Raw genomic sequence first — 288,358 nt, 5'->3', positions numbered from 1 at the left:
CTGGACCACTCTTCCTCCTGCAGGGAAACCATAGAGGCAGCCGTCAACACTAACCCTCGGCGGGCATATACGAACAACACAGACATATGCTGACACACTAACTTGGTACGATAACTCAATGATCCCGCGTCGGTGGGAGCTCCAAGACTCTCCTAAGTAGCTCCCCCGACGAGCTCTGATCAGCGGCAGGTGTGTGGCTTCGGGTGTGGCCAGTCCCTCCGCAGGGCCACACCCCTCAGGCCTGCAGGTGGCCGAGCTCCATCCTCCAGGCACACCCGCAGACATACACACCCATACCTCGCCTAAACATATGAGTGGGACACAGACTAACACAGCACAGAGAAACACACATATGTACACGCACAGAGAAGGAGAAACGACACCAAAAATACATAATAATAATACACAGGTCCATGACTGCCCAGGGATCCTGGGTCGCCCAGTCCCAGGACCCTGACAAAAACTGTGTCATATGGAAAAGAAATAGAAAAAACTTATAACAGACTTGCATAAGATGTGGCCTACTTCATATAGTGAATCATATCAGGCTTAATATGATTTACTCATGAAAGTGGCCACTTTCATATATTGTTTTAGGAAGTATCCAAAACACACAAGCTTCATTTATATAATTTTTCAAGGGATCTTATATCTGTTTTCACTCTTGTATGTTTTTCATACAAGTTTCACACAAGACAGATACAAACTTTATAAGATTTATATCTTTTCCATGTGGGAATGCCCAAACACTCTAACTGTGTGAATAAGCAGGGCTTAGATAATGTTTAGATTTACAGACGATTATAGTTACTTTGCAAATGTGCAATCACAGCATAGGATCAAACGCATTTGGATGACTTGATTTTGTACAGCTGGTATGGTGGAACATGCTCATCATGCCTGAAGAAGTTCTGTAAAAACAGAAGCACTGAAGCAGTTTTTAAGGAAAAACCAAATGTCACAAATCATTCTGTTGCCGTTTTCGACAAAAATGCGCCGAGCAGTGATGGAATTGACCGTCTGCGCTGGGATATGTCAACTCTTTCAGCGGGAAACCTCATCCATATCTCTCCTCTAACTGTGTCAGCACAGCGGCCGGGACGCTGCCAGCAGGGTTAATGATGAGCAGGAGGACAGATGGTTTTTGCTGTCATCTGGAGTGATGGCTTCCAGCCTCGTCTCTGTCATTGAACCAAAGCAGGCACGCACACACAAGCAGGATGGCAGACCTTTACATAGTTGTAGGCTGATGATGACCTTTGCAAAAATGACACGTTCTTTTTTGGAACATCCCAATTTGTTTCCCACGCGTTGCCTCCTGAAGTAGCTGCTGTGTTTTTCCCTGCTATCACTGATAAAATCAGCCTATCTCGGCTTAAACACAAGGTCATGGCTCTGTGATGCTATATTTAGCATTTCTTTCTTTTCTTTTACAGGACAGATTAAAGGTTAAAGACTTCCCTCTCTCTTCTCGTGTATCACTTCACGAGTGAATGTTAGACATGGTGTCCTCTTGTGCTTTGACAAATGAATACAGCAAAATGAACAAAGTGTGTGCTTGTGCGAGAGAAGAGAGAACACTAAGGCTTGATAATTTAATGTGACAGAAGCTTTTCCACACAGAGAAACTTGGCTGGCTTTTAATTGACTTAATCATTTTATTACTCTACAAAGACAAAGGATGAATGCCCTCTTATCTGTGAAGAACAAAATGAACAAGGCTGCCACAGATGAGGGAGAAGACAGAAAGCATTTTGAATCAGAATGGAAGGACGTTTTTGTTCCTGCAGTTGGTCCGCAGGGAAACTTTATCTTCAAACAAATTCGATATCAGCGCGGCTGGTGCTTTTCTCCTCCTTGATGTCAGATAAGGCTTTCATTATTTCAAAGCATCCTTAGCAGAGGGGATGTCAGGAGACCGAGGCAAAGTTTGCTGTCATGTTGAACCACAGACTCCCATTAGAGGACCCGCTATTTGACTGCATTAACTGCATCGACGCTGCCGGAGCTGCACAATGTTGCTTTCACTCAACACAACAGCAACGAGCGCAATTTGACCCTTTTTAGACACACTCGAAGCACAATATTATTTTAGAGTAGAGCTGGAGAAGAAGTGCTGTGGAAGACAGACTTTGTTATCACATGCTAACACTCCTGTGAATATCACTGTCAGCAGTCAGGCCTTTTACTTAGAGACAATTTAAAAAACTGAATAATTCACTGGCAACGCTGAATGAACAGTCGTGCCTGCAGCTCTGTGAAGCTGCTGCTAGGTGCAGTAGTACGAAGCTAAAAGCTAACACCACGGTGAACTGCTGATACTGCAGGTACATCTTTACAGATGGGAATTGATAAGAATTCAGCGAATCCGATTCCATTGTTGATCTCACTTATTGGCTCAGTTCCTTATCGATTCTCTTATCAGCACCGTCACTAAGCAGCACAGACATCGCATTTCTGCAAATGAATTGTATGCTGTGGGTCAAATGTTTGTGCGTGTTGGGCGTCTCCCCGCCTCTTTGTTGTGATCAGCTAAAGTTGTGTTTCTGTTCCGTCATCACGCTCCAGCCTCTTAGCAGTGATGTCTGTAACAACGCTGTAGACTGCTCTGCTATTTTCCTCCTCCAGCACACAAAATGAAACCAGCTGACTGCAGTGCAAGTACAAGTGGGACCAATAAGCAGAAGTGAAAGACAAGCAGACCAACAATCCAAGGAACTGAACAGCTGGGAACGTTCTCGATTCCCATCCCTCCTATTGGCCTTGAAATGACGTTATTCTTGGAACAGCCACAGTGCAAGGAGACAGATTCATTTCTAGCTCTTGCATAAGAACAGAATGATAAAGATATAAAGATGAGTATATGTGTATTTGACTGTTTTTAATGTTATTCCCTTTAATCAGTGTTGGGAAGGTTACTTTTAAAATGTATTCCATTACAGATTACAAATTACATGCCCCAAAATGTATTCTGTAACGTATTCCGTTACGTTACTCAATGACAGTAACGTATTCTGAATACTTTGGATTACTTAATATATTATCATGCTGTTTACAACAACATGAATGTACTATGGCTGTGATTTATTACTATTACTGAAGGTCCGCGACTCCGAACTGTAGTAAAGGGACCTCTGACTAATACGGCGGGTTCGTGTCGGGCTCGTAGCTGAAAACTAGCTTTACTTTGTTGTCTGGGTCAACTTTTCTTGCGAGAGACAGAGAGAGGCGTTGAAAGGCTCCAACGGAACTTATTGTTTTTGGAGGAAAACACGAACACGGTGTACAGTCGAGTCTTAACAGCTTACTTACAGCTGGGCTCGTCAGGCTCTCTGTTTGGCTGCAGTGGTTATTATTATATCTACATGCTTCCAGCTCCCGTTTCTGCTCGGTGACAGCTTCTACTTTTCCTTTTTCTCCCTCCTCGCGCTCACAGACCCATAACGTGTATGGCAGTCCATTCTCCCTGCAGCACGGACTACACTGCCCATGATGCTACATTCTTTAGAGCTATGCTTGTAGCATTCTGCCTGTTAGCTTAGCACAACAACAACAACAAAAAGGCGCTCTCTCATCCAGGAAACACGCAGAGAGAGAGCATCACCCTGTAACCATGGCAACCGTAACACTGCCGCCTGGAACAACAGAGCGTAGCTGTCAAACAAAACCCAAACAGGCCTGACCCGCCACAATATGAAACAGGAAAGTACCGCAGTGTAATCCATTTATTTCAACAAAGTAACTGTATTCTGAATGCCACCTTTTTAAACGGTAACTGTAACGGAATACAGTTACTCATATTTTGTATTTTAAATACGTAACGGCGGTACATGTATTCCGTTACTCCCCAACACTGCCTTTAATATAGAAAGTGAGATCATGTGCAGCGGAGTAGGACAAAGAACGTTGTAATGTTTGTCATACTCAGTGATGTGCTTTACTGACCTCGTGATGTTAATGTAGAGTAAAGGGAAGCTGAGGTGAGAACAAAGCCATTTGGATTCATCCAGTGGGTCCAATAATTGTCTGATTGTCACTTTAATCTGGAAATCATGAAACAACCTACTGACTACATTCAAGCATCCATCATTTTCAGTAGTAAGTCTTTAAAATAAAGACTTACTACTGAAAAATCTTGGAAAAAAAACTTGTGCTAATTCTTTGTTTAATCCTTTGACCACGACCCCCCAAACACACACACACACACACACACACACACACACACACACACACACACACACACACACACACACACACACACACACACACACACTCTGTACCACTCTTCGTTGTGAGTGAGTGATGTTTCTAGGCAATCACTTTCAGTTAAACTGACTCATTTGTTTAGTGGGTGGATGAAATAGGGGCACTTTTATAACTCCTCACATGTCAGCGGAGGGCCTGATCCCCATCCATCAGAGTCAGTGAGACTGACGGGCGTCTGCCATTACAGCTGCAACTCAATCAGCTCATCACTCAGCAATGATGCCACATGAGGTAAACAGGAAATGTCTGAGGCTAACATTATACCTGTTTGGATGGGAAAAAAAGTCAAGTCCACGGTAATGAGCAATTTCCTCACAGCTTTAACGGCCCTTTGCTCTGCGGCCTGCCGTCGCAGCCGTTTGCCCGGACGTATTATGCGATATCGAGGTTGAACTGGCTCTGGGGAAGAGCAGGACGACGTGAGGGGAATGCCGGGATTCAAGGACGTTGCTGCTTCAGATTTCCTCGCAGAGCGACCTGCACTGCGCCCTTATTCGATGTCTGCCCGTTTTCCTCCGACAGGCTGACAGTTTTTCCTACCTTCAAGCCAACAGACAGATGCTAAGATATAGAAGCTGAGAAACAGCATCACACACACACATACAGAAACACATAAATTCTAGTTCACACGCATAAGCGCTCACAGGTAGTGCATAAACAAGTACAACGAAGCATGGCCTGCGGGCAGATTGTGCGAATGAATGATCTGAATGAGGACTTTTGATGTGCAGCTTGCTCACACTCAATGAATACAAAACCTCTTTTGTATGGCATGCAATTGAGTTCAGAGCTCTCCTCTATGATTCAGTGTGTTCTGTGTTGCTGGCTGCTATGCATCATCATAACAAGAGAAATTGATAGAGATAGAAAGATACAGAGAGAAAGGATGAAAGTCATTCCTCCAGAGGGCTTTCTCTCTCTGTTTTACCCCACTGATCATCAAAGACCCTTAGCCCCTCTGTGCCTACTTTGCTGCCAGTAAGTGTGCAAACATGGCAGCTCACCAAGTCCTCTGGAGCCAGGCAAGGCCACCCACAATCAGCAAGCAGTTGACATAGCGGGGCGCACAGTAGACGCTTGTCTGAGTGGAACTGTAATAACATCTTATTTATTCAAAGGCTGGATGACGGTTCTTCCTTTGTGGTGCAACAACACCACGGATTCCTGAGGGGGTAAAACAGCCGCAGCTCTGGGAAACCCAGCCTTGTATTTTGGCTCCTCCACTCTGCAGTCCATCAATATTTGTGGGCATTAAAACCAAATCAATGCCTCATGGATGGCAACTAATCCCCGTGGTCTGTGCTTTGTCTGGGCACCAGCACCTTTCATTATTCAACATCAATCTTCCGTGAAGAGAATGAAAGCGCCACAATCAGATTAGTGACAGGTACACTCCCTGAGATAACAGCATTAACTCCTTAAAGACGGAGCCTAATGCCGGCCCTGGATGTGCTCTCCGTACTCATCCACCCTCCATCTTTCTTGGCTGTGACCCAACCCGTCATGTGACAAGCCTTTAATAAAATGCGGCAAATGTTCAAATCAAAGCCATCCAAATACAGAAGGTGTATCTGGTGTGATTTCTTTGTTTTAATGGCTCAAACTTTGCCTAAACACCTCTCACGAGCCTCCAGCTCTAATAATCCACTCATACTTTCAGTGTTGGAGAACCCTGAACAGGACTGACCTGTAGATTGGAGCTATCCCTCTCCCAATCCCATCTATTAGATCTGCACCTCGAGGCATTTCCTCATCAAAGCAGTGGTGGATTTCATCTGGCATACGTTGACACCCCAAAGATTAGACCCTCTATCTCTCTCGCTTTTCTTCCTCCGCCGTCTTTCTCTCTGCTTCTCTCTGGTTTCTCTTCAGAAGTCCAATTATTCGTCTCTGGCTAAGTGTCAATAAACCCACTCGACACACACACACACACACACACACACACACACACACACACACACACACACACACACACAGGATCTGATAGCAGTCTGGGCTCCTTCAGCACAACAGAGAAAATTACACAGCATAACCCATTCTATTTCAATTTAATGATACATTAACTTAAACAAGAATTTTATTAGAGACTATTAAAATGCTGTATGCCTTGACTGATATTTGGAAACTACCAGGGAGGATGTTGAGTTTATGAAATAAAAGCTCATATAATTCAAATAGCTTTTCTGTGCCCTCCAAACCCATTAAAAAAAGATATTTCCCTTAAGAGCTATTCTGTCAGCTTCAAGTCTAATAAAATAGTACCACTTTATCAATAAGAAGGTAAGGGAGGTGCAGAGCTGAAATGGATTAGTGTGGACAGGCCATCAGGGCGATAGATAAGTCTCCAAGAAGTTTTTAAAAGCCCTGAGAAATGCTCTCTGTCGTTATCTGGGAGGAGGGGCGAGCTGGAGCCTATTGAATGTGATGGGCTCTGGCAGAAAATCAGTGGTCACTGAGCAACTAAAGCAAGCCCAAAACAAAAGCTGCTCTATAAAATCTGAACCTGAACAATTTTGTTCCCCCGTCTTGCATCTCGCCCTGCCTGTCTGAGTTCTGTACCCCTGCACAAGCAAGGGAATCAACCACTCAGCAGCGATATTGAAATTCGGTTCCCCTTATGTTTGGCCTACGAAAGAATAAATTGACTAAAGTGTCCCTGAGACCCGTTCTTAGAACACCAGCACAACATAAACTGCAGAACGTTATGTGTGCATGTTATAAACCATCGTTTTCATACGTGACATTAACCCTGTCATGCATGAATTACGACTTAAGTATTTTTATTCATCTTTAGGGATGAAGAGATGAATAATGTTGTGCTGTCATGCATAACAGGGTTAAATAACAATAATTACAATGAAACATGTCATAGACCTATTGTCACCGTGTGCGATGGCAGACCGTGGGGATGTGGGGAACCCAAACGCTGGACTTCGTGCAATGAAAGTAGTGCGTTCATTTACAGTGAAGTAAATCATACACAACAACAAAAGTGTTGCTCCCTAGTGTCCGTGCACCCCGTGCTAGCTGCCCTCTCGTTTCCACTCTCACTGAACTTGCTAGCTGGGAAAAGATCCAGCGTCGAGGAGAGCTCAACCACACTGCTCCCCCGACGAGGCTGATCAGCTGCAGGTGTGTATCATCATCCTTGGGTGTGTCCAGCCACCTGGCTGGACACACCCAAGGCCCGGGGGTTGGGTCCGCTGCTCTAAAGTCTTGATCAGTCTTACACAAACATAACCTTCTTCTATGAATGATAAAAAGGCATCTTGGGTGGAGAACCTTCATAATAAGTGTTGGCATTTCTCTCAGTATTGTATTTGCAGGCATATTACATCAGTGAAAATGAGATGGTTCCTGGCAGATCTCCATAATCCAAACTAATGAGCTGTGACTTTGGAACCAGTGATGCACAGTCAAAAGGCCTCGCTAGACACTTCCTGATATGGACCAAACATGTCAGCCTGACTGCTGAACTGTGGCTGTCTCTGTCTGTTGGACTCCACAGATTTCTTATTCTATCGCTCTTAAAGATTTGTTGTTGTGTTGATGAAGGGATAAAAAAAGGGAGTCTGAAAAACTGCTCTTGACAAAAAGACTAATAATCCAAACACACGAAATCCCTGCTGGTTTGTTTCTTCAGCTGCTTTCTCCTCCCAGACAATCAGGTGTTGAGCAATCAAACTTGGCACACAGGTCTGTTTCGTACCCATATTAGATATTATGATGCCCTTATGTTGCCCGGCAACCACCTTGCAACAGGATAAAATGGCCTGTTTTTGGGGGTTTTTTTTAGCAGTTTTGCACCTATAAAAGCAATGCATCTGTCCTGGCAGGCCCTCTCTCTCTCCCTCCTTCTTTGTCCCTCTCTCTCTCTCGGAGAAGGACGCCTCGGCCACGAACATGAGTGGAGATATTCCTGTGGTTCCTGAATTCATCCGTCACACCTCTTTCTCATCTGCTCGTCACCTCTGTGGATTTAAGGACTAGCTTCTCTGCCGTCGTCGCCCTTGTGGTGGTAACCACGCCCAGTTTTGCTCTGATTTTATTCTTTCAGTTTTTCGACGTCGCTTTCTCTTTCTTTCGTTCATCCTCCTTGGCAGGAGTGTGGGTGGATCGTCATGGAATCTGCTACCCACAATATTCAGAGCCACTTTAACTTCAACAGGTAGATTTATAGCACTTGCTCCACAGCCAGTCTCCTCCTGGAAGTAAATAGAGCCACTTCGCCGAGTCTATACCGCCCTCTCTGTCTGGATTTTCTGTTTCCTTTCCCTGATGGCCAAACTAAAAGAAAGATAGAAACAAGTTTGAAAAGAAAATCTCAACGTTTCGTGAAAGAAAAATAGAAGCAAAAAGCTTTATCTGCATGAAACTTACCATCTCACAAGATCCTGCTCCAGAATGTTCGAAATTTTACTGTAAAATCTGTAAAAATGTCATCGTTAGTTCACAAAGTCCATTTCTGACTTGCTGTTTATAATCCAATAGGACCTCTCAGATCATTGAGTGCAGGTCTGTTAAGTGTTCCTGTAACCAGATGCAGAGTTGTTCACACAGGCCTATAGCTGTGTTTCTGTGTGTGTGTGTGTGTTATTTTAAGGCATTGTAAAACCCACCCAGTTTTTATCTTCAGGATTAGGCTCATAGAGTTGACATTGTCTGCATTTGAGTCCTCTGGCATTGGTGGTATGATACTATCATTTTTATTTCACATTTATATCTTCAAAACTTCAGTTATGCAAAAAGAGATCATGACACCATCAGGATGCATGGCAACAACCTAGCAACTAGAGATGGACCGATCGATATTACGTATCGCTCCGATACTGACCTAAATTACTGGATCGGATATCGGAGAGAAATAAAAAATGTAATCCGATCCATTAAATATCAAAAAAGCACCTCACAAAACTTGCGACACAGCGTAACTCGGCTCATAACCGTAGCACGTCGGAGCAGTATGCTCATGTGATAGAGCGGCTGTGTGTATTTGTAGCCTCGCTACCAAACCAGCATTTCATCTCGGAGGAAGGTATCCCAGAGAGAAGAAAGCAAGTGTGTAAGTTCATCTCTGAATGTTTGTAAAGCATTCCCGATATATGGAGCGACTGCCTCTCCTGCTGCTACTTCAATCATGAAACTGATCAATGATCAGCTGATCGGCTTTTCTGTCGCGAGTCCGTCTCTCGTTTGTTTTTGGCCCACTTTGCACCAGACAGAGGAAACCAGCAGATAAACAGCAGCAGCACATTGAAGCTTGATAAGCTGTTGTTATAATGTATTTAATATTACTTTCTACACCAGGATCTTTTTCTACGCAGCTGACGTAACTGTGCAGGGGCGGATCTAGCAAAGTTTAGCCAGGGGGGCCAGCAGGGCATGAACAGGGAAAAGGGGGCACAAAGACATACTTTTCTTTCTTATTCTCATTTAAAATGTTGAGCTTTTAATAAATAATTATCTGAATCTTACACCCAAAGTTTTAATCTGGTGTAAAATGTATAGAAGTCCATTACTGTATATAGTAACTGTTAAGTCTAATATACCCTAGTAAACTATAGTACTTTGTCCTTTGGGAACCATCTGTGCAGTCTGCAGCTCTGTAGAAGGAAGATGTTGAATCTATTTAATTATTGTAGAAAAATAACTGATTTCTGTGCTTCTTTTTTTTTCACGCTGCATCAAATGAAAGTTGATTACGATTAAGCATCATGAGGTGGGGGGTGGTTCCCTATTTTTTTTTTGCTGGGAGTTTGTAACCCTATTAGTTAGGCTGCTTAATATTTCTGCTAAGTGCACTTTAAAATACCAGAACAGGGAGGATGGAGCAGGTTTAAGTTTATTAGACTGATCAGTGTTGCTGAACTATGAAATATTTTGGGTGCAGTGTGTTTTTTTACATACAGGTATAACAGAATAGCTTTAGTGTTGTTGTTTATTTAAACTTGAGTATGAACTTATACAAAAAGCAGCAAGATATTAAAAAAAAAACAGTTTTATTGATTAAAAAACACTATATCACTATATATATCGGATTCATATCGGTATCGGCAGATATCCAAATTTGTGGTATCGGTCATAAAAAAGTGGTATCGTGCCATCTCTACTAGCAACACTACAATGACTTGTTTTTAGCTGTTATGCATTTACAACACCATTAAAAGAACTGCATCATTTTTTTCACCACCACAGTAAGATCTCGTTTATATCCACAAAACTTCACTTGTATGTATGAGATATTATGATGCCATCAGGATGCCTGGCAGCCACCCAGCAATGTGCTAAAATGACCTGATCTTTGCTTTTATGCAACAGCATAGTTTCAGTGTCACAGCAATAACGTCTCACTCATATGAACAAAAGCTGAAATATATGATATATATGATATATATTATAAAGTCATCGTGTTACCTAGCAACCACCTAGCAATTCTTTCCCACCTACAAAGAATCATTTTCATGTCACAGCCAACAACACAAACAGGTCAAACAGCTCTGAGCCACGAGTATGTATTAGCATGTAACAAATCACAGGAAACAGATATTGTGCAGATGAATAACAACAGGATAAAGAACCATTAGAGGAAGTCAGTGTGCCACAGTAAAAATCACAGCAGCAGAGAAACCTGAGAGCAGAACGGTTAAATTCCACGAGAGCGTAAATCTATGTTTCTCCCTGACTGGAACATTTTCTGCATCTCACTCGTGTCTTTCTCCCATTTGCTCTCTCTTCTTTTCCAGCACTTAAAAACATTGTGGGAGGAAATATAATAAATGCATAAAAAAGAGTAATTTCTTATTAAAATTACTGGTTTGATGATTGTCGATTCCTGCATGAGGAATGAAGGAGGATAAATTGTGTTGTGCAGCTCTTCCCAATTCTCAGTAAATGCTGTTGCTTTAAAGCCTTTCCTCATGTATTCTTCAAATCAGATCATAGAATTTAAACAAATAAAGTTGATTTTTTTTCTTGGATGAATCGGCAATAGATAAATAAATAAAATAAAATAAAACCCAGAGTATCAACACTCGCTAAGAGAAAAAAGAATGAAAGTTAGTGCAGCATTCCTGCATGTAGCAGACAAAACAATGACCTAAAAATGCTTTGCAGTGGAGGTTGTTAGCCAAATGCTGTCCTTTTGTATTTCTTTTAATATAAAGCTGGGCCATATGGAATTTCTCTCTGACAGAAAGTATACAAAAGGCGTCTTCATTTGGCCTTTACTGCATTTTAATGAGAAGATTCAGGGGGACATTAAGGTGAAGTGAGAGGATGAGGACCAAACAAAAGCAACCAAATATGGTTCATATACAGCGGCCATTCAAAATCCCAACTCTTTGCCACACAAAGAGGACGCTTGACGACCTCCCCGTACCCTTAATAACAGAGTTTAACAGTCAGTCTCAGTCACTACTGTCTGATCCACACACAGTCATTTTGTTCTGTAAGCAGGACTTAAATATGACAGGAACCCCTCGGGGTTTTCTCCAGGAGCTGAAGGGGGAAAGACATGTCAAATATAGACAACAAGGTCAAATATCTGCAAGCTTCTGGAGACCGACGACAATTAAGAAGCACAAATCATACACACTGAAGATCTGAGGGCATGCTGATAGGGTACAGAAAAGAGCCAAAGTATGGATTTTAAAATAAAATCAACTAAAACTTCTAAATATATTTGACAGCTTCTACCTTTTTGGACCCCCACTGATAAATAACCATACAGACCTCTTAAAACAACAGAGCAAAAACACAGTGAATCAGTTTGCTGGTTGAAGACTAGAAACCTTTTGGAAGTCCAAGTGTGCATGGAGTTTTCAGTCAAACTCCAACTTACTTAACTTGATTTTAACTCTTTAACTACAAAAAGACATTGCTAGTGTGACTAGAGGTTTTGCTAATATTTTGCTGCAGCTACAAACTATTAAATATTTTGGGGGGAAAATCATCTCGACTCCTCTATTTCACTGTGTGTATATCTGTGTGTGTCAAGATGTTGCAATGATGCTGGGCTGCCAGGGCAACAATGCTAATCTTAATGAGCTTCTTGTAAGTGTGCGGCGGACGAGGCTGAAATTACAGAATCGTTGCTTCAGGCTCGGATCATATCACAGCACGCTCTGCAATCTGTGAAATGTTTATGAATGGCTCAGAGAGTTTGTGCTTTCAAAGTTTAAAAAGCTGCAAACTCAAATAAGAAAACATACTAAAACTCGACACATGTGACAAACATACGTCGGATATCATAAATATTCGGTATAAAAGGACAGCAGAAGTTTCAGGGTTTTAACGGGATGGCTCAAGGTCATTACCAACCATTTGAGATATGAATGTCTTATTAGGAGCAACTGAGAGACATTTTGTGCAATTAAGATAACTGTTCAAATAATGTGTTAACATCTGAATAGCCCTGTGCCAATTTGCTGCAAACCTCAAATAACCTCGAGTCAAAATAATATTTGCCATCTGGGAGAGCTTGACTGTTGTTCTCGACCTTGTCGGTGTGTGAGTGCGTCATTATGGCGAGAAGAGTGAAAAAACCTTACAAGTGTGTCGCTAAGGTTAAAATAGTAGCCGTGAGCACTCGTGGGCAATCCCGCTAGATGAAGCTCTTTCTTTTTGCACAATGTTTCAAACCAGCGCAGCTCTGAAAGCGTCACCTGTAACAGTGTTCAATATCAAGTCTAACAATAACTAATAATACTTGGATGAGTCAGACATCAGCGCTGTTGTGCATGCTCAGAGACAGAAGCAGTGAGTCAAAGAAGGGCAGCTGAGGAACAAATACGTGTCGCAGAAAAGCTTCTCCTTGAGTGAAATATCACTTAAAGATTATTGACCTGGAGACTAAAAGATGTAAAGCGCTTGCTACATGCAGCCAAAACTAATGTGACAGCAAAGACCTTAAGCACCATCCCCATTAATACTTAACAGCATCTGCGGGTTAAGCACATGTCCTCTAACTCTCCCAGCTGAGCTCAATAATGTATACAGAGCTGCAGAGGCATTTACATAAAACCCATGTAGGATCAGGTAAAATAGCTGGTAGGCAGTCGAGGCTCTTTCCCTCCTCGCTCATGAATATTAATCACTGCGTGATTGCCAGAGCTCTGCTTTTGTAATAGGGAAAGACATTTTTGTTGTTTTTTGTTAGAGGACTGAGAGATCAAAATAGCCCATGCTGCAGACTTTCTGGTGACCTTGCTGAGTTGAGATGTGGAGAGCAGGGGGCACTGCGCCATGCACATGAAAAACCTTCTTGTGTTTTCAGCCGATGCAAGACTGAGCAGCCCGGCTGGAAGGAGAGGGTGAGAGACTATATTATATTCATAAAATATTCCTGAGAGATGAAGGCAAACTCTATCTGATGAATATTCAGTGTGCAGTTATGGAAAGATCTTTGGTCAGAAATACTTGGGAGAATCTGCCAGACAAGCCGTGCATTCTGTATATCCGAGTGATGAATTGTTATGAAACAGGAGTCAATTAAGTTGACTCTGAAAGGCGAGAAGCCAAAGTCAGGAGGGAATTTCATGCCTCGCACTTTAATAAAAATGGCAGAAAACTCTCCGACCAGTTCTTCACTCGAGTCACCTCTGCCAACATGCTCCACGTCACTGAACACGAAAGCTTTTCTGCAGGATTTGTGAATTAAATTGACAACATATACATGTATATATTTTTGAATATTTAGTGTCATTGTTTTGTATATTATTATAAACAATGTGCAGTGGAGCTGGGGACGCACCAAGCTAAGAATCAGATATCTGTGCAGGATACGTGTGAAAACACGGAGATCCATCAGCTGATCTTCACTTCGCCGCTGTGTTGTTCTGTTTACTTTCTTACATGACAGCAGCAGACAGATAATGTAGCACGGAGGAGTCTGAAGATGTTTCACACTTGGTACATCAACAGCTTTGTTTTACATGCTTGCAAATCTTCTACTTAACTGCTAACTGGTGTCGAGTTGAGAGGAGTGAAGAGCTCAGAGGAGACACTGCTGTGGTTTCTCCCTCTCTCCCTGTTTTGCAATCAAGTTGATTAATATTTCACTTCAGCTGCGTCTCGTTAGCTGCAGAATCATCTGTCTGAGGAAGAGGAGGAAAGAGTAAAAGACAGTAGTGACCTAATGCCCGCCACTTTGAGCTGACCATTGCAAATAAATTCATTTTCTGTTCTTTCCAAAGTAAGGAGAGCAGCCTCTAAGTCGAGCCTGACGTCTCCTTAGACACGAAACAATGTCTTATTGCCAAAATGCCAGTAAAATATTTTATTGATTAAAAGCAATTTTACAATAAATAAATGAGTTAAAGAGCGTTTGTTTGTAAATGCTAATGTATGTATTTAGAGTCATTTTAAACAGAGAAACTGGATTCATGAGCTGAATCAAAATAATGGATTTTAAATGTTATATATGTCATTTGATCTCCTTTTCATTTAGCCTTTCTTGTCAGCCTCATCCATCTGGTCTTTTACTGGTGACAAAAAGGTCAAATAAAAATCCGCCATGGGCTGGAGAAAGCTTTGTGACTGGTGCTGAAACTGCCTCGTATACAAACCTGCTTTAAGGAAATACTGAAGTTTATGTGTTTGTGTCTTTCACTCTTTTATTTTTCATATTATTATATCATATACATTCTTATAACCATGCTTACAGTTTACATGAGTTATGAATTATTCACTGTGTCGCTCTCTTGTTCATTTCACATTTCTTAGGAAGCTTTTATTACAGTCATGGTGGCGTCACGAGCCGTCACCGACTCCACTGGTGTGTTTCATTTACAATATTTTGTTAGCGTCTTTTCCTGTTGCTTCCAAAAAGCTTAAGCTCATCCATATATATGACAGTGTCATAGTGTCAAAAATGCTAAGCTAGTGTTTGAGAGCAACATGTGATGTTGGTCACTGTTTGGATGACACACTGATGTTTCAGGCCAGATGTTCTTCAGCATGTATGGCGTTATTTTTGTGCCACTATTCTGAGCGCACGTAAAAAAATGTGCAGGTGCAGGTGTTGCGTTTTGAGGAGAAATTTATTTTGAGCGAAGAAAAGCCAAATTTGAGTGAACAAAATTCATTGTTGCGTGCAAAAACTGTATGTCAGTGTTTGTTATTATCCACACACACAACAGCAGCAGGAGTTTGAAATATTTCTCTTTCTGGGTCAGAAAATAAACTTTTCAGATATTTTCATGCGAGACTGTTGCTGTGTAAACTTCAAATATCTGCTGATTTATCAAGACATCACATATTTGCATAAATGCTCTAATGTTTTGTGAGAGGCCTGTTACCCACCATCTGACCGGGTGGTTACTCGGGTTAAACATAAAAGAGATTGACAGACCACGTGACTTTCGCGCATTGCATTGTGGGTACGAGTGGCAGCAAAATCAAAACACTGCATCAAGCGCCAGCATTTCCAGGTGATTTCCAGTCCTGATTTGGACTATTCCATTTCACAGCTGTTGTTACATTTCTTCCTTTATCTCCTGTACAGGCAAACGCATCTATTTGTCTTCTCAGGTTGCAGTGTTACACAATATTTTCAGATCTAATAGAAATAAAATAAGTGTTTCGTAAGTCATTCAATTTATTGTCTTTATTTATATTTATTATGGCATTATTGTTTCATTCTATTATAGAATCTTACAAGAAAGAGGCAAAGAGCTGCGTTGGTGAAAAACAAATCAACAATGCAAAAAAAACAACAACACACAGCAAAACAACATACTGGAAAACAGTTATTCATCACTTGACTGCTTCAATACAACACTTGGGCACATATATGCGGGACTTTTCGTGGCTGTTTTGATCTCGCTCTCCCTCTTCACCGATCAGATCTGGCTGCAGTAGCAGCTTTAAACTCGGTATGACCCAGGTTGATAGAGGGGCCCAGTCTGGATCACATTCCAGCATTTTGTAGGCTGGTTTTCCTACAAAGCACAGCAAACATTAGCCTGCAAAGCCACAGTGAACAAAGCAGCATAGCAACGAATTCAATTCAAATCTGTTATGTGACGGCTGCGTGCAGGCAGGAGAAGGACCCAAAGTGCAGACCCCGGAGACAGAAAGTAACTCAAAACAGCTTTAATGCTGAACTCAAAAGGGTAACAAAACTAAGAACAAACCAAACACACGGAGCCAGAAACCAAAATACAGGGAACAAAAGCCCAAAACAACAGCACAGAGGCCAAAAGAAAACAGACAAAAAGCCCATGAAAAGCGCAGAGGCCCAGGTAACAGTCTTGAAAAGGTTCAGGAGGCCGGCCTGAAGGATGGCGGCCCAAGAGTCCAGAACCAGGCAGTTCAGGGGGCCGGCCCGGAGGTCGACAACACAAAAGTCCAAAAAACAGGTCCGGAGGCCGACCGCGAAGCCAGTGACCGTGGCGGAGCAGGTCCAGAGGCAGGCCGCGCGGAAGGCAGCAGCGGCGACGAAGCAGGTCCGGAGGCCGGCCACAACAGCAATGATGTCCAGCCAACGACCTGGAAGGTGGCTGGACAGGGCGAGGACGTGCAGGCCGGACAGGGCGAGGACGTCCAATCAGACGCCTGGAAGGAGGCAGGCAATGTTGAGGCGCAGGTTGTGCTCCGGACGGCGGTGAGGCAGGACCCGGCGAGGAAGCCGCAGGTGGTGGCGCTGCAGCGGAAGCAGGTTGCTGGACGGGCCCCTCGGACCCTCCAGCGGAGACAGGTTGTTGGACGGGCCCTTCGGACTTCCCGTGGCTGTCATGCGACCGGCTATTGCAGTTAATAATACAACAGCTTCTTGCCATTTTTTGTGTTTCTTTTTATCGCTGTGTGACTGATTTCATGTGAAAGCCTGCGTGCGCTAGTACCGCTTGCCACTCGTACCTACAATCCTTTGCGGTTTTACCCCGGAAATAACGTCACATTTTCAATCTCTTTTGCTTTGGAGTTGACGTCACGCCGCAATGCATTGTGGGAGCGCGGCACCATTTTCGGGGTCTACAAATCAAAACAAAAACACTGGGCCTTTTTCAATATGCGTACTTGAGAATTGAGAAAGGGCCACTGCGTTGGAACGACGACTACAAGAAAGATGCTTAAAAGCAGCTCAAACGAGAATGGACGGTATAGAGACCAATTGCGTCCAGAGGCGAAGCGGCGGTACTTGCAGAAAATAGCGTGCATTGGAAATGTGGACCCGTATGAAATACGGCCGTGGAGTAGAAACCCTGAAGACCAACCGCTATTGACTTAGCCTGACATATTTTCGTACCTTGTCTGTGGAGTCAGCGCGTACAAGTCGTCATTCAAACAAAGGTAAGTCAGCTCGAGTACTGCGAGTGAAATGCGTTTGATTTCCCTGCAAACATTCAGATTAGTGCAGCATAAATTCATTCATGAGGGGAGATTACAGTGGGAACATGTGGAGGCTGTTAGGTGGATAACAGTGAGTTCAGTGCATTGATGTGACACTGTCCTGAAGGATTTAGTTATTCTCTGTGGTTAAAGAAATTGCACTAATTAATTCATATTTATTATAAATAATCCTAATTATACATCTTGCTCTGTGTTTGTGTGCTGTGTAACTAAAATATATTCTATTTTAGTTTTATACATTGATTAATGACCTGCAGAATCTCCTTATCATATTAAGTGATTCATAATTGTGACTTAAAGTCGAACTTTATGTTTTCTCCCTCTTGAAGTGATGACATCCTTGCATTACATTCTTTAGGTTCATTTTTTGCTGGCAGATTTAAAAAAACAAAACAAAACAGGCAGATTTAGAATACAACCTGCAGCGTTCTATAGATGGATACATAAAAAGATAAAAAAATGACATGTATGTGCTAACTTTCTAAACACTTTGTTACATTTATGATAAATGTAAATGAAACACATTTATGTCGGCCTTGGCTCATTAGTTCTTGTCTTTAACTGGAGAACTGGACAGGTCTTTCAGGAACTGTACTAAACTGGTTCAAAACATACTTAGAAAACAGGAAATACTTTGTATCAATAGGTAACTTCACATCTGAGCAGACAAGTATCACATGTGGAGTTCCCCAAGGTTCCATCTTGGGACCCCTTCTGTTTAACATCTACATGCTCCCACTGGCACAGATTATAAAGAACAACAAAATAAACTATCACAGCTATGCAGATGACACACAAATATATATCACAATGTCACCAGGAGACCGAGGCCCTGTACAGGCTCTTGGTAAATGCATTGAGGAAATTAATGACTGGTTGTGCCACAATTTTCTCCAGCTAAACAAAAACAAAACTGAGGTAATAGTCTTTGGCGCCAAAGAAAAACGATTACAGGTCACCAGAGAACTTCAATCTATACATCTAAAAACCACAAACCAGGCGAGAAATTTGGGTGTAGTGATGGATGCAGACCTAAACTTAGAAAAACACATTAAGACAATAACAAAGTCAGCTTACTATCACCTCAAGAATATTTCAAGGATAAAAGATCTGATGTCTCAACAGGACCTGGAAAAACTAGTCCATGCATTCATCTTTAGTAGGCTTGATTACTGTAACAGCATCTTTACAGGTCTACCTAAAAAATCAGTCAGACAACTACAGCTCATTCAGAACTCTGCTGCTCGAGTCCTCACTAAGACCAAAAAAGTGGACCACATCAGTCCAGCTCTGAGGTCCTTACACTGGCTGCCTGTCCGTCAGAGGATAGACTTTAAAGTTCTGATGCTGGCCTATAAAGCTCTGAATGGTTTAGGACCAAAATACATCAATGACCTCCTGACCCAGTATGAACCTTCCAGATCCCTCAGGTCATCTGGATCCGGTCTTTTATCAGTTCCCAGAGTCAGAACCAGACACGGAGAAGCTGCATTCAGCTTTTATGCTCCTTATATCTGGAACAAACTCCCAGAAAGCCTCAGATCAGCTGAAACACTCAGTTTATTTAAATCCAGGTTGAAGACTCACCTGTTCTCAGCTGCATTTGAATAAAGCACCAAATCCACACTTTAAGCTTAAATTTCAAAACTTACATTTAACTACTGATTAACTGCTGTTTGTAGATTACAGCTCAGCATTCAATACCATCGTTCCCTCGAAGCTGGACAGGAAACTGCAGGATCTAGGACTGAGCAGCTCCCTCTGCAGCTGGATCCTTAGCTTCCTGTCTGACAGACGCCAAGTGGTCAGACTGGGCAGCATCACCTCATCCCCCATCACACTGAACACTGGTGCTCCACAGGGGTGTGTACTGAGCCCTCTCCTGTACTCACTCTACACCTACGACTGCACAGCCACTAACAACTCCAACATCATTGTGAAGTTTGCGGACGACACTACAGTGGTGGGTCTTATCACCAACGGTGATGAGACGGCTTACAGGGAGGAGGTCAGCGCCCTGACCCACTGGTGTCAAGACAACCATCTCACCCTCAACGTCGCAAAGACAAAGGAGTTGATAGTGGACTTCTGGAGGTGCAGAGAAGTACACACCCCCATCACCATCAACGGCGCTGCTGTGGAGAGAGTGAGCAGCTTCCGGTTCCTTGGAGTACATCTGGCTGAGGATCTTACGTGGTCAGTACACACAAACAAAACAGTGAAGAAGGCGCAGCAGCGCCTCTTCTTTCTCAGGAGACTGAAAAGATTCGGCATGAGCCCCCGCATCCTCAGGACCTTCTATCACTGTGCCATTGAGAGCATCCTCACTGGATGCATCACCACCTGGTACGGCAACAGCACCGCCTACAACTGCAAAGCTCTCCAGCGAGTAGTGTGGTGCTCTGAACGGATAATTGGAGGTGAGCTTCCCTCCCTCCAAGACATCTACAGGAAGCGGTGCCTGAGGAAAGCGGGGAGGATCATCAAGGACTCCAGTCACCCCAGCCATAAACTGTTCAGACTACTTCCATCAGGAAGGAGGTTCTGCAGCATCCGGTCCCGTACCAGCAGACTGAGAGACAGCTTCTTCCATCAGGCCATCAGACTGCTGAACACTTCATAGACACCTCAGCTTCACTACTGGAACTTTAACATTATGCACTCCATACTGTACAGTAATGCCACTGTTTTGCACATGTCTCACTCTGTATATTTTATTTGATATATTTTATTTATTGTTTACTCTATTTAATTTGTAAAATATGTGTACACACACACACACACACGTAGAAAAATATTTAGTATACACATCCAGAAATGCATACACTATTATATATCGTACATATATTTATTAGTTTCAGATGTAGCCATTCTTGTATTTTGCTTGTTTACATTATTGTATTTTGCACAACTCTGTTGCTTGTGAAGCTCACACACAAGAATTTCACTCACATGTGCTGTACCAATGTACCTGCACATGTGATGTGACAATAAAAGTGATTTGATTTGATTTGATTTGATTTGATTTGATCTATTGTTCTGATTTTATCTGTTTTGATTTTATATACTGTTTTGTTTGTTTGTTAATTAGTTTGTTTGTTTGCTTGTTTTAATCAATTTTAAATCATGCTTTTTATTTGTTTTTGTTTCTAATGTCTCTGTAAAGCACTTTGAATCACCTTGTTGTTGAATTGTGTTATACAAATAAACTTGCCTTGCCTTGTCTTTAAATGAACTTTGTGTGTGTTTCAGGTGCTGCACTCTCAAAGACTGAATGAACCAGCATTGCAGCCATGGGTCACTGTGAGCATCACAGGGGAGGTTGAAGCCGCCCACTGCAGCTGTAAGGCTGGAGTCGCAGAGACCTGCAGCCATGTCACTGCTCTTCTGTTTAAAGTAGAAGCAACAGTGTTGATCCGTGGCACAAGGACTGTTACAGATGAACCTGCATACTGGGTTTTGCTGGGTAATGTGACCAAGATACAGTCAGTGGTTGGCCATAAGATAGACTTCTCCTCTTCAGCTGCCCAAAAAAAGGCTCTCGATCAAAACATAAACAGACCATCCGTAGTGACGGGGAAAAGAAGCCGTCCTCAAAAAAGAAAAATTCCACCTGCTACTGTGGAGCAGTTGGATCAACTGATGGGAAAATATTTCTCCAAGCATAGTTCTGTTCTGAATAATGTTTTATTTAGGGGGTCTAGATTTATGCCTGTAGTGCACTGACATGTAAATAATTTGCATTTACTGAATATGTACTGACTGAGTACCACTGTTCAAACGTTGAATAAAGAAACAAATTAAAACCACTTTCTAGAACATCACATCAGTAACAATGTAGAATCAATGTCATGTATAGTTCACAAATGACAAAATGTTCACATAAAATCATGACAGCATTTAAATAATATCACCCACTACTAGCATTCTGTAATTTACTGTCTCTTTTGAAACTCTTTTATTTCATTAATTTCATTGGCTGGTTTGTCTGCATTAATGAAAAACAATTAGCAACTCTATAAATAGAACATATATCTACAAAATCAGTCATTAGGATGTTTGTTCGAATTTGCTGTGACTTCAGAGCGCATTGAAAATAAAACTAATAGGCTATAAAGAGTGATATGAACTTATTTAGATCTTACCTGAATGAAAATGTCATCCAAGTCTGTGATTGGCTGGTTTTGTGGCACAAATATAACGGTGTAGAGAAAGAGCTGAGCGCGCACGGGCAGAAATGTTGAGAGTGCGAGCGACACACTGCGAGCGAGCGCAAATGCAAAAACTGAGCGATAGGGGCTGCTGTTGTGTGTGTGGATACTAGCAAACACTGAAATACAGGTTTGCACGCAGCAATGAATTTTGTTCACTCAAATTCAGCTTTTCTTCGCTCAAAATAAATTTCTCCTCAAAACGCAACACCTGCACTTTTTTTTTATTTTTCTTTTATGAAAAGAATTCACGTTTTCTTTAACAGGTATTTTTCAGTTCACATTCAAAATAAAAAGATACTTTTGTATGTACTTTGTGAACAAACTTGTATTATAGTGAATCAGAGCCGAGTTCCTTTATTTTCCTCAGTTTCGAGGTCCCTGTGATGCCTCATCTTTGATTACTAGACAATTTCATAGCGTGATAATGTTATTTGGAGCACCATTATTTACTAGCTCACATTCCTGTCCAGCATTTCATTGGATTTAAGTCTAAGAGGACCAAATGTTGGGTCCTTAAATGTAAATGGTTAATTCTATTATATGTTAGCATATAATGTAATTATTAGCTACACATACATAATAACTTACAGACATACAGATCTGTGATACAGTGAATGAAGTATTATAGGCAGTAATTAAAAACAGCTAAAGAAGACGAACAAACAAACAGCTGTGATGGGATCATAAATATTTTTAGCATACTAATTTCCATCGGGATCATCTTTCAATTTCATCGCTCCATTTCATTTCCTACCTTCGCCCCCCCCCCGGCAGGATGTAGCGTAATTTGTATTGGAGTGTTTCTTTACCTGTGGCAATCTGTTTCACGGTGCTGAGATTACAGGCAAGCCTAATTAAAGCTGTTGTTGTATTTTTAGAATTAGCAGAGTATTAATTGGTGCAGAACAAGCCAAAGAATACGAGGCAGGCAGGCACGTACGTGAGAGAGTAAACATCTTTTATCACACTACACTTTTATCTGTGGACTCAGGAGTGCCAGCTACATTCACAGGGCATGTTAATCCATCACACTTCAAAGTCCCTCACGGGATGGATAAACAAACACAGTGAAATGGGAACTGCTAGGAGCGCCTCATTTCAGGCAATGCCTACTTGTACAAGTGCATTTCAGTGTTGAATAATTCATAATGGGTTAAAAGCTGGCTTAAACCAAACGCTTCTCCAAATGTGGCCAAAAACAAAAACAGGTTTGTCCTTTTTAAAAATGTATTGTTGCTATTCAGTCACAGCCAGGCCAACAAGGACGAGGGCTAAGCTGGACGCTGTCACTCTACACTGTGAGCACAGTTATTAGGCAAGTTGTATTTTTCAGGATTACTTTCATTATTATAACCACAGCGCTCTCCGTTAATCCAAAATGTTTATAAACCTGAATGTTTAAGAAAGTAAACAAATAAACATTTCTGACATGTCAAATAAATAAATCAGTGAGCAACATAGCCACCCTTCTTTTCAATAACTGTCACCGTTCATGGAGTCTGTCAGTTTCTTCTGTTGATGATCAACTTTCGTGCAGCAGCAGCCTCCCAGACACTGTTCAGACAAGTTTCCCTACACTGTGAATCTGTCGTTTAAGCCTGGCCCAAAGGTTCTCAGCAGGGTTGAGGTCAGGAAGGCAGTGTCGTTATTTTTTCATCCTTAAGGCCTTTACTGGTTAGCCATGCAGTGGAGTACTTTGCTGGATGCCATGGAGCATTGCCCTGCATAAAAATCATGATCTTCTTGAGAGATGCAGACTTTTGCCTGAACCACTGCTTGAAGAAAGTGTCCTTTTAAAAACTGGCAGTAGGTTTCAGAGTTGATTTTTTTAGGCCATCTTCAACCCGAAAAGGTCCAACCAGCTCATCTTTAGTAATACCAACCCATACCAGTACCCACGTCCACGTTGCTGGCGTCTGAGTCAAAGTGGGGCCCTGTGTCCATTACTGATCCAGCCACAGGCCCCCCCGTATGGAAAAGAAATAGAAAAAACTTATAAAAGACTTGCATCAGATGTGGCCTACTTCATATAGTGAATCATAAGGCTGATATGATTTACTCATGAAAGTGGCCACTTTCATATATTGTTTTATGAAGTATCCAAAACACAAGTTTCATTTATATCATTTTTCAAGGGATCTTATATCTGTTTTCACTCTTGTATGCTTTTTTCACACAAGGCGATACAAACTTTATAAGATTTATATACACATCTTTTCCATATGGGTATCTGGTCCATCAGGAGTCACTCTCATCTCATCAGTCCAAAAAATCTGTCTTCAGATATTTCTTGGCCCAGTCTTGACATTTCACGTGCAACAAAACCTTTGATGGTTGTGTGGTCACACCCCGATATCTTAGCGGTTTCAATAGTGCTGCATCTCTCTGAGAGACCTTTTTTTACTTTTCAGAGTCCTTTAAATCTCTTTTTTGGCCCATTCTGCCCAAGGAAGAGAAACTGCACACCTTTATATAGAGTGTTGATCTCCTCAGGCCACACCCTCACTCATTATGCAAATACACATCACCCGATATGCTTAAATCCAATAAGCACTCAAGTTTATACAGCTTGACAATATGCATAAAAATTATGATATGGCCAAAATACTCACTTGCCTAATAATTGTGCACACAGTGTAGATGGCAGCCTTTAAATAAATACATTAAATTAATAATTTAACACATTTAGCATTACAGGTTGCACTCTGTTAACAGTTGATTTTAGTTGATGAACAGCAAAGCGCTGAGGTCACTGTGCCTTGCTATCGGCCGAAACATGCCACAGGATCTAAGGACAATGGACCAATAGTGAGCCTGAGTTTTACTGACAGCGGGCTCGATTGAATCTCTTATCAATATCTGTATCAGGCTAAATCATTGCTCTGACTCAGTCAACCCATTCTGTATTAATATGTGCTTTGGCTCCCTATCAATAGAAAGGATGTGCGCACTTATTACATGCGTTATCTGCTCTGTTTCCTCTGAATGAGATACCACTGGGGAAGAGAAATAGAGTTTAATGGCTTTAGCAAGGTCAGAGTGGGAGAGCAGGGCGAGAAAGTGCTGGCCCAGCACAATGGGCTTTTATTTTGTTGTGTCAGTCAGTACAGGCGATTAAGCTGTCAGCCAACCGGGGCGCTATTGATTTGGTTACGTACTGGGGGGAGGTAACACCCCCTGTTGTTTTAATTTATTAGCTACCAGCAATTTGATTTGATAGTGAAGAGGTGTAGCAATTTAAGGACTACGCAGAGCAGTGATCACTATAGTCTATACAAATAAGATTATTGTGGGATCATTAGGGTCCTCCAAAGTCTATTGTCCTCCTACCAGCTTCCTTCTGACTCACTGCCGTGCAGCCTTTGGGCACACTCTGTGTTTTATTGGGACTGTTCCTTGCAGGTAATTTGATATGACACTAGTTGAAGATAATATATCATTTTGACTGCCACGATGGGGCCATGTGCACAAGATCTCAATTCATATTGACAGATGGGGGAAATTGAGAACAATTGAAGCAAGCAACAGGAGTCTGGAGCAGTCTGTAAAAGTGTAATTGGGTGGGCCTCTCCATGAGCGAGAGGGGGAATTACAGGGTCATGGACTTTAACAACCCTCGACGCAGACACTTGGAGGAAATGACTGTGAATTTTACACAGCGGTTTCATGCAGCATCAGTGAGCAGAGCTGTCCCTGTGCATTCAAGGGAACTGAAGCTTTCAGATAGAGAGCCATGCAAGCTACAGCTGAAATTCACTTAGGACACCAAAAAAGCATGACAGGACAAAAGTGCTTACAATACATTTGTGCACACTTTTAACACAATTTTACAGCTGTCATAAGTCAGGCAGTAGTGTTGTGCAGTATGCACCTGCTGCTTTTGTCTCCAAACCCTTGTCTACGTCAGTACATCTACATGTCTGAGACAGGCATTGCCCCTTAAAATGTAAAGTTTTCAAGATTCAAGAGCTTTATTGTCAATGCAACAGTATACAGTATACCATAATGCTGTTTCACCCCAAGCCCCCCATGGTGCATTTATAAGTGTGTAAAAGATCCAAGAGATCTAAAAATAGGTTTTACAAATAAATAATGTGCTAAATTTCACTTAAATTAAGTGATAAAAAGGTACTAATTACTAACTATACAATACTAACTGTACAGAGACAGAGACAATGCAAAGTGGATTGTGCAGCAGTTATTAAATACCAGGTTCAAGTTATTGTCAGGATATTGTAGACGATTGTAGAGGAGACATGACAAAGACATGTGCGATATGCAAAATGTGCAAATATAGTATAATTTAGATGTGAGTTCAGTAACTATGTGACTGAGTGTGCAAATAGATTGTTCCCAGGTCAGTTAGTAGTGGATTTGTGTAAGTTTGTGTTGTTTTTGAGTCTTTTGTACTGTACTGTAAGGTGTTTGCGTATTTCAGTCCTTTGGTGGTAGTGAGCTGAAGTTTTATTAAGTCTTCACCACATCATCAGAAGTCATTTGGCCATAAAATGAAAGCACCTCCATAATACTAATCAACAAACTAGTTTTCAGGTTACCTGGACAGCATTCTGGTATGCTTGTTGAATTTTAACTGACTTACACTCCAAGATTCTCCAAAAGTCATCAGCATCACAAAGCACAACAAACAGAAGTTCTCATTAGCATCAAAAGAAGTTAGATGATCACTGAAATCTCCCATGATGGTGTAAAACTCCTGCTTTCATCATCACCGGCCTTGACTTGCTTACTTGGCTTTGGTGGAGCTTTTAAGAGATGACATGCGAGCCCTGACAGTCTATAGACAGCGTTATGCCACTGTGGTTATTAAGGCAGTAAATCATCTCGTGCTCCTTGTCCTTTCATTTCGGAGAGGGCCAATTGATCGACATAATTTTACGAGGAGGATCACATATGAATATGCCATTAAATGTCCGTTTATTGCCTTTTTATGATGCCATTGGAATTACATTTTTCGAGCGTTGAGGGTGAAATATTAAAAAGGACAGAGCCAAGTCAAGTCCTCAGACAGGAGGCTTTAGCAGGTTAACCATCTGGAATGAAGTGTCGCTCTTTGTCTGCCCTGGCTATAACTCTTTAACTCTTTAAACATATTCTCTGCCACCATAACAGAGATGTTTCAATTGCATGCCTTACTTAAAATAGAACTGTCAGTGTAAATTGTTCTCCACCGCTGAGCGGCTCCTCTGCTTATCCATTCATTAAAAGAGACGGTGGATGTGACCAATTTGCTCAAAGTTGGCTCTCAGTTGTCCGTTTAGTGCGCTCAGTATTTTTCACCAAAAGATGCCCTGTTGGTTTTGTCCTGACGGAGTGGGAGGAGAGGAGCCACCAAAAGGCCACAGTTCCAATTACACACTGCTTAAATGTCAAGCTACTTTGCATTACCCAAAGTGCAATGGCATTCAGTGGGTATCAGCCCCACTCCATCCACATCTGTCGCATTATTTCGCTCCACGAGTGAAAAGAAAATGATCACGGAGTCCTTTCCTTCGATCTATAACCTATCATCTCTGAGTGCTCTACTTCACATCTCAATGAGGTTTGGGCACCAACCAAAGCAGCCTACCACAGAGCCAAATTAAATAACAATTAGGTGGCTTGTGTTGCTTTTACGAGGATGAATGGTTTGCGAGTGTCCTTTCAGCAGCTTTCGTAATTGTTTCAGAGTCAAGATTCACGATCCCTCGTTCAATGCTGTCGGTTCACTGGCTGCATTGCTACCCGGGGCCCCTCGGCTTTTCCCATTAGAGGCTCCGCAGGCTTGACAATTTAGCTGCTTTGTCGATCATTAAGAGGGGAGACACAGAGCTTCCCCCCTCTAATTAAACCTTGATTAGAAAAGTGCTCTACTGCAGAGATGACAGAGTAGGCTCGAAACAGGGGACAGAAAGGTTGATGTAGTTGTGTAGTATGCAGGTGGTGTTTCCATTATGGGCGCAGACAATAAAAACACAGCGGCTCAGTTTAAATGAAGTACCCCACAGTAATAGCAAGAGTCATAAAATAAGAAGAAAGGGACAATGCATCTTGCCAGGCCCCAAGCTATGCTGGACCACACACACTTTAGATTACTTAGCATGTTGTAAAGATCTACTAGCCAATGCAGTCATTGCTAAAGGCATTGTTTAGGTGAGTTAATAGCATGATGGCAGCATATGCAATAGCAAACTACACAGCTAGCTCCAAAGTGAGTTAGCTGCAAGATTCCAAAGCTACTTCTTCTTCTTCCTCACTCTCCTGCTTAGATTTCATTTACCTGATTGGTTGAAGTTAGCTTGTTGTAGGCAGATGGTTCATCCAATTTAATCACCTGCCATTTTTAAAAGGCTGCCCTTTTTTCTAAACACTTTCAAAGGACAACTCCCCAGATGGCTCTGTGTACCAAACCATCTGGTGCATCAGGTAGTATGAGTATTACTAGTACAGGTACTGGTGTCCGTCTCATTAAGGAAAAAAAAGTCTGCCTTGTTAATTAAGGCAATAACATTTGCATGTACTGTGAATTAATATCCTCACAGCGTTGTTCTCCTGCTGAAAACACCAAATGCACATTCACATGCTTCTCTGTAACAGAAGGAATCATCTGCTGCAGATTGCTAAGATTGTTGGCAAAAACATCTTGTGGGGTGAAAGGTCACCAGGGCTGAGCTCAAACTCTTCATTGTAGAAATAAATAAATACATACATACACAATTCAGATAAAGAAAAATAACATGTGTTAAGCATGTCATTGACTCTTTGGTTTTATTGACTTTGAAGTTTGACACAATGTTTTCCATTCACGTTATCTGGCTCAAAACAACAAATGAAGAAGGACGGTACCTGGACACAGAGTTAACATTTGACAGTAAACTGTGTACTTAACCTCCCTGCCATAGATCTTGATTCACTTCAGGTGATAACTGTGCAGTAAAAGTGTTTCCAGAGTAGCAAGAAAACTCTGGATTAGTGGGGTCAAGGGGAGAAATGATCTATTGTATCTATTATAGCTGTAAGCTACAGCTCTGCTTACAAGAGTTACATCCACAGGAGAGCCTTTACATTCAGGACTGAAAAAGAAAAATACTTTCAAAAATCCAAAGACAGACGTTTTCTTGTGGTGGATATCTGCAGTAATGTGGAAAGCATAACATATGCATGTATTTCAGGTAGCACAGCATAGTGGTGCAGTGGTTAGCACTGTTGCCTCAAAGCAAGACAGTCTTTGGTTTATACTGTACACTCTCCAGCTTTGTCACTGACTAAAGACATGCCGTTAGTGAGGTTAGGTTAACTGGTGATTCTAAATTGGCTGTAAGGGCTGTTGTTCCTTTCCCTGCTTATCCCTAAAATCAGCTAATGACCTGTCCAGGGTGTACCCAACTTTTTGCCCAGTGACAACTGAGGTAGCGCCCACCTCTAACCCCAACCCACTGGAACCATGAATTAAACTAAGAAAGTAGATGGATGTAAAAAAAAGAAAAAGAAAAAAAGAAAAGTACCGTATTTTTCAGACCATAAGGTGCACCGGATTAAGAGCTGCATTAAGCAAAACAAAACAGTCAGACAAGTCAAACTTTCCTCAACTCATTCTTCTTGCTTCCTCCACTTCCGTACCATTGATTCATTAACGCTGAATTCTCTCCAGCCAGTGTTGCCAACTTAGCGACTTTGTCGCTATATTTAGCGGGTTTTCAGACCCCCTTAGCGCCTTTTTTCTAAAAAGCGACTAGCGACAAATCTGGTGACTTTTTCTGGTGTTATTGGAGACTTATTTATGACGACTTTTTGACGTGAAAGCGCGTATCGCTCTTACTCTCAACAAGCAGCGGGTGCTGCCGTGAGCACCTCACCCATGCTAAAGCGCTCACAGGCGCTCACTACTAATAAACACACACACACAGAAAGTAACTCCACCAGAGCGCCTATTTCGGGTCACTTTTGCTGGTCCAAGCCCGGATAAAGGAGCAGGGTTGGAATTGTTACATAATTTTTTTTTTTTTTAAATTGCTAAAAGAAATTTAATTTGTAGTTCTAAACAAACTCTAAATTTAGGACATTTTTACTCACTTTATGTCTCTTCCATGATGTTATTTCTTTCTCCAGCTACGTAGGTAGGTTACAATTACATTAGAATGACCAATTATGCAAATTAGGCAATGACATCATTTGGCGACTTCTAGCGACTTTTAGGACAGCCAATAGCGATTTTACTTACTGAGGAATTGGCAACACTGTCTCCAGCGGCTCTATTCCCATGTTGTTGCAGTATATTAATGACTAACCTGGTATTGTGGATGGATTATCTCAGTTGTTCTCCTGAGTGAAGATTGGTCCTTTTACAGCATCCTGCCATGCGATTGCATTTGTCCCTAACCATCAGGAACCTTCATGTTAACTTTTATCGAGTGGAAAAAAGTTAGCGTTCATCCTCCAGCTTCACTGTGTTTATGTTATGCTAACATAGCTGTGTAGCTAGCAATCACGTTGCACATCATTGTATACCAGCTAGCCCAACTTCAGTAACCCTACAAACGTCACTGCTGTTTAGTTTTCTGTCTTCATTTATGCTGGAAGTGACAGCAGAGCTGTACGTTTGAATTCTTTCAGAAATCTCTCAGTCAGAACATGCTATATCATGTTTAGGTGGAAGCTAGCGAACTAACTTCCTGCTAACTTCTACCTTTGTTAAATGTAACAAAATCCTGTTTTCTTGGATGCCTGGATGTTAAACTTAATTGTTACACCTGGTAAAGCAGCAACGCTGATCATTTTATTAAAAATTAAAGAATTTAGACAGTTTTTAACTCTCAGTGATGCTGCAGTGATCGCTTGACTTTGGGACCTGAAGCAGACGGAGTTTAGGACCCAGATTCCTCTGCGAGGCTCCTGACTAAGGTAGCCGTAATGCTCCAACAACCCATCAAGCGGTGCGGCTTTGTAGCTTAGCAAAGTCGTACTAAAACATTTTTGACAGGTTTTGAGCGCCGTGTAACACATAAAATCGGTTCGAGGTCAGTGAGCACAACCAGAATTCATACATAAGGTGCACTGACGATTTTTGAGAAGATTAAAGGATTTTAAGTGCGCCTTATAGTGTGAAAAATATGGTATGCATTGTGCAACAGTCGACCCTTCACTCTCAGCACCCAGCAAGACACTGAATGAAAAAGACACTTGAGCTCAGAATAGATCCTCTATCACATACGTCCCCTCTGGGGAAATAAAAGATGCAAAAAAAAGCAAAGCACTATCAAGTCACCCTGAAATCCACACGTCAGCGTTTGCTTTCACATAGGCCAGGGTTTACTGACAGTCAGTGGACCATGTGGCTGCACCATTACCATAGTTTTGCATTCTCTAATGTCATTTTCTACAAGGTTAGCTTCATGTAATCATTGCCCCGGGATGGCAGCAAGCTATGAGAGATAGAGAGAGAGCTGAGTAGAGGAGCACTGGGCCGCTTGTTCGACTTAATGAGACTAATCTAAACAGATGGAGGAGAGACTCCCTGGTTGCTCTGACACCATGTCCCCGAGACTGCTTTAGCTGGCCACTCGTCATTTTGATTCTCTCCAACTTGGAGCCCCCCCTCCCACACACAAAAATTTATTTACTTTTTAAAAAATTTGAAACCCATACAGGTGTTCTCAGTTTGTTTGTAGTTTCTTCCTTGCTTATAAAGACTCTTTGGTCATCAATTTGTATTTTTCTTTGACAACTAATACTTTGTTTATTTAGATTGGTATGTTGTGCAATTACAAGAAAATGGACCCAAATATAGAGCACAAAGAAAGAGTTAATTTAAATAAAAACAAGAGGCTTTAACTGAGGCAAACGCAAAAGTCCAAACATACAAAAAGTCCACGAGGATGACATCATTAGGATCTGAAATGCAGGCTGGGAGCACACAGGGTACAGGCAGCTGACACAGTACGACTCAACAATAACCAAAGGCAACTAAAGGCTTAAGTAGACACAGAAGATAATCAGAGAAAGTGGAAACATATAGGTAGCAAGGCCCAGCTGAAACTAATCCAGACAATACCTGAGAAAGTTAAACCAACACCAAGAAACACTTGACTAACAAAATGAAACAGAAACTAACTGACTAAACACAGAAGACATTAATGTTTATTCTAATAAGGAAACGGACAATCAATTAAAACACAAAGAATCAAATAAAAAACTCCAAAACTCCTAAATCTATCATTCTAAAACTGATCTTGGATTGCTAGTGTAACGTGTGTATTACAAAATAATTTATATTTCACCAAAGATCCATCCTGCAGTGTTATTTTGCTTTGTCAGTATTGGTTATGTATATGTGTTTATTTATATATGTTTATTTTCTGTATTTATATTTTGGGGGCTTTTATTTTGTTTGTGTGACCTTTGACTTCCCACGAAGTCACTTCCTGTAGCTGCGTGGCGCTATTTTCCTCAGTCGCCTAGAGGCCCCGCTGAGGAGAGGCGAGCGTACGCTAGTGTTCTCAGTTACAGAGCAAATAAACACAGTCAAAGTAACTAAAAGCAATTCAAACACTGCTCGTTCCCTTTGTGCATTTTGTCTCACAGTTCTGTTCGATGTTTTAGTGTGAGTTAGTTTCTCTGTCGAGTATAGGGTTGCCAACACCCTGAAAAATAAATAAGGGACACCTCGTGGCAACCCAGTTCACCCTTCCCAGTGTGGTGAATTTTGTAGCTCTTTTTTTTTGTGTGTGAAATTATTTTTTAACCATTTGACTTGAATTTGATTTAAGCAGATGCATATTCTTTGTGATATGACCATGTGGGAAACAAATGATCATTTAGCCATTTATTTTTAGCTCAAAATGACAACATTAACACAGTAAAACAGGTCTCTTTCTTAAACAGAAGCCTGTCCTGCTTAACTTAAAATTATATAAATTAATAGAAAACAATAGAACAAAAATATTCTTGTAACTGTGCACATTTAGTGCATTTAGTACAATTGGCTTCAGTTGAGGTATTATTTCAGCTTTTCTAAAGCTAATCAGCTGCTCCTGTTTGTAAACCCGCTTGTTCCCATGATTACGCATCTTAAGTCATCATCATTATTAAAATATGTATTACTTTTATGTATTAGTCATCTATTTGTTGTAATCATCTATCCTTGCAGTTGTTTATTACACAAAATAAATTATATTATCACACTTCTGGCCACATAGCGCTGATATTCACTGCACATGCCCATATTAACCTTAACCAGAGGGTTTAAACAACAAACCAGTGTTTACATACCATATCTGCTTCTGCCGTGGCCTGGTGGACAAGAAATTGGTTAAGGGTTCCCCGAGCTTTCAGGCCCCTCATGTTCTTCATGTGCCCACCACTAGAAGCATGCCTATGGAAAAAGTGCGCCGGCACACAGTGCAGTGCGCTTTATAGGTGTTATCGTGCACTTTTCCAGCCAGGTGTTTTTCCCATTCCTCCCTGTACTTTTGCAGCCTTTTTTTCTTTCTCTGAGGGGAACAAACATTGCTGCTCTAATGAGAATAACTCAGACCTGGGCAGCAGAATCTCTGATACGTGTGGAGGTGGTGACGAGGCAGCATGGCTGGAAGATTTTACTCAGTGTTCTGAGACGAGTGCAGTATTTCTTGGAGCATGTGGAGTGAAGACAACAACATGAAAAGAAGCTGTTGCTGTTTGTATCATGTCTTCCTCTGTACTTGTACTGATTATTTGCAGTTTGAGTGTACAATCACACTTCTCACTTTTCCTCAATAACCACCTAGCATTATCTAGCACAGTGTCGCGGTGGTTAGCACTGTTGCCACTGTTGCCTCACAGCAAGGTCTTGGCTTTAAATCCACCATCTGGCCCAGGCCCCATGTTTGCATGGATTCTCTCTGGATACTCCAGCTTTCTCCAGAGTCTAATGACCCACAATTAGTGGGGTTAGGTTAACTGTTGATTCTAAATTGCCCATAAGTGCGAATGGTTTTCTGTCTCTGTGTTAGCCCAGAGTGTCTGTACCCTGCTTCCCTGCTGGAATAGCCTCCAGCTGCCCTGTATTTGATATGCAAAGGAAAATGATTGGATGCAACCATCTAGAAAATAATATAATAATAATATAATAATATAATAATATAAATTGTTCATTTGTATCTTTCTTAGTAAAATACAAATTCCTGTTTAACCGTAACCTTTTATACATATGCATTAGCTGAACAACAATGATGAAGCATCTCTTTATCAGGTTCAGGATGGGAGCTTTCTCCCATGAAGAGGACCAGAAGCTTCTTTCGTTCACTATCTGCAAGCTCTCCAGTCTATATTCATCCCACACTGAACCGTGCTGTTGTCTGGTTCAGTGTGTTCTTGCTGTGAGTCATCTTTCACCACTGCTGTTGCAAACTCGGGGGCTATTCTTTCTCCGTGTGTATTTGTATCAGTGAGGGTGCAGCAAATCTGCTTCATATTCAGTGCCACGAGTTGTCAGCCTGTTACATCCCAGTGGGGTCAATTTCCCCCGTTTGCTGTTTTTCCGAGCTATCAGATGGTCTCTCTGCCTTAGTTGTCAGCTGAACTTTAAAATGCATCACCAGACAAATAAGGATGAGACATTCACCAGTAGAGCTGATAATCTGATGCAACTCTCTGCTGAGCAGTTGCATAAGGTACCGAGAACATAAAACAAATGGAAAAAGTGGAACATGACATTCTAGCACGGTGCTGCTGAGTGATCAGTGGGGCTGTCGGTGTACCGAATGGTGGAAGCAGTGCAGCGTAGAAGCTCGCACAGGAGCGTAGATCTGTAATGTCTGCTGTAAAACACACCAGTGCTCCAACACATGCTCAACAAATCCCACAGGCATTCAGCGCTAATGGAAACTACTCCAGCAGGGAAGTTATTTTTCATTACGTTACCATCAATGAACCTTGATCGCTGGACACTGAGTGTTGTGATTATTTCAAAAGTATATAGCAAAGGAGTATAGACTCAGTCCCCACAGTCTCGAATGTTAACAACTGCTGTTTATACTTTGAACTACTGCGATTTCCTTCCATCATGGCCCCCCGGGAGGATCGAATTCTCCCTCAGCCAAGCGGAGAGAGACATAGAGAGGGAAGGAGAGAGCAAATATGAAAGTGAAAGAAGGAGACAAAGCAGAAAGTGCACAAAGAAATGGAAATCCCTTCCCTCTGGGCCAGGCTCTCTGGTGCCTTTACCCAGTTTTTATCTGATGAGTCTTTGGAGAATAACTCTCTTTGCACGAAACTCGGAAGAAGGAGACATCCTCTCGGCTCGGTGGTCACAATCGACCCTGTATGACAGACGCGCTGGCTGCTGACAGCCATTACTGTCAAAATGAGGTAAGAACAAGGTGGGATGGCTGTCTTCACGGGCGCTGATGGCAGGGCTTAAACCGTGCTCCCAAACCCCTGTGGGATGTAGTTGCACACTGCCCATAATTGAGTTGAAAGCTTTATTGAATATTTCATTTGTGCTGTGGGAATTGGATTCTTCAGAGCACAGCAAAAGCTAAGTGGGAATGGGATATTTTTATTATAGCTAATGATACTTGCTTCATGCTTACCCTTCATCTGGTCCTATTTCACAAATATACTTGTACTGAAAACAAGAAAACCCTCATTAGGCTTAATTTGCGCAATTCTGTAAACAAACTTCAAGTAAAGTCAATTTTAAAAAGGCTAATTTATGAATCAAATCCTATTTTGCATGTAAGCACTCTGGAGTGAGCCAATTACCATCGACTTTATTCCTGGGTCAGAGCATTACTAGGGGCAACAGGACCGCTCATTAACTACCACAGTTAAAGGGAGTTCCTGGACCTGGCAGTGAGCTCAGGGCCAGCCATCTGTAAGCATGAGCTCAGTGGGCTGACAGCATTGCCTGCAACTCAGAGAGACTGAGACTTCGGTGCTAATCAGAAACATTTCTCCAAACCCCAAGATGAGAGGAGGTCTGCTCTACAGTGACTCTCAAAGCTCCACTCTTTATTCTTCATTCCCTTGCTCACATTGGCTTTCCCTCCCATTTTATATCCCACTGGAGCAAACCCGGTGGGACTGGAGGATCCAGCCGGGGACGGCGGCTAACTGGCTTTGCTATTACAGCTCCTGTCACAGGGGAGCTAGTGCGCTGCTTAGCCCAGCTGGAGCTCTCTGATCCCCTGCCTTTCAGTGGATGGATTCCTACCAATGGTCCCTGGGGGTTTCACTCAAAGGAGGAATAAAACTCAATGATACCATCTCCTAGTCTCCTAGTCTAGGGCTTTATTTGCCAGTAATCAATTAAAAGAAAAAGCATCAGCACAGCAGTATTTTCTAATTGATACTCATTAGGAAGAGTGAATGAATCTGGAGAAATATGCAAATGGCCTGTAGTTGTATAGCGCTTTACTAGTCCCTAAGAACCCCAAAGCGCTTTACACATCCAGTCATCCACACATTCACACACTGGTGATGGCAGCTACATTGTAGCCACAGCCACCCTGGGGTGCACTGACAGAGGCGAGGCTGCCGGACACTGGCGCCACCGGGCCCTCTGACCACCACCAGTAGGCAACGGGTGAAGTGTTTCGCCCAAGGACACAACGACCGAGACTGTCCAAGCCGGGGCTCGAACCGGCAACCGTCCGATTACAAGGCGAACTCCCAACTCTTGAGCCACGATCGCCCTGTGGCGATGTGGATTAATTACTTCATTTTGAAATGATGACCGAGACGATGTGTCCCCAGCAACAGGAGAGAAGCTACAGGGATGAATGCAGCCTGGTTTATGTGAGTTCTGAATGTTTGATTGCATACTGGCACAGAAACAGCTGCACACTTTTCAAATGAGACAGTCTATTAATTCTGCCTGGTCCAACCAATTTATGACTTCTGGTGTATAATAATGAATATATTAATGAAATCTCTGTGTGTATGTGGACCCCTATTGCATCAGTCCACTGTGTTGTGTTGTGATACTTGTAATGTCATTTTAAAATACTTTGCATCGTGTTTATTGCTTTTGGTGGCTGCTGCTCACCAGGTAGAGCAGGTCAAGTACTAATCAGTCTCTGGCTGCTCCAGTCTCCATGCCAGTGTATCCTTGGGCTTGATACTGGGCCCCAGGTGGTCTCTGATGCATCTGTTGGAGTGTGATCATTAGAAAGTACATAGGTGTGGAAAAGAAGACCTTGGATGAACGAAGCTACATAGAAACCAGTCTAATCTTTCCTATTTCACATCTGCTACATGTTGAAATGAAAGTCAAAATGCAGCTATTAATATGACTGAATCATAGCTTAAGTCCATCCATCCAGTTTCTTATGTGCTGATCCAGCTCAGGGCCACAGAGCAGCGATGCCTGCCTTTTGACAGCTGGGACTTCAGAAGATCTGAAGTATGTAAGGATATATTATAATGGTGTTCGAGTGTTAGAATGTGCTGTTCATGGGTTTTGTAGAAAATGTCTGTTGCCCACAGGTTGCTACGAGTCAGAACTTTTTCCTTTTAACATTAAAATACATTATGTCACAATGACATCATTACAGTGTTACAAAGACTAGCAGGAGACGTGGTGTGCTTACGATACATTCTAACATTAAACAGCAACGTGGGTTTTTAGCAGGTTGCATATTACCAATATGGCATAAAAAATGTTTTCATTTTATTTGACTTGTCTGATTAATAGAAAAAGTTGCAGTGCAGGGGGCTAACAAGAGTGACAAACCTGTCACCACCCATCCATAATGTGGACTTTGCAGTCAACGAAAGGAAACATTACCTCCCAGCAGCTGACAGAACAGACCTTGCACGATGATTTTGACTTTTTTATTTAATTTCTGCTGAAGTGATTCAGGACAAAGCTGCTCCACCTGATGAAATGATCATTTATGTTTATCCAAGTGCTTTTTAAAGATTTCTGATTTGACTTTGATAAAACAGATGAAACATCCAGGGCACCAATGCTGGTTTAAGTTCCTTTATAACTCAGACATTAAACTGATGGAGTTTTGCTATTGAAACTATGGCATATCCCATGACATTTGGAATCAAGCTGGTAAAAAGATTCACAGATTTGCATCAGATTGTGACACTGAGGCAGCTTTTGTTGCCGTTCCTAACAGAGCTTGTTGCTGAATAAGTCATGTGACTATCCCCTGCACCCGCGCAGTCCAAAGCAACCCCTGACAGAGAGCTGCATTTGGTAACAAGTGGCCTTGTAGAAATCACCTGGCATGAAATTAACTTTGAAAAACGCCAAAATATTTTTTCTTTTTCTTGTAATTTTTCAACATGTTCTTGGAAACTCTGTTTATTTGGCTCCTTTACTGAGCTGATATACAACACACAGAGCCTTAATTAGTCACTCTAATTTGGTGATTAATATAATAATATCTTTTCATGGAGAGCTTTCATTATTTTGGATTCATGTTGTTCTTTCATCAGTCTCTTTATGTAGGATCATAGCACTCCTGTGCTCAGCAGCGATAGGTTACGACTAATTACCCAGCGAGGTCTTAATCTGTAGCGTATCTGAAGCAATTATTCAATGTTGTCAGTGGATTGCAAATATTGCACGACTGCTGATGATAATGAATGATGTACAACTGACAAGCAAAATCTATTAAACCGTACCTAATTTTTAGTCTCCATGTAGGGTGGCTGCTGGCAGCTTATGGCTGGGTGTGAATATCCTACCTTGGTGGAAGCTGTAATTGCTGGAACTATAGAAAGGAAAACTTGCAGATTAAGGGATTTGTTGTACTCGCCTAACAACAGTCGTCTGTCGACTGTCTTGCTTTTAACCTTCGATATAAATCCAGTTTTTGAAAACATTTCTTAGAAGATGGCTTGGACTCAAGGAATTAATCCTAATTTCAGAGCCTAAAATTCATAAGAAGTCAAGTTTGAAAGCTTTCATTCAGATTAAAGTGTGTTTAAAACTCCACAGCATAGTTAGTGACTGATGCTTAACAGTGGGAGCAGACAAACTAATGCATGAACTCACAGGTAAGAATTAAAAGCTTTCCTCCCAGATTGCAGTGCACTACGTGACAAGTACTTCACAGAAGAATACAATCTGGCTTTTCGATGATCTCTGTCTCTTCTGGCGGTCTTCTGCAAGCTCAGGTTAGAATATATTCTCTCCTCCAAGATGGTAGAGCTGTAATCCCTGACACCAAACACGGGGATCCAATAGACTGATCTGATCACCTGATAGCACGGAAGAAGTATGATAAAGGAAGGCCAGAGGCTTCTAGTTAGCAGGGTCTGAACTTTAGTTTTTGTCTACCAGGGGATGTGACAATCCAACACCTTCAGATATCTGCTGATACTTGGAGATAAATGATCTGAATTGCAGAAGAAGGACCACAGCTCCAAACTCTCTCCTTCACTTCTTATCTATTTATGATCCCCCAGTTCTCATTTTCGTGCCCCACCCTCACCCCATTTTTTAATTCTTTCACTTCTCATTACTACACGGGGATCTGCCAGACCCAGCAGCCGATGCCAGTCCCCTCCGATGCCTTCCCCAAACTGCAGCTCAATTCATGTTTATCTACTTAACTCAAACTTAAAATGAGCACGTGGGCCCAGCTAGTGGATGAGTACTTTACCAATACCAGTGATAACAAGCTGTTACTGTCAGAAAGAGAATCATTCTTTCATGCAAAGAACCACCAAACACAAAAGGTATTTAGTGGTGAACAGTGTTGGCTAAGTTACTTTAAATTAGTAACTTAGTTACATTACTAGTTACTTCTATCAAAAGTAACTCAGTTACTTAAAGTTACTCGTTACTTTCAAAGTAACTAGTTACTAGGGAAAGTAACTTTGGTTTTACTCAGAATTCTCTTGTTAATGTGTTGCTTCCATAACTTTGCAGTCTTCTAGCTTGCTTACTTGCCACAGTGCACTGTGCCACCTACCAATAGAAAGGAAAAGATAATGTGCATATTTCCACGAGAGAAGTCCCACGCCTGGACCATCATTGACTGCTGCCATGATTCTAGCCTACGTCACAGCGTCATGTGCGCTTTTTACATCCAACACAAAAACTGCAGTCGTGGTGCTTTCGATTGTACTCAGAACTCTGAAATTCTGCCTTCCAAACAGGAAGATGTAGGTAACACCAGACTGCAGATGAGCTGCATACAGGGCTGGACTGGGACAGAAAATTGGCCCGGGCATTTTAACTAGAGACCGGCCCACCATTAAAGGAAAAACCATAAAGCCTTTGAATGAAAACAAACGCTGTTGTGACAGTGATGTTCACTGTTCTGCTGGTATATATGCATCAATCTATCAATCGTTTGTTGTAAGATTCAGATAATTATTTTTTAAAGGTGAGATATTTTAAATGAGAATAAGAAAGAAAAGTATTTCTTTGTGCCCCCCTCTCCCTGTTAATGCCCTACCTGCCCCCCTGGCAAAAGCTGTGCTAGATCTGCCCCTGCACAGTTACCAGCTGTCAGCTACCTAAAAAAGGATCCTGGTGTTATTAGTCTCTCAGAAACAGTTCATAACTTCAACTCATCCATGTCACCTAAAAGGTAAACCTGTTTCTCCATCACAGCTCTGATGATCCAGTAAGGACATCTCCTGGTTTCATCTTCATGTTTCCCTCTCATCACATATCCAAACCATATCATGACCAGCAGCTTTACAGCTGTGGCTCCAGCAAACATCAGCTGATACTAGAAATTAATATTAAATAAATTCTAACAACAGCTGATCAAGCTTAAACGTGCTGCTGTTGTTTAGCGCGACATCCGCTGGTTTCCTCTTTCTGGCGCAAAGTGAGCGATAAACAAATAAGAGAGACGATCAGCTGATCATTGATCGGTTTCATGATTGAAGTCGAAACAGGAGAGGGAGGGGGGAGAATGAGAGGAGAAGAGGCAGCTGTGCAGCAAAGACACAGAATAAATCCAGCTTTGTCTCTTTTTTTCATTGTAGCTGAAGTCCGGGACAAACTGCGTTCCTTTTCACCTCAATACGAAACGCGTAATAATTTCTCTGAATACGAGACGATTCCGTTTTTTAGGCGACGGTTGGAAACTCTACTAACTAACCTTATGAATAAAATAAAAGTTCAACATCAGTAACATCACAGCACCCACCCAGCTGTATAGAAACTCTGTCATGCTAGTACGCAGTACGACTTATTGTAACTGACTGTAAAAAGTCAGCATAATGTGGAATTATATAGCTTTTTAGCATTATACTGTTTAAACATTATACTTTTAAACAGGCCCCTGTGTGATCTTAGGAGCAAGAATAGTTGCTATGATCACAGGAAAAAGATGCATAGGCGAGATACTAAGAAATAGTACAGAAGTTGCTGTAGATAATGGGGGCAAAAGGGCAGCGTTAAGAAGAGTCTAACACATTGGATAAGTATAGACTAGAAAAGCAGAACTAAGGAGGAGAGCGTAAACCCCCGGCGCAACACACTTGACACATACAGAGTGCACACTCACGACACCTGACATGACCCGCACCCACCTACAGTGGTACACACACACATAAACAATTAAGATATGCATTTAAGAAAGGGGTTAAAGATAGGGCAAGACCTTAAAAGGAAAGGTAGAAGACGATGGATGAGGAAGAAGTTGTTTTGATCAAAACTGTGTAGGCGAACGTGATATCAGAATAACAGGAAAGGTGGGAGGTAAATAAGGAACTTTGGAATAATATAAACAGTTCGAAGGACTGCCCTTCGAATCTGCAAGAGGCTTCATGCTGAGCTGATTCCCTCCTGCGCAGGGGTTGAAATAAAGAAGTTGATTGAATTGAAGTCTGTCTCGAGTCGTTCGTTTTGGTTTTTCACCAGGTCAGAAAAAAAGGACTGGGAGTGGCATCAGCACGCCGACAATAACGAAAATAAACTCCACCTAAACTTGGTTTATATCTGACTGAGACAGACTGCAGGTCATAACTTCTTACCTGAAGTTCAGTTCACCTGACAGTCGGACTGGCGGCCGCCTTGGGTCTCTCCTCCTCCTGCCTCCCCTTTCCCTCATCCACCTGCTGGCCTCCACCACTTGCTGATGTTACTGAATCTGTGGAAGCTCCGCCACACGGAGTAACGAATAACGAGCCTATCTAAATCCCAGCAACGATTAACGCGTTCCTGATTTTGGCATAATAACTAGTTACCGTGCTCGTTACCACAATAATAACGTAGTTACTGTAACGCGTTAGTCCCAACACTGGTGGTGAAATAATAAACTACAGCAGGGCTTTTATTCAATCTTTTTATTTGAACTAGTTCATTTCAGCTCAGTGTGTGTCACAGTCACATGCTGACAGGCACAGCTGAAATGAAATATTCAACAACACTTTCTGTGACCTTAGGTGCAATAAAAGCTTCCCAGAATTGCCAAATCAAACCAGCGTCCTTCTGCTGTCTGCTCCAGATAATGTCTCTCTGACATAAAAAGTCAAAGCAATCAGGTGTGCAAAGGAAAGAGAGAGAAGCCAATGCATCATCTGAGCGTTTCAGTCCTGTCAGCGTGGGCACAGTTTACACTCAGGTGCAGGCAGGAGTTTTGACCAAGAAGCTGCTGTTGCTTCGTTGATGGTTCCCTCCATATAATTATAACTATATATAAGTGTAACGTATAACTAGGCTTATGTCTGATCCCTGTTGAGGTTGTGTTGTTCTCTCAGACCTGTGGGGGAAAATCAAATGCTAAACGAGTCACCACACTGTTACATCTGGAAGCCTGAGTAAACAGTCATTGAGGGAAAGACTGATTATACAATATAAACTGATTACATTACAATATTACTATCACACTATTTATGGTTAGCTGCTTAAAACAAAGCCATTTAATAGTCTTGAGCGCTGTTTGCAGAGGAGGCTTCAGCACAAGACAAACGTGTACATTTTTGTATTTGATCTTAGAGCAACAGCTCAGTCCTGATAGGACGAGATGGTCACATCTTACAAATATCTAAGGATCATTGTAGATCAGAATTTTGTCATTTAAAACTCACATTTAAAGACTTGTGTCTAAGTTAAAACTAAGTTACTTTTTTAGAAATTGATCCTGTTTCTCCCTCCAAGTGACAAAACACTTGATTCATGCAACTTTTTGACCTTTATTGGATTACAGTCACCTGCTTTTTATGAATGCACCTGCCCGCTACCTAAAGAGGTTGGATACTGTCCACCATTGTGTTTTAACTCTTATTACTGGCTATGGAAATCGTGTACATCATTGTTCTTTGTCTGCTGCTGCTAAATGTCCATCTCTGCATATTTGCAGACTTTCCCTTTGGTTGGTCTTCATCTATAAATCTCTGCTTGGGCTGGTTCCCTCTTATTAATGTGTTTATAGGTGTAGAAACCACAACCAATACAGCCTCGTTTACACAATATCATACAATTGATTGTCCCAAAAATCAGAACAGTATTGGGGAAAAAGGCTTTTAAATACGCTGCCCCTGCTTCCTGAATAATCTGCAGAAGGAACTGAAACGATCAGAACTGGTTACCTCAGGAGAGTTTAAGTCCATCTTAAAGGAACGAGAGAATAACTCTTTTACTCAGTGTGATTGTTTTTAATGTTGCTCTTAATTGAACTGTGACCTAGAGCAGGGCAATATGACCAAAAATATTTATCACGATATACATTTGAAAATTTGCGATAACGATATATAACTGACATTAGACAAAATACATTTACAACTCCACAACTTTATTAGTGCAAAAAAACCAAAACAATGCATTTTCACTTAAACAAGCAGCTGTTTTTTCTGTGCATTAAAGTTATATACAAATGTAACAGTGCAAATGCAAATTCCTCGCTGACAGTTTAACCAAAAGGTATTTCCAGTGGAAACTGGCCGACACATCCTCAGCATAACCATGTATAATATCCACAACACTTAAAAAGAGGTCATACACACACAATACGGAAACATTATGTTGAAGCACAGTACGTATCACTCCGCGAGGCTCCGCCTACGATAGCCGTAATGCTCCGACAATCCATCAAGCGGTGCGGCTTCGTAGCTTAGCAAAGTCGTACTCTGTCGACTTTCGGAAAAATCAAAGGATTGATTTTAAGTGTGCCGTATTTTCCAAACAACACGGTAATAACGACGGCCCGCTAGCATGCGCTACCAAAAATAGTGCTTTGTTGTGTATCTGACGGACGAAAGCTAAACCAGTTCCACCAGTGAAGCTGCAGCATTTTTACAAACCAGTTCGGGTTCATCCGTTTTATTCAATGATCCACTTTCGCTCTTCTCATTCTGCGTCGCCGCCATGTGCGTATGTAAACAAAGGCACTGCGCATAGGGATGGGTATTGATAAGATTTTAACGATTCCGATTCCATTTTCGATTCTGTTTAACGATTCGATTCTTTATCGATTCTCTTATCGATTCTTTTTTTTTTAAAAAGGAGAACACTAAGGTCGATTAGCTTAGAACTGTGTTTTATATCTTCTCTTTGAACAAGATAGAAATTTAGGAGTAACATGGCCTTACAAACCCAACAGTGAGATCTTAAGAGATCCACAGCCTACGGCTCTTCAATGGGGTGTCACAGGGTCCCCAGGAAAAAAAATGTATATGTAAAATAATAAAATAAATATTCTCCTGTAGCAATAACAAAGTGTAACATAAATTATTCTGTAGCAATTACACAAGAATATACAGTAATGTCCCTGCCTACAATTAAACACATTCACTTACCAAAGTGAAATCGGGGGCATCTGCTGTGGCAAATGGGTGCAAGCCTTTGACCACAAACTGAGTCACTGCTCGGTGACATTCGTCTATCCTGGCCTGAAAGGAGACGCTACCGGCAGACTGCAGCGAGAACTGCCAGCATCTGAGCCAGCCAGACTCTGTCTCTCTCATCATGGTCACCTAAATGCACAGTAATGGCAGGTTTTGTAATAAGGCAGATCGCGCTAACATAATATGCACTGTTAGTTGATTGTTTACCTGCCGCATTAACGGGAGAGGACGTGCAAACGTTACCGCTGCTGCTGGGTTGAGATTCACGAGTCCGGAGCGGAATTAAAAACACGACATTCATTTAAGGTCATCGCGTGTTTGTGAGAAAATGCTTTTGCATATTCGTAGTGTTTCCTCCCTTAAATGAAGTATCTACTTTGCAAGTATTGCAAGTTGCCCTGTTGTCATCCGTTCTCGTAAGTATAACCAAGCTTTTGAGCATTTGAGCCGCTTAGGCGTCGTGCTTCCTGCCGGGTAAATGACGCTCCGCAACGTGGTGACGTCATTCGGGGCGACTGGAATAGATAAGGGAATCGTTTGCAAAAATGGCAAACAATTCCAAGGAATTGAAACGGTGGGAACCGGTTCTCAACAAGAACCGGGTTTCGATACCCATCCCTAACTGCGCATGTGCGTTTTACCCATATTCTATTGCAATATTTCATTTTCCTATCGTTGCCCAACGTTACACCGGTATTACCGTGAACGGTATGATATAGCCCAGCCCTACTGTTACTGTATATTTTTCACATGTTCGTACGAGAGGTTGTATTTGTTTTAAATGTTATGTACTTGTGTGTATTTTGACTTTTGTTGCCATGATGCCAGGTCTCTCTTGGAAATGAGATTTTTAATCAGCATGCGATTTTTTTTTACCTGGATAAATAAAGTACTAATAATAAAATGAACCCTCACATTACATAACATGTATAGAGGAACATACGAAGCATTTTCCACTGCCTTCAGCCATGTGTAATACAGTCACACGTCTGGTTTATGATGACTACGACATGGAGCATGAAACGTATTATTGAAAGGGAATAATAATACTGCGGGCTAACATGAATGTGCTGCTGATGTAGAGGATTCAGTGATGTCATATGGTGCCTATGACTGCTGCCAGTGGGCTCAGATGAAGTACGGGAGGCAGAGTAATTGTTTCCATAATGCCGTAAGACAGGAAAGGAATGTTCAACATGCTGTTGAGGAGAAAACGTAGACGGACCACAGCCTCTGAGCTTAGGTGGTGCACAGTAAGAATCAGAGTTGATTTTCTGGTTGGGTGCCAGCGTAACCAGAAGCAAACTACATTTGCAGCTGCGCTCCCTCGGCATATAAAGATATTCCACTTTGTGACAATACTAGCTACAACAGAGAGGTATTTACTATTTCTATCACAGGATATGATATTATAGCACATTATATGCTCTACAGTCACTCAGATCATTTTCCTAACCACACTTCTGTATGTCATCATCTTTATACGGCACCACTTCTTTATATTTCAGCTTGGTTATGATGTAAAGAAGTTAAATTGTATCCTATGAAGTACCGATCAAGGCACATCCTTTAGTTTATGGCAAGCGAGATCCACCCAGCCAGACACAAACCTCAGAGAGTGATGTGAGCAGCCAGACTATCAGCATCAGAATCAGAATCAGAAAGGGTTTTATTGCCAAATGTTGAGCAGGTTTACAACATTAGGAAATTGCTGCGGTGCTTCAGTGCAAACATACTGTCATAAACTGCGCTTAAATAGACATGAAAAAATAAAAGTAAGAATAAGAATTAAAAGTGCTATGTAGAAAGATATATGCATGAGTGCAGGTGGTGATCAGTGCCAAAACATAGAATGATGCAGTGAACACAGCGTAGGGTCATGAATAGAACGAATAGCATCTATTCGTTCCACAATAAGTCAGCCCAGATAACCAGATGACCATCGCACTGAGGCCCCAGACCATCTCTGACCTGGCTTCCATTAACCCAGGCTTACTGAGACTGAGAGAAAGTGAGATCACAATCATTACCCTCCATCAGTGCTATCTTCATTTCCTATCACTCATGTCTGCCCAGGCCGGGAAATATCACTTGCTCTCTCTCGCTCTCTCCCTGGCTGTGTCTCTCACCTCCACACGCCTCTGTAAAATAAGACCAGGTGGTTGGGTGAAGGCCACTACACCAGGGGGAGCTCCCCGCTGCCACCACGAGCCGCCTCCACCTTCCCCATCTTCCACAGACACGGCCTTTCTCTGTGTCAGCAGTGAATTGTTCTCCACCAAATCTTCATTTAAGCAGGTTTCAATTATTCAGTGTGTGTTAGTATTGACGGTAAGTGTGTGCGCGCACTTAAATCTCTTTGTGAGCACCAAGAACCCGACTGTTACTACACTTGTGGGTCCCAAATTCACAAGTTTGCAGACATCTTTGAGGCTCAAAATGTGGTTTTAGTGTCAGGGTTACAGTTAGGTGATGGTTAGGCATTCGTTTATGATGGTTAGGGTAAGAGGTTAGGGAAAGCTTTATGCCAATTGGATGTCCTCACTAAGACACAAAAGGCGTGTAGTCTAATATGTTTGTACTGCCTGGACTATTATTACAAAAGAAGCTTGTTCATCCTTGTACATGCAAGACTGAATGTGTTCGTCCCACACTACCACGCAGTGAAGGCCAGACATCTGAAACAGGAAGGTATAAAAGTCCTCTCAGAGTCTAATGCACATGCAAGCTCTCAGATCTTTAGACAGCATGAATGCAAAACATGCAAATCGTTATTATTTTTAAACCCAGCTTTGGAAAGAAACGTTTGCTTTTGCCTGATTTGGTCTTCGTTTTGCTGTCACTGGAAGTGCAGACACCAGATTAATTGCAAATTTGTTTTTTTCCACACATTTTAAGTGCTGTGAGCTGGAGAGTTAAACAGAGTGACAGAATGCTAACATATTAGCTCTTTTATAAGCTCAGCCAACCCACACAACTGAGGGCAAGCTATTATGTGTTTATGTACTTTGAACGGATGCTGCTTTTATTCTGCTCCTCAGTGACCCCACTTAACTAGTGAAAGGTCAGCATTTAATGAACAGGCAGATGGCAGCACTTGTTGACTTAGCATATAAGTTGTCTGGCATTTGACCCCACTCTGCAAGTGAGAGGAGTGCAAATGAAGGTCGCTTATCATCAGTGGCGTCCTCTCTTCTAGAAACACTTAAGCTTGACCGAATGGAAGCGCACGTTTCAGAAGAGAGTCGCATAGTCGGATAAACTCAACATATGCAAAAACTCAATAAATACTATATCAGCAGACATAAGAAACCCACACAGTTCCACTCAGGTTAATTAATGATGATCCCTGTGCTGTGTGGTGCAGAAGCAGAAACATGTGGTGGTCCTAACGTGCAAAATTGCACTCAGAATACAAATCAATGGAATAAAGAGCGATGAACTCTGCAGTAATGTATTCTACAGAAAAGTAATGTTTTAGAGAGTTTATTATTGACTTGTAGCTTTTATACATACTAGCATAGAAAATAAGTATCAGACAAACAAAACATGCCCAGAGGTAATCCTCCTGGGAGTATCTCGGCACTCAGGAGCCGGTTCATTTCTATAATGAGCTGAGCTTACCAGATAAGATAGATGTGTGTATTTTATTTGTTACAATTTTAATGAGCTACCCAACAAACAGGGAATGAAGGGAACTTCCCGAGCTCCCCTCTGTCTGACATTATTTTCAATAATAAGGGAAAAATCGGCAAATCATCATATTTTAGAGAATTTTTTAATAGTTGTTGACGAGCTTTGTGTTGATGATCAGCTAAGCAGCTGTCCAGCATGCAGCTGGATGTTTTGGGACACTCGGCATTGATATCTGTTTACTTCTACTTCATAAATGCTCTCAGCCAGATTCAGACTTATTGCTATGACGGATACACATTGTTCCTTCAGTGACCTGGTTTCACTCATTATGCAAATGTCCTGTTTATAAGGTTGGAAACCTGCAGTCAGCCGAGCCTGAAGAAGTCACCTGGATGAGCGACGAAACATTTCTCCCACTGAAAACGTCCAGATGAACAGAATCAACTTTTGGGGATTAAAAAAACTATATAACAGCTCTGAGCAGTGCCATCAAATATTGAACAGACTAAACGAACTCAGATTTACTATGTAAAGAAAACAAACATCTATCTTTGTGCTTGGAGACGGCGCACGCGGTTCGTCTGATAAGGCAGTCGGCAACTTTCTGTTCTTCAGGATGTAAAAACAGATGAATCAGAGCACCGCGAGGCGTCGCTTTATCCTTAGTCGTGAACACAATACATTCCAAATGTAAACAAAAATCATAAAGTATGATTTCAGTTAAAGTCTATATTTTTTTAATGTTTCAAAAGTATCACGTTTAAACTGACGAATAGTTTTTCTTTTTTAAAACCCAGCTGAGAAATAAAGCTCTGTTACTGTATGTATAAAAAGAAAACCTGTATGAAAGTCCAGACAGGGCATTTGTTTTGCTTCACCCCTTCTTTTAAATGTTCATTAAGCTAGTCTCTCTCGCCTCCTTATTTGTTCATGATTTTGACTGGTTGGACCAATCACAGGTTAGTGTTAACTTTCCACCGTAACTGAGCCAGGCCATTTGTACATGTTGTTTCTGCATCGTTTTCTTTGCACAGCAGTTAACACTTAATTTGTCATCTTCTAAATGCAGCCCCGGGGTCCCACTGCTGGTCCTTTCCTGGGGAGAGCTGTGTCAGCTAAGGGCGCCAAATAAAACGTGACTCATCAGTAGTACTGTCACCTGGATCTGTTGGGATTCAAACTTTCTTGTTGGCCTTTTCGTGTTTATGTCCAATGACATGCTTGTTAGCATAACTAATGGTTCTAAACTGGCTTATGTGTGGATGTGAGAGTTATCTGTGTCTCTGCATTAGCTCTGTGATGGACTGACGACCTGCTCCAGCAGCGAGAATAGACTCCAGGTTGGACAGGCACATAAGAAAGTGACGGGTCTGAGATCCCAAGTTACAAAAAAGAAAGAAACAGCAGATGAGCTAACGTGATTTAGCTGAGCCAGCCACTGTGTACTGGTGGTGGTCAGAGGGCCCGGTGGCGCCAGTGTCCGGCAGCCTCGCCTCTGTCAGTGCGCCCCAGGGTGGCTGTGGCTACAATGTAGCTGCCATCACCAGTGTGTGAATGTGTGGATGACTGAATGTAGTGTAAAGCGCTTTGGGGTCCTTAGGGGCTAGAAAAGCGCTATACAAATGCAGGCCATTTACTGTGTAGGTGAATGCAGTGAGTCATGACTCATTGGTGTAGCTGCTGTAACCTGTGTCCATATGCTAGAGGTAGGAGAGCTGCTACCTGTATCTATGCACTCAATGTATTTGTGCCCCACAATTAGCTTCATAGCGCTCCATTAATCAAACACAACACGAGGTCCCTCCTGCCACTCAGTTACTGACCATCATGTGTTTGCTCATTACATAAAACATGCTAAGTGTGGATCAGCCTGTAAATACTGAAAAAACAAACACAAATCTGTTGCAAGACTGTAACACACTCACAAATCACCATATAATGAAATACAGGGTATAATTTATGACATTTATCTGAGCAGAGTGAATAATTAGAGACGACATTCGTCAAACAGGATTGGAGTGCTGGTTGTTCTGCTACATGTCAGTGAAGCAGAAACCAGAAATGGAAAACCAAAGTGTAGCTACGAGAGCCAAATGTGTGCAGAGAGAGGGAGTGATGAAGAGTGCAAGATCGTTATTATGACAGCAAAAGGTCTGTGATGTTGAAGCAAGATCTCCAGAACACACAGCCTAATTTGTCTGCAGTCTACACCTGATGTTGTTGGTATACAGCGCACACGCAGCCCCCAGTGTGCGCGCACACACACACCAGAACGCACTGACTGCAGTACCACATCATTACAGCCGCAGCAATGACAAGACAGCAGTTATTGGCTGATGGAGACATTTTTCATCCACTAATTTATAGTTGGTTTGATTTGGAATCAGACAAATTAAAGAATGAAACATTTCCCCGTCCAACTGGCTAATTGGACCGACTGTTAATGGCTGCTGAAAGAAACGTCAAGTTTAATTTCTCACTTATTGACATGCAGTTGATGTAGATGACATTAATCTAATGATTATTCATGAGACTTTCCTGTTATCGCCTCTCTCTCTCTCACACACACACACACATTTCTATCACCAGGCATATCATTAAGCTGAAGCACAACCATTAACCAGCATGGTTGCCATGGAAAATTCTCCTGATGATTTACTGCCTACTGTTCAAATGGCACTCGTGTAACGCTGGCTGCCGACTACATTTTGCAAAGAAAATGCGTGTTGTGTTTAGAGCAGCATTAAAACACACTAATTGTGTGCACAAATTTTTGTATGTTTCCAGCAACCAGCGCTCGCTGTGGTGGGAAAAAAGCTTTATTGTTCTCAAATTAACTACAAATTACATTCCAGAAAAAGCTCTTAAATAAAATCATGGCACGCTGTTAACATGCAGTATGATTTTACTGCATGTCATTATTGCAAGGATTCCCCAGGAAGTGGGTAGCAAACATTAACTTCAGATATCTCTGAAGTTGTAACTTAAGTGCTGCCAAATTATGTTTGGTTTATTAGGTTTAGAGCGAATGTGTCTGTGAAAACGAGAAAGTGTTCAAATAAAAACAAATTTAATTTATTCTTATAGGCTTTTACTATCTTTGACAACAAAAGCCTCTAATGTGTGCAGGAGTCTACTTATAGCATAACAAAGTAGTGCAATATTGAAAAATGTAAAAATCAACATAGTGCTATCCTTCCTGTAAGAGTCTAAGAGGTTTCTGCAATAAAAGCTGCATTCTGATGTCGAGCTTTCAGGCTCTGTGAGAAAAGTTAACACACTGATCGTTATCAACACTTACGGCTTTGTTATCATGTTACTGTTCAAGCATTTTAACTTTGTAAATGCACAGCTCTGCCTCTACATGTGAGGATTTCTGTGCAACTTATTTGTTCTACATGTGTTTGCATATCACCAGCATCCATCCATGCTACAACCTGCAAAGGGTTGTGTTGCGTTGACTTTCATAGATGTGACGAGAGCCTGCTGGCTGCTTATCAGACTAAGGTATTTCAACATGGAAATGATGGGTCCCTGAAGGGTTGATGGATTAGATTTGGGGGAAAAAACGACTTGATGGACAAAACACTGAAGTGAGAGTTACAAAGTAACACTTGAAGAGCAAAGGAAACATCCAGACAGTCTGTTATGTTTGTGCTTACATTGTAGAAAACAAGACATTTTCAAATAAGTCAGTATTTGTTTTCCAAAAGGTTCTTGGGTTAAATGACAGTTTGGCAGATTTGGCTTTTGAAAAAAGAAACTAGGAGATGTAGTAAATGAAGCAGGGGTGAATATTTTGTCCCTTACGATGTTTTGTTCGTGAAGAAGAGCCGATGGTTCCGACAACACTGGAGACAAAAGCAGTGAAGCAAAGCTGACCCTTTAGTTTCTCTTTCCTCCGCAGCCTCCAGCTTTTTTACGAGCAGACAGACGTTCAGCACATGCACGCTCACTGCAGCTGAGCATAGCATGATTTTATTTGTCTAATTATGAAACCCAAATCCAAATAGGAGCTTTTATAACATCTCTTTTATATTACAAGGGGCAAAGGAACAGGTAATAATGGGGTTTTGTGCTGCATCGCTGCAGATGCAGTAAAGGCTTGTTGTTTTTTTACACAGGGTGACTTTCATGGAGCAGATGGACCGACGACCCGACGTGAAGGAGTGAAAGGTCTGTTAGTTTTCATTCCACCTTTTAATACTTTAATTAGAGAGGATTAAGTGGGCAGTAAGTGACCTGAGCAGGTGATCAAACACTGAACGGGGTAATAATAGTCGCACACATCAGACATGAGCACTAAATGCTCGGCTTTTATTGGAATTGCAGATATTTATTCAGCTTGCTACAGCATTATACAGTATATGTGTGCTTATATGTTATCATTAGATCACCATGGAGTGTAAGTTTTTCTGCTACAGCCGTATGTGCAGGCTCTTTGATCAAAATTATATTTGTAATGCCAAAATAGAATTATTGTTCTCATCAATGAATTTTCAAAATTACAATTTTACAAAACAGGCAAAAAAATATATCACAGCATTTATTTAAATATACATATTTTTGGTTAAGATGACAAATTTCAGTTATTTACTTGAATTTACGAACAGAAAAATCAGTTTCAGCAGTTGAATCTTACTCTTGATGAATTTCTGACTTCTCAGTGAACTCCACTGTGCCAGCTCAAATCTGGGTAAAAAAAAAAAAAAGGAATTCAGACTAACCTCATAAATAAATCGGGATGGGAATCAAGAACCTAGTTGTCCAATTCCTGGGAAGTGTTGGTCGTGCATTTGAGGAGGAAAGTAGCGGCGCAGTCTAAACGTGGATATGGAAAATACTTTGATTTTTATTGCACAAAAGGATGAGAGCGCACAGCACAGTGCATCTAGGACAGTAAGAGTTGCATTATGCTGTTAATACAACTTTGGCTTTGCAAGCACCTGCACAGCCAGCATGCTAATGCTAAGCTAACCAAAGCCATGCCGACCACAGCCCAGCAGCCAGACCCTGAACTGACTCTTAGGTGTTCGTTCCTTCTACTCAGACGTGATGTGCTGGATGCCTCCAGGATGAGCTGGAAGTCATGGTTGTGGAGCTCGGGACGCGTCTGCTTAGGCTGCTGGTCCTGAAACTCAAACCTGGACAAGTGTTGAAAAAGAAAAGGAAAGAAAATAAATCTTTATTTAAAGATCAAATGAAATGAACAAGTCAATAATAATGCTTTTTCACAGGTCATAATGTGAGTGATATTCTCATCCTCTCATTTATTCAGATTGTTTACAGCTTAAATGTTTTTGATCAGCTGCAGTTTTTAGAACATAGCTTGACAGAAATGCCTTGAAATAGGAACAATCTCCATGTGTCTTTATTTCTATGTGCTCTCAGCACAGAGTGGTCTGAAATCAGATCCAGCAGTGACTTTTTAGATTAGATTAGATTAGATTAGATAGAACTTTATTAATCCCTCGGGTGGGTTCCTCTGGGTTTCCAAAAAAGCACAGCACCGACAGAAGTTACAGAGTTACAGAATATTATATATATATATATATTATATATTATATATATAATATATATATATATATATAATATATATATATATTATATATTATATATATATATTATATATTATATATTATATATATATATTATATATATTACTGCAGGAATGTAGACGTTCCCAGAAAGAAGAATTAAAAACTGATGGCTGGTGGGCAGAGATGCAAGAAGGAAGAAATGAGCAAGTGAGTATCAGTATTGTCAGTATCGTACTTTTTGTCAGCAGGAATATACTGTCTGCCAACCACGCTCTCACTGGTTTACAGATTGTGTCCTTTTGTATCAGTATATCTGTAAATCCCTCCATCCATCCTGGAGATCCAGCAGGCTGAGCCAGCCTATTGAGCCAGAGAGAAAGGCAGGGGGAGACTCTTTCAATCAGCAGGTGGAAAATACACAGCTCAGCAAAAGTCTGTCCAATTGTGAATATATAGGATTCTGGTAATATGAGAGAGCCTGCTCCAATATTCTCTTTGGCTGTTTTGTTCTTCCTTACCATAATGTGACCTCTGAAAGAGGTCAGAGGTCACACTTTTCATTATCGCATAGAGCAGAAACACTATAGCTCAGTCTTCCTTTTTGGAAACAGTTCATGGGTTAAATATAATTTGTCTATGTGATATAGAGGAAATTCATCACATCGGCACACGGAATATTTAATAGGAAGTATTTCCTGCTGAGCTCATTTAGCAAACATCCCATTTCTTATTAGGATCCAGATGCTGTTAAAGCTTTTTCAGAATCAATTTGTTTTCCTCTCGTTCCCCCCAGCACCATCAAAATAAATGCATGCACTGTCCGTGTGAAGCGCCTCATCTACTGTGCACTCGGGTCATGTTTAATGAAACAAACAACAACATGCCCACCCGCAACAGATACCATCTTCCTGGGCGGCAGTTGTCCTGAGATGACTGGTGCCAGACTGGGGCGAGGAAAGAAAGAACAAAAGAAAGAAAGGAGAGATGCCACCGAGTGCCAAGGGAACAGTCCAGCATCGGCTCGCCAAATCAATAGGTACTGTGAACCCTGAAGAAAACTATCCTGCTGTGAGCCAATAAACCAGACACTCACTCGTATTAGGGGACACATCCACTTATTACTGGGGTCACTTGATACTTTCTGAAAGGTCCCTCTTCTTAATTAGGCTGGCATGCTGCTGTCAACAATCCTCTTTATTTTCAGCCTTTTGAAAGAATACAAACATTTAAATCCTTAAATTAAAAATATTCTATTTTTAATTATTTTAAACTCGATTTAAACAGAGAGCTTCCCTCTGTGCTTCCCGCAGGTCTGTGACTTTTTAGTTTGTAACCCCACGTATGTCATATTTACGGTACTGTTAGGGCGTTTGGGAGAGCTCTACATCATCAGTGTGATCCATAATAATTTGCACAAAAATTCCAGGTGTTGCAAAAATAATAAAAAAAGAAAACTCATATATTTTAAAGTGTATATTTATTTCTTACTCTTCTTATATTTATTGTTTGTGTTTTGCACACTTTGCCTCGTCGTCTCGTCTCTCGATACACTGTAGCAGAGATGACAATAAAGTTTACTTTGACTTTTACACACTGATATTTATTTATTTTATTTAATTGACAGAAGATTCAATAAACCCTCCAGTTTGTTTGTTTTTGGTAATTATTTAATGGCTCAGACCTTATAGGGTAAGGTAAAGGCATTACTGTACAACCACATGTTATATGTGCAAATATGAATTTTGAAAAGCAAACTGTGAGAATGACATCAACAAGAAATGATTATTTAAATCTTTATTTGCATCCAAAATCATCAGTTTAGTTTATGGGGGGAGCAGTGAAGGATGAGGAATTGTCAACCAGCCCCCCCCAAATAAAAATAAAAGTCTAGATAATTTAGTTACTCCGCATGAAGTTGATAATTGTGGGATTTGGCTGCCTCTGTTGTGGTTGTCTTTTATCACAGACAACATCAGAGGAGGAAATAGGAGGCCCAGAGCAGATGCCGCCTGCTGCATGCCTCCAGATGATTAAGAACACACCAAGAGGACGAGGTGGGGGAGGTGCACAACAGATGGTGCAACACTGCCCCCATGTGAGAGAATCCAGAGGCAGTACAGCAGCTCATCCTGTCTCATATTTTTCCCAAGCAATGCTGAGTTTGTCAGAGCACCGCTACATGCATCTTTCAAACCTCCTGCAGAGAGTCCTGCAATTTTATGAGCATGGTTTTACGTGGCTTTCAGCCTGGATCCTCTTCGAGCTTAAATCCCCATGTCTCCAACCTCTGACACTTCCCCTCCTTGTTTACGGCGAGAAAAACTGTGCCAGTGATTTTCTTGTCAGTCAGCAAAATAAAAGCAGTAGAAATACCAGCAGTGTGTGAGGGCAAGAGTCGGAGAGGACAGACAACACTCACAGATTATTATACAAGGTCTGCAAACAGCTTTTCCACCTTAAGAGTTACCTGTGGATGAGGTGGGTGTTTTTTTTTGGCTGAGACGGGCAGAAAAGTGGCTGTGAAGACTGTTAATGTTACTCAGATCCTCCTGACCTTTCCGGTGGCATGTTTGCTGGCTTCTTTGAAAAGGGCAACCATAAAAAATAAGAGCAAGACTTTTCACACAGGCTGAATGCAGAAGAGAAAACACCTCTGCAATGCTGACAGTGTTTGCAACGTATGCAGACTGTTTTAAACACTGATACTGACCACTCCGGTCCGGGAGTCAAAGTAAGAGCAAACCACAAAGGGATGCAATATTTTAGCGATCAGTACCAAGGATATGTGACCCAAATATATACAGAAAGGATGATAATTACCACAAGATGTCCATAACTGAGGCTGAACCTGCCAAATAAAGGCTCACAGCTCGGTCTACTAGGAGAAGCATGGCCTGTTCTGAGACCTGAGTGTGCTCACAGATGGAAGGGAAGCCCTCCATCGCTTCACGCTTTTGCAAAAAAATCGAGTGGTGAACGTGAGGACGACAACAGAGAGCATAAATGGGCCATAACAAATGTAAACAGGGCCATGCATGTATTTTAAAAGCAAGAAGGAGCGCTCATAGTCAAAGCAGTTTCTGTAAGCATGCAGTATGCTGTCCTGTGGTTTGTTGAATCAGCGGTCCCCAACCCCACGATCCGGTAGCAGCCCGTGAGTGGTTTGGTACCGGGTCGAGTTGAGGCTCGGATGTGAAATTTATGGTTTTCAGGGTTTTTATCGTTTTTATTATCAACTCGGTTTCCCTGGGTCTTTTCCTGTGTGTTATGAACAAATCATCTTTTTTTGGAACCAGTACTGGTTTTATTTTGTTGTATTTATCCGCGACACTTTAAAGGCCGGTCTGTGAAAATATTGTCGGACATAAACCGGTGCAAAAAAGGCTGGGGACCGCTGTGTTAAATGATCACACCTCAGTCATCTCTACATGTGTTTCTGTGTTATTAACAAACACAAAGACATAATTGTCTTAAAGATTTGTCACACAGTGACATCACACACACCCATGAAGCTCATTTTTAGCACAGCTACACTGCGGATTCAGATGACACACACTAATGAGCACAGTTTCCCGTACTACTGAGCAAATTTCATTCTGACAGGGTAGTGGGAGAAATAAAAGCGAGCTCCTCTTTTCCCTTGTTCAGCACAACGGCAGCTTTGTTCTTAAAATAGTCGGGCTTGTGATTTAAATTCAGTCTGGAGTATTGAGAGCAATGAGACAAGATCAAAGAGGTCTCTTTAGACTCACTTACTGCAAAAAAGAGACGAGGCAAGAGAAAATACAAGTCTCGCTGGATCACACGGGGAAATTGTTCTCTGCACATTTCCAGCAAATCATATTAGATAGAGTCACTGTGGCAACTAGAGAAGATAATCTTTAATGTGCTCTTTAATGAGAGGGAAAATGTTTGTCTCTTGTGATTGAAGCCCTCGCTGTGCAAATTATATCCAAATCAGTTCACCAGCATGGGCCCTTCAATGATGAAAAGTAGCTGAGGGATAGCATTCAATTAGTGCATTAGATTGAGACAATCAGAACATGTAATGGGCTTTAAGGCTTTGGCTACGAGCTCGTCAGTCAGTGAATGCGACTGGTTCCAAAACAGATCATCACAAGCGAGCTAAAATGTGATATTCCTTTGGACTCCCTTTGCTGGACTGAGAAGGTTCGGCTGCTTTTATGTGCACAGTGTTGTGTTCACCTACAAGCAGCAGGTACGCTGTGCGGTCTAGACAGATTTGTCAGGTTCACTCTGGAGGACTGACGTACTGGTACATTGGCTGGTCAGGAAACATGCAGAGGAATTTTTTTCTCCCATTTGAAAAGACAACAAAACTGACATTAAACTTATCCTGGCAAAAAGACAACATTAATTAGCTAATAATTAGGTGTTATGTGGACGTTATCGTGTAAGATTGACATGTTTGCACATAATCCCTGACCTTTTACTACTGTGTTTTTAGTGTATGTCACATTATTTGTGAAAGTCTCATGCCTTCTGTCTTCAAATTTAATACTACTCTATAACAAATAGATAGAAACTCTAACTCTAATAATAACTCCTAGAGCACAGGTCGTAATGAGCTGCACTGCCCAATAAACCATATTATTATTAGTCTGAACTGGTTAGTTTGAAAAAGAATTTACCCACCATACAGTTTGTATTTATGGCAATGTTAGCTTTTTCTGTATAGGTTCCCTATCTGTTACGTAGCAGTCAATGTTTTAAGCAGTGTTTCTTGTGACGTTCAGTGAGTGTTGTGTGTAAAGTGGAGCTAACTGACGTTTGTGTTGTAGAATTACAAGGTTATGAAGGTTTTTAAGTCAAACTTAGCAGCAGTTTCTGACTTTGCAGATGTCCATTTGGAAGATATACTGAATACAGTAAACTGACATTTAATTTAGGAATGTTAATGACTAGCTGCTAGCTGCCTTGCTAACCAGTAACTAGCATACTAGCATAGCATGCTCAAAGACAGACGTCGCCGTGGCACTTTGATGCAGAATATAAGTGGTTATATGTTTGCTTTATTAGAGTAACAAACAGACACCTGCTTGACTGAAGGAATGCATAACCGCATTGTGTAGCTAACATCTGCTAGCACTGCAGATGTTACCTACACTAGTAGAGTGGCTGTGCCTCAGTGTGAGTAGGCTACCATTTGACGGGTTGGTGGTTCGATTCCCCAGCTGCTGCAGTCTGAATGTTAAAGTATCTTTGGGACTGATGCTGAATACCAGCTTTGGTCAGTGCTGGGCCTGGGCATAGAAAACAGTGAATGTGTGTGTCATTGGGACAGGAGTCAGTTAGCTTTTTTGGAATAATGTTTAAACTACAAGTAAATTACCTGCCAAAGGTATTCCCTGATACTCATAACCTGACATTCACATAAGAGGACAGCAGATAGACACTGGGTGTTGAATATAGCTCGAGCAACAATAAGACCTAATCCATGCTTATAACATGTCTTCAACTATTCCAGGACCTGGCAGAAAAACGTCAACAGCTGCATGCACACAGACACACACTCATGTTTACAGTACGACCAAAGCTACAGCAGTTATGGAGAATATTCACACACCTAATTAAGGCTCTTCTGTGTGTTCTTTCTGTTTTCTTCTCTAGCATGCAAATGATACTAATGTGGCAAATTAAACATTGAAACAAACACGCACACATAAAAGACTTTTTCTGACTCTTAGAGTTCAAATCGATTGTGTGGTGAAGAAACATTTTTAATTCTGTGGTTCAGTCGTTGTTACCATCCACTTTAAATGATGGTGAAGAAATATTGTTAAAAAGCTTAACAAAAGAGAAATGAAACCTCCTCTAACAAATTCAGCAGCTTGTGTTGTTAGAGCCAGTCATCTTTCTGTGTCACATAATGTGACTGCAGCTCCCACCCAGAGACTTCATATCGTGTGACCCTAGGACTGCAGAGCTTCCCCTGTGAGAAATCAGCCTGGTCTCCAGCACGGCAGCTTGAGCCGACCCATCGGCTCGAGTTGGTTCATTATTCAGGTCCCCCTGGCCACGAGAGTCAAAGCCAACAGTCTGATCACATTATCAATCAGAAGGATGTCGCTGAATTTGATTTTCTCGATGACAGGTGAGAGCAATGCAAATGCCTCGTGATATCAGTACCTCCCCTGCGACAACTGAGATCATTAACTGCAAACTGTCATCTAAGTGTGGAAAATGGATAGCCTGCTCCTCACTCCCTTTTCCTCTTTGCCCATCTGTGTAAATAGTAAAGCATTCATAGCCTGAAGGCAGGGACTAGGACAAATGGGTAAAATGTAGATTAAATCTTTTTTATAAGTGCATACAGTGTTATATGTACTGTAGTAATGTCAGGAAAATGATCCTGTGGTGCTTTGCTGGAGAGTCAAGATGAGAAATGTAACAAAAACTAAAAATCAAAAACTGTTTCTGATTCAAATGTGGCCTGCCTTCCTTTAAAGGTCATAGTTGTGTTCTGTTGATCACATTTATGCCTCTGCGATGTGCGCTGGATACCCTCCAGCATGTCAAAATAAAGACCCTTATACTAATTTTAATATTTGGGAAACGCAAAAGGACACCTAAATCATCGCTGCACTTTGTGCCTACATACCAGGGCATGCAACACAGCTCAGGTCATCCTGCTGAACGGACTCTCTCTAAATGTCTCAGCATAATCCCATTAACATGGGTAAAAACCAAGCATGTGTGTGATCTGACACGCAGCCTTTGAGCTGTATGCGCTCCATCTGTGTGCACTCAAAATAAAGTTGGGCCAGTTTGAAAGACTTGTTTGCACCCTGTGCAAGTTTGAGGTGAAATCACATTGGGAGAGAGCCGGGCATCCACAAAGCGATCCAAATAAAACGACTGCCAGAGAGCAGCACGGCTCCTCCCGAAAACCCTCAGTGTCTACATGCATTTATAATTGAGTTTAGGGCACCAGCGCCAGAGGTGGTTTTGAATACACAGAACATCCTCTGGACGCTGTATAACGTGCCCACCCCCAAGGCCCTATAGTATGTGTTATGAGAGTATGAGTAATGCAGATGTAATGCTAGGTTGCAGATTAAAATTTATGCACAAGCAGCCAGAAGGCTATCTGTGGATTCACAGGATGATGGCTTTAAGGGTAACTCAGTTCAGTTTAAATCACAGGTGGTTTTTACTTCCTGCGCTTTTTGATGGTACCTCGCATCCATACACTACCTGCTTCTTTTCCGTACGTTTAATTTGAAGTTCAGCACAATCATAACACCAACTCCTCTGCAATTTCAGCTGAATTTAATTTTCTTTCTTTAATGACACTGAATGAGACTTTAACACACTTCGGTTTTGTACAAGTTTTGAAGTGCTAACTCTGGGCAAGTTTTCAGATAATCAGCTCAGGTTATTCATGTCTTTTACATATATTTATATTACTTGCCACGAGAGTGCTTCACACTGTGATATTATGTAGAAACTCAAAACAATGCATTAAAAATTCATAGTGTCCTTTTAACCCCTGCTGTGACAATAGAGCCCAGGGCAGCCTCGAAAAGCTCGTTTGTGGCTTGAATTTAGTGCTCCACAAGCAAAAGGAAAAAAACATCACAATTTATCTCATAAAGGCTGAGCATATCAGTGCTTAAATGAATCTAATCATGCCAGCAGCTTTAGCCATCACTATTAATAATATCCACTTTTCATAATGCTGCTGATTTCTTTTATTTACGCTCAGTCGTCTCTGCTGGCTGCCAGTGGAAAGCGGGCCTACATAATCACTGCTAATAAATTAAGCCCAATAGAACTGTCACATCTCATTTGGACTCATTTGCACATGATTGTGTTTGTTTATGTTCAGTCTGGTTGAGAAAAAGCAGAAGCTTTGACTGGCAAATGGGTGGAATTAATGAATTTCACTGCCGTTCTCCACTCTCCCTTCCTCACCGCGCTGCTGGAGAAATCAAAACTAAAGCACTTTCTTTCTGTTTCCTCTGGCAGCAACTCAACGTGGCGGATGATCCTGAGTTGAACGCAGCTGTCACACATCAGCACACGTTCTTCTTTGATAATAGCGTATGCGTGTGTGCTGTTGGGTCTATCTTCCTGGATTATTAGTGTGGTAAAAGCAATCAGCTGCCAAGGGAAGATGATTAGGCTAACGATGATGAGAGGCACTGAGTTGAGCTGTGAATGACAGACTGATCAGTCTTTTTTTTTTTTTTTACCTGTCCCGTTTGGATCTTTAGCCATCAGAATTGTTGTCTGAAGGCCAAGAAAGATGCCAAGCGGATTTACTTTACCAAGTGGATCATCATGGCCTTGCCATATTGGTCCATTTGATTGACCTTTATTATAATTATGTATTTATTTGATTTGATTTTCGGTTGTTACAGACAGGACAGACAGGACTGGGGGATAGGACAGGGAGAAAGAATGAAAGAAAGAGAGGGAGAGAAAGAAAAATAGAGGAGGGGAGAAGAGATGGTGAGAAGGGGGGGAAGAAGAAAGAAAAACAAACAAAACACCTGGATCACCTGTATGGAGATGAGAAAAACAGAAGAGAAAACAAACAAGAAAGAGCAACATAATAAATACAACACCATCACAATATACTAGCTAACAGTAGATAACAGTAGATACTAAATATTACATGTTATTGTGCAGCACGCAAGATCAACAGCGCACAATGTGCTGTGAGGCAGCAGCCAAGAAAGGTGTAGTTTGTGTCAGTGAACACCTGTGTGCACACCTGTGTGGATCAGCACGCTTGTATTCCAAAGGTTTCTCCATGTAACGATCTGCTAGGGAGTGTGGGGAGCCATAGCCCCGTCCCCCAGGGTATGAAGCAGGAATGGAGGAGATCCAGGCCCCAGAGTACGAGGACCCAAGGAGGACCACCAAAGGGGGAACCGTGCCACCCTCCTGGGAAGAGCTGAGGAGAGCCCCAAACGAGAGGTCACTCAGCAACCACGGAGCAGAGGCCAGAGAGGGTTGCAGTGACGTGCCCGCGAGCCCGCGGGCCGCCAGCTGTGCCAGAGAGGACCGGACCTCAGGCCCAGAGGCCACAGGCCTGAGGGCACCCCACCCTCGGAAGGGGCCCAGCCGGGCCACAGGCGCCAGGCCCCGCCAATCGGCCACCAGGAATGAGTCGGTACATACATGAGCGCCCAGACACCAAGAACCACCAACACACCAACGTCTGAGGGCATCAGCCACTGGCAGGGAGTGTGGTGAGGGGGGACACGCCTCCATAACTCGGAGAGCCTGAGATGTTCCCAGAGAGGTGGAGTCTAAGACCCTGCTGACATATAGACACAGACAAACAGGCGCACGCAGAAACAAATGTGCATTCCCACCCCCATATACACAAACAAATACTCGGTACTCACCCGACGTGGAGACAGACACAAATAGACACTGCACACACATTCACACTCCCCAAACGTACTCTATATCCCAGGTCCGGGTACCCCTGCACCCAGAGGGGCAAACCATACCCAGACCCAGGAGATTTAACCCTTCTCTCTGAGGTGGAGGAAGGCAGACCGCCTCCATATCTGCAGTAGCAGGGAGGCCCCGCATCCCAGCAACAGCGCCTCTTCTTCCTCAGGAGACTGAAAAGATTCGGCATGAGCCCTCGCATCCTCAGGACCTTCTATCGCTGTGCCATTGAGAGCATCCTCACTGGATGCATCACCACCTGGTATGGCAACAGCACCGCTTACAACCGCAAAGTAGAGCAGGGCGATATGGCCAAAAATATTTATCACGATATATATTCGAAAATTTGCGATAACGATATAACTGACGATATAATTGATGCGAGACGAAATACAACTCCACAACATTACTAGCGCAAAAAAAAAAACCCCATTCATTTATTTTCACTTAAACAAGCAGCTGATTTTTTATGTGCATTAAAGCTATACAGGGAGTGCAGAATTATTAGGCAAGTTGTATTTCTGAGGAATAATTTTATTATTGAACAACAACCATGTTCTCAATGAACCCAAAAAACTCATTAATATCAAAGCTGAATGTTTGTGGAAGTAGTTTTTAGTTTGTTCTTAGTTTTAGCTATTTTAGGGGGATATCTGTGTGTGCAGGTGACTATTACTGTGCAGAATTATTAGGCAACTTAACAAAAAACAAATATATACCCATTTCAATTATTTATTTTTACCAGTGAAACCAATATAACATCTCCACATTCACAAATATACATTTCTGACATTCAAAAACAAAACAAAAACAAATCAGCGACCAATATAGCCACCTTTCTTTGCAAGGACACTCAAAAGCCTGCCATCCATGGGTTCTGTCAGTGTTTAGATCTGTTCACCATCAACATTGCGTGCAGCAGCAACCACAGCCTCCCAGACACTGTTCAGAGAGGTGTACTGTTTTCCCTCCTTGTAAATCTCACATTTGATGATGGACCACAGGTTCTCAATGGGGTTCAGATAAGGTGAACAAGGAGGCCATGTCATTAGTTTTTCTTCTTTTATACCCTTTCTTGCCAGCCACGCTGTGGAGTACTTGGACGCGTGTGATGGAGCATTGTCCTGCATGAAAATCATGTTTTTCTTGAAGGATGCAGACTTCTTCCTGTACCACTGCTTGAAGAAGGTGTCTTCCAGAAACTGGCAGTAGGACTGGGAGTTGAGCTTGACTCCATCCTCAACCCGAAAAGGCCCCACAAGCTCATCTTTGATGATACCAGCCCAAACCAGTACTCCACCTCCACCTTGCTGGCGTCTGAGTCGGACTGGAGCTCTCTGCCCTTTACCAATCCAGCCACGGGCCCATCCATCTGGCCCATCAAGACTCACTCTCATTTCATCAGTCCATAAAACCTTAGAAAAACCAGTCTTGAGATATTTCTTGGCCCAGTCTTGACGTTTCAGCTTGTGTGTCTTGTTCAGTGGTGGTCGTCTTTCAGCCTTTCTTACCTTGGCCATGTCTCTGAGTATTGCACACCTTGTGCTTTTGGGCACTCCAGTGATGTTGCAGCTCTGAAATATGGCCAAACTGGTGGCAAGTGGCATCTTGGCAGCTGCACGCTTGACTTTTCTCAGTTCATGGGCAGTTATTTTGCGCCTTGGTTTTTCCACACGCTTCTTGCGACCCTGTTGACTATTTTGAATGAAACGCTTGATTGTTCGATGATCACGCTTCAGAAGCTTTGCAATTTTGAGACTGCTGCATCCCTCTGCAAGATATCTCACTATTTTTGACTTTTCTGAGCCTGTCAAGTCCTTCTTTTGACCCATTTTGCCAAAGGAAAGGACGTTGCCTAATAATTATGCACACCTGATGTAGGGTGTTGATGTCATTAGACCACACCCCTTCTCATTACAGAGATGCACATCACCTAATATGCTTAATTGGTAGTAGGCTTTCGAGCCTATACAGCTTGGAGTAAGACAACATGCATGAAGAGGATGATGTGGACAAAATACTCATTTGCCTAATAATTCTGCACTCCCTGTACTGTTCAATAGTAGTATATTCTACCAGAAAAGTAGGTTAACTATGTGTGCGCTCCCATGATTGTCTGTTTTTCAGAAACTTGCTGGTCTGGCTCTATTTTATCGGCCGGTGTCCATCTGTCTGCTTTCTGATGCTGTCTGAAAAGAAACAGACTCACACGAAGCGCTTCCAGGTTGGAATTGTCGTAAATCATCGGTACGCCATGAGGAGAACTAAATCTGCAAAATGATTCATCTCTGTACTCGTTACAGTAAAATGTAACATTGTTTTTCAATGAATTATGTAAAAAGATTCATTAAGAATGAAGAAACGGCTACATGCTGAATCTCTAACAGCAAATGACTCTATTGTTCCATTAATTACTCACAGCTTGTGTTAATTTCATTGTGTAATTTCATGCTGATTTGTGGTAGCTTGAGTCAAAACAGCCTTTAACACAGTGAAGCAGAAGCTTGCTACGGCTGGGTATGAGGCATAAAGACATACTTTTAAACAAGCTGTGGAATGAGCTACACCATGCTGACACGTATTGAACCAGTGAACCAAATAATAAACCGACCACCATCGGTCTCGTGTTAACCAAGTGACGACCTCCACGGCTCAAAAATTAAGCCGACCTGGACGGGCCACACGCTGCAGTTCCTCGAGTGCAGAGGTCTCCAACTTCAATGAGCTGTGGGCCACTGTTGTTGGGGGTGTGGCCACTTTGACTGACAGGTATCCAAACAGAGGACTCCAGAAAGGTTTGTCTGTTAGGCTTCATCCACTACTTTGAGTTAGATTGCAGCTCTTCAGTGTGTGTGTGTGCTTTAGGAGGCTTTGTGGAATATTTTTAATGGATTATCTGATTAATAGGCTTGCTGTGGGTTTCAGATCATCACAGAGGTTTTTGTGTTTTGATGAATTACTTTTTCAGTATTTTCTTAGTCTGTTACATAACAACGATTAGCCAATATGTCTGTCTTTGTGTTTTACCCATGATGTTTATGAATGCAGCTTGCTAACCAAGTAAGCTAGCATTAACTGAGTACCTATCATTCATTTTCCAAAAGTCCATCATCTCTTGGCAAAGGTGGTCACACTTTTCTCCTCTCCCCTTCGTTTATCTTCCCCAGTGTTGGGGACTAACAGAGTACATGTACCACTGTTACGTATTTAAAATACAAAATATGAGTAACTGTATTCCGTCACAGTCACTGTTTAAAAAGGTGGTATTCAGAATACAGTTACTTTGTTGAAGTAAAGGGATTACACGGCGGTCTTTTCCTGTTTCATATTTTAGGCTACGCCCTCTCTATTTTTGGTAATTCCACGTCGGTGGAAACCCAAAGAAAACATGCATTAAGAGGCTCAAATGCCCGTGTCTCAATCTCGCATCTGACAATGACGTGAAGAAATATTTTTTAAAATGATTTAACATGAAGGCAACAGGCAGAGTGTTACAGGCATCGCCCTAAAGCATGCAGCCTGATGGGCAGTGTAGTCCGTGCTGCAGGGAGAATGGACTGCCATACCTGTGATGTGTCTGTGAGCGAGGAGGGAGAAAAAGGAAAAGTAGGAGCTGGAAGCATGTAAATATAATAATAACCACTGCAGCCAAACAGAGAGCCTGACGAGTCCAGCTGTAAGTAAGCTGTTAAGACTCGACTGTACGCTGTGTTCGTGTTTTCCTCTGAAACAATAAGCTCTGTTGCAGCAGCCTTTCAACGCCTCTCTCTGTCTCTTGCTAGCAAAGACAACAAAGTAAAGCTAGTTTTCAGCTACGAGCCCGACATGAACCCGACGTATCAGCCAGAGGTCCCTTTACTACGGTTCAGAGCCGCGGACCTGTTTTATATACGCGAGGAATAGTTTCTATACGAGATCGCTGCAAAAAGTGCAGCCTTACCTAATGTCCACCTACTGTTACTCATTTATATTAAGATTTAAACATCTAGTTGGTGTTGGTGTGGAGAGTAACCTTCAGTAATAGTAATAAATCACACAGCAATAGGACATTCATGTAGCTGTAAAAATCATGATAATATATTAAATAATCCAAAGTATTATGTTACTCTCACTGAGTAACGTAACGGAATACGTTACAAAATACATTTTGGGGCATGTAATCTGTAATCTGTAGTGGAATACATTTTAAAAGTAACCTTCCCAACACTGACCTTCCCTGCTTAGCTTCTTGTGTCCTTGTCTAGTCTCGTCTATTCTTTACTCTTGCCCTGGAACTCTCTCACAGTCTGTTCTCTAAAACCTAACAAGGAATTATGGATTTGATCAACTGGTCCCTGAATGCAATTGACACCCTCTTCTCAACTAGAAGCCTGGGCTCGGGTGAGACTGAGTGTCCTGGAGGGACGTTCCCTGCCGGAGACACGATGGACGGGTGGCATAACTGGAGGGTCGTGTGCCTGGCGGGGCTGTCGATTGAGGACATTGAAGACATCTACCTTTTCGGAACCATGATAACAGGGTTCTTGCTGATCGGAGCTGGTTTGGCCCTGGCTTATCAAAGATTACAGGGAGTGCAGAATTATTAGGCAAGTTGTATTTTTGAGGAATAATTTTATTATTGAACAACAACCATGTTCTCAATGAACCCAAAAAACTCATTAATATCAAAGCTGAATGTTTGTGGAAGTAGTTTTTAGTTTGTTTTTAGTTTTAGCTATTTTAGGGGGATATCTGTGTGTGCAGGTGACTATTACTGTGCATAATTATTAGGCAACTTAACAAAAAACAAATATATACCCATTTCAATTATTTATTTTTACCAGTGAAACCAATATAACATCTCCACATTCACAAATATACATTTCTGACATTCAAAAACAAATCAGCGACCAATATAGCCACCTTTCTTTGCAAGGACACTCAAAAGCCTGCCATCCATGGATTCTGTCAGTGTTTTGATCTGTTCACCATCAACATTGCGTGCAGCAGCAACCACAGCCTCCCAGACACTGTTCAGAGAGGTGTACTGTTTTCCCTCCTTGTAAATCTCACATTTGATGATGGACCACAGGTTCTCAATGGGGTTCAGATCAGGTGAACAAGGAGGCCATGTCATTAGTTTTTCTTCTTTTATACCCTTTCTTGCCAGCCACGCTGTGGAGTACTTGGACGCGTGTGATGGAGCATTGTCCTGCATGAAAATCATGTTTTTCTTGAAGGATGCAGACTTCTTCCTGTACCACTGCTTGAAGAAGGTGTCTTCCAGAAACTGGCAGTAGGACTGGGAGTTGAGCTTGACTCCATCCTCAACCCGAAAAGGCCCCACAAGCTCATCTTTGATGATACCAGCCCAAACCAGTACTCCACCTCCACCTTGCTGGCGTCTGAGTGGGACTGGAGCTCTCTGCCCTTTACCAATCCAGCCACGGGCCCATCCATCTGGCCCATCAAGACTCACTCTCATTTCATCAGTCCATAAAACCTTAGAAAAACCAGTCTTGAGATATTTCTTGGCCCAGTCTTGACGTTTCAGCTTGTGTGTCTTGTTCAGTGGTGGTCGTCTTTCAGCCTTCCAGCCATTAGACCACACCCCTTCTCATTACAGAGATGCACATCACCTAATATGCTTAATTGGTAGTAGGCTTTCGAGCCTATACAGCTTGGAGTAAGACAACATGCATGTGGAGGATGATGTGGACAAAATACTCATTTGCCTAATAATTCTGCACTCCCTGTAAAGAAAGCTGCCGCTGTGATTGAAACAATGGGTCGAGTTGTGACTTCTCAAAATGGGCTCATTGAACGCAGCATGGATAACATCTCAGAGAAGCTCACGGCTCTCCAATGCGAGATTGAGAGACCAGTGTTGGACTGCTAGAACGGCTTTGAAATTCACATAAGCTGTTCATACAAAAGAATAAACCACCATCATTTCATGCGGCTACCATTTCGGGGCCAGCTGAGGTCTCAAGGCTGGAGCTGAACAAAACAAATTCTCCCTGATAACAGACGGTGTTTAGACTGTTCCTTCCTATCCTACAAGGTCACCTCGATTGGCTGGAAGACTGTTTACTTAGCCTGGCAGGACAAAGGACACTCTCTCAGCTGAACTCTGGACACAAACACATATACACATGCAGATATACACTCATCCCCCCTCCCCTTCCAAATGCTTTCGATGCTTATTTCCTCCCGATGCAGACGGTGGATCAAAGGGGACCAGCGCATATGCTGCAGGCCCGGATGTGCTGTCTACACTGGCTGTCTCTCACCTTTTACCCATCCCTGTTGCTTGTCATGTGTTTCTATGGTGTATAAGAGTTTTTCATGTGCTATGCGCTGAGGTGGTTTTTTTCTGTTCTCAAACTGATCTCCCTGTTTGAGCTCAGTTTGGGGGGAGTTCTTTTTTCTCCTTGTCCTTCCCGATGTTGTGCATTTTTCCATTGTTCGGTTTCGGGTCGCTGCTCGTGTGGCTGACCGGCCAGCTACCTAGCCTAACCTGTCTCCCCAATGTGATGTTTGTGTATTGTATGTACGGTCCGGCAAGGTCAGTCTCTTAATTGCCCCTTGGGGATAAATAAAGTTTTCTGAATCTGAATCCTCAGAGTCTTGCATTATTACTGTGACTGTATACTAAATGTATACTAAACTGCAAACTAAGTAAAAAGCTATTTAAACTACTCTATTGCTAATGTATTTCACTTCAGTACTACTACAAAGAGTAATACTGAATTGTTGTCATCAGTGATGAAGTGTTCACGCCAAACTTTCACATCATTGAAACAAATTGAAATATAATTTCATCCTTTGAGCTTAACAAGTGTGTAAAGCATAGAAATACTGAATGCTTTGAACAAAGCCTGTGAAACCCTGCCTGACACAAAAACATGACGTGACATATGACCGCGCTGCCTACAGAGCGGCTTCACCTGCACAAACAATAATCTAATCCAATACAAGGTGAGGTGTGTTTCCTGCCTATTCAACATGACTTCCTTTGATAGCTGATGCCAACATCCTTCCCCTTTGCTATATGTCTCGCTCTGTTGCTACAGCATATGACACAGCTCAGCAGACACAGAGAGGATGAGATTAGTGTCCACAAGAGAGAGGAAGCAGAATTTTCCCTTAAAGGTAATGGCATTAATGAACAGAGGGCCTACAGCAGATTTTAATTAGGATGTTAAAACCTCTTTAACCAATACAGCTCTCCAAACATTGTTGTATCCATTACCGACTTGTTTCTCTCCTCTGCCTTGCTTCCTGCCAGTCTGCTATGCTAAAGTCCAAAATTGAAGTTTATAAATGAATCATTTACCTAATTTTTTGAATACAACACAGCATTGGGTTTGAAACTAGAAAGAAAAGAATTAGAACGTGGCTGGATGCTTTCTCTTTCTGGAGTTCCCCCTGAAGAGAACGCTGAGCAGCTACAAGGATACTGGATGGATGGATGAATGGCTGATGGATGGATGGATGGATGGATGGATGGATCGACTGATGAATGGATGGATGGATGAATGGCTGATGGATGGATGGATGGATGGATGGACGATGGATGGATGAGTGGATGAATGGATGGATGATGGATGGACAGATGAATGGATGGATGAATGGATCAACTGATGAATGGATGGATGGATGAATGGCTGATGGGTGGATGGATGATGGATGGATGGATGGGTGGATGAATGGCTGATGGATGGACGATAGATGGATGGATAATGGATGAGTGGATGAATGATGGATGGATGGATGGATGAATGGCTGATGGGTGGATGGATGATGGATGGATGGACGATAGATGGATGGATAATGGATGAGTGGATGAATGATGGATGGATGGATGAATGGCTGGCTGGATGGATGAATGGATCGACGGATGAATGGATTGTATCACTACACCTCTGAAACTGTGCTGTGGTGCCCGCCATCAAGATATTAGCAACAGGTCCTTTAAGTCCTGTAATCTGTGAGGCCTCCATGAATTGGGCTTGTTTGTCCAGCACATCCCACAGACACTGGGATTAAGATCTGAGGAAACTGGAGGCCAAGTTAACACCCAAAGTCATTGTTGTTCTCCACAACCCATTCCTGAACCTGTTTATGGCAGAGGGCATTATCCTGCTCAGAGGCCACGCCCAACGGGAAAAACATTTTCCGTAAAAGTAAGTAAAGTGGTAGCAATCGCCCTTAAGGGAACGGGTGTAAATGGTCTGCAGCAACGATTAAGTGGGTGGTATGTGTGAAAGTAGCATCCACATGGATGGATGTCCCAGCAGAACATTGCCCAAAGCATTACACTGCCTCTGCTGGCTTGCCTTCTTCTTATAGTGTATCTGGGCGTTAGATGTTTCCCAGGTAAGCGACTGGGCTTCCACATGATACAGAAGAAAATGTGTTTAATCAGATCAGGTCATACCAGAACCAGCATTAGCTTCTTCAGCAGTTTGAGCTACAGTAGCTTGTCTGTTGGATAGGTTTACACGGGCCAGCCTTCACTCCTCATGTGCATCAGTGAGCCTTGGCTGCCCGTGAACATGTCACTGGATCATCACTGTCACTTCTTCAGATCACTTTTTATAGACGCTGACCACTGCAGACTGAGAACAGCACAAAACAGCTGTGATTTTGGAGATGCTCTGACCCAGTGTGTAGCCATCCCAATCTGGCTCCTTGTTAAACTTGCTCAAATCCTTACGCTTGCACATTTTTCCAGCTTCTAACGCCTCGACTTTGAGGACATAATGCTCCCTAATATTTCCCACATATTAATAGGTGTCATGATGAAGAGATCATCAGTGTTAGGCACCTCCCCTGTCGGCGGTCAGAATGTTATATCTGATTGGTGTACATGCTTCACTACACGAACAATGTACAAGAATGAGGCTCACACAGGGAGCTGTTACAGCACCATCTGTTTCATGATGTACATGTAAAGAACCTAAGATCTACACATGCTTAAGTTAAGTATGTGTAGTTTCTAAACATCTTGCACTCCACTCACCACCCCCAGTGACAATGAAGCACTTATTCCAGATTTACAACAGATCCCTACAGCTCCAGGACACATGCAGACTGTAAAATATTAAGTTGCATCATGGAGCACACCGAGCAAAACCAAAAGAAGAGAAAATACTGGTCCAATTAAAATGCAAGAAAGCATGATATTGGTTCTGAATCCATTTATGATGCTGTGTATATTAAATAATTTCACTGTGTAACCACTATCCTGAAAAACTCAGTGTGGTGACTTGTCATCTTAACACAGCTTAACTAGTGCCCGGGTAAGGCCACTTAAAGCTTGTGAGCAGAGGGTGACTCGTTGCACCAAAATAAAAGAGCCAATTAAGCGTATACTCTATTTGAGAGAGATGAGACTGGAAGCAACAGGATGCAGGGTCAGAATGTTTGGCTCAGTGCTCTGTCGAGGGAAACAGTGACTGAGAAGGGACTGAATGGGGAGAAGTGGGTGAAATGAATGGTACCTACAGTGTTGGGAAGGTTACTTTTAAAATGTATTCCACTACAGATTACAAATTACAGATTACAAATTACATGCCCCAAAATGTATTTTGTAACGTATTCCGTTACGTTACTCAATGAGAGTAACATATTCTGAACACTTAATATATTATTAAGCTTTTTACAGCTACATGAATGTCCTATTGCTGTGTGATTTATTACTGTTACTGAAGGTTACTCTCCACACCAACACCAACTAGATGTTTAAATCTTAATATAAATGAGTAACAGTAGGTGGACATTAGGTAAGGCTGCACTTTTTGCAGCGATCTCGTATAGAAACTATTCCTCGCGTATATAAAACAGGTCCGCGGCTCCGAACCGTAGTAAAGGGACCTCTGGCTGATACGTCGGGTTCATGTCGGGCTCGTAGCTGAAAACTAGCTTAACTTTGTTGTCTGGGTCGACTTTGCTAGCAGAGACAGAGAGAGGCGTTGAAAGGCTGCTGCAACGGGACTTATTGTTTCAGAGGAAAACACGAACACAGCGTACAGTCGAGTCTTAACAGCTTACTTACAGCTGGGCTCGTCAGGCTCTCTGTTTGGCTGCAGTGGTTATTATTATATCTACATGCTTCCAGCTCCTACTTTTCCTTTTTCTCCCTCCTCGCTCACAGACACATCACGGGTATGACAGTCCATTCTCCCTGCAGCACGGACTACACTGCCCATCAGGCTGCATGCTTTAGGGCGATGCCAGTAACACTCTGCCTGTTGCCTTCATGTTAAATCAATTTTTGAATAATTTTTAAAAATATTTTGTCACGTCATTATGTAGTGTAGGTGTAGGTGTAGTAAGGGTGACATGGGCCACGCATCAGAGCCTCTTAATGCGTGTTTTGTTTGGGTTTCCACCGACGTGGAATTGCCAAAAATAGAGAGGGCGTAGCCGAACACAGTGGTTCCCAAACTTTTTTTGCTAAGCCCCCCTTTGTTTTACAAGACAAATACGAACTCTGTATTCCTCGTCCACGTAAACGGTGTTTCGAATCACCGAAAACTGAGATTTTTTAAAACTCCTTTTTTGCGTTTACGTGCGGAATACAAAGTTCGTCACACAATGTCAAAGGTATGTGCCTTTTTTCACGTCACGCTGTTCGCCACGTTATTGTTTACATGAGATGAATTGCAGAATGGCAGATAGTCTGATTAACAGTATTTTGTCTCTATCTTCAGGTTTTACACGCAGTTACTGTCCCTCCATTTACAAAGGCAGAGGCGTCACGGTGTCATTATTTTACATGTAGTTGTTTTTTCCTGTGTAATAATGTTCAACATTGCATCAATACAAATATAAAAAATAAAAAAAATACATTTTTCAAAAAACACCTCTCTGTGCAAAATGGGTTTAAACACATAAACAGCTGTTGGATCCTGTTTGTCTGTGATTTAGACAGGGGGAACAAACTGTGGCAGGATCAGCCTGATGTTATTTGTATCCCGCTGTAACTTTGCTGTATAAAGAGCAAACATCTCCAACATGTCAGGAGTAGTTAGTCATTACAACAAGTGTTTGTGAACACTCAAGAATGTGGGATCCTGTTTGTCCGTGATTTGAACAGCCCAGCGCTGCTCCCGACGCAGGGAAAACCAACCCTGCAGGGAGACCTACCTCTGCACTTGTGCAGGTGAAGCCAAAGGGCAGATTTGCTTCACCATATTTTCTAGTCTTTGTCTTAGAATGAAGTTGGTTTGGAAACATATTCAGCTTCATCTCCTGCTTTGTGTTTGTGTGGTGCTCTGTGCTGGCAGTGTCCAAGCGTTGTTTTTTGGGTTTTTTTTCCCCTTTTCGTACCGTGCCCCCCCTGCAATGGCCCCACACTTTGGGAAGGTCTGGCCTAACATATGAAACAGGAAAAGACCGCCGTGTAATCCATTTATTTCAACAATGTAACTGTATTCTGAATACCACCTTTTTAAACGGTAACTGTAACAGAATACAGTTACTCATATTTTGTATTTTAAGTACGTAACAGCGGTACATATACTCTGTTAGTCCCCAACACTGGGTACCTAGACCCTGGTGAAACCCAGTGGACATCACCCTTTGGTCTCCCTGCAACAAAGTGTTGTAGGCTTGCACAACTGCAGGCCTCGAGGGCCGGAGTCCTGCAGGTTTTAGACGTGTCCTTGATCCAACCCAGCTGATTTAACCTCTGATTTGACCTCCCCAACATGTCTTGAAGTTCTCCAGAGGCCTGGTAATGAACTAATCAGTCGATTCAGGTGTGTTGACCCAGGGTGAGATCTAAAACCTGCAGGACACCAGCCCTCGAAGCCTTAATGAGATAGTTGCCACGACTGTAGAGCAGAGGCTCAGCCCTACAATAAAGTGCCACACACTGAATTGCACCTTCCAGAAAATGTGTTTAACAATTTGAAATGTCACAGAAATGCCATGAAATGGACGTCCAGCATAAAAACACCCACTTGTCTAAACCTTATTAACTGAGTAGCCCTGAGACAAAAGCGATGGTGTTTTAAGGCTGCTGGTGGCAAACAATGCAGACTGTATAGCGCAGCAGGAATGCCTGTCAAGTTTGAAAATACCTCCATAAAATGATTGCTACAGCCGAGCGTGCATTGATCCGGTGTAATTGCAGGATTATTTAAAGTCAAACATCCCCACCCTGTGGCCAAGGACAGATTCCACTCAGTGAAAGGCAGATAAGTGTTCCTGGAAAGACCGACTCCTCTGCAGTATAACGTGCCCCCTGTGAATTACAGTCATAAGAATTTCAGTCAGTGTGCGTACTTCTGATGTATTCTCGTCTGAAGTCAGTGGTCAGCACAACTTTAAATCGATGAGATGCTTTTGGTGCTCTCCTACCAGCTGAGAGCCTGTGACACCAGCGTTTGACGAGAAATGAGACGGAGCTTAATGACGGTCTGGCAGCATTTAATAGCTCGTGGAGACACACCACTAAAACACAGTTTAAACGATGACTCATTTTATGAGTCTGAAAAGCTCTCATCTGCTGCCTTAAGTGGAATGTGTTTAACAACACTAATACATTCCTGTGATCTGGGAGATGAATTCAGCTATCGATTTTGCCCCTGCCTCTCTCACTTCAATCACAGGCTGAGCGTCCTGACACCGTGAGCGGCAGTTCTCATTCATCCAGACACCGGTTTATATATCGATTTGCTGCGTGCTTCAGATTAGCCAACTCATTAGTCAACATTTTAGAGACTTTCAGCCATTTTTAATATTACATGGATGAGTGGGGACCTAATGGAGAGCCCATAGTCTCCCCATAACCACAGTGACAAACTGAGTCAGTCTGATCGATCATTAGATTACGTTCTGTTTCTCTTTCAAGCCGTCCAGTCTTTGAACATCGGTAAAGCAATCTCTCGCACAATTGTGCGTCTGACCTTGAGTTTTTATATAATGCTTGTTACTTTAGACACAAACACCTTCCTCAAAGACAATTTAGAGCTTTTAAAGAATCTTTCACAATCGCTCCTGAAATTACTGCCATAAATGGCGAAAGCTATCTTGGGATTAGTTTAATTATATCTCATTGTCTTTGTGAACCATCGGGGGGGGTGAACTAAATCTCTCGCATCTCATTATAATTCCATCTGAAGCTTTCAGATACACCGAAAGTAAAACGCACTGATCTGTTGCAAGGATCCCTGTAGGAGAACTCAAGATTTGAAACAAACAAATAAATAAAATAAAAGCAAATTTCCCTGAATAGACGACAGACTGTAAACGTTCTCATGTCATCATTAAATTATTCTTTAAACACGTGCAGCACATATTTGTATGTGAAGCCCAGTTCTGTCCACTTGTCCTGAACGCTCCTCCCTCCACCGCCACATTCATCAAAAGGACAAAGTGATCTTTGATTAAAACGGCTGAGAGTGAAGAGACACCGCTGACAAATGGCCTCTCACTTACCCCTCAGCACAAGCGCCATCATAACACCAGCCTCACACGATGTCTAAAAGGAGCTAATGTCACCTTATGGTTGCGAAGGTAGTGTGTAAATTGAAAGATGACAGCTTTTGAATCCGACAGTGATCTGCATCTGTTTGATTGTGGATTGACAAACTGCAAGTCGGCACAGATGAGGATCCATGTGTCGCTCTTACAAGAAAGAAAAAGAAGACCCGTTATTGTTTTTGTGTACTCTCTCTGCTGACTGACCCTCTCAGCATTTGCAGCATTGCCAGCACAAGTGGAAGAAGCTGACAGCTGGAGGCTGATTGTTGACGAGTGCTTGATTGCTCCACTTCTCCATCGCCACGAGTTTGAGATGTTTAAACACATACACCTCCGTGTAGCCACAGGACTCGTCGCTCTGTCACAGCTCTGCATGAAGTGCTCTTAGACACTCACTGGTTCATTACCAATCAAATCCTCTAAACACAACAAAGTCTCTGCTCTCATTTGAAGCACCATCACACACAGCAGGAACTACAAACATGCTGGTTCAGAACTTCAACCTTTTTCTATTTGAAATGCACAAACCGGCGAGGAGAGCGGTGAAAAGCAGTTCACCTTTGGCTCCACATAAGAGCAAGTCAACTGCTACTCTGGGACCAATGTGCTTAAAACCTTGACCTGACTTTAGTCGATCTAATTCTGTGAGGCACTGAGGAGGTGACTGTAAATTAGACTGAAGCACTTTTGCTGCTTCTTTGGGATGGACAGGTTTAAAAAGAAAGCAAATGAACCATTGTGAGAAACTGAAAAGTCGACAGAGCCGGTGGACGGTACTGGACCACCTACACGTCACACCTACAGCAGCTGCTCAGCCATCACATGAAGCTGACAGCGCACGTTTTTGATGAGAGCTCTGCTGTTATCGAGTCACGTGCTCCTCGGCACTCTGCACCTTCTTAATGTGAAATTTGGATCCAAGCACAGTTACAATCAACATTATTCAACCACGCTAAATATGCAAAGGCCTGCTCACTGACTACTTTCTGTTATACTGTCAAGTAATCAACATTATCCTGCTTAACAATTTGTTAGACAGCTTTCAGGGACTCTTAAGACACTGAATTTACTGTGATCCTGACATAAATATCATCTACATAGTGTTTGACCCGAGTAGTAAGTCTTTCAAAGATAAAGGAGGTTTCATGGTTTCCTTTCCACACCACAGGAGTCAGGCTCACAAATCAGGACTTTCACTGAAACCCTGTGTGTTTGTGAGGACAGAGGCTTTTCAAGCATTTTAATGAGATTATCTGACTAAATAATTCGTGTGCATAAAATCTACTGTTTTATTTGCCTGCTAATTAGATACTTAGCCCTAATTAGCAAACATGTCTGACTGTTAACCAGCTTCGGTAGCATCAGCTGATAAACGGGAATGTTGCTCAGGCTCCAACAAAACAGCATCAAACCCCCAAAACTACAGAACGACTCTGAACAGCCACTTTGTAACATCTTTGTAGAACAAAACAAACATCAGTAGTAAAAGACTCCTCTCTGTTCATCGTATATCAGAGACATGCAGAAAATCATTCCTCATGCAAACAGTACATTAGCGATGTCAGACATGCGAGTTTCCCTGGGATGTATAAAGTTATTCTTATTCTTATTAAAAACCAATGGGTCATAGCTACAATTATCTTTTGTAGATAGTGTGACCTTAGGTGCTATTACTGAATCACTTATCTGTGGCATTATTAAACTATGAAACTGAATAATCGTGATTATGTGAACTGATAATACAGAAAATGATAATGATCTTTAAAAGAAAAAAAGTATTGCATTTGGATTTGAATGATTTTGTATGATCCAAAAAAACCCTCTTTTCTCTGGAATCAAGTGTGACTGAAATATTCCCAGATGCACGCTGGACCATGTTTCCCAACAGTGTGGTCTGGGAGTGTTTATTCCATCAGTGGACCTTTTCCCGGTAAGCTTTTTAAATAAATACTGCTGGCAGACACTGTTAGACATCATATACATACCAAGTAAATATATACACCAACAAGATTTGTGCCAAAAGCACATTTAAAAAACAGATAATATAAATACTGCAGCGCTGTGTATTAGGCGAGTAAATGCTGTAAGGCCTCATACAAACGCAAAAGCACATTTGTTTCAGTTCATGAGAAAACAAGTGCAAATCCTGGACTCTCTACAGGAAATCACCAGCGTAATAGAGGCGCCATCAACGGAAAGCCTGAGAGTCAATCTCTCTCTCTGTGATCTCAGTGAAAGGGGCCTCAGGTGAAGACAGCTGTCACCCTGATCTACAGCCCCTGGCAGCCTCAGTAATGTAGGCCAAATTGCCTGAGTCGCTGGAAATGATGCAGTCATTGTGGAGGAAATTGGAAATCAATTCTTGTCATCACTGAACATAACTCCTTTTTTTAGCAGAGCCAGGGCTCAAATATAGTTGTGTAGGCTTTGGCAGCTCTTACAAAGATACCGCTGCGTAGGCAAATGGAACCGGACAGGAGCAAGACAAAGGGATGAGGAGAGGATACGGCTGATGGGAAAAGCCCCTGGAACACTTTAATCCTAATTCTGGTGTCAGGTTTTACCATGGATCCTGAGTGAGTGTAGATATCATCTTAAAGAAACAATAAAAAGGCACATTAAAGATATATTTTAGTATCTGTGAGCCTATACATCCCGAATATCCCCAGGCAGCATGTGACCCCCTCCCCCGAATATTAAATGATAAATATAGAACCACTAAATAAAGATTCCCTTGTCGTCCTGCCGTTCTGTCCTCGGGGTAACGAGTGCTCATTAAAGAGGTTTCTCACCAGTAATTCTCTGTAGTTCTCGGTAATGAGGTTTCCGAACGCTCTCGGCGAGAAAAGGTTTGGTTTCCTGGAGCTCATCTCGACATTGTTTACAACTTGGTTTATTTCTTCAAGGAGACTTTCGCCGTCCCACACAGCGTGTGAAAGTGAAGACAACAACGGCGCATTAATGAGTTATAAACCAGCTTTCTCGCGGACTCAATGGCTGCTCGTATACTCTGTGTAACTCGTGTAGGTCATAGCACGAGGCATGACACAGTACAGTGCTCCTGCATGCCGAGTACCTCATAACGACGCTCCCAGGGGCGCTCGGGCTCAATAAGAAGCAATCAGCAATGGCGGCGTACCCTCTCTGGCTCAACTCCATCTTCCCACAAGGCACTGCTCTGAGTCAGACCCCATCCATTATGCATCAAAACCTGCACTACAAATCTCCTCAAATAGAACAGAGTGACAGGCTTGATATAGAACAATCGACCGAGGGGAGGGAATCAAGGCGCAAAAATTCCCAGGATGAAAAATATCCTGTTTTTCTCTCTGATGCCGCTCTTTGTTTTTCTCTGTTTGTCTTGTTATTTGAGCTGTATGTTCATGTCTCTCGTGGGACGTTTGCCAAGGCGCAAGTCATTCGTCATCCTAATTGGTTGTGTTTAGAGAGCAACTGTTGTTGTTTGATAGAGAAGCTTTTCCACTCCTTCTGGTCAAAACAAAGCCATAGTTCTGCTATCAAAGGCGGTTAGCTATGGAAACAGAAGTAGCCACAGATGTGATTATTGTCTGTTCATCTCAAAGTTGTTGCCTTTTTTGCCTCAGTGTGTTCAGCTGTTGCAGTCTAGCATCCAATATCTTTACACGCCGGGAGCGCGCTCAGACTTTGCTGCATGGAAGCTAACAGCGTACTCTTAACACGTTAGTGAAGAAGTTGCTGTGTACGAAACGATGTAAAGAAAACTCGCCAGGAAAAAATGTTCCAGACCACTTTTTAAAATCAAGATAAGTTGAAATTAATAACGACCTTATTTAAGGACAAAAAAACCCCATAAAGAAACAAAACCACTTATCTGAGAAAACAAAATCTCAACAGAGGAAATTACATTTAAAGTAAATACAGAGAAACCCAGAAAGCCAACGGATCGGTAATAAACAGATTAAAAGCACACAGTTTATCCAGCATTTACTTGTGCCTGTGAGCCACTTAAATATTTTGTTCACAGAAAAATTGCTTTTCCTGGAAATGATCTGTCTAAATATGAGGTTTGGAAAGTAAATGTCAAACAGACTTTCCATGATTCAGCTGGAATTGTGGGAATCAAACGCAACATTTTGGTTGTTGTTTTTAAATTCAAACCAGAATTGGCCAAACAATAAATCGAGGCAAGCATTTCCACTTTACGCTAACTTTGTGAGCACATTTGGGGCACATTTTTAACTTGTTTTCTAGCAACTCACCTGCACTCACCAGGGTTAGCAGCGAAGGACAAAGTCAGCCCCTGGGTGATATATTGGACAGGAGGGAACTGTGGGAAATCCATCTATGTCAATCTGCTGCTTTACATGGTAACAGTATTTCTCATAACGGCCCATTTTTCACTCCATCTAATCTCCTCGCATCTTTCATTTCCTCCCACCCTCTCCTGTCAGATGGACATCTAATGGCACTGACCAACCATCATTCATATTAATGCGTATTATCTGTGAAATCACATCAGGTCATAAAGATTTTTAATTCACGCAGGTTTTGTAAAAGTTTCACAAGAACTCTTTGCAAGGACAAGGGGGGCATGTTCAGTGCTCACCGCAGTGCGGTCGGTCCTCACAATGTAAAGTGTCCTCCATCATGTTTGGGACAAAGACACCACCACAGTAGATGGGACATCAAACGATCAATATGTGCTTTAAATTACCGTTTTAATTCAAGGCGTTTTGCAAAAAAAAGTGTTTGCAGCCATTTTTTTTTACACTAACCCATTTTCAAATGTTCAGAAATAATGGGACACAAACAGATTTTAATATAAAATGTTTAATACGTGGATGAAAAATGTCTGCAGTCTGTGCAGCCTGAAATGTAGAAATCGTGTTCGTCGTTGTGTTTTGTGCCTTGGACCTTTGCTGCAGTTGCTGCTTGTTTGTGGATCTTTCTGCATTCAGTTTTGTATTTATTGGATTTAATGCAAACGCTCTTTTGGTGTGAGATCAACTGACTCGGCCATTTAGGAATATCCTGTTTCTTTTACATTGAAAAACCTTTGGCTTGCCTTTTCAGTATGCTTTGGTCATTGTCCAGTTTGTACTGTGAAGTGCAGCAATTACATCAGCAGTAAACACTACTGACCTGGTTCCACTGGCAGCCGTACATGACAGTGTTAAGCAGATGATGTGGTGTGTTTTGAACCGTCTTGGTTTCATCTGTGCAAAGATTTTGTTTTTGTTGTTTTTACAGACTCTAATCTCACCAGACTGGTCCTGAGTGAAATCAGAGGTTTGCAGCCTGCTGTAAACTTTTCATTTCCATTCATGAATCCATATCTTGATTGTAGACTTTGACAGTCTACAATCAGGGTTGACAGACTTTTAAATATTAGCATTAATTGAAATGCCTCCAACATGTTTATGTAGATGTTACTCAAGGCTCGTGACTCATGCTCATTTGTAATGACGTTGAAAGGCACAGAAATGAATCCACTCAGTGAAATGTACCAGAAGCTGACGTAAAATCAGATTCTTTCCTGTCCTGACGTGTGGTGGACGTGTGGTTGCATAACACTACCCCAAGAAACACTGCAACCAAAGGTGCCAGAGGCAGAGAGAGACAGAGGACACGACCATGTTGGAGTGAGGTCCCAGTGCCCCACCACTTCAAGGCATTGTCCCAAGATTACATGGCTTCTTCCTACACAAACAGGGTTTCTTTTCCCTGCTGGTCGGACAAGAAGCCAAAGTCAAAGTGGGCTGTTGTGTGCTATACTATACTGCTAACTCAACAGCTTGAATACTGCTGCTTGTTTCCACATGCTCGTGTGCACGTTGTGAAACCACAGCATGCACATAGGTGGTGTTTTTCTAGGCTGAAAACACTATGCTTTGCAACTCTAAAGTAAGCAGTTCAACTCCCAGCTTAGTCCTCTCAAGCTGCCATGTTTTTCTCTCATTTTAAAATGAATCCACTCTAAAGCAAACTATACTGACCCCTGTCCTTAATCAAACAGTTTTATTTATGTATCCCAAAATCACAAAAAGTTGCCTTGAGGCACTTTAAGGGTAACGAACCGATATTAATAGAGAGGAAACCCAACAATCAGTCAAACCCCTGTGAGTTATGACTCCCAACACTAGCCAGGGTAAGACAGATGATGAATACAAGTGTATATGTTGACTTTGTCAGAGCATACTGATGTATAACCACTCATGTGAAGTAATGCACCAGTGTGGAGAAAATAAATCTGCGGATGCTCGTGCAGCCGACGTAAACCACAATCTGACATCGGTGTGTCTGTGGCCTACCCCCCCCCCCCAATAATACAGACCCTACAACAGTACAGAGAAAACCTCAACAATCAGATGAGCTTCTATGAGCAAGTATTTGGCATCAGTGGGAAGGAAAAACTCCCTTTTAACAGGAAGAAACCTGGAGGCAGAACCAGGCTCAAGGAGGGGCGGAGCCATCTGCTGTGATTGGTGGGGAGTGAGGGGACAGAGAGAGGCAAAAACACACACTGTGGACAGCGATAATAAATATTTATAAGAACAATACTGGTTCTTTCACTAGTAAAGTGTAAAAATACCACATTTCTGGTGCTTTTTCTTCCCGTGCATTTCATTTGGTGCTTACTTACAGTCACATTTTTCATTCATATATGAATGTAGAGGTAAGAAACAGCGCCACTGCTGGAGATGTAGACTTACAGAGGAAACTGTACCAATCTCGTTACAACGTTGCACACTGAGAGCAGAACATCTGGAAAGCTACAGCAGCTCAGTGTGGCAGGTGTGCATGAAAATGCACATATAAAACAGGAGCGAGGTGTGAGCCACACACTCATGGCTGTTGATCCGATCTTTCCAGGTCATCCTCCATCTGCTCAGCCTTCAGCAGAGCTTCAAGCAGAACACGCAGCAGCATATGTCTGTGTTTGGACTGGAGAGCTGAGCTGAGATCATTAGGTCCACCTTTCATCTGGTCCTTTGATGAGCCTTGCTATCTTTGCAGCTGTGGCTTAAAAGGTGGATAGCACACAAACTTTCTATGCAAAAACATTCATTAGGATACACCAACAAGTGCCCTCCATAAGGTGAGTTATACTCTTCATCACACCAACGTCTTTTGTAAGAATTCTTAGAGAAAGACAGAGGTTATGAGTCCCTGAGCTGTATTATGTCCACAAATAACAGACAAGTTATTTTAAATTGTATCTTTACTGCTTGTAGCCTCTGGCAGTGACAAAACCAGCTCATCAACAAGCTGAATTTGGCAAGTTCTTGCCATGGTGTGCAGTGTGTCCTTCGACAAGTGGAGCAGATGAAGAGTATCTGAACGTCGCGTCCTTAGGAAACAGGAAAAAGAATCCAACAAAGACCCGAGTCTATACCTCCACTGTCTGCCTAGTTTAATAAACTGCTGCACGCATTTCAGATTTTCCTGCCAAAATATAAAGGAAGAGGGTGGCTCAAAACTTTTGCACAGTACTGTACATTAGGGAAATAAACAACAAGTACTAACACAAAAGTAGCACAATGCTTTTCACTATACTGAAAGCATAATCGATGCGTACGGTATGAGAGCAGTATGGAAGTGCTGCTACATGGTGTGTATGTGGATCTTGTTCTTTTATTCTTTCCCCATTTTTGAAATGATAAAAAGCCAGAACATTACTGCTTAGTGACTGTACACCGTCTACTGTAGAGTGTAAATGTTTAATTATCCAGGATAAGTGCCAGCACATCCAACTATGAGCCTATATTACTGTGTAATGTCTGCTCATACCGTGAAAATGTGCACGTTTATTTTGTTTTGGAAAATAATAATAAGCTTAGATTTTATTCTGACGCCGTCAGACGCCGTAGCAGCAACAGGGCTGTGCCGTTTTCTTCATATTGACCATCGACCATCAGATTAGAGAATATACAGTTTGTAATATGGGCTCATCTGCAGGTCACCCAGATATAGAAGTGGCTTGAAGTGCTTAAGTCTGCTTATAATCTCTGTATAATCCCCCACTCAAGGCCGACTGTGATGCAGCCTTCCCTGGGGGAGGCATGAAGACGATCCTACAGGGCCTATCAGCTCGACGCTCTGATGAAAAGCACCATCTGATTTACAACTGCAGCTAATTGGAGCTCCACTGTGCTAATTAAATCAAGGAGCCACCTGGCATGTGAAGAGCAGTGCGCATGTGTGTGTGTGTGTGTCCTGTTTGTGTAGACATTCCAGATGATACTCGAGTAGATTTTCTACACTCTCAGCGGCAGCATCAGCCTGGCCCTTTCCCTCATTTGCAAGCAGCCACATAAGAGCCTGAACCGCTTGGATGTCCTACAGTTTCCACAGTTTGAACTGTAAAAAATGTCGAAATTTCTTGTTAGCACTTCAAACGGGCAAAGAGGCAATTACGGCGTTTTGTTGTTTCACCAATGCCCCTGTGACACAATTCTGACATGGAGCCCTGCGTTAATACCGCTGACAGAAACATTACATTCCTCAGCCTCTATGAAAAACTAACCGAGCCATATTAATGCCTCCGTTCCCACCACCTCAATCTCCTATCTCTCTCAATCACCCTTATCTTTCTCTCCCCAGCCCTCTCCTCCTCTTTCATTTCCGAGACAGTCTATCATTTGGCCAACACGGCGTGATTGTGGCTTCCGCTAGAGGGGGAGAGCCGAATGCTATCATCACTCCCAGGGCCATAATCAATAGTGTCAGTGATGGCGATGGCAGAAGGCGAACGGTGGATTGCTACGGGGTCCTTGGAGATCATATTGGAGGGCTTTGTCTTTTCTCTGGCTCTCCCCACAGTCCTGTTAAATTATTCTGCAGGCGTTTCCACTGTCAGCCTCACTCTGCTGAGGACTGCAGGCAGGGAAACACTATTCTGTTAGAGAGGATATGGAGCTCGTGTTGCCTGTTGAAAGGCTTCCAAATGTGTAGCTGCCAGATTGTGCTGGCATATTCGAAAAGGAGAATTCACACAGTGCTTATTTTCAGCCATGCTATGGGCTTAGTGAGAGGCATTCCAAGGCTGCTGACATTTCATCTTTCTGTGGTCATTTTCACTCACTGATGTAATACTGTTTTTGTCATTGTGGTTACTGCAGTGTTGATGGAGGCTGTAATAGCCTTTTTAAAAGCCATAATATTTTTTATGCTTCCAGCGCAGAGCCTAAAAATGTTTTCAGCGGAAAAGGATTTATTTCAGACGATATGCTTTACAACGTTTTGCGGTGCAGCAGGAGGAAATCACAGGAGGTCGACACACCAGTGGGACAAGTTTGGAAATCACTCCCAGGTAGTTCATCACACGAGCAATAGTAGCAGTAACGACAACCCGTATTAATTCACAATTCACTTTTATTGAATTCAGCGTCAAATATAGATGACAGTTTCCACCTTTGTCGAACGTATCAGAACAAGCAGTACCAGCAGCTCTGTGTAGCGTTAAGCTGACCTCATGAACACAGTGCTCAAATACTTAAAGGAACACTTTGAAAATACATCAGAACTCAGTGGTTGTCTGTCCTGACACTGCCACATCATTTGATGGAGGTGAAACTCATCGACCTGCAGAGGGCTGCATTCAAAGACGCCCTCTGTAGGTCGATTTCATTAAACCAGCTCATAACACAGTCGTGTGTTTGCCCCCCACGTGCTTCTCTGCATGTCTGACAACACTGGTCCTGCATGATGTTCTCCACGGCTTCTCCAGACTGTGAGTAACACAGACCAGGTCGGGTGGTGGACCTGCCATTGGGCTCCACGGTGCCAGGCAGTGAGCAGCGGGCCCACTAGAGGACATTACATCAGTGGGCTGCTGATCTTCCTTCTTGCACAAAGGAGCAGATACTGGTCCTCCTGGTGGGTTAAGGACCTTCTACAGCCCTGTCCATCTCGGCTGCCTCATCTGTGCATCTGTTGTTAATTTCATTAACACCAAAGCAGCTGAAACCGATTAACGACCCCGACTCTGATTAAAGAGTTTGTCATTTTTTGGAGTATGTATGCTGGGAATTGCACACTTAAAGCGTAGATATCCAAATTATTTCACGGTGCCATGCGATTCTGATTTCACAGGGTGCCTGTAGTGTTACAGACTCAGTTCTTTATTAACATACGTTGAGTGTGTTTGTGTGTACTGTATACAGATACAAGAGACTCTTAGAGGTGCTGTGACCTAGCATTGTGACAGATTCTGTAATTCCAGATGCCATCACCTCAAATGTAAACACTGTACTCCGAATGACTAAAAGCAATTGAAGTCTGTGCGTGATGAGGATCCCTCTGAGTTACGCATTCCAGTTCTTTGACACTATAAGCTTCAGGTCAATCCTATGAGCCATAAAGCTCCAGGCGCACTGCTGCTCTCATTTCTCCGTTAAAAGGCTTCAGAGAAATCTGTCCTCACAGGGGAAGGCATAAAGAAAACAGGCCATTGCTGGAAAGACATGGAAAACAACCTGCATAGGCTGCACTGGGCCTACTAAGCTGCCTGGCAGCAACAGCTCACTATTACAGAATGCTTTTAAAGATATGCTCAAACTAACCTGTTATTTTAACAGTTGGGACCTTTTGTCAAGGTTTCATTACATTTCAATAAAATGTCCCGCGCTTTTCAGCACTGCATGAAATCCTTACAAGCAGACAGCAGCCCAGTCTCAGCCAGCGTAGGACCGTGTCGAGGTGTTCCTGGGGTTTCTCAGTCACTCATTAAAAGGCATGCAGAGGGAGGCGCCTGATTATTCAGCCGAGGTGCAGGACGGCTTCACCTTACAAAACGCAGCACATATTTTGAAGGTAAGGAAAAGGCTTTTTTTTGAAGGACGGGGAAAGGAGCTACAGCGAGGGCAGAGAAAGCAGAAAAGATACAATTTCACAGCTGAGCACGCCCGCTTGGTTTTCCGGCGTGAGCGGGAAAGGATTTCACACCTGAGGTAATAACAGAGCGGAGGCAGAAGATAGGATCACATTTTTACACTGCTACCCATCTTTTTCTCTTCATCAGGGAAGATGGTGTTACCCTTTACAAGGTCTTAAACTATCACATGCTTTAAAAGAGCAGCACAGTGTCTTACATTCACTTAAGTTCACTTGTGCTCATTTTTCCAACTTATGCCTCCATTCATCTGATGCCAGATTTACCAGCATTTCCGTGTCACTCATTGTAACGGTTAAAGTGAATTAAAGGTTTCTGTCAAGCTTTCAGAGCTTCTAAACACATATAAAGCTTTTACGTTATATGATGATGAAGTACTGTGATTAGGCACACATGATCCTGGCTAAAATCTGGATGATAAAATGTGCTAAGACTGTTCAAGTGCAGGCTAACACAGCTTCCACATCTATCTCTGTGGAGAGAGTAGCTCATGCCCACCGAGTCAGATGCAGTTTTTCAACAGCTTTTAAAGAATCAAGTTAAGTGAGAGTCTGGCTCCGAGCTCAGCACGGTGCTGTTTTCATAGTTAGCTAAGACTAAAGGGAACTACAACGTTTTAAAAAGGAAACTTTTAGAGAAAAATACATTAACTTGCCTAGCATAGTGTCAAGAGGTGCAACTGCAAATAACAATAGACCGATACTAGTGTCTCCCAGTGTTTGAAATACTTACACTAGTGCTGTCAAAATTCACGTGTAGATTAAGCCGTCATCACGATGAACGCAGTTAAAAAAAATTGACGCATCTGGGGTGCAGAGTGACTCAAAATCCCTGAAATGTTTCTGTCAGCGCATTTCGGGCAGTTCGTCCAAGCAGAGTTACCTTCGCACATGTGCAAATGGGCAGTTGATCTGGCAGTGACTGAACCAATCAACTCAATATGGAAGATGATAAACGCACATCGGCCTCTCGATGGGAAATTTGAGTATTAAAAAACAAGAAGACGGAACAGTCGACCGACATAAAGTCTCATGGACGTTGTGCAAGAAGGAATTTTCACCGAAGCGCTTCCAGCTTAAAATATCACATTGACGCGAAGCATACGTTAGCCAGGATGCTGCTAGCACTTTGGCTAATGCGTCACACAGCTTGGACAAACCCCTCACGGAGCATCGGGGACTCAGTAAGTCGCCCTCGGACACATCGACTGACGCCGAGTGGATTGCAACAAACTGCAGACCTGTTAACATCACTGAGAACCTTTACACAGCTTTGGGTCCTCGTTTCAAGGACTTGAAGCCTCCCCAGGAGTGACAGAGAGAGGATGAACGTTTACAGAGGTTTCTGTTAACATGAATGTTCCAAATGTTCAATAAAGTTCGTATATTTTCCATTTTTTCTCGAGTCTGTTTGCTCATGCAAAATGAAATGTGATTAATATAGAATAAACATGATATTTAATCATGATTAATCAAAATTACCCATATGGAAAAGAAATAGTAAAAACTTACATGATTTACTCATGAAAGTGGCCACTTTCTCATTACTTTCATATATTGTTTTAGGAAGTATCCAAAACATACAAGTTTCATTATATAATTTTTCGAGGGATCTTATATCTGTTTTCACTCTTGTATGCTTTTCATACAAGTTTCACACAAGACAGATACAAACTTTATAAGATTTATATATATCTTTTCCATATGCGTAATCCACAGTAACCCTGTGATGAATCTGATTAAACACTTTAATTGTTTGACAGCACTCATATATATTATATATTAGTTTCGTTGCATTTCACAGGAGAGAGCCTGTAAAAGACTGAACAAATTCTCTTTGAATTTAAGCATTTAACATTCTTTGTGTTTGTTCTACATTTATTTCATTATATTGCATAAATGTCTGTTACAAGCTCAAATATAAAGTTGAAAAAGTGTAATTGCAGCCAGGCTATTGATCAACTAATGTGATTAATCGCAATTAATTACAGAAACGTGTGCAATTAATTAGTTTGTTTTTTAAATCTGTTGACAGCACTAATTTACACTGAAATAAAGTACTGCTCCTTTAACCACACAGCCACAGTTCATCACATCAAAGGAAGCGCGTTACACTAAAGTCTTCTAGTTCATCGTATGTGACACACAGGTTTTTGTGAGCTTTGGAGACTCATCATCAATGTCCCGCCATCGTGTTTGTGCTGGTAGTGCTTTCTGCACTATTATTAAATTATGTCACGAATAATAAAGCTCGTTGTGTCCAAAACACTGGCCCTTCAGTCGTGGTGAATCCTGAATCCTGCAGCATCCTTGATGCGGTGAATCGAGCTCGCCAACCTTCGTTCACTTTTCTGGTTCCAGTGAAATAATTTGGTGGTAGCCATACACGAAGGCTTCACATGGATTGATGTTGGCTTTCTCCATCTTTAGTATACAGTCTGTATCTGGATAAATAAAAACTTCATATGACGACAAAGAGAATCAGAAACGTTATCTTAACTCATCAGGAGTGAGACATGAACCCTCCACACATGTATCCAACATTTCCAACAGCTCTACAGACGAAGCGGCCGACGCTGCAGTCTGTGGGGACGCTCACAAACACAGAGGACCTCTTCTGACACGATGACGCCCATCTTCATATTCTCCATTCCCTCCTTTCAGCCTTGCTGCATTCCATCATTATGCAGAAGCCATTCCACTCATTAGCTGTCAGTCAGGGTAAAGCTGAGGAATCAATCTGCTGTTTTATTAAGGGCCCACTGGCAAAGGAAGACATGCACACCTCATATCTGCAGCAGAGGATAATCAAAACCCATAATTGCTTTTTAAATCGCAAAGTTAATGACAAGATCTCTTGATTGTAATGCATTGTAATCATGTCATTAATATGGATGTGACTGCAGCACTGGGAGCCATCTGTTTGGCTGAAGGAGCGCTGGATGCTTTCCAAGAGACATACTCATTTCAAGGACTGTATTTTGGCCAACGACCACAGGCAACATAATCAATGTGAATGCCGCCACCAGCGCTGGGAAACGAGGGACCCAAATTGATCCATCAATCACCTATTCAGACGATGTTTACTCAGCTTTGGCTCACTTCGCAGTTATTCACACTCGCAGATGAAAGCTCCAATAAAAAAGATGGCAGGGAATAGAGAGGGGGGAACAGGCAGTCTTTACACAGGGCTTCAGTGTTCGCTTTTGGTGAGGTAGGTGATTGCCTTGGGTTACCTCTGGGTGGAATCAATTATAAAAGCTTTTTAAAAGGCCCTCTTTGGTCTTCACTGAAAAGCGCGAGGCAAGCAAGCTCCTGAGGTATCTCGCATTACTCCTTTTTATGTCCTAACATCAAACTGTCTCTTTCTTTTAAAACTTTTCCGTACTTACTGCCAGAGTGGAAATGTGGGACATTTGAGATGTTATTGCCAAACTTCAATTGCCTCGCCCGCTCCTTCTTCCTGTTATGTCGAATGTATTTCCAGTACAAAAAGCATATGTTGCTTTTAAAGAAGCGTTCAGCAGCAACTGCTGCCGCGTGTTTGTAAGGTGGGACAAATCCAACCTTCCTTTTTTCTGTTAGCTTCACTTTGTGTTTTAGCTTTGAAAGAATGAAAAGGCCTAACCCTCCATTTGTCCTGACGGGGGTCAGACAGTTTAGCCTCCGTGTTAAGAGTCTGTAAAGGCCAGAAACTGCGCGACTGAGTGTAAGAAAGGAAGAAGATTTAAGGGACGCAATAGTAAAAAATGAACTGGTTTCATAAAATAGAGCATACAGCAATGTTACTAATGTCTGCTGAGTTTTGTTAGAGAAACACAGTCGAGACAGGAAAATCTGGGAAATGTTGGAGTAACTGCTCCATTGATGATGATGATGATGATGAATGTCAGACTGACTGGATGTAAAGGTGACTACAGACACATTTACATGCAGTCAGTCCTGTTAGCTCTGCTCTGAAGTACACCTCATTTGGCGAACAAAAAAAGGAGAAGAAATAAGAAAGCTTAACTTACTGCATACAACACTTGCCGTGCCAGCCCTGCACCTAATTTGCAGCAGTTTCCAGGAGTTAGGAAACTCTTGAAAGAGAACATTCTTCTTACATCTTCCTCGTATAGCTTGAAGCATCAGAATGTGAAAACTACACGCTACCGTCTGTCTATTACATTGATTTTCCAGGCAATTTAAATTTAGGCCTTTCTCTTTTTTTACCTGCTGAAACATTGCAGTGTTGGGTTTTTTAGTCTGTGTCTAATTGGCAAGCCTGCCTACACTCCCTCAGAGCAGAGACAGTCTGCAGGGAGGAGAGCAACCAACGCTACGCATCTCATCTCTCTGCAGATTTCTTCATCTCGTGTAATTAATTGCATCTTTAAAAGAACAAAATGTAAATACACCACTGACACGCTGCCAATTAATTTTCAATCGCGGTCTTCCTGACGCTTTCTGCTCAACCGAGAGGGAAATCAAAAGTTTTTAGAGGGTTTTACGAAAGCTTTAATAGTGTCCCTTTGTTCCCGGCAACACGTTGTGAAAAACGCATTCAGGCCTGACAAAGTGTTCCTGCTCCGTGTAATCAATTCCCTCAGCATCCACCAGCAGAAGACGACAGGGTGGGTGGGTGTGGGTGGGGGGGCATCGTCTCTGCGTGTTCTTTGATCGTGCAAAACAAACTTCTTTTCATATGGAAGAAATGTGGATAAAGAGAAAATCACCTAATCTACAAATTTTCTTTCATTCGGTGCTGTAGCTGGTGATTAAAAAGGCCGGTAATCATCGAGGTCGATTACTCCTCCAACCAGATCAGCAATCGTGTGAATGCTTTCAGTGCTCTGAAGCTCTCGTGCCTGCAATAACATTACGCTGCTTTTAATGTGGATGGACTTCAGTATCCAGTATGGCTCAGCAAAGACCCATCATCTCCACTCATGACTGATAGTTTGTCAATCAACATGATTTTTTATCCTATTTATTTATAATATCAGTGGTTTAATTATCGTTGTATTCATATTTGATTTATTCTGCGTCATTATGGTGTCAGTATCTCCGACACGCTGTCAGCGCACATGGGGAGGGAGGCTATTTCTGTCTGCTGGTTTTAATGGTGTAGTACAGCTTAATGTGCATTTACATGTAGTTTTCCTCTTCTCGCCGTTACCTTTTCCTGTCATTGCTGAGTAGGGCGTGATGATGAGTCTTTTTCCACGCTATTAAAAAAGGTGTTTAAGCCAACTTAGGAACTCTTTCCTGGCATTTTTATTTTCTCTTTGCTATTTGGGCTGATTGGGACCTGATGAATGTAAAAACACAGAATTATCTTTTTACTTTACTGTTACAACTAATGTAATGTTGTGCCCTTAAACAGGGGAAACAGTGAGGAGAGGTGAGAGGATGGCACGGACACGTAGCTCTCACTCGTCTGTATTGAGTGAAGGTTAGTGATGTGCGAATCATGAACGAATCGTTCAGAACTCGAGAATCACTTTACTGACTCGTGAATCATGATTCACAAGCCCAACGGACTCACTGACTCATCCCTGTTGCTGTTAGCAAACTCATTTCAATAGTGAAATATATCTAGCTTATAATTAAAATTGTGGGGGAAAAAACAACAGCCAGTTTCTTAACAGAAACATTTCTGCTCTGAACTGGAAGAAAAAGCCTGAGTAGAAGCTCACATCAAGGCAATAGCTCCTCACTCACCCCTCCCTCCTGTGCGGAATCGTAGCGCCAGCGAATCACTGGGGGTGATCGTTGACGCATTTGTAGACCGATTACGTCACAGCGACGCGCCGAAGCCTGTCCAAATTCGTAGACTCCTCCGAATGCGGCCGACAAATGCGTCCTTCATTTCCCTAAATTTGAAGGATGGGTCGGGTGTGTCCTTCGTGGCTCACCATATCCCAGAATTCATAGCGCGACTCAGCCAAACTCCAGTTTCCGGCAATGGCGGCTGCTACTAAGTTTTAAAATTACTCTTATTAATCTTTCTGGGTCACAACATAAACTTTTAACATATTTTCAGGCGAGAAAGTAGCTGTGTAAACATCAAATATCTGCTCGGTTTATCAAGACATCACGTATTTGCAAAAGTGCTCCGATGTTTTTGCAGACGTCTGCTACCCACCAGCTCGATAAAACGCTTTGACATGGCACCCTGAAGCACGCCCAGTGATGGGAATAACAGTTACGGCATTACTAACGGCGTTACTTTTTTCAGTAACGAGTAATCTAACTAATTACTGTTTCTATCGTTACAACGCCGTTACCGTTACTAACAAGAAAATGCAGTCGCGTTACTATTTTTCAACAAACAGACGGTTGAAGCTGTGTTCAGGTTACCGCATCTTATATCAGTTGCACAGAAGTAGCTGTAAGTAATCTGGACGCTACAGCTTTAAGCAGCTGCGCGCTCCCGCGGACAGCAGTCACTTTCTGCCCGACGATCACTTTTTGGCACAACTAGTGATGTGCGATACCACTGATTTCCTTTCTGATCCGATACCAAGTAAAATCCAGAGTGGTATCGACGACACTGATCCGATACTCTGTACAAAAACTTCCTGTTTCATTGTATTTCATAATACAATATAGAATTGCATTATGTCATTGTAATAATAATATAAGGATATAGCTTCACAATGATTACAGGACATCAGACTACTTGTTCTTATTGCTTAATGATGCAGAATTATCATATAGAAATAAAAAACTTGAAGGTGAGCGCTATTGAGCATGTTGCCTGCCTGCAGCACTAAAGGACTCCTCGCCCAGCAGCACCTGTCCTCGTCTTCAGTTCACCTCAACATACACTCGTCATATTCTGTGATATGATTCACTCTGAGGTGTTTCACGAGGTTAGAGGTGTTGCCACAACACCTCACTGTCTTGCCACATGTATCGCAAACCGCGTCTTGGCTGTTTGTGGAGGTAAAATATGTCCACACGTGACTTTGTTTACGCTCAGCCATTTTTGGGAGTGCGCACGCCAGGTGCAGTGTTGCCCACTTAGTGACTTTGTCGCTATATTTAGCGAGTTTTCAGACCCCTTAGCAACTTTTATTCTAAAAAGCGACTAGCGACAAATCTGGTGACTTTTTCTGGTGTTATTGGAGACTTATTTATGACGACTTTTTGACGTGAAAACGCGGATCGCTCTTCTCAACAAGCAGCGGTGCTGCTGTGGGCACCTCACCCGTGCCAAAGCGCTCACGGGCGGAGGACAGTCCTCCCCCAGCTGCTGTCAGGGCAGGAGACGTTCACACCTGTGCGTCCAAACGGCAAATGAATCGCGCATGAGCGAAGCCGCTGCTCCCGCACTGACTGTAACGCAGTCAGGTCTTCTTTTAGTCTTATGCTGTTTTGTGGATCACAAGCTTTAAAACTACTTATAAACACACACACACAGTAACTCCACCAGAGGGCCTATTTCAGGTCACTTTTGCCGGTCCAGGCCTGGATAAAGGAGCAGAGTTGGAATTGTGACATTAAAAAACAACAAAACAATAATCGCTAAAGAAAAAAATAATTTGTAATTCTAAATAAATTCTAAATGCATTTAGGACGTTTTTACTCACTTTATGTCTCTTCTTTTTTCTCTCCAACAACGTGGGTTACAATGATATCAGCATGACCAATTGTGCAAATTAAGCGATGACGTCATTTAGCGACTTCTAGAGACTTTCAGCACAGCCAATAGCGATTTTCCTTACTGAGGAGTTGGCAACACTGATCAGGGGCTGCGACACATTTACACAGCTGTGTTTCGCAGATGACTATGAAAGGCGTAAGAGGAAGTAGTTCCTTCCAATTTAGACGATCCGAATGATGTAGTTTCTTTCCACTGTGCTCCTGTTAATGAAAAACTACAAATTTACCCCAAAGTACTAAAATATTAATATTTTAATATGAGAATCGATTCTAGAACTACTACTGGGATCGGAAGAATCGATATTTCAATATCGATCCGCACATCACTAGGCACAACACCTGGAGCTCAGGGGGCAAAACAATCTGCTGCTGTTTGACTGAGGAAGAATAAAGTAGTCGTGGTAAGACAATCACATGACCACTTCAAGACAAAGCAACAAGGTGACATATACCAGTTTATAAACTGTGTTGATAGGCCACGTAAAACCAGAGTCATGATAAACAAGATATGCGCCTGTTTTTCCTCAATAGTTTCGTCACGTTTGCTGTCTAAGGACAGCGCAGCGAGCACGCTCTGCTTATGAGCAAAAAATAAACAAAAATAAACAAAAAACAGCCTGTTGGTGTTGGTGGAAAAATGCACCATGTCGACCAATCAAAAAATGATATGGCAACATGACATTTGGTTGTTTAGGAAGAGAGAGAGAGTTTTGAGATGTGAGAGATTTGTGACGTTTAGCGTGTTTGGAGTGTGTAGTTAATGTGTTGTCTTCTGTAGTGAGTGTGTAGTGTGGTCAGTAGTTGTGTTGTGTGTCAGAACAACGAGGCGACTGCTGAGTGTTACAGGTGTTACAGCAGTGACACATCTGCTGCTGTCAGGCCTGCAGGTATCAGGCTGCTGTTCTCCTTCATCTCATAGTGGACAGAAATTATTTTTGGAGCGGCACAAATAATTTGTGTGGCATCAGATTTGATGCAGAACAGCTGATTGTTCTGTAAATAGTTTGAAATGTTTGTTTAAAAAACGCCTTGGCTGCATTTTTAGGTAAAAGCTGCAAAACTTTGTTTGCTTAACTCAGTTACTTTTTTGAAGAAGTAACTATATAATTAACTGCCCAGCATTGGTCATTATTTACTGTTATTTGCAGACAGAGTTACAGACTCTCTCCCAGACCACAGACTCATAATACAGTCAGAGCTTTATAAAAAAATAAAAAAGAAGAAGTTGTGTTTTAAAAATTGGAGTTCAGGTTATTTTTCCTTCCAATAGTGTTAACATGCTGCACAGGTCATGAACAAGATTTATTTAAATTTTCATTGTAAGTGGGCTAAAGCAGTTAATTAAAAGTAGTCTAACATAAATGCTGTAATTTGATTACTTTAATAAACATGTAACTTGGATGGATTGGATGCTGGCATGACCACAGTGCACACGTCTGCTGTTGCTCACAGTGGTCCAAGTGTCCGCTCAGGGAGTTTGTGTGCTCGCTCAGACACCTGAAACATTAGAGGGAACATTGAACTGGACCCCAGAGGGTTAAACTTTTTTTTTTTTTAAAGTAACGCAGTAGTTAATTACTTTTAGAATCTTGTAACTCAGTTAATTTTTTGAAGAAGTAACTAGTAACTATAATTAATTACTTTTTCAAAGTAACTTGTCCAACACTGAGCACGCCACACAGGTTAAAGTATGCTGGAGAAACGGTGCAATATCCAAAAGATCCACGTGGGCTTTCTATGTGAGCACCTGCAGAGTTCAGTAATTCCACCAATGCCAGCGTCTCCCGGTGTTAGAAACTCACACCAAAATAAAACAGCACTTAACTAAGTGGAGGTGCTTAGTTAAGTGCTTCCACTAAATATTTCAAATTACAGTTACTGTAAGACAAAATCTTTCTGAATAACTGGATGTTGCAGAGGGATGTGTTCAGTTTTGCTGTGTATAATTTGAAACGATGTAAAAAGATGCTGGAGTGCTAAAGAGTTGTGTTTGGAAACGTCACTGCAGATTTGATTTCACCAGTGTAAAAAATGCTGTTTCTGTATGAGAGAATTCAAACAGATTGAAAAGTCAAATACCTGAAGAGCAACAGAGAGCCAAGCAGTGTGCATCACATGGATGTCTCAGGCATAGTTATAGCAGTACGTGGGCGTTTTACTGCATTTTACCTGAAGTGCCTTTCTGTCTAAGAGCCACTGAGACAAACAAGGGAAGAATGCTCTGCTACCCTCAGCGACTCTTGTAACGAGCTGGAGTGGGAGATGTGCTGCCTCTTAAGGGCTCGCCTTTTATTACTGCCAGTAAACAAAAGCAAACAGGAAACAAACGTGAACAAAAGCAACCTGAAGTGAAAATGTGGGCAACATTATACTCGGACGAGTACATTAAGAAAGCCACTTTGCCTTCAGTGATCTCGGAGATTTCTAAAGACATGAAAGCATTGTTGTGAAACTACGGTTAGTCTTCATGCTCACCGAGCAGCTGCTGCCTGTTTGCTGTCGAATGCTGATGTACTGAATGTAAAACTGATTATTTAAAAATGACCATTTGATCTCTGAAGATTTGGTTGTGTCTCATGAATGAGAGACAGCAGATAATCAGCAGCCGCCGCATCGTTACTGTAAATGTTAACTTTGTACGTGAGGGACGCGGCGTGAACTCTGCGGCTCTTATACGTGCGATCTAAACACGTGTGACTGAATTTGTGCTGTTTGAAAGATGCCGTGACAGACAAATCACTTGTGAGTATTGTATCAGTATCAGCACTAAAGTGTGGTTTTGGTGCTTCCCTCATTAAATAACATTCTTTAAAAGACGTGAAGGTCTGATTATGTCGACGGCATCTACATCCCTGCAGAACACAACGTCTTTGTGTCTGAACTGGAGCAGTTTTGTTCTGGGTCTGCTGACAGACTCTAATTACAACATAGATGCCATCGTTTGGTATTTCCAAATCAGCACGAAACATAATAAATGTTACCTGAAGATTCTCTTTATTTTCTTCAGCTTCTGTCAAACTGAACTGAGCAACTACATCTCTCTTACTTCTCCCCTCGCCGCACCCTTCTCCTTGCAGTTTGCAAGATGTTGTATTTTTGGGCGCTCGATGTTACAAGCACAGCAGTGAAAACAAAACTGCTCTGTGATTTCACCCTCACTTGCTTCAGGCATCTCTCACAGCACCAGGAAACTGCAGCGGCACAACAAACTGCTGCAGAGCACTTCATGGATTCACAAACAGAGAAACTGTGGCTGCAACTCATCTCTCCCTTAAAAGGCTACAAAACATGATGCATATCATCTACCAGTTTGTTTTCATATATTACATTTACACGTGACTGCCGGTGCAATTAGGTCTAAAATCCCTCGGTATGTATTTTATGTGCAGTAATTCTGGTCGTTTAAACAGCGGTGGCGCCATTATGTACTGGCACATAATATGTAAAATCCTCCAGCAGCGTTTTGCATATTACTGTAAATCACAGGGCGGCTGCATTCTTACCTTCTGACAGTAACAGTTTTATATTTGTGTATCAACTTTGAAAACTACTCTCTGACTCTTTACCACTGAATCAACAAGGTTTCTGTAATTAATGGCTGTTGATGGAGTGGACGTGTTGGTTTTAGTGTGGCAAGAGTGCCCTCTGGTGAATTATCAGGATACACCTGTCAGGACAGCACAGCAGCAACAACCTACACTAAATGTGAAGTAACTAATAGTAAGCAAGTAGAATAGAATTCACTCGCTGGGCCCACGTCCTCATTTTAGGTTTGACAGTGTTTTAGTAGGTAAAGGTGATGCTTGGACATGAAGTGAGCTGCAGTTTGGGGAAGGCCTCGAAGGAGACTGGCGATGGCTCCCGGGCCTGGCAGATCCCCGTGTACTAAATAGAAGTGAAGTTAAAGAAATGAGAACAAGGAGGGACGGAGGGAGGGAGGGGCACGTAAACGAGAACGACAGCTTGCAGAACTGGGGGACCCTCTGGAGCGTGTTTGGAGGTCCTGCTCCTGAAATTCCGATACATAATCTCCAATAGAATATAAGTTCAAATCAACACCTTTGTGCCAGGAAAATAAAATAATTCCACATTTAAAAATAGTTTGAAAGCCTCCCAGCTCTTTATCTCGACATCTTTGGACATTTACCTACTGCAACAGCGGCGTGACGCGACAGATACAGATCAGCCACTGACATCACTAAATGCCATCTTATTCCCTGATAGGCTGATGTCAGCCCACGAGGCCTACAGATGATGATGCATCCCGAGGTACATGTGAGATAGCAGCTACACATTACAGTGCACACAACAGCATTTTAAGAAATAGGCGTGGGCTGGTTGGGGGGTCGAGCCCAGCCTGAATTCAAGAATTAGAAAATAAACACTGCTGTTTTTGCTTAAGCCTGAACAAGTTTTGTTTTTTTAAGTTGGACAGTATTTTTATACACGTGCACTAGCAGCAGGTCATCTAAGAATCATAACCCAAAGTTATTATCTGAAGCGTGTGAATGTTTGAATATGCCTCAGTGCTATTTATCTGTCTTTGAAACCAGCTGCTTGTTTTAGAAGGAACCAACCATGTTTGTGCTCAGAGGTACAAAGATTTCATTATAAACCAAACAAACCATTTTAATGACTTTAGTTACTGGAAACATTGTAACTGACAAGAATTGGTTCTTCTGTATATTTCAGGTATTTATCAAGATTATTGTAAAAATATCCAACAGAACCAACTCGTTTGCTCCAATCATCCTTTTTCTTCTTTGATGTTTGTGAACTTGTGTTAAAATGTTAAAAGGTCAAAAACGTAAACAACTCCTAAGACTTAACTGTAACTGGATTTAAAGGTCTTTTTTTGATTGCATAAAAAAAAGTTAACTATTTCCAGTAAAAACAAGAAATAAAATCTTAAATTATATGCAAGGGGCAGAAAACCAGGAGTCCAGATTTCTGCTGAGAGGAGATGCCACATCTATCCAAACTTCCCACTGCAGAATAAACCTCAGACGGATATTTCCTTTGTTTTATTACAAACAAATACATTACAAAACATTTTTTTCAGTGCCTGAGAAAAAAAGGTCGTAGCACTTAAAGTTAAAAAAATATGCTTACAGAGGTCGAAGAAAAACCCCAAAACATTTTGATTTCTACAAATCATCACAGAGCACATGAACACCGAGTGTTTGGAGTTGTTGGTTTAATCAAGTCCCTTTGAACCATCCAGAGTCTCTGTGTGTGTTTGCTCTATAGTCCGTGAAGGGTGCAGCTGATAATGTCCATGAAGGTGGCCTCTATGCAGTAACAGAGCTGGACATCAGGGTCAGCCCCACCCAGCTCCTCTGCTGTCTTCTGGGGTAGAGTCAGCTTGCAGGGGTGTCCTCCTGAGACCACAGCCTCCAGTGGTTTCTCCTTAAGATACTGCAAGCCTGAGTGAAAAAACAAGTGTTTTTCTTTAGCACTGGTAGATCTAAACTCATCTACACAAATTATTCTATGTCCAATCGAAGCGTCCAGAAATGCTGAATAAACAAAGTAGATCAAGCCTGTCTGCAGTAGCATACATGGACAACACCTTTAAATGTCTATGGTAGGTATACTCCTACTACACATTTACTAGATCCAGTGAAATACATGAGCTGTGCATCCACAGTGAGTACAGATCCAACAGCAGTGATACCAACACCGAGCTTCAAACCCTCAGTCTGAGGAGCAGGCTGGCACTTGGTCTTTATGTGTAAGGCAACATCAGGCTTCACTCAAACACATCAAAGCTAATAAATGATGAAGGCTCTTTCTCATAATTCTTAGACATTTAGGACAGAAATGATCAGATGGCTTTAATTACAACATCTGGATTGTGGATGTAGACTCAATTGGTTTCTCTCAAAATGTAAAAGAACCCACCCACCACTTTAATCACACTCTAGATCTTGTTTTAACATATGGCATCGAACCTGAACATTTAACAGTGTTTCCTGAAAACCCTCTCCTGTCTGATCATTTCCTGATAACATTTACATTTACAATAATTGATTACACAGCAGTGGAGAGTAGACTTTATCAAAGTAGATGTCTTTCTGAAAGCACTGTAACTAAGTTTAAGAATATAATCCACCCACTGTTATCATCTCCAATGCCCTGTACCAACACAGAGCAAAGCAGCTATCTGAACGCTACCCCAACAGAGGTCGATTATCTTGTTAATAATTTCACCTCCTCACTACGTACGACTCTGGATACTGTAGCTCCTGTGAAAACTAAGGCCTCAAATCAGAAGTACCTGACTCCGTGGTATAATTCTGAAACACGTACCCTAAAGCAGATGACTCGTAATCTGGAGAGGAAATGGCGTGTCACAAATCTAGAGGATCATCATTTAGCCTGGAGAAATAGTTTGCTGCTTTATAAGAAAGCCCTCCGCAAAGCCAGAACATCTTACTATTCATCACTGATTGAAGAAAATAAGAACAACCCTAGGTTTCTCTTCAGCACTGTAGCCAGGCTGACAAAAAGTCAGAGCTCTTTTGAGCCAACCATCCCTTTAACGTTAACTAGTAATGACTTCATGAACTTCTTCACAAATAAAATTTTTATCATTAGAGAAAAAATTACCAATAATCATCCCACAGATGTAATATTATCTACAGCTACTCTTAGTACCATTGATATTAAGTTAGACTCTTTTTCTCCAATTGATCTTTCTGAGTTAACTTCAATAATTACTTCCTCCAAACCATCAACGTGTCTTTTAGACCCCATTCCTACAAAACTGCTCAAAGAAGTCCTGCCATTAATTAATTCTTCGATCTTAAATATGATCAACCTATCTCTAATAATCGGCTATGTACCACAGGCCTTCAAGCTGGCTGTAGTTAAACCTTTACTCAAAAAGCCATCTCTAGACCCAGCAGTCTTAGCTAATTATAGGCCAATCTCCAACCTTCCTTTCATATCAAAAATCCTTGAAAGAGTAGTTGTCAAACAGCTAACAGATCATCTGCAGAGGAATGGTTTATTTGAAGAGTTTCAGTCAGGTTTCAGAGCTCAGCACAGCACAGAAACAGCTTTAGTGAAGGTTACAAATGATCTTCTTATGGCCTCTGACAGTGGACTCATCTCTGTGCTTGTCCTGCTAGACCTCAGTGCAGCGTTCGATACTGTTGATCATAATATCCTATTAGAGCGATTAGAACATGCTGTAGGTATTACAAGTACTGCGCTGCAGTGGTTTGTATCATATCTATCTAATAGACTCCAATTCGTGCATGTAAATGGAGAGTCCTCTTCACACACTGAGGTTAATTATGGAGTTCCACAGGGTTCAGTGCTAGGACCAATTCTGTTTACATTATACATGCTTCCCTTAGGCAGTATCATTAGAAGACATAGCATACATTTTCACTGCTATGCAGATGACACCCAGCTCTATCTGTCCATGAAGCCAGATAACACACACCAATTAGTTAAACTGCAGGAATGTCTTAAAGACATAAAGACCTGGATGGCCGCTAACTTTCTGCTTCTTAATTCAGATAAAACTGAGGTTATTGTACTCGGCCCTGAAAATCTTAGAAATATGGTATCTAATCAGATTCTTACTCTGGATGGCATTACCTTGGCCTCCAGTAACGCGGTGAGGAACCTTGGAGTCATTTTTGACCAGGACATGTCCTTCAACGCACATATTAAACAAATATGTAAGACTGCTTTCTTCCATTTGCGCAACATCTCTAAAATTAGAAATATCCTGTCTCAGAGTGACGCTGAAAAACTAGTTCATGCATTTATTACTTCCAGGCTGGACTACTGTAATTCATTATTATCAGGATGTCCAAAAAACTCACTGAAAAGCCTTCAGCTAATCCAAAATGCTGCAGCAAGAGTCCTGACAGGGACTAGAAAGAGAGAGCATATTTCTCCTGTTTTGGCTTCCCTTCATTGGCTTCCTGTTAAATCCAGAATTGAATTCAAAATCCTGCTCCTCACATACAAGGTCTTAAATAATCAGGCCCCATCTTATCTTAATGACCTTGTAGTACCATATCACCCTATTAGAGCGCTCCGCTCTCGCTCTGCAGGCCTACTTGTTGTTCCTAGAGTATTTAAAAGTAGAATGGGAGGGAGAGCCTTCAGTTTTCAGGCCCCTCTTCTGTGGAACCAGCTTCCAGTTTGGATTCGGGAGACAGACACTATCTCTACTTTTAAGATTAGGCTTAAAACTTTCCTTTTTTCTAAAGCATATAGTTAGGGCTGGACCAGGTGACCCTGAATCCTCCCTTTGTTATGCTGCAATAGATGTAGGCTGCCGGGGGATTCCCATGATGCATTGAGTTTTTCCTTTCCAGTCACCTTTCTCACTCACTATGTATTAATAGACCTCTCTGCATTGAATCATATCTGTTATTAACCTCTGTCTCTCTTCCACAGCATGTCTTTATCCTGTCTTCCTTCTCTCACCCCAACCGGTCGCAGCAGATGGCCGCCCCTCCCTGAGCCTGGTTCTGCCGGAGGTTTCTTCCTGTTAAAAGGGAGTTTTTCCTTCCCACTGTCGCCAAAGTGCTTGCTCATAGGGGGTCATATGATTGTTGGGTTTTTCTCTGTATCTATGAAGCGCCTTGAGGCGACTTTTGTTGTGATTTGGCGCTATATAAATAAAATTGAATTGAATTGAATTGAATTGAATTGGATTTTTAAAAAGATGAACAAAAATCATTCGGGTCAAAATATTTTTGTGTCAACATTATTCTGCCAAGAAAACGAGTAATCATGCTTACGCGCGATAAAAGGATCGATGTCCCGGGCTTTGGTGGCCACGTCCGAAGAACAAACCTGGCCCACTTGTACTAAGAGAGCTGCCACGTCATCGTAGAGTGGAGGGAACGCCTGGCAGAAAGCCACCAGGCATGGCAGGGTGGGCATGAAGAAGAGGAACCGCTTGGCACGAGTCAGCACTAGGAAGCAAAACACACACACGAATACACAATTAACACAAAACACAAGGCTGATAAACAGTTAATACAGTGTAGAGAAATAATGTTGCACTAACAGCTAAACACCAGAGGATGGCAGCTAAACACAGGGATAAAAACATCTGTGTGCCAACAGCTGATTCATGTAAGATGAACTGCACAGTGCAGGCAGCAGACTGAATGTTTGACAGAGAAAAGACGCACACTAAAAGAGGAAGTATATCACCACATGCATGAGCGTGTGAGACGTAAAGAGTGTTTACCGACCTGTAAGAAGTGTACCCATGACACTGATGGCCAACCTGGCCACACTCAGGGACTTGGGTAGGGCGTACTGGGTGCACAGATATGATAGCAACTGGATTGCAAAGATCTGCAGGGACACACGATAACAACAGTGAGACATTTAATACATTTATTTATGTAGCAAATATGCAAACACTCAGCAGAGCAGCGAGCAGAGCTGGTTGGAGAAAATAAATAAATAAAAGCACAACAGTGTAAGAGAGGCTCTGGCACAAACCCAGGGCAAGTCTAGGAGTGAAAGCCAGGAAAGAGAGGGGAGGGGAGGTTGGGAGGCCTCACCTGCTTTTCCAGCTGGGGCTGGGCCAGCAGCTCTGGGATGAAGTCCAGACAGATATGGATGGAGGGAATGCCTGCCACAGTTAGAGGCAGCAGAGCTTGAGGGTAACCCTGGCAGACAGGGAGACAAGAGGAAACGGGAAACTTGGAATTAATCTAGCAACATAAGCAAGAAATCGCAAATAAGCAGTTCATTTATTCAAACAGTCGTCTATGTAAATGAGTGCCAGCGTAAACATGCGTGTGCGCCGATGCACACTGCAGCAGCTCCTGCTCAGCAGCTCCTGCTCAGCAGCTCCTGCTCAGCAGCTCCTGCTCAGCAGCTCCTGCTCAGCAGCGTGGATGGATTACTGTGACAGGAAGCGGTTTGATGAAGTCCACCATATGGCTGTCTGCTGCTTCTGGGAGCTGCACTCACTTATTACTTACGCCACGGCACAATCTGATGACTAATGGGGTCAATATGATTCAGATCTTCTTGAAAAACGCATTGAAGGTATTTTCTGCTCTACGGTGTAATCAATTATCAATGACTGTAATGCTTTCAATAGGAAAATGTGGAAGGATGCACAAAATGGCACAATAAACCTGCCAGCATTATATTACCTGAAAGTGGACCAACTTGGCAATGTTGGGGTCGGCGATGAACATTTGATGCAGCAGACAACAGATGAGACACTGCACCTCCCTCAAATCACTGAGCAAACCTCCCTCTGGCTCCGCAGCCTCCCCGCCCCCCTTGGCTGCAGGCCCCAGGCTTCCCTGTTTCAATTTCCCTGGCACGTGGCCCCGAATGCTCCTCAACAGGCTGTCTGTGGTGGCCCCCAGCTGCTGCTCTTCAGAGGTTGGCAGGCACACCTCCAGAAGAATCTGCACTGCTGCGCTGTCCTGCAGTTGGACAAAAACAAGGATTTATAATGACTTTGCATAAAAGGCCCGCCGTTACACTTTAGTGTCTTTTTGCATTTTTTGTTTTACTGAAACACCAGTAAGATAGAAATTTCACATAAAAATAAGATTTGAAAATTTTGCAGTGTAATATTTTGGGGGGGATGAAGAAACAACGTGATACAGGAAACAGGGTTAGGAATGAATATGCTGTCACATGCATAGCACTCTTATAAAACTCAAATGACCTGCGCAGATAAAAGAGCGTTCTTTAGCTCCTCCCTGGTGACCTCCGGCGTATCTGCTTGTCCCGGCACACCGAGGCTCGACACAGTCTGGCTCTGTCGATCAAAGTCGGCCGTCTCCTTCAGGTGACATTGTAGGTAGGCTTTCGAGGCCAGCAGGTAGCCATTCAGCATGTGAAGGACGATGTCCATCAAAGGAGGACACCTGGCCAAAAACAAACATTGTTACCTGACAATTAAGACGCATCATAACACGTCTGCCAGAGCTCATCTTTATATTCTTACATGCAGTTTCTATACATCAATACAACCATTATAGCCTCAATTTTAATAACATGTATGCATTAAGTCCTTAGTAACTACATAAAAAAGTGCAATAAATGACAAAAAAAAAATTGAAAATCGTTTTTGTTTTTTTCCATATATTTCCAGTTAGAGTAATTTCAGAGGTTCACCCCTCAAAACTGTAAATACAAAACAGTTGCACAAAATAGTTTCCAACCACAGGAAAATTATTTTGAGTGTCTTCATAGTTTTATTTTTGAGATACACTAATTTTTATATACTGCAGGAAAAATGAAAATAAATATTATGATGCAAATTTGCAAAAAAAAAAAAAAAAAGCATCAAAACAGATTATTTCCAGCAGTTTGAGTTTAAGCCTCCCAGACACGATACAGAAAGGCATAAACTCAAAATCTATTTTAAAAATACCTGCATATCTTTGTAAATGCCCTACAGGACAAAAAATAAATTTTCTGTGAAAATGACGTCACTTCCAGTTCCGGGCAGGTCATGGCGGGCATGCAACAGTTCACGCTGACGTCTATTCCAACGTAGGAAGTGTTATGAACAGCTGATTGGATCGGACGAGCCTGTTTCTGGAATATTATGTTGTTGTTGCTGCAAGTGCTTTTTATGCAGGTGTTGCAAAGCTATATGTGGAAGGAAACCGTGACTGAGGACGAGCTGATGGCATAAGATGTAAGTACAACTCCTCCGGTTTCATATGCAAAAAAAAATGATTGCGCTAGCTCACGTGGTTCCAGTGCTACCGGGCTTTAAAAATAGTTACGGAAAACGGAGCGTGCCCGCGCTGCCTGGTCATAAAGGGTTCATCTTTTGTATAAGAAGAAATTCTTTAGTTACGTTCAGTGAAAATGTGGACCACATGAAAGCCCACCTACTGCAACACGTCTGAGACTGTATGTCTGAGTCCATGCGTGGCTTTTTGTAGTCACCTGTATACTCTCTGATCACAGCGCAGCACGATGAGAGGATCGACCATCAGGTCATTCTGGGTGTACCTCTGCTGCCTGAGCAGCTTCGCTGAAGGTTGGAGGGCGTTTACCGTCATCACCCACAGCCTGTGACACAGACACACAATTTCATTCCCACCACACAGTTTTGTTAACTGAAGCACCGACTGTACCCGGCTTTTAAAGAACTCTGACCTAACTAAGACTAAGAAACACTGCCTTGTTAAGGGACAACATTAAAACTGCTCAAAGTAAAACTGACAGTATTACGCCCAAGATTAATATTCAGACTAGAGCAGGGTGATGTGACCAAAAATATTTATCACGATATCATTTGAAAATTTGCGATAACGATATAACTGACGATATAATTGACACGAGACAAAATACTTTACAACTCCTCAACTTTATTAGTGCAAAAAAAAAAAACCATCAATGTATTTCCACTTAAACAAGCAGCTGTTTTTTCTGTGCATTAAAGTTATAGAAAAATGTAACAGTGCAAATGCAAACTCCTCACTGACAGTTTAACCAAAAGGCATTTCCAGTGGAAACTGGCCGACGTATCCTCAGCATAACCATGTATAATATGCACAAAACTTAAAAGAGGTTATACACACACAATACGGTAACATTATGTTGAAGCACAGTACGTATCACTCCGCGAGGCTCCGACTACGACAGCCGTAACGCTCCCACAATCCATCAAGCGGTGCGGCTTCGTAGCTCAGCAAAGTCGTACTAAAACATTTGACAGATTTTCGAGCGCCGTGCACATAAAATCGTTTCGAGGTCAGTAAACACGACCAGAGTTCATACATAAGGCACACGGGATTATAAGGGGCTCTGTCGACTTTCAGAAAAATCAAAGGATTGATTTTAAGTGTGCCGTATTTTCCAAACAACACGGTAATAACGACGGCCCGCTAGCATGCTCCCCCGACAACCCCTTACATCTCCCCCTCAGTCTTCCTGCCTGAGCTCGTCTTGTAACAGGCTCCTTTTGGTAGCTGTGCTCCTTTGAGCAGCAGAGTGAGGCCTAGAGGAGGAAGCAACAAGTCAAACACCCCTGTAAGCCTTTTACTGGAAACATGTATAATTATTATTTAACCAGCAGCAGGGGAGTTCATTGACTTCAGTGATGTCAAATTCTAATTAGTGAGGACAAGAAAATTCTTTAGACCAATTTTAGTTACTCAAGTGATTCCATTAATGCCTTAAGGCACAAATTCCTGATTGCATGTCCGGAGCACGTACCTGCGGGGCATCACGGTGTTCAGACCCATCCAGAGCTTGTTGACGGTCTGTAGTATACGACGAGGCACAGCAGGCTCCAGCAGCAGAGCCATGCTGGCTGTGAGGGCCTCCGCGTAAGGGATCAGGTCTCCAGGTGAAAGCAGTGTTAAATGTTCCAGGATACGCATCAGCCTGGGACTACCTGATGGCAACTTCTGGAAGGCTGGGAGGAAAACATAAGCTTTAATCTCTGATTCATAGAGAAGCTTTGGCTGCATCTCCATCAGTGTACAACAAGTGCACAGCACAGTATCATAAATACACTTGAGAATTATTTTGTGATTGTCCGTTGAGGTTAATCAACAGATTCCTTTAGCAGCATGGATGCATTTCAAGAGTCAGAGAGGAAAAATGTAAATCACAGATTAAATCCTACAAATGTATGGCGGTATTTTTGTGCCACTATTCTGAGCGCGCGTAAAAAAAGTTTGCAGGTGCAAGTGTTTGAAATTTGTTTTGAGCGAAGAAAATTCATTCCTGCAAAAACTGTATTTCAGTGTTTGCTATTATCCACCCACCCACACACACACACACACACACACACACACACACACACACACCCCAGCAGCCCCTCTCACTCAGTTTTTGCATTTGCGCTCGCTCGCAATGTGTTGCTCGTGCTCTCAACATTTCTGCCCGTGCGCGCTCAACTCTTTCTCCACACCGTTATATTTGTGCCACAAAACCAGCCAATCACAGACTTGGATGCAAAGAAATCTGATTGGCTGTTTTGGTCTCCAATCGGCTCGAAATGACGAAATGCAATATCCCAGAATGCATTTCATCCAAAACTCAAACGAGGCAGTGGCGGAGGACCACAGAGGGGCGGAGTTTGAAATATTACTCTTTCTGGGTCACAAAATAAACTTTAAAGATATTTTCATGCGAGAATGTTTCTGTGTAAACTTCAAATACCTGCTCGATTCATCAGGACATCACATATTTGCATAAGTGCTCTGACGTCTTCGGAGATGCCTGTTACCCACCAGCTGACCGGGTGGTCACTCGGGTTAAACATAATATAAAAGGCTGAACTGACAGAAAATCACCGACTACACCACCAGGTATTACAGGAAAAACGAAGAAAAAAAAAATCCTTTGAACTAAAACAAACGCTGTTGTGACAGTGATGTACTGTCTTGTTGGTATACATGTATGATTTGTATCACCTTCATGTTTCCAAACCGATATCATGACCAGCAGCTTTACAGCTGTGGCTCCAGCAAACATCAGCTGATACTAGAAATGAATTTTAAATAAATTCTAACAGCAGCTGATCAAGCTTAAACGTGCTGCTGTTGTTTAGCGCAACATCCGCTGGTTTCCTGTTTCTGGCGCAAAGTGGGAGATAAACAAACAAGAGAGACGATCAGCTGATCATTGATCAGTTTCATGATTGAAGTAGCAACAGGAGAGGGAGGGGAGAGAATGAGAGAAGAAGAGGCAGCTGTGCAGCGTAAAGACAGAATAACTCCAGCTTTGCCTTTTTGATTCTAGCTGAAGTCCGGGACTAATCGCGTTCCTTTTCCCTTCAATACGGATGTGTTGTAATTGGTCCAGCCCAAAAACAAACAAACATAAAAATGAAAAATCACCATCGGCCCACCAGGCAAATGTCCGGGATGCCCAATGGCCAGTCCAGCTATGCGGTCAGCTGGTGGGTAACAGGCATCTCCGAACTCCGCCACTCTGTGTTCCTCCGCCACTGCCTCATTTGAGTTTGGACGAAATGGATTCTGGGATATTGCATTTTGTCATTTCGAGCTGATTGGAGACCAAAACAGCCAATCAGATTTTTTTGCATCCAAGTCTGTGATTGGCTGGTTTTGTGGCACAAATATAACGGTGTGGAGAAAGAGTTGAGCGCGCGAGCAACACATTGCGAGTGAGCGCAAATGCAAAAACTGAGCGAGAGGGGCTGCTGTTGTGTGTGTGGATAATAGCAAACACTGAAATACAGTTTTTGCACGCAGCAATGAATTTTGTTCACTCAAGTTCAGCTTTTCTTTGCTCAAAATAAATTTCTCCTCAAAATACAACACTTGCACATGCAAACTTTTTTTACGTGCGCTCAGAATAGTGGCACAAAAATACCGCCATACAAATGGAGTAAGCTGTTCAGGTTAAGAGACAGGCTCCGCAACACAAGTATGTAACCATCACTCAGTTCAAACAACTTTCTTTTAAACTACTACAATGAAGATCAGAGAAACACAAGAACACCACATGACAGAGCCAAATAAACGAGACGCCAGCTCTCTGCGTTTGTCGTGCAGCGGCACACAGCATCTGGATGTAGCTACACATCACCTACATCTATTGAAACTGTTGATCCTTCAGCAGTTGTAGGATCAACACAGCATAAAAGATTAACCACAAAGATTACAGATTGATAAATGATTTTATTCCAACCTAAAACAGATAATCTGGCATTTCACTCGCCCAACTGTGGCGTCTAGATTAGCGTCAGTGGTGCTAGTAAAGCCATCAATCATCTGTCTGGGTTTTTATTACTTTAAAATGTTTCTCTCTTAATATTTTTAACTTAAATTCAGCAGCTACATCTTAAATTTCCTGTGCTCACCCTGGTGAAGCTGTCTCTGGGTGTATCTACAGGTGTTGCTGGGAAGCATCATCTTCCTCAACAGGGGCAGGGTACCGGTCACCTCCTCCGCACACACCCAGTCCTCCACAAGGCATAAATGTGGGTAGTTGGTTGCAAGCAGTCTCAGTAGGGCCGAATGCAGACCTGGGATCAGTGAAGAAACTGCGTTCAGTCTACAATAATCAAATAATTTTTACCTTTTGGGGGTTTTTCTCCATGTGTTTAGTAAGAAAAAGCCAAAAGTGACTCTCACCCCCGAGTTCCTGCTGCAGCCCTTGGGCCTGGGTAACTAAGTACTTAATGGGGATCTGGTCCATCAGGGCTGCAGAGTAGGATTTTGGCTTCTTCTGCATCAGGGCTTAAAAAAAACAGAAAAAGAGGAAAACAGGACAAGTGAGTGGATCACAGAAACTATACTGAATTAAATACTAAACAGAGTGAAAATGTGAAGCAAAATAAGGACGAGATGGAGGATAAATGTTTCATTTGATTGTGTGAGGACACCAGAGCCGCTGTGCCGATGCGTTCGAGAAGCTGAGGTGATTTTTCATTGACGTGGGTTCATTACCACTGCTGATGGGCTTCATTACTCCTTCCTTGAAGGCTGAGAGAGCACTTGGGTAAACACAGCAATTAAAGAGATGGGCATAAACTCTCACATAAATCTGGCCTAATGAAGGGCAAGAGGAGAGCTCGTCACGGGAGAGAATAAACACTGACTAGGCTAACTGCTAATGCTCAATCTAACCTACAGCTGTCCTAGTTAGCTTTGCTCCCGCAGCCATTGTACTAGCCAAGTACAACTAATGGTTGGCTGACAAAGAGCCACTTTGTCAGCCAACCATTTATTCTCTATGAAGCAGCCAACATTCAGTGCCAAGAGAGAAAAGGATGAATGACTGCACATCCAGAGCATCTCCTACAACTTAACAGAGGACAAAAGGTTCCTTTTTCTTCTCACTTGCTGACAAATTCCCTTCATCATCCACACAATGCATTCTTCAGTGAGGAAAATGACAAAGGATGCAATTCAGACAGGCACAGAAAGAGAAAATGAGAAGCAGGAGGGAGGTGAGCCAAGAGCACAAAGGGAAGCCAAACACATCGCAGTGTTTTTGTTGGGAAACAGCCTCATACATACCCAGCTGTTTGGTGCTAGCCAACAGGTTCTCCTCATAAGACAGGATGTAGTACAGGATAAGCAGTTGGGTGGTGATAGAGTAGCGCTGCCGTCCTGCTCGACTACCATCCGCTTGCTAAAGAGATCACCAGCAAACGTGGACATGGATATGTGAGCAAAATTATGGATTATGAAAGTGTAATTATGTTTCAAACTAAATTAACAATAACCCATCAAATGCACTGCACTGGTGTTTTGTAAGGGTGCGGATTTAGCTTCGGAAGCGACTTACTCCTGCAGAGCTCAGGAAGACAATGAGGATTTCCTGCTCTGTGATTGGCTGGTTGGTGGCCTCTGGGTTTGCCTTGGAAGCTGGAGTAAGGATGGAGTTGATATAAGCATCAATTAGGGGAATAAGTTGGGTGTGGATGGGTGTTGTCGTCTCACAGAGTTGGCGATAGATCCAGTCCTAGAAGGTGCACACAAGGGCAACAACACAGTTTCAAACAGCTGTGCAGTAGTACAAAGTTACGCAATAGTCACAATCAGCCATAACGTGTGCATTACCTTAATAGACACTTTGTGCTTGGTGAAGGCTCGGCTCCGAAGCAGCTGGTAGATGCAGTGAATGGGAAGAAATCCTGTGATGTTGGCACTTAGGTTGTTGGTCACTGCAACCCTAACTGCATGAGCTGTAACCACCTGCACAGCCAAAGTCACACAACTGTTGTTAACAGTTCAGAAATGTAAAGACTATAAACATTTGTGCCACATTTCTTTTGTAGCTCCTGGACAGGAAAATTTACTTCTATACCAGCAGCATGGGCCCAACCATCATCTTTGGCCAAGTGTTTACGTTTTGAATCATTATCGAAATAATATAGTTGCTCCGTGGTGCAGTGGTAACACATTCACCATATATGTGAATGATGGTAAATTTAATTCTGTTAGGAGATAAACCCCAGCCAAGTGCACTCCTAGTCCCAATGCCAGATAAATGGGCGGGCAGCATCAGAAAGGGCAAAGGGCATCAAATGTGTGCCAAATCAAATATGCCGATCCTTGGGAAATAAGGGAGCAGCCAAAAGTAGCTCCTAACTTTAATATCAAATTGAATCTGAAAAAACAGTTTAAAAGGTTTGCTACAAAATAGGGTTAAAACTATCCAACCATCGTTGCCATTATGGGATTTACTGGTTCAAGACTCACGAGGTGTCCGATCTCTCTTATAACACTGTTTAAGAAGCTTACCCCATGACACAGACAGATGTGTGTGATGCTAATAGTCTATACTGGTGTGAAAACTCTGTCATGCACCGTGACAGTTTGCCAACGTCAAGCAGTAATAACCTAAAGATATCAAAGTCAAAACTTTCTGTGCTTCCTATGAAAAAGGTTTCAGCAGCAAATCCCCCCCCCCCCCCCAAATTGGTCTGATAGTAAACAGTGAAACCTGAAAGGATGGAGGTGTTGAGTCAGAGATCTAAATCAAATCACTGACAAAAACGGTGGTTGCCCAGTAACAATACACAATGATGGACTTGTAATATACATACACACCTGTTCAGTGAAGATCTCCTGTGTGAAGATGGTCTTCATCTTGCTCAGTGAGCTGGGCTTGATGGCAATCTGCAGGAATTACACAAAAACTATGAAAAACATCCAGAGTGGCAGGCTCGCTGTGAGTGAAAACAGCCTGTAGGCAGCAGCGCTGCTATTTTGTAATTCCCTCTTTTCATATTTCATAAGAAAAATTCTACATGGCAAGCACAACACTGAATTGAGAGGATTGCCCTAGGGGTGGAAACAAACAGGCTCTAAATCCAATTACATTACACATCTTAGTGGGAAATACAGTGAGACGGGGAAACTACTTAGCACACAGACAAGAAACAATAGTGCACTTAATAAGTAATAACACTGAAAACTGGCTGCAGGGTGTAGAGCAGCTAGCTAGATACGTGTATGCTGCAAATGTTTCATTAGTGATATAGTCTTTATATGCACCACTGCTGCAGCAGACGAGAGGGGCCAGTGGCTGGTCAGCCAGACTGATGTATTGATCACTGCCTCCCTCCCACCTACCACCTTACCTTCATCCCCAAAGTAGAGCACACCAACTCAATAATGGAGCTGAGCTGGTTGCTATGGAAATACATGGCAACCAGTAATAGCATCTCTCCAAAAGAAGCAGATACGCCTGCGGCGCTGTAAGGAGGAAGACAAACACATATGCAGGAGAGGCAAGTGAGAGAAGACATTTAGGTTTGTCGTTAAGCCTTCATGTTGCAGGACAGAATTTAAATAAAAGTGATTATGACCGTTACATCAACCCACACACACCCGAACCTTCCTCTCACAGCCTTTAGGTTAGTCAGACAAACCTGTCAGATTTATGGTTTATGGACTCGAGTCACAAAAACACGGATTCATATTCAATGCTGAAGGTGCTGAAACAGGTCAGAGACTTCATACAGGAAAAACAAATCTCCAAGGAACGAGTTCAACACATAAAGACGATTTAATACTTTCAACTTCTTGTTCATTGTGGGAACGTTTTTTGTTTCCTCGGTCACTTGGTCAAGGGGCAAGGAAACCGAGTGTGTGTAGGCATCCTTAGATTATCTGCCCTTCCTTATTCATCCCTCTTCATCTGACACTGAAATCTATCAGAGCCTAATGTAAAGAAATGTTCAAATCCGGCACACCGATTAGCGTGAATCCACTGATCCTTGTCACTTGCATCATCAGCACTGGAGCAACAACAACGGGCCAAACTTGGAGATGCACATAACTAATGTAACTGACTAATAATGTCCAATATTCAAAAAGAGGTTCTTGACTTTAAAGTCCCCTCTGATGTCCATGTCTACTATCCTGGATCTTATGAAAAAGACACTGAACGGGCCCAAACAGAAATCTGTGATAAGCCTACAGCAGCTTTGGTTTTAGCCGTAGCTGGTTAGCAATTCATATTTCTAGGACAAGTATGCTGTGGTTGTTTAAAAATAATACCTGAGATGGATGGCAGGAGTAGAAAAGACACCATACAGCTATCTATGCATGTCAGATATATACCAGTCAATGTCAGCACCAGTTACAACCAATCAAAACTGGCGAGGAAGCTGACCTCAGCACCTTTGTCTTATACCGACACCAAACTCGGTGAATGGTACTGGCTCTACTTCCTGAAATTAATTTTAAAAAATTAAATTACATTTTTTTAAAAAACAAATCTGCTGATTCTTCATATTTCATTTCATTTTTATTTATTTCACACTTGGTACTACAAATCAAACAAAACAACCACATCTTCTGTCAACAAAACCCAACAACCATGTGTGAAAAGGAGCAGGAAGAAGAAAATATTCTTATTAAACCCTGCCCCCTATCTACCATCGAACTTATATCACCGGTGGGCACCAAAAATCAGGAACAAACTAATATTGACATTTCTCTCCGGTCGAATCCCAAACCAACATCACATTCATTCGCATTCTTCATACTGAGTTATCGTTTTAAACATATAACACTTTTTAAAACATTGTAAATTTATACAATTCTTTAAATTATAATGAAGTGAATTCCACAGTCTTATACCCCTAACCGTTGTGCTCATTAATCTTTGTGTAGTCCTGGCTAACTGATGTTTAAAATAAAATTTCCTTCTATTCTCTTCTCCCCTTGAACACATCAAAAATACTCTTTGTAACTTAAAAGGCAAAATATTATTTTTAGCCTTAAACATAATTAATAATGTCCGTAATTTCACTAAATCTCCTAATTTTAATAATTTTGATTCTATAAATAATTTATTTGTATGTTCTCTATATTTAACATTATGAATTATTCGTATAACTTTCTTCTGTAATAGATTTAAAGGTTTTATGGTATTCTCATATGTATTCCCCCAAACTTCAACACAATAGTTGATATATGAAAAAAACAAAGAAAAATATAAAATACGCATTGTTTTATAATTTAATAAATCTCTTATACTACCCAAAATATAAATACTTTTGACCATTTTCTTTCTAATATGTTCAATATGAGATTTCCATGTCAAATTCTCATCCACTATTACACCCAAAAAACGAAATTCAGTAACTCTTTCAATCAATTCTTCCTCTATAAACATAATGACTTTATCCTCCTTTACACGATTGCCAGATATCATATATTTCGTTTTTGTCAGATTCAAAGATAATTTATTTACATCAAACCATTTTTTTATTCTTAACATCTCAGAAGTCATAATTTCAACCAAGTCTTTCAAATTCTCTCCAGAGCAATAAAAATTTGTGTCATCTGCAAATAAAATCGAATTTAACCTTTTAGATACGTCACAAATATCATTAATATATAAATTAAAGAGTTTAGGTCCCAAAATAGAACCTTGAGGAACACCACATACAATCTTCAGTCTTTCAGAAGTATTGCCAAAATAATAAACATATTGCAACCTATTCTCTAAATAACTCATTAACCAATTCAATGCTACTCCTCTCACTCCATAGTTATACAATTTAGAAATCAAAATAGAATGTTGTATCGTATCAAAAGCTTTTTTTAAATCAACAAATACTCCCACTGTGTATTTATTATTATGTGTTGCAGATGAAATATCTTCAATAAAAGTCAACAACGCTAATGCCGTTGACCTATTTTTACGAAATCCAAATTGGTTTTCATGTATTAGTTGATATTTTTCAATAAAACTATCAAGTCTTTGTGCAAAGAGTTTTTCTAGCAATTTTGAAAACTGTGATAAAAGAGACACTGGCCTATAATTATTAAAACTATGCTTATCTCCTGATTTATATAATGGTATTACTTTTGCCACTTTCATTCTGTCAGGGAATACTCCTGACTGTAGCGAAAGATTAAAAATATAACAAAGAGGAGTACTTATACAATCTATTGTCTTTTTAATTATGACCATGTCTATACCATCACAATCAGTAGATTTTTTATCTTTACAATTTTTTACAATTGCTACTATTTCTTTTATGGTAGTATCGGCTAAGAATATGGAATTAACCATTCTATTATCACCTATCCAGGCTTCCTCATCTCCTGGATCATCATTTTTCCTGATTAGATTTGCTAAAGTAGGTCCAACATTTACAAAAAAAGAATTGAATTCGTTTGCTACTTCGGTCTTATCTTTAACAACTTGATTATTATTAATAAAATAATTAGGCCGAACTTTGGGTGTGTTCTTATTACCCAATACCTCTTTAAAAATATTCCAAATGCCCTTAATATTATTTTTGTTTTCCTGAAAAACTTTATTATAGTAATCTTTCTTAGCTTTCCTCAATATTAATACCAACTTATTTTTATATAGTTTATATTTCATTTCCGCATTTTTAGTTCTATATATTATATACTCCCTATATAAATTATTTTTCTTTTTACACGCATTTGCAAGACCCTTAGTTATCCAAGGTTTCCTATTTATATTCTTTTTCTTATGCTTAAATGATATCAATGGACAATGTTTATCATACAAGGCCAAATATATATTTAGAAATACTCCGTATGCAATGTTGACCTCATTAACATAAACCTCCTTCCAGTCCGTTTCCATGAGATCTTGTCTAAACCTATTAATTGCTTCATCATTTCTTAACCTTCTATAACTCACAAAACTAACTTCTTTCTTTCTTTTCATATTTAAATCAAAAATAAAAAAGACTGGTAGATGATCGCTTATATCATTTATGATGAGGCCACTTTCAATATTATTCTCCAAACTATTAATAAAAATATGATCAATTAGTGTTTCTGATTTCTCCGTTATTCTACTCGGCTTTATAATTAAAGGATAAAATCCTTTACCATATAATAGTTCAAAAAAATCTGACGAAGCCTTATCATTTGTCACTTTACAAAGATCAATATTGTAATCACCACACAAACATACAGTCTTATTTCCCTTAACCTTACTCAATAAATTTTCTACTGCTTCTGTAAATAACTCAATCTGTGATCCCGGTTTCCTATATATGCACGTTACAATTATATTACTTCTCTTTTCTATATCCAATTCTACTGTCACAGACTCCATTAAATCATCCATGACAACAGACATACATTCAACTTTTTTACATTTCAAATCACAATTAACGAAAAGTGCCACCCCTCCTGCCTTTGTCTTAATTCTATTCACAAAGTACAAATCATATCCTTCAATACAAAAATTACAACCCTTGTTCTCATCTAACCATGTTTCAGACAGAGCAATTATTTGAAACTTGCCTCTCAGACTATACAGAAAATCTTCAATCGAAGCAAAACTTCTATAAAGACTTCTGCAATTAATATGAATTAAAGAAAATGTATTGGCTATATCAACCTTATCCCTGAATTGCTCCTCTGTAAAATAATCACATGTGACATTAATTGTATTAAGCACATTCCTTTCAGGGTCAATACCTACTTCAAAATCATATGATTTATAATCTGTGTCGTCAAACATAATGCATAAATTATTCTAGCGCTATCTATTACCTCATAAGAAAGAGAAGGAAACAAAAAAAAAGAAAAGAAGGAGAAAAAAAAAAGAAAAAAAACTGAAAGGAGGTCACCACCAACAGCAGCTGTGTATAATGTTTCACAGTATAGGAGACAGGATCAGGATCTAAGTGCCACAAATGCTTTCACACATGGGTTTATGTTGCATTATAGACTAATTCTGTAAAGACATCATCCTATTACAGCTGATGTGATGAACATTTATGTGAACAGTTTGTGTTGTTGTGTTTGCACATCTCTGTTGCTTGTGGGGCTCGCACACAAGAATTTCACTCGCATGTGCTGTGTCAGTGTGCCTGCACATGTGATGTGACAATAAAAAGTGATTTGATTTGATTTGATTTGATTTAAAGCTTACGACATATAAAATCAGTACAATAACGTGTGTGTCACAATAAACTCAGACATGTGACAGCTTCCTGTGATGGATTTTACTCTCTAATCTTTTGCGTTCTCCATGAAGCCTTTTTATTGTTACCTTTCAAAGTATTCCTCCTCTTTGATCATCCAGCTGAGCCACATGACCATCAGTTGTTCTTGCTCTGGAGTGCTGCACAGGCACACAGAGGATAATGCTCAGTCGACATATGAAAAGAATACTATTAATGCCAAAAAACACCGACAGGGCTTTTTGGTAAGCAGCGGGCAAATCAAAATTCAAGACCACCGGCAGCTAAAAAGAGCTTGTGATCCCTGGCCTGTTTGTGTTGGCAGAATAAAACAAAGACGTCTAAAAGTAAGAGTCAATAAACGTTATGTACCTGACTAGAGTAGGAAAGGCCAGCAGTTTGCAGAAAGACAAGGAGACGAACCGAACGCCAGCAGGAGTGGCAGGAGGCCGGCTGGTCATCAGCTGCAGTAGTTGCTCTGCTTCCTCATCTGTAGGTCTGGAAGGAAACACAGCCATTAAAATACATTGTTACATTGTTACAACTAGTACATAAAATATTGATTATAAAATCAAATGTAACAAAAGCTATCATGATCTTTGACTCACCTGAGACCTGCAATACCCATGAGGGCGCAGTACAGCCGGAGCAGGGCGCTGGCCTTCACCACGTGCTCCTCTCTGAGGCCAGAGTACCCCGAGCCTCCTTCCTCCTCCATGCCGCCATTATTGGGCACATGGGTGCTGCGTGAACGCGGCAGGATGGCAACGAGCTCGAGCAGCAGCTGTCTGCGCATTTGCCACAGCACTGAGCTGCTTTCCCTCTTACGCTGGCAGGATCGAGTGAGGAGAGGACACCATTTAACTTTCATGCTTCCACCGCTGGGCCTTGGTAACAGTTTGCCCAAGTTCATTTACAAATCTGATAATTATGATCATTAACTGACTCGTTGCATGAGCAGCAACTTGAGGAACATTTTAGGACATTTCTCCAATGGCGAGCAGAAGCTCCGTTCCTCCTCAGAGTTTTATCGCCTAAAAACCCCCCAACATTTTATGAAAGGGAAATTTAAACAAATGATGACATTTACAGTGAAAAGCTGACTAAAGCGTGTCTGCGCTCCATAAACTGCAAGAAATGCCAGCAGATAGCCAGACTCGTGATCTCCTTTATATCTGCTGTGATATTTTGAATGTTAGCTTAAATTTGGGGCAATCCAACTCGAGCGCTGAACACCGAGTAATACAAGAAAGATACTCCCACCAGGATCTCATTTTGAATGTCAGCGAGTGTTTGTATTACTGTCTGTTCTTTAAAAACATCACAGGAACAATCCAGCATGTTGAGGACATTGTGGGTGGTCCACCTCTTGCACCTAAAGGAGTGACTGTTTATGTGTTGTCAGGAAATACGAGAGTCAACCGGGGCCTTACCTGTTGTCCATTGCGAATGAACATACTGAACCACGTACGGACTTTGCTATTGGTGCCAAGCAGCAGTCCGCTGACATAAGACACAAGAGGACTGACTGCCTCATCTGCTGCATCTGGTTTATAATCCAGAGTGAGAGCCACACCCAAACCAGGCAGGTGACACTCCTCCACCTGGAACACACAGAGCACCCACAGTCAATTACAGAGCGTCACCTGTTCTATCAAATATTAATCATGTTCTTTCATAATGACTACGTCTATGTTTGTTTGATTATCACTATGGGCTGATGTGCTCCCGGTCTTTGCAAAGACACGCGTCTCCAAGGTATAGCTCAGGGGTCTCGAACTCCAGACCTCGAGGGCCGCTGTCCTGCAACTTTTCCATGTGTCCCTGCTGCAACACACCTGAATACAACTAGCAGGTCATTAGCAAGACTCTATAGAACTTGACTGCATGCTGAGGTGGCAATTCAGCCATTTGATTCATGTTACAGCAGCTCATGACTGAATGAACACGGTGCAATAAAAGCATTGTTGGAATTACATTGTTCCAAACACATTTACTTGAGCAGGGTTAGGGGTCGCCACCTCAGCATGCAGTCAAGTTCTATAGTCTTGCTAATGACCTATTAGTTGTATTCAGGTGTGCTGCAGCAGAGACACATGGAGAAGTTGCAGGACAGCAGCCCTCGAGGACTGGAGTTCGAGACCCCTGTATAGCTCCTTTTCTTACTGAGGGGAAACATGAGCAAAGAAGCTGTCTTGCTAAGTGAGTGATTATGAGCCAAAACAAGGTTTGAAAATAAAGGAAATTAAAAAAGGGGAACTAGCAATATGGGTGTCGTTCTAATACAAGCCTGCATTGCTGTATTAGTGTCGTCTTCTTTTTCTGTGCAAACGAAATATCATTGTTGTTTAAATTCACTGTTCCTCGTCATCCTACTATTAATGTTTCTCGACATTATTTTCTAACATCACGCGTTGCTTGACCTTGCTGGTTGCGAGCTCTACTGCCCTTCACCAGACATTGTTTTCAGCACTGGATCCCATCAATTCCCAAACCTTGTTGTTTGAGACCACAAAGTCCAGCCAAGTACGAGTTCTGCTAATGAATCATTCAGCAAGGCAATGAATTTCTTCTGCCTCGTTCAATAGCCGACATTCTAACCTCTATGAGCGATAGAAATAAGACTCATTTCTCCCCCTCGGGGACAGCGTCACTAAGAGTACCACAACATAAATGACTAAAGAGCAAAATCCTATCACTTTTACTGCCCTCTATCAGGTGAGTTGATTTAAGCAGAGAAAATAGTTCCCTGCACAGCAGAGCCAGTCGTTAGTCAAGTCTATAATAACTAAAGAGTGACGTTTAGGAGCTAAAAGCAAACAAACGTCTACAGCTTACAAATTATTCATCATTTAACAAAGTGGTGTAAGCACAACATTTGTCTGTCAAACTGATTTTCATTCTTGAAATCTGTGCATGACTGTTACATTACCAGCAGGCTACGTTTAGCGAGGCAGAGAAACAGATGAGCTTTGCTGGGGTGCCGCGTTAAATTTGTTACCAAGAGAAACTGCAAAATTATGGAAGATATGTTTTAACGGCAAATAATTATATTGAGATCACAATCAATATTTAATGCGGCTATGTTTCTGCAAACACAACCGTCGTGCTATCCAAACATTTAATCAGGAGAGCACTTCATAAAAAAGGAGCAGATGCTCCAAATGTGCTGGTGCGAGTATTAATTTGATTTAATACATGCATAATTAATGGGATAAAACAGGGCAGCAGAATGAATGTTGCAGAAAATGTGCATCCAGAGTAGAAAAAGAGCAGCTACTAGATGGGAGAACTCATCTCTCATCTGAAATAAATGACTTTTGGGATGCTGTAAATAAAGTGGGAGTTTGGCGTGAGTTCAGTCCCGCCATTATACTAACGGTATACCTACCACCATAGCCCGGATATTGAGAGCCTGTGAGGGATTCATCTGACATAGCTGCCGGAGCGCTTCAGTCCTGCGCCGCCCACCTACGCTCTCCTCATCCTGACGCTCTCCATTCTTAATCAGACCTCTGCACACTGCAACAACAGAGAGGCACGCTTAAACACTGTGGACCTTCTGCTTACTATATCCTTACAGCAAATGAGGAGAAACGTATGCAGACTTTCAACACTGTATAATCTGAATACTTCCAGATCCCAGTTATGTCCTTCAATACACAACAGCCATGATTACATCAATTCTCTGGCATATTTGTCCTTCACTTTCCCACTGTATATTGTTTAAAAGTAAATTTGGTAGCTGGCATTATGGCAACGCTTTGAAATTGAATTAGTTTCCATCTGTGCTGCTCCTGGATCATTCATACACCATTGATGAGGCGGCAGGGTGAAGTCTGGCTGCCAGCTGGTGTTTAACATGGCAAACCTTACAAACACTTCATCCAAGGATGAATCCATTGCACTTTCATGTCAATGAAAGAGTAACTGCAGCAGCAAAGCCAAAAGGAATCTGTGATGATCACCGCTACGCAGCACAAATCTGCGCCTGACATGGATCTGACACTCTGTGCGATAAGGAGACAGTGAGTGTTTTATTCCAGAGAGCCTCTCAAAGGGCTCTCGGGGAGTCAGGATGACATAATAATAATGTTCATCATCAGTCAAAGACAAATGCCTGCACTCTCGGTCCACTGCCGTGAACAGCATTAAGAACAACACATATAGTTGTAGATATCAGTGTGTAATTCTAATAAAGCGAGAAACCTTGGAGGTAATCTCAGATAAAGTCCTGTTTCCTCCACACTGACTGACTATATCCAACTATTCCTGTCAATTAATCAGCCACTCTATTTTCCATTATCTGCAGCGTTGTGCAACAGATGAATTACCTTCATTGAAGCTGTCAGGAACATTGGCAACCAGCAGACACAGAAACCAGTCACCATTGCGGACATGAAGCAAAGCCTCGGCCACATCCACGATCGGCAGGAGCGAAGGCAGCTCTAAGACGGAGAAAATCCAAACACACTTCAGACGGCAGGGTCAAAGAAACGGATTGTTTTCAGACATGTTTACAGAAATATTTGTTATTTTAAATATGCTGCGTTATTTCTGAACTCTCAGGAGCAGTGGATTATTTATTATTTGGATTATTTCGATTTTTCAGTTATTTTGTATTTATCAAAAAGCAAGTCACTGCCTTTTACAAGAAAAAGACAAGGCTGTGAGGAGATGGGAGTGGCTGGCTGCAGACTGCTCTTCAAGCAGAAATCAGCTGCATGACAAAGTGCAGTAAACAATTAGTGTTTGAGCTTCGGCATCTTTTCAACACTTTGCCATGCCAACAGAGCAGCAAGAGATGTTTTTCAAAAATTGTTTTCTTTATTTTCATTTGCCGCTCATGACAATTTTTTTATTTGTAGATTTTGTAGTGCTCCCTACAATGTGAACCTCTCACCTGAATGTTTAAAATGTTGTTCAATCCAATTCAATTCAAGCTCAACAATCAAATGATCCCCTATGAGAGCAAGCACCAGGCAACGGTGGAAAGGAAAAACTTCCTTTAAACAGGAAGAGACCTCTGACAGAACCAGGCTCAGGGAGGGGCAGCCATCTGTCATGGCTGGTTGGGGGGTGAGAGGCAAAAGAAAAGAAAAATGAGAGTGTGGCTCACGTGGCCTAAAATAAACAACATATGGTTTTCTGGACTGAAGGAAAGTTTTCTGTGAGGTGACTGAAGACGCCGAGCGGATGCTTTTCAGTGCATTTCTTGTTTAAATGAACTCCGTCGGGTAAAAAAATGGAGTTGTTGAAAAACCTCAAGCATGGATGCTCAATAATCACTCCAGCAGCCTTTCTAATGCTGGCGTTCACGATCTGCCTGTCCTTATTGATTTTGCCTGGATTTCCATATCTCCCAACTGACGCTCGTTGATGGATGAATATACAATTGTCATTGAGGGAACTCTGTGTGCAGTTGCATCAATTCCTTCTCAATGACAGAAGTTAATAAGCAGACATGAGTCCCAAATCATCGCCCCAAGCATGGATTACCAATATGTCAGGTGGTCTCTGTGTGGATAGCTCCTCATAAAAACGAGGAAGGACTCCGCTCCAGCGCATCCCTCCTTTGCCAAACCACTGGACGTTGGCATTAAGTCCGAAATTTTCTCCTCTCTTTTGCGTCACTCTCGCCTCATCTGATGTAGCTTGACCCAATGATCCACACTTTTGTTTCTCCCTTCTGGAGATTCTGTGTGGTCTCTCAGTGTCAATACATGGGAACCTGTTAGAGAGGCCAGGGTTGAAAAAGGGATGCCGGAGAACCTCCAAGGGTGTTATGCGCTGGTGTGCAATCAAGGCCAACATCTCTTTAATTAAGCTGACAAATAAGCTTTGGCCATCTTCTGGTCCTCGTCTAACCTTCGTTATTTGTTCGAGGTCATCAAGACGTTTAAGTTTTATGTATCGAGTCTCCAGGGATGGATATCCTGTCTCGTACTGAAATTGTTGGTCAGTCTTATCTGTCCAGCGCTGTTGCTTGTAGTCGTCTTCAATGAAATAGTCATCAGTGTAAATGCCAGAGTCTAGAACACGATCTGGTGGCTGACCCTGAGTCTGTATGATGAATTTCAGATAATCATATTCATTCTCCGCAGGGTAGAGTAGCACCCCTGTAGCAAGCTCCACACCTACCAGCCCCAGCTGGTAGGGGTTATTAGAACTGACACCCTTTACCTGTCTGTAGCTGAATCTCCCACATTTCAGTCATTCAGTGATTAAAAGAATATGAACCTTCAATATTCATTCAGATGTTTTGTTTTTCTAAAAAAAATTAATTCAGCTTTTTCTAATGTACATTTTAACATCATCTACTTTCAAACTTTGAAACTTCTTCTGTGTGAACTTCAGCTTTCAACAGTTCTCCACTTTATCTTTCAGGTGAATTATTCAATATGTTTCAGCTGTAGGGATGGGTACCAGTATCCAGTGCCATCATGGCACGTGTCATACACTTTGGATTCTAGCCAATCATTTTACCTTTGTGAGCGTAGTAGGCGGGTCCAGGTACGTACGTTCTTTTAGAGCAGAGCTACAGATTAAAATGCCCAAGGCGAAGCGGTCAAAAGTCTGGCTGTACTTCACAGCAAAAGATGCAAACTCAGCAGCAACAAGTGCTTTAAGCTGATACTGTGATACTGTCAAAGGAGGTAACACCAAGAATCCGATGAAACACCTGGCGACGCATAGCGTTTTTTTAAAAAGCCCAGAAATGCGCCGTATTTGATAGCTTGCTGCGAGACCTCACACCGTGCACATCTACTGCGGGTGTGGTGCCTGTTATCTGACCCGGAGTTAGCAACATCCCCCAAAAACCCGAAGAGGAGAGTCCTGGCCCCTAGCCCTGCCAGTGTAGCAGAAATGATGAGGATGATGATGCAGCAGCAGCCGTTCTTCTCTGCGTGAGTAGCTTCATGTTGTTCGTGTGTAATTTACGTTGAGTAGGCTAACCACGTTATTACATTAATGCAGGTAAGGTGAACTAGCAAACATCATCATAGCTACATGCAGCTGTCTTCTTGTTTGATGGCAGATACTCCCTTCACCCTGGCTAAAAAGGCTAAAATGACCAAAGAAAAAGAGGGAAACAGCTGAACATGAGAGGTTTAGGACAAAGTTTGTGTTTTTTCCATTGTTTAAGCACTGCTTCCAGCCAAGAGTGATACCAAATATGCCCCATAGCTGCAGAAAAGGCTAACATTGTTATATTTTTACAAAAAAACAGCTGAACATGAGAGGTTTTTGGACAAAGTTTGTGTTCTCCATTCTTTAAGCACCGGTTGAGCACCGGCACAGTTTCAAAAGTACCGGTTTGTAACTGGTATCGGATAAAACCTAAACGATACCCATCCCTAATTCAGCTCATTCAACATTTTTAACTTAACATTCAGCAATTGTTTCATTTCAGCTCAAAACATTCAACTATCAGCATTCACACTGCAGTTTCTTCAGAAAATGCATTTTCTAGTTTTTGAATGTTGCTGCATTAAATGCAATGCTATTATAATGTATAATCTTTTTTACCTGCTTGTAAAATGCAGAGGACATCCGCAACCTCTTCCAAGTACACAGGACTTTCAAAGAGTTCAGAAGACTTTAAGAAAAACTCTCCATTTGAGTCTGCCACCTGAGAAACAACACGGGAATGTGAAACAGGCCACAGGGACGCATCACCCAACTCACCCTATTAGATGAAGATGGATCTACTAAAGGACAACAGCAGCACGCAGTTAATTTCATTCCAAGCGAGAGCAGCTGGCAGAGATTTAGTCGTAATTCTGATAGAAACTTCAAATTTAATGAAAAGTTAAAGAAAGCAGCACAATCTTGTTTCTGTAGTCCACAGGTGACACTCATTAATGATTCATACTTCCATTTCTTTACATATACACAGCTGTCCCAGGTATACGTGACATGTTTGTTCCACATTTCTACAACGTGGATGCTCAGTTATCATCGTCAGTGTCCAGAGATCTACCGAATTATAAGGGGAGCTTTGACTGTACCTTGTTCATGATAGCCAGGAGCTCACTGAGGGTCAGACGGAGTCTCCTGAGGGGATCACTGTGTTCAAACTCCAGAGTTAGGCCGTGCTGCAGCTGTGACACCAGGATGCTTTCTGCATTAGAGCCACCTGCCTTGTGCCTAGCAGAGGAGACGGTACATTATGTATACTGCTAAAATGAACTCCAAGTAGGCTTTTTTGTTTTTTTAAAACACAGTAACAAATATAGCTGTATATGTATGACCCGATAAGCAGCTTTTCCCACTCTGTAACCCACTACTGTGCCAGTATATAGTGTTACCATGTGAAAATAAGTCATACCTAAGCTGCTGCTCCTTCCGTGCGTCCTGCTCCAAGGCATGAAAGTCAACAGACAAAAGTGCTACAATGGAGTTGACGGCTTCAACCCCAGAGAGCAGGCGGAGGATAAGCTTCTTGTCCTGTGCCCAGGACTCGCTCTGATCAGCGGGGGCACATAACGCCATCCTCACCAAGCAGGGCAGCAGCAGCCTCAGCTCCGGATCACTTAACGCAGCCAGGCGCACTACATCCACCTTCTGCATGGCTTCAAAAGCATAGGAGCTGACAAACTGCAGCCCTGCACTGTCTCCCATCGCTCCGTGCATACACCTTGGGGGAAACAGACAAAACTGACGGTTTAAAGAGGAAAACTGGATGCATTTTTTTCTACAGTCTGCTAGTCTGTTTTCAACAGTACATACACTTTAAGTTGCAGAGCTAACGGTTGTCATAATGTGACCATTCATTCCTCGATATACATTTTTAACGCGAGAGTAACTTGTACGCTGATGGTAATGATTTTGTTTGATAACTTGTTCATAGGTTTAGTCACTACAAACAGAAACGCTGTTACACGCCACTAAAGAAACAAGATAACAGCCGTCTATAACCACTAACTGAAGCAAATGCTAACAACTGCTGGGAGTAATACATGAACTAGTGTTTACTGGATTGTTGTGAAAATATCATCTGGACTCACCTTCAGAAATCTTTAATATATGCCTTTTAAAGCACCAGCAATTCGGCTACTTAGCTGGGTTTTTTACGGCTACATATGAGCTAGCAGTAGCTAACACTCATTCAGTTCGCTTCTGGAAAGACTTTTAGCATACTGCTAGCAAGCTAAGAGCTAAAAGCTAGGCTAGTTTGTCACAAGACAACCTTGAGTTGACGGGTCCGTCTAAGCTATAAAGTAAGTGTAACATAAATACACGAATTCACAAGAACGCCCTTACCTGGCTCATTAAGATGACACGTACTGTTTCAAACAGTTATCGCCGCGGAGGCCTTCAGACGTCAGACTGTACCGTCAGCCCCCGCGGTCGCACGATCGGGGAGAGCCCCCAGAGGAACTTGTCCTGGATTGTGCCGGTGTTGTGCCAAAAAGTGATTGTCTGCCAAAAACTGATTTCCGGTATTTGCCAAAAACTGATTGCTCGTATTTAAACTGCTATAAGTAACTTGATGGCCTATAATATGTGAAACATATGTCAAATGCATCCCTCATGGATGACACAAAGTCATATTGAGCCACAAACAACATTCGTGTAACAAGGTAGAAGCCGCAATCAGTTTTTGGCAGCGACTTTTATAGAACCTTTATTTATGCAGTTAAAAAAAAATCTCATTAACATTAAAAATGTCTTTTGTAAGAGTAAGACAGCAGAAATGGCAGCAAATATTACAATAGTTCAGTAAAAATATTGTAAGTGGGGGAAAAGGACCGGATTGGTTATAATGTGAGTACAATAACACAGAGTTATAAAGATACTTGAAAAAACAGATAATCTTTTAATTCTATATATAACCCCTTTGTAAACGCTGTTCACCGAAGTCTATTTACCAACATACGTAAAGATATTATGTAACAGAGTCATAAATAACATTGTTATAATTACACAAAATGTGTTCTAAACCCCCAAACTTCTCCTTTTATACCTGACTTTTAGGACCTCCAAGCCTGTAGTTGTGTTCATTATCAGTTAGAGCCCCTCCTCATTCTTTTCTTCTTCTTTGGTGCAATACTATAAATACAGTGTACCCCTTTTGCCTCTCCCCTTTTTCTACAATTCCCCTGTGGGAGAGGAGCTGGAGTGGGCAAATTATTTACTTGGAGGTCTTTCTTTCTTTTACTTTTTTTATCAGGTATGTCAGATTTCATGTTGTTTTTGTTTTATCTTATGTCAAATATGTTACGTGTAAATGCATATTTTATGTTTAATGTAAAAATAAATGCCAGCCCCCTTTTTCTACAATTCCCCTGTGGGAGAGGAGCTGGAGTGGGCAAATTATTTACTTGGAGGTCTTTCTTTCTTTTACTTTTTTTTATCAGACACAACGCAGAATCACACCGGTTACACTTGGTGCTGCTGACCCGTCACATCGCCAATCCGCGATCCACCCCTCCTCCTTCTGCTGCCGCTGTTTTCCCGCCTCCTCTCTGCAGCTGTGTGCCAGAATCCTGTGCCCTGCGCTTTGACTCACAGGTTTTTATATCGCGTGTGTGATCGATGCCCCGTAATTTGGCTTGCAGGCATCTCTGTCACGTGTGAACTTAAAGGGCAAATACGTAGGTGATCATTTCTGTCACTGTTTCATATTGTTGCCTCAAATTATACAGGCACGGATTGTAATTTTTTTTCTCTATTGATATTGGCTTTTACAGCCTGTTTTAATTGAGAGGAGAAAACAACATTTTATTTTCTATGGTGTTTTGATTCTTTGATGTTTTTTTTCTTCTCCCCACATTTCATTGTTTTGTGAAGTTTTGCATAATTGTGTGTGGGGGTTAGGCTCGTTTTTTTTTGCTGTTGAACAGTGATATCTCACTTGGGCCAACATGTTAAGTGAGGAAACTGTGGATAGCGCTTTGCCTGATCTGTTCTCTGCGGGGAGTAATATGACCTTTGGTTTGGGGAGGGGTCATCAGATTGCTCCAAAGTTTTTTGGGAGGGGTAGGCCAGTAGTCCCGGGTATTGGTGCCCACACTGTAGACCAGCCAGTGATGCACTCACCATTAATGCCAGCAGCTAGCTCCACACCAGCTGCTTGCGAACGCCAAACACACACCCAGGCTGTCACTAGTGACATGTTGAGCAGCTTGATCACTGACTTAGCAAAGCAAATTGGGGAAAATATCACATCCTCTCTTAACTCTATGCACCAGCCAGCCCCCACCCAGCCACAGTCTCCCCAGAATGTGCCCTCGAGCTGCAATGACCAGTCCCAGCTGAAGGTTGTTGTTCAGTCAGACACCAAAGCTCCACCATACTTCAAGGGTGACAACACAGATCTATTTCCCATCGGTGAATGGGAGGACATGATGAGATGTTATCTGCACAGAATCAGCTGTGACACAGATGAAGAAATGTTTGCCATATTAATGTCTAGACTAACTGGCAAAGCCAGAGATGTGGTCAAGGTGTCACTTCGTTGCCGCCCTGAGTTGAATCGGAATGATCCTATTACTGCTGTGTTTGACATACTGAGGTCTAACTTCAGCGACTTGACATATTCCAGCCTGCCCATGAAAGATTTCTACAGTACTGTGCCACGTCCAGGTGAGAACGCCATGGATTACTGGATCCGGTTGAACAAGTCTATTGATGCTGCTGATGAGTGTCTCCGCAGGCGCGGCAAGATGGTAGAGGACCCCAGTAGTGAGGTTGTTTCGATGTTCATTAATCACTGTCCTGACCACAGTCTTACGTTGTCTTTTCAACTGAAGGCCCCTGAGGAGTGGACTGCAGCTGAGGTTCAGAGCCGTCTGGACAACTATGTGAGGAAAATGAGACAGTCTAGTGTTTTGTCTCATAATATAGCAAGTCTGTCCATCCCGCATCAGAGCCCTGTCGCTGTTAACAGCCAGCCCCACTCCAGCGGTGCTCAAGCAGTCCCAGTAACACATGAGCCAGCCTCGTATCCTATGCCCTCTGTTCCCTCTGCAGCCACATGTCAGCCTCTCTCTTCTGATGGCATGGTAAGTGTGCAGCAGCCCTCTGCTTGTCCTCCTTTGACTCTACATGTCATGCCCCCATCTTTGCCAGTTTCTGGCCCTCCTCCAGCTGAGCCAGGTGTTCAACAGATGGTAGCACTGTTTGACAAGGTTCTGTCCATGTGCACTGCATCACTAGCCACTGGTCCTAGGTGCCCACAACCCACAGGTCATTCCCATGGGCACCGCAATGCTCATCGTGCTTCGTGCAGAGTGTGTGGCTCACATGAACACACAACCCATGTGCATTGTAGGCTGTACAAGCTATGCCACAGCTGCTTTGACCCTGGACACATGAGGCGTGAATGCCCACAGTTGCACCAGAAACCAAGCGTTTCAGTCCCTCCTCCCACCGATGCTGCTTTAAACTAGCCAGCCCATGTAACGAGAGGGGTAGCATGGGCAGTGTTGATGAAACCCTCAGAAATGCAACAGACCCAGAAGCCATATATGTTAACTGCTGTAGTAGCCTCTCTGATGAGAAGACTGTTATTATGGGTTCACAAAGAGTTGGCAGGGCTAGTGAGTTGTTTTACACTCCAGTGTCGGTCAGTGGCCGGTGTTCCCTGACAAGCATGCTTGATTCAGGAAGTATGTCATGCACACTAAGTGAAGAGGCTGATAGCAAGCTAAGAGCCGCTGGTGTTGCTCTGATTCCGCAGCATATCCCTGAAAATGTGGTGCTGGTTGGTTGCGGTGGCCTTCTCACACAACCGAAATGCATCTATGATTTGGACATTGAAGTATATGGGACTAGGTTTCTTGTACCAACATTTGTGGTTCCTGGGCAAAAAGATGAGCTCATCGTGGGGAGCAATGTGATCCGGCCCATCATTCAGAAGATGAAGGCTGATACAAAGTACTGGGAGCTTATTAACTCCAATTACACTGGCACTGATTGTGAAGACTTCCTGCAGTTGCTGAGCTGTATCTCACGGTGGTCTGCTCCTGTGTTGCCAGATAAAGTAGGTACAGTCAGGTTGCGGAAGAGTGTCACTCTTCTGCCACAAAAAGAATATGTAGTTTGGGGAAAGCTGCCACCTTCTGCCCTCGTGTCTCCAGGATGTACTGTCGTTGTGGAACCCACGTCAGCCCGTTCCACTCCAAAGAACATAATGGTGGGGCGCATTATAACACCCATGTGGGGAGATCGTTGGGTCCCTATGAAAGTCCTTAACCCAACAGAGAGCCCTGTGACACTTCGTCGCAATGCTAAGATTGCGGATGTCTTTCCTTGTATTGCTGTGGAGGACCTGCCCATCACTCAAGGTCTCTGCGAGACTCTGACTGACCAGCATACCAGTTTTCCCCCCTCATCAGACTCTGTGCCTGACTCTGCACAGCTACTCAAAGATGCTGGGTTGGCTGACATTGATATTGAGGGCTGTGAAGTGTCAGATGGGTGGAAGGGGAAATTGGTGGAGCTTGTGTTGACTTACCAAGATGTGTTCTCTAGAGACAAACTGGACTGTGGTGAGGTGAAAGACTTTGTCCATCGTATCCACCTCACTGACGACCGCCCTTTCAGGCTTCCCTATCGCAGAGTACCCCCGGCTCACTATCACAAGTTGCGAGAGGTGCTGTCAGACATGGAGATGAAAGGCATCATCAGTAAGTCCACCAGCGAATACGCCTCGCCACTGGTAATGGTTTGGAAGAAGTCAGGTGACTTGAGGATATGCACTGACTTCCGCTGGCTCAATGCCAAAACCATTAAGGATGCTCACCCACTGCCCCATCAGGCTGACTGTCTTGCTGCCCTTGGTGGGAATGCTTTCTTCAGCACCATGGACCTCACATCTGGGTTCTACAACGTTCCCCTCCATGAGTCTGACAGACGGTACACTGCTTTCACTACACCTCTTGGCCTGTATGAGTACAACAGACTTCCCCAGGGTCTATGCAACAGCCCAGCATCTTTCATGCGGATGATGCTCAGCATCTTTGGTGATTTGAACTTTTCCAGCCTCCTGTGTTATCTTGATGACCTGCTGGTGTTTGCGCCTTCAGAAGAGGAGGCCCTAAGACGTCTTGAGATTGTTTTCTCTCGCCTGAGGACCAGCAATCTGAAGCTGGCGCAGAAAAAATGTCACTTTCTCAGACGCTCTGTGAGGTTTTTGGGTCATGTCGTGGATGCTGGTGGTGTCTCGGTTGATCAGGATAAAGTGAGGGTTATCGCCAATTTTCAGAAGACTGACCTTATGGATGGTGACGGTTGCACCCCTTCTCAGAGGAAAGTGAGATCCTTCCTTGGCATGGTGATGTTTTACCAGCATTTTATTCCAGGGTGCTCTCGTATTGCGAAGCCACTCTTTGCTCTAACTGCCGGTCAGAAGAGGACTAAAGGCTGCCATGGGAGTCGGAAACCTGGAACTTTTCGCAAGCTCACCCCTCAAGATTGGACTCCTGCTTGTGAGAAAGCATTTGAGGGACTCAAAGGTGCACTCCTCAGCTGTGCGGTGCTGGCACATCCTGATTTTGAGAGGCCATTCATCCTTTCAACTGACGCTTCCATGGATGGGCTGGGTGCTGTCTTATCCCAGGTGCCAGCTGGTGAGGAGAGAGCAAGACCTATAGCCTTTGCTAGTAAGTCTCTCAGCCGCAGTCAGGCCAAATACCCAGCACACCGGCTCGAATTTTTGGCTCTGAAGTGGGCTGTGTGCGATAAGTTCAGCCACTGGCTCAAGGGTCATCGGTTCACTGTCTGGACTGATAACAATCCTCTCACATACATTCTGACTAAGCCAAAGCTGGATGCCTGTGAACAGCGTTGGGTCTCTAAGCTTGCACCATACTGCTTTGAGATCAAATATGTTCCTGGAAAGCTGAACATTGTGGCAGACACCCTGAGCAGGGAACCGTTTGTGAGGCCGTTGGCCCAGCGGCTCCTGTCGGAGCCCTACTTTGAGCTGCTAGGGCAAGTCAGTGGTGTGAAAGATGCCAGTGTCCAGGATGCCTTCCGTTTGACCTGTCAACCTCAATCGATACGCAGTGCTCCACCCTCTGCTGTGCTTGATGTGTCTCTGTCAACTGATGACGTGTCTTCTCTCATGTCTTCGCTCTGTGAGTGGGAGTCTGCTTCTCGCCAGCGTGCAACATCCCTCGCTGGTCACCTAACCTCCATCAGTCCACCTGACTGTGATGTTACTCATGCGCTGTCCCGTGCTGATCTCCTGTCTCATCAAACAGGGGATCCTGTGATCTCCAGAGTAGCCCGCTATGTTGAGCGTAAGCGCAGACCCTCCAGACGTGAGCGCTGTCATGAGAACCAACATACGTTGCGGCTCCTGAAACAATGGGATAAGCTCACATTCCTCAATGGTGTCCTCTACAGAGTCGTGAGGGACCCACTGACCAAACACAAGAGATTCCAGTTTGTGGTACCTGACTCCCTAAAACAAGTGGTGCTGTCTGGCATACACGACAATGCTGGTCATCAAGGTCAACCTCGCACACTCTCCTTGGCTCGTCAGCGTTTTTTCTGGTATGATATGGAGAAGGATGTGCGCGGTCATGTGAGAAATTGCCGCAGGTGTGTTCTCAGCAAGACCCCAGAGCCAGCAGCTAGGGCCCCGTTGGAAAGCATTAAGACCTGTGCTCCACTGGAACTTGTGTGCATTGACTTCTGGTCAGCTGAGGACAGCAACAACAAGTCTGTGGATGTCCTTGTGATTACTGACCACTTCACAAAATTAGCACATGCATTCCAATGCCAGGATCAGACAGCTAAGAGAGTCGCTAAAAAGCTCTGGGATGGATTCTTCTGTGTGTATGGCTTCCCTCAGCGCATTCACTCTGACCAGGGAGCTAGTTTTGAGAGTGAGCTGCTTGCAGAGCTTCTGGTTTTGGGTGGCGTTGCCAAATCCCACACTTCACCATACCACCCCATGGGTAATGGTACCACAGAGAGATTTAATCGCACCCTTGGAAACATGTTACGGTCCCTCCCCCCCAGATGTAAGCAGAAATGGCCGCAGATGATACAGTCCATGACGTTTGTGTATAACTGTACGGCACACGAGACCACCGGCTTTGCGCCATTCTACCTGATGTTTGGGAGGGTGCCAAGGTTGCCAGTTGACCTCATGTTTCGGGATGTCCTTCATGATGACACCATTTGTGACTATGATACCTATGTCAAGTCACTGATGGATGACCTGCGCTCTGCCATGCTCCGAGCCCAGGAACACAGCACAATGGAGCAGAGACACCAGTCTGACCAGTACAACAGAAAAGTGAAGGGTCTGCCTCTTTCACTAGGGGACCAGGTGTTGTTGGCAAACAAGGGAGTCAGAGGAAAAAGGAAGCTCTCTGACAAATGGGAACCTGTTGTGTACACGGTAGTTGACTTGGATCCTGCTCTTCACATCTGCCGTATCAGAGACAAAGAAGGTCATGAGCGTGTGGTGCATCGCAACCTGCTCCTTCAAGTTAACTTTTTGCCCTTGGACACAACACTGAATGACGATGCTGCACATCCTGCTGTGAGCGTTGTCAGTGGCCCCGCTGAGTCTGACCTGGATGGGTCTGTGACATCTTTTGGGGGCACAGGAGCTGTACCTCCTGCCACCTGGACTGTGGATTCCGTCTCCAGCATTGGCGAGTGTGATGACCGCACACTATCATGGATCCATCAGCAATCTGCCGCTGACCCGGTCGAAGATGGCGTTCATGGGACCCCTCCCATAATGGGTGTTTCTGATCTTGGTGGGCTGGCTGGTGATGGAGCCTCCCCAGGCTCCCCTGCTGCTTTCCCGTCCCACACTTTTCATTCTCTTGAACCCAAAAATGTGGACGTGGATCAAGGACTTACCACACGTTTTGGTAGAATCATTAAACCAGTTCGTCGCTTGATTGAATCAATGGCTCAACTTGAAACACTCCTTGGTGTTGAACCTGTTCAAGCAGCGGTTATTGATGTGTGAATTTGCTTATTTCTGTATGTTTTTCATTGCTATTGTTTTTGGAAAAGAATAATACAGGCACAGAGTTCATTGTATTTTGTCAGTCTGTGCAGTCTGATAGTGACGCCCATAGATATTATGGCCTGTTTTGTGTGGTGTAAATGGCACCTCATTTTGTCTATAGAAAGTCCTGGGATCTTGCTAGGCGCCGAGCAGGTCTCAGGTCTCTTATCCTCCTTGGAGGAAGCTATGTTGCTGATCTAATTCATTGTATATGCGATGTGAATTTGTTTGAGGCCACTGTATCTGTTATTGTGGGTTTATATTTTTTTTTGGTGTACCCTTTAGGATTTTGTGTAATTCTTGGGGGGTGAATGTAACAGAGTCATAAATAACATTGTTATAATTACACAAAATGTGTTCTAAACCCCCAAACTTCTCCTTTTATACCTGACTTTTAGGACCTCCAAGCCTGTAGTTGTGTTCATTATCAGTTAGAGCCCCTCCTCATTCTTTTCTTCTTCTTTGGTGCAATACTATAAATACAGTGTACCCCTTTTGCCTCTCCCCTTTTTCTACAATTCCCCTGTGGGAGAGGAGCTGGAGTGGGCAAATTATTTACTTGGAGGTCTTTCTTTCTTTTACTTTTTTTATCAGGTATGTCAGATTTCATGTTGTTTTTGTTTTATCTTATGTCAAATATGTTACGTGTAAATGCATATTTTATGTTTAATGTAAAAATAAATGCCAGCCCCCTTTTTCTACAATTCCCCTGTGGGAGAGGAGCTGGAGTGGGCAAATTATTTACTTGGAGGTCTTTCTTTCTTTTACTTTTTTTTATCAGACACAACGCAGAATCACACCGGTTACAATTACACATAAAAAATACACGGAAACATTGGAAATCACTTTTTGGCAGGCAATCACTTTTTGGCACAACACCGGCACGTTTATGGAAACGTCTTTGCCGTTGTTTGGCACTTTCACTCCATTATAGATACCCTAAATCTCATCGTTACCCACAGGGAACACCGTGGGTACTGTGAAAGCAAAAGCACTAATGTCGTCGGTGCCGTGAAGCAGCAATGACCGAACAAAGACTACTCCAGCCTGCGCGTGCTGCGAGCTCTCTGATCATAGGCGCGTGTATATGATGGGGATTCTTTCATAGTTACAGCTAGATTACACACGCTTTGATTTTTTATAGTTTGACTATGTTATAACGGACAGACAACAATGGAAACTGTTTATTCTAGCTTATGCCAGACTGGTGGAAATGTTAAAAAATAATAATATGTGGTATTTTGATTACACTAATGTTTTGCAAATACCGCTTATGATGAGATATTAGGGCTTTTAGATTCCTGCCCATTTCTAACTCCATTTAATCTTGATTTGTACTTACCCAAACAGTTTCTGGTGTCAGTATAAATTCCACATTTTGAAGAATATACAGACAGCAGTTGGTGAGGAAGGAAAACGGAGAGCAGGACCCGTTTATCCCCCTGTCGCTGACAGCGAGAAGAAATGCAGAAAATTATCAAAAGAATGAACTGCCAGCTGCTACTACATGCCACCCAGGGGCAACTCAGCCATTTACAAGCAAGATATCCCACTCAAATGGCTCTGCGTGGTTATTCCAATGCCTTTTCCCACATGTGAATAGTGTGGTAACAAGCTTGCAGAGATATTGTATATTAGACGCAGATGGTTACTGCAAACAACCATGATTTTCCAAAAAAGAAAACATGGCAAAATAAACTTTCATAGGTTTATTAAATATTGAATGTATTTATCTACACTCAAAATAAGACCAAATACATTTTAATGGTCAAATTTTCCAAGCCAACAGACGCTGGCTAATATGAAAGATAAAGAGCAACATCAGTAGATGGAGGAAACATCCAGACAGAACATGTTTGTCTTTGCATGTCCAACGGGCAGCCATCCATAACAGGTTCATTTACACCACACATTTACTTTCACACTGAAATGGGACTGGTCTAAATGTGTCCATAACCAATCAGAAGTGGTGCCAGGAGGCAGACCTCAGCCAATGGGAGTACGGAGAGGCGCGCTACAATAAAGGGATGTGCTGAAAAGGACACTGCATGTCTCTTCTCACGGTCTTGCTTTCATTTTCTTCTCGAAGAAAAATAAACGGATTAAAAAAAGAAATAAGATTAAACCTGAGGTCAGCTACTTCCAAGAGATGCCAATAGTTGTCACTCCGCTGCACTATTGGTGTCCTTGTCCAATTGCACATCACAGCCCCCTCCCCCAGGCAATAAACACAAGCACAGGAAAATAAGTTGACGCACTTTATTCCTAAAACAGAAGCCACACCACCGACTGCTGGCATGGCATTCATATAGAATTATTTTATATATATTGCCGTTTGGTTTTTGTGTCTAAATGTGTGGTATAAAATACTATATACAACAATGTACCTCTTTATTTGAACACAGTGAAGTTCATTGCTGTACAAGTCCTCTGTAGCTACAGCTTTGCTGTAAGGTCTTCACGCTCAAAGGCATGAAACATAGTTCTCCACTCTAATTCTTCTGTACATTGTGACAATACAAATATTCTGTCTCCATTACAAAAAATAATACTCTAAAAGCAACCTACTGGGACTTTCATTTTTATGGGATTTTTTCCTCTGGTGTTTTTATTAAGACGATTACATATATCTTAGACCAATTGCTTTAAAGCAGGAAGGTGATATAAACCTTCTCCATTTTTTATATATAAAAGAGGTTAAGAAATAAGACAAATTATACATTTAAAAACTTACAATAAATAAGATAAATGCAGGCATTTTGTTTGGATACAATTACATCCAAAGGAATAAAAAGGAATTTCATGTCTTAAAACCAAAGATCCATTCTTGGGTTTTTTCCTTGATCAAATATGTCCCTTTTCTTCCAATAATTTTACAGATAAACTTGTCTCATCGATACAGACTGGCCAGTGACTGTGCTGCCATGCTACATATCATGACAACCAATCTGTCATTCTTTCACGTTCATTGAATGCAATTCAGCTTCTAGTTTCCCATCTTTTTTATTCCCTTGTCTCTACGTGCATGTCTTTAAATCACAGGGACAGAATATCCAGTCTCACGGGGGAGGGGGGGGGGGGGGGGGGGGGGCGGCGGCGTGGTGGAGAAGGACTGGCTAGGCTTGGAAAACCATCTGATCCCATCTTGGTGCAGGATCCAGCTCCGTACACTGGTTTTCACTCATTATGACCCCCCGCCGCCTTCTTCCTGTAACAGCCTGATGTTTACAACATGTTCATGATGAAGTTGTACATCTGGTTGAGCACCACAAAGTGAATTGGTAGACACGATCGTCGGTCTTGCGTAGCCGGGTCACATGTCAGCCAGGAGAGGGCGTTGTACTGCTCCAGCACAAATCTGCCGAGGAACACAGGCATACAAAACGGTTACGCTTCAACGTTCAATCGATGAACATTAAAACATGCGGCAACTTTTACCAGCATTGTGCACAAACCAGCGTCAGTCTGAAATCGGCTACAAATAGAAAACTCACCCTGGAAACAGTCAGCAGGGTGGTAATAGTAATTTGTGCACTCGACCTGATGCAGAGTGTGTGCTGGTGTTGTTTACCTGAGTACATCTGAGGTCTGATTGGAGTCGAGGGGGTGGGAGTGTTTGCTGTGCAGCAGTTCATCTGATTGCACTGAAGACACATGGAGGTGCAAAGAGGCCTGAGAGGAAGCACGGGGGGGAAGAGGTGGCGTCAGAGGCATTATAATGAAGTTATCAACCTTTCATTACATGTCATTTAAATAATGACAGCTCTTTTCACAGCAGAAGGGTAGCAGCAGTGAGTCTGCAGCCAATTCCAGAAGCAATGGATAAAAAGGCAAACAAAACAAAACGACCTTATTATAAGTACAACACACTTTGATTGTGTGCAATTACGCACAAGGCTTCAATCACACTTGCTCAAGCAGCAACATTCTTCACCAGCCTTACAAATTTACTGCATTTCCGACATAGCTGTGGTTTATTGGGGTGGTGAACCAAGTCTATGCCAGAGCGGTCAGAGCTATCAGCTGAGCCCGGGATTAACAACCAGCACTGTTTATAACGGCCACGCAGAGCTCTGTCGTAAAAAAGTGTCAGTGCATTTTAGTAGAACACCCGACAGGTAAGAAAAAAGGTCAGGGTTGCAACCCACACAGGACACTGGTGTTGGGCTTTGGGTGATAATGTTCAGGACGGCTCCTTAAATTCACTAGTAGGGCTGTGCGATATGACCAACATCTCATATCCCGATATAAGACATCTATCAGCCCGACAACAATACAAATCACAAAAATGTTACACTTTCTGAAAATTCTGTGAATCTCGGGCAGCTCGACTTGCGTGAAGAGTTTCCAGCTGGGTGTCGTGCACCTGGAGTCGAGTGTTTTGACAGATGCATGAAACGATAAATTTTAGACATAAGTTGTAAGGTCGCTGTATTCTTTGTATTTATTAGGTGGCGTGCTGCAGGGAAAAGCGCGCTCTAACGTTTGAGTCTGAGGCTTATTTGGAGCACCTGACGGCTCTTTTTTGCTTCTCGTCTGTAAACTCTCTCCACACTCTTTCACGTGATCGCTGCGTAGGTGGTAGAAGACGTTTGTCGTGTGGAGTCTGAGGTGGGGGCCGGCTTCCTGCATAATTACAGTTTTCTGGTTCGTGTCAGACTTTTCATAACCAACCCATGTCCGTGCTACAGAGGCAGCCCCTCCTTTAGGAATAAGGTGCTGGATTTGTTTTGACTGGTCCTTCTGTTTGTCATCATTTTAGTTTATTTTGAAAAATCTCAACAGCATCTTGAGCTTTATTGTGAAAGGTTTATGTGGAAAATAAACAAGCAGACGCTGGGTTTACCGTCGTTGTTGCTAATGACAACACATAAAAACAGTGACTTGTCCATCCGTAGTGTGGTTATTTTAAATATAAGAGAAAGAGAGAACTTAAAAAAATTAATATGGCTGCTTCAAAATAAAATAAATAAAAATACAATATTGCCATAAATAGTTTATTTTGCGACACCACGAAACAAACGATAGCGTGACATGAAACAATGTTTTCATATCGTCATCAGATGTATATCATCATATTGAACAGCCCCAGTAAAGATGCAGGAGTATCCTTAAGTAGTACCTTGAGAAAGAGTGGGCACTGGTTCTGAGCCTGCGGACAGGCTGACCAGAACCAGTCGGGTAGTGGGCCGGCTTTGGCCGTGGAGACGAAGTAGCCGAGTGCCAGAGGCTGCTGCAGGAGGTTAGGAACTTCTTCGTGGGACTCCATACGATCGGTACTCTGACCCTGCAACGAGGTGGAAACTCGAGATAAACTTTTTGCTTTCTAAGCGTCATGTTGCACAGCGTGTGTGTGCGTTATGTACATGTTGTACCTTGCTGCCATCACCTCCGTGGTGGTAATGAGAGCCAGGGGAGTGCACCGGGGAGGTGGTAGGTGAGATGTTGATGATGTCTGGATCCACTAAATCGTTCTCCTGGTCGAGCAGGGCCAAGATCCCGATAGCATCAGAGCCATCTGTGGAGAAGAGAACAGCTCAATAGGATCTGCGATTGGAGGGTGAGTGTGCCACTTACTGTAATGCAAATTGTGACTGTAAATATAGCTTCTTTTTCTGCCAACAAATGTATTTTTCGCAAAAGAAATGAGCTGAAGACCCCTGAGGGTGCCATAGATGCAGAAAGCATGTATGCAACCATGACTACTATTCATTCTTAACAGACTAGAAAAGTAAACAGGGAGGATTTGGAAACAAACTGCACTGAACGGGGGGGGGTTGCTGTGAGACAAACAAGAAACAGCTGCTGAGTGAAAGACAGATAAAGGAGAACGACTGACCAGTGGTGGGATTGAGAATGTCGATGTTGGTGTCGATGTTGGTGTAATTGCAGCTGGCGACCTGGACGATGGCAGAGGTGGGGAAGACCAGGATGTGGGTGCAGGAAGTGTCCTGCGGCGTGCTAAGCTGCGATGTCTGCATGTTTAAGGTGGTGCTGCGGCCAAACACCGAGCCCGTCGACACCGAGTCTGAGAGGACGCACAGAGGAGAGAGAAAGGGTCAGTGAAGACACACAATATGAACAAGAATCCATTCACAATCCTTTTGTCTAGTACAAGTAAAGTGATTAAACTGGTGCTCGCTGAGCAAATTCATCCCATCCCAATCGTTAAAAGTGATTTAATTTCACCGTGACTATGTTAACAGAAAAGCCGAGTTAGAGCTTTAACTGATTAACACAGCTACGGCATTCAAAATTGAAAGAATTAACTGATTAAATATTCATATGTGTTAATTTTTGCAGCTAAAAATCACAGTATTAGGTTTTCAAAGCGTATTTTAAAGCGTCCTCACATATATACACACCACGGAGGAAAGTAGATTCTGAATGTCAGAACAGCTGTTACATTTAGTGCCAACCCCCTTAGTCATAGTCATCTGAGGCTAACACAGCCTCGCTAATCTCTTTCAGCTTGAAGGGGTTTTTAGAAAGGAGATGTCCTCAGCTTGGCATAGCTCAACAGAATCCCAGCATGATGCACTGACAATCCCCCCCTACTCGTTTCCCAAAATAAACCCATTGATCTGGCTCTCCATCACACTGCATTGAGATCAATGAGTATTTGAGAGGTAGTGCTTTATGAGCGAAAGGTACACAATCTTCCCTGCCATCAATCCGCCCTGGACGGGGAAGGGAAGGGGGGGGCATTGTGATACGCTCCTACCATCCATCATGCCACACACACACACACACACACACACACACACACACACACACCAGCGTTGCCTCTCTGGGTGAAGTACTGTCACTCAGATACGACGTGTACATTAAATCAGTACGTTTATTTAGAATCTTTGTCAAGCGCACACGTTGTACCTGGCATGATGATAAAGGATCCCTGTGGCTCCATGGCAACCAAGCACACGCTGAGGATGCTGGGGGTGTCCGAGGCAGAGATGCCACACATTCGGCACATGTCCTTCAGACGTCGACTCAGCGACTGCAGGTTTCTCCTGTTCAACAGAATGCTCCAGTCTGGGACACAGAGGCGAGACAAAGGGGAGACTGAGTGAATCGTACACTGGTACGAAAACACTTCAGTGCTCGACAATCTGGTTTTTGGCCTCGGCAAACTTTAAAAATAAATAAATAAATGAATGAATGAATCAGCACGACTGTCCTCCTTACCTTTCAACTCTCCGTGCCCGATCCTGCCTAGTCGGCCAATCACCACCCTCCAGGGAAGGGATGTCATCTGCACGAGTCCCAAACACCAATCCCACAGTTTCTGTAAGCCGAGACGCCGAACTGACCCCTTTTTCCTCCGTGCCCTGCAGAACACACACAGCACAAACACGTCAAAACCTCGCGTTAGCCACTCAGCAGGGGTTCAATGCAGGATAAGCTGAACTAGGGCTGGGCGATATGACCCAAAATTCATATCTCGATATTTTTTAGCTGGACGGCGATATAAGATATATATCTCGATATTTTTTTTTTTAAAAGCCATAAAGTAAGAACAAAAAGAGAGTTCTTAGTCAAAGCTGTGTCCCAGATGTCACACAGGCACTTTTATTAACATAGAGCAGATGTACATAAAATTTACTCAAAAATAAATTATGAGCATTTATTAAATAATAATGCTCCATAAATAAAAGAAAACAATGTTGTTTTTGTGCATAACAAAGAGCTCACAATTGTGCAGTCAAAATGTAAACTAAAAGACGCTGAGCACAATAACAAAGACAGATTTCACAGCTGCTCTGTTCCCAACTTCTACTCTGTGACTGACAGCATTGAGTTTGAAATCCTCTTCGTAACCACGTCTCTGAACAGGTGCCATTTATGGTCCTTATACACAGTAGGGTAATATTACGTTGAAGCACAGTACGTATCACTCCGCGAGGCTCCTCGGTAGCCGTAATGCGCCGACAAACTATCAAGCGGTGCAGCTCCGTAGCTTACCAAAGTCGTACTCAAACATTTTTGACAGATTGCTGAGCGCTGTGTACCACATAAAATCGGTTCACGGCCATCAAACACAACCAGAATTCATACATAAGGCGCGCTGTCAACTTTTGAGAAAATGCAAGGATTTTAGGGTTAGCGCGGTTAGCTCGTTAGCATGGTTAGCTCGTTAGCATGGTTAGCTCGTTAGCATGGTTAGCTCGTTAACACGTTGACGCCGTCCAGCCCCACGCACGGGTCGATGCGCAGTAACTCGTTAACGGAGATTTGCCGTGTCCATCTTGTCGCTGCCTGCACGTGAAGCAATGGGGGAGGAGGGGGAGTTGTCTTCAGTGAAGGAGAGGCGGAGTAACGTTGCGTAGAGACAAAAGTGGACGAAAGAGAGGCAAACTTGCGGCTCCACAACTATAGTTATAACGTAACATAGACTATATCGATATAAAGGATATTGTCACATCTTATATATCGTATAAAAATATATCGATATGTTTTAAAAACTCGATATATCGCCCAGCTCTAAGCTGAACCTCTTGCCTGTTGTCTAAATTTGAGTGCTAAGCGTCGTGCAGATTAGATATGAAGCAGACACCCTGAGTGACATCGAGGTTAAACACTTGTGTAGAGTAATATTAAACAGCCAGGTTTTGTTTCATAAAAACATGCCACGGTCCAAACTGTGAAGATGGCAGGTTTGTAACGCTGATGCAGTCCTACCTGTGGGGTACATCTATGTTGATGATGCAGGTCTCCAGCAGTTCCCCATACAGGTCAGTGCAGGTAGCCAGAAGCCACCGTTGGTCGTGGGACAAACAGTAACCTACAAATAGCACGTTGTACTTCTGCGAGGCCTCTCCAAACGTCTCCCCCAGCTCTGTCTGCTTGTCCTTCACAGGTGCGAGGATGAACGGCGGCGTGTACAGACGCAGACACTCTGGCCTCTGCAGATGGAAAAAAAGATTCAGGATTTATGTTTCACCTCTTCTGCACCAAAGGATAAATACTAGATCTCTTCTGTCTTGGCTGACTTCCCATATTATTTATGGACAAATATGCTAATGTGTCTGTCCCATTGTCCCACCCATATCCCAGTTGTTGCTCCAAGGTACTTCAAGGCTTTCCAGTGTATAAAAGGAAAAGGTAGCATTGCTGTGAGGAAGGAAGTCAGCTGAATTAGGTCCTGATCTAAAGCACCCCTTTGTCTAAACTGGGAGTCAAGATCCCATTATGAAGGTCTCAGGGAGCTAGCCAAGCACATAATGGAAAGAAAACTCTGGAGGAGCAGAGGGTTACAAGTTCCTTTGGTCCGGTTCCAGTTTCAAAAAAAAAAAAAAAAAAACCCTCTGGGGATGGTTAAGTCTGAAAACTATTTCTTTCTGGTTGCACACTCAACACAGCTGGGGCTCGAGGCTGGACCACATCAGGTCAGGTTCATGTTTGGCCTGAAACACTGCTGCTGGGGTCGGAGTGCCACCCTCTCTTTGCTCTCGATCGATCAGAGAAAGGAGGATACCCGGACAATAACACTAACTCACAGGACCAAAAGAGAGCACTGTGAGTTTGACAACGCCTACAACCTGGCTTTTGCTGCATTTACCTCCGGGCTCTTCAGTGCAGTGTCTATGGCCAAGCCCGGGCCGAAGCCGGTCAGTGATTTGACGTTGGTGGAGGCGGGCAGTGGCCGTCTGCACTGAGTGAACACTGAGAATGCGAGCGATTTGAGGTGCTGGGCGTAGATATGACGGTCTTCACCTCGCACTGGCTGAAGCAGGTACTGGCATGGGATAATCTGAGGTTTAACAGAAGAGAACGAAAGGGACACAAAGTTTTTAAAATGACAGGTAACCAAACTCTAAACTCTTTACCAATGCTTCTTTACATGCAACATGAAAAGTGGGAAGTAGCACACATGTTATGGTTGTGGAACAACACTGCAGTTCCCACGATGAGAATGAAATCAAAACAACATGCAGGACCTCTCCTTTGAAATCTACTTACTTGTACAGAAACAGAATTGCGGATGTGTGGAGGCAGCGACTGAAGCATCTCAAGGTAGCAGCGTAGCAGACCCAGCGTCCACACACTGGATTGTGCGGGCACTGGCCCCGCGCCCCTGTCCGCCTCCTCGTAGCTAAAGGGGTCCACAATGTAAACAACGATGGCAGGTGGGTACGTGACAGCGTGGGACTCCCCATCCGTGGGCACTCCCACCTTCTCTCGCTCCAAAGTGCTACAGAAAATACAAGGACTCATTTTACGCTCAGCCAACTTATTCGCTTTAGATCATAAATGCTAAACTTTATTTTTTTGCATGAAAGTGTTTAGTATTAATACTTTTCTGTTGGATGTATGAGGGCTTTTGTGTTCTGACAATACCTCTCGGGGGGCTCTGTGGGCCCCTGGGCTTGGCTGCTGGAGTTGTCCCCCGAGGCACCGGTATTCTGGGTACCAGCCTGCTGTCCCAGCTGTCCACTCTGGGGGCCGCCTCCCTGGCCCTGGCCGCCCATGCTCCCAAAGGGGGGAAAGGAGCCGGGCTTGGCAGGTATCGTGCTGCCGGTCTGGCCTGACGATGTCACGAGGTTGTTGGAGGGCGCAGAGCTGTTGGAGGGCCCGCTGCTGCTGGGAACAGTGGAGCCAGCGGCGTTCACTGAAGCCTGCTGGCTGGCTGTGCTGGAGGTGGAGTTAGATAGTTGTGTGGATGATGACTGGTTGGATGAGGGTGTGGGGCTGGGCTGCGTAAGGAGAGAGCTGTCTAATGCCTGTGATGCGAGGTATGGAGCTGCATCGAGAAACAACACAGGAAAGAAGAGCGCACATCGTTGGACTTTTATCAATAAGATAAAGCAGACTGAAAAAAAAAAAAGATACTCCATTTACTACTTTTCAACATCCTCCTACTCTGATCACGCTTCTTTGGAAGCTCTGCTCGCTTTCAAGCAGTCAAGGTTCTCCAGCCAGCCTTTTTATCACATAGCAATATATTAATAACTACATCAAGAGGTGTTAAAAGGTGGAAATTCAGCACCAAAGAGCTGAATGAACCATATTATCCACCAGAACAACCAGCAGCCACACAGAATCAAGCACGTGGTAGGAAATGTCAGCGTAACGTACCGAGGTTGTGGCGGCACACTTGTGCATAGAGTTTGAGCTTAGCGAAGGTGTCACTGTTGCTGCTGGCAGCCTTGAGGAACCAATCACTGACTGGCTGATCCACGGGGGTCTTGGCTCCGTTGCCACCAACAAGGACGATGCCATCAGCGTAGCCTTTGGAAATGGGCCGGTGCTGTCCCAGACGACATGACTGGAGGAAAATGGATAATGGCGGCGTGTGAAAAACAGAGTATGATACATAGATTTACTTTCATTAGTTTGATTTAGCTAAAGAAAGTGCTGAGAGTAGTTGTTGTGTGGTGACAAACTAAAGGGGCATCGTATGGACATTTAATCCTTACCTCATAAACAGCGGTGAGGTCTCTGAAGAAGGTCTTGGCACCACTGAGCAGAGCCTCGTTGTCAGGACAAACAACCAGATAGCCGATGTCCCGCTGGGAGCCGAAGGGATCCAGCAACAGCTTCTCCCAGTAGGGCAGACCAAATGGAGACAGTACCACAAAGTCATACTCATAACCCACTAAGAAGGTGGGGATGGGTAGAGGCTCCGGGGACTCGTCTGTGCCTGTGGAGGTGATGGGAAACAGGAGAAGAGTGAAGGTAAAACCAAGCGTGGGTGGAAAGAAGCCGAAAGCAACAAGAAATAAACCAAAGAGTGAAAATAGTTAACTGGTAAGCTGTCACATTCAAACTTTCACTGTGAGGTCACCCAGCAACGTGACAGCTCCTCCCAGCAGAACCACAGCAGAGGGGCTTCACCCACTACTGATGTGACAGTCTCCAGAGCTTTGCTCCCTCGAGATTCAAACGTCATCCACAACGTTTCTTAATCATCCTTATGCTACAAACTAAGGATCTGACCGGCAATTCTTTTCAGTTAGCACTTTTGCACTCAGACAAGCAAGATTCAGGGATTTTACTCAGTCTGACACCTCTTCATCTTCTGTATCAGGAAACGAAAACAGTCAATCGCTAATAGCGTCGCGTGAATAGCAGCGAGGTCTCAGAGTTTAACACGGGATTTACCGTAAGAGCCCCGTCCAGCCATCTTGTGGAACTGCTGCCAGGTGAGGGGACCCTGAACGCCCCATGACCGCACCGTCCTTTTCTTCTGGATTGCATCCTGGAGTACGGGCTGCAGGGACATCAGCACCCGCAGCACATCCTGAGAGCACAGCGCACTCACGTCCACTGCTGGAGGACAGGTGAACACAGGAGACAGAGATTCATCACAACACCAACATTACGGGGGGGAAACAAACCATGGACTTTAAACATGGTGTTTAAAGAACAATTATTTTGTTTCTCAAAACAAAAACTATTAAAAAAGCAGGTTCTTGAAGGCGTTACGTCCTCACCATTTTGTTTGGCCCAGTTGTGCAGACAGGTGCTCTTGACCAGCGCCTCGTCCACCTTGCCACCTGACATGTTGTCCATGAACTGCCTGCCGTGCTCCATGGCCATGTAGCAGTCGCTGCGGTAGTCCCTCTCCTCTACCCGTACACATGGGGGTATAGGAGCCCCGCCTGGCCCCCGAGTCACTGCGTCATGCTCCAGAACTGAAATGGGTGAAAAGGGGTTTGTGCACTGATCCTGCAGGAGCAGAATCAGCTCGTCCGAGATATGGTCGCTTCTCCCGGCTCCATTTCTCTCCAGCGAGGAAAGCCGCAGCTCCTCGAAGCGCTTCTCTGCCTCTCTGCTGATGTCCGTGCCGCGGCCGATGATGTCCAGCTCGTCCTCCAGGAAGAGGCCCGAGCCGTTCCCATAGCGCCTGTTGACCACGGCGCTGAAGCCACAGCTGCAAAGTTTCTGGGCCTCGCTGACCGGGTCGCTCAGGTACACGCCCGCATCCGCTCCTTTGATGTTCATGTTGCACTCGCAGATGCAGCAGCTGTCAAAGTTGCAGTCCTTGAAGAGGTTCATGACCGTCTCGGAGAGGATGAGGGTGACGTAGAGACTGTGGGCCTCGGGGATGGAGGGTACCGTGGCCGGCTCCACCGAATTCAGCGGTCGGCAGGTGGAGGGGGTTGACGCCGCTGGGGAGCAGAGGTCAGAATTCTCGTACTTGATTGAACCCTGGACGCTGGAGGGGCCACGTGGCGTGCGGGGGGTGCGAGGCGTACGTGGGGTAGGGGCGGAGAAGCGGGGGGTGGCGGGTGAGGGCAGGATGCCGGTGCCACCACTGTTACTTGGTGGAGCGCTGTTGATCATGAAAGGCGTCTGGGTTTGAGGGGTGTACTCTTGGTCCATGGTGCTGCCCACACTGGGGATGTTACTGAGAAACGCAGAGAAATTAAAGAACACAAATTAGATCCGTCTCACGTACACGAGTCCCCTGGACAGAGGGTCTAACTGCGGTGCAAAGATATGGGAGACACCACACAGTTGTATGCAAAACATGGTTCTTCTTGGGTGCCAGATCAGTAACATTCAGTACACCGCTTGAGATAACAGCATACTGCCATCCACCTATCTTGCTGAATTTGCGAAGACAATTTGAGTAATAAGGCAGTACAATAAGGAACGCAGAGTGGGTTCAGACACATGTTTACACATGAGGGAACACGAATGCAGGAGGGAGAGACTGCGAAACAAAAAAAGGCAGCAGAGGGAGAAGACATTCAATAAACATTTCAGCAAGCGTCCCTCTGAGGTGAGGACATTTTTGGGTTTGCAAGCAACTGTGAGGAAGCAGAGGGAGACAGAGTGTGTGAGAGAGCCAGAGAAGGGTGGGGGTGGGTGAGCACATCGTGTCCCTAGCTGCATGTCGGGGGAACAGCTCCTGGCGCAGACCCATTAGAAGGAAGTCCCAGCACAACACTCTCCAGCCGGGACACAGTCGCCATGGGATGCAGATGGCAAGGCAGCACCATAGCAACAATATACAAAGTGCTTATAGACACCTCTGTCTACCCACTCAGGCTCAACTTAGCGTTCCAATAACTTAAACCAAAACCTTACTAATGTTACAGTTATTCAAATATTTAAACCAAAAACACTGACCACCTTCTTTGCTTGTTATGCTCTACATCTGCAGTCATGCTCCAGTGTACTCGAGAGAGAAATGTTCTTAAATGATCTGCATCATCAGGCGACAGTATAACCCCGCAGATGCAATTAGTTCTGCTTTTAAAAAAATGACTTCTTGTGGAAAAAACAATTTAAAAAAAAAATCAGTCAACCTTTCCAGCTGAGAAAGAGCACTTCCTGTAAGTAAAAAGCAACGCGTCTCGTATCTTTAACAACTAGCGTTTGGTCCAGTTCAGTCATTTGCTTTAAAGGGTTTTTATTATTTATAGAAAATTACATGGTTTGTTATGCAGTTTATCAATATGCATGTATTAGTCAAACACACAAAGTAAAGTAACACTGGTTAATACTGAAATAAGAAGTGCATCATTGTAAAAGAGGAGCAACAGAGCCTAGATAGCAATCAGCAAACACAAAGCTAATGTGAGGGTCGACCGAAGAAAGGCAGAAAAACCAAACGGTCAGAAATAAGTTTCCATGTTTGTGTGGAAAATAGCAGAGCTGCATGTGTGTAGCCAACAGCAGCACTGACAGATCTACTATAGCCGGCACGCTGCTATGAGCAGCTAGGTGGCATGGAGCCGCTGTGGGGGCCCATCTCACCACTGCGGTTATAATCCTCGCCTTCAACCAAGAAGGCATTTTACACTCGGATCCCTGCTCCGCCTGAGGCAGCCATGCATGGGAAATTGAGCTGACTGCTAAGGTGGTGTCCAGGGATAGACCAGAGGCTGTGTGGACAGACAGAGAGCAGGGTACACACTTCCTCGCACACCACACTCAACTAGAGCCCTGAATCAGAACAATTCTTTCAAACAGGCTGACATATCTGAATTAGTTCAACTGACTGTCAAAAGACAGAGAGAAAAAAAGACCTACAGAGTCACACCTGAAGGTAAACATCCAAATAATATCACAGAAACAGAGCAGCATACCTGTCCTTGTTAAGGTAGGTCATCACAGGCACGGGGTTGAGCATGTCCCTGCCCATGGTCCAGCTGGGTCGGTAGATGCAGTCCTCTGGTACTTTGATAGGTGGGAGACACTGACTGGGCAATGTCTTCAGCGGGGCAAACATGGAGCAGCCTACAAATAGCTGACACAGCTCTGGCTTGTACACAAAAGAATAGTCCTGCAAAATGGACAGAAAATAAGGCATCACTGTGTCTGGTCCTTTGGGGGCGGGGTAGCCACAAACAAACACCCAAAAGATGAATCACAAGCATCCCAAACAAATCCTGCGGCAGCTTCTTTTCACATTCAGATATTACCTGATACACAGTTATTGTATTGACAGTTTGCATGTTCTGTTTGGACGTGCTGCAGAAAATGAAATCAGATGCATGCACAGGCAGGACATACTGGTGCTGGCCAGATCCCGTTTGCAATATTTGCATCACTAGATTACTTTGATACTGGGCCAGTTACATTTTTGTTAAAAAAGATCATTTTTCCTCATTTTCTAGTAGATGTTTTTGCACGTTTAGATCACTCTACAAGAAGAGACCTCTGAAGCACGACAGACAAGAAATTCTAAATTCTGTGCATCACAACAAAAGATTGCTGTTCTTGCTCTTGGTATCCAGCAGATTGCATTGTGGTATGGGCCCTTGATTCCGAATCTGTTTTAAAAACCAAATCCACCAATAATCACCAGCTTTGACATCTACAGTTTCTGGCAGTAAATCCTCCCTACAGAGTCAGTCAGCTGTAAGTCTCACACCCACCTTGATCTCAGATGGCTTAGGGCTACAGAAGCTCTCCTCCACCTCAATCTTGAAGTGCCCTCCTAGAGTTGAAGGGCCTTCCACTGTTGTCATGCCCGTGCTGGGCTCCATGGTGCAGTACTCCTTGCTGCACATGTTCATAGGAGAGTATCCCATGATGTGCTGCTCCAGGGAGGGAGGCGTGGGAAACATCTGGATTAGATGATCTGAACCTAGAATAGAAGAACCAGAGGGTAACGATGAAGGTCAGACTGAGGCTATAACGTGTCTGAAGAGGAACAAATGCAGGAGGTTTAAGGCAAACGTCTATTGCAAGACTACTGCTGTTATCACACAGCTTACACTGGGGATACAAGTAATTATAGGTCTGTATCCTATGTTTAAACCGCACTTCACAAACCATTTAGTAAGATAGTAACTACAGAAATAGCTTCACAAAAAATGTTTCAATTTTAGCTTTAAGTGTTACTAAGTGTTCTGCCTGCTGATGCATGTTTTATGTTTCTGTAATCAAATATGACAGCCATGGTGGTGCTACAGGCAGCTATAGCTATGTGACTACCAAACCAATGAATGTCTAATTCCTTACATTCCTCTAACAGGACTATCACCCTCATGTGAGGAAAAGTTTGCATTTGCATTAGGTATTCAATGCAAGACTATTTTCAGAATTCAGCTGGGCTGTTGAAACTCAGCTGTTGCAAAGGTAGATGATAGTGAAACCAGCAGCTCCTTTTTACATGTCTTGCATTTACATAAAGATAAGTCTGCAGCAGAATCCTGGTTAAATAAATAGATGGCCACAGTATGCTGAGGGAATATCCAACAACTAACTACTTTTGCTATTGTGTGATGCATCTGGGAGACCACACACAATTTAAAGTAAAGGCCACGGCCCTGGGCTGTACATAAAACTAAAGACAACGGTTGATCTGAGACCAATTTTCCTCACAGTGAAATATACAGCATCTTTAAAAGGCTCTAGTGTCCCAGTGCTCCAACCAACACTAAGCAACAGAAACATATTTTGTTTTTGTTGCTTAGAAAATCTCAGCTGCAGCTGACCTCAGACTAACAAACCAATAACTTCCAGCAGCAGCAGGTTTCTAAGCTGTCTGGTAGCGAACAGTCACACTTTTCACCACTAGGTGGCCAAATCCAGTCTGAGCAACAACTGTGTTTGAGCTGTAAAACATGAACTTCATTTAGTGGATTAAAGGATATGAAACCTTTAACCTCAGCTGAATACTAAGCGTGGGGAATACTGTGTTTATGTCTCAGGTGGCTTCTGGCAAAACCTCAGTGTATAATTCTTAATTTTCAGGGGCCTCACAGGTGCGACCAATCTGATTCTACATCTGTGTTTGGAGCCTAGGGAGGCATGGCACATTAACGGGGGGGCAAGAGAGACAGTGGTGGGAGACTGAGCGATACATACAGGGTACAGGATCCAAGATGGATGATTTGTTTTCCTTGTTGCCAAATATCCCGTCCGTTCCATTCACCGGTCGCCTGGAACCCGGCTGTAGGAGGGAGAGGGACGAAAAAGAATAAAACACCTGATTAAGTCGGTATTTTTGAGTCAGTAAATATAGCTATTAATTCATTCCTGGTATTAGTCACACACAAATGGCTTGTAAATACCAGAGGTACCACTGCTCTGGCACAAAAGTGAAACACACACAAAACCACACTCAAGATCTCTACTGACCGCCAGCTCATCCTCATCTGAGTTGAAGAGGTTGTCCAGGTCGTTGATGGACACCACCAGGTCCGTCTCGTGGATCAGGCTGGTGGAAGTCACGCGGTTGTGAGGCGCTGCACGCTGAGGGTCTGCGCACACAAACACTGCTGTAAATACTTCTCTCTTTCCACAAGTAGACGCCGGCTGTTTGAGAATCCACTGAAGGCAGCAACGTTGCTCTGAGCTGTGATCGTTTCGTTAGAATTCTCCAAAAATTCAATTAGTGAAATGCTTTCAGCATGACAAATCTGTTATATGAGATTTAAATTAAAAGTAATTGAGAATGAATGTTACTTATTTGGTAAATTAATTTCTATTGACATATTGGAAATGTAGCTAACAGGTTTCAGTCACTGTGGTGGCTCGCCAAAATCCATCTGAATACTAAAATGAAAAACGCTGGAGTTACTATGTCGGTCTTCTGAGAGCAACAGTACAACTGAGTGTGTTGGGGTGATGCTGGAAACAGGCTGCTTACCATCTGACGGGCCGGTCCCTCCATCCTCACCCTGTGAGAGAGAAAAGAGATTGGCTGCTTAGAACAACACAAACACTGAACTGTTACTGACACGCTGTTTCATAGCTTCATTAAACAATATTCTCAAATTAAATTGCACCGATATCAATGAAATTCTCACACAACTGCATGGTTATAGGCGTGTCAAATCTTTTAAGCCCAAAACTGTGATTCAGAAAATGTACAAATAAAGTTGATGAACTACAAAAACACAAAGAGAACCATTTCAAAAGCCACATGCTACCTTATCCAATCAATGTGCAAAATAATTCAACCTATCAATAACAAAAGTACAGTGAGAGAGGCAGACAAACGGGGAGCGGTAGATTCTCGTGTCTGCTGAGGCAAATAAGATTTCCAGTGCAGCCCAGAGTGAAATCACGATCCAAGGAATGGCCTGTTAGGCTCCTACACAGACATCGATATCTGGGAGGCCTGGCCTTCTGTGCCAGCGTGCTCTTGTGGCGTGTTGTGTGTACACTGTGTGCTGAGCAGTTTGAGAGGGGAACAGCAATGTTATGTCCCGGCCATTGATTTCATTACGCTCCAGGGTTTTCTCTGAGTAACGCAGGCTTTAATCTGTCTCCCTTAGAGGCCCAATCCAGGGCAGCGCACAACATCCCCACCAAGGCTGCAATCTATAGGCGGCAAAGACACCTTAACCCCTTTATCAATAGCGTAGCCTTGGGTGGGAAGGTGTGTTAGCATCTGGCAAAAGACTCGAAAGCAGCCCAGCTTTCTTCTCCGTCTCACAAGACGAGTCGCCAGTAAGTGATTTAATAGTCTGATGAGCAGTAAATATGTCTGACTCGACAAATAAGCGTTATTAAAATAATGACTTAATCTCACATTAAGATTTAATTTGACACAGTAAAGTTAACCTTCACAGGCAGATTCTGAAGGTTTAGATTAAATATGTGGCACTCCATACTGTACAGTAATGCCACTGTTTTGCACATGTCTCAACTCTGTATATTTTTATATATTTTATTTATTGTTTACTCTATTTAATTTGTAAAATATGTACACACACACACACACACACACACACTTGTAGAAAAATATTTAGTATACACATCCAGAAATGCATATACTATTATATATTGGACATATATTTATTAGTTTCAGATGTAGCCATTCTTGTATTTTGCTTGTTTACATTATTGTATTTTGCACAACTCTGTTGCTTGTGAAGCTCGCACACAAGAATTTCACTAACATGTGCTGTACCAATGTACCTGCACATGTGATGTGACAATAAAAGTGATTTGATTTGATTTGAGGTAGGAGGTGAAATTCATTGCAGCTACAACGATGAATGACTCAAGGGGAAAAAACAACAACAAAAACAAACCGAAAGACAACAAAATTATTAGTTTAAGAAATAACCAGTGCACGCTCACACGCAGAGCATGTGGTGGATGTGCACACACAAAGTAAAGCAGACAGACAGAGGGAGAGCTCCACTGCACACAGTGCTCTTAAGAGACTTCACTCCACCGAGAGCTGCCTTCACCCTCACATTTCTGCACACATCGGGGGCGTGCAGCGGGGTCGTAACCAGACAGAAGAGAAGGAAAATAGTTGAGTGCGCTTTTTAAGGCTCAACGCTTCAGTGAGTCGGGTTTGTGGCACTGTGACGTCCCGCTGGGGACGGGGACACAAACATCGAATCTCCCTTTCAAAATCGTACCAGCCAACAGGTGGCCCTTCTCTGGAACCGAAGCTAAAAGCCGCAGAGGCGGAAGCAGAGCAGGAGAACACAGCGAGGAGGGGAAGGAGGAAGAGGGCAGATCAAATAGGAAAAACACAACAACTCAAAGGAAATTGGAGAGGCTAACTATTTGGTGTTCCTTTGGGCGCAAACAACAATAGTGATTCAGGAATGGTTTCCTGCTCATTTAGACTTTGGCAGTGAAAGCGGATGCATGCAGAAAGTGGTTGCCCTGTTATTTTTAGTGCAGCGTTGCTGAGGATGCGGATGGCCTATTTTCTAACTCGCCTGCTCCCGGATCTTAAAATCAGCCCTCTTGTCCCTTTTTCACCCCAGGCAACTAAGTGAAAGACGGCTTGGAATAAAGCGGTGATGCTCAAAAAGGCTTCGCACCAACACGCCTTCTTCAAACTGTTACTGCAGCTTTCTGTAATATAGCCGATGGACTGCGGCTACAAGAGCAACTAAAAGCAGCCAAACCGCCTCGCACAGCTGTTTTCTAAGCAGGTAAACCAGCATTAAAACTAGCTGGACTTCAAGGTGACAAATCCACAGATAAATCACGATAAAAGTCTCACATGATAATCTGCCTTTGACAGGAATATCTGCTGACTCAGGTTTATAATCATTACGATGATCAGAGGAAAGCAGCTAAGCACATTTAATCCTCAAACATGCCTCGACTATTTATATTTAATGTCACTTCATGCAGTTTTTACTCCTCATTTATATTAAAGCTGCAGTTACAAGTTGTTTAGAATAAAATGAATTTATATTAAAACCAACAAGGAATTTTCTTTTTTGGAACAAGTCCTTTTTACATGGGATCAGTGCGACTGGGAGACTTCATGGGATTTACAAACTACCAGCAACATTTGTGTGTTTTGCGACACTTTCACGGAGATAAGCAAAGTCTGAAATTTGGCGCTAAACAACTACAAGCTGCAGACATAATATTGTGCTAAATAAGCTGGGCCTGTGAAAAGAGTGCACGCTACCCATTAGGGTGCTCACTCTTCCTGCTCAACAAATGACAAGGGCGGAGCCTTATACCACGTGATACAGAAGCTGTGCCGTGTGATGCTAAAATTAGCAGGAAAAACAACGGAGAGCACGTCAGGGATGACGAGAAAGTGACAGGAGAAAATCCGTCCCGGTCAACCACCCAAACATCAATAACGGGAACCTTATACAGCGCTTCCCTTTACCCGTCGAACTCCCGCAGGCACAAAGAAATTACGGAGGCTATCACTTATCACCTGACCAAAGATATGGCTCCATCAACACTGTGCAAAACGAGGGATTTAGGAAAATGATCAACACCCTAGACAAACGCTACACAGTGCCGTCCCGCAACTATTTTTCTATTGTTGCACTACCTGCTCTATACACGCAGCGTCGAGCAACGGTGGAGACAGAATTTCAAGCAGTACAACATTTTGCAGCAACAACAAAACGTGAGACATTTGTTGTTTTTATGTTTATTTATTGTTTTTATGTTCAGTCTCAACTGTTACGAAGTTGATGTGCAGTTAATAAGTGCAATAAATATTTATACTGGAAAAGAAAATCGTGATCTCAATTCTAAGCCAAAAAATCGTGATTCTCATTTTATGCTAAATCGTGCAGCCCTACTACCCATCTCATCTCCCACAATCATTTACGCTTTATCTGTGAATAGATCTCCAGTCTGTGCCCACCTGACTTTGTAAGTGTAAACTTTCATTTTTTCACCAGCACAGCAGCCATAAATCTCACAAAGGAAAAGAGACTGATGGGAAATGTAGTGAAGACAACAACGACAAAAAAAGAAAAACACCAAAATCATAACGATGTTCAGGACATGATCATTCCCCTCTGCATTTTCACCTTACAAACTATTAGTACAACGTGCTGTCAGTGTCCCTGTCCTGTGCAAACAGAGCTCAAGACACAAATATGGAGACAAGAAAGTGAGTAAATGATAATAACAGGATGTTGTGGATACCGTGCTGGTCACAGTTAGAGGTTCTATTTTAGATCTAGATTGCAACAGTTACAATTATAACTGTAAAGATTACTGTTACACAAATAAGCAATTTGATCTAAATCAGAGAATGAAGACCATCCAATAAATGGCACATGGCAGAGCTGGGAGCTGGTTTGCAGCGTACCTTGTGGGTGACTTGTGCAAAAGGTAATTTTGCATTCACAGAAAGTGACACTTTTTCAGTTCTGAAAATGTTGCAAAATCTATTCTGAATGCATCTAAATAAAGTAATGGACATATAGGAGAAAATGTAATAGAGAGCAGGCAGAGCTTACAGCTTACTGTCTGATGTTCTTGTCAGAAGAACAATAAGCAAAAGGGGCCATTTTTACAGCAAGGTCGGCATAATGCATCCATTACAGCGCGCAGTAAAGCCGTATGAATATCCTGCTAACAGCTGAGGAGCATTCCTCGCTCCTCCACTTGGCTGGCCTTACCTTGTGTTTCTTTCCTGGCTCCCGCTCCCCGCCTGACTTATCCTTCTTGTTGGAGAATGTGAACTTGACATCTCCTTCCTCAAAGGCGTAGGGGTCGACCTCAGGCTCGTGATCTCCATCTGTTACAGCAGCAGCAAGATGCTGGTTCCTCCTGGCTCGATACATCTGCACGCGTTCTTCGGAAACCTTGAGTGGCCATTTAGACGTAGACATCACCCTGGATAGGGGATAAAAAACGCAGTGACTCCTAGTGTTTAATGTAAAGATCTTCATAAAGTAGCAGTCTAACTGATGATTGCGATTGTGTGTGAACAGGGTGAGAGAAGAACACTGCCCCATCTGCTCTGTTTTGGTGTGACATCATGTACCAGTGTTTTTTACTGGAGTTACAGAAATGGCAGTGACTGCAACTGGTTCCGACAGCCGTCATGCAGAAGAAGCCTCCTGTTTGCTGTCAGACAATTACATTTCTGCTGGCTTTATGAGAACACGGTGGCTCTGACACACAGAACTATCACCTGTTGCATCACTCATCAAAAACTCTTCTGTAGCTCGGACTCTGGCCTACGTGTTCATCATATGTAACAGCCCGGGACGACACGGAGAAGAAGGCGTTATCCTTGGCCTTCCCTGCCAGCAACAACTGTGTTTTTCTGTCCTCCTATCACGCCTGTCCAGCTTTGATGCAAGGTGATGGTGTGCAGTGACCTGGGTCACAGCTTAGCCAATATTCAGAGCTGTAGCTGGGGGGATTACAGCTAGGATAGGCCATCCAAGTGGCCGGCCCCACTCAGGACTGCATAACTTCCCTGATAATTCCCTCTCTGGCCACCCTGGTCTTCACCCTGGACCCTTCATGCTGCCACTATCTGTGATACCTCACTAGCAGCTGCAGCTCAGTCAAATGCTCTCTAGAACCTGCTAAACTGATAACCAGCAGATAGTACTTTTATCAGCTCCACCTCTATTACAATAGCAGTGTTTTATCTTTATCCAACTCCATCATTACTCTCTCCCTCATTGCTCTCTTGTGCTTGTGTGAAGGAATCACTGAGTAGTGCTAGCCCTGCATATTGGTGATGTATGAAGTCAAAAGGTCACAAAGCTGTGTGTAGCTAAGTGTTACACTGAACAGGAGGAATAGGAGGGGCAGCAAGGGTGAGGAAAGAGGAGGCAGATGTGTTATTATTTTTTTAAACTATTTTTTTCTGGGCTGTTGAAAGTGCTTCAAAGCGGCTCACTGGCACCGTATACAAAGTAGGAAAGCTGGGATAGCTGGCTTTCCCAAACAGAGGCCACTGAACGGGGACTGAAGTGTAATTGCCACTCACTCTGTGACCGACACCAGGTTGTCTTGTGATGCGGCTGCCTCCTCTCTCAACTTGTCTCCAGGCAGCAGCGGCGTGGGCAGCTCGGCTTCTTTCCTTCGGGGTAAGTTGAATAACCTCCATGGTGCGTGGGAGCTGTCGTCCTCCAGGTTGATCGCTGCACCCACATACACGGTAGGCTCAGGAGGCTCGGAGTAGGCTGAGGTTCCGGGGTGGGGGTTGGGTTGATGGGATTGGAAGTGCTGATTCAGAGCCTCTGGCCCTCCTTGCTCCTCGCTGCTGCCCTTCACCCCGACCAGGCAAGCTTCCGGCTGCGGCTGGTAAAAGTGTTGGCTATTGGGGGTCGAAGGGTTCTTCATGCCCTCCCCTGACTCCTCACTGCGTTCACAGGGGTGGGGACTAAGTGGTGGGGGCTGAGGGGAGTTGGCCTGTTCTGATGGCCCAGTGCTAACGCCCCCACTGTGGAGCTGGGGGGCTTTTTGGATGGCAGATACATCTGCAGAGCGAATACTAGGAAATCTTGCTCCATCCTGACTCCTCAGGGCCAACCTTTGTCCAGCTGTTGCTTCTGTGTCTATGGAGGCTTCGTCGCTGGCCAGGCTGCGATGATGGAAGGGTGTCTGGGGTCTTTTCTGCTGCTTGTCACCCTTCTCTGGCTTCTCTCCTCCAGTTTTGTGCTTGGTCGGAGGTTGGGATGGCTGGCCAGCTGACTGAGGCTGGCCCGTGTTATTGGCTGTTCGCTGCTTAACTAATTTGTATCTGCAGGAGAGCAAAAACAGGGAAATGCAGTGAGACCGTGACGTACTGATGACAAGGAGCAAAACACTCGCACATACAGAGAGTCTTTTACGAGAAGTTGTGCAGCTCGTGTGAAACTTCCTTTTAAGCCATCGCATCCGTTGCTCTTATAAAACATCAATTAGCCCAATTATGCTCACGAGCAACAAGGCAGCACCGCCCCCCAAATTTATCCCAACACAATTAGCAGAGAACACTTCACGGATCAGCTCCAGAGTAAAGCTGTAACAGCTAAACCACAAAGGCTAATGCATAGTCATACATTTTTTAATTATTCACAGTCAAACTGATGGCATGAAAAAAAATCATCTTCTAAAACATCAATATTGTATTTTCCTCAGACAGCCAAACAGAAATTAATGAAGCACATTCACAGAGTGCTGTCAGAAGAAAAGACACAAAATATATGAAGGATTCACCAGGGCCATGACCTGCTAGAACACCCACCTCACCAAAGCCCCTCTCCCGTACCTCACCTTGGTATCACCTGGCTCCTACATCCCATCAGACACGTTTCAAAGAAAAATAGTCTGAGGTCATCTTTTACCCTCCGTTTTGACGGCTCAGCACTCACGCTGCAAGCAACACTTACACATCAGTGTCCCTCTTTAATAAGCAGGCTTTGTGTGTGACCTCGCATTCAGCTGTCAACATAAACAGACACGTATGGCTTCCATCTACAAAACAAAGCTAATGGACAGTAAAACTGGCAACGCACAGCTTCCCATTTATGTGCTGCCAAAGAGTTGGGTGCTTTCCAACAAATTAACATGCTCCAGCTGACTGGCCCAATTCACTCTGCTCATCTGCAGTCCAAGGTGCACGAGCCCGGTGCAGAGGATTCCCCAAACACGCACACAGATCCACTTTAGATAGCGCTTCATTATCAACCACAAAGCAGGACTTTCTTTCAGTTGGTTTGGACTTCTGACAAAACCAGTCAAGCATCCAGGCATAGAGTATACTGGTTAGATGTGCAGACTGGAGTGGTCAGGCTTGCGTTTCAGCGGATTAAACAGCTGCCTGTATCTGCAGTTTATCAGGAGGCAGAGAAGATGATGATCATGGGACGCAGACATAGCAGCATGCTGTTTACGATGATCTAAAAACTGTCATTAAATAAAATGTGATAGACAAGAATGTCTATATATTAACCAGAGAGGACAAATATTAACCGTCTGCAGGCATAAGCAAACAAAGAATAGCATTTACAAGGTGTTAGACTACTGCATGCAAAATGATATTAATGCATATGATGGGTGTGTTATTTTATCCTAAATAAATACAGAGGAGGTTGTTCAGTGAGGACTTTATAAGGACAGCTGGGCTGATTCAGACTGATAAAACACCAGGGCAAACACATGATCTGAGCTTATTTGTTCACATTAACAACACACATTCCATTTACCACCCTCAACAGCTACATCAGAGGTCAAACTATTCTTTCCGCCTGAAATCACTCCAGTCAGTGCGGGAATAAAAACGTCCGACTTACAGAAACACACAAGCCAGCAGAGGTTTCAGCCCCGCCACGGCTGTCGCTTACACAAAATAGTGATAAATTGAAAAATGTGAAGAATAATATGCTTGTCAAAGTCCAGACGCAGATGTAACTTGCAGATATTTTGCTGAGTACGGCCCTCTGCGCCGGTGTTCAAAGCCCTGTGGACTCCATGTAACCTCTTTGAAATGTCTTTGAGCGCACACATATGAGCAATACCTGTGTGAACTGCACATCGACTGACCTCGAACAGCTGCAGTACGACCTCTGTGAAGACTCCACAAAATCCCAGGTTCCCACTTTCTCACTTGGCTCCTCCTCGCAGGTACCGTTGGTTGCAGCTGGAAACTTTCGCCTAGGGAGTTCAAATAAATAAATAAAAAGTCGAAACGAAATTCTATTGAGACTTTTCAATTTCCCCAATTCTTTCAAGCAGCATTTATGTGAACAGCCCCATCCACTTTTGATGCCATTTTTCTTTCACATACAGCAGCGATTGGTAAAAGCTTTGAGCCACGGCTGATTTTATCACCCTCCTTGGAGCGGTAATGGTTTGGCTGACAGCTAACGATAGGCAACGTTTTGTGCTTGGTCAAGAGGCAACAGATCCCAAGGTGCACCCAACGTGTCAGAGTCACTGCTGTAGAATAATAAAAACAACCCAAGGCCTAAAACTTTAAGCTATTACTTGACTGCACTCTGACCTGCACTCAATCTACAGCAGGCGGTGCTGGACCAAGGCCAGGAAGATGGTGAAGGACCTCAGCCATCCCAACAACAGACTGTTCTCTCTGTTGAGGTCAGGAAAGCGATTCCGCTCCCTGAAGACCAACACAGAGAGACTGAGGAGGAGCTTCTTCCCGCAGGCGATACGGTCTCTCAATCACACCACCACACAGTACTGACCCACACATACAGTTCTTACACACACACTGGACTTTCTGGACTTTGGTTTTGCACAACACTGGTCACTATATTCTTCATTTCCGGTTAATACTTGTACAGCTGCTGTTATTGTGTATATATTTATTTATATTTAGATTTCTTCATACATTCTTATATAGTTCTATATTGTGTATTTTGTTGTACAGTTATTTTATTTTCGACTTTAATTTATATATTTATCTTTATCTTATTCTTCCCAGTTAAATTTACCCTTCATTCTAATTTGTGTTGTACAGTTATTTCATTTTTAACCTTAATTTATATTTTAGTCCTTCCTAGTTAAATTTACCCTTTTTAATTTTTCATATTTATTTCCTATCTTATTCATAGCCTTTTCCTTTTTTGTTCTCTTTAGGTCACGAGCAGTTGTCCAAGCATTTCACTACATATCGTACTGTGTATGACTGTGTACGTGACAAATAAAATTTGAATTTGAATTTGATTTGACTACCGACATTTATATCTGTCCGGTTTTCTTCAGAACTCAGAGTTTAATCAATAATAAAAAGCAGACAGAAATGTAGCAGAATAATTCATCTATGTCTGTGCAAGTAATGTGGTTATTTATGATATTTCTAATTAATATCAAATAAGCAATAATCAGATCTTCAGTTTTATCTACATTTTATATACGTATATAAACACAACTCGCTGTAATACACACTCAGTATTTCTGTACAGAGGTAACTGCTCCTCTTATCCTGCCAGAGGTTTCTTCCTGTTCATCACATATATTGAAATAATATGTTTTTAACCAGGAATGATCAGTGACCATGTTTGTACCAGTTAATGCACGGGTCTAGATTGATTTTGCTAAAGCATATAGTTGGATCAGGTGACCCTGAATCCTTAGTTATGCTGCAATAGGTGTAGGCTGCTGAGGGATTCCCATGATGCACTGGGTGTTTCTTCTTCACTCACTGTGTTAACAGACCTCTCTGCACTGAATCACACTTGTTATTAATCTCTGTCTCTCTTCCACAGCATGTCTTTATCCTGTCTTCCTTCTCTCACCCCAACCAATCACAGCAGATGACCCCGCCCCTCCCTGAGCCTGGTTCTGCTGGAGGTTTCTTCCTGTTAAAAGGGAGTTTTTCCTTCCCACTGTCGCCAAGTGCTGCTTATAGGGGGTCATATGATTGTTGGGTTTTTCTCTGTATGTATTATTGTAGGCTCTACCTTACATTAAAGTGCCTTTGGTGCTGTGTAAATAAAATTAAATTGAATTTACTGTCAAATATTTTCCCATAATCATACGGTGAAGACAAACAAGTCTGATTGAGAGCAAAGCCAATGTAACCGATAGGTGATGCATCCATTACGGCATACCTAGTGGCAGTTTTCATGTTTAAGCACTCTGCACAATGTCACACGTACTTGTTCTGGGCTCGGTTGATATTGCACTCTTGCCAGACACGCTCCACCATCTGACTGGCTAGCCGGCGTGGAATCTTTCCTCCGTGGTGACTTGTTCTGTCCACGCTAAACGCATCAGATGATGAAGGCATCTTAACCCACTTCTGAGCCGAGTGAGAGTCCACTGGGGAAGGAAAGAGGAAGGTTAACAGACCATTTGACAAAAGATGACAAATTCTTCCAGTCATGTTAAGAGAAATCCTCAACTTAGGACTCAGCAGGAGTCTTATGTCTTTACCTGTCTGCGCCTCTTCGGGTGATGTGGGAGGGGTGAGTGTCACCAAAGACATGGCGGGCTCTCGCTGGGAAGCAGGCACTTGGTGGCCACCCGAGTAGACGGCAGTGCAGTGGGAGGACCCCACAGGGGTCACAACAGGGATGTCTGACTGGGGTACCAGCACCAGGCAGGCTGGGTACACCATACGCACACCACCTGAACCAAAACATGCAAAAAGTTCAGGATCACAAATCAGTCAAACTAAACTAGAAACTCTACACGTGAAAAAGGTATTCTTAAGATTGTGGATTCAAAATAAATACTGACCAACGAGGACCTCAACAGAGGCCAGAGATTCATCCTCCCAGTCCATGTCCTCTACTTTGTCCTCTGACACGTTCTCCTTGGCACTGGGACTGATGGGATAGAACTGGTTCCACTCCTCAATCAGCTTCTGGGTAGGTGGGTCTGACATCTTAAAGGACTGGCCAGTCAGTGTTCCATTTAGACCAAATGGACTCAGGATCACTAAAAAGGGGGAGGAAGGAAAAGCAGCAAGAAGGAAAGAGTCAGCATAACTTTGGGAATCTTCCATTCTGCATCACATCTTCCACAACTACACTTAAAAACTAGTTCCTGTTTTCCCATTACATCCTGGTCCCTTTTTTCTCTAAATCCATACCACTTGCGATTCCTTTCCTGTCTGTTCTTATTGTCGCTAAATTCTTCACATCATTCATCTCGTCTTTCTTTGTACATGTGTTTTCCTTTCATTGTCATTCTGCCATCTCTGGACGAATCAGGAGCGCTCTGACCTTTCCAGACGCCAATTATTGAGAAGCAGCAGCCTCTCAGAGCCCATAAACAGAGGCTTATAAAAGGGGCCAGTCCTTGGCAAACACACTTGACCTCACAGACATATGAGAGTGGCAGAGAGAGCCCATCAGTCAGCTTACAGAACAGACCAACATCCATCAGCCAAATGCAGATAGCACCATAAACTAACATGCATAATGCATACGTATGAGCACAGAAACCAACTGGAAACATGCACACACACACACACACACACACACCATCTTGCTATGCATCCATTCTCCTTTCTCTTTGTCTATTATGCATTGAAATGTGGAAAGGGGGGTATAATGGTTCTACGAACAGACTGGCTTGGTGGGTGTGTGAGTGAGCATTTGTTAATGTCCCTCTCTGCTCTGCCTTCCTAGTATGTCATTACTAGACTCGATAGCCTCTGTCCCCAGGTATTGATTGAGCGGCTGGACTGCAGAACAGCTTTCATGATAGGAAAATGGCAGGAGACAATGGAAAAAAAGGAGAGGGTAGAAAAAGAAAGCCTGTGTGCACAAATAGTCTTTCCAGGAAAGAGCCTGGAGCTTTGAGCATGTGCAGATAAAGTCCCATTTATGTTCAGTAGGTTATTGGAAGCAGCCATTTAACACATTTCTATTAAGCAATTTTTAAAAACCTATATGTTAGCTTTTAATAGCAGGATCGAAGTGACCCACCTGAGTAAACACACGAGGGGCAAAAAATGATCGAGGAGGTTAAAAAGCAGTTACAATGAATCATTAACTTCAGCTCTTTGCATCAAAAGCTTCCAACTGTGGACTTATCATGAAGGAGCAACAGGAAACAAGAACAATCACATGCTGTGGCAGGTTTGGTTGCAAGCGGATCCTTTTAAATACCGCGTGGAGAAACGGAAAAGGCTCAGGAGCAACCACAGAGGGCAGCAGGCTGTACACCTAACTTCTGGACAAGATGAACAGCTGCTTCCTGTTTCAGTGAAACTTGAAGTCACACCCTGATTATCCTCACTTTTGACTGGCAATCCAAGTTTGTTTTTGGTACAACTTTAAACAGATTCACTTGCTGCTCTTCTGTTGTGCTTCTGACAAAGTCGGGGCTCAAAGAATTCTGCAGCATTTAACCGCACTTGCTTTTACAAGCCAACCATGCCCGTTATCAAACTGACCAGGGCTGAAATCTTAAGGATTACAACTTTAAACGACACTGTTTGGACACAAAGGGAAAAAAGTGACAAACAGATCCGACACTTCGGGATATTTCAAGGACGGCGCTGGCAGGTGGCAGTGGGAGATAAGTAGCACTGCAGCAGATTGGAAGCAATGTTGAGCTTCACCAGACAAAGTCAGGTGACTTGGAGGAATAATGTTATTTTGGTTTTTTACTGTCAAATGAACCTCAGAGCATTTAAAAAAAAGAAAGAAGCTATAAAAACACGTCATCTAGACGCGAGCCCCGAACGCCCCTCGGCGTACTGTTTCGCTTCAGCCTACAGAACGCACTACCTCAGCGAAAACAACCCAACAGAGAGAAGAACAAAAGGTTATTTACGTTGAGATGCACGACAACATCCAGCTATGGACGATCACATTAACCTTGATTAAATTCAGCCCTGCTCCTTTTCTGCACTTCTTGCTGTGCGCACACGCGCTCGTAAGACCTCGGGCCAATTGTGGAGGAGAGATCAAATTCAGCACAATTATGGAAATGGTTTACCCCCCTCCCCCTGATCGCCACCGCACCTCATCCTCCCCTCTCTCGAGCTACCCCTCCTGCCCCTCTCTCTGGCTGTGAGTCCATCTCTGGTTCCCTGAAGACATGTCAAATGTGCTCAGATCAGTGTAATGGGCTGAGAGTTCATTACATTCACTCTGCGCCCTTTTATGAGGTCACATCCTGGAGAGGTCTGCCCGCCAGAGCGCTCTGCCGCGCAGTAAACCAAGCTGGCAGAGGTGAGTGGGGGGGGGGGCGGCGGATAGATGGATAAAGGGGGATGGAAGTCAGGCCTTTCTCGGTGCTATGCTTGGTTAGCCAGGAGGATACACACTGCGGCGGTGAAAACGCACACCTGCACACAGACACACACGCTCTCACAGTAGAGACAGGTGTACGCATCAGTTTCACATAGCTGGGCTGCATGAGGGTGTTTCCAATGCTACAAAAACGAATGCATCATTCTAATAAACTGCTCCTGTGGATCACTTGTATGAGCGTACTCAGCAGCATTATCACTCAGTGAAAAGAGAAGAGGTGTCAGTGTGCATCTCTGAAAACCTTGAGCCCTCAATTACCTGACCAGGATGGAAACTCGGCGAGATATTGCCATTTAAGTATTTAAAGACTAACAAAACAGTCGCAAGTTACTCTTAGCTGGTGAGCAATATAATCCTTCTAAATAACTGGAAAACCCCATAAACATCACCATACGTATCTGCATGCTAAATTCTGATAGTCTTTTTATTTTTATCTAAAGTACTCGTCTTTAACTGAGAGGTATTATCACCTCCCTTCATGAGGTCTCTAGAGACACTAAAGGGGCCGTCTGTACAGGAATTACTGTGGCGAATGGAGGAAGTGATCACTATTATTACTCTGGAGGGGGCGTACAGAGAAAAAGAGGACAGCTGCATCACATCTATCCAGCCATAAATGAGAAAGGTAAAGGCGGCAAACTTTTCCTCTGGGAAAACGTCTCATCCAACTGGGTTTATTTTTTTATTTTTTATTGGTGCACAAAGATTAAATAAAGATAAGCCTCGTGAGGGCTGGTTTGTCAAATTTCCACAAAACATTCATTTTAGCTATGCATGATTTTAATTTCTGCATCATCTCTGTGCAGGGGGACACGTTACATCACAGCCGAGCGCATTCATGCGGTCCAACGCTGCTGAGAGAACACTCGAGGCAAGTCAGCAAAGTATGCAAATGAAAGAGCCGAGTACTAGATAATGACACGACACTCATACCTCTCTACTAATAGAAGAATCAACAGGATGGGTGTGTGATAGCAGTTTTACATCTAATGACTGTATTCATAAAGCAATCTGTTTTCTTCCTACACGAGTATGAAACTATGCATATTAAAGTCGCTACACGAACATTTGGATGGGGTGTGACTTTTCATTGAGCTGTCTGCGAGCCAAAGAGTAGCGAAAGACAGCGCGACAGAAGATCACATACGATTTATCTTACAAACAGCACCGAACACACAGACTGCTGATCCATTTCAGTCAGAAAAAATATATCTCTACACTTTTGTTAACCATCAAATCAAATCAAATCACTTTTATTGTCACATCACATGTGCAGGTACATTGGTACAGCACATGTGAGTGAAATTCTTGTGTGCGAGCTTCACAAGCAACAGAGTTGTGCAAAATACAATAATGTAAACAAGCAGTATTAGTATTTTATTAAAATCCATTTATGCGTGTTCAACAGTCTAAAGTAACTGTAAGATAAAAGTTGCCACTCTGCATGAGTGACCTGTTACTTTGAATCCAAAGAAGAAAATAAATTTGACCGTAACAACGGTTCAAGAGGCTGTGGGGTTGAACAGCTCTGGACTTTTAAACAGGCAGAAACTTTAAATGTGATTTTATTTACAGCTCTGACATTTTTCTCACACTGAATAATTCATCAACTTTAATTCTAAACTTTGTGGTTTGTGTCCTCAGCAGCAGACACGTTGTTGTAATGACTTGTGTAATCTATTTCAGAAAAACTTACAATGACAAGCAGCAGAAAATTTGCAATAATGTGTTGATTCAGTGTAAAAATAAGCCTTTTGTTTGAAGAGCAAAATCCAGAGAATCCAGTTTTGTTTTTTAAGTCTTAAGTAATAAAGTCCTGCAGCCGATACAGGGCAACCGCGATATTTATTGTGCTTCATTTGTTTGGGATCATTCTGTACTATTTGGTAGATTTTTATTGGATTACAACGTAGTTTTATGCACAAAATTAAAGATACAAAAAAAGCATCTCTGTGCAAACAACAAGCAACAACCCTCATAAAAATTATTTTACTGCCATTTGAAAAAATACAATATGTGAGGGTGAGGTCTGGCAGATCAAATCAACCTGACACATTATTAGGAACTTCCTGTTTGTGTTGATTTTTTGCCAGTCACCAGACTTTGGGGAATCTTCGTGTGCAGCAGATCTTCATTCATAAGGTCAGGTTGAAATTATGAGGTGACACCAAAGTCTTGTTACTCTACAGACACTTTAGTAATACCTCTGGACAAATGCTTGGACAGTTAACTAAGTCTTTATCTAATTTAACGAGAAGACAGTTTAAATATTCATTTCAATAGTTGTGAAGATATAAATTGTTCATATTGCACTAGTTTAATCTGCTCAGGAAAAATGTAAAAAGACTGCTGAACTAATTCACATATCTATGCCTGCACTATGATAACAAGTAGGAGCGACATGCCCATCACCACGCAGCTGAAACCATTATAAACCAAATTCAACAACATGACGACGTGACTTGATGTTATGTCACATGTTTGCACGTCACTGAAGGCTGGGTAACACACAGCAGTGACCCACCTTGGAAGGGGCTGGATGCCTGCTGAGCCAGAGTAAGGTGCTCCTCTGTGAGATGGTAGACAGGCTGGTGCTGGTTGATCTCCACGCTGGTGCACACGTTGCTCTCGCCATGTAAGAAGAAGGTGAAGGCGCAGGACAAGTGCTCACTGTGAGAAAGAGAGTGAGATGAGTCATTTGGGATTACACTACTTTCAAATGCACCTTTGAAAAGACTTCCAGTGAATAACTCCAGCAGACTTTGGAGTAGAATAAAGAAAAAGTAAAGAAAAAAGGATGAGCAGATCACATAGTCTAGTTCAAGTTCGTATTCACAAAGACAGAAACAGAGGAGATGGCAGGGAGAGGAAAGGTAGAGAGAGAAAAAATGATTATAGAAACCTGTGTGTGGTTTTTCCCTTTCGTGTGTGTCAGATATAATGGAATCTCACGTCTCACCTACATCCTGCTTCAACATGACAGAGACTTTGGATAGAAAGAAAAAAAACGATTCCAGAGAGACCCGAGGGAGTAAAAGCTACTTATCTGATTCAAAGATGCCTCCTATGCCTCTATTAAATTGCTCCGATAGCCTGCGCCACTTTTTTTTATTCCCATAACAGAGTGGATGATAAAGGTTTCCAGAGTTCAATCCTAATCCTTTCAATCGATGACACACGAGTGGGTATTTAAAGACTTCAATAGCATGTGCAGAGACCGGGATGCAAGTCAGTCTGCACAGCAATGCTTACAGGTGGTTTGGAGTTCAAGTGTGCGTCTGTACATCTCATCCAGAGTAAAACAGAAAGGCGAGCCACGACTACTTCTGGCATTGTGGCCAAAATGCTTAACAGCAAAACAGTACCTTTTCCCTCCCTCCCTCCCTCACACACGCTCTTGTGCTCACAACAAAGCCTGCCTGTGCCAGTCTGACCTCAGCAGCAACAACTTAAAGAAGTAAAGCAAGGACGGGGCAGACTGAGGGAGAAGGGACCGGGGGGGATGCACAGCATTGTCGGCAGGCTTTCCTCTCTCTGACGTGTACATGCACGCACACACACAGTTAGCGCAAGAGGCAGCGTGTGTGGCAAATGACCAAATGGGTAAGGACGAAGTGAATTTGGAAGTGGATCAGAGAGGGTTGCCTCCTCTGAGGATTTGGTTAAGCTAATATCAGTCTTCTCTACCCGTCTCTCCGGCACTGACACACCTCCTGTGCAGAGGATTAAAGGAAAGGAGCAGAGCGAGGCAGATCGACATGGGGAGAAAAGACCTTCCAGTCTTGTGAAAGAAAAACAAATTGCCTTGATAAAGTTCTCCTAAAGTGTGAGCAGCCTGAGCAAGTGAGCGTTATTGCAGATGGCAATCAAATTCCACACATCAAGCCGGCATTCTCCATTGTTATGAGGTTTTTAGAGCACGATTGCTTCTTTGCCTTTAATGAGCCACACATAATTGTTTGTACTAAGAGGTGTCGTACTTGCAAAGGTCAGTGCCTGGGCCGAACTTGGCACGTCTGATGGATCAGGTTTGGCTAGAATAAAGTTAATCAAAGTCCAATTTCTTTCTTGTCACTAATGCAATCTGTAACCTCAGCCTCGATTCTACACTGCAGATCTGCCCTGCATATGCAGCTCACTTAAGCTGGGCAGACACTGCGATTTTTTCAGTCGCGTTATCCAGCTCCTGCTCAAACTGCACGATTGACTCGCAGGGTTAGAAGTTCATAGGTCATGATGCAGGGTCTCACACTATATGGCCCGATGCTCTGATGCGACCCGAGTGCTCACACTGTGCGCCCATAAAAATGGATATATGAGGTTATAACAGAAAATCTGTCGCTCGCTCTCTCTGTCTTTCACTCACACAGACACACCACCACATCAACTTTGCTAAATTGCTAATGAAAAACATGATCAGGCAGCTGTGATTGAGCAGCAGTGTAAATCCAACTATTTTCACGGTTGTTGTGGTCGTGATAATTTTGTGAGGCCACATCGAAAAGGCTCGGATGAGCCAAAGTTCTACAAGGTGTGCCTCCATCGCTTGTGTCCAGATCACACGCTGCACTGCTGCTCCGTCTTTTTCACCGACGTTTATGTCTTTGCACGTGCTCAGTGTGAGCAGCTGCGGTGACACCCTCACAACGGTTTGAAATCCTCACGACCAAGCGATTGATGATCGGGAGCTGGTCGTGAGGTGTTAATCGCTTCTCGTTACCCGGCGTATACTACACGACGCACGATGAAGGCCAGAATCGGGCCGATCACCAAAATGGTCGCACGGCTAAAATGGGACAAAAATCGCAGAGTGTAAGCCCAGCTTTACTGAGTGATAAAAAAAAAAAAAGCAAGAAGACAAACTGTTTCAAGTCAACTGCAAGAGATCGCTCCTGTGGTTACAACGACAGACATGAGAGATCATATCAGTCGTTATTATCATTAAATCAATAAGCAACTGTAATCCAGGAAATATGGAGCACCTCTTCAACCTGAGCCTGAGGTTGGGAAGAGTCCCACAGCTCTGGAAAACCTCCTGTGTTGTACCAGTGCCAAAGACTTCACGCCCCAAGGACCTCAACAGCTACAGGCCGGTGGCTCTGACATCCCACCTGATGAAGACCCTGGAGCGGTTGGTCCTGGCTCAGCTTCGGCGCCTAATAAGCTCATCACTGGACCCACTTCAGTTTGCCTACCAGCCTGGCATTGGAGCGGATGATGCCGTCATTCACCTCCTACATCGTTCCCTCGCTCACCTGGAGACCGCTGGAAGCACTGTGAGAATCATGTTCTTTGATTTCTCCAGTGCCTTCAACACTATTCTTCCCTCGGTTCTGAAGGACAAGCTGGAGAACTCTGGAGTGGACCATCACCTCACTACCTGGATCCTGGACTACCTCACCGACCGACCACAGTATGTGAGGACTCAGGGCTGTGTGTCGGACAGGGTCGTCTGCAGTACGGGGGCCCCACAGGGAACGGTTCTGGCTCCGTTCCTCTTCACCATCTACACTGCAGACTTCTCCCACAATTCCACCCAGTGCTTCCTGCAGAAGTTCTCTGATGACTCTGCAATAGTCGGCCTCATCACTGATGGGGACGACAAGGAGTACAGAGGACTGACTCAAGACTTTGTGGACTGGTGCCAGCTGAACTACCTCCAGATCAACGCCAGTAAAACCAAGGAACTGGTGGTAGACTTCCGCAGGCACAAGCATTCTCCACTGCAACCACTGAACATCCAGGGTATGGACATTGAGGCTGTGGACAGCTACAGGTACCTTGGTGTTCATCTGAACAACAGACTGGACTGGACTCATAACTCAGACGCCCTCTACAGGAAAGGGCAGAGCAGGTTGTACCTGCTGCGGAGACTCAGGTCGTTTGGAGTGGAGGGCCCACTCCTGAAGACCTTCTATGACTCTGTGGTGGCTTCTGCTATCTTTTATGGCGTGGTCTGCTGGGGCGGCAGCATCTCTGCCGGGGACAGGAAGAGACTGAACAGGGTGATCCGAAGGGCCAGCTCTGTTCTAGGATGCCCTCTGGACCCAGTGGAGGTGGTGAGTGACAGGAGAACGGCGGCTAAGCTGTCATCCCTGTTGGACAACGTCTCCCACCCCATGCAGCAGACTGTGACAGCACTGAGCAGCTCCTTCAGTGGGAGACTGCGGCACCCACGGTGTGGGACGGAGAGATTTCGCAGGTCTTTCCTCCCCACTGCTGTCAGACTCCATAATAAAGACTTTAACTGATCAAGCACACACATCCATACATATGCAATAATACTAAGTGCAATAATCCTTTCTGTCATCGTTGTATTTTTACTCAGTTGTATATAGCATTCGTATTCTATTTTTATCTTATTGTATATTTATTTTATTTTATTCTACTGTATATAGTATTTTATTCTATTCTGTACAGTTGTGTACTGTATTTATTCTTATTGTATTCTAATTTTTGCCTCATAACTTTTGCACTGTCCACTTCCTGCTGTGACAAAACAAATTTCCCACGTGTGGGACTAATAAAGGTTATCTTATCTTATGACTTTTGACACTTCCTCTCAGTGTTGATTTTGGGTACCCCCCCCCCCCTTTATTTTAACCCCCAAACAACAAAGTCACATGTGCAACAGTCACACATCATAGTGCAGCTGTGCTGTACCTGTGGCATTCATTTGCAATGGAACAGCCTGAACCAGCACCCTCTGTGCAATCACAACATGACGGCTTAAACAACTCCACGTTTTTCTAATCGTATCTAAACGTGGTTCTCGTGCACTGTTGATTCACGTGTGTTTTACAATTATTTTACAGTAAAACTCTGAATGACTAAAGCTGAAGAACCACCGCAGATCGTGTCTGTACCTACATGTAAATAATAACAAATCACATTTATTGCCATTAAGTTGGCAAGGAGACATTTCTTAACTAACTGATGCAAGGAGACATCTGGGCAATTAGGCCACATGATAGGAGAGAGCAAAGACACCTTTGTCTGGGAGGTGTGTCGCAGCAGCTCAGGTAACCAGGCAGCCATATACAACAGGATTCTTTGACTGCAGTGCGTATCTTACGGGGTGTGTGCGCTGTGAAAAACACCCTCCAGTTATGGAGCCAAGACGCGTCGCCAAACCACCAGCACCCCTCCCGCTTTCACGGCGTGGAGCCAAATTGTTAAGGTGGCGGCAAATTTTGACTAGTACGGGCTTGCAGGGGTAGTGGTGTCCCCGCCCCCCCTCAGGATCTATTCTTGGCTTTCTAAGAATTGGATAGACTGCTCTTGTCGTGCACTGAATGCAGTGTCTTTGTTGCTGGCCAACCAGGCCAACTTACTAATACAGTAGTGTATTTATGTACATGGAAGGAAAGAGGTGAACAGCTTCGAGAGTGACAAGGAGAGAGAAAAAAAGAGGAAGGGAGGGAGTGAGGTAAAAATGTGCCGGCACATTCTGCAGACATCGACAGAAATACAGCACGCCATTCTCTTCTCACATGCAAAGAAAACCTGACACCACACATTCACACACATCTGTGTTTGTGGGGCACTTGTAAGCTTGAGGTAAAGGGCTGCCATCTGTGGCTCAGCAGGCAGAAGTACAACCAAATACACTCTCTCTCTCTCTCTCTCACACACACACACACACACACACACACACACACACACACATCAATTTCTTTACAAATGTGATTGTACAGATTGGTGTGTCAGTGTGTCAGCTGACAGGTTAAAAAGATTACTCGACATGCCAGCTGCTGACATTTAAACAGTCATACTAAATTATCATGTTACTTCCCAGTGTGAGAATCTCGCTTTAAACACCCAAATGTCACGTTATCCTTCTGTCGTCTTGTTTTAAACTGTTTAAATATGTAGTTGCAGCTTAAAATCTTTTTTTTTTTTTTTTGTTGCCTTCTGTAACTTCAGTGTTTCAGAATCCTGTAGGCCGGCAAATTAAATGTGATTTTTACAAGTTGCACAGCAATTTGCACAGAGATGCTTTTAAATGTCAACAGGTGCTTGATCAGCACTTGGCCTAAAAAGCACCGCAACATCAACAGCATGAGATACATTTCCTCACTGCTGACACACACACACACACACACACACACACACACACGAGGAGCAGGATTTGGTAAAACTTGCACTGTGACTAAATGTAGCACAAACTGTCAAGTCTCTCTGCTAGTGTTCACCATCCTGTCCCCACGTGTGACATTCGCAAACACACTGCATTGATCCAACTTTAATCCTTCTCCAAACACCCACAGCAAGCTGGAGGATGTAAAACCATGTGCGCACACAGTGTGCAAGACAGACACATACAGCGGCCAACAGCTGCTGGTAAGAGTGGCGGGTTGTTCCGCTAGCTAAGATGAGTCGAGCAGTACTGGGACTTCTGAGTAAATGAGTTTGGTACATGGCTACTATAGGTGGGAATCACCAGAGCAGACACCCCATGGTATGATATCATCACAATAAGATAGATTATATTATGGCATTTTGCATTGCTATTTAAAACCTTTTTTAAAAACAGGAAATTATGTTGTTTTGTGGCTGCAAAATGACAGCGTCCCTAAAACCTGCTATAAACGCTGCTATCAGTCTGAAATTAAATGTGGTCAAGTTTGCAATTACATGCAATCTGTTTCTGATAAGACGGCAATAAACTGCGATAAATCACTGAAAGTCTCATCTGTTGCGTTTAATTATTACGTTTGGGGCAGCAACCCAAATACCCAAAGCAGCCCTATATATCGGATGACGATATAAAAATCGTTTCATTTTACGCTGTCGTTTGTTTCGTGGTGTCGCAAAATAAACTGTTTACAGCAATATTTTTTAATCGTTCTGATGGTCACTGTAGTGGTTATATTCATTTATTAAAGTTCTCTTTCTCTTATATTTAATATACCCACACTGCTGACAGACAAGCGCCTGTTTTTATGCGTTGTCGTTAGCAACAACGACGGTAACAGCATCGCGTGTCCGCTTGTTTATTTTCCACATAAACCTTTCACAATAAAGCTCAAGATCCTGTTGAGACTTTTCAAAATAAACTGAATCACGTGAAAGAGGAGATTATTTACGGATGAGAAGTAAAAACGAGCCGCCAGGTGCTAAAAAATAAAGCTTAGACTCAAACGTTAGAACAGGCTTTTCCCCGCAGCACGCCGTGTAATAAATACAAAGAAAACGGCGCCGTTACAACTTATGTCTAAAATTTATCGTTTCATGCATCGCTTAAAACACTCGACTCCAGCTACATGACGCGCAGCTGTCTTATATCGGGACATGAGATTCTGGTCATATCGCACAGCCCTAGTTGAGCCCACACAACATGTGACAAAGATGAATTCAGACTGATGGCAACATGTTGGCATTCTGTCTGCATTTATATATCAGGTAGCAATTATTTACACAACTTTGACAAACTCGCACTTGGTCCAAGTCAGACTGCAACTGTTTGCACAAAGGTTGCTTCCTATTGCCTTTCAATTAGAAATTGCTGTTAACGTGCAACAAGCTCTGGGCAACCAACCTGCCAGACATGGCAGGCCATTAGCTTGCTTTGAATTAGGAGGCAACTTTGTTAACCTAAGTGTGTCCAGGGTTGGATGATTTCTCAGTTGAACCAATTTGATGCAAGTTTGCTCGGCTGACCTTATCCCAGGATGGTCGTGCGTGAGATGAACCCTCTTGTTTATAGTATTCTGAATATTTGCATTGATAGAATGCTCTATCAAGTCACCCCCATCTCTAATCATTACTGACCTTCATGCTGAAACGTAATGCTCTCAAGTCTGTACGGAATACACACGAAAAAATAAATCACAAAAATGTAAAAATCATGTGCAAACGATGCTCCTTTAAAAGCAACACTGACATCCCTGTAGGAGTCCCATCCCAACTCGATTCCAAATGAAATTATGACTTCATTCAGAAGCTTTATACTTTGCCTAAGGTTCACCAGGAATCCCCAGAGGGATCCCTTGGGGCACGCATTGTGTCTGTTACTTTGTGCTGAACCTGCCTCAAGACTCAGCTTCTCTGGGATTTCAGAATGTCATCTCCACCGCAGCGAGACACTGCTTGCACTTGGAGAGGAAAAAGAGGCCAAAAGTCAAGGCCAGCGTTGAGTACCACAAAAGACTGCGTGGCTGCAATTAAACCACCAGCTGTCAACAGCAGACAAAGCTCGAGCTAATGGACACAGAAAGAACTAAGTATCTCCTCTGGTCTGTCAAATTATTAAAGGAATTCAAGCATCATTTCAAGAATGATGTGATGAAACAGGTTGCAGTGCATCTAAAGTGCTGAGTTAAACAGCCTTTAAAACAGCGTGATGCTTGTCAGAGTATTATGTTCATTAACTAGATTTGTGGGATCCCGCTTCACATTTTTATGTCTGTCATGTTTAGAACGACTATAAAAGAAAACAGGCTGACATAGCCTGAAAAAGCAACCTCGAGATCTTTTAATCATCTTTTCTATCCGTCTCCACCTTTCCTCCCACTTCCCTCTCTTCTGCTCTTCATCTATTAACTGGCAAATGGCTTAGGCTGCTCTCTGATCTGCTCTCCTCCTTTTACTCTCTTCACTGTCACACACAGCAGACGCTTGCTCACATGCCATTCTGATTGTCCACAGAGGCAAGGCCTGCTTCACCTCTCAAATGCAAATGGCCCTCAGCTTGGTAAGGAAACAATAAGACAATCCGGTGAGGGTTTGAAGCGTGGCCACATACCAAAGGCGGCAGGTGGGCACACTTGCCTTCGGCTGGACTGGCATGAAAATGAGGTGCTGAAGACCAGCGACCTGTGCGGCGGCACAGGTGGACCGGAGCACGGAGAGCACCTTCAGCAGGGATAGTTTGATAAGTAGCACAAACAGATGATATGATAATGACCGTCTCACTAACAAACAACTCAGTTTCTTGTATTCCTCTGTCGCCTTCACATGCATCAACACACACAGGCTGAAGCATTTTCAATTCTGCCACCTCAAGTCCAGCCTCTGGTTTTCTTGTTAGTGCCACAGTCTCCAAAGCAGGTCTCACTACCGTCTTGTTGTCACCCCTGACTCCACCCGGCCTCCACACTCTTCTTCCCCTCTCGTGTCTACTGCCTGTTGCTTCGGATGGTTGACCCCAGGTAATTAAACCTATCAACCTTCACTACCTCGACTCCATGTTATTTTGTCTTGCTCCTTCTCTGGAGAACATACCTCCGCCTCTCCGGTAGTGAGTGCTCCCTACGCTCACTCTGCCTGACCTCATCTGTCAGCCTGTCCACCACTACAAGTGCAAACAAGAAGGGGCTCAGAGTTGATCCCCGGTGGAATCCCACCCCCACCTCGAACCCATCTGTCACTCCTACCACACACACCTCACCACTGTCCTCGTATATATTCTGCACCAGCGTGGCATACGTCTCTACCACGTCTCACTTCCTCAGGCAGTCCCACGGTTGCTCTCTTGGCACTGTACATCCACAAAAACAGAGTGAAACTCGTTCTGACCTCTCAAAGCAAACATCACATCTGTAGTGCTCTCTCTCAGCATGAAGCCATACTGCTGCTCAATGATCATCACCTCTCGTCTCAGCATAATTTCCTGGTGTGGATCAACAGCTTAATCCCCTGTTTTTACTACAGCTCTGCACATAAACCTTGCTACTTTCGTCTGGGTCAGCTACCTTTCTCCTCTTCCCAGCTACCCCCTCTTCTCCTTACCAATTATCTGCACTTCCTGATTCACTGTGCTCCTTTCATTTTCTACATTCATCAACTCTTCAAAAAGCTCCTTCCACCATCTGAGCACATTCCCTTCCCTCGTTAGCACATCCTTAATCACCCCAGCCTGCTGCACATCCTTTCCAGCTCGATCTCTCTGCCTGGGTAATTGATACAAGTCCTTTGTTCCTTCCTTAGTGTCTCACATACAACACAATTAGCCTTGCCTTTTGCCACTTTTCTATTTGCACAACACCCAGAGTCCAAGTACACCTGTTTACCTTTGTCATTGCCATCATCTTTATCCAAGGTTCCCAGAAATCAATGAAACCATTCACTGCCTGAGCTACATTAAGTTCATGTGAACTGCACTTTGGTGGTATCACTGTTATAACTTTCTTTCTTGCTTTTCACATTTGTTTCTGTTTATAAGACATCCTTTTGTTGGATAAAACCATATAATAAAGCATTTTATTATTGTTATTAATCCAGTTTTAATTGGGAGAGTGTAAAACAAGGTTTAGAGAATGCCAAAAAGTCTTCTGGGAACTGTTGTATTGTTTGAGCATAGGAATGACACACCGACGCACAGAGTTAGAAAGGTAATATGAAACTTGACCTGTGCAGAATCATAAGTCGATTGTAAGCCACGGAGCATGAAGTGACAAGAAGAGTTTGGGGGGAGGAAGTTGTGAAAAGACAGAAGAGAGAAAAAGGAAGGTTACAGTCGAGCTGTGACATTCCACAGATGTTTGTCGAGCTCGTCCGGCTGCTCCGCTCTAAGACGTGGGCTTCCGTTTAGCTGCTGTACACTTCCTCAGCACAACAACCAGTGCGCCTTCCTCAGGGGAAAACAAAGGCCCTTTCACTTCTGGTCATTTTGCTTTACTGTAAACATCAGTCACCTCTGGGCTGTCCAATACATGGTTATCTGCCATTGTAGCAGCTTGTTATTACAATCTGGGGCATGTAAACATGTTTTGACTGGTCATGTGCTGCAGCAGTGACAAGACATGCTGGCATAGGCACAGATTCTGGCACAACATTAATAAACAATGATTCTGGAGCTGGCAGCAATCACACACGGAGTCTTTTATGTCACCGCTCAGTCACAACTGTTTATCCATGTTCATGCTAAGAAAGTGTGGTTAGTTGTGAAAGGCGTTTCTCTTACAAAGAACAAAACAGTCTGTTTTCCTTAACAGTGTTACTGTTTAGTTTGCATGCCTGTTACTAGGACATACACAGAAAGGCGGTGCAAATCTGACTTTAATGTAAAATGCCACGGTTGCCTTTGGCTTGAGAAATGAAACAGAAGATTTTCATTTGTGTCATTTTGCTCAGCAGGGCAAGGCCAAGAAGAAAAAGGATTAAAGCGGTAAACAGCAGTGAATTTGAGGACATTTCCAGGGTGATATAATCTTCCCTACTGTCTAGCCACCTGACCACTGGGAAAAACAACACTGCTGTCTACTGCCAAGTAACATAAACACAAAAACACACAAGGCCCAGAGACACACACCAGCTCTAGCTGGTGTACACAGGAGGCTCAGAGCTGGGGAAAACACCAAACTAAAAATCTTAAGGCCAGCACTTTCACACATGCAGAGCTCTATTACGCTGAATTGATTTCCCTCTGCCACGAACGGAGACGGGGGCTGAGTCTCTTTATACGCGTCAGATTAAACTTGGAAGGGAAGGAAAAATGGATGGAGATAGAACGACAAGTCCATAAAAAGAGGAGAAATCCGATCCTCTGCAAGTGTATCACAACCGCACACGGATACTGCCGTAGCTGACTAAAGATAATACTGACATAACCCTGACAGCAAGTCGGGTTCTAGCTGCCTCCCCATTTAGCATGTAACACACACACACAAACGCGCGCGCGCACACACACACACACACACACAATCAGCTAAAAGCCATTTTCTCAATGTGAGCCAGACATTACGCACATTACCACATTTACATCATCCCTTTGCAACTGTAGCACAACTGTGACGGTGCACATGTTCATGTCAAAGAGGAGCTCGTGTCACTGCTGTGTGATACCAATCTGTTGAAATATTCTGTCTGTTCAAAGCATGCTACACTCATAAACTAAAGGATGAGACAAAAGGATAAAACAGCGTATACCTGTCGGGGGGGGGGGGACATTTACTATGCTAGTATGTAATGACAAAATAATTTTAAGCCTGTTTAAAAGTGTGCTGGGTCATTAGATCATTATGACACAAGTAAGCGAGTTGTGCAGTTGTAATAATAAAGATTCATTACTCGGAGCTAAGGGCAATTAGTCAGCATTATCCCGGATTAAAGCTGGGCTTCTGCAGTGAACCCACAATGACAAGGCCCGCTTTGTCCCTTTTCTTTCTAATAAGCTGATATGCTTTTTGAAAAGCATGTAACACTTTTACCATCTATAAGACACTATATGCAAATGTAAATGAATGCCATGACCAAATTTACAGGTTTCATGAAACAAAGAAAGGTTAACAGAAAGGCAGAATCTCTTTCATTAACAGAACAATTTAATTAGCGTGTTATCAGAACAAATATCAGAAGCCTGCAAGTATGAGGCCCAAGACTTTACTAGCAGGTTAAAAGCTCAAGCTGCACATGTGGTGAAAAGGTTTTAGCCATTAATTAAAACCTTCAAGCAAAAGGAAGAACAAGGACTCTTGCAACAGACGCTATGGCCCTGAAAGAGCCCCAGTTTCAAAATCACGGAGTCAGCTCGGGATTACATAAAGAAATAAAAAGATACTGGGGGTAAAATAAACCCACACAAGAGCTGTGGCAACTCCGTGATGCTTGGAGCAGCGTGCTTGGCGAGTACTGCTGCAGATTACTTCTTTTTTTTTTATCATAATAGCCCAGATAAGATGGCATTTACCTAAAACCAAACATCTGGTTTGTCATTATTTTGACAACATGTGTGTGTAATTGGCAATGTAATCTATGGAAGGGATTACACATCTGGCAATCCATAAATCTGCCTCCATCTTTTCTGGACATTTTAGGGTTAGGTCAGGCTGTGACGCAGCCGCACAGGAGTCTGCAGTGATGAGGTGAAATGCCCCCGACCATAAGATATTATCTTTAAATGTGACCATCTGCCAGAACGTTGGGATTAAAGACAGTAGCACACAAATCACAGAAAAGAGCAGAGCAGATGAGGGGACGTGACGCCTGACGGATTAACTATGACGACTTCTTTGAGACCTTTGCTTGTACTGCACCATAGCCCCTGGTCACATAGGAAGATGAGAGGAATGGAAGGAATGCGGGTCACCGGCTGCTGAGGAAATGAGAGGGTGACTTCGAGGTAGTGGGGGGAAACCTAAGAACGCATCGTTCACTATGACCAAGGAACTCTGGTCATGCTGCTGCACTTGAATTCCACTGCTGACTTCTAAAATGTGTTTTCTCAGTGGTACAGTACAAACAGAGACTGATCAGTTCTGGTTGGCACTAAACAGTGGAAACTGCTCCGATATTCAAAATTGTAACCAATTTACAGTAATGAGGTAACGAGTTCTGCAACACAGCTGACAGGTTTGATGTCGGTATGTAGTTAAGCTTAGGTGACAGCTACAGATTATAGAGTCTTACTAAGATGAGGGTGCAAGGACTTTAAAAATGTAACACTAATGTAACGCCAAGGGAAATGAATCATTAATATTGTATCACTGGGCAGCAATTAAGCAAACAAACCATACCAATGAAAGCTATCGGTATTTTCCTTTAAGAGCCATATTTATCTTCTGGACAGGATCTCTCCAGCAACATGATATATCCAGAGGACCGGGTCACATGGTCCCTCAGCCCAGTCTCCCTGGAGTTCCTGTTGCTGCAGAGAGAGACTGATGAAGTGTGGGCAAGATCAGGGGGTAGGCAGTCGAGTGCTGGGGGCAGGGTACCGAGCAGAGGTGCTGAATTCTCCTGCATGTCTATATCTGTGCGACTGCACTACGTGCGTTTTCCTCGCTGACTGCGGGTTCTATGTCCAGCCACTTGCGTGCCAACACCGAGACTGCCCTCGATGTGGACTGGCTCGCATACTGATTGTTGACGAACATGTTTGTGTGTTTGTGTTGTGCTGGGAGCAGGGAGGGGATAAATTTAGCACTTTAGCCCCAGACTGGAGGCAGTGGCCCTTTATCCTGCACTGTCCTACTTAACAGAGTGCTGCTCTCTGCTTCCGCCTGCCACAGCGAACCAGGACTCGCGCATTCACCTCCCAACATCGGGCCAAAACAATAGCGGAAGAATGTGCTCATCCACATAAGCCACAGTCATGCAGAAAAGTGCAGACAGTTGCATGTGTGGGAGACATGTTTGTTAGTGTGTGTGTCTCTTGTAATACGAGCTGCTGCAGACTGGCCTCATTTCATAACAGCTTGACTTGTTAACGATGCTTTCAACAATAACAACAACTGCATGCACAACAAAAATACACACATTTTAAATACAGTGGAGTGGTAATCTAACACTGATTGCAGCGCAGCTGGAGTACATTGTCGATGCTGTAAATGCCGCTTCAAGTACACGGCACACGCCATGCAGATAAAGAAATAATATCCCTTTTGTCCTGATCAAATTGAAACCTCAAAGCAGGCTGGATTTAATGTTGCTCTGAATTTCAGTGGCACAGCCAATTAGGAGCAAGTCGACGAGTTAGTCTGCCTTAAGCTGACCAATGGAGCACGAGCATCCCGCTTCACCTTGGAAACACTCGATCCCAGGGTGCATTTCCCTGCTGCCATGACAACCAAGAGGAGCTCTCCCTTGCTTGTTCCTTCGCTCCCCGCCTCCCTCCCCCCCTCTCTGTCTTTCTTGGAGCCAGTGTACCTCGCAGTAGAAGGTTCACAGAAGCTACACAACTTGGAGCCGCCTTTTCACCAAACAAAGAGAATTACCGTCAGCTGGATCGACTCATGCTGCTGCAGCTCACGTTTTAAACAAAAGGGATTTAACTGATCAGCGTGCAGCCATTTATTTATCAAATGGAAACGAGTCTGTCATCTAATAAAAGATAACTAGAGGAGCAACTTTTTGCAGTTTTTTATTTTAATTATTATTATTTTTAGATTGAGAAAAACTGTTTGCCACATACATCATGCTATAATGAGAAGCGAAGAGGAGGAGGAGGGGCAGGGATGATGTAAGCTTTTCAACACGGGCGTGCTGAGGTCTGGGGTTGAGGTTATGAACAGTGTCAGCTGGCCCCAGCCTCCACCAACTGGAGACTTTGGATGCTGCACAGGAGCCGCCTGCTGATCAGAGGGATGACCGGCGTTTCCCATCTGCAGATCTGATTTTTAGCTATACACCCAGCAAGCTGTTTCAGTATTTATTAGTTCCAGCTTTTGAACATCTTTTTCCAATGTTGGAAGTTTGGACTGCTGACCAATTCAAAAGTATGCCCCAGCAGTACACTCATGTACACTACACTGTATATTGCATTAAATATCCACTGTGACTTATACTTATCGTCCTATGTATGTACAGAAAATAATGTGCCTATCACAATTTCATATTTCCCCAGATGAGAACCACTTCTCAAAGAGCCTACACACAACTGATCTACCAGCCCATCATACAACAGCAATAAACAACCAGTCGGTCTGCATCTTATGGATTTAACGTCAAAGTAAACAAACATTTTCTGCTATAAAGCATTGTTTGAACTACAGGTGCATAAAACACAGAAGCAAAACTAATGAGAGGCATAAAAGTGATACAAAGCACACACGTGCATTTTCCTCCAAAACTGGGAAAAAATACTGAAAAGAGGCAACATGATAACAATTCCATGGAAGTACTTTGGCCCTGTTGAACACAGATTAATACAGTGTGTAAATACACCGTGGCTCAGTGCCAACCAGGGAACAACAAAGCAAACAAAAAGCAGTGAGAAGTTAACAGGTGAACATCCAGCAATAGTATATGTAAACCTTTGCACTGCTCTGTGGTCCAGCTATACCAGACTGGGCTCTCTGCAGCAGACACTTGTATCCAGAACAACATACTGCTGGAATAACGCATCAGCACTCACGAAGGGGCAAAATCAATCAAGCCTGTTTGGATTTAAGCGAGGATTCAACTGCAGTCAGATCACATCTGAAAACAGTTACGAGTAAATGTAGAAATGCACACAGTGAGAATTTACAATATATTCTCATTGATTTTCTTTTAATTCCATGACTGTTTAAGTCAGTTTTTATATTCATTATTCCTGGAATAATGAATATAAAAATGTGCTCTTGCATGCTTCTGCATAGGTGACAGATCAGGAAAGACATAAGCGAGCGAGGTGATCATATAACCTCATTGACTGAGGTAATATAATAACGATATATGTAGTAATAGTCTAAACACTTGGTTTTGTCATGTTGTGATGGAATTCAAATTCTCACCTTCCAATCTCACTAAAGTCAGTTTGAATTGTGAGGAGGGGCAAACAGGATAGGACAGCCCCCATAATCAACCTGGAGTGATTTTTCTTTTTTAAAAAAGACCAACAGCCATTCAAGAAGCGCTCAGTCTACATGTTGATCACAGAGTCACTCACTAAACTGGGGGTGCCAGCATGCTACGACGACACAAGCAGGCCACTGTGAAGGTTTTATGACTGATACAGTAAGAACAAACCTGGCACTATAACTGCAGGACACTGATGTCGTGGACTCAGTCTAGAAACCTCAAATCTACTTTATGTTACACCGCTTCAATGAGGAGATCTCTAAAACTACTGTTCTCCTAATTCATCTCTCCAAATGAAAGATAAGACAATGAGTATCTCCTGGACAGCGTCTCTGATTATAGTAATCAGCTACAAAGACCATGCACACCTGCAGTTTTCTTACCACGTCCTGATTCTCATATTTTAGCTTTTGCTTGTCGATTAGTGTTTTAGAAGAAAAAGTCACACTAAATTAAATCACTGAAAGGAGAGCAAGGTGCTTATGTTGGCAAACATCGACTGTGTCAAGTAATCCAACTACATGGTGTTACAATAGTTGGGGTGGGGGGCATCCGGGAGTTAAACATTGTACAGTTAAGTAGAGTTTTCACAAGACAATGAGAGTGGGAATTCCCTCCGACTCCACTCACTCCCAGTGGACTCAACCAGTCATCGACAAGGATGTTGGATATGCGCACTGACATAAGTCATAACGAGTCATGCTGCACACCACGATCAGGTCTCCCGAGGGGTAAACACTCAGTTCTCTATCACAGTACTGATAGGGCAAGCTTCAATATTGCCATGGAGACAAGAGGCAAAGAAGGATAAGACAGTCAGACTCTGCTCTGTGTTCAACATTACTAGAGCCATTTATGAATAACTAACAGTACAGCATTACATTAAAAGCGGTTCGGGACACGGCAGTGACACTAGCCCGGTTACTTTGCTGTCACCCTTTTGTGGCGCTGTGTTTTTTGAAATCCCAGCACGGCTGGGGCACTGCAGATCACACCAAAGGAGAGGAGGAAAAGAAAATCTTTGACGACAACTGAGATTCAGGGTAGTTGCACCACTATTTATAACCTGCCCAGTCTGCTCCGTGACAGCAGAGGGGGATGGAGGGAAGGGGAGAGAAAGAGAGGGAGGCAAAGCCAGACGCACAGACAGGGTGGCCTGTGAATTCCAGAGCAGAGGAAAAGACCATTGTGTTTTTTTCCCCTTGACCGGGGCCCTCTGCAATCAGCGTACTGGGTAAAGAGGCGATAGAGCTAAAAACAGGGCATGTGTACAGCTCAAGAGAGAAGCTACTTGATCTTCAGTACCATCTTGTCTATTATTATAACAGTGTTTAAATGAAGCTACCACACAAGAGTAACTGTCTACAGATGTAGGAGAGTGAAACAGTAGACGTATTCGTACGCGACAGTGAGGCAGTGATAACAACAAGCTGGCAGCAGATACAGTTTACACAATTTCTAACCTGGACGCTGCAAATGTCTCGCAAACACAAACAAACGTGGCTGTGCCTACACAAGATCAAATAGCTGGACTGCCCCGTGATCAGCTGTCTGGAAAATCTGACCAAAAGCACCATGCCAACTCCAAATGGTTTAATCTTAGTCAGCACCTAACATTACAAATGCAGTTTTTAAAAGCATTATCTACAAAGACCTCCAATGGAGCTTTCAGCCAGTGGCTGTGTGTTCAGTGTGAAGACAAAGTGAGGAGGGTAGCTGGTGGGGAAGAACTGCTATGGTCATTTTGTCCTCACTAGCCGTGTCTCTGTCTGTTATCAATGAACTCTGACACAGACGGCAAGAAACCCAGCTCAGCAGATAGCAACGAGGAGGTGGAGGACACCTCAGCTACACAACACACACACACACACACACACACACACACACAGAGAGTGAGAGGAGAGAAAGGAAACAGACGGTGCTGGCACAAGGGTACCTCCTCCCCTCCCCAGCAAAAATGCACCCATCAGGACTGAGGTCAGTCCAGGCTTCAAAACATCAACAAACACATATGAAGCCAGATCCTTTGTTTGCTCGGGCTCCAGCAAAAGGGCCAAACATGAAAGACAGCCCAAACACAATGTTTACTGAGAGGATCTGCAGCAAAAACACAACAGGAAATCCCTGGTACGATCCATACTATCCGATACCTGCTCCTCCCCACAGCCAGCACACGAATGCATGTATTCATGCCAAGTGAACAGTGGGAACACAACCACTAACGTCAGGGCTCATCCCACTCAGCTGCACCCAAACACATCACAGCCTCACTCAAAACAGCAATGTTATAAAATAAAAAGAGGAGGATAAGGCCAAGAACAAGCAGTGCCAGCTTACCTCTTGTTGATGGGCTTCTCATCTTTCTCGTAGGGTTTGACAAACCACTTGCCGATGCGAACAAAGCTGCGATTCATGAGGCAGCGCTCCAACAAGTTGTGGATGGCTTTGAATAGCAGAGTGCGACACTCGTAGGAAGGGCCATTCTCCCAAAGCCCATTGTCCTCGGCTGGTAAAGAAAACAGAAAAGAGCTATCAGAAAGGTGAAGATTTGAGTGCTTTTGTACCATTTTTATAGAGAAAACAGTAAGAACTCTGCAGGGCAAATAATCAATCATGTCAATCACGAGAGCACAGAGCGTGTCGCTGCTGTGCTGAGGAGAAGCAGCCTCACACTTGATCAGATGGCTCTGTCACTAATAAGGATATTTATCAGTGTTTACAACATTACATATGGCAACGCCAACTGTCATAACTAAACATATCGTCACATCACACCCAACACCGAGGTTTACACTAAAAACGTTTCATCACCCAGAATGACCTCATCTGACTTCACAGTGGGCGACACATAAATGCTGTGAAAGTGTTTATTTTTTAATAACGCATCACTGCTGAATATGTATAAACTTCTGACAAACTGAACACGAGCACGCCGCGTCCACGACTTCACAACAAAATCCACGCTGACTAAATGGCCCTTTCATTCTATAGATGTCATTATGAAACACCCTGCAGCATCACAAACTGTCAAATAAACTGACGTGTGGCAACCAATCACACCAGCGGTGTGAATTCACATTTAACCACTAGAGGAGACCGGGTTACAGTCTTGTAACATGATATTTGTCACAGTCTGGACGCAGAGACACTTCTGCTACAGAAATTAAACATTTCCTGGAATGCAAAACAGTCAGAAAGATGGCAAACAGGCCGTGTACATGCAAACAAGAGTGCGATCACTGAGAGAGGGAGCGGTTAAGTGGAAACCTGCTGCCGCTGCCTGCTTTCAGGTGGTGGAGGTTTCAGATGTTTTGTGTTTCGTACCAGGGTTCAGGAGTGGAAGAGCACAATTCACAGTTCAACAGTACTCCGGTTTTGCTTTCAGGTCACTGGGGAAAAACCGAGACTTCACTGCAGATGTTTGCTGTATTCACGTTGCTATTCACTGTCTGTGACCATTACGTCCAAAATCAAATCAAATCAAATCACTTTTTATTGTCACATCACATGTGCAGGCACACTGGCACAGCACATGCGAGTGAAATTCTTGTGTGCGAGCCCCACAAGCAACAGAGATGTGCAAACACAACAACACAAACGAGCAAAATACAAGAATGGCCAACCTGAAACTAATAAATATATGTACAATATATAATAGTGTATGCATTTCTGGATGTGTATACTAAATATTTTCCTACGTGTGTGTGTGTGTGTGTGTGTGTGTGTGTGTGTGTGTGTGTGTGTGTGTGTGTGTGTGTGTATACACATTTTTACAAATTAAATAGTAAAAAAATAAAATAAAATAATAATAATAATAATAATAATAATAATAATAATAATAATAATAATAATAAAATATATAAAATATACAGAGTTGAATATGTGCAAAACAAGTGGCATTTATATACAGTGTGGAGTGCATAATGTTGAAGTTCCAGTAGTGAAGCTGAGGTGTCTATGACGTGTTCAGCAGTCTGATGGCCTGGTGGAAGAAGCTGTCTCTCAGTCTGCTGGTACGGGACCGGATGCTGCAGAACCTCCTTCCTGATGGAAGCAGTCTGAACAGTTTATGGCTGGGGTGACTGGAGTCCTTGATGATCCTCCCCGCTTTCCTCAGGCACCGCTTCCTGTAGATGTCTTGGAGGGAGGGAAGCTCACCTCCAATTATCCGTTCAGAGCACCGCACTACTCGCTGGAGAGCTTTTTCCACCAGTTCCCCCTTAAATAAAACAGTTTGTGTGTGATGCCGTTTCTTGGTGAGCAGGGATCTCCAGACTCCAACAACTCCCTTTTCACTCGCTCAGTGCGCCCATAAACAGCAGCAGGTAGGAACCCAAGTTGGTCTCAGGCAAAGAGTAAAACTTAAATGTTACACGCATGCTGCAAAGTGACTTTACTAAATATCGTCTTGCTCAGAATGTTGCACACGTGAACACTATCGGTCCAGTATATTTATACGCCCATCTACTTTCTTACTGTTATTAAAATTAAAACATTCCTTTGCATGGCAGAAACGCTCCTGCATGCAAACGCTGAATCAGCCTTATGATGATTTGGCACCTGAATCCCCCTCCTCCTCTCGACTCCTCGTCCTTTCATGCACTGATTCTGTCCCTTCCACTTTTTACTTCGAGCACCATTTGCTTTCAGACCTGACAAATTTACTACACATCTCAGTGACATGAATTATTACTTCAAACCACCTATAATAATAAGATGATGCCTGCGCTGCTTTCACCTGCCAATAAGTCTCCTCCTCACAAACTCTTCCTGAAAAGTAATCGCCGATTCCACGCGATACACGTGCGCAGCTGTAAACACTCTGCTGATGGGGCGTAATGTTTATCGCGGAAAGCTTTTTAAGAAAGAGACGTCTCAGGAATGAAAACAAACGAGAGGAAATTCCTTAAGAGATAATGACATCACCGTAGGCTGATTACGATACAACAGCAACGTGTCAGCGTAATGCCACAGCTTCGGGTACAAAAAGTCAGGTGTGGGTTTTTTTCACCTATTAGAGCTTTGTGGAGACCTGGAGGCAGCAAAAGAATTTGAAAAGCGCTGCCCTTGTTATTCTCTATGAAGGAACTTACACAGCTGCTACAAATGAAATCTGATAAGAGAATCAGAGAGCTTCGTTGTCCAGTGGTGAGACATCATTTTTGCCCACTGTATTGGGAAAGTACAATGCCCTAATGTCCTAGCTACAGTGTTCACCTGATGCTGTACTACTCGTAAAAGCACAGGACTGTATTTAATTGGTCTGCATGTCCAACTGAAATAAAACAAGACACCCATTACACTCCATCTAGCCGCGCTGGATGAAGAAATGCACGATCGGGCCCATATCAGAGCTGCTTTGTGATTCACATTCAGTGTTGGCCTGAATGCCGACCTAATCTCATTAACAGCCACTGCTCACATCTTATAGCACTTAAGCTCCTTTCAGTCAAGTCTGCAGCAAACATCTCCCCGAGTGTGCCGTCTCTGCGTGAGCGCAGTCGAAACAAACACCGAGTGTGACCTACCCACCTTCACGTCAGCTCGCCGTGTGCCAGAGCGGTACGAGTCAGCCCAGAAGCAAGTTAATCAAAATTTTATTGAATTATTAAGCCAACTCTTGGCTTGCTGTTCTAATGCGAGTTCAGGTAACGACATTTTAAATGAAAATGATTGCAAGGTTATTCACATGGGAAATTACACTGGCTTCCTTTTTTGAATGAGACAGGCTCTATGCCATCTTGGCAGGTTTAAGATGCTGAGAGCTTGTAGCTTACTCAACTCCAGAAAAGCAAGGATGCAACATCTGCCTGCCATGTAAAAGACGCCCAATTCAGAAGGAAAATATTACCAACACTATCAAATCCAGTCAACTTCAGCTCCGGCTAGCCTTTAAATCATTACAGCCGAGCAAAAGAAAAACACCCTCAGGCTAGCTGCCAAGTAAAGGGGTTATGTTCCCAACGATTTTCAGAGAAACAAACTAATTCATCAGGTGCACACATATCTTCGGGGATAAGATCAGGAACACTGAAAAGTACGGCAAAGGCAGGAAATGGGCAGGAAAACAATTTCCCCATTAAAAATTAACGCTAACAGTGGATTAAAAATATTTTAACAACAACATAAAGCCATTAACTTTCTAGAAAATGTGGACATAAACAGACAAGAAGGACCTTTTCTTAACACAAGCCTGCTTTCAGCGATTTAGCATCTGGTCTTTAGGCCATCCTAAAGAGGTATTACAGGCGAGAGGGCAAAAAGTCAGCAAGAAAAGAAAGCCGACTAACTGAGGCACTGATGGCAGATTAAAAGAAAGGACTTGAGGGGGAAAAACAAAATAGGATTTAGGCCGAAATCAAGGATTCGAGAGACAGATCATTGAGAACGATAATGTTCAAAAGATGAAAAATCGTGAAAACATCAAAGTAAGTGCTTAAACCTCCAGTCCCATTTCAGGCCTCCTCTGTAAAGACCGCCATGGTTATCCCATTTGCTTTTCTCTGCCAAGACCCACATTTGCCCCGTTCGTCCTCCTCCCCGTCGCCTGTCCCTTCCCTCCAGCGCCAAGTAGCTCTTAAACAGACATCTGGTTTGCTTCAAGTGTTTTTAACGACCTCGTGCTCATCATGCAATGCCCGCTGCAATACACTTCAGACAGACAGACACAATAACCTTCTGCTCAAAATCTACCAGTCCGCCTCTCTAAACCAAAAGACACAATCACATTTAAAAACAAAAAAAGGAAGGAAGGAAACTAAACTTCCAACACTTGAAGTAACTTAACATCCATCCACTTCACAGCGTGCAAAGGTCACAGTCAAGGTGACGAGCTGCAGAACACACTGAACTGTTCCAGCAAACACCAGATGGAACAAGCAATAATATTTTCTCACTTAACTGACAAATCACTATTTATAAAAATATTCCTTTACATTTATTTAACCGATTTGCTCGTTTTCACGTCAGCCCAATAGTCTCAAACACATCAGCTTCACTTTAGAGGACACAAAGTATCAAATCCTCCCATCTGAAAAATGTTTGGCATCTTTGACTGGAAATGACTCTGAAAATAAATAAAAATATTCGAAATATTTCCCAAACCATGATAAATGTGCACTTGTCCAAAATTCCAGCTTTCTGGCAGATCAACGAGCGCACATGTGGTGCGTGGTGGGCGGTGGTCAGCACATGGGGGTGAAAGATGAGTGGCCTCATTTAGACAAAGATTTATGGGCTCAGCTGATGGTTAGGACACTTTCATGTCTCTGCCTCCTGTGCAGCAGACCCAGATGAGTTGACCTTTATAAAAGCTCTTAGGCAGAAGCACAGCAGCTCATCAGTATCAGGCAAACTCACATCTACTTCTATAGAAAAGAAACACAAGCTGACTGAAAAAAGCTGGAACACAAGGGCCGAACCGCTCGGTGCAAAGTTTTCTGCCCCACGAGCCAAACTGTCCGAGGCCCATTAACATCTACACACTTGAAGATTCTCCATCGCTCTTAGGCTGACGTAGGAGATTAAAAGTCTGTTTTGTTGTTTTGTCTTAATGTTGCTATGCTAGCAATCCATTTATATCGAGTCGCTCAGATATAAAAAGCACTAAAAATGTTAGTTCAGCTCAGTGTAACCTGCCAGAGACTGTCAAGGCTTTTGGAAAGAGCTTTAACTGTTGCAGAGGAAACATAAATTAATGACAAGCAGAAACTCGGCCATCACAGATGATGAGGCGTGTCCTCTGTGTTTACAAAAACAGAGAAGGGCATTGTGAGTTGAAGCAAACGTTCGGCCAGCTTTAAAGGTTAAATATGAACATTTCACATTCTTTGCTGTTAAACTGCACCTGACTTGACTGAGATCAGTCTCATGTGACTGATACAATTTAAACATAGTGAAAAGTTTTAAGTTCATCCTCTGTCCCTACAGAGAGCGCGCTTCTATTTAACCTACCAATTATAACTGCAGGGTGAAAAAAATGTTTTTAAAAAGAGTGAGGCCTGGCCCATTTTTCTCCTTACTATGATGCAACGAGAGTAACCGGTGAAGTAGCGGTAAACCAAAAAGCACCAAAATGTGCTGCACATTAGACAATCTCAAAGGTATTTATATATGTTACAGGCCCCTCTCCCACCCACACATATGTTCAACTGTGTATATAAGCAATTAGGGCAGCAATCAGTCATTAAACAGCAAGATTAATGGCTTGTGATCAACTGTGCTCAGGGGTATTCTAACCAAGTCTGGCCAAAAGGTTCTCTCCTCTCTTTCCACTTTCTCCCTCTATTCATCCTTATCTGCAAGGAAAGAGAGAACCAGCAGTGCTCTGTAAAGTCTCCATTACTAATTAATGAATATTTCTTGAACAGAGAGGGAAAAGAGGGATTGAGAGAGAAGAGAGGGAAGAGTGCACCCATGGGCCAGAGCTGCATGCATGGCCGAGTCCCTGTGCCGTGCCAGCCAAAGGAGATCCATCAGAGAGAGCGGCCGAGGGAGATGGAGCAGGAGGAAAAGAGGAAAGCGGAGGGTGGTTCACAGGCAGGAGATTAGCCCTGGAAAATTGATCCCCAAGCACAAAAAGCCGTCGGCCTCTTCCACTTTTTTCTCCATAAGACCTGCTCTGGGTTTATCTATTCATCAATCTCTGCATTACACACTCGAGTGTAGAACCACCTTTAAAGGAAGAGGGGACCAAAAAGCCCAAATTAGGGTTAACCAAGTGTAACTAATAATCTCCACTATACATCCCCAGCGTATAGCTCAACAAATCTACCGCATGTGTGGGCAGAAGTGTTTGGTAGCAATCAAGAAGTATTTCCATTAAACATCCTTTATAGCATCATTAGATACAAAATGCAACTTTTAAAGTATCTGTAGGACATTAACTTTCAATCACACAACCCAAAAAAAGGAAAAAGAAACAATGTTTCCTTTCTAAATTGTACGCCAACCACGCTCCACTTCAAAGCTTCGTGGACTCTTTGTTCATGTTTACAGCTAAAGCTTGGAGATTTCAAAATTCAGTCTGACTTTCACGGGCTGTCCGCCTCAATAATTTTTGGAAATTCTAAAAGAGTGAGTGGCGTTTCTCCTTTCTGAATCCTTGCCTGGGGCATCCACTGGGCTACAGCATTTACAATTGGCCTTACATCATCGTGGGACTGAATCTGCATCACAAGTCGTGTTGCGTGTCATCACCTCTGTCACTATCCAAGTGAGAATCTTAGTCCACAGAGTCAGACGTTCACATAACGGATGGCTCGTCATTTTTGTGCCAGGACTATGACTGCTATGTACGCATATGATCCTAGACCGACGCAAGTCTCAACCACGTCTTTCAAACCAGGCAACCGCAAGGAAAAAATGATGAGGGACTGAGCTTAATGTAACGGAAATTTACTCAATCTAATAAAAGCGTTGCTTTTATAAACACATCTGTCTAATTCAGATTGCAAAAAGTCACTTATAGGCTACCACATGCAACGCATCAGCATGCTACACACAGAATAAATCAGCTCACAGAGCAATTTCAAAAGGGTAAGCCCTGCTTTAAACCAATCACAAGTCAGTAACCAACAGCATCTGTTTGGACTCATTTGTAATTTAATCTCAAAGAAAATCACTTTAGATTACAAAGTCTTATGGTGATATGTCATGTATGAAACATCCCACATTTACCTTTGTAAAAAATGTAAAAAAAAAAATGACCCTAATTAATGGCTTACAAAAAATTAACAGCAGAGGCAACCTTTAAACTCGCAATGGGGAGTTTAAAGAATCAATGGTACTTAAATAATGAGGGAGTGTACCGTAATTGTCGGGCTATAAGCCGCTACGTTTTGCACGAGCTTTGAACCCTGCGGCTTTTAGTCAGGTGCGGCTTTTCTCTGGATTGTCCGTGATTTTTGTCATATCGTAAGACGATTTGTTTTGTTTGTGCCGCTGTTGTACGGCACTACGTTGCCTGGCGGAAGGGCATGTGATCAGACACACAGTATCGGGGTTCAAGAGTGGTATGTTGGTCACATGTCCATCCGCCAGGCAACGTAGTGCCGTACAAGCAGCTCGAAAAACAAACTTCAAAGTAGCGTTCAGCGGGAGGCGTGGATGACGAGCGGCGATAAACTTGCGAAAAGCAAGTTATGCTCAACTCCACCGGTGGATTCTGACAGCGTGGAAAAGTGTGAAAACATCCACGATCACCAACGGATTTCGAAGGGCTGGACTGCTGCATGATGGAGAGGAGGACACCGCCACGGCCCTTCTGAGGGTGTTCGACTCTGACACTGACAACGAGGATTTGTTTGGTTTTGAAAGTGACGAAGAAGAGAAGCTGAGAGTGGATGACGAAGCCATCCTGAGCCTGTTTGTATCCGACACTGGAGAAGAGGACTTTGGTGGTTTTAGAGCGCAGGAAGAAAAGAAAGATGGTGAATGACTGACTTTTCTTCTTGTTAAAGCCGTGTCGCTGAACCTGAGCCTGAAAGGTAGTCCGAATCTATTTTTCTGGTTTGCTGCAGGTTATTGTTATGTACTACATTTGTTACTCATTTATGAAGCACAGCACATGTTTCGTACTTGTAATTACCGCTACTTGTACATATACCTAAAAAGTTATGCAAATATGTACCCATAACTTGTTTTTCAAAATATTAATAAAAGGGGTGTGTCTCCAAACAGCCATCTCTTTCCTGACAATTCGCTTTGTGCATATTCTCTTACATAGAGCTGGGCGATAGAACGATAACGATATGTATCGCGATATAACTTTTACTCGATAGAGAAATTAAGCTATCGCGATAGACCTCGCCACTCTTGTCCTCTTAAAATAAAATAAAAAATAAAAAATAAAAAGAACAGCCAATCCAAACTAAGTAGCGCAGAGCCGAACCAATCACAGCCGCAGCGTCACGTCGCGTGACTTGTTACGTACAGCACAAGTGCCAAGCCGCACGTGTGTTTGTTTGGGAGGCAGCCAGCGGGTAATGGAGGAAATGAGTGTGCCGACTAGAAAAATCAACCGAGCGTGACCGAAGAGAAAACAGATGATGGTTCCAATGCCGGAGAGATTGTCGAACGGAAGAGCCATAGAAGCTCCGTAGTGTGAAGGTATTTCGGATATTTCAAGTCTGACAAAAAACAGAGTAGGGTGCACTGCAAATTGTGCCGAAAGCAAGTCTGGAAATACAATAAACTGGTGCATGCGTCACACTGTGCGCCACGTTATTGTTTCGGTGAAATGAATTTCTACAATACTGTTAATTCTACTCTCTGCAGTGTTTAAATGCTTACATATACACACAGTTACTGTCCCTCCACACATACGACTCGGTTCTGCTTCTATGCCCCAGCTTTGTTTACTTTTTCTCACCGAGGCTTCTAGACTTCTGATTGGCCAGCATTTCGGCACGGTTAGGAATCTAGTGCCACCTGCTGCTTTGGCATGTTCATAGCAGCGTTTTCCTTCATTTCTGCCTTTATGTGTGGACGGGATTATTTTTTAAAACGGAAACGGAAAATCTCCGTTTTCAAAAATACCCGTGTACGTGTGGACGTAGCCTCAGTCTCTGACTGGAAGCGCTGATTCGTCATTCGGCTTTTGTCAGACTAAAGTAACTGTTAAAACTGTTTGAAAAGCTCAGCTATACAACAAGGAGAGATTGAGAATTTCCTTTTAGTTCTCAGTTTATTTGATATTGACAAAAGTTAGTCAGTTTTGTCTGTTCTTCTGTAAAACAAACTAAGATTTATTTTTAGAATTAATATTTTGTTTCTAAGTGGAATTGACAATTTAGTCTGTTTCGTTTGTTCTATTTTGAAACTTAAACGCTTTAGCGGCTGCCTTTTGTGTAGTTTGCAATATTTGCCTTTATTTATCTGAAAAAGTCTCATGTTCCTTAAGTACATCTACCCTGTTGAACTTATTATGGGAAATAAATATTTAAATAAAAACAAGCTGCTGATTATTTCACATTTTACTTGTGAGCAACGGCACATTTAAATCTTACAAATATAGTTATTTGGCTTATATCGTGATAGATATCGTTATCGCCTGAAATGACAAAAACATATCGTGATATGAAAAAATCTCATATCGCCCAGCTCTACTCTTACATATGATAAGTCAACATTGAACCACCTGCGGCTTTTGGTCAGGTGCGGCTAATGTATGTACAAAACAGGATTTTCCCCTGATTTTAGCTTGTGCGGCTAATATTCAGGTGCGCTTTGTAGTCTGGGAAATACAGTAATTCAAACACTTAATATTTGAATTTTGTGAATATTGTCAACATGCATCTGTATTCTGCAGGACGTGCTTCAAACAGAGCACCTGTCACAGATCTGAGGGCAGTTCAATAAATACGCAGTCGAGAGATCTTCACGGGGGGGGGGTGGGGTTAGGCCGACCTGTGAGAAAGTGAAACTTTCAGCTAACAGACCCTCACCGACTACTGAAATATGCCCTTTGGAACTGGAGATTCTGCCCTGAGGTGCAAAGCAGGCTTGTTTTGATTTCATCCTTGATTCAAACACAGACAAAAGTCATCAGACGACAACAACAAAAGAAAATTCTCCAAAAGTTTGGCAAAGCTACAAACACATTACAGCGTAACAGCAAAAAAAGCTAAACAACTGTTAGATGATCAGTGCAAAAACAAGCCCACAGAGTGCTGCTAAATTGCACTTTTCTTCCCTCCATCGCTGAACACGTCTCAGTGTGTTCATCATCAAACTGACGGAGGAGGTGGGCATTGTAAACGCAACCTCCCCGCCCCCATCGTCTCTCCTCTCTTCAAGGATCTAACCCAGCACCCAGTAATGAATAGATGTGGGGCCACCAATGACCGAAGCAGAGAGGGGCCGCTGATAATCCGTTCTGGACAGCAGAAACAGATCATTTCAATTTGAAATCTGTCGACTCAGAGGCAGACATTAGCTATTATAATACAGCAACACTGAAGTTAAACTGAACTATTCAGTTATTCTTTAAAAAAAAAAATCTTCAGAATTTTTGTCTATTTTTTTCAGCTTAAACGTAACATGGAAATGTAAAAATGTAAAAATCTGATATGTGAGTGCAGCTCCACCAACTCTACGGTCACGTTCAGCTGGGGGAACACTGAACTTGGAATCACCCCAGAGAAACGTGGTGTCAGGCTGCTGGCAGCAGAAGCCTCGGCGGGACTTAGTTTGCAGAGAAAAAGGACCTGAGCGAGCTAGTGGAGACTGAGGACAAATGTGCAATGGAGCAATTACCCTCACAGACAGACATCCACTCCCTAATTTCTATGCAAAACAGGAAAAAGAAGAAAGATCAGTGGGTCTTTGAGAGGAGGAAAAGGCAGGCATTTATCTTTCGCTCTGGTTGCCCCTGGTCAGGAGACTCCACCAGCTTTTGAGGGGGAGACGACGATGAAGAGAGCACTGCATTTGCATAAGAATACATGCCTATACTAACCCAGTTGGGGCGGGGCGGGGGGCGCGTTTAATTCAGCAATGGCATTCACTTGTTGGGAATAATTTCTGTGCATGGCCAGGGGAAGATTAGAATTAGTTTTCTCGTTGTGTAAGTGCAAGCAACGCGGGTTGTCCAACAGTGTGGAAAAGGGGCTTGGTGGTTTGTTCCCCTTACATTCCTTCAATGGTGATTAAGAGTCTGACGTTAAAAGATGCCTTAAGTTTTCCGCCCTTCACTACTCCCATCTCTCTGGCTCGCTCCTTCTCCCCTCATCTCCCTGGAGAGAAGGGATTACTGGCACACTGGTATACAGAAATGGCACTTGCTCAAAATTAAAAGACTTTCACAGGCTGCTAATCTAATGAAGGTGGAAAGGAGGGTGTGGGGGAATGAGCAAGCGCCATTTCAGCTGCTGAAATGAAAGGACAAGAGCGGATTTTCATGTTTACCGCCAACATTGCACTAAAGACAAAAAAAAAATAGAGGCTGGGAAAAAAAACAAAAAGAAAATAAAGCTTTTTCAAATTCCCAAGATGCCAGGAACCAAAGAAAAGAGAACGACAACAGAGAGTTTGAGGCGCTTAAAAGGCGACAACAGTTGTGACATTCCGGTTGGATGCACAGGTTGGAGTTATCTGTCAATTCACACCTCAACAGGGAGGGTACCCCGAAGAGTCCATAAACACAAGCAAGTGTTCATTCAGCACCCTGCTTCCTCTGGGACACCCGCCCAGAGACCCACACTCAGCTCGAGCTGGTGTCCTGGTGTTCAGGATGATCACTTTCTACTTTATTAACATTCAATTGACTTTCTGTTGCGAGCTGAAATGAATAAAACCTCTAATCTGGGAACTGAGAAGTTTTCCTGCGCAGCAATTTATGTAACCGTGCGCTGGGCTGAAGACGGGAGCATACAATCCCGTCGGTTCTTTATGATACGTCAGTACAGGAACGCAGAGATATACAGGTGGGTTATAAAACGCTGCAACAAGATGCTGCAACAGTTTGGAAAGATGTGGCTTTAGAAATTTGGGGTTGACTTGTTGAATTTGCAACCCCAAAGAAAACTTCTGACAAAGTGTTTCATTTGAAGCAATCCATTTGCCTCGAAGTGACATCATTCTCAGTTTAAGTGCATTCCCATAGTAAAAGTCGGGAAAGCGAGGAAAACTGACATTGCTCCTCAGAAGGGTGAAGCCATTCATGCTGGCAGTACAACACTCCTGCAGCACGTTGATGGAGAGAGGCTGGTTAGTGCTCTGTGTGTCTTAATTAACCAGTCAGACATAAACGGCAGTAATGCTACAGATTTTACAATTTCACTAATGTTTACATGCACTGCTGCCATCTTGGACTCTTAAGTCAGGGTTCATGCGGCTTCTCTGACTTTCCCGTTAGGAAGTACGACTTGATCGGGTGTTCCTGTTGTAAATTCTGACCGAAAACTCGGAGATTCCGATTTCCGACTTCAAACGGAATTAGCCTCTGGTTTCCACTTATACCAGTGGCAATGAGGTGCTTTTGTCTGAGTGGCAACAGTTGTTGTTCAGGAGAATACTGCTGCGAGCGCTCACACGCTCAGCACTGGCATTAATGGTACAGAGCTGTCACAGCCCCACGAAAAGACCCAAAGACAAGGACGGTGCAAAAAGCCTCTGACTGTCCGTGTCAAGATTAGTCCCAAGAGGAAAAGGCACAATGGAGGTTAATTAAAAATTCAAATAACACCACACCTCAAAGACGAGCTGCCGAGACTACTGCAAAAACATGATTCATCCTTTTGGTGTTAAAATACCTGGAAGGAAAAATACCAGTCCAGGTTTTCTAGACAATATCTGATTACCTAATATCCATCTCCTGAAACACTAAATATGTTTAATCTGCCCAAAGCCAGAACACAGCAGTGACCCCAGCAGCCTACATCAGAAGACCTGAGCCAAACACTTTGGGTTACTACCAGGACCTGTTAAGAGTTAAATGTGCTGCCCATTGCAGCCTTCAGCTCCCATTTTGAGGCTACTTCAGGCACAATGTCCCATAATAAAGGGGGGGGGGGGGGGGGGGGGGGGGGTCACAGGCAGGCTGTATTTAGCTCAGACTCCAAACTGCAATCTACATGGCAGAGAGCATGCATAAAGATGGCCTTTTCCCATCTTCCACCAGTAATTGTACTATTACTAAAAAAAAGTTAAATAAGAAGCAGAGCAGGGTCAGGGGTGGGGGTGCATGTGCCTCATTTCTGCATGGCTGCCCCTGCTCTGCTTCTTATACCTTCTTCCTTTTTTGTTAACCCTGTGCAAAACGGTGACATGTGACTTCCAACTTGCTTGTTCGAGCCAAAAGGCAAGCTGCTGATTCCTTAGCCGCAGCCTAGGACCACTCAGACATGTTAACCCTGTTTTAAACACACAAGTAATAATAACACAGCATGATGCCCAGTGTCTCCAGGGAGAGGGAGTTAGCCCTGCAGATGTTGGCACTACCAGTCTGGCTGGCTGGCTGGGTTATCAGTCAGAGAAGGGCAAAGGGTGGGGGCACTACGGAGGTGTTGGATTACACAGATAGCGACACTTGCTTGAGGCTCGCACTTTCAGCGTACCTCCCCTGTGCCTACCTGACAATCAAGCGGTGACATCTGTATCATTTTTCATTGTACAACCAATAACGTTTCTTGATAGGGGGATGCATGTTCAAGTGCTTCTGTTACACAAGCTGCGAGTCCTCGACACTTTCTGCTATCTTTTACAGCCATTACTCATTTAGCTATGCAACCTTGGTTCAGTCTGACAGAGGCAGCAGAAGTAGAATTTCATATTCCTACAATGGCTTTTTGACTTGAGTCATTTCTCTGACAAAATAAAAGAACATTCCACTTGTACTCAATCATCATCTAAAAGAAAAAAACCAAACAACTTGCCACACTATCTGTTCATCTTTCTGCAATAGTGTAAATGAACTGCTCTTAAACTGTGAGGGGCATCTCTTTATCAAACAGCCCTGCTCCTCTGAACTCTGGTACTAATCTGGCTATTATCCTATAACTGACTCCGACCTTCATAGAGAGAGGAAGCTGCAGAAATGCAATGCACCTAAACAGTAAATGTAACATGCATTGCTTATTTATTCTAATTAATGGCACTTCTGTGTATGCAAAAGAGTTCCCACCTGCAAGCTCATTGTGGATGAGATCAGCAAAGTTTGGGTCGTCACCCCACCAGAAGAGCCAAAGCTCCCTCCGACCCTGCTGCTGGCATCTCCTCCACACGCTTAGTATATCAGCCTTCAGGCAGCGACTGAAGCTGCATAGGATGGGGTCCTCCTCCGTCACCGGGAAGAGGATTGGTGCAGAGGTGGGACCCTGCCACACAAACCTCTTCCATTTGATCCCTGTCAAGTCAGCCTGCAAGACAGGAGAGAGAGAGAGGGGGGGGGGAGAAACTGTTAGTGTGCAGAGTCGCTGCTTTGGGACCCACTCAGCACCTCTGAGGAAACATGTGGTGAGCAGAGTGTTAAGAGTAAGTATTAATCCTCTTTTATGGGGGTTTTCACCCCCTAACTATCCTGACAACACCCCATGCTGTCGAGACTGTGAGGGAGAAAACATTTCGCTACAGACGCAAACGAGAAACAGCCGCAAACAAAGTGGGACATTCGACTGTTTCTGTAAAAGATCTTGTACTTAATGTTTCAGCTGCGATCATGAAAGACATGTTGGAAACACTCACAGGAAAAAACTAATGCTGGTAAATGTGGTCTCACCAGCTTAATCCTCATTATTGGAGAGTACTGTGTGTGTGTGTGTGTGGGGGGGGGGGTTTCTATAAACACTGTCTGGCTTTTATAAAGAGAACAAAACACACAGGAAAAAGCCTCATAGGCAGTAAATCACTGGTGGGGTTATTAAGTGTTAAAACAGGAACATTACGCTCTGCTGCTGGCTGGCACTGCAGCTTATCACCCAAGCGCTGACTGACTACCCATGTCTACCTAAACACATGCACACGTGCTAACTACCATAAAAAAATACACATACACACAATGCCTTAGGGGCACATCATTTTAAGTAATCTTCGACAACACAGACTGTTCATCTTCCCACCATTTAGTTTCATTTCGTTCTGGCCGAGTTGGCAAGCTGTCTGTCTGTATATTCAACCAATTAAGCCATTACAGTTCAAGGGACGTCCTAATTCAAGTGCAAAGGCGCTGAGCCAGAGCAAGTGATTACCAGCGGTTGTGGTCAAACAGTGGCGTTAGCGTTATGGTGTTAGCTGGGACAGGGAGGCATTGTGTTGTGTCAGCTGGGGCCGAGTTGGATCACAACAAGAAGTTAGGAGATCAAGACACCATGAATATTTCCACCCACAAGCAGAAAAAAAAACATCAGTTTAAGCATGAATCCTGTAAAGGCTCGCTATATGATACAACATGCAACAAACAGCCTGGCTGCTTGTTCAAATACAGACAAGCTCGACCACTAAACCGAGAGTCAAACACAAAAAAGCCCAAGGTTGCTTTATAGTCATGTGTATGATCAAAACACCATGGTCTCTGATGCACAACCAGACTCCTGGGGAATTCAAAGCAGCTGCACATGCTGAGGACAAACTCCAAGATTTAAGCAGCAGAAATGAGTCTGTGTACAACTGTGTGTAACAGAGCTGCAGCAGTTAGGCTGCTCCTTCCTGCTGGAGTGCGAGAAGCACTTCTTTACACCTGCACCTCGCTCGGAAACATCTGTGCACACAATGCAAAGGGAGGGCGAAGACAACGGTTAACTGTGAAACCAGATCATAGGCAGTACAGATAGGCAATTAGCAAGTGAACAGCCCTCATCAGCTTACTGACCATGGCCTGTCCCCCATGGCATTGTGCATTTCACCATATAAAAGGTTTTGGTCTTGAGTGCACTACAGATTTTATTACAGGCCTCTCACACTCATCCATATTGGTTTCACACATTTAGAAGTGATTATGTGCTGCACACAGTCTGCAAGTCGGTCGCAGTACATCAGCCGTTACTCAGACAAGTTTCTATACTGAATTAATGCCAATACAGTTTGTATAATTATCTTTTCCAGATACTTGCACCATCTGAAATATTTCCTGTGATATTTTTTTAAATAACTGTCGAGCCGTCTATGGAGAAACACTGAAAATACAACTGGAATAAGCATTACCTTGACATTTTGCTATTGCTGAGTTATCTTAAGCAAGCAAGCAATAAAAAGCCTTCCCTGAATTTACATAGTGGCTACAGGGCTCTTCTATCTGATCACTTCCTACTCTGTTCTTTCACATAAGTATTACATTCACAGGCAATTAAGCGGTTGTAATCTATAATAAAACAATAAAGATCATTAATATTTAGTCAATTAAGTGAAAATGTATTTCTGACAAGTTCCTTAAAAAAAGAGGCTTAACTATACCGTGTTGCACTTAAATGCATAAAAACTGATCAGCTGAGAAGATTAAACAGTTGGTTAACTCTCCACATCCAGTGTGGCTCTGAGATTTACCTACTAATGCCAAAGTCACTGCTAAAACACTGAGTAACGCTTCTGCTTGAATGAATGAAACAGAACATTTTCATCTTACTCTGCAGTTGCAGCCATCAGCTGTTTGTTACACACTTTCTTGTACTGCAGTTAATGTGCAGTATGCAATCAAATTACAACTTAGAATAATAAAACTTAAAAACACCACACACACAAATCGTTTCAGTGAAAAAGTAACTGCCTGCCTTTGTGCATGTTTTTGTTTTTTAAATCTGACACTTCCAAACCTTGATATGTGACTTTATGATTAACGGAAACTTTATCAAACTGCTACAGCCTCCTCTATTCTTTTATTTACTTTGCAATAAATGATCCCTGTTACACAATGCAACAACTTAACAGGGCTGTCAATGTTATCACAGCCTCATCCTTATCTAGAAGGTGAAAATATGGTGAATTGGTTCAACAGTGAAATGCTGTCAGTCAAAAACTACGGTGGCTGCTTGAATACAGGAGACTGAGTTTTATGAAGCTTGTGCACAGTGTAGGACAACTTATGCAACGCGTTAAGTGAACCCTTAGCAAATGGTTAACATTTCTGCTATGGCTTCATATCTGTCCGTGGACACATTTTCTTACACAAAAGAAATAAACGAAAAATTTTGACTTGAACCCTAACGTAACATCGACCGAGCTACTCGGGTAAATACTGTACCGACGAGTTCCTCTGGTCTATTCCACTGACAATAGGATTGCCAAGCAAAGACCACAAAAAGCAGCTCTATTTTATCGACACATCTGTACCCGCTAAGCTTACTGGGAAGAATTGGATGAGAAAATGTCTCAAGCCACTTAGTAATAAAAACCCGTCTCCTCCTGCAAGATGTCAAGCAGAATCTGCTTTGTTTAGACGGGAAGTAAGCCAAATATTTCTACTGCTGATTCATAACGGATGGACTCAATGAAGACGAATGAAAATGTGTTGATGTAAATTATAATTCTTCAAACACCACAACATCAAATGCTAAAAGTCCATCTTTGCATTTATAGATGATCAAATCGTCTCTGTGTGCATGTGATAAAGTTCTCGGCAGCACTGCCTGCCAGCGACGTTCTGTCGTTTGAGTTGCGCGCAACCTTTAAACAACATGTGAAAGGCTTTTATACAACCTGTTTCTTAAACAAGTAATCTCTCAGGGTGCACAGACGCACAGTTGGCTACATCAGTTAGGAATTACACTGGTGTTAAATTACATTTGCAACTCATGTAGTTCAAATGTAGACACCTTCAGTCAGCATGCTTACAGTTTGTTTCCCTGCTTTGTTTTAGCTGTCATAACAGTCTTTAACCTGACACAAAACACGTGACAGTGTACTAAATCAAACCACATATTTCCCTTTGTCCTTAGATTGTCCTGAGCTTTAAGAGGCAAGAGACTGAAGGCCAGACACATCAGTACTTTGCCTCCCATCAACAATATCCAACAGGCAGACTGCTCTATCAAGGATAAATGTGCCTTCTGCAATTGTTCTGTCTGTGCTTTCAAAATAAATTAGTTGCAGCTTGTGTGTGTGCGCAAAAAAAAGAACAGGGGATGCCAAGGATATCTGTATTTCCTTCCAACATTCATGCTGTCCCGGCTGTGTGCACGAGTGTGCCTTGAACATTTCAGGCACCCGTCTGTGTCTTAGTAAATGCTCAGGTATGTGAGCAGCAGCTTATACAGATGTCCCGGCAGCGTAAGCGATGTGGGTCACGAGAAGTTTTGTCTTTCATATGCCAAACCAGAAAAATCACACTGCTGCATTACGAGGGAAGCTAAGGCCAAAAAGCCAGTGGATACAGGCAGGAAGTTTGCCTGAGGTGATGCCTGCTCAGGGGAGGTTATGACCCCTGCTTTTGCCAGCTGCTCACCTTCCCTCCAGCAACTTAAGAGTTCTGGTTCTTGGTATGGGAACACTGTGTTCAAGCAGATGCCTTTCAAGATAAGAGACAAGCACCAGGTGAAGCTTCACTAATCATACCACATATGCTCCTTTTATAGCAAGTCCCTCTTCCTGCCTGTTGCCCCTCTCCCACCGTTAACTGTCAGGAAACAAACCTGAAACTACCAAGTGTGAGTTTGCATTTCGAGTTCAGGAGAATGCAAAAATTCAATCAGTTTCAACTGATGCACATCGCTGAAAGGAAGATCTCTGCCAAGTGGTTCTTTAGAGTTTACAGCCTTCTCCAGCTCATAAATGTATCGCAGGTCCAACTATAAATTTCACAACAAGGCAGCTGCAATTGTGTTTCATAGTGGAGGAACAGATAAATTTACCTTACACTCCGAGTTATTCCAAGTAAGCCCACTTTAAAAATGCCAAGAAGAAAAAAGAAAGAAAAAGCATGCAACAAGTAGTATCATACTCCAGAGGAGAGTATCCACGGAAAAATGAACGGGGGGGAGAGACTACCACAAAGTCTTCGCATTCTTTCACCATAAAACCACAAAGTGGAGTCTGTTCAGTAAGTGAGTCATAACAGCAGTGGTGTTATGCTTAGTCTCAGTGTGCAGGAAAATGTCAGCCAGACAGGCACAGCACCACAACTACCAGCCTCTATCTCGCCTGTATACTGTAGCCAACGCTGCCTTCAAGTGCTGTCGTAAACATTGTAATTATGAGCTCAGCACACACAATCGACCCAACAGAGCAGTACTGAGAGAGTGGGGATTTTCTGCAGCAAAACGTTACCTTTAGGGGGCGGACAGCTGTGTCAATTTGTGGTAAGAACAGTGTAATATTTCACTCAACTGTTATTATGCTAGATTCTGTGTCAGAATTACTTGTGATGCACTTGTAGTCTCACTTCTTGTTTGAGGTTTTCATGTAATAATAATAATATAATAACTAATAATAACATTAACAAACTGAGTCACAATCTATGCACTTTGCAGCCTTGCCACTGCACCACAGAGTGGTTTCTATGTCATTTAATCTATAAAAGAAGTCTCCTTTTTCTAAAGGGTGCATTTCAGCACTTGACAATCACATTAACAATTTCCTGCGGTTGGAGACGAGCACATTGTGCTCCTCGGCTAACCTACAAGTGAAACTGGAGTTAAGCCTGCTGACAAGCCAATTAACTGCAACAACAAACACATTCAGACCGTGTTCCTGATTATCCCAGAGACGCTCTGCTCAAGCAGCACCTTTACATTTGCTGCTGTGGCTAAGACTGTAGACCACACGACTGGCTCTTAGTGCACGGGATTTAAAAGAATACTGGGGAGCTTTGAGCTGCTAGAAGCATAACCACAACTATTTAGGGTGATGCCAACTAGCCACAACTGGCAAGATGCTGATGGTGGTGGTAGGTGTAGAAAGTTAGGTGTAGCTGAGGTGTGTAGCTTCCCCGTGTGATGTAGTGCCCAGGGATGAATGCCACAGATTATATAATCAGCCTGGGGCCTGTGCCCTAGTTGGTGTGAATACTAGAAAATGAGGTCCAAGGAGATTAAACCCACCAATAAACAAGATGATGACATAATAGATAAGTGGTTGCAAACAGACAACTGCGGCGGTAATATCAGTAACATGCCTGTTAAAAGGAAAGAGCTTTCGAGACAAGACTTATTAAGGGGCGTGTTTCTATCGACAGGCTCTGCAAGTTGGGCAGCGACATTCTTTCATCCAGGAGTTGTCAGTGCCACACAAACACACACACGGGAAAGAAAATAGTATTCAAAGGCACCACAGCGTCAGACTCTGACTAAACGCCACAAACTGAAGTCCATGAAATGTTTGGTTTACGGGTCAACACTCGATAAAACACAGTGGAAATGCAATGAGAACGAGGCAGCAAGTTAATAATAAACAAGGTGCTGAGGCGAAAGGAGAGAAAGTGCTACAACTCCACTCAGGGCAGCACGGTCCTGCCTCTGGCAGTAAAATGCACAACATTTATTTCCGTGCTAACAAGACTATATGCTGCTCTGTATGTGTGTATGGGTCTTATGACATAAAGTAAATGAAGCTTTGCAAGCCACTGGCGTTAACCTCAAGTGTGTTGTTTGTGAACTGGGAAACGGAAATGTAATGGAAAGAAGATTATAATAGGCAAGCGGTCACACCTGGGGCCAAACTTACTAAAATAACAAGCGTACGCGGTAATATTAGCAAAGTGGGACACCTTGTTGTCCTAAAACGATGTCAGCTTCGACAGGGCCGTAAGCCTAGCTAAGCTGCTATCAACTGATGCCTCTGTGGCTAGCGTTAGCTTAGCCCCCGTTCAGCTAGTTAAAAATGGCTGCTTTCCTTTAGTTTTAAATCTCTTACCAGACAGAATAGATTGGAATGGCAATCCTCCAAGCTGGCCCCGTTTGGTACAAAACAAGAACTCATCCTTCTTCACTGCGAAATCCAACTCTCCATCATTTCACTTCCCGGGAAATTAAATAAAAAGAATTTGTGGATCGGTGTTTTCTAAGATGTACAGGCTTAATCAGCGAGAAATATTTTTTCTAACATTTGGCTGGAGGATAGTTAATTCAACAACCTTCCGATTACAGTTTCCTCCCACCGGGGATAAAAGCGGATAAAAAAGACAGCGTGGTCTTTAAGTCGACATGTCAAAAGCACACAGTAAAACCGCGTTCAAGGAAGCGAAAAATGTTCATAAAACAAAAAGAAAAGGAGAGCAAAGAAGCAACTCTCCCCCTCCCCCTTAGCCCTAAAACGGTCTCCGCTTAAAAAAATAAAAACGTCCTGTCTCACTCCTCCATCGCAAAATTTAGCCTAAAATCGAAACACATCCTGTAGCAGCCTCTCGAATTCTGGCACCGGCCTATATTTTAACGATTATTTCGATCATTATTTCAGCCTCGGTTCCTGTTGGTTTCCATTTGAATTCATGGATTCCTTTCTTTAATGGCGGCCACAGGGACAACTCTGCCTTCCACAGCCTATTGGCTCATTCGTGGTCAAATCTTTGGCAAGTTAGCCGTCCACGTGCAGACACGCGTCAGACAGTAAGGTGCACTTCCGGAAAAATAAAAGCATGCAATTATTCCTCTTCACAATTGCAGTAATATCATAAACACGTGGTTATGAAAAAGATATTGAACACTATAATTATTGCATGTGGGATTTCTATTTATTCACTAAAATAATGCATTTGTTTGTTTTTTACATGCAACATGTCAAAAGAGAGCCTGCAAATTTTTTTTTACCGCTCATGGACGTCTTACTTTGAAAGTCCCGACAACGACATTCGCTTTTAGTGCCGTTGATTTGACACTGTCGTGGTCATGAGGGCTGTAATAACACAAGACTGATAGGTATTGCCGCTGGGCCAGCGCAAGTGGCGCTACTGAGCAACAGATTTTGTTACTAATGATCAAACCCTATAAACTTGCTCACTTACACAGTGCACCACCTAGCGCATGTGATGCTGCACTTGCAATTGAAATGCACGACCAAAAAGAATTGATGCGAATTCTTTTTTTTTACTTTATTCAAAGCAGTAGTTAAAAATTGTGTAGCTCAAGCGACGAAATGAAAGCAGTCAAATCTCATATTTATAAGGCGCTGCACTGCAGGAATGCAACACGTGAAAGAGATGTAAGAAGCAAAAGTTCAATTCATGAATAAATGAAATAGAAATCGTTGTTGATGCCGTTGCAATATAGCAGAGGATGTTCCACACAGTCTTCCTAAAGTGTGTCGTTAAGGATGCTGTTTGTTTATACAAATTCCAAATCAAAGAGAGAGTAAAGTTACACTGTAGGGTGTTTCATCAGATTTGAAATAAGAGAACCCGTAAGATCCAAGCAAATACATCGCTCACTATAAAAAGGCCACATCTCTACTCATCACACCATCTGACAGGGAGCCCTGGTAGGGTTCAGGGGGTGATATCTGAGATACGCACCAGTGCCAAAATACTGAACCGCAGTGTGGCTGTTAAATATTTACCTTCCAAATAAGAGTAAGAGTTGCATTTGAGTACCACCAACTACAGTACACAGAGCAGGGTAATTACTGTATGTTCTTTTCAAATTCTTCTCTGTAAGAAAAGCTTTAAAGAACTTCCACTTTAAATTGTCTGAAGTACAGAGTAATAGATTGACATCTAGATAGACTTCTAAATCCTGCACCTCTGATCTCATCCAGCCAGGATCCAAGTTGGTGCTGGGCCAAATTAAAAGGATTTCTATTAGTGCTGCAAACAGTATGCAAAATAAACCCAGTTAACTCATTTGTCCCTGTCTTCTGTGTATTGTAGTGTGCATCAAGCTTAAGGTTATCTGTTTTTAGAGAGCCTTTGTTTCTGCATCACTATGTATATGGTAGTTGTCATCTGCATCTCTACATAATTTTTTTAAACAATCAATTTTTAATAAATGTATTCAAACCCATATTACTGGTCACCTTAAAAAATGAAACTCAGCCAGAGTAATGTTTGTTTCCTTTTTAACCCTTAAGTCGTCTACTCCTGCTGAGCAGTGTAGGTTCATGGAATACTAATACTGCGTTTTTTGCAGTTGGCTGTTCCTAATTAGATTACAGTGTAAGCTGTCTTTAGTCATAATTTCTTTAAAGAAATGAATGGCCGATGGTTGGGTAGCCAGCCCCTTTTGTTTCTGTTATACAGGGATTCATCCACAAGGAATTTCAGTTCCTATTTGCACATTTTGGAATAATCATATATCTCATCATACCACGTATTGTTTCCTTTGATCCCAACATAAGAACATGTCTCTGTTTTTCCAAAATTCCTATGTTTATGACATTATTACAGCATTTGTGGACTTTTGTATAAGCCTGCAATAATGCGCTTACATAATTCAGACCTGAAAACTGCCTGCAGCAGTTCATTTCCTGTGTGCCCAGGATAAGTATAAGTGACATCTGCTGTTCACAAGACTTACAGTGAGAACAGGGAAACAGAAAGGCGGTGATGATCCTGAGACCAGAAGCAGCTGGCTGCTGCTGAAACACTGATGGAGTCACAGTGCGGTAGCCTGAAGAGAACATGTGAGGAAATCGATTTGTTCCAAGACCTTATGAGGAGAAATTTTCACTAAGATCACCTGCAGAACATGAAAACTGTACACACTCGAAGCAAGTGACATTCTCTTTGATCATTTCTTCTGTTTCCATCTTTCACACTTTGCTCACGTCTGTTTGATTTGTGCCTGAACCAAAATTATACTTGTTCACTGTTTAGACAGAGAGCTGTTTGTCATTTTTAAAAATCCAGCATTTAACAAAGCTATGTTAATTGTTCAAGCCCTTAAATGCATTACAGATGCAATATATATAACAAGAGTTTTAGCTCGCTCTGTGCACTCCCCAAAGCTCTGCAAAATCAGCTTTGTCTTTCATCTGATCCTAAAGGACTGCGTAGCTTTTTAAACCTTAAATCTCCCCATAGGAATGGATGTTAATCTCACTTCCAGAGCTTCCCACGCTTTATCATCAGTCCTTGATACGAAAAACAATTGTGGCATGATACCATCTGTATAAGACTGTTTAACAGAAATGGAAAAAAAACATCTAATAGTGAAGTCGATGAGCACAGTTGTCATACCAGAGAAAGTAATGTGGGTAACAGATTGCGATCATATCTGCCGATAGTTTTCTCTCACTTATCTCCAGCTCCCTCTTATCTGAGCCCCACAGAGACTTTCTGTCACATATATTCTATCCCAGCAGCGCAAAAGCATATTGGGGAAAGGAGAGTTTAGGATAGTTTGAATTTGGCCGACTGCTTCTTTGACATTTGATTTGACATGCTCTGTGGTCCCTGCCAGTCTGCTGTAGGAGCATTTGTCAAAGTTCCCATGTGTCTCTAAATCCTGCGTGAAAAAGTGAACATAAAATCTGTTAAATTTAGCCAGAAGAAAAACATTGGCTGGATTTAATGAGGGCCTGCGGTCAGATAAGACAGCAAAAACATTACAGTACTGGATGGAAAAATAGCCTTGATTATCATTAAACATGCTGAAACGATAAATCATGAAACACTGAAGATGAGAAAACTGAGTGCAGAAATGTAACACAAGCCTTTGGTATGCTTTCTGCTTTGTGTGTGTGTGTGTTTGCTCTTGTTCTCGAGTATGTCCTGTGGCCTTAGGCGTGAGACAAGAAACAAGACAAACAATGCTGCTACTGAAAGATCATAACAGTCATGTGAAATATTTGAAAAGCTTTCTGTAAATCAATGAAAGTGACCACTCAGGCAGGAAGAGGTTTTCCCCTTCACGAGCAGACACGGCCGAGGCACCCGGCAGTTAAGAGCACGACTCCGAGCTCCAGAGTTCAACAGTGTAACTTGTGTTTACGGAGGCTAAGTGGTAATATCCCACTCTTAGCCTCTGCAGAGGTTAGTTATGAAGAGGGTCAACAACTGTGCCACGTTCAAATAAAGCCACCCCCCTCCCAGCCGCCATGTTAATGCACATGGAGATATATGTTGTCTTTGCTCCCCCTGCTTCCTTCCTTCCTTGGCTCCTTCCCCGAGTGCTCATAATTAGCCACTAGATTGAGAAACACTTTCGAAAATAGTGAGAATAGCCGCTTACTCTGTTCATTGTCTCAAATGATGACATATGGCATCGACTGCAAAGTTATTGACACAGAAGAAGAAAAACGTCAGGCGTGCCGAGGTTGTGTGTGAAATGTAATATTCTGAGACGGTAATCACCCTCTTCATAATCCACACTGAGGGAGAACATAAAATCGAAGTGGCTTAAAACATTTGCATGTGTTACTTCATTCATCTGAAAGAATTAGCCATATAAGGAGGAAACAGACAAGTAAATGCATGTAAACTAAAACACTACAACTGTGTGCTGATGAGGCTGAATCACAGACAGAGGGGGATAAATCTAACACGAACCGCAACATAAAACATAATGATGCAGGCAATGAAAATAAAGACGCAAAACCTGACCTGTGAGGTGGAGGACTCATCATGCACTGCAGCATTTAATTGGCCCTTGTTTGGTTTGTGTCCAGACGTATTTAGAATTCATTATTAAAATCAGTTTTGTTGAACAAGTTTCTGTCAATGGTGAACAGAGTGTGCAGTGTGCAGTCTTTATAAAGGGGTTCACTGTGCGTTTGCTCTTTTAGATCTTTGCAAAGATGCAGTCATGATGCGGAATAAGCGTGCACCTTTTCAGTGGGGTGAAAGATCCCATAAGGAAAGTGAAAGAATGAAACGAAATACGTGAGACTAAGGGTTGGCGGAGAGAGCTCGAGGCCTGCAGATCAGGTACGTGTGGAACGAGAAAGTACAGCATGTAGCGCACCAGCTGACTGAGAGGTGTTCAAGGAAGATTTTCACCCAAATCAACAAGCTCTGGAATGACAGACAAACAAATTGCGTTTCATGCTACCAAACTGCTTTATTCCACTATCCTGCTGCTACACAGCTCGACTTAAACTTGGCCTGAGCTTGAATGGGAACTTCCCAGCAGCCCCTCCCACTAACAGAAGAACATAAAGCAAAGCCAATTTAAAAGGGTTTTTTGCTTTTTTAATGATAACACGAGACAGCCTTCTTGTTATTAGCTTGAAAGGGCTGCAGAGTGCTGAGGACGCAGAGCAGTTGGCTCCGTGCCCTCAAAGCCTCTATCCGGGCAGTAGTGTGTAAAGGCTCGCTGAGTGAGGGGATCATGAATAGCTGATCGTGAACTACAAGTGTTTTAGCTGAGAATGTATGCTTTTAGACTGTTTGCACAAGAGATGGATAAACTTGTTTTTTGTCAGCTGACACCTGCTCACTTCCAGCTCTATACTGTGCTTTGTAACAGGACCGTGTGATACAACACAGAGTCTCTTCAGAAACAGCGCGACGTCAAACAGCGTTACTCAGAGACAGTTAGGCAGAGAGCTGCCCTTTGTTGAGTCACTTCTGGAGCTAAATAGTGTGAAGTGCTTGTCAGCTCGGTTGCTGCAACAATGCTTGGCTTCTCTATCTGGGGTGAGGTCTAGCTGAGGTTAGCGCCGCGCTCCCTCCCTTGATGGAGCCGAGGGTTAGTTGTTCGGGTGCTGCCCCTGAGCACACAGGAACATTCCAGGCACACAAATAAAGCCGTGGCTGTGCCTTTGTTGCAGTGCTGACTAGACAAGAGCCTTTCTGCAGGGCCGCTGCCTTTAAAAAGGCGAAGTCGTGCATCCCTGCTGGTAAATGATCTGACACACTTTTTGCCGCTGCAGTCTTTTCACGAGTCCTTGTTGTGAGGCTGTCGTTGTTATTCTGCCTCTCCATTCCCGCCTTCCTTGGCTCCTTTACCCCCCCCCCCCCCCCCCCCCCCTTTCATACAGTTTTGTGCACACATTGCAAGCAGATGGAGGAAAAGGTGTCTATATCGAAGATACCCCCCCTTTAAGCAGCCTTCGAGCCTGCAGAACCAGCATGGGATTAATAAATTCAATATGAATTGAAAGCTAATGAAATGTGAACCCCCACCTCTCCCCCCTGACTGCCAGCCACTGGGAAACACAGAGCTCCTCGAGATCAGGCGGAGAGAGGGAGAGAATGAGATCATTGTCACAATTACACCATTAAAAGCAGCAGTCAGCAAAGCCATAAAACTGGCCCGCTGTCAGGAGGCTGACCTGTGCGACTGGCTACAACATGCCCAGCATTCTTCTGTGACACAGCACTTTGTCATTCTTCTCCACAGTGACACTGAGGGACGGGCCGCATCCAGGGAAGAAGCATTCACGCTACGTGTCGTGATTATTCCAGTTTACAAAAGCCACTCCTATAAACAAGCAACAAAAACCTTCAGAAGGACACATGCAAATGATTGCACCCAGATCCGGCTGCAGTGCAATCCTGAACTCCTAGTCTCAGATTATGGAAGGTTATGTGTTAAATAAAGGACACAGCAGCCACAGGAAATGCAGTCCATACAGGCTTGCAGACACTGCAGTTTTCCCAGCGTCCATATGGACTACTGCAATTAAAACTGAAAACAGAAGCAGACAGAAAGAGAGAACAGGAACACGAGGGTGACAGCAAGACAGAGCGGAGAGTTCAACTCAAGGGCATGCCGAGAGGCGTGGAGTAGGGTGTCTGAAGGACCGTTGACGCAGTGGAGGCTCTTGTGCGGCAGGACCGGCCATGTTTCCAATTAGAGCAGCCTCATTCCATAATTGTTTAATTGGAGGCTGTGTGTGGGATGGAGGAGGCTCCAGAGCCCGTGTGTTTCCCCCTTCTAGTCAGCTGGTTGATATAGAGGCCCGTTTACCACCCAGCAGGCTTTGAGTCCTCATGATAGGATCCGATCACCCTATCAGCCCCAACACCAAAAGCACATCGACACCCCCACCCTCACCACCCCTCACCTTCCCGCACTGAGCTCATTACGTTAGTTGATTGTGCTGGAAAAATGCAACACTGGCAGAAATGGTTAAATTAAAGTGGTGCTGTGATCGATGAGTATCACCGTCCTCCATTTCTACAAAAAAAAAAAAAAAAGCAACCTGTACTTGTTCGAATCACTTGATGTGCACGTTCCAAGTCTCAATTCATTTTCCAGCTCATAAACGTCAACGTCTGACATGATCAAGTCACCTCACAAGTAGATTATAAAACAAACGGGATCAAATCCAGTATAAACATGTAAGAACGCCTGTCATTTACACTAGTAACAAATTTATGAATACTCTCAAAGTTGTCATTTTTGATGTCTAATTTGTTATAATGTAACAGATTTACAGACTTAACAATTAAAAATTGGGATACAAAGAAACCTTCCACCAGCAGTTTCACTGAAAGGACGTTTAAGAAAGGCAACAATATATCAGCAAACATGATGTTTAAAAACAGCTGAGAAGCTTTGGAATCCATATGGTCATAAATAAAGGAAAAAATTATAAATACAATAATTCTGAAAGTTCCACTCCAGATTTGACAGGAAATGACACAACCAAGGTTTTGTCATGCACAAAATTATAGCTACAATTACTGTTATTTTTAAAAACAAATATTTAGGACTTTTTACAGACAACTGTGGCATTCACACAAGTACGTTTCAAACAATTCCACTCATGCGTGCATCTCCTGTGTAACATGCAACAGTACACAACCTATCCAGCATGATACAGTCGGCAACATTTCATAGATGTTCGGGAGCCTGGTTTATTTGAACATACTAGTTACTGATCAATGAGTTTACCAAAAGCAGAACCCATGGTCTCTGTAAACAGTCTCTGCTGTTCAGTAATCGATAGATGGAGTACACTAAACCTGTTGTAGTTGTTAACAACAGCATAACAATAGTAACAAAAAACCAACAGCTTATTGTGAGCCCCCTTTTAATACGCTAATAATACTATATGTGTTTTTGCTTGCTCAGTGAAACCTAAGTGAGTAGTTAGCTGCCAAGAGACAGCTATGTGTGTGTGTGTGCGCGCGCACGTGCGTTTGTGTGTGTGTGCGAAGATGTATGTGTATGTGGATGCAAATATGTGCACACATATGTGTGTCTAGGAACATTATTCACGTCGCAATATGTCATAAATACTTTCAACATGGTGCACTCACATTGCAAGTGAACACTTGCGCGCTCATACATTATGCATGTTTGCATCTGCGTCTTACATTTACTGTGTAGACTGTCTTGTTCTGAGGGGCAATATGCTCGGCATAATGTGTGTGATCAGCTTGCACCACGTCCTGCACTCAGAGGAAGTTTCTCAGCAGAAGCTCTGAATCTCAGCTTGGAATCATTTTTTCATGTTTCTGTTTTACTGGCAACATAGTTTAACGTATTGTTTCAATGCACGGATACGTCAGTTGTGAAAATTCCATCATGTTTACAGTAAGGACACTCTCTAAGGGTTTGCATGTCAAATCATGCATGCATAACTTAGCTTTCTGTCAGTTTATCTGCAGCGTGTAGCTGTAAAAAAAAAAAAAGTCTGTATACATAATTGTAAGTGACATAAATGCTTTTTAATACACTCTACTTACGAACAACTGACAGTGGCTGTTTGACTAAGGGTATTTGCTTTGCAAATCAGATTTGCCCTTACATGTTTGAATGCTTTCATGATACCACTTACAAAACTTGGGAAGGGCGCAGCTGGTTGAGTTCAATTCATTATCATGACTGCAGCTTTGACTGAACCACTGCCACGCAAAACTGCTCTGTTGCTCCAACTTTGCAAGTTAACTTCCCTCAAAGGTGGAGCAGTCAACAGCAGCATATTTACTGCAGTTTCCATGTAATAGATGGCAGATGATAAGGTTGCTGTATTCACTTTGTGTCCTTATTAATTAGAAACAGCCGCAGGGACTCTGTATTGATGTTCTAAAGACAGCTAATAACCACTGCGCATGTGCACAAGGTACACACCTTCACTTTGGCCTTTTTTCTTGGATCCAAGGTGCCGTGTGACCTGGTGAGCTGGCTCCAGTGACACATGAATAGGAGGTGTGAGTTCAAATACATCACAGGACCTTTACCTTCCTTTGTGGAATGACAGAAAAGAGGACGATGCACAGAAGGGTTTCCCCAGGAACTTTGATTGTAAGTCATATCCTGTATGTTTTTATCAAAGCACTGCAAGAAACAAAAGAGCTTCTTCATCTTATGTTTTAGATAAAAGAGCATCCATGCAGCGTGTCACTCAGACCATCCCCTGTTAGGTATTTATTTGGCTCGAAAGACAAGAGTGTCCTCTGCTGAAATTAGTTTTAATGTCAGCCAGCGCAGAAAACAAAACAAATTAAACAAAGAAAACATGGTTGCATTGTGTCATGGTTGTGCGGTTGTTGGGGCTTTGTGTATTAATCTTTGAGTTTTGTTTTCTGCCTTGGTTTCATTTTCTTTCAGAGCTGATTTCTGTGCACGGTTCTTGCTTTTAGTTTTGATTCATGTTTGTAATTTGTTCTTGTAGTAAGTTACAGTCAGTTCAGCTAATCTGAAATTTCAGGATCCTTCATGCTGGTACATAGTAAACAAACACATCTAAATATTGTTGTAACTGCACAATTACAGGTAGATATGTTTTGGGAGACAATGTGCCACATTAAAGCACCAAAGACCTGCTTTAAGTATCATCTAATTACACTGTTATTACATATATTTGAAAAGCTTGTGGGATCAGACAAAAGATGGGTGCTCTGTGCATTTGTAAAAGAAAAGAGTTTCTCTCAGCCGTCAGTCACAGAAGGGAAGCAAGCAGCTCGGTGGACGGCCACTGCCTGAGCTCCCTCTGAGAGTCAGACAGGACCCGACCATGAGACCACATTTAAAAACCTCTGTGACCCCTTTTTGAGATACTGGCAGATTTATTATAAGTTGCTGTATTTCGCCAAATTCTTCAGAAAAAAGATAATTAGATCAAACATATACAACACATCATGCACTAAACAGAGCAGACAAGTGCACAGACCATTCCCATATATCCAGGCATTAAATTAAGACAGGGAAAAGTGAGGAACACTGCAGGAGTGTGTGGCTGTTAGCAGAATCAGAAGTGGGAGCCGAGAGCTTTAAATATTTTACAACATGTGTTCCTGGAGCTCTACAAAGGCTTTTCTTTCTTTCTTTCTTTCTTTCTTTCTTTCTTTCTTTCTTTCTTTCTTTCTTTCTTTCTTTCTTTCTTTTTTAGGTCAAGTGGACATTATTCAATTATTTTGTATGTAATCACTTTTAAATGGGTTACACTCAAAATCAATGCAGCACAAAATCAGCTTGCACTTGCAGTTTTGTAGGTTAAGAACAATCATTTGGAAATGACACTAAACCGTTAATAACAAAGATTTAGTCGGTCAAAGTTTCACCAGGTTGGCCAGCTACACAGCTTGTAACGCTCTGCACAGATATGAAAGTATTAAAGTAAGATTTTGTCAGTTCAATTGAAGTCAAACAGCCAGAAAAGCAGAAAAATCTATTATTGTTTTATTATCTATGTACGATTTCTGTACAACAGAAACAACATACAAACAGCTGTAATATATCACCCAAAACAGACAAACCTGTACCCAAATATAGTGCAGTGGGAAAGATTCTTTTATTTCGAATGATTCCTAATAATAATAATCTCATTAGTTTTGCATTTAATTCATAGTTCAGTAGACGCTGGCATTGCTGTGATGAGGAAAGCTTGGCAGTTTGTCTCCCTGTGTCTGCGTGGGTTAAATTGGCTGTAGATGTAATGTTAATCACTGTGTCCTTCTCTCTTTCTGTTAGCCCTCTGATAGGCTAGCTGCCGGGTGAACCCCGCCTCTTGCCCTGTGACAGCTGGGAAAGCCTCCAGTTGCCCCACAGTTTAAACTGTATAAGCAGTTAAGAAAAAAAATATGATGATTCTGGTAAGAGAAAAACTCCGTGGGTTCACTTTGAGCACGCGTCAATGATTAAAAACAAGAAGGGCGCAAACCTCCACCAATCAGCTGAGAGAGGGAGCCTATGTATGATCTCACTGAAACCTGTGAAGACATAAAACCGCGCTCAGATACCCTGCAGCTGTTTATTAAAGTTACTTAAAGAAAAGCAACATTTTACATTTACTGGTTCGATGAAGCAATGTGTCCAAACCTGGTTTTCATAGTTGTGCACTTCTCATTAATGCTGAAATAAGAAGAGACTCGGTTGAAATATTAGGAGGACATTCCCTTTTGCTACTATGAGTTTAAGAAATGAATAGTGAATCATCTGTGCTGTTCTCCAGTGTGAAATCCAGCAAAGTCCTCTAACTGCTGTGTTAGTAATTTGTTGTTATTGGCACTGAATGGCACCCGGTGCTTTTCCACTACTTAATGCTGAGTCTCATTGCTCTGACAAAAACCCGTCTGCTCTCTTTGTGCTAGCTTTAGCCTTAAGCAGCAGCACTGACACTCTTCACATGAGATAAGACAGAGATTAGATGTGTCAGTGACTGGGATTGATTCCTCAGTCTTCTTAGGGTTTACAGTCTTCTTCCACCGCTCTCCTCACGAGGACCTGAAAGTGAAGATTATTTGCCAAACAGGGCGCAGTCAGTAAGGACTGGTCGGGGTTAATCATGTGGTATGTAGTATGGTTAATCGTCTTTTCTTTATGAACCCTTCTGGGTCTAGCTGGCCAATCTAGCACTTCCTGGCAAATCAATGTTCCCCAAAATGAAATATATTTATTTTATGAACAAAAGAAAACAAAGATTTGTATTTTGTAATTCCCCAAAAAGCTGATTTCAACCTGTTGCTGTTTCGTGCATAGAGAGCAGCAGAACAAGGATAACAGAGTCGTGCTTGTTTCTCAAAACAGCATCTCTTCTAGTTTCTTCCCTCAGGCTTCTGAGAGTGATGCTGGAGGAGATTTTTCTCTCTCTGCATTTTCTATGGTGTGCTTCGTGTACGTGGCTCTTGAAAATGATGACTCCTGAAAGAGGTTTGAGTTTCTATGACCTCAGAAATACTGCTGTCAAAATACATCAAAGAACGGCTGTTTGCCAAGACGTGGGAAAGCACTTTATTAAAAAACTAAATTACATATTCTGACTGGACCTCAGAGGGTAAATGAACCCACTAAGAGCCTCTGATACACTGACGTTTGAGCACGGGTTTAATTTGAACACTATAATTAGACTCGTGCTTTAATGACAGCTAGCTTTGTGGGTGTGCACAGTCTTAGCAGTCACCTGTGCTTCACTTACTGAAACAGTACTTTCAGTTTTGCTTTCATGGAAAAGCCGACTGTGTATGGTTAACAATGCTCTCATTCATATTTCGGGTTTTCAGTCACTTTTTACTTTTTGAATATTTAACATTAACACATCGAACTGAAGCTGTGTTATTGGGATTGTGTGCTCCGGTTTTCCCCTCTGGACGGCTTTTTCAAAGCCTCTGCTGCTTATTCCTGTGAAACCTGCACTCCCATCTCTTCTTCTCCGTCTGCATGTGTCTAGTGTCTAGCAGCTTGGAGGATTGCAGCTAAATGTCACTTCAGGGAGTGTGTTTAGATGGACTTTCACTAAAGGAAATGCATATTTAATGACAGACCAGCAAATGTGTCTCTCTCAGGCTCGCCGGCTCAGTCAGCCTCATTCGTGCTTCCTTCCCTTCACTGGTGGCAATGTTTCTTCCTCCACTTCTCTCCAACCTTCAACCAAAGAGATTCATAACAAAAGAATTCAGGGACTTTTCTGTTTTGCAGCTAAGCTCTTAGTAGCAGGTCAGACGTCAGACATGTGCCTTTATTGATTGATTGATTGATTTACTTTTCAACAACTGATTAGTCTCCCATGGCCCTAGAGTTTCATGCTAGACTTGGCGTTTTAAATCCGCGTACATCGAGATTCATCCTGGAGCCAAATCGGTGTCTGCCTCCGGTGGGAGTTTCAGCCCACAAGAGCGCAACCACGTCTGTGAGCACTAGAGGGGTGGAAGCAAGGAGTGAAGCAAGGATTTGGCGCAGGGAACCCACTGCATGCTCACTCGCAGAGATGAAAAATAAGAATGAGTGATTGCCGTGCAGGGAGCAAGATCTTCTGGTGTAGGCAGAAAAACTGGACATAATAGCCGTCTCTTCTTTGTGAGCAACACGCAGCTGGAGAGCCAGCAAGACTCTTCTGTTCTTCTTCCTCCACAGCACGGCCCACGGGCAGCGGCAGCAGCAAAGTGACTGAGGAGGGGGTATTTGTAACAGGAAAACACCTTACCAGTACATCTTAATGACAGCTGACAAATGAGCCTCAAGTTCGGTTGGGTTATTCCCTGTTCATAAATCAAGACAAACTGCAGACAGGGGTGTATGTAAGAAGATTGGTTTACTCACTGCTCCAGAACAAACCTAAATGACACCAATGAAGCAAGCGATCTAGATCACAGATGTAGGGAGCGAGGACATCAAATTCTGCCTCTAAGCACTTTGTCATGCCAACAGCAGCTCACCTTTTATAACCCACAGCGTGCCGGCCCGAGGAACTTACAATACATAAATGTTCCAATCGCAGTGGTGAATGGATTGCTGCCATTGCGATTTCAGGCTTCCATTCAAACTTGTAAAGCGTGACCACGGGAACTTGTTGGAAAGAAAATGTATTTTCAACTGACCTAAAAGGAATCCCTTCTGAGTCACATTGGAATTCACCTCTTTAATCTCCATGTTTGACACTGTATCTTGGGTTGTGGGTCAGGAACATCTGGAACACACACCTCTCTAATACACCAAAACTAAAAGGCCTTAAAAAAGAAGGGAAAAAGCCCTTCCTTGTGATTTAAAGCCTTTTCGTTTGGCCATCTATCCTCCCAGACTCCCATTTTTACTCTTCCCTTGTCCTCTTCCTGCAGGCGGCGCTGGGAGAGACGGATGCTTTTTTTTGTCAGACTTTTCATTTGCCAGTGAGCTTGGCACAGGAATAATTACCTGTCTCTATGATCAATTACCTGATTACTCACCAGAGATGCACAAGATGTCTGAAGAACAGAGCCGGGGCCCGTGCTGTGGTGGAGGACAGGCTTGCTGCACACAAAAACAGACCTGTGTGTACACTATGCATGCATACACACTTCCTATAGGCTGCCCTCTGTATTTGTTGTTAAGACCTCACATGACAGACTCACACACGCACAGGCACACACACCAGCGATCCCATTCTCTTTATGTGCTCCAGGCAACTAAACAGCTGACAAAGTCAAGGACACACTGACTGGCGGGCCATTGAAAACACAAGGAAGTCATTAAGAACAATCCTGACACACATCGCGGCTAGAAAGCATCCCCGTGTGAGGCAAAATAATCCCCCATAAACTGCCTTGTTAGGATGAGAAATGTTCACCCAGGGGTGCTGCACGAGCACAGAATAAGCTGTAAAAAAGCAAGCGCTGGACGTTGTTATGTGATATTCACGTATTATCCCCACGGTCTGAATAAACACTTGAGTCAGATTATAATCGTGCCATGCAAGGCCCCCGCAGCACCACTCCTGATGTGCAGTTTGACCTCTAAATAACGCTTACGTATGAGCTCCGCAGCCTCCTGATCTACAGCGATCTGCAACACGACGCAGACGGAAGCACCACAGCATCGGCTCCATGCAGTCCCACACGCTGAACACGGCAATGGCTTGGTTGTGAAGCAATGTTCGGTGAAGGAGAATATTTGTTCATGCTCTGTGCACATATTTGTCTCCGAGCGCAGCATGTGACGCACCACGCAGTCTGCTTCTCTTAATCAATGCTAGATTCAATCCACCCTGCAGTGCAGAGCACACCAGACTCCACACAGAGACGGGCCAATGTGATGCTGACATTTCCAGGGCTTTAACCTGTAATGTGCGTCTATAGAGGACCAACAAAGCATGGTGTTCTCGTGGACTTTATGCATTTTTCAGATTTTTACTGTAGCAACAGGTTTTGTATTGTAAGAGGACTGGCAGGTTTGCACAGACTCTGTGTGCATATGTTCCTCCTTTATCAAGCAAAAAAAATGTCTTTGGAGGAGCACAAGCATCTCCACAAATATGTCCTCACAGGGCTACCAGGGTTATTCAAACAAGGCCATACTGGTTGGTGTCTGCACAAAAAGTCCAGATTCACGTATTTTCTGCTGATATGAACCCCCATGGAGGTTTTTATATTCTTTCACCAACAAACACGTGGCTTTTTTACTATTGCTTTCTCTATGCCTAAAGCTAAACGGTGTACCAACTGGTTTTATTTCAGAGCTGCTTTATTGCATTGGCCTTTATTCTCAATTGGTCTTATTGTTTTATCCACTCTCTGCACATGTGCATGCACAATTACACAATATATACTTCATTCAAACACGTATGAACAGACTGAGATCAGTTCCAAGGGAGTAAGCTCTTTCACTCGGAGAAAAATAACAAAATCTTTCCAATCAATTTACTCCATTTCAGCCGGTAATGAAGACTGGCAGGCTTGAAGACAGCTGCTGCTTTCGAGCCATTGCTGAAAGAACAAAAATTCTGAGGTCTGAGCGGGGAAGGTAGGGCGGCATTCACAAAGAGAGCCTGACTCAGTGGAGCCTGCTGCTTTAAAGGGGCCCTGTTCTGTACAGATTCATCAGCTTAATAGAAAGCTCCCTCTGTCCTGCAGAGTCGAACAAACGTGACTCCAGAAATGCAAAAAATGAAAGAATTAAGATTCTTTAAAAAACCTCAAACGCAGTCAGTCCAACGACGTAGTGCTTGTGGAGTCTGCTAATCAGTCACACAGACAAAGCTGTGCTCAGAGGCAATCAAAGCTGTGGAAGGTTCTCGTTAGTACACGCACAGAGTCAAAACTCTGAAGCTCACTGCTTTCATACAGTGCTGCAGGAGAACACAAATACGACTCAACAGTCTTTTCTTCTGCCTCTCTCCCACCGCATTAACATATTACAGCTGGCTTGGATTCCTTCATCTCCACACAATTACGACACCCCATTTAGACTCGTAAGCTAGTCAATAAATCCACAGAAGCGACTCGCTGCCGCTCTCTATAGCTCATAGATATGCAGGAGTTATGATCCAGAGGTTCGCTTGTTTCTCTCTACGGGAGAAGACGTTGACCTTTTCCAGTCCCGCATGTGTCAACACAAACAACGAAAAAGCACTAGCTCGGCAGCGAGGCAGTGTGACCCAGGAACCCATCATCATTCAGGTTACATGCTGAAGTAGATCATAGAGGAATTCACTGCACAAGGACAGCAGCACCTTTTAGTAATGTCAAAAGAAGCAGTGAGGTCAAAGTTGTTATTAAAGCATCAGGAAAGCTCAGATAGATGTTCTGCACTGCAGCCTGTGGTTGAGAGAAGAAGCTTCATACAGCAAACAGTCTGCTGATTCAGTTTTGAGGAGCTGCTGTGGTGCATGAATAATGACTCACAGAAAAGGTGCATGAAAGCACCGCCTTCAATTGCTCTGAAAAAGTCCCCCCCCTCGTGGGGCTGTGACAGAAACTTCCAGGTGAGTCTGATAAACAAAGGCAGCCATGTTACTGACAAATACTGAGCTTGTGAAGCATAACAGGTAGTATTCGATTTATTTTGTGAGACAAAATCTGCCACTGACCCAAAGCAGGTTTAATTTTCACTTTAGATTCATTCTTTTTTCCTAGTTCATACAAATACTAACGTTAATTTGATGATTAATCATTTTAAGTTTATTGAGCATTTTCTAACTTATACGTGAAGTCACTAAAATACTATTTATTGTTCTTTTTTTATTGTTGTACTGGAAAGAGCCTATCTTGCCTGCATGGGTGTATAGTGATATTAAAAAGAAACAGCTAACTGGGAACAGGTCAGTAACATGTATGGGCATAAAAAGAGCATCTTTCTCAGATTCACCAATCTGCCAAAAACTGTGTCTACACGTTGAGGAATAATGTCAGAATAATGTTTCTCAGTGTAAAGATGTTGAATATCTCATCTCATCTCAAAATGAGCTCAGGGAGGGGCGGGGCCATCTGCTGTGATTGGTTGGGGGGAGAGAAGGAAGACAGGATAAAGACATGCTGTGGAAGAGAGACAGAGGTTAATAACAGATATGATTCAGTGCAGAGAGGTCATTGGGGTTGCAAGTTATTCTGGTTGTGAGATAGCTTGACCAAAGTGGCTGAAGAAAGGCAGGAGACAGATGCTGTCCAGTGTAGCAAGTGATTTATTTGCCATCATTGTGACCAAACATATTTACAAAATGTAAAAACAAAAACCCCTCAATAACTCCAAAGCTAACTTGGTACAAATAAACATAACTGAACATAAACCAACAAAAATGAATGTCAAGAGCACTCAGCTACACTGACCTGGTCCTTCTTCTTTTTGTTCCTGGAACAAAGGTAAATCAGGTGTGTTTAAACCAAGTAAACAGTTGGAATAAATAAAAGGTTAACTTAAACTTGTCAGCGTTGATTTAAACTAAGATGTTATATTACGTAATCTGTAAAAGTGCAAAACAAACAAATCCGGGATAATAAATGTTTGCAAACTACAGAATAAAAATAAGGTAAATCAGAACAAGAATGTGAACTAAGCAAGCTTCTGGCAGCAAATGGTGTCCTCGCCCACTTTGTCACAATGGTACAACGTAAAGGTTTTGTGGACCCCAGAATGTTCAGCTGCTGCGATGGCAATGTTGCTGTTACTGGAGATACTACCAAACTAAACTGAACTAAAACTGAATGTTATGGATCTTCCTGTATATTGTATGTAACAAGTATACAGAGCTGTAACTGAAGCCATGTGCTAGTGCTAGCCACCTCAAGTCTGATTTCATTAGCAATTTCTGGGATTCCAAACTCTAACACTGAGTTTAAAATGACACAGTTTCTTTCATCTTCAATAAAATGTGTAGCTGCTCTTCCAGGTGTTACAATAAAGTTTAACATCCAGGCAACCGTGATAAACTTTAATGGAGTCTGAAGTCAGCAGGAAGTTAGCTTGCTAGTTTCTGTCGAAAGGTGATTTACCATGTTCGACTGAGAGAGTCCGCCCCTCAAAAAACTGAAGTGTACAGCTCTGCTGTCACTTCATAAATAAAGACAGAACAAAGAGACAATATTTGTAGGGTTATTTAGGCTGGCGGGAACATAATGATGTGCTACGTGGCAGCCATGTACAGACCTGTGAGTAGGATAATCTAAACAGAGCGATGATTGAGGATGAACATTAACATTTTTCCCCTTAATGAAAGTTCCTGTGAGGGTCCTCGATGTGGCACAGACAAATGCTATAATATGGGAGGAAGAAGATGCTGAAAACAGGCGAAACTTCAGTCAGGGAACCACCTGAGATGACCCTCCACAACATGAGGTTTGTCATTAAAATGCTGCTGCATGGTTTGGATTACTCACTATTAAAAAAAATGTCTGATCCTCATCTTGATGTACCCGTTCAAATCTTAGCCTCAGAGTGATTCGCTTATGAAGCATTCATTTGGTGTCTGGCAAACTGTGAGCCTGGACTGTCGTTCCATTTTAAGGCTTTAAGAACTAAGCATAAAGATGTGATGCACATGAATGTGTTAATAAAAAGTTAAACAAGCAGATGAATTTTCTTTTTAATGGCCAGCAAATGCTGATGCTTCTGGCTGTGAAAAGATCTGTATGGAAGAAATATAGTCTGTGGGTCCATGGAAGTCTACAGGAAAACAGCCTTTGGCTCTCTTGATCTAAGACCTCAAGTCTCAAGCTCCTGTTTGAAGTCTCTTGTATTCAACATGAGGATCATTTTGTAAATTATAGTCTTCACTGATCAAAAAAGGCTAAAGCAGGGTATAATGTCGAGTGGCCTCACTATGTGTCCCTACAGTGTTTCTTGGTTTCCCAGTTAGAGCCACTGCTTCCTTGTTATATCTAATTTCAAAACACTAAGATATCAAAAAAATGTGGAAAAACTCAGCTTGGTGCTTCATAGCAGGACTTCACTAACCAGTCACAGGCATCATGGTGGCTTCCTTTAAGTTTTATATAGAGTTTATGGTTTAAATTAAACCTGTTTGAAAAAGACAAATACTTCAGCAGGGGTAAAGCAGCAGCCAAAGACACCGGTCATGCATGCTAATCTTTTTTTTTTTTTAGACTTTTTTGAAAATTATATCAATTATAGTCAATATTCCTGTGGCTGACTACTGGTTTTCTCAGGCACAATGAAGAGGCATCCCCACGCCATGCTTTTCCAGTGTTCAGCCCACCGATTGTAATTCTTGATTGGGCCGTGCACACTATATCTCACAGCCTATAAGGAGCTTGAATCAGAGCGCTATGTTATATAAAGAAATCCGTGTTGCCCAGCTGTCAAAGCCTGGAGAGTGGGAGGTTACCACGACTCTTCACTACACCGTAATTACAGCTCTTTCATTACAAAGGCTTACTATATTGCTGTAGAAGGTGTACAGTTCCAGATGACTCTTTTGATCACACAATGCAGACACACTCTTACAGGGTAATTTCTGCATGCGGGCTATGGTATCATTTTAATTCCTGTCCTGTAGCACTGCCTATTTTCTAAATGTAAGCTGTTCTCTGTAGTTTTGAAGTGGTTGGGGATTTTGCTTTCATGTCAAACTACACTGCACTGTATCTTAGCCAACCCCCTCCCATCACTACCACACACACACACACACACACTCCTGTCTCCACATGCACTTTAATAACATACCTCACTGTGAGAGTAAAGTGTGTGTCTAATAATCATCGGGGTGGGTGTTAATGGATGCTGTATCCTATGAGCTGTGTGAGTCACTGGAGTTCCACAGTAAAGGTGGTGATGCGCAATTAAACTAGAATCCAGGAATGGGTGGTGGTTAGGGAAGTGGAAGCTTGGCGCCTGTTTCACAGCATGCCGTATACCTTCCTGAGATCTTCGCGCCTGCTTTGATTCCTGACACGGGGAGATGCTGGTGAAAAACCTGCCATCAGAGAACAGAAAGAGAGGAGGGGTCAGGTGAGAGAAGAGGGGCGGTGGAGAAAATAGGAACACAGAAATCAAAAGGGATGCAGACAGGGAGAGAAGACACAGAGACAAAAAAGAAATGGAAAAAGGCCATGTCCATGTGTGCCACTAATGAAAGTGATCTAATTATCACAGGGTTCATTTGAAACATGACAAACGCCTGTGTTGGTGCTCTAGTCTGAAGGAAAATTCTATCTAATCTACTCCCACTTTCATTTCTGTTCGTGCTGTCACAGTGAAGACATTTGATGTTGAACACAGATTCCATCCCTTGCTCATATTTAGCAGTGCTGGTTATATGGCTTAATGGAGGACAGTATTGGTTGTTTGGCCCAAGAAAGTCTTAAATAGTTTGCAATAAACTGACTTAACCAGCAGCATTTTTTTTTTAGACATTTTCAAGTTAAAACCCCTGTGTGGCCCTGGGACCATAAATGGTCCCTTTAGGTTTTCAGGTACAAGCCATTTGCACTGTGTTGAATGGAATATAGCCAAATCCTCTAAAAAAAAACTTGGCATAATTTCATTTCAAAATTCAAGTCTGACTTCCTTAAATTAGCTTCAGTGGCTAAGCTAACAATACACATCCTCTTAGAGCCCTAGGGACCATTTTTGGTCCCCATTGACTTCCATTATAAACGCTATTTTTCACTGCAGAATTATTACCGTTAATGTCTTGGTGATTACTTATGTTTCCGTTTCGTTTTGGTCTATGAGCCTTAGAGTTGTAATTTTTTTATTTGTCCACCGGGTGGCGCCCTTGCTCCACATTTGATCCCTGCTGGAAAACAGCGGGCTGCTTGGACAGACCTGCGGGAAATGAAGCCTCATTTCCGGCGTGCAGCAGCGGCTTCGCCCGCTGATCGGGCGGGACCATTTTTTGGTCCCTAGGACCATGAGAGGGTGCATTTTTTTTTTTAGTCAACAGGAAATTACGTATTTGTTGTCACGTGGTATCGGACGTGTGGGCTGGAAAAAGCAGTCCCCGGTGATCGTGCCCCGGTGATCGTCGCGACTTACCCCGGCAACATGCACTTATTTCGGCCTAGAGGAGGAGCATTTGCCGCCTGGAGACCATTTTCTGGTCCTGAAAAAAAAAAAAAAAAGGCGATTGAAATGACTGTTGGTGCCAATCTTTAGTCCATCTAAAGGCCTAATTATAATAACAAACAAATATTACTTCAAATGTTTTTTTTGGAAAATATTTAGTTTTTTGTTTTTTGGGGCTAAAAAACAGAGCGCTCATGTAATAAAACTGGGATTTAAAGGGTTAAAACAACGAAAATATAATTAAAACTTTATATGAATATTTCAGGGAGAAGTAGTTTTAAAAGACTGACCAATTTAAAGTGGAAAAAAATATGAATATATAATCTTTTTATTGCACTTTTGGGGCGGGACCATTTTTGGTCCCCAGGGCTCTAAAGGGATGCATTTTTAAGGGCCATCCAGGTGGCTTTATTTTCATGTCAGCCACGTGCAGTGGTAGAGCACAGCGTTCCTCCAAGACCATCCAAGACAAAGAGCAAAAAACAAAAAGGCAGTGCAGACACACAAGGCAGTGCAGACACAAGGCAGTGCAGACACACAATGCAGTGCAGACACAAGGCAGTGCAGACACACAAGGCAGTGCAGACACACAAGGCAGTGCAGACACAAAAGACACTGCAGCACAAGGCAGTGCAGACACACTGCTCTTGGTGGCGCTGTCACTTGGTGTTCGCTCACTCTGTGGTAGAGTATCACTTCCTGTTCCTGCTCAAACACAGTGGTGTTTCTGAGTAGCTTATTTGCTTAGCAATTTAAATTAACAACTTTTAAATACATTCTTCTTTCATAGTATAATCTTCACGTGCTTCATCCGAAGCACACTTTCTGTGTACTCACTACCTAATTTATAGCCAAAGTATTCACTCACTGTCTCTGTACTGTTTCGCTAGCTTAGCTCGTAGTTGACTCGTTAGCACCATGGCTACTTCACCTCTCCCTCCTGCACTTTCTTGCTCATTGTGTCAGATGTTTAGTTACTCCTCGGCCTCCTTTAGCAGTAATGATATCTGTAACAAATGTAGCATATTTGCAGCTCTGGAGGCCAGGATTACTGAATTGGAGACTCAGCTTCGCACCCTTCATTCACCCGTAGCTAGCCAAGCCCCTGTAACTGGTGCAGCCGAAGATAGCGTAGGCCCTGCTAGCTGTTCACCGGCAGATCCCAAGCAGCTGGGGAAAGAGGGCGGCTGGGTCACGGTGAGGAGGAAGCATAGTCCTAAACAGAAGCCCCAGGTACACCACCAACCTGTTCATGTGTCTAACCGTTTTTCCCCACTCGGCGACACACCCGCCGGGGGTCAAACTCTGGTAATTGGTGATTCTGTTCTTAGACATGTGAAGCTAGAGACACCGGCAACCATAGTCAATTGTCTTCCAGGGGCCAGAGCAGGCGACATTGAAGGAAATTTAAGACTGCTGGCTAAGGGTAAATGTAAATTCAGTAAAATCATAATTCACGTCGGCAGTAATGACACCCGGTTACGCCAATCGGAGGTCACTAAAATCAATATTGAATCGGTGTGCAACTTTGCCAAAACAATGTCGGACTCTGTAGTTTTCTCTGGTCCCCTCCCCAATCAGACCAGGAGCGACATGTTTAGCTGCATGTTCTCCTTAAATTGCTGGCTGTCTGAGTGGTGTCCCAGAAACGATGTGGGCTTCATAGATAATTGGCAAACCTTCTGGAGGAAACCTGGTCTTGTTAGGAGAGACGGCATCCATCCCACTTTGGATGGAGCAGCTCTCATTTCTAGAAATATGGACAAATTTATTAAACCCCCCAAAATATGACTATCCAGAGTTGGGACCAGGAAGCAGAGTTGCAGTCTTACACGCCTCTCTGCAGCTTCTCTCCTCCTGCTACCCCCCCAAAAACCCATCTCCATAGAGACTGTGTCAGCTTCCAAACAGACAAAAAACAAACTAAAAACCAGCAACAAACAACTTAAACATAAACAATTACAAAGAAAGAACAATACAGTATCCACATCTGAACCAAAGAGTAAAACAGTGAAATGTGGATTATTAAATATTAGGTCTCTCTCCTCCAAGTCTCTGTTAGTACATGACTTAATAATTGATCAACAAATCGATTTACTCTGCCTTACAGAAACCTGGTTGCAGCAGGATGATTGTGTTAGTTTAAATTAATCAACACCCCCGAGTCATTCTAACTACCAGAAACCTCGAAGCACAGGCCGAGGGGGAGGTGTGGCAGCAATTTTTCACACAAGCCTATTAATTAATGAAAGACCAAGACAGACTTTTAATTCATTTGAAAGCCTGATGCTTAGCCTCATCTACCCCAGCTGTAAAACTCAGAAACCAGTCTTATTGGTTATCATCTATCGTCCACCTGGGCCTTACACAGAGTTTCTGTCTGATTTCTCAGACTTTATATCTAATTTAGTTCTGAGCTCAGATAAAATAATTATTGTGGGTGATTTTAACATCCATGTAGATGCTAAAAATGACAGCCTCAACATGGCATTTAGTCTGTTATTAGACTCAATCGGCTTCTGTCAAAATGTAAAAGAACCCACCCACCACTTTAATCACACTCTAGATCTTGTGTTAACATATGGCATAGAAACTGAACATTTAACAGTGTTTCCTGAAAACCCTCTCCTGTCTGATCATTTCCTGATAACATTTACATTTACAATAATTGATTACACAGCGGTGGAGAGTAGACTTTATCAAAGTAGATGTCTTTCTGAAAGCGCTGTAACTAAGTTTAAGAATATAATCCACCCACTGTTATCATCTTCAATGCCCTGTACCAACACAGAGCAGAGCAGCTATCTGAACGCTACCCCAACAGAGGTCAATTATCTTGTTAATAATTTCACCTCCTCACTACGTACGACTCTGGATACTGTAGCTCCAGTGAAAACTAAGGTCTCAAATCAGAAGTACCTGACTCCGTGGTATAATTCTCAAACACGTAGCCTAAAGCAGATGACTCGTAATCTGGAGAGGAAATGGCGTGTCACAAATCTAGAGGATCATCATTTAGCCTGGAGAAATAGTTTGCTGCTTTATAAGAAAGCCCTCCGCAAAGCCAGAATATCTTACTATTCATCACTGATTGAAGAAAATAAGAACAACCCCAGGTTTCTCTTCAGCTCTGTAGCCAGGCTGACAAAAAGTCAGAGCTCTGTTGAGCCAACCATCCCTTTAACGTTAACTAGTAATGACTTCATGAACTTCTTCACAAATAACATTTTTATCATTAGAGGAAAAATTACCAGTAATCATCCCACAGATGTAATATTATCTACAGCTACTCTTAGTACCATTGATGTTAAGTTAGACTCTTTTTCTCTAATTGATCTTTCTGAGTTAACTTCAATAATTACTTCCTCCAAACCATCAACGTGTCTTTTAGACCCCATTCCTACAAAACTGCTCAAAGAAGTCCTGCCATTAATTAATTCTTTGATCTTAAATATGATCAACCTATCTCTAATAATCAGCTATGTACCACAGGCCTTCAAGCTGGCTGTAGTTAAACCTTTACTCAAAAAGCATCTCTAGACCCAGCAGTCTTAGCTAATTATAGGCCAATCTCCAACCTTCCTTTCATATCAAAAATCCTTGAAAGAGTAGTTGTCAAACAGCTAACAGATCATCTGCAGAGGAATGGCTTATTTGAAGAGTTTCAGTCAGGTTTCAGAGCTCATCACAGCACAGAAACAGCTTTAGTGAAGGTTACAAATGATCTTCTTATGGCCTCTGACAGTGGACTCATCTCTGTGCTTGTCCTGCTAGACCTCAGTGCAGCGTTCGATACTGTCGACCATAATATCCTATTAGAGCGATTAGAACATGCTGTAGGTATTACAGGTACTGCGCTGCAGTGGTTTGTATCATATCTATCTAATAGACTCCAGTTTGTGCATGTAAATGGAGAGTCCTCTTCACACACTGAGGTTAATTATGGAGTTCCACAGGGTTCAGTGCTAGGACCAATTCTGTTTACATTATACATGCTTCCCTTAGGCAGTATCATTAGAAGACATAGCATACATTTACACTGCTATGCAGATGACACCCAGCTCTATCTGTCCATGAAGCCAGATAACACACACCAATTAGTTAAACTGCAGGAATGTCTTAAAGACATAAAGACCTGGATGGCCGCTAACTTTCTGCTTCTTAATTCAGATCAAACTGAGGTTATTGTACTCGGCCCTGAAAAGCTTAGAAATATGGTCTCTAACCAGATTCTTCCTCTGGATGGCATTACCTTGGCCTCCAGTAATGCTGTGAGGAACCTTGGAGTCATTTTTGACCAGGACATGTCCTTCAAAGCACATATTAAACAAATATGTAAGACTGCGTTCTTCCATTTGTGCAACATCTCTAAAATTAGAAATATCCTGTCTCAGAGTGACGCTGAAAAACTAGTTCATGCATTTATTACTTCCAGGCTGGACGACTGTAATTCATTATTATCAGGAAGTCCAAAAAACTCACTGAAAAGCCTTCAGCTAATCCAAAATGCTGCAGCAAGAGTCCTGACAGGGACTAGAAAGAGAGAGCAGATTTCTCCTGTTTTGGCTTCCTGTTAAATCCAGAATTGAATTCAAAATCCTGCTCCTCACATACAAGGTCTTAAATAATCAGGCCCCATCTTATCTTAATGACCTTGTAGTACCATATCACCCTATTAGAGCACTTCGCTCTCGCTCTGCAGGCCTACTTGTTGTTCCTAGAGTATTTAAAAGTAGAATGGGAGGCAGAGCCTTCAGTTTTCAGGCCCCTCTTCTGTGGAACCAGCTTCCAGTTTGGATTCAGGAGACAGACACTATCTCTACTTTCAAGATTAGGCTTCAAACTTTCCTTTTTGCTAAAGCATATAGTTAGGGCTGGACCATGTGACCCTGAATCCTCCCTTAGTTATGCTGCAATAGACGTAGGCTGCCGGGGGACTCCCATGATGCATTGAGTTTTTCCTTTCCAGTCACCTTTCTCACTCACTATGTGTTAACAGACCTCTCTGCATTGAATCATATCTGTTATTAACCTCTGTCTCTCTTCCACAGCATGTATTTATCCTGTCTTCCTTCTCTCACCCCAACCGGTCGCAGCAGATGGCCCCGCCCCTCCCTGAGCCTGGTTCTGTCTGAGGTTTCTTCCTGTTAAAAGGGAGTTTTTCCTTCCCACTGTCGCTAAAGTGCTTGCTCACAGGGGGTCATATGATTGTTGGGTTTTTCTCTGTATCTATGAAGCGCCTTGAGGCGACTTATGTTGTGATTTGGCGCTATATAGATAAAATTGAATTGAATTGAATTGAACAATGCAGTGCAGACACACAAGACAGTGCAGCACAAGGCAGCGCAGACACAAGATGGTGCAGACACACAATGCAGTGCAGACACACAAGGCAGTGCAGACACAAGGCAGTGCAGACACACAAGGCGGTGCAGACACACAAGACAGTGCAGCACAAGGCAGTACAGCACAAGGCGGTGCAGACACACAAGGCAGTGCAGACACACAAGACAGTGCAGCACAAGGCGGTGCAGACACAAGATGGTGCAGACACACAAGGCAGTGCAGACACACAAAGCGGTGCAGCACAAGGCAGTGGAGACACACAATGCAGTGCAGACACACAAGGCGGTGCAGACACACAAGACAGTGCAGACACACAATGTAGTGCAGCACAAGGCAGTACAGACACACAAGGCAGTGCAGACACACAAGGCAACCCAGACACACAATGCAGTGCAGACACACAAGGCGGTGCAGACACACAAGGCAACCCAGACACGCAATGCAGTGCAGACACACAAGGCGGTGCAGACACACAAGGCAGCGCAGACACACAAAGCGGTGCAGCACAAGGCAGTGCAGACACACAATGCAGTGCAGCACAAGGCAGTGCAGACACACAAGGCGGTGCAGACACACAAGGCAGTGCAGACACACAAGGCAGTGCAGCACAAGGCAGTGCAGACACACAATGCAGTGCAGACACACAAGGCGGTGCAGACACACAAGACAGTGCAGACACACAATGTAGTGCAGCACAAGGCAGTGCAGACACACAAGGCGGTGCAGACACACAAGGCAGTGCAGACACACAAGGCGGTGCAGACACACAAGGCAGTGCAGCACAAGGCAGTGCAGCACAAGGCAGTGCAGACACACAATGCAGTGCAGCACAAGGCAGTGCAGACACACAAGGCGGTGCAGACACACAAGGCAGTGCAGCACAAGGCAGTGCAGCACAAGGCAGTGCAGACACACAAGGCGGTGCAGCCCAAGGCAGCGCAGACACACAAGGCAGCGCAGACACACAAGGCAGTGCAGCACAAGGCAGTGCAGACACACAAGGCGGTGCAGACACACAAGACAGTGCAGACACACAATGCAGTGCAGCACAAGGCAGTGCAGACACACAAGGCGGTGCAGACACACGGCAGTGCAGACACACAAGGCGGTGCAGCCCAAGGCAGCGCAGACACACAAGGCAGCGCAGACACACAAGGCAGTGCAGCACAAGGCAGTGCAGACACACAGGGCAGTGCAGACACACAAGACGGTGCAGACACACAAGGCAGTGTAGACACAAAATGCGAGAATTTCTGCTTTGATACAGGAATTCTGATGATCTGTCGCTGAGCGCATTTAACTAACAGCATGTAGCCTCAGTTTTTCACATGTTTCTTACACAAAACATTTCTCTTAGTGTCTCTTAGGCTGTTGTCAAGCTCAACCTAGACTCCGTCATGGTCATGTGGTGTAGAACAAAACAGAAGGAGGAGGATCCAAATCCAGAGTTTAACCAGATACAAATAGTCGGAAATGGCTGGAAAAAACAATAGCTTACCACAGCAGGGTGACAACAAAGGCAGGTAAGGCAGCAGACTGTTATGTAAGCAGGGGAGCTGCTTGGGTGTGACGCACGGGTGAGTTGGATGCAAAGGAAAAGAAAGTGTAGACATGTAGAGGGTAAATCGAGGAAACACATTACATAAAACAGTGCTCATAGTAAGCCACGCCCACCTTCAACCCTGAGAACCAATGAATGCTGGTGTTCAGGCTCTTGTATTGGACGAGTCTAGAACAGGATTTGCCTCAGAGGTGAGCGAACAATCTTGGTTTTGGGGGGGGGGAGGAGGAGTAAGTTGAGAACTGATTACACAAGTCAGCGATACAGGCAGCTGCATGTGCATATTTCCCCCTGGCACTTTTGGTTCTGCCTGATTATTTAACAGGAGCAACTGGAAGTGGTTGACATGGTTTCATGGGCTTTGTGCAGTGCACAGTCCTCAATTATGGATGGGAAAAGTGACACTGTGACAGCTGTAGCTCTCAGGGGGTCGGAGAGGGAGGCAAAGTGAGAGACGGAGAGAGAGAGAGCGAGTGATTCTTTCCTCCTTGAGCAGGACGATATGAGAGAATCTTCAGCAGATGTGGCACACGCACAAATACACACACACACACAAAACCACATGAGTGCAAACCGCCCTCTTCTTGTTAAATTAAATATGCCCTGAAAATGACGGGAGGGGTGGGGGTAATGAGGAAATTATTCACAATCCTTGACATGCTTTAAATCAGATTATACTCTCCGCCTGCCTCACCAGGGCCCAGTCTAAAGACACAGACCAATCCATTTCTTGCTTAAGGCGCACCGCCTCCTGCACGAGCATGCACATACACACCGAGAGGTACAGAAAGGCTCATCTGCATCCATCTCAGTTAGAGACAGGGGAGTGAGGAGAGGTGAATTATCCATAGCTTTTCCAGTGGCCTGATACAAAGAGGAAAGTGGGGCTGGACCTGCTGCTATCACTATGTCCAATCCTGCAGGGAGCCGTGCTGAGAGTGGAAGCCAGAAGCCAAAGGAACATGTCCACGGACATGCATATTAACCACTTCAGAGAGAGGGAGGGATAAGGAAAGGAGAGAGGTAGATGAGAGAGACATCACTGGGTCCAGCCCACTCTCACGAGCACTCACCAGCACATATGTCATTACATACGTCCACAGAGGAAACAGAGGGCCTATTGAGGCCTATTAAGGGCTCTTGTGCAAAAAGAGACATCCTCGCTGCTGTGCCCTGCAATTATATGATAATGAGGTCTATGCATGTCACGTGTCTTCAGCGTTTACAGCAGGCAGCGGGGACAGCGCAGGGATAGTAGCATATAGCGCAGTGCAGTGTCAAATCTCATTGCAGCTCCTGAGATAAACCGGTGATATACTGTTGCAGCTATCATACATGGTATCATCCGTTCACACAGGGGAGCTTTGCAGCAGTGACCTTGCAAGAAGCCTCAACATGTATGATCCATGGTAATGTATGTAAATCGAGAGCACTGATTGCATAAATTAAAGCTGAGGATGTGTGTTCAGAGATACGTGTGTGTGTGCTGCATTTGATGTGGTGGGTCACACAGCTCACAGCAACTTGGGTTAAAGCCCATAGCTGGAGGCGCTGGATGGGCCAGGTCTCAGAGGAAACAACATTCAGTTAAACAAACCCAGCCGGGCAAGAAGAATCATCCACACACATGCATACATATACACACACACAGGTGCACAGACAAACGTGCAGGCACAAGTTCACTGGAACACACACATACCACACACACACACTTAATTTGCTCAATTTTTGCTGTGCGGGCTCATTTGCAAACATATGCACAACCTCGGACTATTTATAAAGCAGTGCAGGAGTGCTGTAGATGCCTGCATCCTTTTGCACAACAAGTTAATCTGCATGGAGGCATTATCCTCAGTCTTTGGGATGCATTCCAAATCCATTCCAGTGCATGTGATTCATCTTACAATATAAATACACTAAGTAGTGCTTATCTGAAACAGAGGTAAGCTACACTAACAGGAATGTTAACTATCCTGGTAGCCACTGTTCTCCAGGGCCAGGCTCATCAGTCTGTGTTTGTCCCCGAGGACTGTGGAGGAGAGAGAAAGCTGTTATCTCTGATATCTACCGCCACAGCTGAGGCCAAGGGCAATAACAAGCATTCTTACAGAAGTAACGCTATAGCCACAGAGCAGTGGACATATGTATGAAGTGTGGCGCATGTATAATGTTTGATATGTCTGCCTTTAGTGTGAACTGTATGAAAGAAGATAATTGGCTGCCAGTAAGTGTGCTGAAATAACCACAGACACACAAAAAGATAGGGATGGGTACCGGTGTCCGGTGCCATGACGGCACCGGTTCTGACATAAACGGTAGTAACCAGACCGAAAAGCAGCGCACATTTCGGTGCTTTATTTCGGTGCTTTTTTTCCCTGAGCTGTGATACACTTCTAGCCAATAATTTTACGTTTCCCAGGATAGTAGGCGGGGCCAGGTACGTACGTTCTTTTAGAGCAGAGCTACAGATTAAAAATGTCCAAGGCGAAGCGGTCAAAAGTCTGGCTGTACTTCACAGCAAAATATGCAAACTCAGCAGCAACAAGTGCTTTAAGCTGATACTGTGATACTGTCAAAGGAGGTAACACCAAGAATCCGATGAAACACCTGGCGACGCATAGCGTTTTTTTAAAAGCCCAGAAATGCGCCGTATTTGATAGCTTGCTGCGAGACCTCACACCGAGCACATCTACTGTGCGTGGGTTGCCTGTTATCTGACCCGGAGTTAGCAATATCCCCCAAAAACCCCGAAGAGGAGAGTCCTGGCCCCTAGCCCTGCCAGTGTAGCAGAAATGATGAGGATGATGATGCAGCAGCAGCCGTTCTTCTCTGCGTGAGTAGCTTCATGTTGTTCGTGTGTAATTTACGTTGAGTAGGCTACCCACGTTATTACATTAATGCATGTAAGGTGAACTAGCAAACACCATCATAGCTACATGCGGCTGTCTTCTTGTTTGATGGCAGATACTCCCTTCACCCTGGCCAAAAAGGCTAAAATGACCAAAGAAAAAGTGGAAAACAGTTAAACATGAGAGGTTTAGGACAAAGTTTGTGTTTTTTCCATTGTTTAAGCACTGCTTCCAGCCAAGAGTGATACCATATATGCCCCATAGCTGCAGAAAAGGCTAACATTGTTATCTTTTTACAAAACAACAGCTGAACATGAGAGGTTTTTGGACCAATTTTGTGTTTTTTCCATTGTTTGAGCACCGTTTAAGCACCGGCACCGTTTCAAAAGTACCGATTTGGCAGCGGTATCGGATAAAACCTAAACGATACCCATCCCTACAAAAAGATGCTGAGTGTTTTACACTGGGTGTTAATGTGTTTGAATATTTCAGGCTAATCCCATAGACCCGATGTAAAGGCGCTGTGATGTCGCTATGACGACACAGGAGACACGTCACAGCTGATTCTGACTGAAAATGATTTCACCGCGAGCCAAATTATTTCCCTCGATGTCACCGATTCTCTCTTTGAAGGATTTCACTCTGAGGTGTGTAACTTGAGCACAAAGAACTCATTATTTTCAGTACACTGGAAAACCACGTGAAACCTAGCGTGATAACAAATTAACTATTCAATCTGTGCAAATGAGTGGAGCGATGGAGAGACGACAGCACGGTGAGTGAGCAGCTATCAAACGATGGATACAGGTCAGCAAAACGTGGACCAAGTCAAAGCACTGAGGACGTGCTGCTCTGCTGTCTGGCATCAACGAGGCATTTTACCCACTCAGATCTCTGTGAACCCCAGAGATGGTTGTGTGGGGAAATTCAGCAGTTGCTGAAATACTCAGATCAGCCTGTCAGGCACTGACAACCATGCCACGTTCAAAGTCCTTTAAGTCGCCGTTCCCCCTTCTGATGCTCGGGTTGATCTTCAGGAGGTTGTCTTGACCACGTACTGAGACGATGCTGTGCGATGTGTGTTAACAAGCAGCTGGGCAGGTGTACCTAGTAAAGTAGCTGCTGTGTGTGCTTTGACAAACCTGTATTTTGACACCACTGTTATCATGCAGTCCTCAGCTCTACAGCAGTCTAGTTATTTCTAGCACTGAGTTTACAACTTCACTGACCTGAATGCTGCTTCACAACCGTTCTTTTTATTCCGTCTCCGTTTCATTTTGCAAATGCGAAAGGTCTCCAGAAGCAGCTGCAGGTATGACTGGAGGTCACTCTTAATACTAGCATTTTGCAGGCCTGTGAGAACAGTGTGGAGGAACACACTCGGTACAAGGATGGGATCAGATTTTAAAGCTGACTCAACTTCTTGGGAAGCACAGCGGATCTTTTCCTTTACTGAAGGGTTCAAATCACTCGGCTTTCAGAGTTAAGAGCTGACAGACGTTTAGAGTGACACACAGACATACTGTACATGTAATTCATCCACATTTAACATATTCAGAGAAATGTGCGTAGCCTCAGTGAAAACGCTGCTTCTGTACTTTTTCACATTTTATGATGTATGCTTTCAATAACCAGCAGCTGAGGGAAAACAACGTTTTTTCATCTCCACCGCTGTTTTCTTGTCTCACGTTGTATTTGGGGGTCTGTGCGGCACATAAATAGTTGATAATACTGTTGCGTCTGTTTCTTTTTGAAGTCTTTCCAGACACGCTGGTCTGCTGGGATCAGCTTATACATTAGGATGCAAGGTCAGTCGTGTCACCAGTGCTGAGGAGCCGTGAATAAAAGATGCTGTATGATTCCCGCTTTTGCTGGAAACAATAAGTCACCTTTATGAACAATGCCAAAAATATGGAGAGGCAGACAGCTGAGCTAAAGCCTCTTCAGACGTACCTGTGCAGCTGTTTTGTTCAATACTGCGCGGAAGCCTCCAGCATTGGCGAGTGTAATTAGCGTGGGGCAATCAACAGAAGATTATTTGCTTAATGACTTGGGGAAAAAACAAATGGCATCCATCAGGAGCTTGAGCACAATCAAACACGAAACACCATTAAGAAGTTCGCTTCATACTTCAAATTAGCATGAAACAAATCAAACATAATTAAGCTGAGGTTGAGGTTAGTCCTACTGGAGATTTTGACAAATAATTACACTCTGTTATTAATGAAGCATAAATAAACTGAATGTATTTTCCACATACAACCACAGGATATTGGTGCTTGAGACTCTCTCTCTCTGCTAATCGGAGCATTTAAATTCAAATTCAGATCCAATCAAAGACTCATTTGAAGGTAAAGAGGCGTGGTGTGGTGGTAATGGTCTTACTCCTGTTATCTATAAGCGGACCCTCCAGCCCTTGAACCAGAAGCACCCCTTGTATCTTATAATCAATAGTGATAAGAACAAAAGGTGCACTGCATACTGGGATCCCTGCTTTAAAGAGTCACCTGCAACAAAAACCAGAAACTTTCAAAATGATCTTTTAGCAATCAGCATGCCTGCAGTGTAACAAAGCCACCGTGAACTGGATGTGCGTGTGTGACAGTTGAGTGCTAAGTGCATCTTGTTATCGTGATTTAAACAAAGGTGGAGGACGCCGTGCGCAGCCCGAGGACCTTGAGATAGACGGGACAAGAAATGCAGAGGGAGAGGGCGATAGCGAGAGTTCGAGTTAGCGTCTGGGAGTACACAGAGAGTTTATCAGAGGGAGCAGTCTCATTTGCATTCACTACAGACTGACAGCGGCGGCACACAACAAACCAAGCCCACCGCCGCCCCCGCTGTGCCCCAGGGGAGCTGCCGCCACTGCTGTTGCCCAGAGAGAAGAGATGTCTGGCCTCCACTGCTGATGAGCAAGCATGATTGTATTAAAACATAAACACAGAGATGGGGAGACAAATGAGAGGCAGAGGGAGGGTGACAAGGGTGTTTATTTGTTTTTGCTTTAATCTCTATAATGTTATCATGTGCCCACTGTTGTGTCATAAAGAGAGGTTCTTAATTATTGGGACAATGACACAACCATCCGAATATAAAAATAAACTCAACGGCGCTTTCAGATTAAAAACTGTGACCTACAGCACATTTCCAGTTCAAATGTAGCAGAGTGCAAGTATTAAATGGGTTGTATGGGATCCATTTCATCGTCCTTTCTCTTCCTTTTCATTTAGAAGCTGTGTACAGTATAGAGCCAACAGAACAAACCCAGCCACAAATATTAGCCCTTGCTAGAGCTGTGAAATGCAGTGATTGGCTATGACACGCTGAGGTTGATCCACATGCTGCTTCCTCCTGGTTTGTATTTCAAAAACACGGATGATAAAACTTGGCGTTGAGAGGTCTTACTTCACCTCAAATTCCTCTGCTCTGCTCTGCACACGTCTGTTCGCATGTCTCTGAACGAGACGCTCGGGTGTAAAACAGAGACGAGCAAATGTAGAGCACAGACTCTGCAGCTGGAATAAAATAAAAGTCCACATAAACAGACCCACGCCGTTTTTACAACTTAGTGCAGGAGGTGGCGCTCTTAGTTTCTTTCTAGATCCCGGACGACAGTTTCTGAAACACATGCACTCACATGCACTCGCATGCACTCCACCAAACCATAGGAAGGAAAAGCTTGCATTACGACAAACACAGGCAAGCACACCTTTACTCCACTATATTTTCACATACCTAAAACGCTTGCTGCAGGATTAATGTTCAAAGGGAACAGCGAACACTTAAAGTAGTAGAGTACTACCTCGAAATACTCTGTACTTTTTCTCTTTTCCTTTTACTTTGATAAACATGCTACAGATCTTGGGATGCCCGTGACTCGAGAGGCACAGCAGGTTGTCTACTAATCGAAGTATTGATAGTTTGATCCCTGGCTGCTCGAATCACCAAAGTATCTTCGGGTAAGATACTGAATCCTGAGTTTCAAGATTTAACGCACTTCATTCACCCATAAATGAACGGGTGAACGAGTCCTGTGGAAAAGCTCTTTATCTATCGATCGTCGCCTGCTAAACCAAAATTGCTTGTTTTCAGTCGGTCGTGTAGAATTTTCGTGACCACACACCTTATCCCCGAGTTCCTCTGAAAAATCTTTGTCCCCGGATTTTTCAGAGCTCAGTTGACAAGGTCAAACACAGGGATTCGTGGCGCTAATGAAAAAACCTGGCTTCCTCCGTCAGACTGGAAGGCATTAAGACCTGGCACCGATGCAATGTGGGCTGAGGTGTCAGTGGATGCCAACACAGTTGTGGATCTTTCCATTCCTGCAGGATCCTGCTGGGCCACACAGCATCCATCCACTGCAGTAATTAAACACAACCTATAAGTATACACACTCACACACTCACACACATATACTCATGCATTAATTGCAGGCGGGAGGCCTCCCACTCATTATAGGCCAAATTAAAGCAATCAATTGAAACTAGAGACCAGCAGAGAGGAATTCATTCACGGGGGCCTGTTCTCCTCTATAAAGGCTGCACGGGCTGTGTCAGCTATCCAAACCTTGCATCGACCAGGTCTGTCGCACAATCAGTCTGTTGATCGCCTTCTCAGCAAGGATGCGCTTAAAGACGTGCAAATACGTTTCACGAATTGCGTGTTTTATACGAAACCTTTCAAACTCGTTCACGGCACAGAGTTACGATCTGCCCGTTGCCAACAAAGTCTCCTGGCTTGCTGCACACATCTGCAAGGCATTTTGTAGTCCAATGCCTCTCCCCGTCATCTCTTTCCTTCTTCTGCTTTCTCCAACACAAACACACACCAGAGTGGGGTCAAAGTGTCACGCATCATGAAAAAAAAGGAAAGTGTGGCAGGTAGGCTAAAGCGCTCTGTTTGTCTCTGTGTTTAGAATAGAATAGAATAGAATTCAACTTTATTGTCATTGCACATGCACAGGTACAGGGCAACGAAATGCAGTTTGCATCCATCCAGAAGTGCTTTAGTGCTTTAGTTTAGGACAGCAAATGAACACATCTGCCAAAAATAAGCCTCTGCATCTCTCCAGGCCCACTTAGGGGAGAGTCTGAACATATCCAATTCCAACATTCCCAGTGTTTTCACAAACACATCACGCTCTTGTCACCAGGGAGCCCCCTCCTCTCCTCTTCTATCCCTTTCCCTCTATCCCTGCCAGGCAGGCCAACTGTTGCTCCAACACTCCAGGGCAGATTAGGGGAAGTGCTAGCTCCTGAAGAATGCAGGCCTGCTGCTGCTGCTGCTGCTGCTGCCACTCTCAGCTGAGGATTTATTGGGACTGGCGTGGCGACTCAGGCTTTTGCCCCCGAGAAAACAGAGAAAGGAGGAGGAGGAGGACCTCTGCTGAGACATTACATGCCATTGATAGAAAACATCATGGTGCCTCTTAAAGGACTGCAGCAGCTTTAGTCTGCGTTGAGCTCATTGTGATGCCTGCTTCAGGTCACTTTCTTAACTCTGACAGCTTATAAATAGCTGATAAATGTTAGGCCGAAGAGAGATGTTAGACAGGGTGTTTACGAAAGCTTAATAAACCATTTCAGTAAGTACAGATAAATACTTTGTAGGCGGATGTTCCACGATGACATTGAAGAAATGTACCAGGTCGTGAGCATTAGGCTGTCTGGTGCTATTCGAACATTTAAATGGACAGCGTGCTATAGCCAGTGTGAGCCGCAATAACAAAACAATTACAACACAACAGCAACAAGATGTGAGCAGTGATGTGCATCCGCGGCGAGCGGCCAGGAGCCTCTGCAACTAATGCAGTGGCCTAGATCCGAGCTGCACACATCGATCAGATTGACAATTGAGGAGCCGTGTCGCGGCCGATAAGGGTGTTTTATTTATTTATTTATTTTCCTGTAGTCGCTGGGCAGAAGCTCATCTATTAAGATGAAAGAGGTAGAACAGAAAGTGTGCAGCTGTGCCACGGGCACAGGGACAAAGCTGTGCCAGTGCCTACCAGACCTAAAGAGGAGGAGGTGGAGGACAGGTGGATGTTCTGAAGAAGCAGTGACGCAGAGGTCAATGTGGAATGACTCTTTAACCTTAGTGGCTGCCAGCGTGGGCTGGAGGTGTACTGGGAGCACAGGACTCACTCCAGGTACTCCGCAGACCAGTAAATCACTCCAAGTGTTGTGATGCTTGTTCAGGACAGCTCATCATAATAAGAATCTGCTGTCCTCGCATCAGACACATGCTCATATTGACCAAACGGCATTACTGTAGTTAATGTTGAGCTTCAATAAGCAGTTAGACACGTATGGGATTCATAAACACACATGCTCTCTTAGTATCTACTGTGTGTCTTTGCCTCGTCTTGCATTGTGTTGCAAAAACAGTCATACATCAGCGCTGGGCCCAGGCTTCCTTTCATCACTTATCATACAGCGCCACCTGCTGGACATTAAAGAAAACAGTAACGAAACAGAAGCTGTTGTAAGGTAGGAGGGTAGGTCTGTCCTCCAGTGTCTTTGAATGCGCTGCATTTAATATAATATTCACTTTTATGTCCACATGGAAGGATGTAAATGATTACAACTCTTTAGGAGATCTCTGGGTAAAGGAATGCACCACTCAGTACTCAGACCCTCGAACTGAAGAAACTTCTCGGATGAGATGAATCGTCGTCAAGCAACTTAAAGAAGTCCAGACGCCTTTCTTTCCAAGCTCCTACTAGAATAAGTAGTAAATACAATTTGGTCAGTCGCGTTTTATTAAAATGTAGTTTATGTAAGGTGTGTGGATACATGTAGCAACTACAAAGAAATTATCAGTAGTTTAAGGGTAAACTCTATTCACCTCTAAGCTCCACATTTTTATCTTTAGGATAGTTTAACCTCCTAGGACCTGCGTCCACATATGTGGACGTCACATTTTGGGTTATTTAGACCAAAATACTCAATTTTGGTCTACAAGTGCCTGATATCCACTTACGAGGACGTTCTGCTGCTACTGTTCTATCAACATTTTAAACAAATATCCTCATATATGGCTCTCATTTTTCTTAGAAACAAAAATCAGGTAAAAAAAAAATTGGTAATTCTTTGTTTTTACAATCATCGGGCCCCAATATGCCCAAATATCAAAGAGAAATTAAAAATGCTGTGGAAGAGTTCAGGATAAAGACACCAAAAAACAAACGGGTGGCCACAACAACATGACAGGATTTTAGCAGAGCTTTCTCAATGATAATAATAATAATAATAATAATAATAATAATAATAATAGCATCCCGCTGTCATTTAGTCTTAAAAACCTGATAATAATATCCCAGCTGGATGGAAGTTGCCATATGTTTACTGTCAAATTGTTATTTATATATTATTTATTTATTGATCTTTTTTTCTTTACAGACAATAAAATCAACATTTTTGTTTCCCAAATGCCACAAATTCAGGAGTGTGAGTCTCAACCTCAGCATTTAACCATCAAGCCATTAATCAGCCCATTACTCCACGATGTTTTCAGTATTGCAGTGGAGTAATGTTCAGTATTATTGATGCATGCAGGCAACAAGTATAACACAACTCGACCAGAGTCATAACTAAGCTCATCTTTGCTAAAGGGAACAGATCTCATCAAGATATCTCACAGTAAATATATTTGGTGCTTTTCACTCTACAAAATGATCCTTTGCCCTCATAAAATGAAGCAATAATTATGAAAAAGAGAAACATGTCAAATTAAAGGTTTATTTGTTGAAAATAATTAATCATTAAGGAAATTATGCTTGGTATAAACTGAATAAAGTACATTTAGTTTGACCACATTCCATTAATTTTAATGTTTTGCATGTGACTTGTGCGAAAAACCTTTTATTTCGTAATATAAAAGCCACAGTCACTTCAAGGCGTGCAGGTATGCTGCTGTGCATGCACACATGCATAAATAGCATGCATGGGAGGACTGCACTACCACAGAATCTCTGGCAGCTGCAGTAAGACATCAGAGGAAGCAGCAGCAGCACCGTGTACAGAGAAAGGAGGGGAGAAAGATGACTGGGGATATACGGAGTCTGTCAGAAGCAATGTCAGGTCACTGCTCTCCTCATCTGCTCTCTGGTGAGCCCCATTCATCTTGGCAGATAGCAATTTATATGTCAAGTTAACCTCCCTCCATAGACTTGGCTCAGATGTCTTGACTGAGGCAGTACAAGTCCTCTGACAATTCCATAGTGCAATAACACAATTACAGAGAGCACGACAGAGCTGGGGAACAGCTCTCACAGCCGCACTACATTAACCTCCTTTTACCACAATGGCTGACTTCATGCTTGTACAGCGTCAAGGCAGACTTTAGAGGAGACAAAAGCTCTTTAACAGGAAAAGCGGCGCTATCTGTGCAGGGCTCAGGTGCAGGAATCTCCGTCAGCTCAGTATGTAGTGTTGTTATTAACAAACAGCTTTATAATGTAAGACTTACTATCCAATACCCATTAAAAAAGAGGTGAATCAAGGTTATTTGAACAAATATTCATAGAGTGCAAGTGTAACCTTCATCTTTACATAGACTACTTCCTCTTCAGGTTTATGGTCACATTAGCACAGAAATATAAAAGCTTACCACGCATTACTGAAGACGCATGACTTCCTCGGGCTAAGGAAATAGGAAGAACAGATAGTTTATTCTGTACATCAATCACTGTTTGAATGCAGGGGCATGTTAAGAAGCTAACAAAATGCTAATGGGCCAATAGCACTCAGACAACAAACAGAACCTGGAGGTGTCCTATTCCTTATGCATTTTCATAACACGAATATCTATAAACATTATTAGCGATCAGGCCCTCACCCAGCAGGAGTCCCTCACAGCATCTTCTTGGTCCTTAATGTCCCCTTTCAGATTACTCTGAATTACTAGCAGCTACACCAAAGGCAATTTTATTCTCTGACCCATTTTAATATTTGCTATATTTTTTATTTATTTAGGGCATAAAGAAGCAAAATGACCCTCTGTGTCACAGCAAACAAGGATTACAACAAAGCTTCTCCCGGCTTTGCAATATACAATATACTAACTAGCTAAATAACTAAACACACATAAACACTTCACGAGGAGCCAACCTTGAAGAGGACAGCTGCTAAATTTAATGGTAGATCTTTATGCAAGGACTTTGCTGATGCTAGTAAAAGCAGAACGCGTTCCTCCTGCTGTTTAGGTGTCTGATCACTCCTTGAATCACTGCTCAATCGAAATAGGTACATGTGTTGTACTTTTACGGTCCTGGCCTTTAATCCTGATATCTGAAGTGAAATCTCAGGCTAAGGAACCGAAGGGATGTAAGTGCAGTAAAATCCACTATGAGAACTTCAGCAGCACTTTCCTCGTTGGCTTTGGTTTTCCTAATTCATCAAACTGTAGATCATATCTGTTGCCTTAAGCTGCAGGTGAACAGAAGCAGCCACAGCTGTGAATAAACTAATGGCTGCCCAGTGGCCCCGAAGCACCAGGCAGAAGAACAAGATTAACAGCATATATATTAAAGTTCTCTCACTGTAGGAAGGGAATTGCTTTAGCAACCTATTATTTCCCCTCAAAAGCCAGATGTACATTGGGGAGTTTGACAGATGTGGGATGATAAAAGCTGCTCTGATAAGAAGGTTACTATACAGTGTTTTTGGAATTGAGTCATTTCAGACACTAAAAGCTCTGCTTCTCTGCTTTCATTCTGCCTCTTTCCTGTTCTTTCCTGGGAGTACTTTTAACTAGGCTTTATAATTTAATGGCTGAGATCAGCTCCAAGCCAGCATCAGAGCACCAGAGAGAATAGCCACTGATGTTAGGCTGATAAAACCTGGCACACAGTTATCCCAACCACACCGTGGTTACTCAACCCGCAGCAGAATGGGCTCAGATCAGGTCTCTGATGTCCTTCCAGGGCAAAATTATTTTTACACAACTGTTTGCGATTAAGCTCATATTCCTTAATTTCAACAAAGAGTTGTTGCATAAGCCACAACACAACAAAACTATTAGCAACAGCACAGTCAAAATGAGTCGTGCACGGCTACAAGTAATGATATTTAGGATGGCTCTGCTGACTGCAAACCAGCATTTCTGCACGCACACACACACACACACGCACACACACGCACACGCACGCACACACGCACACACACACACGCACACACACACGCACACACACGCACGCACACACACGCACGCACACGCACGCACACGCACACACGCACACACACGCACGCACACACACACACGCACGCACACACACACACGCACACGCGCACACACGCACACACGCGCGCACACACACACGCGCGCACACACGCACACGCGCACACACGCACACACACGCACACACACACGCACACACACGCACACACACATACACACACACCATGGTTAACAGTATCTGTTTTAGCACGGTGAAATCTCTAAATATTTGGACAATGATACAATTGTCAACATTTTGCTGAAGGAGGGATTCTGCTGGCTACCACAACAGTATCACATTTACTAATTGTGACTTTACTAAAAGACAGAATGTGACTGAAATTGAAACACAGTTTGGTGACGAAATATAACCTGAATCATGCAACAAACCCAACTGAGCTCAAAGCAGACAAATGAAATCAGAAATAAAACGCTTCTTTTTTAATACTTGAGAATCCTTTGAGGTCAATACTTGTAGGTACCTCATGGACATCACCAAAGGTACTGCTTCTATCATTGAAGAAACATCTCTAAATTGAGCCCTGCAGCTTCTCATACTGAACTGGAGTTTGTTATTCATGCATTCATTTCATCACGATTGAACTACTGTAATTCACTGTTTACATGTCTAAACAAAAACTCCCTGGAGCGCCTGCAGATTGTTAAAAATGCTGCAGCAAGGCTTCTGACTAAAACGTCTAAGTACTCTCATGTAACACCGTTGCTTATACAGCTGCACTGGCTCCCCGTTGAAGTCAGAGTCCATTTTAAGATGCTGGTTCTGACCTTTAAAGCTCTTCAAGGACAAGCACCAGCCTACACCATTGAACCTTTACAGCCCTATGTAGGAGGTCCCTGAGGTCATGTGATCAGGGCCTACTTGTTATTCAGCACACAAGACTGAAAACCAAGGGAGACGCAGCTTTTGCCACTGTGGACTCACTGTGGACTCACTGTGGACTCACTGTGGACTCACTGTGGACTCACTGTGGACTCAATGGTCACTTTGAAAAAACAACTAAAACACATCTTTTTAGAATTGCATTTTGTTAACTTTTGACTGTTTTTGTTTTATACTTTCTGAAGCACTTTGTGATCTTTTTATCTAGAAATGTGCTGTATAAATAAAATTGTACTTACTTACCTTTCCTGTTTGTCAGGCCTGGTTTCAGTTGTCATTTGCTATTTGAAGGGTCAAGTTAAAGCCACTAATCAAGACTAGTCAGTATTCACTACACAAGTGTAACTTGAATATTTAGTATAGATTGTTTTTATTATTGTCCAAATGTGAATGTGCCTACCTGAAGGTTACAACACCAGATCTTCCCAAAAAGTTAATTCTGTTCATCTGGATGCAGGGTCAAAGGTCATGACAACTGACCTCATAGGCCATTGTTCATTCAGTGGGCGGGTTTCAGTCACTTTCGATTCAATTCAATTTGATTTATAAAGCGCCAAATCACAACAACAGTCGCCTCCCGGTGCTTTATATTGTAAGGTAGATCCTACAGCACCTTTTTTACACTTCCTCTGTGCCTACACACCACGCTGTGTTTAATTCCACAGTGTGTTTTTTGTCGTGTCGTCCTTCCCTCACCCCAACTGGTCGCGGGTGCTGCTGCCCCTCCCTGAGACTGGTTCTGCTGGAGATTTCTTCCTGCTGAAAAGGAGTTTTTCCTTCCCACTGTCACCAAGTGCTTGCACAAAGCAGGTCACCTGACTGTTGGGGTGTTCTCTGTGTTATTGCAGGGCAGGTTTATCTTACAACACAAAGCACCACGAGATGACTGACTTTGTGCTTCGGTGCTTTAAAATCAAATAAAATTGGTTAAATGATTTCTTTTCAAGGCCTTTATTTCCCCGGGATCGAGTGTGGATGTCTTGGTTGCCACAACAGGTCTTTCCTGATGAATATTTCAGTGTTCAGGTTTCAGATGTATGCATTTGGTTGCTCTGTTTAAAACACATTATGTCAAATATCACACATTTGAATTGCAGGTAAGCAACTTATAGACCACCTTTATATCATCCATCCATTCGCTTCTCCTTTTCAGGGTCGCGGGGGTCACTGGAGCCTATCCCAGCTGTCATAGGGTGAGAGGCGGGGTACACCCTGGACAGGTCGCCAGTCTGTCACAGGGCCAACACACAGGGACAGACAACCATTCGCACTCACACCTAGTGGCAATTTGGATTAATCAATTAACCTATCCCCACAAACTGCATGTCTTTGGACGGTGGGAGGAAGCCGCAGTACCCGGGGGAACCCACGCAAACACGGGGAGAACATGCAAACTCCACACAGAAAGACCTGATGGTGGAATTGAACTTTGCTGCCCACGGTTATATTTAGCTGAAATTAATTACCATGAAACACAATCAGAAGTGGATTGATTAATGAAATCACAATAATGCTGATTTTTTGTTGTCAGAAGTTATTGCTCTTTCCAGCTTTAGCTGCTAAATAAGTTAGTTTAATGTAATCATATGCTGAAAAGAGACAAAGGTTCGCCACTGTCTATGCTCTGTACAGACACATGTCACTGTTCAGCTGTGGCTTTCAGTAGAGCTCTCTATTTCTATATTATGCTGCTTTGTGCGTCTACACCATTACATTTTTCATGCAAATGCCTTGAACACCTTAGCATTTACAGAATGTCTCCTGACATGGACGTTGGTCTCCGGTTCTCCCCACAGACTTTCAGTGGGATTCAGGTCAGGTTAGGAGGTCAGGTGTGCACGTGAGTAACATTCCCATTAGTCTTCTGGAGGTAGCTCTTCACCAAGATCGATGTTTGCATGTGTGTAAGTTTTGGATTGTTGTCGTGTTGAAAGACAAATCAGGCCAAGATTTGCTGCCGACTGCTTGAGCTTTTCTTCCACAATCACAGATTCTTTCCACCTCGATGAGTTTCCCAATTCCAGAGACACAGAAGCACCCACCCAGCATAATACTCCCACCACTGAGTTTCACTGTGGGTTGTACTATATAATATAGACAGCGCCTCTAAGGCCAAAGGGCACACTTCCAGTATGCATACTCTTTCTCCGGGTTGCCTTTAGCATACTTCAGCTTGAAGTTGTCTCTTCTACATAAGTGTTTGTCTTTTCTGCAACCTCACAGACCAATCCTGTCCTGGTTCCAGTGACTGTCTTCTTCGAGGCTACAACTCCCAGCATGGCTAAGTCATCAGTATCTTGACACTAGTTTTTTTCCAGTCTTTGAAATCTTCCTACCTCTGCCAGGCTTGTTCTGTCCTGTGTGGCTCTCTTTGAATTTCCTGACAATACTTCTCGCTCCAGTTCTTCATATTTAGAAATGCTGTGATAACTGTGACGTTTTTTGTTTTGCTTTTTTGTTTTTACTGTGTGGAAATTGGAAGGTAACTTTTAGTTTAACTTTATTTTACAAGTTTTGAGCTTTCCAGAGTTAAAGCACATCATCGCACAGCAGTGGTTCGTGCTATGGCTCAATAAAAAGGTTCGTTGTTTGGAGAGCTAATTTAGAATATTTTATTTTCAAGAAAACTGGTATGTTTAGAAATGCAATGAAAATCCCTTGCTTTGTTAAAAAAAGCACTTCAGACAAAAACTGTAAATAAATAAATAAATTGCTGTTGCAAAAGAATTTCCCAAATTTCGAAAAACTAAATCTTTATCTTAGCTTGCTGTGATGGCAAAGCCACACATGGTAAGCTCCACACCTCATCATTATTGGATTCACTTTACTTTAAATATATCCTACTTATTGTCCAATTGTCTTTTTGTTAAAAAAAACAAAACAAAACAAAAAAAACAACTATTTGTTTATTACTTCAAAAAAAATCTTCTTTTCACTCGTGTGTACTTAATTTCGTTCCACCTCATGCTAACATGTGAATGAAGCTCCTTGAATCTTTGAATATTGTTTATTTATTTATTTTTCCATCACACCTTCCAGTGTTTATGCACACATCTTAACACTGCAAGATCAAAGTTCTGTTTTATGATATATTCATACATCTTTGTTTGAGTTACGGGGTGTGGCTTCTCCTCCTGTCTGGCAAAAGGTTGTGAGAGCTGAAGTACCACTAACAGCCTAATTGGATGATACCACATGCTTCATTGCCTGGGGGGTGTTTCAAGTTTGTTTAATTGTTTTGTATTAGTTGGTTATGTGACACACCCCCTGGTGCGTCCTTCGGTTTAGCTAAACCAGTATTTAAGTTCCCCCCTGTGTCAGTTTGTCTTGTGTTTGTTTGAGGATTTGGTAATTGTTATCTTGAGTTTAGTTTATTGAGTTGACCTCTTTTATTGGTCTGCCTGTTTTTCTGTGTTTGTTAAATATCTTTTCATACTTTTGGGTCATTCAAACCCCTTTTTTGAATTAAACACCTGTGTCCTTTATGCCTTACTGCTTGGTCCCTGACACTTACAAAAGTTCCATCTATATCAATTGTTTTGCAGTTTTTACACAGGTATACAGCATCATTTATTTGTATATTTAAACGTGATTTTATCTATTTTTTTTAAACAATGTTAAAGGTGGAACACTGTTAATCGAGGTGTGTGCAAGATGTTGTGCCTAAATTACTATCTAAGCACTGGAAAGCAATTTTTTGGTGTTTGTATTCAGCATCACAGTTTATGAGTGTTGGATAGTTATTCTCCAAACTCAGAGCATGGGGATAAAACCGGATAAAAAAGGCGAGCCACTTTATGTAGGTTGATGATAACCTTTGAACAGGAACAAAGTCCAGAAGTGTAACAAATACAAATGGGGATCATAACAAACAATCTGACAATAACAAAGCGTGAGACAGGACTATTTATACACCGAGGGCTTAATGAGAACCATTGGTCATTGTGCCTAAACTCATTTACATACACATTTTTTCTTTGTGTCCTTCTGAGCCCCACACAGGTGAAGACGATCACCTGTGACCACAGAGAAGGAAGTAAAACCGACACTGGACATGAGAGAAAGCCACCTTTCAAAGTAACAGAGAAACAAGAATATCATCAGACAAACAGATGAGACACGAGGAATTAAAGTCATCATTAGAATATCAAATTAGAGATCCAAAGGTTCAAAAACTTGGCAAAATAAAACCCAGATTACACAAAGTGTAAATGCAGAGGATTTTGAAACGGGAGTGAAAAATGTGGACTTTTGTGTACATATACACAGAGAATTTCATTGTACAGGGAAAGTGTTTCTGTATTGTCCATATGAAAATAAAACTTTGAAAGCTTGAAACTGGGCAGCACGGTGGCACGGTGGTTAGCACTGTTGCCGCACAGCAAGAAGGTCCTGAGTTCAATTCCACCATCAGGCCGGGGTCTTTCTGTGTGGAGTTTGCATGTTCTCCCCGTGTTTGCGTGGGTTCTCTCCGGGTACTCCAGCTTCCTCCCACCGTCCAAAGACATGCAGCTTGTGGGGATAGGTTAATTGGATAATCCAAATTGTCACTAGGTGTGAATGGTTGTCTGTCCCTGTGTGTTGGCCCTGTGACAGACTGGCGACCTGTCCAGGGTGGACCCCGCCTCTCGCCCTATGACAGCTGGGATAGGCTCCAGCGCCCCCCGCGACCCTGAAAAGGAGAAGCGGAAGCGAATGGATGGATGGATGAAGTTTGAAACTTTGTGTCTGTTCTATTACACTTATTTAAGCCAAAAATAAAAAACACACACGATTATTAACAGTATCACAATCTGTTTCAGCACATGTTCATGTTTATTATTTATTTATTTCCAAAGCCCTTATATGGCATATTTTGTCCTCTGCATTTAAGCCATTCACTCAGTGAAGCAGTGGGCAGATACCAATCCAGCACCCAGGGAGCAGTGTGTGTGTAGAGACAGTACCTTGCTCAAGGGTACCTCAGGGTAGCGGCTCGGTGGATTCAAACCCCCAACCTTCCGATCACGTGGCGACCACTCTACAAACTGAGCTATACAGAAGCTATCCTGTATTATCATGCTGTAGGTCTTCATGCTGTTGGTGCAGCCGCAGCACGGCCCTGTAGAGCTCTGATGAACCAGCTTACAGAAAAGCTGTTAAAAATGCAGACATGCATTGGTTCATGCATGCGACTGTTGAGTTCACGTGCTTCCTTTCTAAATCCCCCTTTTTCATTAATGTACTTTCCAATATCTGAAAGACACTGTCTTTGCCTTATGTATCAGGATATGCTACATACAGATATCGTATAACTGCAAGTGAGCAGTTACATGTCAGATCCTTGTTTTTGTTGATGAGAACCTCTGGGCAGAACGAGACGAAGAGGCTGGCCTCCATTAAACTGATTTACATGCACACATTTTCCCCCTGTGTCTTTATGAGTTCTACACTGCACCTGGGTTCATCTTCATATGTTACAGGAACTACAAACAGGTGCAGACAGAAGGACAGGAGAATAGATCAAAGTGATTTTATTTTGACTATTAGATGAAGGTAGAGGTGGCAAAGGAAGCCTGATGTTGTGGCTGCACTGATGCGTGAGTTAAGATTTAAGAGCCAGTCCTGCAGGTTTTAGATGTGTCCTTGATCCAACACAGCTGATTTAAATGGCTAAATGACCTCAACATGTCCTGAAGTTCTCCAGAGGCTGGTAATGAACTAATCATTTGATTCAGGTGTGTTGACCCAGGGTGAGATCTAAAACCTGCAGGACACCGGCCCTCGAGGCCTGGAGTTTGACACCCCTGGGTTAGGGTTTAAAGGGCTAATCAGCATTTATCCGAGCAGTGTACACTTCAGAATTCATCCTGCTGTTTCTATCAGCAATCCCATCATCACTCAACGCTAGTGACCTGGTCTTACTGGCAGCTGTAGAACTGGTTCTACAACATTGCTGTTTGCTGACAGTCTAATCTCAGGCCTTGCTGTTCTTGACTGTGGATCACAAACCTTCTGTACTTCATGAAGGTGTCTTTTTTCCTACACGGTCTTTCGGGTGTTTTGGTGTTCCTGAGATAGCCAGTGCATTCATTCTTTTTAAGGATGTACCAGATTGTTGGTTTTGTCATCTCTCTTACTTAGAGCCGCAGTGAACAGCTAGGTCCAACTCCAGACTCCAGATTTTTTTATCTTCTCATGAAACGGCTCGTCAGTCAGTAGTTCCATTACCTTTCAGCCCCTGAAAATGAAATACTGTATAAAAATGACAGTGGTTCTGAAACAGTTTCAGTGTTAAACTCACTGAATTAAAGTTTAATGCCTGCATTTTAGTCACATATTTACTGTTTAAAATCCACTGTAATGACATACAGAGACAAATTGTATCTAAACATATGGACCTAACTGAATGGGACATTCTTGGGGGAATAAAATACAATTCACAGTTTATGTTCAGTCTATTTATTGTTCGGTGTAATCTTTTGTGTTGCACTCATCTCACATTTTTGCATTTGCTCCATAATCCTGGAAAATTGCTTTTCATTCTACTGCATATCTATAAAAATCTCTCTCTCACCCCCTGAGGGGTATGTGTGTTTTTCAAGTTTGGGGACACTACCAGATGCCTGGGAGTTTTCTGCACATTATCTTAGCTGTTCCTTTTTTTTTTTTTTTTTTTTTGTGTCCCATTTGGATCTTTAGCATCAGAATTGTTGTCTTAAGGCCAAGAAAGATGCCAAGCGGATTTATTTTACCAAGTGGATCATCATGGCCTTGCCATATTGGTCCACTTGATTGACCTTTATTATAATTATGAATTTATTTTATTTTCAGTTGCTACAAACGGGACAAACATGACTGGGGGATAGGACAGGGAGAAAGAATGAAAGAAAGAGAGGGAGAGAAAGAAAACCAAAGGGGAGAAGAGACGGTGAGAAGGGGGGGAAGAAAGAAAAAAAAAACACCTGGGTCACCTGTATGGAGAAAAAAAGCCGAAGAGAAAGCAAACAACAAAGAGCAACATAATAAAAAAAACGGCACCATCACAATAAACTAGCTAGCAGTAGATATCAGTAGATACTAAATAATAAACGATATTGTGCAGCACGCAAGATAGACAGCGCACAATGTGCTTTGAGGCAGCAGCCAAGAAAGCTGTAGTCCGCGTCTGTGAACACCCGTGTGTACACCTGTGTGCATACCTGTGTGGATCAGCATGCTTGCATTCCAAAGGTTTCTCCATGTAACGATCTGCTAGGGAGTGTGGGGGAGCCACAGCCCCGTCCCCCAGGGCATGAAGCAGGTATGGAGGAGATCAAAACTCCAGACATCCAGAGGCCCCCAGAACACAAGAGACCAAGGAAGACCAACAGAGGGGCAGCCGCGCCACTGTCCCAGAAAGAGCTGAGGAGAGTCCCAGATGAGGGCTCACTCAGCAGCCGCGGAGCAGAAGCCAGGGGGAGTTGCAATGACGCGCCCGTGAGCTCCGCCGGCAGCCAGCTGTGCCTGAGTGACCGAGCCCCAGGCCGAGAGGCCGAGGGCACCCCACCTCCGAAGTGGCCCGAGCGAGCCCCAGGCTCCAGGCCCCAATAAGCGGCCGCCAAGGAGTGAGCAGGTGTGTACCTGGACGCCCATCCCCGGACACAAAGAACCACCAACGCACCGACACCTGAGGGAGTCCGCCACTGGCAGGGGAAGTGGTGGTAGGGGGAGATAGGCCTCCAAACCTTGGAGGGCCTGAGATGTCCCCAGAGAGGTGGCGTCTGATACCCAACCTGACATACAGACACAGACATACAGGCACACACAGACACAAACATCCATTCCCACCCTCATGCTCTCATATGCACTTACTCCACACTCAACCAACGTGGAGACAGACATAAAGAGACGCTGTACACACGATCACACTCCCCAAGCGTACTCTACAAACCGGGTCTAGGTACCCTTGCCCCTGGAGGGGGAACTGCACCCAGACCCAGGTGGTGTTACCCTTTTCCCTGCGGTGGGGAGAGGCAGACCGCCCCGACTCCGCAGCAGCAGGAAGGCTCCACACTCCAGACCGCAGTCGGACGGCCAACTCCTCCTCCTAGCCCCCCCGCTCCAGCAGGCCGCAGAGAATGGGGGTGAGAGAAGACTCCAAACCTCCCTCCACCCGCTCATTGTAGTGTTGATGCATGTGTGTTCTAAGGTGCATTTAAAACCCAGGAGGGCATGGAGCTACCTGCCAGAGAGCAGCAGGTAAGCGCATGGTCCCTCCTGCTGGCCCTCAATGTCTACGTGTATTTAAAATTGAGAGGTGGGCAACGACGCCAGGGGTGGGGTGTACACCCTGATGGTAATTTGGACTCCGTGATTGTGCCCACCCCCAAGATCCTATATGTATGTGTAATGAGAGTGTGAATAATGTGAATGTCTAAGTTGTGGGATAAATTTGAGGCAGAGGCAGCCAGAAGGGGACGGGGGGGGGGGGGGGGGTAGCCTCCTCTGCACCCTGGTGACATACCCCCACTCCAAGGCCCTGCATGTGTGGGTGGTTGTGGTGGAGCAGGAAGAGGGAGGCAGCTGGAGATGGGGAGGGAAGGAAGGGAGGGGCAAGTGACCCCTCCCTGGGGCCAGCTCCCCTGCTGACCCCAGTAGGCACCCCCATACTCCGCGACCCGCCAGGGAAAGGGGGCCCAGGCCCATCCAGACCGGGGCCCAGTGCAGCAGCGCCCCCCCGGCCCCACAGAGCCCGGGACAGTCCACCCAACCCCACCACAGAGAAAACTGCACCCACCCCACCATCCACTCATCTTCCAGACTACATACGACAATAAACACCCAGGCTGAGATCTTCCTCCACCTCTCCTGTATCTCCCCCTCCTGCAGAGGGAGCCCCTGAGGAGAGGAAAGCTCCTGCAAGGTGTGACAATCTCCCCCACCAGTTGAAGAGCCCCCCAGGCGGCTCGACGCACCGGCGGCACCCTGCGCCAGGAATGGGCCCCCATGCACCCACCCGCCCACAACCCCGGCAACACACAAACCAGGACCCAAGCCCCGGAGGCCCGGCCAGGGCCCCAGCCCAGAGACGGAGCGCCCCCAGAACCTCACGCCCATCCCGGACCCACCCAGGGGCAGCCAGGCTACCAGGTCAGTAACCCACGTCCGTCAGCACAGACCCTCCCCTAGTCCCGCTGCACGCAGCCGCGAGGAAACAGTCACCCGAGAGCCAAAAGAGCCCCTAACCGGACATGACCGCTACCCCGGGTTGAGCCCCCCAAGGAAGATGCCTCCGGGGAACCCCCCGACGCCCTAAGCCTGTCCCTACCCCCACACCAATCACAACAGTGAAGGCGGGACCAAACTATGACCCCCCACCCCCACTAGGTGATGGAGCTGATCAAAGGAGCCCAGAGCAATTGATCTGATGTGGTGGCAGAGGCTGTATCAAGACTAATGTAATCTAATAGATAATTTCTATATTGGTTAGAATTAAGATTATTTTTATTTTTCCAGTTCATGAGGACTGTTTTCTTGGCTATGCATAGGGCAGTGAAAACCATATGGGCGATATTCTTTTCTGAAGTGACATTATCTAAGCTGCCCAACAAACACACTAAGGGGGAAGTTGGAATGTTACATTTCAGACACTTCGATAAGTCTTCACATATCTCGCGCCAAAACTTCTGAACTGGTGGACAGAACCAAAGAGCGTGGATATAATTGTCTGGTGTATTGCCTTGACAGTGTGAGCAGTTGTTGGAAGATGTAAAGCCCATCTTCAACATCCGATGACCTGTATAGTGCACTCTATGTAGTATTTTGTATTGTATTAATTGCAGACTGGGATTTTTAATCAATTTAAAGGTTTTTAAGCAAATCTGAGACCAGAAGTTTAGGTCTAAGCTGACTGATAAATCTGCTTCCCACTTTGCAATAGGAAGGGATATTGATTCATCTAATTTAGAAAGTGTTCTGTATATTTTAGATAATAATTTGGGGGATTTAAGAGTAAGAAAATGTGCCGCACTTGGTGGTGTTTGTAATTCAACTTGACTGAGGTTAAATTTCTTTTTTACTATGGATTTAATTTGTTGATATTCTAAAAATCTTTTCTTGTTGATCCCATATTGTGTAACTAGTCTGTCAAATGGAATAAATTCTGTTCCCTCTAATATATGTTCTAAGTATTTAATTCCTTTACAACTCCATTCTGGGAAACTAATCATATTATTGTTTTGTAATATGTCAGGGTTATTCCAGATAGGTGTACGTTTGTATCTTTGTATCTTAGCTGTTCCTAGGATTGAATTCTTCCGGAGAGAGACCTCGGATGCTGTGCTTGGAATCTGCTGGATCCACTCTTCCACGTTGTGATCTGAAATCCAGATCAGGAGCCAAGATGAAATGATAAACCTCTATATTGGTCGACTTTTTACTTGTGACTGTGATAAAAATCCGTGATCAGATCAGTGATGCAGCTGAGATCAGGAAAAGAGTACTGCAACCACTCAGGCTCTAACAACAAAATGCAAAGTGCTTTAAAGACATCCGATTATGAAGAGATACCAAGGCTACAGCAGCAGAATCAGCAGCAACACTGGAGCTGAGAGGAATGCAGTGTCTCAAAGACACATCAGGGGCTAAATCCTCTGGTTCAGCTGCAAACGTTTTATTCACCATCTCAATTTCTGTGAGCAACTAAAACCTGCTCTGGAAACTGAGCCGCCTACATAACGACACATGTGTGTTTTCTCTAAAGGGTTTATGCCTGTCATGTGACTGCAGTTCTGGGACATCCCACTAGGTGGAGGTGTTGCGTCATTTTACCAAAACAAAAACAAAAAAAACCGCCTGAACTAGAAAAAAACGTCGTGACGTGTGCAGTCGTAAAACAACGTCATGTCTGTACAAGCAGCTTATGGCTTAGCCTAAAAGCTAACATCTTATTTTTGTTTTTTTTTTGTTTTTGTTTCGTTTGGCGGGTCGGCTTTTGTTCTAGATGGAGACCCAGAGCCTACCATGAAACTCCGGGTCCAGAATGACAGGTGAGCTGAAGCTTAAACGGGGCCTAAGAAGAAACATGCTAGCTGCTAATGCTAACGGCTAGCTTAGTGTAGGAAACGCTCAGTTTACCTGTTAGCGGTCACTAAGCTGCTTTGGACCTTTTTTTATTACTATTACTTGAAAATGTCTGGGGGGTTTACCTAAAGGTAGTTACGTTGGTATAATGAAATGAGTTATATGGAAATAATGTCAGAGTAATTCACTTTTGTGAACTTTAGCCAACCTAAAAAAGCAGATCTCCAGTCGCATTCGTGCCCCAAAGTACCACAGTACTGTCAGAGAGGAGTCTCGGCTGTTTTAGCATAAACAGTGCTAAACCCTTCATTACTTCTTAACACTTTATTAACGTCTTTACGTCGGTTCTCTCTGTCAGTTGACACGTAAACATGGCCGTGATCGTAGCTGCAGCGGGACACACTCTGACCGAGGCTCTTGTGTCTTAGGACTGATTCCAGAAGAGTACTGAAACTGAGGGAGTCTCCTACTGTAATGCAGCCTAATTCAACTGAGCGGGGAGGTCACGCGGGAAATGGTTTATCCCTAACTCTGCAGCCAGAGCTTTTCACCAGGGCACCTGTCAGTGGTGCTGCTGCCTCCAGCCCTGAGAGCAGTGAGGTACGAGTACCCATGACCGGTGGTCCCGGAGAGTCCAGTGGAGGTGCGTCATCCAGGAGATGCAGGATCAACTCCCACAGCCACACGCATTCACACGCACATAATCGGGCGCCCCCTTCCAGTTCAGAGCCCGAGCTTGACCCGCCCGACCCTGATCTGGACTCTGGAGAACCCAGCGCCTCTCTTTCTGAGCTACGCTGTCTCTTCCGCTGGCTCCAAAAGAGTCTTCCTTTCCTGGTCATACTGTGCGCTAAGCTGGTGATCCAACATGCTCTGGGTAAGCAGGAGTGAAGAAAACAGTGTCACCACAGCTGTGAGCACAAGAACGCATGTCATCGTGTCTCTCTTCCTTTACCAGGTTTAGCAGTTGGGATCGGCCTCTTCACGACCTTTCTGTATGTGAATAAAAACATTCAAACTCAAGTCTTTCTTCAGGTGAGTCAGCAGCTGAAAAACTGTTGATTTGTGATGCGTTTATGAATATTAATTAAGTCCCTGATACGACACGTTGTCTGTGTGCAGGATCGTCACTCAAAGCTGCAGTGCATATGGCTGCTGCTCTTCCTGATCTCCTGCACCTTACTGCTTTACTACACCTTTCTCACAGAGACACTTTATCATTGGTAAGGCACGATCCATTGTGTCACCTCACTTATCACTAGAAATATAGTGTCCGACCTAAAAGTGGAGTGTGATCAGATTTGTTGAAGAGCATTATGCCGTTTAACCCGACTGTCACCCTTCCTCGTAGCCTCATCCTGCTCAGTCCAACCATTGAGCGGCTGGGTTTCTGGGAGACACTCTGGGCAGTCGGCGTCACCAACTTTGTAATAAAGTTCCTCTGCATGGGAATCAAGTGCCTTATTCTGCTGCTGCCCTCTTCACTGGTGTCCTATCGAACTCAGGTTTGATTTGTGGATTTATTCTCGACATTGTTGACTTAATGAAGAAAACCAAAGCCCTGTTGGCAGGGCTGGTTCAGTAGCTTAAGTTTATTTCTCCAGGGCCGGTGGCTCATGTTGACTGAGGAGCTGGGTCAAGTCCACCAGACTATAGCGCCTGTTCCACTGTGGTTCCGCTACCTAGTCACCTACCAGGAGACAGAAGGCACCCCTGGACTTACACTCGGGGTCCTGTTGGCTTTGCTCTACCTCATACTAAAGGTGTGATCCTACAGCTTATATATTTTTGTAGTATAAATGCTAAAAGGGTTCTGTTTCCTGTTGACAATTACATCGAAAACTGTTGTTTTCTCTCCCTTTTAGCTTTTAGGATTGTATGGTCAGTGGACGTCTTTAATGAAAACTGGGAGGCTGTTCCTACGAGTCGAGGTCAGTGTTAAACAGCTTTATCTTTAAATTGTGAATTAAAGGTAAATGCAGATTGTGCTGAAGTGTCCGTATTGAAGTGTGTTTCCATGTTATTTCTCAGTGCACAGGCACAGCAGCCACGAGGAGTCAGTGTAACGAGGCTGGAGATGTCTGCCCCATCTGTCAGGGAGAGTACAGGGAGCCACGTGCACTTCTCTGTCAGGTAAAACGACACGTGCACACTTCCAGGGCCTGCTGTACGCTGCCACAAAAGTGTTGAGTCCCCCCTCATTTCTTTATGATTTGCTCCAAAGGAGCCAGACTTTTCTTTGAACACTGGCTGCTTTTTACTCATCTTCAGTCCTGTTCTTGTACCTGATCATTTTCAGAGGAATGCTTTTTTTAAATTTCTTTTGTTTATTAAGCAATTTAAGGCTGAACTCTAAGTCATTCAAGCATAAGAAGGCACCCAACTCAAGGCCCAGTGAATCAGTGTTAAGTCTTCACATGACAGACACCCCGACAGTGAACCAGCTGAAATGGTTTCTGTTGGGACTTTGTTGCTGCCAGCCTGTCTCAAAACATTTGTTCCCATTTCTTTAGCTGAATCTATAAAAAGTTTACTTGTTCATAGAAAATCAAGTAATGAGGGGTGGCTCAGGACTTGAGTACAGTCCTGTATTTGCTGCCTCAGTGTTCGATGCTTCTGTAAAACACTTTTAAATGGTGAGGTCAGAGTGTGTACAAATGTTCCCTGTCAGATTTTATATCAGGCACACAGCTCTGTGACATAGACTGTATATAAACCAGGGGTGGGGAACTCTGTGTCCTGCAGGGTTTAGATCTCACCCTGGGTCAACACACCTGAATCACATGATTAGTTCATTACCAGGCCTCTGGAGAACTTCAGGACATGTTGAGGAGGTCGTTTAGCCATTTAAATCAGCTGTGCTGGATCAAGGACACGTCTAAAACCTGCAGGACACCGGCCCTCGAGGCCTGGAGTTGCCCACCCCTGCGTTAGAGGAATGCAAATTTAGGGTACCTTTATATCGGCTTTATTTACTTTACAAAAGCTACAACCGCCTATTTATGGAGTCTTGAGCATAGAAGTGCGCCCCACCTGCTGTTGAAAAATGTCTGCAAGGGGCGGCCAATCAGGACAAAGCTGGTGTAAAGAGTGACGAAGGAGCTAAAACAAACTTGAAGAAGTTCAGTAGCCCTTTTCAGGCACTTTTGAGTGTAAAATGTGTTGATGTGCTTTCACTTCTCCGCTGTGCAGCACATATTCTGTGACGAATGCATCGCTATGTGGTTCAACCGGGAGAAGAGCTGCCCCCTCTGCCGCACAGTCATCACAGAGAAGGTCTACAAGTGGAGAGATGGAGCCACGTCTCCACACCTGCAGATTTATTAATGGTTCAGGTGTGGGATATTGGTATTATTTTGTATGTAATATGTGACTTTTCATGGCTGTCAAGCCCCACTGACAGATAACGTCGTACACACTGTTTCATTAGTCAGTTAAAGGCTGGGCTCCTTGCTGGCCGGGGCCAGTGAAGGTACACAACCATAGGCACGTTTCTGGCTTCTCTTGTTAAATCTCCAGCAAAGAATTTCTTCTTCTCACAGAAATTATTTTCTCACCCTCGAGTATTTTTTTGATTTAAGTAGTTTTGCTTTGTGTTGCTTTTCCTCACCTTTAGTCTTTGAAACTTTCCTCGAGAATGAAAATTTCATTACTTCCACGTTTTTTTTTTAATGTTTTGTGAATATAGGAGCATAAGAGAATTACACACAGCACCTGATCCCCCGTCTTGTCTAGTGTTACCTAATTTCTGATCGCAACTATTCCGATTCATCCAAACGAATGCGCCAAATAAAAGCATCTGCTTCAGTTGTATCGTTCAGTTTGAAATCAGGCTGCAGAGCTGACCTTCTGGAACAACTCATAGGTATAATTGCTCATTAATGTGCACACAGTAAACTTCTTGCTTTCAGCTTTTTTGGGGGACTGCAGATTGTGATACTGATTTACACAAATTATTTTTTTACAGGGCTGACGTTGCCCCGTTTTTGTAAAAACCAAAGACTGGGAGAAACATCTATTTTATGTACAAAAATCATTTCACTGTTATTTTTATCCGCTCTGACCCATGAACTCTGATTAAAGATCTACATTTAAGTTAAGAGTTCTTGGCTTGATTTGTGGAGCAAACTGGGACCAGTTCCCTGGTGAACAGCTTCCAGTTTATGGGAAAAAACTTGGACGTTATCACTGAGATACGCTGAAATGTTCTGTTGCACCAGCAGGACTCAGACAGGCTCTGTTCATTTATGTTTTATTTCAACTTCATTATGTACATGATACAGTTCAGGTGAAGGATCGACACAACAAATGTCACCAGTGACTAAAATATCCTTTTCAACTCGAGACATGTTATCAAGTAAGCTTGATAAAGTATGGTTCAAACATCTGTGTGTAAAATGCTCCTTAAACATACCTGAACAGAAGCAAAATGCACCACTTTTACATCACCGTGTCTCAGACACGACAGTCACACCAAACCTCCCACTCAGACCACGATCAAAGATGTACACATCCTAGAAAGGCATGACGTCAGCGGTGGTAATCAATCCCAGCCTTACACGCGCACACGCACTCACACAACTACAATATACAGCAAACTGTACATACATGATGTACTCTGTCAGCAAAGGCACAGTGCCATTCCCATTGGTTTTTGCATCATAACATCATCTATCTTTCCACTGCAAAAGAAAAACTACACTTCAAGTTTTTGGCAAGGAAAGTCTAAAATGAAGAAAAAAAAGGTTTCAAAGTGAAACTATGCCTCGAAATAAATACTGTAAGACGTCGGGCCTTTGAAACATTAAAAAAAGCTGCATCTGAGGTTCTTGTAAGACTTTCTATGGAAATAAAATTACACTGTACACGATTATAATTGCAACAGAAGTCAAATCAACTTTTTACACATTCTGCTGCCCTATGTGAATAATACTACATAATAAATACATAGTTTGCATAGTGTAGACAACGAAGTGGAACCACAATGGCACTTGAAATAAATATAAACAAAGTAAGCGAGTGGAGTGACGGCTGTTAAACACAGCTGCTTTACAGGAATGATCCAAATACATCGGCTCAGTCAGTAAAACCTAAAACATGAACCAAAAGAAGTTCCTACACAGTTCATTTGTAGAAAAAGGCGCAAACTTCCCGTGTTTTCATTTTTATGATTACCAGAAAAATCCCCAAAGCTTCAGCTCGTTTTGGCCAAACATTACAGTCAGCATTTGTGGATTGCAGGGAACAATTTCAAAAACAACAACAGAAGTCACTCGTTTAGCTTTCATTAGCATTATGGGAATCTGAATCCGACCTTTGGTCATTTTTAGGATGACAGGGTTCAATGGCTTGACTCCAAAGGCTCATCTAGCAGCTTTACGTCGCACAAACATCCCAAACATCGCACTCTTAATAGATGGTCTATTCACACAGGTGTGTGTTAATACGCCCTTACGCTTAAAGCCATGTTACAATGCACAAAAAGCACACTCACAGTACCTTAGACATGAATGCAGCCCATGTCAGTAAAAAAGGCAGTGATACCAATCTGGCTCAGAGTATTTTGGGTCAACATGCTTGTTGGTTTCCAACCATGCCAGTGGCAATGAGACTGCATGAGTTAAAAAATAAGAGCAGGAGATTTAAGTGACACACAAAGGCTTTTGGAGTCTGTTTACATTCAACACAAAGAAAACGATCAGTGTTTCTGGATCGGCGTCCCGCAGGAAGCCTTCCAGTCACACAAAGCAGTGCCAGCATTTGGTATCGACTGTGGTGGAAGTGATGCACTTGGCTGAAATTTCACTTGTCTTTTTATAGCTGCTTTCCTTCAGGCGCGCTCTTCACCTGCTCTCAGCTCTAGTGACGAAGGCGATCTGACTCTGTCCTTTAAATATAAAGGACCTAACCCTGTGAAACTATGATCCAATAAATCCACTGACTGACAGCGCGATCCGAAATTTCACAGAGTGACTGTTCAGATAAAATGTCACGATGAGGAAGAAACAAACGCTCCTTATTAGAGATCCTTTTCTCACTGTGATGGAGTAGACTCGCCGTAAACACTACAAGTAACGTTACCCTAGACTCGAAGATAAAAGAGCACCAGTAAATCCTACAGTAATGCCAGTTGAGTACATCTCAATCACCTGAGCCCACTCGTCAGCTGGCGTTTTTCAGCACACGTTCGAACAGAGTTTGTCGAAGAGCACCTCTCACACCGCTCTGCTAATTTATAAACTGCTGATTAGCTGTGGCGAGTTACAAAAAAAAAAAAGGCCCAGGCTAAGTCAGGAGGTTTCAGGCGGTTAAGGAGGGGAAGGCGCTGCTGGAAGAGCTGGTGATCGGCGTTGACAGCGTCAGTCAAAGTAAAAAAAGAAATCCTACAAGTCTCTTTGAAAGGACAAAAGGAAAAGGAAGGGACACTCAAAGAGGGCCGGCGTTCATAGGCGAGCCGAGCGTCATAGGTTCATTCGTAGGTGTTCGGGCCGCTTGGAGTTCATGGGGTACGCCTGCTTCTTGTAGGGCCCTACACTGATGCCTGAAGGGTGCCTGATGGGAAGCGGCGCAGAAGCCTCGGTGAAGCCGCTGCCGCTCGTGTCCATTTGCTCCACTGCTGAAACCTCCATGGGCTGGTCCATCGAGCTGCTGGGTGAAAGCAGAGATGGGCTGCCAGTCATCAAAGGTCCCCGGTGCCAGTTGCCCCCCCCTGCAAACTTCACCGGACTGAGGAAGAAGATATGACATACTTTGATTAGGCTCAAAGGCTGTTATGTGCACCACACGGCTACAGTCGTGAAAAAGTACACCAAAGCACACCATCACACACCAGGACTTACGAAGAAAACTTGTTTATTTAAATACAACCTGAGAATAAACAACACAACAACAACGTTGCTTCGGTTCAGTAAGACTTCCAGCTCTCTTCAGTCAGAGGTCTGGACTTTGACCGGGTCATTAAACCACATTTAGTGTTTTCTTTTTGAGACACTTGGATGTAGGTTCCCTGATGTGTCCTATGAAAGGATCCATTTAGGCCAAGCTTTAGCTGTCAGATAGAAAGCTGCATATTTGGCTCAAGGATACTTTGGTACACAGGAGTTCCACATTTGCTGCAAAACGAGCCCAGATCATTATCCCTCTACCACCACGCTCGGCCGGTGGTTTATGGCGTTATTGCCAGACATCTTCATTTTGGAACATTGTTCCAGAGGTTTTGTGGCGTGTACAGATACGACTTTGCAATCTAAGCCGTGCTGCCGTGTTCTTCTTTAGAGAAAAGAGCCTTGTCCTTGCAACCTTTGCCTTTTTCTAATTGTACTATTATGAACTTTCCCTGTCGAGTCTGAGATGTGGCTCTTAGGGAGTGCACGGACTGACGTGGCTTTCCTGGGTACAATGACAGTTGTGCTGAACATTTCCTGCTTGGGAATAATCGTTCCCACAGTAAAACGATTCACTTGAAATTATTTGGAAATGGTCTTGTGACCCTCTCCAAACTCATGGGCAGCAGCAACTGTTCCTCCTTGGCACTGTGTTAACACACACATTAATGCTCAAGACCAGCCAAAACATCTGCCTTTATGGTGGTGCTCAACTGATGATCAGTCAACTGCATTTGATCAGCAGCATCTGGGTTATTACTGTTTTAATGGGAGCAGTAAGGGAGTACCGTCCACTGATTCTGCATTCTGGCTTCAAATTATTTTGTGTTGTTGTTCATCTGAGGTTGTTTTTTTATTTAATGTTCTTATTCATGAAACCTTGCGTACAAGGGATGCGTACAATTACCCCCAAAACTCCAAAACACCCCTCACCTTCCCTATCCATGTTTTTATTCAATTCATTTAAGCTTTAATGACTTTATATGCCTTACTGTTAGCCAAGAAAATTTAAGCTATTCACAAGGTCAGCGAGTGAGTCATCAGGATGAAGACTTGTTTTGGGAAATTTTTTAAATGACCAGTGAAATCGGACAGATCTGCAGAGAAAAACAACATGCCGTTACCTCACAGGTGTTCTCGGGCTTCCCGGGAACTTTCGCGGCGAGCGGACCTTTGGCTCAAAGGAGAACTTCTCTTTGACGTTTTCAAGCACAGATGGGGCTACATATGTGAAACCCTGGGGAAGGGGTGGAGGACAAAAACAGAAAGATCTCAGCCCACTTCAAAGACCATCTTTCCAAAAACAACCCACAGCTGATGATGAGCAATGAAATGCTGAGTAAACCATATCATGCAATGCGGTGGAAAAGTGAGTGAAGCTTCCAGGAAAACCAACAGGATTAAACCAGATGGGACGCATTAACTGGTTCTCGTAAGACCCACTTGTCGAAAAGGGAACAAAAACATAACACGAAAAAAACCCAGTATGTCCAGAACTAGCTGGAGTTTGCATGTTTTCAGACAACACAAACAGTCAGTGCACCGTTTTCTATTAAAAACTCTGCGTAAGTTTAGCAACATCAGCTTTGCACCAGATATTTAGCGTTTTCCTACCTCACATCATCTGACCACAAACGATGACCGAACGAAACTCTACAAAACACTGACACGCAGGTTATGAGTCGTCTTTCATAGATCTTACCCTGCAACATTATTATACGCTCACCCACCACTCTGTCAGGTATACCTGTCCCAACTGCTAATTAGTGCACATAACTAATCAGCCAATGGCAGAGCAGCAACTCGCTCATTCACGCGAAACTCATACACATGGTCAAGATGACGTGTGAGGTTCAGAATGGGGCAGAAAGGTGATTTAAGCGACTCTGAATGTGGTTGCCGGTGCCAGATGGGCTGGTCCGAGTATATCTGAGAAACTGCTGATCTGCTGGGATTTTCCCACACCATCATCTCCAGAGTTTACAGAGAGTGGTCCAAAACAGAAAATAATCCAGTAAGCAGCCATTCTCTGCTAATGCCGGAGAAGGCTGGCCAGACTCGACCCAACAGAGCACTTTGGGACGTGTCGAAACGAGAGTCGCATCACGGACGCAGCAGCTGTGTGATGCTATCCTGTCAATGTGGGCCGGCACCTTGTTGAGTTACCAGTCAGTTCAGAAGGTTCACTAACACTTGCAAGGTGTAACTAATGAAGTGGCCGGTGAGTGAGGCACCAGTTACACACCAGGAAGACTTGATTGGCACTTTCACTGAGCATGGAGTCATCGGGGCTGTCCACTGGAGTCTGACTGGTGAACTTGGAATCAAACTGGCTGACATCATCAGCTGATTGCTGTAAAAATACAATAGTAATCAGGTTAGTTAATGACCTTCATGGCCACATTACACAGGACATCTCTGTGTGGAAGACAAACTCACCAGAAATGGTTTAAATGGAGGCTCTACTTTGCGAGCAAGGAGTTCGTCCCAATTTATAAGGCGGAAGAACGTATGGGCCTAGGAAACATGACAGCCGTTTTGTGTCTGCGTGGTTTTTTAAAAACATATTTTTCAAGCTCCATCTGAAAAGCGATGCCTACCTGGACTTCAGCTGCATCTCCTGGACCGCCCCCGAGTCGCAACGAGGCATTTCTCTTCAGCAACTAGAAAAAACATAAATATTCGTATTTTTGACAGCAGATCAGTGCTTTTTAACGAGACAGGCGTGTGAAGCGTGTGGGGAGGAGCAAGGCTTTAACAGCTCACCTTTTTCAGAAGGTCCCTGGCTTCTTGCGTGAGGTAAGGTGGAAGGCTGAGTTTACATTTTAAGATTTTGTCTATGGTCTTCTTTCGGTTTTCACCGGTGAACGGAGGCTGAGGGACAGCAGCAGATTGGAAACATTAGCTGAGCAGCACGATAAGGACGCTGTGAGTAACGGTTCCGGTTACTTGTATTAGTTAGTTATTAAGATGTTGACTGGTTTGTACTTACTGCTCCTGTCAGCATGTCGTACATGAGCGCTCCCAGACTCCACCAGTCCACAGCACGATTATGTCCACTCCTCATCAGGATCTCTGGAGCCCTGAAGAAGAAGAGGCAGAGGAGAAGGCGTGTCAAACCAGAGGCATGAATGTGCTGATGTGTATGCAAATCATCAGACTGTTTGCCATACATGTACTCGATAGTGCCGCAGAAGGTGTGGGTGACTGTTCCATCATGGATGGACTCTTTGCATAGGCCGAAATCCGTCAGCTTCACGTGTCCTAGAAGGTGGATGCGTACAGAGGACACGTTAGAAGGTTCAAGGTTGTGTTTTAATAGTTGAATGCAAAACAAGCAGAAGATATTTGCAAGAAAATCTCAGTTGGTGAAGGACATGTATCTAGGTCGGACGTTTAGTAAGCAGCTCCTAGTGTTTCAGTACCGTTGTTATTGAGCATGATGTTCTCAGGTTTTAAGTCCCTGTAGATGATGCCTTTTTGGTGCAGGTGACCCAGCGCCATTGAGATCTCGGCCAGGTAGAAACTGTCAACAGAAAAACACAACGCAGGTCCCATATTTAGTCGAATGCATTGACATTTCTATCCATTTTTCCTCGTTACTCTTCTATGTTTACGCACATTTCTTGCCCACGTTATGATGTAATGTTTACACTCCTGTGCCTTTCTGCACTCAGTGTCTCTCATTATTCTAGGAACACTACTAACCCTTATTTGTTCAGCACTTTGGTTCATGGAGTCTCCATCTACAGACTGTGTTTATAAGACAAAAGGACTCATACTGCAAGCATTCAGTCCCTGCTCCAGCTGAACAGTCCTACTGTTCCAGCTCAGTGTCTGAGAGACAGAGTCACCTACGTGCCTCCCTTCACGTAAGTCAGTTCCTCAAACTTTAAACTCCCCCATGTGCCAATTTCCTCGATGTGATTGTTTTTCCTCGTGATGCTTTTTGGGGCTCCAGTTTAAATATGTCCGTCTGCTCCAATCAGAACACAAGCAGCTACTGTTTGTCTCTTTGTTGTATTCCTAGAAATATTTTGGAGAACCTGTTTTTGACTGAATGTGAATCATAAAGTCACATCACTGGGTGTTAAGATGCCTCTTCTGTGGGTTAACATCCTAAATGCATGGTGCTGATCATGTAATATGCAAACATGCAAGTTAATGTAAAGATGCAACTACTGTATAAAGCAGCAAATCAATCTGTTCAGCAAGCTGGTAGGAAGGACTAATGTGAAACATCACAGTCACAGGAGTTAGTGTGTGCAACAAACAAAACACACAACTTCACACGTCTGGTCAAAAACAACAAATTGTATGAATGTAGATAACGTTCCTCTCAGTGGTGTCACTCAGACGGTCATCTCTGTTTTTGGTGAAAGTGGATATTAATAAGTGCCAACTTCCACCTACTCATGTTTGCGTACGGTGTGTGCACAACATGTCAGATGTATTTGTTTGTCACACGTGGTACGTAAGGATTCTTAGGGATGATATTTACATTTGTCCCTGTTTTCATTGGACACTGGCTTTGTTCGTGATAATGAAAGCTTGCAGCTGCGCTTACTGTGAGCGCAGTAAACTGAACTCAACCAAAAAAAGAAGATGATCGAGGTTTTACCAGCAACAGACCAACTCACCATGCTGTGTCCTCCATGAAGATTCCCTCTCTTTCCAGCTGCATGAACAGCTCCCCGCCTAGTTACCACATACGAAAACTCATCGTTCAAATGTATTCACACTGGGAATGAGGAGCTGCACTGATAGAATGACTGGGAATTCCTTCTCACCGCTCAGATACTCAAGGATGAGGTACAACTTTCCCCCCGTCTGGAAGGCATAGATCAGGTCAACAATGAACGGATGTTTAACCTCCTCCAATATGTTCCTCTCGGCTTTGGTGTGGGCGGTGTCCTTTGCGTTACGCACAATCATGGCCTGGACAGAAAAGCACAGTGCAGGGGTGTGAAACTATTTGGGCAATAAATCTTACCCCATTAGCTGGCACGAAACCTTTAAAACATCAGCTGCAGAGGCAGAGCGGGAACCGGGACGCCAAGATGGTAGCTACAGCTAAGTCTCATTAAGCTAATAAACAGTCATTAAGCGAAACCTCAGGCTTCGGGGAATATGAGCTGGTTTTTCAAGGAGAGCCAGACATGAGCTCTGTGTCGACAGCAGAGAGGAGGCAAGCTGAACAGAAGCAGCAGCTCTGAGGTGTCATGAGAAAAACGCCTGGTGCCATTATTTTAGGTTGGTTTGTCCTTCTGGCTTCGTAGCTCAGCGTAAGAGGATATCATATTCAGATCACCTGCTCCGGCTCGTAGCTATTGATACGGAGAACTCGGACATCAACTCTGCAACACCAGACTGATTGTGTATTCAGACACGGGCCAGTTTCTACGAATGAACCCGACTCGAGTACATGCAAGCAGATTTACTCACCTTCTTTAAAACCTTCATAGCAAATATCTTCCCAGAGGTGGCACCCGATACCTTCCGAACCTGGAACACCTGCAAAAATAATTTACATTTGTATAAAGACATTTAAGGAGGAGTGCTACAAGGTTCATCAAATTTTATCTAAGACTAAAGCGCACAAAGAAAGAAATGCATTTCCTGAAAGACAAGCAGCAGTGATACAACACAGATTTTTTTAATGTAACATCAAATATGTGCAGCACTCCCTCGCACTCTGGCATGGAGCTAAGGTCATAACGCCCATAATGAAACGCTGCTCTCACTCTGCGCAGTGAGAGCAGGTGAACGTAATGCCAATGCTTGCCTCTGGGTCTTACTGACTGTATCTATATGTTAGTTTGAATATCTTGAACTTCGGCTGACAGCTTCCAGAGAGATATAAGATGATTTTATAGCTAACATTATTGCTTAATAGGGCTGGGCCATATTATACCGTTCACGGTAATACCGGTATAATGTTAGGCAACGATAGGAAAATGAAATATCGCGATAGAATGGGAGTAAAACGCGCATGCGCGGTGCCTTTGTTTTCATACGCACATGGCCGATTGTTGAGTGAAACAGATGAACCAGAATTGGTTTGTAAAAATGGTGCAACTTCCGTGATGTGGAACTGGTTTGGTGTTTGTCCGTCAGATACACAACAAAGCACATTTTTTTGCAGAACATGCAAGCGGCCGTTGTTATTGTCATATTTGTCGGACTAAGATGCTGTTAAATCTGGGAGTAATCTGGGTCCTAAACTCCGTATTCTTCAGGTCAAACAACACTGCAGCATCACTAAGAGTTAAAAACTGTCTAAATTCTTTCATCTTTAATAAAACGATCAGCATTGCTGCTTTACCAGGTGTAACTATAAAGTTTAACTTCCAGGCATCCATGAAAACAAAAGTTATTACATTTAACGGAGTTAGAAGTTAGCAGGAAGCTAGCGGAAGTTAGCTCGCTAGTTTCGCTAGTTACCTAAGCATGATATAGCATGTTCTGACTGAGAGATTTCTGAAAAAATTCAAACGTACAGCTCTGCTATCACTTCCAACATAAATGAAGACAGGAAACTAAACAGCAGTGATGTTTGTAGGGTTACTGAAGTTGGGCTAGCTGGTATATAATGATGTGCTACGTGATCGCTAGCGACACAGCTATGTTAGCATAACATAAACAGTGAAGCTGGAGGACGAACACTAACACTTTTCCACTTATAAAAGTTAACGTGAAGGTTCTTCATGGTTAGAGACAAATGCAATCGCATGGCAGGATGCTGTAAACGGACCAAACTTCAGTCAGGAGAACAACTGAGATAATCCATCCACAATACGAGGTTAGTCATTAATATACTGCAACATGGGAATAGAGCAGCTGCCAGAGAATTCAACATTAATGAATCAATGGTACAGAAGTGGAGGAAGCAAGAAGAATGAGTTTAATAAAGTTTGATTTATCTGACTGCTTTGTTTCGCTTAATGTGCCTTATAATCCCGTGCACCTTATGGTCCGAAAAATGCGTACTGCACACTGCAGTTTAATATTGCAAAGCACCTCTTTTTAACTTCAGTGGATATTATACATGGTTATGCTCAGGATATGTCAGCCCATTTCTACTGGAAATGCCTTTTGGTTAAACTTTCAGCAAGGAATTTGCATTTGCACTGTTACATTTTTATAAAGCTTTAATGTACATAAAAACCAGCTTCTTGTTTAAGTGAAAATAAATGGAAGGTTGTCTTTTTGCGCTAGTAATGTTGTGGAGTTGTATTTTGTCTCGCATCAATTATATCGTCGGTTATATCGTTATCGCAAATTTTCAAATATATATCGTGATAAATATTTTTGGCCATATCGCCCTGCTCTATAGCTTAAGCATGTGACTTTTGTAGCTTATTTAAGACTTTTTAATACCACCTTTTCAAAAACTACGATGAATGTACCGTCACCTATCCTTTGGCTGTGGGGTCCAGATATTTTGAATTGGAAAAATTATACATTCGAGACACAAATTCAATCGCTCAGGTATGAATTTGAAAATCATTGTCTTTACTCTTAAAAAATAAGACTAAAATCATCTGTTCTTACTTCGTATAAGGAAAGGCTTGAGTTCTGACCCTCAGTTAAAAATACAGAGAAACTTTTGCCAAATTATGCAACATGACGACGATATCAAAACAGCTGCCAATGTGCTACATTTTTCTTCTTCTTTTTTCTTAATACGATTGTGTTATCTCATAATTCTAAGTAAGTCCCAAGTTACGGAAAATGACTTTGTTGTCATCTCCGTCAAAACCACTTCAGACAGAGCAAGTCATGCATCTGCTTGCTAAGTGAAAAATGTTTCCAAAATAACTAATGTGCTCTGTCATTGTCAAGTTTAGCAACGAAACATCAGGGAAGTTCCAGAGCTCTACATCCACAAAAATAAGGCAGAACCTACAATGTGCACTCATCTTTAAAATCTCCATTTGTCCTAAGATTTGATACAAGCAGCTGCAGACGGATTACTTTGATGCTTTATGTCTATGCAAAGAAAGGCTTCTACTTCTTTGCTTCAAGAGCTTACGGTAAAGGTGAAACAGGATTTCTTTCTTCCTACCACAGGAAAAATATTGCTAGATATTTGTGGGAATTGGAGGGCTGTTGATAAACAACAATGACACTGTAAACTATTGCCAAATTTCCCATTCCACCCACTGGAATTTCAAGACATCTGCAATGCCTCCCACACATACTGACACCAGGTCCCAGGCTAAGAAATATAAGTTGCATTTTACACGATTTTAAAAACAAAGGGTTTTTTTTGTTTTTAAATTAACGCTGCATCAAATGCATATGAATATGAAGATGTAAGTTAAGCCTTTTCAAACCCTAACTTTCAAGTCAAGAGGGGTCAATAAAAGGAGGAGGGAAAACGTGTCAGAGAGAAATGTCGATTTGAGAGTCTTGAGTCCTCACCTTCCCATAGCCACCTTTTCCCAAAACTTTCAGCAGCTCAAAGCATTCGGGCCTGATCTGCTCTGTTCCTTTGTTCACGCTGTTCTCTGAAATTTCAAACTTCTCACAGTCATCCATGTTACTGGCAAAACAAAGAAAAAAAATAAATAAAGAAGATAAGAAAGTAAAGATGAAACACAGGTTCAGAATATTTTGCACAACACTGTTAGCATTTTAGGATGAGTGCCACAAACACTTGAGCACCGTGACAACATTGGGTAATGGCTGGACTTTTTCTGATGCTAGTTTTATTTTATTTATTTATTTTTATGTATTTTGTTTGGGGTGGGGGGACTGGCTGAGTGAGATCAGTGCCCACTGCTAAAGCACTTCCACACAAAGATCCCTCAGATATTTCCAAGTGAGAACAAAGAAGCCAAACAGGATTATCACAGATTACAATGATTGTTTTACCTGCTAAATGGTGCTTCACACAGCACCACAGGTCTCCACCTGGATGCATGAACGGCTCTCAAAGCTACCAGGTTTCAGTTCACTTTAATGGGCAACCCAGCATTAGAAAACAAAACAACCCTGCTACAGAGGGTTGTTATGGTCTGGCACTACATAACGTATGTTAGTTTTCCATTAAGTTTAGTTGCAAATTTCTTATGGCTCAGAAGTACAATCAAGTTCGCTTAAAATTGGTTAGTTCTTTTACCAATTTAAAAACAGCTATGACGGGATTTAGGTTTTTCCCAGATCCTGAAATGTTGACTCCCACGCATCCAATTAAGAAAAATGGTTTGTTCCCTTTTTCGAAACACAGTGAATCACAACATCGCTTATACTCACAAATCAAAGCTACTGCACTGCTCCATGTACTCACTGAGCTGCCCCTGGAAACAAAAGGGGACACCGGGACACAACATTTAGGCACACAGGAATGCGAGGGAGAACTGTTCTTTACTAGGGAGTCTGAATCAATCGGAGGTACATTACAGACCTTTTCATTTTCTAGCGATATATTTTTATTAGCCTAGTTCACTCAAAGTTAGGACAGCCTCACGGCTAACCAATACAGTTAAGCAGGGACGTGCTGTATGTCTAACACTATCAGTTTTAAACGAAACTGATAACCAGGAACGCAGCGACGACAGCAGACTCGTAGCCTCGCGTTAACGTTACGCCGCGGTGGGAAGGCTAGCAAAAGTGTGATCCTCTTACCTGCAGTGATGCTAGCACCGGTAGCATTTCAGCCTGTTGTTGGTCGGCTGGAGTATAATTTATTTGTATTATTATTATTTTCTAAAAAACGGTCAGAAAGGGATACACTACTGATTAAATTAAAGTAGCTAACAAACCGCAGATATAGCATTCATGTGCAGCTAATGTAGCTAGTTACACGGCAATAAGAGCATCCCTCCGAAAATACCGATTAATAGCGTTGCCGCTCACAGCTCCATAATCGGACAACCCCTTACGCCCTAGCTACTACACCGTCAATTGCTATTGTTTAGCTTTCGTTATGCTTTATTTCTAACCTGACATTTTACCTTATTTTTGATTTCTTTACCCTCTGGCGTTGATATCTTCTCTGCTTGTACACTTTCAACTGAAGAATAACCTTACTTGTACTTGAGGGCTGGCCACCTTAACTTAAGCCACCCATCGTCCAAAACTTTAAGTAAAATCCAGAAAATGTAACTGTAATGTTTAATTTCATTGTAGCTAACGTTGTATGTGAAAGCACATTAATACGCGGGAAAAGAGTGAAAGATGACGTGTCCGATAATGGATACATGGGCACCGGTGTTAGCAACTTAGGCCTCGGAGCTGCTTAGTTCTAGCTAACTGGCTAACAGCAGGGACATTAGCCTTAGCGTTAGCATCAACTCACCCCATCCTCAAATTCTTCGTCAGAGACATTCTCATCCGGTTGATCCAAATCGATGTCAAAAACCGCGGCCATGGCCGCGACACCTTACTTGGCGTTAAATGACAAAACACAGGCCCGATCCGTCACCTCATGTGAGAGCCATCACCGTTACAACCGGCTACAGCAGAAAGCATGGGCTCACCAACCAAAACAACACAGGAATCGAACAGCAGCAACAAAAAGAGCCTCTAGCGTCGGCCGGCGGCACTACTCTGCTCAGGCTGGACGAAAACATCAGGAAAGAGTTCCAGTAACGGCAGATCAGGAAAATAAATCCAGTAACTGAAAGAGGGAAAGTGGTCAGATGTGCCAACATAAACAAACAAACACACACTAATAAGAAAAATAAATAAATGAACGAATAAATACAGGTGGATGATTTATTTCCCAGTCTGTGCAAATTACATTTGAATTGTATTTAAAGATTTGCATAAAAACGTATTTATAGTACATGTTTATGAGAGAATGTATTTCATTTCCTGTGTTTTTTCCAAAAATATAGATGATAGTTTTAGACTTGGGTCAGAACAAAAATCAGAAATTGTGTCATGTGACACAGTAGTGCTCCATGCCGAACCCAAGTCATAATCTAACACTAACTTTATATATTCATCAAACAAAGGTCAGATGTATAATGTAAGCTCCTCTTTTATTTTAGCCTACTCACAACAGCAGATTGTAAGAATTTGCAGTCCTCGACTTAACAGATCTTCCTTTTGCTGCTTTCCAAACTTGCAGTACAGACAGTCATATTCATCATAATCTGATCATGTAAACGAGTCATGCAGTCCAGTGACACTGGACTTCTCTGAGAAATCAGAAATTGACCAAACATAAAATTCAACCACTAAAACTAGTGGTGGTTGACCACCAGGTGGTGTAGCTCAGCTGGTGACATAGCTCAGGGGGTAGAGCAGGTCACCGACGGTCTATGGGTCGATCCCTGTGTGCTCCCAGCTCCAGTCTGCCAACTGACCCCAAGCTGCCCTCCAATGCATCCATCAGAGTACGGATGCATGTGAATGTTACACAGAAAGCACTTAAATAGACTGACACAGGAAAAAGGGCTGGAGGTGTGAATGAGTCTCACACACACACACACACACACACACACACACACACACACACACACACACATATATATATATATATATATATATATATATATATATATATATATATATATATATATAATGCTTTCCAATTTAAAACCAGCTTTTGTGTATAACAGTAAATTTGAACGTTCACAGCTAACAGATAAAAATATCATTTAGATTAATGAGTTTGCACAAACTCCTGGATTAACCAATACAGAAATATTTTTTTAAAGTCATTTTATTAATTATTCCTAATTGAGGACAGCTGGGGCATGAAGCATCCATTGGGCTGTGGTTTAATAAACTTGCTCAGCACCGCGTGTTTAGCCTGCACAGGTTTTTGGGCAGGGGTGTGAATAATAATAATAATAATGATGATGATGATGATGATGATGACTTCCATCCAGACGATTCAGTATCATTCTGTCGGACTGACACACTTGTTTTTTACATGAGTCATCATTGCTCGTCTGAGTCAAAATATCTGCTGTTGTAAAGGCTCCCAAGTATAAGACGCTCATGTTCTGCTCTTTGCGACTTCTTCAGGTATTTCACATCAGGGTTTGTATACAATCCCCCTTTTTTCTTACCAGTAGGTGGCAGCAAGAAAAAGGCAACCTTTTTTTCTTCTCTCCTCATTCATTCATCCTGAAAAATGCCTGTTTATTCATGCTGTATTGCCGCGCTTTCATCCAATCCAAAACCATTACAAAATGCACCAAATGCTAATATATATTTGAATTTCTTGGTATCGTACTGATGAGGAAACATGTTGTGCCGCCTTTGGCTTAGAGCTTCAGGATGTCTTCTAGAATTTGTCTACACTGATACAGAGATATCAAAGCAGTACAGGTAAGTGTACCTTCCTGTTGTGAGTACACAGACAGGAAACCCTGTGGTGTTTTAGCTCACACAGAGGTAGCACACGAGCATCTGTGCCTGAGGCCGTTTATGGCCATGCTGTCGACGCTATATTGAGAGAAGCTTGCATGCTACCCTGTGATGTCTGCGGTACCTGTAGAAAGAAGCGGAATGAGAACTTGTTGCTATTTCCTCACATTGTATTTAGAAGCCTACTACACTTCTGCTTTTGTCCTTTTGGTGAGAAGTGTCACACTGTTCCATGTCTTCATCGTGAGTCATCATCATGTTGTCCTTGAAAGGATTGTGTGTGTGTGTGTGTGTGTGTGTGTGTGTGTGTGTGTGTGTGTGTGTGTGTGTGTGTGTGTGTCGGGGAAGCGGTTAAAAAAAATAAATTTAATGTCGACAACATTTTTGGAAGCAAAGGCTAACAGTACGTAGCGGTTTATTCAGCCCTGTCTGATCTGTCACAGTAAATATACAGTAAAATGCATAAATATATGGTGTGTTTATCTTCACCTGCTTCAGTGTCAGCCAGGTATCAAAACTAAAGCTCAATAAATCCATAATGATCAGATTTACTGAGGACCGCACAGATTCACTCTTAAAGAGACAGTTCATCTGTTGTGTTTTCACCCTGGCTATCTATGAAAAATACTTTGGTGTGAACAACCTGGTTTGGGAGATATCAGCTGTAGAGACGTCTTCCTTTTCTGGGATATGACAGAACCACATGAATAGGTAAAGAAAAACCCAAACTTTGTGAGAAGTATTATGTGGGAACTATTTTCTTTCTCCTTTTTACACTGGCCAACCAACAGGTGCCTTCAGCCAGCTGAGAGGAACAATACCAGAGTTTGCACTCTGTCACACCATCACAGGTAGATGCACACTTCCTCCTTTGTGGTAATGTGGTTGACAGGTGTAGTTTGGTTTAAAAAAAACAGTTCCTGCCTAAAAGGGCTCAGGAAAAGTTCATTTTTATTAGCAGAAAGAGACACTGCTGCTGAGTTTTGGGTGATTTGAACAGCGTAAGGAAAGCGCCATTTGCTTTTAGTTTAGTCAAGAGAAGTTCTACAACCAGTAGCTGTACAACTGGGAAACCCACACCACAACAGTCTAATAGAATAATTAGCACTACAGGGTAGAGGAAAACATCTGCCTCTTTAATGTATGTTCTGTATCCTGTATTGGCTCATAATTACTTTCCCAGTGTTAAATATGAGGTGAAGACAGGAAAAAGTCGCTCCAGTGTCAAACGGTGCACTTACAGCAAGAAAGGGAAGACTGAAAGTTAATCCACCCACATGCATCTGCTGTGACAGCAAAACTATTAGGATCACATATCGCAAATTAAACAGTGGATGGTAAAAGTGGATTTTCAACCTATTTCTCTGATAAAGGGCTAAAAATATACACTTTATATCAGTCGGTCACTTTTGCTCAGACAAAGTGAAAGCAGTTAGCATAAATGTGCTCCCTCTTGCAAGACAGTGCGTCTTTGAACGCTTCAACTATGCGTGACCTCCTGCATAGTACAGGAAAAGTGACAATGATTACAGACGAAATTCCCAGCATGTCTTTCACTTTAGGAGCCACAAGGTCAGCCTTCTTTTATTTGCCGGAGCGGTTTGCGGGGTTGAGGAAATGCCCCTCGCAGGGTAGCGTTACTCTGAGCGCTGCCTCAAATCCATCTGATAGTTTGTTTTGCTTTACCCAGTGATCAAAACCAGCTGCACCGGGTAACAAAATAGGATTTCTGTGTGTGTGTTCTCTCTATTGTTTAGCTTTGTTTATGTTTACAAAAGAACAGAAGAGACACTGGTAGAAAGTCACGGCGCTCTGTTGTGGGTCTGCGTGGTGACTTGAGGTCGGGATTGTGTTTGTTCAAAATCACCTAGCATATCAACTGACTGGGTTGTGCTCTCGTGTTTGGACTTTGTCAATATGGAAGGCCATTAATTTAAAAACTGAAGGTTAAAGCTGTCAGCGTCTTCATTTTTCTTTTTTTGCTGAATGCATACACCTGTGGTTTACTGAGAAGCTCGAGGGGGGCGGGGGCTCTACTCCAGTCTGAATGTGTTTTATGTGAACAATAAACGGCTGCAACACGAGAAAACTGTGTCGTTTTTCTGATTCTCGTTTAAATGGCAGGTGTTCCCCTATAACCAGGCAGTAGCCCTGTCATTGACGCCAATTTTTCATATTGTGACTAAGCTGTGTGAAAAGGTGACAGCAAAACCGACACACTGACGCACAAAAGAGGGTGGGGAAGTTTATTTTCCAAAAGAAAGTACAGACTGCAAAGTGAACGTTGAAAAGTCAGCTATCTATGCATCTGCGCACCTGCAGCAAAGCAAAGGGCCACCAGTCACTAGTGTGGGTTCAAGCACAGTGTTTGCGTCAGGTTAGCGCCGTCGCTGATGAAAGTCAGAGTCATAGAAGCCAAAAACACCAGTGCAATACTAATTTAACTAACAGTTGCCCTTTAAAGACTTCTTATTATAATGGCAGGCATTCCCCTATAACTGTATAGTACCTGCTGATAACTGCAATCAAAATGGGGCTTTTTTGTTCCTTCTTTGAAATTAAAATCAAGATAAACTATATTTAAATGTTATTCTGACTTTGTGATTCATCAGGATGAAAACAAACAAAAAAGCAATTTAGAGATGGCTAATTTGAAATATTAGCATTTTTATTATAAACAAATAGGTTTTTATTGCAAATGTGGAGGCTTTATGCAAGATTATTTGTACCCTCCCAAAAAAATAAAATCCAACCAAAAATTTGGGATTTTGTAATCAGAAGTGTTTTTCCTAACAATGGGCTCCCACAGACCAAATATTTGGTGGAACATGCAAAAAGTAGTCAGACGATAAATGTTTAATTTCCTTGAAGAAATGTAATTTCCCCCAAGATACTGATTGTATTACAAGATAGACTACAGTCAAACACTGGCATAAGCAAATAATTGAGAACTTCCTGTCAAATTTATTAACTAGACCGCCTAAAGTTAAGCTCCATGGTCCTTGTTCAGAGATAAAGGGGAGTTATAGTGATAAATACTGCGGGGCTCAGTGTTGAAACTACGAAGGAACCCAAGAGGAAAGCATCTGGAGGTGAGACTGGCAGACAGGCCACGGAAAGCTATTTTAGTGGAATATCGCTGAGAGATCTACATGAATGTGAGCACACAGCACATTGGAGTGGTGGAGTCTGGCATGTGTGTGTCCGGTTTAGTTTGCTGTGTGTGGTTGATTGCAGCACGGGCACGATTCATATAACCACATCGCATGCGTAAAGAGGCCACATACAGAGAATGAGGGCAAGACTAAAATTAGCTCTGAGCAGAATGGCACAAAAGATGAGAGTTTAGGTTTTAGAGAGTAATATCGTGATTTTAATGTCAAAATCTAGGCACCGGGGCTGTGGTGTCACATGTTTTTGGCTCCTGACACATCAACAGAAGCTCCTTTTTAAATTGCCAGCAGTAGCTAGTGTGTAACATGTTAAACCGATCTTTAGATTTGAACAAAAGCCTCTGACAGAACAGTCTTTCACAGCAGGCGGGCTTTCTGCCTGTAATGCACACAGCAGCCTGCACACAGGCCCTGACAGCAGTGCCATAGTGAGGAGGTAATCCTGCTAACATCCAGGACTGTTGACCTCCTCTGTAGCGCCACCAGTAAAGGTGGTTCTGATAAACCCATCCAGGATCGTTACCTGTCTCCGTTACCGTCCCAGTAAGTGAACGTGTCGCCTCACCCTACAGCACTTCCTTCAAAATCAGCTACTGGCGGTTTTTCTGGTTCTTTTCCAGCGTTGCCTAATTTGAAATGAAAAAGGACAGCATGAATGGTATGCTCGGAAGGCACTGTGAGGCATTCCTGTAATATTCCTTAGATGGCATCATGTCATGACAGACACCTGCACGTACGCGTAAAGCTGAGCTTAAGCAGCCCTCGGATCAGACCCCGTGCGGAGGAGAGTCCGTGCCGTCAGATTTCCGGCATTCCAAAGGTTGACTCAGTGATACTCGCATCAAAGGGGGTGTGCAGTTTCGAACAGTGTGTGCTGGGCTGTGTGGTACATTTCGGCGATTTTACGCCCATTCTACTCTCAGGCATTTGTATACAAAGCGGACGTGAGCGCCGTGTTAAGATTAGGAAACACAATAAGGCAGAGCATGCCTGAGAGTAGAATGGGCGTAAAATCGCCGAAATGTACCACACAGCCCAGCACACGTATGCCACACCTGAATGACGCAGTTTCCTTGGCAGAATTCCTGGGACATGAAGGTAGGACAAACTGTGAAAAACGTGACGAGCCATTCATGCAGGTTTACTACGAGTCCTCTCTGCCCTCTTACCACAGTAGGCACATTTGCGAGAGCAGCCTTGGCACAGTGGTACACAAAAGACCGATCAGTGCCAAATTGCTCTGAAGATCCTTTAACAGTGTAATAAAAACAAAGTTTATTCTTTACTTTTTACTTGCATATAAGTAGAGAGCGCGCAATGAAATTCACCGATCAATATAAAAGTTCAGATCCTTTTAAAACGTTGCACTGACTTGAAGTCCGTCCTGAGGTTTGAAAGGCTTGAGGAAAAGGCAGGCGGAAGAGCAGAGGATGTGTGTTTCGTCACGGTGGCCACCTGGCGTCAGCCATTAGGCTGTCTGCTCCGTTGGCACTGTGTGGGCAGGAAAAGCAGACGCTTCTGCCAAATTATGCTCTGTTAAAATACCCACACATGATTTAGGTTCAGCTCGGGGCACGGAGATGTGTTTTGTTCCATCTGAGAAACAATACATCATCACGTGGTAATTGTTTGAGCCATTTTATTTAGGTAATTGTAAATCATTAACACCAGGGGCCAGCCGAGCAAGTGTTGATACTTCAGCTAGACGCTCCGCCTCGACCAGTCGAGGCCCATATCTCTCCTCTGAGTGAATTATGAGGAGTCTGAAGCTGCTGATAAGCCCGTTTGATCCTGGCATACCAAAGCACAACAAAGGCCTTTAGAAACGTGTACGGCAGGGTTAAGGAGACGGTGTTGAACTGGTCAGTCCTCGAAATGAATATGCTGGTGCAGTCAGACCACCGAGGCTTCTGAATGCAACAAGTTGGAAAATGAAAAAGTTTGGGTGGTTGCTGTGTGTCTTTTGTTTCTACATTTGCCTTTATGTGTGTGTGTAAGCAGGCACAAGGTCTGCAAATGAGTCCAGTTGCATTTTGTTTAAATGTAGCTGTATTAATATGTATGCTAATATTTATCTAGTTTAAAACTTCATATATCCAACACCGAACCTGCGTATTATTTACGCTCCGCATAGTAACATTTATATTTTTGTAATCTAATATTGCCAAACATCATCAACATGCTTATCTGTGAGATGTAAAATACTCTGCACTGAATAATAATTTATGTCCAAAAAAAAGAAAAAAAGAAAAATCATCTCAATTATTAAAAGTATTAAATTAAAACAGTTAACTATCGAACACAGGATGTCTCCTACTTCCTGGCAGGAAGGACACATCTTCTCCAGGTTTAAGTTTGACATCACATTCTGTCTATAAACGGCATATTGTAGCACAGCTGTCGTCCTAAACAGGGCATTATGTCACTAAATCCTTCTCTTGCGATCTGACGATAGGGTTTGGAGCTCGTTCGGCTTTTCCATGTTTTAACGGGGTGACTTTTCTTTGCAAAGCATCTTTGTACCATTTGGTCCGCCTGCTCACTCCACTGTGGTCTGACACGATCCCGTGACCGCTGCTGACAAAAACGAAGGACCTTAGTGTGAGTCTGAATTAGAAAAAGAAAGAAAGAATGAAAAGAAATCCACATTGTCAGCATAATGTAATGAGACAGAATGTGAAAGGAACTAAGTGGATAACCAAATGCAGAGTGGGCTTGCGGGTGGGCGGGTGTTGGATGAAGTCAGTGATATTTCAGCATCCCTGGGTGTTCAGCGTGCTGAAAGGAGGGGCACAAACTGGAGAGCTAGAGACAGCGAGGGGGTGGCGAGCCATAGGCAGGCAGGAGGGTGCTGGAAAGAAGCAGCGCCACCAGATTTAACTGTAATATAGTTTATACAGCATATGGGGAGACCAGCGAGAGGACAAAAGCAGTGTCACTGCTTATCTATCAGTCCCCCAACCTGTTTAGACAGGCACGATTTGCATGTTAGGTTTTCAGACAGAGCCCAGGGGAAGGGTGGGGTGGGTGGAAATAGTCATCTTCATGGTGCTCTGGGTGTGGCTGCTCTGGGAACGGGACAGGACTCGGCACAGGTCACACGCCTGACCTCAGGACACAAGATCACGCTGTGTTCAAACACACCCACCAACACTGGGTTCTTATTTTTTCATAACCACACAGAAGTCATGTGACATTTCATACATATTATTTATCGCTTTAAAATCCTGCAGCTGTCTGTTCCAAAGCACAGGGTATAATGTATTTAGTATGCAGTATAGGGTTATGAGTGTTAATAATAATTTAAAACTGATGCAGTATTATTTTACTACTTCATGGAGAGGCTGTTCAGATTAAGTAGACTTCATTTGTGACGAGAGCCCAAACTCAGCAAAAGCTTAGCTTGGAATCTGAAATGGAGATGATGTCAGTGTAGAGGGCAAATCAGTAATGTGATAACAGTTTGGATCTGAAACATCAGACGTGGAAATCGGAGTTGTGATGGACTCTGTATCCTCCCAGTCCCAGTTTCTTGGCTGACACGTGAGATTCTTCGGAGGCCTGAAGGTAAACGCCAACCTGGGCAGTCGAGACTTATCGAATAATGAACCGAATACAAATCCTCCTTTTAATAGACTTTATTTAGAAAAAGTAGAATAAAAAACAGTGTGTACACCTTTAAAAATAGCACAGGTACAGACATATTCAACAAGAAATACAGGCACTTCCACGTAGAAATATAAACAGCATTTCTAGACAAACATGCACACGCACACTGTATTTGCCAAAAGGGGGCTCCCTTATGGAACAGGACGTCCTGAATGTGCCAAGAAAAGCACTTTTTAAGCCAGCGAGCCATTCCAGCGTGATTTTGCTTCACCGGGAGTACGTTTGCAGCTTTTGCTCTATTCTCGAAAAAGACGAACCTAAAATAAAATGTGTCTGTGCAGCACAAGCATTCACTGGTCAAGCAATGATTTTCAGCTTTGTGTAATTACCG

The 288,358-nt window shown here is 43.1% G+C and overlaps 5 protein-coding genes across 5 annotated transcripts; 2 read left to right on the top strand and 3 right to left on the bottom strand.

Annotated features, from left to right (window-relative positions):
• Positions 1–100,259: 100,259 nt before the first annotated feature.
• On the bottom strand, positions 100,260–128,447 carry ints2 (integrator complex subunit 2). Its single transcript, XM_085363289.1, has 25 exons — positions 128,358–128,447; positions 127,423–127,731; positions 127,103–127,241; positions 126,621–126,723; positions 123,425–123,538; positions 122,482–122,612; positions 120,524–120,694; positions 119,699–119,919; positions 119,463–119,588; positions 119,180–119,251; positions 114,255–114,369; positions 113,722–113,790; positions 112,729–112,863; positions 112,454–112,630; positions 112,183–112,297; positions 111,295–111,399; positions 111,021–111,185; positions 108,398–108,599; positions 107,123–107,248; positions 105,885–106,086; positions 105,355–105,636; positions 104,752–104,859; positions 104,434–104,539; positions 103,972–104,148; positions 100,260–100,623 (listed from the first exon to the last, which is right to left on the bottom strand). Exons 2-25 carry the CDS (start codon positions 127,725–127,727, stop codon positions 100,442–100,444), a joined length of 3,648 nt encoding a protein of 1,215 aa, XP_085219415.1. The 5' UTR covers positions 127,728–127,731; positions 128,358–128,447; the 3' UTR covers positions 100,260–100,441.
• Positions 128,448–138,909: 10,462 nt separating this feature from the next.
• med13a (mediator complex subunit 13a) lies at positions 138,910–209,551 on the bottom strand. The gene is made up of 30 exons (XM_085364256.1): positions 208,926–209,551; positions 202,273–202,507; positions 187,986–188,154; positions 169,948–170,093; positions 164,893–165,093; positions 164,587–164,781; positions 164,310–164,472; positions 162,232–162,342; positions 159,692–160,447; positions 158,361–158,577; positions 154,142–154,172; positions 153,631–153,752; positions 153,358–153,442; positions 151,920–152,131; positions 151,128–151,324; positions 148,521–149,437; positions 148,189–148,356; positions 147,504–147,727; positions 147,163–147,352; positions 146,425–146,827; positions 146,047–146,278; positions 145,646–145,837; positions 144,766–144,989; positions 143,272–143,414; positions 142,960–143,118; positions 141,923–142,111; positions 141,459–141,601; positions 141,206–141,370; positions 139,655–139,755; positions 138,910–139,441 (listed from the first exon to the last, which is right to left on the bottom strand). The coding sequence occupies exons 1-30, from the start codon at positions 208,989–208,991 to the stop codon at positions 139,309–139,311; spliced, it is 6,489 nt and encodes a 2,162-aa protein (XP_085220382.1). The 5' UTR covers positions 208,992–209,551; the 3' UTR covers positions 138,910–139,308.
• Positions 209,552–230,966: 21,415 nt separating this feature from the next.
• LOC146623697 (uncharacterized) lies at positions 230,967–231,843 on the top strand. Its single transcript, XM_085363288.1, has one exon. The coding sequence runs from the start codon at positions 230,969–230,971 to the stop codon at positions 231,839–231,841; it is 873 nt and encodes a 290-aa protein (XP_085219414.1). The 5' UTR covers positions 230,967–230,968; the 3' UTR covers positions 231,842–231,843.
• A 29,943-nt stretch (positions 231,844–261,786) lies between these two features.
• rnft1 (ring finger protein, transmembrane 1) lies at positions 261,787–266,130 on the top strand. The gene is made up of 9 exons (XM_085364255.1): positions 261,787–261,934; positions 262,397–262,845; positions 262,927–263,003; positions 263,091–263,191; positions 263,320–263,473; positions 263,573–263,731; positions 263,834–263,899; positions 264,000–264,101; positions 265,161–266,130. Exons 1-9 carry the CDS (start codon positions 261,909–261,911, stop codon positions 265,293–265,295), a joined length of 1,269 nt encoding a protein of 422 aa, XP_085220381.1. The 5' UTR covers positions 261,787–261,908; the 3' UTR covers positions 265,296–266,130.
• Positions 266,131–268,082: 1,952 nt separating this feature from the next.
• On the bottom strand, positions 268,083–279,331 carry rps6kb1a (ribosomal protein S6 kinase B1a). The gene is made up of 15 exons (XM_085364254.1): positions 279,159–279,331; positions 278,114–278,157; positions 277,280–277,400; positions 274,298–274,366; positions 273,643–273,790; positions 273,493–273,550; positions 272,278–272,378; positions 272,026–272,116; positions 271,845–271,935; positions 271,619–271,726; positions 271,453–271,515; positions 271,292–271,369; positions 271,098–271,205; positions 269,977–270,089; positions 268,083–268,694 (listed from the first exon to the last, which is right to left on the bottom strand). Exons 1-15 carry the CDS (start codon positions 279,228–279,230, stop codon positions 268,430–268,432), a joined length of 1,530 nt encoding a protein of 509 aa, XP_085220380.1. The 5' UTR covers positions 279,231–279,331; the 3' UTR covers positions 268,083–268,429.
• Between the last annotated feature and the right edge of the window lie 9,027 nt (positions 279,332–288,358).

Source organism: Diplotaxodon limnothrissa, linkage group LG10, assembly GCF_057381915.1.
Source record: "Diplotaxodon limnothrissa isolate DT_005_m linkage group LG10, D_limnothrissa_male_GT1.1, whole genome shotgun sequence".
Lineage (NCBI taxonomy): Eukaryota > Metazoa > Chordata > Actinopteri > Cichliformes > Cichlidae > Diplotaxodon > Diplotaxodon limnothrissa.
The sequence above is the reverse complement of the archived record's forward strand: the minus strand, read 5'-3'. Positions and strand labels throughout refer to the sequence as shown.

Coding starts and splice junctions, on each gene's coding strand:
- ints2 (XM_085363289.1), bottom strand. CDS start 127,727: ATGCACGGAGCGATGGGAGACAGTGCAGGGCTGCAGTTTGTCAGCTCC. Junction 119,252..119,462: donor GCCTTTCCTACTCTAGTCAG/GTACATAACGTT, acceptor GTGCCTGTGCAG/CACTCCAGAGCAAGAACAAC. Junction 106,087..107,122: donor TGTGATCAGAGAGTATACAG/GTGACTACAAAA, acceptor GTTTTTGGCCAG/GTGTCCTCCTTTGATGGACA.
- med13a (XM_085364256.1), bottom strand. CDS start 208,991: ATGAGTTCTTGTTTTGTACCAAACGGGGCCAGCTTGGAGGATTGCCAT. Junction 153,443..153,630: donor CAGATGAGGATGAGCTGGCG/GTCAGTAGAGAT, acceptor TCCCTCCTACAG/CCGGGTTCCAGGCGACCGGT. Junction 145,838..146,046: donor GCAATTCTGTTTCTGTACAA/GTAAGTAGATTT, acceptor GTTAAACCTCAG/ATTATCCCATGCCAGTACCT.
- LOC146623697 (XM_085363288.1), top strand. CDS start 230,969: ATGGCTACTTCACCTCTCCCTCCTGCACTTTCTTGCTCATTGTGTCAG.
- rnft1 (XM_085364255.1), top strand. CDS start 261,909: ATGAAACTCCGGGTCCAGAATGACAG. Junction 262,846..262,926: donor GGTGATCCAACATGCTCTGG/GTAAGCAGGAGT, acceptor TTCCTTTACCAG/GTTTAGCAGTTGGGATCGGC. Junction 263,732..263,833: donor TGCTCTACCTCATACTAAAG/GTGTGATCCTAC, acceptor TCTCCCTTTTAG/CTTTTAGGATTGTATGGTCA.
- rps6kb1a (XM_085364254.1), bottom strand. CDS start 279,230: ATGGCCGCGGTTTTTGACATCGATTTGGATCAACCGGATGAGAATGTC. Junction 277,401..278,113: donor CAGTGCAGTAGCTTTGATTT/GTGAGTATAAGC, acceptor TTGTTTTGCCAG/TAACATGGATGACTGTGAGA. Junction 272,379..273,492: donor TTCATGGAGGACACAGCATG/GTGAGTTGGTCT, acceptor TTCTGTTGACAG/TTTCTACCTGGCCGAGATCT.